Genomic DNA, 281,973 nt, shown 5'->3' on the forward strand with positions numbered 1-281,973 from the left:
ATATTGATGACCTAATTTCCCCGGGGAGTGCATTCCACAGGCGAGGGGCACCACCGAGAAGGCCCTGTCCCTCATCCCCACCAGTCTCACTTGTGATAAAGGTGTGGCCGAGAGCAGGGCCTCCCCAGAGGATCTTAAACTCCGAGGTGGGACATAGAAGGAGATACGTTCGGACAGGTCAACAGAGCTCCACAGCCACCTACGGACCCTCCGCCAAGACACTACACCTGAAAGACCATCATCCTCGGACTACAAGGGATCGTTTTAGTAAATAAGTAAGTAAATACACAGCCATATAACCCAGAATATCAAGACAGATAAACCACAATATCAGCTTTGAACTGGGTTATCAGAATCCACACTGCCATATAATCCAGTTCAATGTGGATTTTTTTTCCTGCCAAAGAGGAGTATCTTGCATTTCTCCATGAAGTTCAACAGTGACAAATGCAAGATACTCCACTTTGGCAGGAAAAATGAAATGCAAAGATACAGAATGGGGGATGATGCCTGGCTCGAGAGCAGTCCGTGTGAAAAAGATCTTGGGGTCCTCATGGACAGCAAGTTAAACATGAGCCAACAATGTGATGTGGCGGCAAAAAAAGCCAATGGGATTTTGGCCTGCCTCAATAGGAGCATAGTGTCTAGATCCAGGGAAGTCATGCTACCCCTCTATTCCGCTTTGGTTAGACCACACCTGGAATACAGTGTCCAATTCTGGGCACCACAATTGAAGAGAGATGTTGACAAGCTGGAATGTGTCCAGAGGAGGGCAACTAAAATGATAAAGAGTCTGGAGAACAAACCCTGTGAGGAGCGGCTTAAGGATCTGGGCATGTTTAGCCTGAAGAAGAGAAGGCTGAGAGGGGATATGATAGCCATGTATAAATATGTGAGAGGAAGCCACAGGGAAGAGGGAGCAAGCTTGTTTTCTGCTTCCTTGGAGACTAGGACGCAGAACAATGGCTTCAAACTACAAGAAAGGAGATTCCATCTGAACATTAGGAAGAACTTCCTGTGAGAGCCGTTCAGCAGTGGAACTCTCGGCTCTGGAGTGTGGTGGAGGCTCCTTCTTTGGAGGTTTTTAAACAGAGGCTGGATGGCCACCTGTCAGGGGTTTATTTATTTGTCATGTCAGAGCAGCCAGTCAATTATATTACATTTCTAACAGAACAAAGCAAACAAACAGACAAAATACAAAAATTGTGAGTTTGGTAGTTGATTAAATGTCCTTTGACCAGTATCTGGCCACTTGGAGTGCTTCTGGTGTTGCTGCAAGAAGGTCCTCCATTGTGCATGTGGCAGGGCTCAGGTTGCATTGCAGCAGGTGGTCAGTGGTTTGCTCCTCTCCACACTCTCATGTTGTGGACTCCACTTTGTAGCCCCATTTCTGAAGGTTGGCTTTGCATCTTGTGGTACCAGAGCGCAGTCTGTTCAGCGCCTTCCAAGTCGCCCAGTCCTCTGTGTGCCCAGGGGGGAGTCTCTCATTTGGTATCAGCCATTGGTTGAGGTTCTGGGTTTGAGCCTGCCACTTTTGGACTCTCGCTTGCTGAGGTGGTGCTGAAGCCTCTCGCTTCAGGGGTGCTTTGAATGCAATTTTCCTGCTTCTTGGCAAGGGGTTGGATTGGATGGCCCATGAGTTCTCTTCCAACTCTGGGATTCTATGATTCTTATACAGCTGTGTGGAAGGGGCCTTAGTTACTTCTGTTAACATGGTTCAAATCAGCTCCATGTCTTCTGCAGTGGCGACAGAGCCGAGCCATCCCTCCTCAGCCAATGAAGATGCACCCTGAATATCTTTAAGTCATGACCACATTGATCAGAACCTCAAAACCCCATGCAGCACAAAATATTCTCATCTTACACAATGTAATAGAAATGTGTGGCCTGTAAACTGAGAGAAAAAGAAAGAGATGTTTTGAGTCTACATGATCTGTCCCCAGGTTTCTCTTTAGAGGCTTACCACATCATCTTGCTGAATATCTGGACCAGCTCTGCCTGCAGACGCCTTTACTTGCCCACAGATCAAAGACAAAAGGTCTTTGTTACTTGTACAAGGGATAACAGAGAAAGAAGTAATAACTCCCCAACTCCTCTCTCCCACCAAGAACTAGGCAAATTCTTCTCAAGGAGGGAGAGCCGGGTTTCCCCCACCTACCCTGTCTTTAGCACCTCCTCCTTCGAGGTGGGGTGAGGAAGCGCCCCAGCCCCCACATCATTTGTGGTCTGATGTCAGTTGCAAAAGAGGAAGCTGTTGCCTTTGTTTCCCAGCCTTGAAAGAAGGTGCTACTGGCAGCAGTGGAAAAGAGCTTCTGCAGCACTTGGTGTGGGGTTTGGGTGGGGGGCATGGAGCTGTGGAAGCAGTGCGCCAACTGGCTCATCCAGTGCCGGGTGCTGCCCCCCAACCACCGGGTCACTTTTGAGGGTGCCCAGGTCTGCGACTTGGCCCAGGCCTTGCGTGATGGTGTCCTGCTCTGTCAGCTTCTCAACAACCTCATGCCTCATGCTGTCAACTTGCGGGAGATCAATCTGCGGCCCCAAATGTCCCAGGTAAGTGGAGAGCTGGGAGAAGGGGAGATCCGCCTGAGCCAAAATGTACAGGTGGTTAATACTACCCTTTCTGGAGAGAAAATGGAAGAAGTTATTTCCTTCCTTTTATGGAAGGAAATAACTTAGCGATTCATGGTGTCTAGTCCAGATATTCTTGTGATCTTGGACTTTCTCAACAGGTTTGTAAGCATAGGATGAGGGGTTCAAGTATTCAGACTTCTAGAAGGGATCCGTCCTGGGCCCGGTCTTGTTCAACATCTTTATTAATGACTTAGATCAGTGTTTCTCAACCTGGGGGTCGGGATCCCTGGAGGGGTCACGAGGGGGTGTCAGAGGGGTTGCCAAAGACCAACAGAAAACACAGTATTTTTTTTGGTCATGGAGGTTCTGTGTGGGAAGTCTGGCCCAATTCTATCATTGGTGGAGTTCAGAATGCTCTTTGGTTGTAGGTGAACTATAAATCCCAGCAACTACAACTCCTAAATGTCAAGGTCTATTTTCCCCAAATTCCACCAGTGTTCACTTTGGGCATATTGGGGATTCATGCCAAGTTTGGTCCAGATCCATCATTGTTTGAGTCCACAGTGCTCTCTGGATGTACGTGAACTACAACTCCAAAACTCAAGGTCAGTGCCCACCAAACCCTTCCAGTATTTTCTGTTGGTTGTGGGGGTTCTGTGTGCCAAGTTTGGTTCAATTTCATCATTGGTGAAGTTCTGAGTGTTCTTTGATTGTATGTGAACTACAAATCCCCGCAACGACAACTCCCAAAATGACAAAATCAACCCACCCCTACCAGTATTCAAATTTGGGCGTATCGGATATTTGTGCCAAATTTGGTCCAGTGAATGAAAATAAATCCTGCATATCAGATATTTACATTAATAATAATAATAATAATAATAATAAACAACTTTATTTATACCCCGCCACCATCTCCCCAAGGGGGACTTGAGGCGGCTAACATTGCAATTAATAACAGTAGCAAAATGACAGTTATGAAGTAGCAACAAAAATAATGTTATGGTTGGGGGTCACCACAACATGAGGAACTGTATTAAGGGGTCGCGGCATTAGGAAGGTTGAGAAACACTGACTTAGATGAAGGGTTAGAAGGCATGATCATCAAGTTTGCAGACGACACCAAATTGGGAGGGATAGCCAGTACTCCAGAGGACAGGAGCAGAATTCAAAACCATCTTGACAGACTAGAGAGATGGGCCAAAACTAACAAAATGAAGTTCATAAAATCATGGAATCATAGAGTTGGAAGAGACCTCATGGGCCATCCAGTCCAACCCCCTGCCAAGAAGCAGGAATATTGCATTCAAAGCACCCCGGACAGATGGCCATCCAGCCTCTGTTTAAAAGCTTCCAAAGAAGGAGCCTCCACCATACTCCAGGGCAGAGAGTTCCACTGCTGAACAGCTCTCACAGTCAAGAAGTTCTTCCTCATGTTCAGATGGAATCTCCTCTCTTGTAATTTGAAGCCATTGTTCAACAGTGACAAATGCAAGATACTCCACACAGGCAGAAAAAATGAATGCAAAGATACAGAATGGGGGGTGCATGGCTCAAGAGCAGTACGTGTGAAAAAGATCTTGGAGTCCTCGTCGACAACAAGTTAAACATGAGCCAACAATGTGATGCGGCAGGAAAAAAAGCCAATGGGATTTTGGCCTGTATCAATAAGAGCATAGTGTCTAGATCTAGGGAAGTCATGCTACCCCTCTATTCTGCTTTGGTTAGACCACACCTGGAATATTGTGTCCAATTCTGGGCACAATTCAAGAGAGATATTGACAAGCTGGAATCTGTCCAGAGGAGGGTGACTAAAATGATCAAGGGTCTGGAGAACAAGCCCTATGAGGAGCGGCTTAAAGAGCTGGACATGTTTAGCCTGAAGAAGAGAAGGCTGAGAGGAGACATGTATAAACATGTGAGTGGAAGTCATGCCAATGTCCTCCACAAACACAATACTGGCCATGGCCACCACCCAAGTGAATGCTTTCATACAGGGGCAATTTCATCCTAGACTTTATGGGTTTCCTCCACTATAGGGATAGCCAATACTATGGAGGACAGGAGCAGAATTCAAAATGATCTTGACAGATTAGAGAGATGGGCCAAAACTAACAAAATGAAGTTCAACAGGGATACTCCACTTAGGCAGAAAAAATGAAATGCAAAGATACAGAATGGGGGACAATGCCTGGCTTGAGAGTAGTACGTGTGAAAAAGATATTTGAGTCCTTGTCGACAACAAGTTAAACATGAGCCAACAATGTGATGCGGCGGCAAAAAAAGCCAATGGGATTTTGGCCTGCATCAATAAGATTATAGTGTCTAGATCTAGGGAAGGCATGCTACCTCTCTGTTCAGCCTTGGTTAGACCACACCTGGAATATTGTGTCCAATCTGGGCACCACAATTCAAGAGAGATATTGACAAGCTGGAATGTGTCCAGAGGAGGGCGACTAAAATACTAATGTGTCTGGAGAACAAGCCCTATGAGGAGCGGCCTAAAGAGCTGGGCATGTTTAGTCTGAAGAAGAGAAGGTTGAGAGGAGACATGTATAAATACGTGAGAGGAAGTCATAGGGAGGAAGGAGCAAGCTTGTTTTCTGCTTCCCTGGAGACTAGGATGCGGAACAATGGCTTCAAACTACAAGAAAAGAGATTCCATCTGAACAAGAGGAAGAACTTCCTGTGAGAGGTGTTCAGCAGTGGAACTCTCTGCCCCAGAGTGTGGTGGAGGCTCCTTCTTTGGAAGCTTTTAAACAGAGGCTCGATGGCCATCTGTTGAGGGTGCTTTGAATGCAATTTTCCTGCTACTTGGCAGGGGGTTGGACTGGATGGCCCATGAGGTCTCTTCTAACTCTTTGATTCTATTGATGGCACGGGAAATTCAAGTGCAATACTACTCCCTGTGAAGTGAAGCACTGGAAAATAACAGAATTAGAGCTGTACTCATGAAGGAAGAACAAGAGAGGATATCAGAAGTCATTTGAAACCCATTTGGTCTGTCCTTATGGGATGAAAGGGTTAACGTGCCTGTGAGGAAGTAATTGCCGTGTGGTCACAGATGTGTGAGTGTTGGTGTAATGCTCCAAGGGGTTGGAGTTGTTAAGGTTCATGACAACAGACATGGACACAATAAGGGGGGAAATAGTAGTACATTCTCAGCTAGCAGGTGTTTGAAATGTGGAGAAGGAACAATAGTGAGCTTTTCCGGAGTGATGGAGGAATGGCAATTGTATCCAGATAACATGACCAGAGGCTGGATGGTCATCTGTCAGGGGTACTTTGATTGTGTAGTCTTGCTCAGCTAGTTGGACTGGATCGCCCTTGGGGTCTCTTCCAACTTGATTTTATGACCAAGGAACCCTTCAAACTTCACAGTTATGAGATTCCACATTAACTGTCAAGGCAACATCCTTTGAAATTCTGGACCTTGTAGTTTGGTGAGACACTAGAGCTCCCTGCAGCTGAGGGCCTTTTCACACAGTCCTATATCCCAGAATATCCAGGCATAAAATCCCACAATATTTTTTATTTATCTACAGTATTTCTATTCCGCCCTTCTCACCCCACAGGGGACTCAGGGTGGATTACAATGTACATATACATTTATTTATTTATTATTTACTAGCCGCCCCCTGCCATGCATTGCTGTGGCTCACATGGGGGTTCTGTGTGGGAGGTTTGACCCAATTCTATCGTTGGTGGGGTTCAGAATGCTCTGTGATTGTAGGTGAACTATAAATCCCAGCAACTACAACTCCCAAATGTCAAGATTCTATTTTTCCCAAACTCCACCAGTGTTCACATTTAGGCATATTGAGTATTTGTGTATAGTTTGGTCCAGGTCCATCATTGTTTGAGTCCACAGTGCTCTCTGGATGTAGGTGAACTACAACTCCAAAACCAAAGAACACTGTCCACCAAACCCTTCCAGTATTTTCTGTTGGTCATGGGAGAACTCTGTGCCAAGTTTGGTTCAATTCCATCGTTGGTGGGGTTCAGAATGCTCTTTGATTGTAGGTGAACTATAAATCCCAGCAACTACAACTCCCAAATGACAAAATCAATTTTTTTAGTGAAGGACATACATTGGGTTGTTAGGTGTCTTGTGTCCAAATTTGATGTCAATTCGTCCAGTGGTTTTTGAGTTCTGTTAATCCCACAAATGAACATTACATTTTTATTTATATAGATTTATTTCATACACTTTTATCTCCGCCTCACACAAGAACCATACGGTGCTGTCAACAAGTAAAACAATTCGAAGTAGAATTAAAGCATTAAAAACCATTAAAACATAAAAAGCATTCAATGCCATAGACACACAACATATATAGACAGATAAGCAGAGGCTATTTAACATTCCAGCTTTTTCATGAGGGTATTCTGGCCACCAGGGGAGCTGTTGCTTCACCGTCCATTTGTGATACTGATTAAGTACTTCCTCATTCTTTGCATGCTTGCTGGAGATTTTTATGGCATCATAAATTAGCCTCCCTGCATAACTGGCACCTAAATTTCCTACCTGACAGATGCAACTGTCTTTCATGCTGCAAAGGTCGACAGCAAGCTACACAAATTGGCTGGAAGCTCACTCCGATGTGGGCTGGCCTCGAACTCATGACCTTTTGGTCAGTAGTGATCTTAATGCAGCTGACTCCCAGCCAGCTGCGCCACAGTCCCAGTGCAATATCTGCTTTGAACTGGGGGCGGATCCAGACACGTCTTTATCCCAGGAGAATCCGCATTTTAAAAATGCATATTTTCCTGGTGGCCTGTCCTGGTGGCCTGTCCTGGTGGGTGTACAGATGCTCTCACGCAGGCATGTAGCCGGGTGGGGGGGCTTGAGGGTCTTCAGCCCCCACCGAAATTCTCATGGTGGTTCGCAAAAAGGCCTTACTGGTGCATTATTTAAACTGTTATGTTTATTCATATCATGATCTGATCACCATGCTCAATATATCCCATATGCATGGGGGTATTGGGGTAATGATACAAAAGGTTTGCTAGGCTAGACCCTCTTTCACTCAGACTCAGCCCCCCCCCCCGAAACAAACTCAGCCCCCCTCCCCCCAAATCGAAATCCTGGCTACGGGCCTGCTCTCACGGGACTGGCCCATGAGAACATCTGGAGGAGCAGCTATCCCGATGTGTAGAAATGAAGCGCCAGGAGAGCGGGGGGATGGGACGATTTCCCCCCCTCTCCCCCCCCTCTCCTAGTGCATCATTTCTATGTGCCAGGAGAGCTGGCCGAAGCTTATAATGGAGGCTGGGTAAGTTTTCATTACTTTTCTAAGGGGTCTGGGGGCTTTCGGGGAGGGGGTGGGTATTCCCACAGTTTGATGGGCTTATTTAGCTCGGTAAACTTAAGAATACTGTCTTGATTGCAGTATTCTGCAGTTCAGAATCGAAAATAGTGGGTTCATCTCATGCCTTCCAAGAAGGTGCGGAAAAAATCCACTATCTAATTAATTTACAACAAACCAGTCTTTTCCCGGTTTGTAGTAAATTAATTAGGGAATTAATTCGGGACTTGTCTGGATACTGCAATAAAGGGACTGTCTGGATGGGCCCTGGGTTATCTGAGTCTACACTCAGATACTGTGAGATTTTCTGTCTTGATATTCTGAGATATAAGGCTGTGTGGATGGGCCCTGAGTATTCGAAATGTCCCCTTAAACAGAAAATCCCAGTATTTCTTTTTTTTTTTTAAAGTAATTTTTACTAAACATTTTAAACATCAACACAAGGAAAGAGGGAGAACATTGCCAAAGAAGATAGAAAAGTAGGAAACTCGATCACCACCAAAGAAGAAAAAGAAGAAAAGAGAAAAAAGGCCATAAAAATAAATTAAAAAAAATAAATGAAAAAAGTCCGGAAAAAAACAAAAAAATGCAAAAAGAAAAAGACAAAAAACAAAAACAAACAAAACAAAAACCACACACAGACAGTTCTAAAATGACTTCCACTCCAGTCTCAGGATCTTCTCTAAGTACTTCTTGATCAAACTTATGTATTCTTAGCCTCTATTATTCTTCTATTTTTTTCATAGTCATAAAAAAGGGTCCAGTCTGTCCTTTTTACCGATTTTCCAGTATTTTTCCTCATCAAAAAAGTTAGTTCATCCATGTCTCTTATTTATTTATTTATTTATGTATTTATTTATTTATTTACTGTTCTTATATACCGCAATTCTCAGCCCGAGGGCGACTCATTGCGGTGTACAACGTAAAAATAGGTGCAAATTACAAGACATAGTGCAAGATATCCACAATCATCATTATCAAAAACATCTTATCAAACATCAACAATACTACAAAATTTCTACTACATTCCGAATCGTCTCATCGTCAAACCCACAATCCGATATCATTTCCGTTGTTCCATTCCTATGGTCAAATCTCCAGTCATTGCACTTCTTGATCAAATGCCTTCTTAAACAGCCAGGTCTTTAGCTTCCTGCGAAAAATCAACAGGGAGGGGGCTAGCCTGATGTCCACGGGAAGGGTGCTCCACAGCCGAGGAGCCACCACCGAGAAGGCCCTATCTCTCGTCCCCATCAGCCGTGCCTGTGACGCAGGCGGGATCGAGAGCAGGGCCTCCCCGGAAGATCTCAAAGTCCTCGTGGGCTCATAGGCCGAGAGGCGGTCAGTTGGGCCGGAACCGTTTAGGGCTTTATAGGCCAATGCCAGCACCTTGAATTGAGCCCGATAGCAGATCGGCAGCCAGTGGAGCTAGTACAGCAGGGGAGTTGTATGCTCCCTGCGTCCCGCTCCTGTTAGTATCATGGCTGCCACACGTTGGACCAGTTGGAGCTTCCGGGCCCTCTTCAAAGGCAACCCCACGTAGAGAGTTTTAACCTTATCTATCCATTCATCAATAATGGGAGTCTATCCTTTTTTCCAGTATCTAGCAAAATTAATCCTAGCTGCTCTTTCTTCGATAGAGCTACAAGCTGGATAGATGCGGGGAATGCCGTGGATGTAGCGTACCTGGATTTCAGTAAGGCCTTCGACAAGGTCCCCCATGACCTTCTGGCAAGGAAACTAGTCCAATGTGGGCTAGGCAAAACTACGGTGAGGTGGATCTGTAATTGGTTAAGTGGACGAACACAGAGAGTGCTCACTAATGCTTCCTCTTCATCCTGGAAAGAAGTGACGAGCGGAGTGCCACAGGGTTCCGTCCTGTTCCCGGTCCTGTTCAACATCTTTATTAATGACTTAGATGAAGGGCTAGAAGGCATGATCATCAAGTTTGCAGACGACACCAAATTGGGAGGGATAGCCTTCTTTGCCAGAGAACAGGAGCAGAATTCAAAACGATCTTGACAGATTAGAGAGATGGGCCAAAACTAACAAAATGAAGTTCAACAGTGACAAATGCAAGATACTCCACTTTGGCAGAAAAAATGAAATGCAAAGATACAGAATGGGGGATGCCTGGCTTGAGAGCAGTACGTGTGAAAAAGATCTTGGAGTCCTCGTGGACAACAAGTTAAACATGAGCCAACAATGTGATGTGGCGGCAAAAAAAGCCAATGGGATTTTGGCCTGCATCAATAGGAGCATAGTGTCTAGATCTAAGGAAGTAATGCTACCCCTCTATTCTGCTTTGGTTAGACCACATCTGGAATATTGTGTCCAATTCTGGGCACCACAATTCAAGAGAGATATTGACAAGCTGGAATGTGTCCAGAGGAGGGCGACTAAAATGATCAAGGGTCTGGAGAACAAGCCCTATGAGGAGCGGCTTAGGGAACTGGGCATGTTTAGCCTGAAGAAGAGAAGGCTGAGAGGAGATATGATAGCCATGTATAAATATGTGAGAAGAAGCCACAGGGAGGAGGGAGCAAGCTTGTTTTCTGCTTCCTTGGAGACTAGGATGCGGAACAATGGCTTCAAACTACAAGAGAGGAGATTCCATCTGAACATGAGGAAGAACTTCCTGACTGTGAGAGCCGTTCAGCAGTGGAACTCTCTGTGGCGGAGACTCCTTCTTTGGAAGCTTTTAAGCAGAGGCTGGATGGCCATCTGTCAGGGGTGATTTGAATGCAATATTCCTGTTTCTTGGCAGGGGTTGGACTGGATGGCCCATGAGGTCTCTTCCAACTCTTTGATTCTATGATTCTAAGATTCTATGCTGTTGTATTGTATGTTAATAATTTGTCTTCATTTTCTTCAAGTTGTAAATCCAGGTCTGTGAAGCCTAGTAAATAGTACTCTGGCTTCTTCTTAAACTTCCTTTTCAGAATTTTTTGTGTTTCCTCGTGTATTAATGACCGATACTTAGATGTTTCTTTACATGTCCACCACATATGATAGAATGTACCTGTTTGCTCACTACACTTCCAACATTTGTCAGAGGTGTTCTTATACATGTGGCTTAGTTTTTTGGGAGTAATGTACCATCTATAGAACATTTTAAACCAATTTTCCTTTAAATCCATTGCATAAGTATATTTCAACTTTTTATTCCACATTTGTTCCCATTCTCTAAATTGGATAGGCCTTCTTAGATTTTCTGCCCACTTAATCATACATGCTTTGACCTGTTCTGTTTCCGTTGACCATTGTAACAATTTATTGTAAATTGTCGTGACTATTTTCTTTTCCATTTTTCAAATTTTGTCCCATGTGTTTTCTTCCCAGTCAAATCCAAAAAAAAAAAAAAAAAAAAGAACATCCCAGTATTTCATAGGGTGGAACCATGGCAGCTAATGTGGAATCATAGCACTACAACAGGGTAGTGTGAATGTGCCCTGTGCATGTCAAAAGCACACCACTTGTTCTGAAAGAGGTCCTGACAGAGACCACATAGAATCATAGAATAGAATCATAGAATCAAAGAGTTGGAAGAGACCTCATGGGCCATCCAGTCCAACCCCCTGCCAAGACGCAGGAATATTGCATTCAAATCACCCCTGACAAATGGCCATCCAGCCTCTGCTTAAAAGCTTAAAAGTGGTGAAGGAGCCTCCACCACACTCCGGGGCAGAGAGTTCCACTGCTGAACGGCTCTCACAGTCAGGAAGTTCTTCCTAATGTTCAGATGGAATCTCCTCTCTTGTAGTTTGAAGCCATTGTTCCGCGTCCTAGTCTCCAAGGAAGCAGAAAACAAGCTTGCTCCCTCCTCCCTGTGGCTTCCTCTCACATATTTATACATGGCCATCATATCTCCTCTCAGCCTTCTCTTCTTCAGGCTAAACATGCCCAGTTCCCTAAGCCGCTCCTCATAGGGCTTGTTCTCCAGACCCTTGATCATTTTAGTCGCCCTCCTCTGGACACATTCCAGGGCCCCTTCCACGCAGCAATATAACCCAGAATATCAAGGCAGGAATTCTCACAATATCTGCTTTGAAATGGACTATCTGAGTCCACACGGCCATATGTTCAAAGCAGAAAATGGGGGATTTTATTCAACTGTGTGGAAGGGACCTCAGAATAAAGACATTGAAAACGTCTACTAGGCTCTTACCAGATTTGAGGGTCCTAAACTTTGAGCTATTCCTTTGAAATCTATGGGTGTATCTGTACTGCAGAATTAATGCAGTTTGACACCACATAAACTTCCATGGCTCAGTGTTATGGAATCATGGGAGGGTAGTTTGGTGAAACTCCAACACTGAGTAAAGACCTTGTAAAGCTACAATTCTATAATTCCATAGCATTGAGAAAATTAAAGTGGTGTCAAACTGCATTAATCCCAGTGTAGGTGCACCCAGAGGCGGCCCTAGGTAATTTTCAACGGTAAGCAAACAGTATTTTAGCGCCCCCCCCCCCCCCAACCAGTCATTGATATATATTTTCTGTTTGCCGTGGGAGTTTTGTATGCCATATTTGGTTCAATTCCAAATATTAGTGGAGTTCAGAATGCTCTTTGATTGTAGGTGAACTATACATCCCAGTAACTACAACTCCCATATGTCAGGGTCTATTTCCCCCCAAGAGCGCCTCAGGAGCGTCCCTGGGCAAAATCAACTATACTGCAAATGCTTACTTTGCGTAATGGGTTAAGCCGCCCCTGGGTGCACCCTATGTGTCTTTCTCAAAGGCTCAAAGTGCAGGACCACGAAACCATGAGAAATGAATTATGAAAATGAAAGGTAAATTCATTGGTAAAAAAATTACTCTTGCAAATGTTAGGGGGAGGGAGATGCATTGAAAGTATATAGAAGTCCCACATATGGAAGCACTACAATATGGAAGGTAGTGCTTCCATTCGTGCCTCTTCAAATTCTACAGCACTGCTGGTCACAGCTGACCTCCAGCTAGAGCGCTCAAGGGCCAGGGCTTGCTTGAAGAGACATTGCCCTCACCTTTCAAATATTTTCTTTTCAAGCGCAAACTGAAATGTGTTTATAAAGGAAGGCAGAATGCATACATTAAAGAATTAGAGAAGAATTCAAACACTGTTAGTCAAATTAGACCCCTTCTATACAGCTGTATAAAATCCACATTATCTGTTTTGAACTGGATTATATGGCAGTGTGTACTCAGATAATCCTGATCAAAGGAGATATTGTGGGATTTTCTGCCTTGATATTCTGGATTATATGACTGTGTTGAAGGGCCCTTGGATAAGCCAGTTTAAATAATATAATGTGGATATTCTGCTGTGATCACTAGGATGGGATTTTGGCCTGCATCAATAGGAGCCTAGTGTCTAGATCTAGGGAAGTCATGCTACCCCTCTATTCTGCTTTGGTTAGACCACACCTGGAATATTGTGTCCAATTCTGGGCACCACAATTGAAGAGAGATGTTGACAAGCTGGAATGTGTCCAGAGGAGGATGACTAAAATGATCAAGGGTCTGGAGAACAAGCCCTATGAGGAGCGGCTTAAGGAGCTGGGCATGTTTAGCCTGAAGAAGAGAAGGCTGAGAGGAGATATGATAGCCATGTATAAATATGTGAGAGGAAGCCACAGCGAGGAAGGAGCAAGCTTGTTTTCTGCTGCCTTGGAGACTAGGACACGGAAAAATGGCTTCAAACAACAAGTGAGGAGATTCCATCTGAACATGAGGAAGAACTTCCTAACTGTGAGAGCCGTTCAGCAGTGGAACTCTCTGCCTCGGAGTGTGGTGGAGGCTCCTTTTTTGGAAGCTTTTAATCAGAGGCTGGATGGCCATCTGTCAGGGGTGATTTGAGTGCAATATATTGAGTGCATTGAGTCGCCGAATTAGGCTGAAAAATGTGGTATAAAAATAAAGCAAATAAATAAATAATAAATAAATAAATATTCCTGCTTCTTGGCAGGGGGTTGGACTGGATGACCCATGAGGTCTCTTCCAACTCTTTGATTCTATGATTCTATGATTATTTGGCAGTGTAGTTACCTCTAGACTGGACTACTGTAATGCACTCTACGTGGGGCTACCTTTGAAGACGGCCCGGAAACCACAACTTGCATTAGGGAGCGGTCTACCCCCCTGTTTAAGGAGCTCCACTGGCTGCCGTTTATTTTCCTGTCCCAATTCAAGGTACAGGTGATCACCTATAAAGCCCTAAACCAGTGATTCTCAACCTGGGGGTCCCCAGATGTTTTTGGCCTACAACTCCCAGAAATCCCAGCCAGTTTACCAGCTGTTAGGATTTCTGGGAGTTGAAGGCCATAAACATCTGGGGACCCCAGGTTGAGAACCACTGCCCTAAATGGTTTGGGACCCACCTAACTTTGTGACCTTATCTCCCTCCATGAACCAACCCGGGCCCTCCGATTTTCTTGGGAGGCCCTTCTTTCGCCCCTGCCAGTGTCACAAGCTCACCTTGTAAGCAAAAGGGGGAGAGCTTTTTCCTCTGTGGCGCCCAGACTCTGGAACTCATTACCTGGAGAAATTAGGAAAGCCCCTACCCTAGAAACCTTTAAAAAGAACCTTAAAACCTGGCTCTTCCGCTGCGTCTTTGGTGAGTAGGTACACAACCTCACACTATTGCCTAGCCTTAACGTCCTGTCATTGGAGTATATGCTCCCCCCTTTTTGTGGGAAAGCTTGATTCCACAGCTCCCATTTTAATGAGCCCTCTTCTGCAAATTATCTACTTCTCATCTCACTCGAGTTTTTAATCAGTTTTTAATTAGTTCTCTTTTGATCATTACATGTAGCCCGCCCATTGTCATTGTGATTGTGTTTATTGTAATTTTATATTGTTATGTATTCATATGTGTTATGTAATTATTATGTTGTTGTTTATTGTTTGCGTTTGCGGTTTTATTCTGTTGTAACTTGTTGTTTGGGTTTGGCCTCATGTAAGCCGCCCCTAGTCCCCAGTGGGGAGATGGTGGAGGGGTATAAATAAAGTTTATTATTATTATTAGAAGAGGCCATAGTTAGGAAGATGCCAGGACTTTCCAGACAGCAATATTCTATTCCTAGCACCTAAAAAACATGTGCATGTGGCAGGGCTCAGGTTGCATTGCAGCAGGTGATCAGTGGTTTGCTCTTCTCCACACTCGCATGTCGAGGATTCCACTTTGTGGCCCCATTTCTGAAGGTTGGCTCTGCATCTTGTGGTGCCAGAGCGCAGTCTGTTCAGCGCCTTCCAAGTCGCCCAGTCCTCTGTGTGCCCAGGGGGGAGTCTCTCGTTTGGTATCAGCCATTGGTTGAGGTTCTGGGTTTGAGCCTGCCACTTTTGGACTCTCGCTTGCTGAGGTGTTCCAGCGAGTGTCTCTGTAGATCTTAGAAAACTATTTCTAGATTTAAGTCGTTGACGTGCTGGCTGATACCTAAACAGGGGATGAACTGGAGATGTCTCTGCCTTGGTCCTTTCACTATTGGCTGCTACTTCCTGGCGGATGTCAGGTGGTGCAATACCAGCTAAGCAGTGTAATTTCTCCAGTGGTAATGATATCGAGCTCTTTTGGGGGGACTCTCCAAGAGGGAGAGCCCTAGGACCGCACCAAAGAGGGTCCTGGTACCTCGGCGAGATTTCCGGGAGCCAATCCAAGCATGCAGGAAGGTTAAAATGTAATCAGCTCACCCGAGGCGGAAGAATCCAACGATCAAGGCGTTTATTTTGCGATTCAGCTGAAAAGGATGCGTTACAGGGATCTTTCCTCTATAAGCATAATTTTACAGAGTTTCCAGGCATTTTTATAGCATGCAGACAAAGGAAAAACAGTTTGAAAACCCCGCCGCCCATTTGCCGGCCGGCATCGCGCTGATTGGCCGAGGCTGAAACAGCTGGGAGGAGGCTGGGCGGTTTGTCCCGCCTCCTGGCCAATCAGGACGCTCCCGCCCCCCGGGAGGGCCAATGGGAACCCTTCGCCCGCTTCCGTGGCTGGGCCAATCAGGAGCGAGGAGGCGGGACGACCGTGGACAAAGGAAAAGGATGATGAAATTTGGAACCTCCTGCCGCTGGAATGCGGCTTTTGTTCCGGGCGGGAAGAGGGTGATCTTTGAAAAACAAAAGGCTTCCTTGGCCTTGATGGGTTTTGGGGATAAATATGAATGGCAATGTCGACATTGGACCACCCGGAGGGTCAACGATGTCTGATTGAATTAATCAGTCTTTTCTTCCTGAGTCTCCGCAAATCTCCTTTTCCCTCTGGCCTTGCTCCGAACGATAGGATCAGGGATTTGCAGTACTGTCCATGCAATTGAGTTAATCACTGGGTGATTGAGGAAGAGGCTGGGGCCCCCTCCTCGGGCAGTTCCTGGTCACGTTGGTTTTGGGGGGAACAAGGGTCAAGGGGGTGAGGATCCAGGGGGGTTCATAGGGTTACATACATCGAAATCATAAGGCATCACTACCATATAGATAATATTAATATACAGGCAATATCTCATCACCTCCCACCACCCATCCTAGTTCATTGCAGAAAAAAAAGGCATTTTTATTTATTTCATAAATGGTAAAGAAGGAAACTAAAAAGTCCCAAAGTCCAGGTCGGGGGGGGGCTTGGATGCGAAGGGGGCAGTCCAGGGGCGCCAGCGGGCTGGCAGAAGATCAGTCCTTCCGTCCATCGGGAGCTGGAGCTGAAGGGGGAGCGAGGCTCTGGCGCTCCGTCTCCGGTGTGAGCCGCGCTCCCAGCCGGGGATCGGGCCTCCCTGCCCAATCCCCCCCCCCTTCCCAGGGCAGCCAGCCGGGCAGCGGCGGTGGTTCCCCGGCGGTGGGGGCCATGCGAGAGCGAGCGGCAGCGAGCGGAGCAAAGCAATCCAAAAGGCCGGCTAAAATTTGACAATCAGCTGTTGCTTGGCCGAATTAATTCATTTAACAAACACAATTTTTCCCCGAGTGTCGGAGCCCAAAATGGAAAAAACCGAGATAGCAGTTAGCGTTAGAATTTAATGTAGAAAAATGCAAAATTGGAACGGGGCCGATCCGCCATGTTGTCGTTTTGGCGGATAAGGGGGGCCGCTAGGATTCCCTCCGTATCCGCGGTTTTTTCGGCCGTAAATTTAGAAGCCCGGGGAGGCCAGGGAGGCATCCCCGGTGAGCCCGCGGTTCCCCGGAGCTCAGAAAAATGTTCATTAAATATATGGAAAGCTCCAGACAGTAAAGGACACAAAAGTATCAAGCGGAAAGGATTCAAAGTTGCAAGACTCAAGTGGTTTATTAGGGGTTTTGTTACAAAGGAAGAGAAGGGGAAAGTGAAAGAACATCAAGAGGTTTCATGCAGTTCTTGGCTGTGAGCTGCGGGCTGGGGCACATTTCATCTGTTGGCCCAACTTGACCCTCCGGAACTGCGGAACTCCCTGCCGCAGTTCAAACCAACTTGAAGGCAGGGGTCCCTGCCGCTTGGGGGGCTATCAGTGTAGGGCGCAGACACCCTGTGATAATGCGGCATGTCTCATTAAGAGCTACATCTACTGTTTTAGTATGGTGAGATGTGTTCCACACTGGGCATGCATACTCAGCAGCAGGGTAGCACAGCGCAAGGGCAGATGTCTTCACTGTATCTGGTTGTGATCCCCAGGTTGTGCCAGTCAGCTTTCGTATGATATTGTTTCTAGCACCCACTTTTTGCTTGATGTTCAGGCAGTGCTTCTTGTAGGTAAGAGCACGTTCCAGAGTGACAGGTATTTGGGTGTGCTGCAATGCTCCAGTGGGATTCCTTCCCAGGTAATCCTCAGAGCTCGTGATGCTTCTCTGTTCTTGAGATGACTAAGAGGGCTGTAAATTAAAGACAATATATGAATCTCCTATAAAAAAAAACTCAGGGCCCTTCCATTCAGTCCCTATTTCCCAGGATATGATCCTTGGTTTTCTGTTTATCTCAGATTACCTGGCAGTATGGACTCATATAATCCAGTTAAAAAGCAGAAAACCTGGGATCAGATCCTGGGATATAGGGCCTGTCTGGAAGGGCCCTCAGTGAGTGAAGCAATGTATACACAGCAAAAGCCTTGCCTGAAAGTACCCGCTGAATGAAGAGGAAACAGTGGTAAAACAGGAAGGTCAATGCTCCCTTGCTTGCAAGCTTCCCAAAATCGTTTGACTAAAAAGGTATGAAAAATAGATCTTTTCCTAATCCAAGAAGGCACACTTGAATGCAGAGCAATGCATGAGCAGGATGGATATGCTGTTGTCGCCATCATTAACTGTTGTAAAGTTGACTTTGATCCATGGTGACTCTTATGAATATGGGACAAAGTCCTCACAGATTCAGGGCTGTTACTTCTCTCATTGAGTTGATTCATTTGGAACGCAATCTCACCCTCCCCAGCCTTTTATCTTACCAAGTAGCATTGCCTTTTCTCGTGAATCATGTATTTTTTGTTCCCAAAGTACAACAGTTAGTTTAGGCCCTGTTCCGTCTCCCAGGAGCCTGGTTTGCTCTACCTTTCAGCTGTTTGAGGATGCTTTCTTTTGCATTTTGTCCCAGGGCTGCTGCAGTTTGCAAAGGCCCTAAAGGTTAATAGTAGCAGGTTTGCAGAGCCAGTATGCAGGCCTCCTTTGCAGTTATTGGCCCAGAGAGTAACGTTTGAGCCCGCCCCTTTTACCAGGCCAGACCTCCATTTTGGAGTCCTCCCTGCCTGTTCAGTTCTGAAGAAGGAATCTGATGTGCTGGAGGCCAGAAAGGTAGCTCCGACAAAACCACTGCAAAAACAATTGAGAACTATTGAAAACAATTGAGAATTGAGATATTATAGTTAGATAAGCTTAATTGAGTAATAGATAGAAACTGAAAAGTTTATTGAGAAGAACTGAGCTATTCTTGAGCTGTTATTGAGCTGGTCAGTTGAAACATTCACACATAGCTCCAGCAGACAAGAGTCCTTTGTCCCAGCCTGGTCATTCCACAGATATATAAACCCATTTTCCTACTTCCAACAGACCTCACTACCTCTGAGGATGCTTGCCATAGATGCAGGCGAAATGTCAGGAGAAAATGCCTCTAGACCATGGCCATATAACCCGAAAAACAACCCAATTGAGCTATAGTTAGATAGATTATTAGAGAGTTATAGAGTGTAGGGGCCCCCGGTGGCGCAGTGGGTTAAAGCACTGAGCTGCTGAGCTTGTTGATCGAAAGGTCGCAGGTTCGATTCCGGGGAGCGGCGTGAGCTTCCGCTGTCAGCCCTAGCTTCTGCCAACCTAGCAGTTCGAAAACATGCAAATGTGAGTAGATCAATAGGTACCGCTCCAGCGGGAAGGTAACGGCACTCCATGCAGTCATGCCGGCCACATGACCTTGGAGGTGTCTACGGACAACTCTGGCTCTTCGACTTAGAAATGGAGATGAGCACCACACCCCAGAGTTAGACATGACTGGACTTAATGTCAGGGGACTACCTTTACCTTTATCTTTACTATAGAGTGTAAAGAAGAATAGATATTGAGCTTTGAGAATTGAGTTTTATAGAGTCTTATAGAGAGAGAGAGACTGCATTGCCTTATCTCCAAGGCTAATCTGGAGCTTTGATAGATAGGGAAAGATTTGTTCTTTCTAAAGACAACAGGTCTGGATTAGGGTGAAGGATCCCTGGATCCCTTTGCCACTTGGGGAAAGGCTGACTCAGTAACTGGTGGAGAAGAGAAAGAAGAAATATCTATTTGGTTTATCAATTGACTGTTCTGTTTGGAACTTTGAGAAATAAACATCCTTTTTGATGTTCAGAACTTGTAATAGACTCAGTTACTGGGAATCTCAGTCTTCTCAAGAAAAGCACCGGCAGTTCACCCAGACATAGGGAACAGCACATCATAGTTTGTTTTTATAAAAGCGTCTGGGTGTAACGGCACAGGCCCCTTCTACACTGCCGTATAAAATCCAGATTATCTGCTTTGAACTTGATAATATGGCAGTGTAGACTCATATTCAAAGCAGGTAATGTGGATTATCTACTTTGATATTCTGGATTATATGGCAGTGTAGAAGGGGCCACAGTCATTTTAGCTTCTTGTGAGAGTTCTGGCTTGTTTTACTCTAGAACCCGTCTCTTTAAGAGCAAAACATAGTTTCCCATGATACATGTAATCAGAGGCTTTGGTATAATCTATAAAAACACATATTAACTTTTTTTCAAATTCTTTGGTGTGCTCCACTATCTAACATCTTTGCAATATGATCCCTTGTGCCTCTCTCTTTCCTGAACCCAGCTTGGACATTTTTGGTAAATGTCTTGTGGTAGATTTTGAGAATTATTTTCCATGGGAAATTAATGCAATGGTTCTATGATTACTGCAATCCCTGGGTTCTAGTGACACATGATCTTGGGATCATATCTTATATTTGCACTTCTGATGGACAATCAGCCTTTTTTTCAAAATATGGACCATCAGTGCATGAGAAACTTATTGCAGAGAACACTTGTAAAATATGGAAACAATATAAAAGGTAGATCTTTGCTTAGGCAATCCCTCATTGTCCGAGTAAGAGTGTCCTCCAAGTGCGGAGTCCTGGCGGTGGGTATGTAGGTGACTGTGGAGCCCTATTCTTGACCTGCATCTTCTCCCGTAGTGAGGGCATTGGTTTCCAGGTGGAAGGCAGTCCCAGTCAGGGTTGGCTTGATGTGCCTCCCTCTTGGTACGTTTCTCTCTTTTGCCCTCCATTCGTGCCTCTGCAGATTCTACAGTACTGCTGGTCACAGCTGACCTCCAGCTAGAGCGCTCAAGGGCCAGGGCTTCCCAGTTCTCTGTGTCTATGCCACAGTTTTTAAGGTTGGCATTGAGCCCATGTTTAAATCTCTTTTCCTGTCCTCCAACATTCAGTTTTCCATTCTTGAGTTCGGAGTAGAGCAACTGCTTTGGGAGACGGTGGTCGGGCATCCTGACAACATGGCCAGTCCACCGGAGTTGATGGTGGAGAACCATCGCTTCAGTGCTGGTGGTCTTTGCTTCTTCCAGCACGCTGACATTTGTCTGTCTGTCTTCCCAAGAGATCTGCAGGATTTTTTGGAGACAACACTGATGGAATCATTCCAGGAGTTGCATGTGACGTCTGTAGACCATGTTTCGTAGGCATATAGCAGGGTTGGGAGGACAATAGCTTTATAAACAAGCACCTTAGTATCCCTATGGATGCCCTAGTCCTCAAACACTCTGTGTATAGGCAGGATGCAACTATTGGGATTACTGAATGAGGGGAGAAGGTCTTTCATGGTTGTTGACACAAAAAAGACTTTGTTTAGGCAAATTCTTCATTTGTATAGGGATTTTTTATGGAGTCTGTTGTGAAGGAGTACATTGTCTCTTGATCAGCCCCAGGGAAAACATCTTTTGCAACCATTTCCTCTTGGCTTTCATTGTGATTCACTGTTCTTAGCCTATTTAGAGGCAGCTCCATGTGTGTGTGTGTGTGTTTGCTATTAGACTCCTAACTGTGTTTCTCAATGCATATCTACACTAAAACATGAAGTGGACCAGAAGTCACTCCTGGATATCCAGATCATTAGGAAGAACTGTGAGAGCTGTTCAGTAGTGGAACTCTCTGCCCTGGAGTATGGTGGAGGCTCCTTCTTTAGAAGCTTTAAACAGAGGCTGGGTGGCCATCTGTCAGGGTGCTTTGAATGCAATTTTCCTGCTTCTTGGTAGGGGGTTGAACTGGATGTCCCATGAGGTCTCTTCCAACTCTATGATTCTATGGAGTCCAGGGATTCCAGTCCTTAACACAGGACAAGCCAGAGTGAGCCAGTTTCATCTTATATTAAGGAAAGTTGGAAAATGCTCTAAACTTTTGCATGAAAGACTGGCCTTGGAATCTTTGATAGGTATAAACCAGCCTTTAGACTGTTTGAATTGGTCGCCCCACTCCACAACCAAGTGCATAAACTTTTTGGTCTGTAGTTAGGAACTTGTAGAATGTACTTATTATTTATTTATGTACTTATTATTTATTTATCTAAAATAATTCAGTATCACCACCTAACCTATATGGGTGCTGCATAATGAACAGACCAACACCACAGTTCAAAAGCATATATCTTCCTTCGCTCAGCCTTCCCTATGGTCCAGCTCTCACATCCATAGGTTACTACAGGAAATACAATTGCTTTAACTATGCAGATCTTGGTTGCCATTGTGATGTCTCTACTCTTCACTATTTTATTGAGATTGGTCATTGCTCTCCTCCCAGGAAGTACACGTCTTCTGATTTCCTGGCTGCAGTCTGCATCTGCAGTAATATTTGCACTTAGAAATACAAAATCTGTCACTGCCTCCACGTTTTCTCCCTCTATTTCCCAGTTATCAATCAGTCTTGTTGCCATAATCTTGTTTTTTTATGTTTAATTGCAACCCAGCTTTTGCACTTTCTTCTTTCACCTTGATTAGAAGGCTCCTCAGTTCCTCCTCGCTTTTGGCCATCAAAGTGGTATCATCTGCATACGTAAGGTTATTAATGTTTCTTCCAGCAATTTTAACCCAGCCTTGCATTCGTCAAGACCTGCACATCACATGATGTGTTCTGCATACAATTTGAATAGGTTGGGTGAGAGTATACAACCCTACCGTACGCCTTTCCTAATCTTGAACCAGTCTGTTGTTCCGTGGTCAGTTCTTACTGTTGCTACTTGGTCATTATACCGATTCCTCAGGAGAGAGCCAAGGTGGCTTGGTATTCCCATACTACCAAGAACTTGCCACAATTTATTATGATTCACAGAGTTAAGGGCTTTAGAATAGTCAATAAAACAGAAATAGATGTTTTTCTGAAACTCCCTGCCTTTCTCCATTATCCATCGGATCTTGGCAATTTGGTCTCTCGTTCCTCTGCCTTTTCTGAACCCAGCTTGTACATCTGGTAACTCTCTCTCCATGTATTGCTGGAGTCTTCCTTGCAGGATCTTGTGCATTACCTTATTGAGAAATAAGGGCCACTGTACGAAAGTTTGAGCAGTGTATTGTCGAAGGCTTTCATGGCCGGGATCACTGGGTTGTTGTAGGTTTTTCCGGGCTATATGGCCATGTTCTGGAGGCAATTTTTCTCCTGACATTTTGCCTGCTTCTATGGCAAGCATCCTCAGAGGTAGTGAGGTCTGTTGGAAGTAGGAAAAATGGGTTTATATATCTGTGGAATGACCAGGGTAATGTTTCAGCAGATCACCTTGATTTGCATTCAATGGCCTGGAAGCGCTCAAAAACTCAAACTCAAAAATTACAACAGCAAAACAACAGAGAGTAAACAATCAGGCACATCAATTCACTCTCAACAAGAGATTCCCCCCAGGCGCTTCCAGGCCATTGAATACAAATCAAGGTGATCAGCTGAAACATTACCCTGGTCATGTTTCACGACCTCACTACCTCTGAGGATGCTTGCCATAGATGCAGGCGAAATGTCAGGAGAAACATTGCCTCCAGAACATGGCCATATAGCCCGGAAAAACCTACAACAACCCAGTTTGAGCAGTCTTTAGCATTTCCCTTTTTAATTGTGTGTAGGGATGTGTATTTGTCTTCAGATCGCCTGTTGCATTATGATGACCCCACAAATTTAATAGTTTTTTTTTCTTAAGCAAGAAACACTCAGATGGATTTGTCACTTACTTCCTTTGAAATATGGTTTATAGTGCCTGTATTTGCTGGTATCCCATCCAAGTACTTATCAGGCTTAATTCTGCTTAGTTTCCAAACCATTAAGGATCTGGTTAGGGTAAATGCTTCAGTAACTTCTGTGCTCCTGTTGTGTTCAAGCCAAATATTCACTCTTTTCTCTCAGTGTTCTGTTTTGGTTTTCCAGCTGTTCTCTGATGTTCCATGACCACCATAAATGTTCAGTCCGTTTTGGCTTTTTCAAGCATGCTGCTATTTTAGATGTTATTTTTTACCGTTTGGGTAGTACTTCTGCAAAACCCAGCTTCCCTTAAGCAGGCCAATACTTCCCTCTTGCTTTTCTGTGGCCCACATTTGTTACAGTCCTGCTGGAATTCACCACCAAAGCTTCTCGGAAGAAAGTATAATGTAATCACACAAGACTCAATCATAGTTTCCACAAATATTGCTGAGCCAGAAGTTCAGCTGTTCACAATCCTGCTCCAAAGGGTCCATGATTACTAAGGAGCTCATCACAAAGATGATGCTTTGCCTGGCTTTGGGGGGAAGGAAGAGAGAGAGGGGCAGTGGGACGAATCTGTCGCCCTGCACTCAAATTTCAAATAATTTATTTCGATCATAGACCAGCAGCACAGGAACTAAAAGTCACAGTTTCATTCAAACTCATCTACCTCTCCGCAATGCTTTCCCCCATCACACAGTGGAAGTGTGATGGAACCCCAGATCTCGGCGGTGGCCGGGAGAGCTTTTGCACAATTAAAACGTGCACCAGTTGCACCCGTACCTTGGGAAGTCTGATCTGGCCACAATGGTCCACACTCTTGTTACATTCCGAATAGACTACTGCAACACACTCTATGTGGGGTTGCCCTTGAAGACTGTTCGGAAATTTCAACTGGTCCAGCGAGCGGCAGCCAGAGTACTCACCGGAGCATCATACAGGGAGCTGTGTCAGCTCCACTGGCTGCCGGTTCAGTTCTGAGCACAATTCAAGGTGCTGGTTTTGACCTACAAAACCCTGTACGGTTCCGGTCCAGTGTATCTGTCCGAACACATCTCCCTCTACGTCCCACCCCGGAGTTTGAGATCATCTGGGGAGGCCCTGCTCTTGACCCCACCACTATCACAAGTGAGGTTGGTGGGGACGAGGAGCAGGCCCTTCTCAGTGGCGGCCCCTCACCTGTGGAACTCACTCCCGGGGGAAATTAGGGCATCAACATCCCTCCTCTCCTTCAGGAGGAAAGTAAAGACGTGGTTGTGGGACCAGGCCTTTGGGCAATCTGACAACTAGATAAGGACAATCAGACGATTAGGACGGACAGGACTGACAATGTGGAAATGGAATTTGGACTATGAGATAGCGAACGCTGACCGTCAATGAGGAGTAATTGGGTTTGTATTGGTTTTATTGGTTTTATTGTTGTAATGCAGGAATGGTTGTTTAACTGTTAATTGATGCTATTTGTTTTATTACTGTTATGTGATGCTGGCATCGAATTGTGCCTTTGTAAGCCGCCCTGAGAAACATTAACAACCTCAGATATGCAGATGACACCACTCTGATGACCGAAAGCGAGGAGGAGCCGAGGAGCTTTCTAATCAAGGTGAAAGAAGAAAGCGCAAAAGCTGGGTTGCAGCTAAACATGAAAAAAACCAAGATTATGGCAACAAGAATGACTGACAACTGGAAAATAGAGGGAGAAAATGTGGAGGCCGTGACAGACTTTGTATTTCTAGGCGCAAAGATTACTGCAGATGCAGACTGTGGCCAGGAAATCAGGAGACGCTTACTTCTTGGGAGGAGAGCAATGTTCAGTCTCGATAAAATAGTAAAGAGTAGAGACATCACATTGGCAACAAAGATCCATGGTATTCCCTGTAGTAACCTACGGATGTGAGAGCTGGACCTTAGGGAAGGCTGAGCGAAGGAAGATCAATGCTTTTGAGCTGTGGTGCTGGAGGAAAGTTCTGAGAGTGCCTTGGACTGCGAGAAGATCCAACCAGTCCATCCTCCAGGAAATAAAGCCCGGCTGCTCACTGGAGGGAAGGATACTAGAGACAAAGTTGAAGTACTTTGGCCACATCATGAGGAGACAGCAAAGCCTAGAGAAGACAATGATGCTGGGGATAGTGGAAGGCAAAAGGAAGAGGGGCCGACCAAGGGCAAGATGGATGGATGGCATCCTTGAAGTGACTGGACTGACCTTGAAGGAGCTGGGGGTGGTGACGGCCGACAGGGAGCTCTGGCGTGGGCTGGTCCATGAGGTCACGAAGAGTCGGAGACGACTGAACGAATGAACAACAACAAAGCCGCCCCGAGTCCCCTTCGGGGTGACAAGGGCGGGGTAGAAGTAACCGAAATAATAATAATAAATGTCGTCCCTCCACAAAGGACCCGTGCTGCCTCCATTGGAGCCAGCACAACACTGGAAGCTTTGTGTTGTGTGGGAAGCCTCCGGTGACACTTTCACCCCAGTTGCGGGTAGGGGCTGGGTGAAAGAAGCAGAAGACAGGGTGAAAGCATTCTAGGATGCTTTTTTATGTGAGTGAGATGAGGTACTAGGAAGAGACATTGGCATCCACTGACATTATGATGAATTTATTGCATGAGGTTTGCAAATTGCAATTACAGCCGAACAATAGCATCTTTGTCTTGGACTTATTACATGATATCCTTCTTTCTTGTCATTCTCCTGGTAGGAAACAGCCTGGAAGACATTAATTTGACAAGCACAAATAATTCCATTAATACTTAGGTAAAGGTAGTCCCCTGACATTAAGTCCAGTCATGTCTGACTCTGGGGTGTGGTGCTCATCTCCATTTCTAAGCCGAAGAGCCAGCGTTGTCCGTAGACACCTCCAAGGTCATGTGGCCGGCATGACTGCATGGAGTGCCGTTACCTTCCCACCGGAGTGGTACCTATTGATCTACTCACATTTGCATGTTTTCGAACTGCTAGGTTGGCAGAAGCTAGTGCTGACAGTGGAAGCTCATGCCGCTCCCCGGAATCAAACCTGCGACCTTTCGGTCAACAAGCTCAGCAGCTCAGCGCTTTAACCCACTGCTCCACCGGGGGCACCTATTAATACTTACTTTTGTAAAAGACATGCCTTTCAACAGGAGCAGCAGAAAAAGAGCAACAACGTATGATAAGTCCAAGGCAGGGGTCCTCAAACTTTTTAAACAGAGGGCCAGGTCTCAGTCCCTCAAACTGTTGGAGGGCCGGATTATAATTTGAAAAAAAACATGAATGAATTCCTATGCACACTGCACATCTTATTTGTAGTGCAAAACCACATTAAAAGAATACAATAATTAAAATGAAGAACAATTTCATTAAATATAAAATTATTAGTATTTCAATGGGAAGTGTGGGCCTGCTTTTGGCTAATGAGATAGGATTGTTGTTATTGTTATGTGCTTTCAAGTCATTTCAGACTTAGGTTGACTCTGAGCGAGGGCCGGGTAATGACCTTGGAGGGCCGCATCTGGCCCCCGGGCCTTAGTTTGAGGACCCTGGTCCAAGGCAAAGATGCTGTTGTCCTACTATACTTGTGATTTATCTGCCTCATGTGATAAACTCCATAATCTGTTCTGGAAGTGTGATGAACATGCTTTATCAGATCAGTTTTCTGGGTATATCAAGATTCTTGAGAATGACTGTAACGCTGCAAACAACAAGCACGTGATGCAAGCCAACAGTGACTCTTTCACTGGGATTCCCCTTTGCTGCACATTAGACTCCTCCCCATACCACCACCCATACCCTCAACCTGGAAAATGCACAGATTTACGTGTGTTCCCAGCGTGGACAAGCCATTCATATGATACCATTATGTCTTGACAATAAGCATTTCATGTTCCAAACATGTCCAGAACATGTAAAACCGTATTTTGTGATAGATTACCAGAATATATGGGCTTGAACTATGCCCCGACAATTGAGCATAGAATGTGAACTTTCCGTGCTAACTGTAGATGTTTGAGCACAGCCAAACCACATGCTGTCTCATTTCAAGAATCAGCTGATAGTGCCAGTTTTATGCTACGGTCTGAAAATGGACTACTCTGCTCAGTCAGTCTGATGATTTCTTTGGTGAAGGAGGCGACAAAGCCATCTCCCTCTGCCTCCAATTGATCAATCAATACAGCTTACATTCATCAATCAAGGGGCCTACTTTGACCTGTCAGGAGGGAGGGGGATAGGCTCCTTACTTAGAAGGAAAAAGCTGGGCTATGTTGTACCAGTCTCTCTGGAATGTATAGATAACAGGTCCCCCTTCTTCTCCCCCTTTTAACACAGGTCTCCTTCTGCATTCTCTCTGTCCTGCGGGTTTCTAACACAGAGAGAACCTGATTTTTTTTACATTTCAGTGCTGGTAAAGCACATACAATATATGCATAAATAAATATCTATTTTTCCAATATCTCCCCATCAGCACAATGAGTACTTGGAACTTGCTGTCACTGTTTAATGGCACTATGGTGCCCCTGAAATCTCAGCCACATTGATGGTGGTCACTAGGAACAGTATTGATGGTGGCAGAAGAAAGGAGAGGGTCAGGGCCATGGCTGTTTGAGTAGTACTTTATTTTAATGTATTGTCGAAGGCTTTCATGGCTGGAATCACTAGGTTCTTGTAGGTTTTTTCGGGCTATAGGGCCATGTTCTAGAGGCATTTCTCCTGACGTTTCGCCTGCAACTATGGCAAGCATCCTCAGAGGTGTGAGGTCTGTTGGAAATAGGAAAATGGGTTTATATATCTGTGGAATGACTGGGGTGGGGCAAAGAGCTCTCTGCTGAAGCTAGGTGTGAATGTTTCAGCTGACCACCTTCATTAGCATTTGAAGGCCTGGCTGAGCCTGGGAAAATGTTCTGTTGAGAGGTGTTAAGATGTGCCTGGTTGTTTCCTCTCTGCTGTTTTGCTGTTGTAATTTTAGAGTTTTTTAATACTGGTAGCCAGATTTTGTTCATTTTCATGGTTTCCTCCTTTCTGTTGAAATTGTCCACATGCTTGTGGATTTCAATGGCTTCTCTGTGTAGTCTGACATGGTGGTTGTTGGAGTGGTCCAGCATTTCTGTGTTCTCAAATAATATGCCTTGTCCAGGCTGGTTCATCAGGTGCTCTGCTATGGCTGACTTCTCTGGTTGAAGTAGTCTGCAGTGCCTTTCATGTTCCTTGATGCGTGTCTGGGCGCTGCGTTTGGTGGTCCCTATGTAGACTTGTCCACAGCTGCATGGTATACGGTAGACTCCTGCAGAGGTGAGAGGATCCCTCTTGTCCTTTGCTGAACGTAGCATTTGTTGGATTTTCTTGGTGGGTTTGTAGATTGTTTGTATGTTGTGTTTCCTCATCAGCTTCCCTATGCGGTCAGTGGTTCCCTTGATGTATGGCAGGAACACTTTTCCTCTGGGTGGATCTTCATCTTGACTCTTGTGGCTTGTTCTTGGTCTTGCAGCTCTTCTGATGTCTGAGGTGGAGTCTCCATTGGCCTGGAGAGCCCAGTTGAGGTGATTCAGTTCATTTTGGAGGAGGTGGGGTTCGCAGATTCTTTTTGCATGGTCTGCCAAGGCTTGAATGGTGCTTCTTTTTTTACTTGGGTAATGGTTGGAGTTTTTATGTAGATATCTATCTGTGCGTGTGGATTTTCTGTAGACGGTGTGACCCAATTGTTGATCTGGTTTGCGGATGACTAGGACATCTAGAAAAGGCAGTCTTCCTTCATTTTCTTTTTTCATGGTGAATTGGATGTTTGGGTGGATGCTGTTAAGATGGTCCAGGAACCTGTTGAGTTCTTCTTCTCCATGGCTCCAAATGGTGAAGGTGTCATCCACATATCTGAACCATATTGTGGGCTTTTTGGTTGCTGTCTCCAGGGTTTGTTTTTCAAAGTGTTCCATGTAGAAGTTAGCTATCACTGGGCTGAGAGGGCTCCCCATAGCTACTCCATCTTTCTGTTCGTAGAATTCATTGTCCCACTGAAAGTAACTGGTGGTAAGGCAATGGTGAAATTATTTTATTTTACGTACTTTATTTATACCCCACTTTTCTCTCTGTGGTGATTCAAGACAGCTAACATTCCTACTTTTAGATCATAGCTTTAGAAACGCAAAACAAAAATTAAAGAACAATTAAATAATACAGTGTGGATTAAGGTAAAAAACAGAGTAAAATATAATAAAGGTAAAGGTTGTCCCCTGACATTAAGTCCAGTCCCGTCTGACTCTGGGGTAAGGTGCTCATCTCCATTTCTAAGCCGAAGAGCCGGCGTTGTCCATAGACACTTCCAAGGTCATGTGGCCAGCATGACTGCATGGAACGCCATTAAAATATAATATTAAAATATAAAATATAATACATACACTTAAATAGCCTTTAAAACACACAATCCCTCCCCCGCGATTCCCCCCACACTTTCCCAAATGACTTTGGACAGAAGAAGGTCTTGACCTGCTTGCAGAAGGCCAACAGGGATGAGGCCATCCTGGTCTCTCTTTGGAGCGAACCTAGAAAGCATTAGGTTATGTGTGTGCCACATCTCACACCTGCTGTGTGCTTCAAATAGCACATTCTTAGCCAACACCAGGAGTGGGCAGTAATTCATACAAAGACTTGTTGTTGTGGTCTGAGCATATCCGTGAGTCATTTACTGGAAACTCGATTCTTAGCCAATACCAATGGCTCAAATGCAAAGCTCAGCCCTTCTGCAGCTGGTTGAAACAACCAAGGCTGACATATCACACAAAGCTGGTGAATCTGCCACTACAAGCACATGGGGTTCCAGCGACAGTCAATTAAAATCCTCATAATACTCATTGGATCCTTTAGCTCATATGCAACCACCATCAGAACAGCTGATTTGCCCATGTTCAGTCTACAAGAGTTCCTTGGCCAAAGGACCTCTGATTTTCCAGAAATCAGTGTCAGTTTACGTACAATTATATTAAATAGGGTACTGTGCTGGTACGGCTGTACCAGGAGCTCCAATTTTATTTGCTTTGTATTAAATGTTTGCTTGCAGTCCAAGGTTTCAGGGACTCTGCAGAAGGGTGGATTCCTTTGGTTGCAGTCATAGGGCAAGTCACCTGTCCATCATCGTCAAGTTTTGGTCCCGCCCCTTGCTCAGGGCAATTGGGAAGGGAAGGGAGCCATTTTTAGTTAGTCTCAGCAAGGAAAGCTAATGTATAGGACGTGTGCAAGCTTCCCCTGTACAAAAGCTTCAACTCTTAAGACCTTCCGGGGGAGAACAGTCTTAAGAATCTCCAAAGATTTCCAGGGAAACAGCCCTAAAGATCGAAGAACTCCAGCTGGAGAACATCTAAGCCATTACTGGTAGGTCCACTCGGCGTTCGAGAAGCAGTTCAACCCGGTAGCGGAGCCCACATCAGTAAGGGTTAGATTTATTTATTTATTTATCGTGTCATCAGCAACCATACCATTGTGTTCCAATTCTAACAGAACAAAACAAACACACAGATTAAAAAGAAAAAGGAAAAAAAACACACAGATTTTGCAAACTTGGTAGTTGCTTAAATGTCCTTTGACCAGTATCTGGCCACTTGGAGTGCTTCTGGTGTTGCCGCAAGAAGGTCCTCCATTGTGCATGTGGCAGGACTCAGGTTGCATTGCAGCAGGTGGTCTGTGGTTTGCTCCTCTCCGCACTTGCATGCCGAGGATTCCACCCTGTAGCCCCATTTCTTAAGATTGGCTCTGCATCTCATGGTGCCAGAGCACAGTCTGTTCAGCGCCTTCCAAGTCGCCCAGTCTTCTGTGTGCCCAGGGGGGAGTCTCTCATCTGGTATCACCCATGGATTGAGGTGCTGGGTTTGGGTCTGCCACTTTTGGACTCTCACTTGCTGGGGTGTTCCAGCGAGTGTCTCTGTAGATCTAAGAAAACTATGTCTTGATTTAAGTCATTGACGTGCTGGCTGATACCCAAACAGGGGATGAGCTGGAGATGTCTCTGCTTTGGTCCTTTCACTATTGGGTGCTACTTCCTAGCGGATGTCAGGTGGTGCAATACCGGCTAAGCAGTGTAATTTCTCCAGTGGTGTGGGGCGCAGACACCCTGTGATAATGCGGCATGTCTCATTAAGAGCCACATCTACTGTTTTAGTGTGGTGAGATGTGTTCCACACTGGGCATGCATACTCAGCAGCAGAGTAGCATAGCGCAAGGGCAGATGTCTTCACTGTGTCTGGTTGTGATCCCCAGGTTGTGCCAGTCAGCTTTCATATGATGTTGTTTCTAGAGCCCACTTTTTGCTTCATGTTCAGGCAGTGCTTCTTGTAGGTCAGAGCACGGTCCAAAGTGACTCCCAGGTATTTGAGTGTGTTGCAATGCTCCAGTGGGATCCCTTCCCAGGTAATCCTCAGAGCTCGCGATGCTTGTTAGATTACAGTCAGCCTGGGAGAAGTTAAAAAGGGGACTTTCCTTTAAAGTAAAGAAGAAGTTATTGAAGACAGTTGCCTGTCCTTCATGGGCAAGTTTAGGAAGCTACCAGTTGCATAAAAGCCTGGAATCATTTGTTTAACTTTCTGAAGACAAGAGAAGTTTCTGTTTGATTGTTCATTAATAAAAGACTTTGTTATACTTCACAAGCCATCTAAAGATCATTTGTGGTGGAAAACCTCTGAGAACTTCTCCTTGGGCCCCCTGGCTTCCCGCTGGGCAAAGGTTGCACGTCCTGTTCTAAAGGAAATTCTTTACAGGCTCAGCACGCGACAGAACAGGTACTGATTTGAGGGTAGCAATCTGAAATCACTTTGACTGCATAGTTTCATCCTATAGAATTGTGGGATTTACACTTCAGGGAGAGATGCTTTGAATTCTCAGCCCCAGAGAGTCATTGCCTCACAAAACTAACCTCAGAACGTAGGCAAAGCAGTTGAAGTGCAATCACTGTGCTATAACTATGTGGTATTAAAGGACCCTTGCAATGCAGCCAAAGGTGATAGAAGGTCAGTCGAGTATTGTTCATGAGCAGTGTGTGCTTTGAATGTGGCACTCCAGCATCTTTTGTGACATTTCATAGAATCATAGAATCATAGAATCAAAGAGTTGGAAGAGACCTCCTGGGCCATCCAGTCCAACCCCCTGCCAAGAAGCAGGAATATTGCATTCAAAGCACCCCTGACAGATGGCCATCCAGCCTCTGTTTAAAAGCTTCCAAAGAAGGAGCCTCCACCACACTCCGGGGCAGAGAGTTCCACTGCTGAACGGCTCTCACAGTCAGGAAGTTCTTCCTCATGTTCAGATGGAATCTCCTCTCTTGTAGTTTGAAGCCGTTGTTCCACATCCTAGTCTCCAAGGAAGCAGAAAACAAGCTTGCTCCCTCCTCCCTGTGGCTTCCTCTCACATATTTATACATGGCTATCATATCCCCTCTCAGCCTTCTCTTCTTCAGGCTAAACATGCCCAGCTCCTTAAGCCGCTCCTCATAGGGCTTGTTCTCCAGACCTTTTATCATTTTAGTCGCTCTCCTCTGGACACATTCCAGCTTGTCAATATCTCTCTGGAATTGTGGTGCCCAGAACTGGACACATTTAATAGGATGCAGTGATGCATCTCTTGGTTGACTTGGTACAACCATGGGGATATGAGATGGCGGCAAGACGATCTCAGATTGAGAAATTCAAAGTCAGCAGTCGGTGTCACAGACAGGAGATTCTTTCCTAGTCCCTACCAGAAAGGAACAAAATCCATAGAGCAAGTCTTTCCTAAGGAAATGCTATGACTGGAAAGTCTCACCCTTGAGCAGCCTTTAGCTTGAGCAATGGCTCCGATGATACAGTGAAAGAAGGAAAAATGCAAAAATGTAAAAAGGAAACTTTTTAAATTTCTACTGATCATGGAGGCACAAGGCAACGAGGCAGGAAGTTGCTTCATAGTGTGGGATGGAAGAGTGGTGGTTGTTTTTTGTTTCCTTTTTGGCTGGGGAAGTACTTGTGGCAAAGTCAGGTTGAATGGCTGGATTCTCAGTTATGTCTATACTGATGTAGCCTTCTTTTTTAAAAAACTGTCCTATAGAACTGGACTGCCTGCACTTTGGCTCGTCTTGATGAAGTTCTAATCCATGACCTCCAGCAGTTCACAAATGAAAACTTAGATACTTACTTAGGCGATCCCTCATTGTCCGATTAGGATATTCCTCCAGGGTGGGTCTGTAGGTGACTGTGGAGCCCTTTTCTTGATCTACATCGTCTTCCGCAGTGAGAGCATTGGTTTCCAGGAGCAGAATTCAAAATGATCTTGACAGATTAGAGAGATGGGCCAAAACTAACAAAATGAAGTTCAACAGTGACAAATGCAAGATACTCCACTTTGGCAGAAAAAATGAAATGCAAAGATACAGAATGGGTGACGCCTGGCTCGAGAGCAGTACGTGTGAAAAAGATCTTGAGGTCCTCGTGGACAACAAGTTAAACATGAGCCAACAATGTGATGTGGCGGCAAAAAAAGCCAATGGGATTTTGGCCTGCATCAATAGGAGCATAGTGTCTAGATCTAAGGAGGTAATGCTACCCCTCTATTCTGCTTTGGTTAGACCACATCTGGAATATTGTGTCCAATTCTGGGCACCACAATTCAAGAGAGATATTGACAAGCTGGAATGTGTCCAGAGGAGGGCGACTAAAATGATCAAGGGTCTGGAGAACAAGCCCTATGAGGAGCAACTTAGGGAACTGGGCATGTTTAGCCTGAAGAAGAGAAGGCTGAGAGGAGATATGATAGCCATGTATAAATATGTGAGAGGAAGCCACAGGGAGGAGGGAGCAAGCTTGTTTTCTGCTTCCTTGGAGACTAGGACGCGGAACAATGGCTTCAAACTACAAGAGAGGAGATTCCATCTGAACATTAGGAAGAACTTCCTGACTGTGAGAGCCGTTCAGCAGTGGAACTCTCTGCCCCGGAGTGTGGTGGAGGCTCCTTCTTTGGAGGCTTTTAAGCAGAGGCTGGATGGTCAGGGGTGATTTGAATGCAATATTCCTGCTTCTTGGCAGGGGGTTGGACTGGATGGCCCATGAGGTCTCTTCCAACCCTTTGATTCTATGATTCTATGATTCTATGAAGGCGGTCCCGGTTGGGGTTGGCTTGATGCACCTTCCTCTTGGCACGTTTCTCTCTTTCACCCTCCATTCATGCCTCTTCAAATTCTGCAGCACTGCTGGTCACAGCTGATCTCGAGCTGGAGCACTCACAGGCCAGGGCTTCCCAGTTCTCAGTGTCTATGCCAGAGTTTTTAAAGTTTATTTATTATTTATTTATTTACTTCTTCTCAGCCAACGGCAACTCAGAGCGGTTAACAACCAGTATCAACAATACAGTACAAAATCATTAGTCATTTAAAACAGTAATATCAATTAATTAACATCAGGACATCAATACAACAATACAGGAAAACAACAATCCATCACGTCTCATCAATAGAATCAGCATCCGATCTCGTTGTCCATTAATCCATATTCCAGTAATCAATCAATTGCACTGCTAAGTTGAAAGCCTGTTCGAAGAGCCAGGTCTTCACTCTCTTCTTGAATGCCAATAAGGAGGGGGCCGATCTAATGTCTGTAGGAAGGGCGTTCCACAGCTGGGGGGCCACTACTGAGAAGGTTGGCTTTGAGTTCATCTTTAAATCTCTTTTCCTGCCCACTAACATTCCGTTTTCCATTCTTGAATTCAGAGTAGAGCAACTGCTTTGGAAGACGGTGGTCGGGCATCTGGACAACATGGCTGGTCCAGTGGAGTTGATGGCAGAGGACCATTGCTTCAGTACTGGTGGTCTTTGCTTCTTCCAGCACTTGTCTGCTTGACTTCCCAAGAGATTTGTCTGCTTGACTTCCCAAGAGATTTGCAGGATTCTCCGGAGGCAACACTGATGGAATCGTTCCAGAAGTTGCATGTAACGTCTGTAGACAGTCCACGTTTTGCAGGCATATAGCAGGGTTGGGAGGACAATAGCATTATAAACTATGGTCTCAAACACTCTCTGCTTCATTCGGAAAAATGCTGCACTCGCAGAGCTCAAGCGGTGTTGTGTTTCGGTGTCGATGTTGACTTTGGTGGAGAGGTGGCTGCCAAGGTAGCGGAAATGGTCATCATTTTCTAATGTTACACCATTAAGCTGTATCACTGGCATTGGAGAGGGGTTGGCTGGTGACTGCTGGAAGAGAAAACTTAGATACATGTGGGCCATCAACATCAGTGTGGTCAAGATGGCAAAAGCTACTAATGAAAACGAATACGCAAGCTAGGAGATGCTGAAGCATTTTGCTTTTGCCTCATCATTGGGGCTAGATTCGACGTACTCTTATGTTTTTCTCTTGCTATATTGACTAAATGGAAATTACTCCTGTGCTTTGAGCTCAGTTTGCAGCAATTGAAGTAGCCCAAGGGAAAAGGGTGGTAGAAGAAGAATAGAGAAATTGAGGACCTCAACACATTAGATCAGGGGTCCTCAAACCTTTTAAACAGAGGGCCGGGTCACAGTCCCTCAAACTGTTGGAGGGCCGGATTATAATTTGAAAAAAACATGAATGAATTCCTGTGTACACTGCAAATATCTTATTTATACTGCAAAAAAACCACTTTAAAACAATAAAATAATTAAAATAAAAACAATTTTAAAATATAAACTTATTAGTATTTAAATGGGAAGTGTGGGCCTGCTTTTGTCTGATGAGATAGGATTGTTGTTATTGGTGTTGTGTGCTTTCAAGTAATTTCATACTTAGATTGACCCTGAGTGAGGGCCGGGTAAATGACATTGGAGGGCCGTATCTGGCCCCTGGGCCTTAGTTTGAGGACCCCTGCATTAGATAATGAATCTATTTTGCATCCAGTTGTTGCCTCCTGCAGAATTCTGGGGTTTGAAGTTTAGGGAGAAACCTTTAACAGCCACACTAAACTACAAACCCCAGAATTCTGCAGGAGGTAGAAATCAGATTTTAAGTGGATTCATTCTCTAATGTGATGAAGTACTGGGACATTAAAAAGCAGCTGAAAAGTGGATAAAGAAGATTAATTCGGACTAGGTTCTTGTAGGTTTTTTCGGGCTATAGGGCCATGTTCTAGAGGCATTTCTCCTGACGTTTCGCCTGCATCTATGGCAAGCATCCTCAGAGGTAGTCAGGTCTGTTGGAAATAGGACAATGGGTTTATATATCTGTGGAATGACTGGGGTGGGGCAAAGAGCTCTCTGCTGAAGCTAGGTGTGAATGTTTCAGCTGACCACCTTCATTAGCATTTGAAGGCTTGCAGACCTCACTGACCTCTGAGGATGCTTGCCATAGATGCAGGCGAAACGTCAGGAGAAATGCCTCTAGAACATGGCCCTATAGCCCGAAAAAACCTACAAGAACCTAGTGATTCCAGCCATGAAAGCCTTCGACAATACATTAATTAGGACTGTTCCTGCCAAGCTGATGGGAAATGGAATTCAACAGCATATAGATGGCCACGGTTCTTTCTGTTCTGAGATGTGACGATAAGGGGCAGTGTTGTGGCTGATAGGAGAGATAATACCAAGAGCGATGCTTTCTGGGAGACAGAAAAGTATGTTTATTTTCAGCTGAGACTCTGGCGTGGAGTCTTTTCCAAAAAGCAAACTAGAGAGAGGATAACGGCGTTGACTTTCCCTTTTATACATCTTCAAATGCAGGCAAACAAAGAAACATGCTTCTACATATGTTGACATCATCACTACGTCACTTTAGCATCATAGAAATATCAAATTATATCTTCTACATGCAACGGGCATGTCTTCATTTTTTTCTAAGGAGCAGCTTACATCCATCAGGGGCCTACTTTTGACCTGTCAGGAGGGAGAGAGAGAGATTCCTTACTTTTACCTCTATTTGTGCCAGGCCTTTCTTATCTCCCCCCTCCGGGAATGTTCACCCTCCTCTTGCCTGTGCCTTGGACACAGATACTTCAGCTTCCCTTTGTCCTGTCAGCTTGGCTTTCTAATACAGCGTGTGCTGGTATGGCTGTACCAGGAGCTCCAACTTTATTTTCTTTCTGTTATCCGTTTGCAGTCATAGGGCAGGCCTCCTGTCCATCATAATTAAGCTTTGGTTCCGCCCCTTGTTCAGGGCTCTGGGAGGGAAAGGAGCCATTTTGGGGGGGGGCAGTGTCACATAAGGAAGCTAAACTATAGGACGTAGACCAGCTCGTCCCGTAGAAAAGCTTCTTTTCTAAAGAACATCCGGGGAAACAGAAACAAAAATTCCAGGGTAAAGGTCCCAAGGTTGTGGCTGAGAGCTCACAGCCTCTCAGCCTCACAGCAATCAGAGGGAAAACAGCCCTGAAGTTCTCAAGGAATTATCCGAGGGAGGACAGCACTACAGATCCACGGAATTCCAGCTGAAATATCTACAAGCCTCGGCTGGTTGGTCTACTCGATACCCAGACGCATTTGGAATCGGTAGTAGGACCCACACAGATTAGGTATAGATAGTAAACAGCCTGGGAGAGGTTAAAAAGGGTTTTTTTCTACAGAGAAAGTACAGTTAATCAAAGTCAGGTACCAGTCCATTGGGGACTAGACTAAGAAAGCCTTGAAATGTTGTTTGAACCATTGAAGATTTGATGTTTGTTTCATAATAAAGGCTTTGTTGTATCATTAAAGACTCTAAAGACCATCACTTCTGAAAAATCCCTGAGAACCTCTCTTTGAGGCGCCCTGGCTTCCCGCTGGGCTTAAAGTATACGTCCTATAGAAAAGACAGCTGTTACAGGCCCAGCGCGCGACAGAACACAGAGAGAACCTGATTTTTCTTACATTTCAGTTCTTGTAATATACTATCTATCTATCTATTCAATATCTCCACGTCAGCAGAACTTGGGATCTTCTGAGCAGTGGGTTCTGGGGTTTGAAGTCCAAAAAGTACGGTAACTTTCTGAGAACTACAAGGGATTTCTGCTTCTTGGAGGGTGTTCCCATGCCAAGAGAAAGGCAGGAAGGAGAAAAGAGCTTTGAAGGTCCTTTGTGTCCTTTGTGTTTGTAATATCACAACTTCTTTAAGGTTACAAGCCCTATACAAATATCCACATTCAACTCTTTTTACCATGTTTACACATCATTGTATGATTAGACACCTTATGGATTGATTGCTGTTATTTTATCCTGCATAATGAAGGGTTTGTTGTAAATGTAATAAAGAAAGGCCCCCAGAATTGGGAGTGTTAGGTAATTGACTTGTGTGCTTTTAGAGAGAAGTTGCAATCAAAGACAAAACCAAAGTCATGATCTTGATCAAAAAATATGACAGATTGTGAAACCACACAGATAGGAGCATAATGCAGCAGAGGAAGTATTGGAAGGAAAGATAATGCAAGGACAGATTACCATCATTGTGAAATGAATCTCAGATTAGGATTTTTTTGTGATGGGGTGGGAGCATTACTGAAGTGGCAGATAGCATGCTTGCTTTGCTTTCAGGAAGCAATTAATAGAATCATAGAATCAAAGAGTTGGAAGAGACCTCATGGGCCGTCCAGTCCAACCCCCTGCAAATAAGCAGGAATATTGCATTCAAATCACCCCTGACAGATGGCCATCCAGCCTCTGTTTAGAAGCTTCAAAAGAAGGCGCCTCCACCACACTCCGGGGCAAAGAGTTCCACTGCTGAACGGCCCTCACAGTCAGGAAGTTCTTCCTCATGTTCAGATGGAATCTCCTTTCTTGTAGTTTGAAGCCATTGTTTTGCGTCCTAGTCTGCAAGGAAGCAGAAAACAAGCTTGCTCCCTCCTCCCTGTGACTTCCTCTCACATATTTATACATGGCTATCATATCTCCTCTCAGACTTCTCTTCTTCAGGCTAAACATGCCCAGCTCCTTAAGCTGCTCCTCATAGGGCTTGTTCTCCAGACCCTTGATCATTTTGGTCGCCCTCCTCTGGACACATTCCAGCTTGTCAATATCTCTCTTGAATTGTGGTGCCCAGAATTGGACACAGTATTCTAGGTGTGGTCTAAACAAGGCAGAATAGAGCATGGGTATCATGACTTCCCTGGATCTAGACACTATGCTCCTATTGATGCAGGACAAAATCCCATTGGCTTTTTTTTGCCACCACATCACATTGTTGGCTCATGTTTAACTTGTTGTCCACGAGGACTCCAAGATCTTTTTCACACGTACTGCTCTCGACCCAGGCATTGCCCCCCATTCTGTATCTTTGCATTTCGTTTTTTCTGCCAAAGTGGAGTATCTTGCATTTGTCCCTGTTGAACTTCATTTTGTTAGCTTTGGCCAATCATCTCTCTAATCTGTCAAGATCGTTTTGAATCCTGCTCCTGTCCTCTGGAGTATTGGCTATCCCTCCCAATTTGGTGTCATCTGCAAACTTGATGATCCTGCCTTCTAGCCCTTCATCTAAGTCATTAATAAAGATGTTGAACAGGACCGGGCCCTGCTTGTGGCACTCCACTCGTCACTTCTTTCCAGGATGAAGAGGAAGCATTAGTGAGCACCCTCTGCGTTCGTCCATTTAACCAATTACTGATCCACCTCACCATAGTTTTGCCTAGCCCACATTGGACTAGTTTCCTTGCCAGAAGGTCATGGGGGACCTTGTCGAAGGCCTTACTGAAATCCAGGTACGCTACATCCACGGCATTCCCTGCATCTAACCAGCTTGTAACTCTATCGAAAAAAGAGATCAGATTAGTCTGGCATGACTTGTTTTTGATAAATCCATGTTGACTATTAGTGATGACCACATTTGTTTCTAAATCTTTGCAGACCACTTCCTTAACAATCTTTTCCAGAATCTTGCCTGGTATTGACGTGAGGCTGAGCGGACGGTAGTTGTTTGGGTCATCCTTTTTTCCCTTCTTGAAGATTGGGACCACATTGGCCTTCCTCCAATCTGCTGGAACTTCTCCCGTTCTCCAAGAACTCTCAAAGATGGTTGCCAATGGTTCTGAAATGACTTCCGCTAGTTCCTTCAATACTTTTGGGTGTAGTTGATCTAGCCCTGGGGACTTGAACACGTTTAGAGCGGCCAGGTATTCCTGGACGACTTGTTTCCCAATTTGGGGTTGGATGTTCTCTAATCCCTCATCCACTCCATCTTGCTGAGGTTGAAGATGACTTTCTTTTTGTGAGAAGACCGAGACAAAGAAGGCATTAAGTAGTTCTGCCTTTTCCCTACCCCCTGTCAGCATTGCCCCATCTTCTCTTGAAGAGGAGTTATCCAAAATTCAGAATATTCCAAAATTTGAAATTGTCCACATGTGTGGCTTAGGTAGTGGCACCTTGGTTTTCTGATGGTGCAGATATGTCTTTTGTACCACTTTAGGAGTACAGTAGGCTTCTTGGTTTCTGCTGGATTTGGTCCCAGGACTCCTTGTGCATACAAAATCTATGGATGCTCAAATCTGATTATATACTGTAGCTTAGTAAAATGGTGTCCCTTATTTAACATGGCAAAAATCAAAAATTGTTGTTTGAAATTAGTTTTGAATATTTTCAAGCTATAGATAAGTCCTTTGACATGGAGGGTCAACCATCCTTCTTGCTTTGCTCTGCGAGTGCCTCTCCCGCTGCTTTGACCAGGAAGAGTCTTTGCTTACTTTATACAACAACAACAACAACAACAACGGTGTTATAATAATTGACCAAGCTCTCATGTGACTTTCTGCCAGCATTATTTCCAGCTATATTTGCCAGCTAACTGAGTGGGTAAGGAGACGGTTTGTCCTGTGTCTGTCAAAAATATGCTAGGGAATCTTTTCCAAAGCTAACAAAGTCAACATAAAGCAGCTATAGATGTGTGCATTTTCTTATGAAAACTAACAGAACAGTTATCACTATTTGCATCTTCACCACATTACATCATGGTTAAAAGATCTTTGTATATGTGTGGGCATGATTTTTAGCATTAAAATGAGCACTAGGTTACCCAAGTTCAAAATCTATTTGCTTATTGGATATATTCTCATTATTTGACTCATCTTATCTTCTGCCTGGTACCCACTCCTGGAACCTATTTATATATTCCCTGAGACAATGTTTGTATATATTTATGATACCGAGACAATGTTTGTATATAGAATCATAGAATCATAGAATCAAAGAGTTGGAAGAGACCTCATGGGCCATCCAGTCCAACCCCCTGCCAAGAAGCAGGAATATTGCATTCAAATCACCCCTGACAGATGGCCATCCAGCCTCTGCTTAAAAGCTTCCAAAGAAGGAGCCTCCACCACACTCCGGGGCAGAGAGTTCCACTGTTGAACGGCTCTCACAGTCAGGAAGTTCTTCTTCATGTTCAGATGGAATCTCCTCTCTTGTAGTTTGAAGCCATTGTTCTGCGTCCTAGTCTCCAAGGAAGCAGAAAACAAGCTTGCTCCCTCCTCCCTGTGGCTTCCTCTCACATATTTATACATGGCTATCATATCTCCTCTCAGCCGTCTCTTCTTCATGCTAAACATGCCCAGTTCCCTAAGCCGCTCCTCATAGGGCTTGTTCTCCAGACCCTTGATCATTTTAGTCGCCTTCCTCTGGACACATTCCAGCTTGTCAATATCTCTCTTGAATTGTGGTGCCCAGAATTGGACACAATATTCCAGATGTGGTCTAACCATTCCAGATGTGGTCTAACCTTATATATTTATGGTTTCATGTCTCGGCATTGAATGTTTGCCGTATATATGTTGTGATCTTCCCTGAGTCCCCTGCAGGGTGAGAAGGGCGGAATATAAATGTTTTAAATAAATAAAATAAATAAACTATGTATTTAATAATATCCCCTTTATCCTTATATGGTATACAAGGCAGCTTACACACACATTTAAAACAGCCTACACGCATTCAAAACAAATAGTTTGGCTAAAAAACACAAGGCTAAAACAATAGAATACACAATTTACACCAGGGGTCCTCAAACTAAGGCCCGAGGGCCAGATACGGCCCTCCGAGGTCATTTACCTGGCCCTCGCTCACAGTCAACCTGAGCGACAACCAGAGGTGGCCCTAGGTAATGTTTTCAATGGTAAGCAAACAGTATTTTGGTGCCCCCCCCAAAACTAATCACTGATATATATTTTCTGTTCATCGTGGGAGTCCTGTGTTTGCTACGTTTGGTTCAATTCCATCATTGGTGGAGTTCAGAATGCTCTTTGATTGTAGGTGAACTATACATCCCAGTAACTACAACTTGCATATTTCAAGGTCTATTTTCCCCCAAGAGCGCCTCAAGAGTGCCCCTGGGCAAAATCAACTATACTGCAAATGCTTGCTTTGTGTAATGGGTTGAGCCGCCCCTGGCGACAACAAAAACAATCCTATCTCATCAGCCAAAAGCAGGCCTACATTCCCAGTGAAATACTAATAATACTAATAAGTTTATATTTGTTAAAATTGTTCTTCATTTTAATTATTGTATGGTTTTAAAGTGTGCAGTGTTCATAGGAATTCATTCATGCTTTTTTCAAAGTATAATCCAGCTCTCCAACAGTTTGAGGCACTGTGACCCCTGATTTACACAGATAGATAGATAGATAGATAGATAGATAGATAGATAGATAGATACAGGGTGAGGCAGCATAACTTCCTTTTTTAAAATGTGCGCCATTCAGTCGGTTGAAGATGTAACGGAGCGCTAGTGGTCTCGTTCAAGAGGCGGGAGTATCAAGTTTTGTCCTGACACAGTTCAGTCGCCATCATGCGTTGGAAAAGTGAGGAGCGTGCTTTTGCCATTGAGGCCTATTTTTCGAGCGGATTTGGAGTGGCCGGCCCGCTCTCCAGATTTGGCCCCTTGTGATTATTTTCTATGGGGTTTTTTGAAATCCCATTTTTCCATGAACCGTCCAAGGACCCTACAAGATTTGAAGACCAACATCCAGGAAGAAATTGCCAACATAATGCCTGCTATGCTGGCAAGAGTCATGACAAATGCCAGAAATCGGTTTACTCAGTGTATGGAAAATGGGGGACGTCACCTACTTAATTTGATCTTCAAAACTATGTAAAACAAAACTTTAGGTATGTGCCTACATTATAAATACATTGGCTTCCAAATGAGTACCGTGGCCTGTATAAAATGTTAATTCTGACCTTTAAAATTCTTTACGGCCAGGATCCATCGTACCTTAGGGACCCCCTCTCCTTCTCCCATCATCGGAGGTCGCAACGACCATCCCAACGTAACTTACTCTATATACCGGGTCCTAGAGAAGTGACTGGACTGACCTTGAAGGAGCTGGGAGTGGTGACGGCCAACAGGGAGCTCTGGCGTGGGCTGGTCCATGAGGTCACGAAGAGTCGGAGACGACTGAACGAATGAACAACAACAACAGAGAAGTGCACTTGGAAAGGACCAGACGCAGGGCTTTTTCTATTTCTGCCCCGGCCTTATGGAATTCCTTGCCGCCCTATCTGAGAGCCATGCGTGACTTAGGACCTTTTACTCTAGCACTTAAGACCTGGCTTTTTACTAGAGCATTCGATCTCTGTTACTTTTTTAATTTCTGTATGTATGTATTTTATCTTTTACAATTTAGCTGTAAATCGCCTAGAGCATTCTCGGATGGAGGGCGATTAATAAGTAATTAAATATGATGATGATGATAAATAAATAAAATAAATAAAATAAATAAAATAAAATAAATAAATAAAATAAAATAAAATAAAATAAAATAAATAAAATAAAATAAAATAAATAAATAAAAATCTGATTCATATAATGGGTTTTATTAAGTTTTGAAAAAAGTAAGTTATGCTGCCTCACCCTGTGTATGTATGTGTATATCTATATATATAAATTTGTTAGGGGCATCCAACGAGGAAACAAAACTCAAAAACCCCCCAACGAAACTTAACCAAAATTCCCATGCCCATAACACAACCCACAAGGTACAAACATATCTACTCAAAATGAAAAACAACACAACAACACACTCACAAAACGGCAAAACAACAAAACTCAAAAAAACCCAACGAAACTTAACCAAAATTGCCATGCCCATAACACAACCCACAAGGTACAAACATATCTACTCAAAATGAAAAACAACACAACTACACACTCACAAAACAGCAAAACAACAAAACTCAAAAATCCCCCAACGAAACTTAACCAAAATCCCCGTGCCCATAACACAACCCACAAGGTACAAACATATCTACTCAAAATGAAAAACAACACAGCAACACACTCACAAAACGGCAAAACAACTGAGCATGCGCATTGGCGCCCAGCCGCAAGTTCCCTGGCGCGCGCACATGGCCTTCTGGCCAACGTTCCCTCTGCGGAAACCATGCCCACTCCAAGCCCCACCGCGCCGCTTCCCACACACACACACACCCTGCCGCACACACACACGCAACCCCACGCTCCATCACTCCCCCCGCCGCCGCATACACACACGCAACCCCACTCCCCCCGCCGCCACACACACACACACAACCCCACGCTCCATCACTCCCCCCACCGCTGCACACACACGCAACCCCACTCCCCCCGCCGCCGTACACACACACGCAACCCCACTCCCCCCGCCGCCGCACACACACACGCAACCCCACGCTCCATCACTCCCCCGCTCCAATCTTACCTCCTTTTACTTCACGCCACCTCCAAACCCCACCCCGCCCCTTCCCGCCCTGTCAAAATCTAGGAAAGACAGGAAGGAAGGAAAGAAGGAAGAAAGAGAAAGGGAGGTAAAGAAAAGGGGGAAGGAAGGAAAGTTAGAGAAAGAAGGAAGAAGAAAAGGAAATCAAAGGAAAGATGGAAGGAAAGAAAAGAGAGACAGCAGAAGAGAAAGAAAAATGGGGAAGGAAGGAAGGAGAGAAGGAAAGAAAAAAGAGAATGAAGGAAGGAAAGAGGGAGTGAAGGAAGGGGGAAGATGTAGAGAAAGAGGGAGGGAAGGAAAGAGAGAAGGAAGAAAAGAGACCAGAAGACAAAGAAAAAGGGGGAAGGAAGGAAGGAGAGAAGGAAAGAAAAAAGGGAATGAAGGAAGGAAAGAGGGAGTGAAGGAAGGGGGAAGATGTAGAGAAAGAGGGAGGGAAGGAAAGAAGGAAAGAGAGAAGGAAGAAAAGAGACCAGAAGAGAAAGGAAAAGGGGGAAGGAAGGAAAGAGATAGAGAAGGAAGAGGAGAAGGAAAGATGGGAGGGAGGGAGGGAGGGAGGGAAGGAAGGAAGGAAGGAAGGAAGGAAGGAAGGAAGGAAGGAGGGAGGGAGGGAGGGAGGGAAGGTTGGCCACAGCAACGCGTGGCGGGTAAAGGTTGTTATTTCTATGATTATTATTATTATGCTATTCTTCCTATGAGACCCTTTTAGGGGGAATGGGAGAGGTGTCAGGTCCCAGAGGCAATGCATTGCATTATTGTTATTGTTATGATGGTGGTGAAATAAAAGGAAATAAAAAGTGAAAGAAGGAAGCAAACAGGGAGGGAAGAAAGGCAAAGGAAGAAAGGGGGAGGGAATGAAGGAAAGAGAGAAGGATGAAACCAAGTAGTGAAAGAAGGAAAGAAAGAAAGAGGTAGAGAAGGAAGAAAGGAGAGAAAGGGGGAGGAAAAGGGGAAAGGAATAGGTAGGTACCTCTCTTTCATAATAGTCCAGATATCTACCTCAACTTTGATAAGTTTTACTATAGGCCACAGCAACGCGTGGCAGGGCACAGCTAGTATATATATATTTCTGTGACACATGAGCATTTATCCTGGAAGTATAATGATACGTGCCATTAAAATGTTATCCAGCTGGTTGTTTTACAGTAATGTTATACCACTGGGGCTGATTCAGCAGTTTCAAGCGAATATTTCTCTGATATTTTTTTTGATAGAAGAGTGATTGCCCTAAGTCAGTAGAACAGAACCTTGAGTGTTTCAGAGTAATGCTGCTTACTAACACTTAAGTACCCTTGTTTTTGACTTATGGCAACTCCTTTAAGCCCCCCTATCCTCAACAGCCCTACTCAAGTTTTGCAGACTCAGGGCCATGTTTGCTTATCTTGTGTCTACCTATCTGTAATATAGGCTTCCTCTTTTCCTGTGACTTCTACTTTATCAAGTGAATCATGTCTAGTGAGTCAAGTTTTCTTATGACAGTCCAAAAGGTTACCATATTAAACTGCCCAACTTGTGGCTATTTATTCTTTGAAATAGACTACCAGCATGACGTAGGAGGTGTGTTGAAATCCTGTGTTGAGAATATATGGACAGAATTCCCACATGATCCTATTGCAAAATCTAGTCCTTTATTGGTTTTGTGTATCTCTTAGGTGGCCCATGGTCATAGGAGTTAATCATACACGTCTTCGCTAGTGTCCTATGATGCTTGCAGCAGAGTTGATCTGCAGAGCCCCACGCCACCCATCACACGATGGACACAAACTTCTGGCGGGGCTCCATAGAATCATAGAATAGAGTTGGAAGAGACCTCATGGGCCATCCAGTCCAACCCCCTACCAAGAAGCAGGAATATTGCATTCAAATCACCCCTGACAAATGGCCATCCAGCCTCTGCTTAAAAGCCTCCAAAGAAGGAGCCTCCAGCACACTCCGGGGCAGAGAGTTCCACTGCTGAACGGCTCTCACAGTCAGGAAGTTCTTCCTAATGTTCAGATGGAATCTCCTCTCTTGTAGTTTGAAGCCATTGTTCCGCGTCCTAGTCTCCAAGGAAGCAGAAAACAAGCTTGCTCCCTCCTCCCTGTGTCTTCCTCTCACATATTTATACATGGCTATCATATCTCCTCTCAGCCTTCTCTTCTTCAGGCTAAACATGCCCAGCTCCCCAGGCCGCTCCTCATAGGGCTTGTTCTCCAGACCCTTGATCATTTTAGTCGCCCTCCTCTGGACACATTCCAGCTTGTCAATATCTCTCTTGAATTGTGGTGCCCAGAATTGGACACAATATTCCAGATGTGGTCTAACCAAAGCAGAATAGAGGTGCTGCTAGTGTCCTACGATATTTCGCCCACAACACAAGAGGCTTCCATGTGTGATGGGGTAGCATTGCTGAATCTCCTATGATTATTGTAACCTTTTGTCCTTTCTTTCTGTTTCTATTCTCTTATAGTTCCTGTGCCTTAAGAACATCCGAACCTTCCTCGCCACCTGTTATGAGAAGTTCGGTCTGCGCAAGAGTGATCTTTTTGAGGTCTTTGACTTGTTCGACGTCAAGGATTTTGCAAAGGTCTGATTATTTAATACATTCTCTATTCCTGCAAAAATATAATTTTCATAGGTACTATATATATCAGACTACATCTGCCTCCTGGCTTTTTACACCATTGCAAACAAGGCTCTAGAGCAGGGGTCCTCAAACTAAGACCTGGGGGCTGGATACGGCCCTCCAAGGTCATTTACCCGGCCCTTGCTCAGGGTCAACATAAGTCTGAAATGACTTGAAAGCACACAACAAGAACAACAATAAGAATCCCACACTTTCCATTGAAATATTTGTTAAAATTATTCTTCATTTTAATTAGTGTATTGTTTTAAGTGTTTTTGCACTACTTTTCAACATCTACGTTGGACCCCTTGCCAGTTTGGCTCGGAGATTCGGCCTGGACCGCTATCAATATGCGGATGACACCCAACTCCTGTTGCGCTCGGAGCCTGGAGTAACATCAATACCTGACAATTTCACCTTATGTCTGGAGGCTCTGTCGAACTGGCTACGTGCTAGCAGACTGAAGGTGAATCCGGCGAAGACTGAGATCCTGTGGCATGGCCGCCCGATAGGTCCGACCCATCCGTTACCTACCTTTGATGGCGCTGCTCTATCTCCATCGCCTACCATTAAGAGCCTTGGCGTCGTTTTGGATTCGCAGCTGACGATGGAGGCTCAGGTTGCTGCTGCCAGCAAACAGGCCTTTTTCCATCTACGACAAGCGAGGCAACTGGCACCTTACCTGTCGGATGAGGCTCTGGCAACAGTCATCCATTCCACGGTCACATCTAGGCTGAACTATTGCAACGCCCTGTATGTTGGCCTTCCGATGTCTACGACCCGAAAGCTCCGTATTGTCCAGAATGCTGCAGCCAGGTTACTCACAAAAACGCCCATGAAATGCCATATAACACCAGTGCTGCGGCATCTACACTGGCTCCCAATTGAGTATCATGGTTTGTATAAGATGCTGGTCCTGACCTTTAAAACTTTATTTGGCTAGGGTCCACTGTATCTTAGAGACCATCTCTCCTTCCACCATCATCGGAGGTCGCCATGACCATCCCAACGCGATTTGCTCTATTTACCGGGTCCTAGGGAAGTGCACTTGGAAAGCACCAGACGCAGGGCCTTCTCTATTTCTGCCCCTGCCTTATGGAATACCTTGCCTCCCTATTTGAGAGCCATGCGTGACTCAGGGCATTTTATCCTAGCACTTAAGACCTGGTTTTTTACTAGAGCATTGGAGCCATGTTAATTTTAATATTTGTATGTATGTGTTTTATCCTGTATAATTTTGCTAAGTAAATCGCCTGGAGCATCTCGGATGGAGGGTGATTAATAAGTAATTAAAGATGATGATAGGAGCCCCCGGTGGCGCAGTGGGTTAAAGCACTGAGCTACTAAGTTTGTTGATCGAAAGGTTGCAGGTTCGATTCCAGGGAGCGGCATGAGCTACCGCTGTCAGCCCTAGCTTCTGCCAACCTAGCAGTTCGAAAACATGCAAATGTGAGTAGATCAATAGGTACCGCTCCGGCGGGAAGGTAACAGCGCTCCATGCAGTCATGCCAGCCACATGACCTTGGAGGTGTCTACGGACAACGCTGGCTCTTTGGCTTAGAAATGGAGATGAGCACCACACCCCAGAGTCAGACATGACTGGACTTAATGTCAGGGGACTACCTTTACCTTAAAGATGATGATGATGATATTAGATATGTGCAGTGTGCACAGGATTTCATTCATGTTTTTTTTCCAAATTATAATCCAGCCCTCCAACAGTTTGAGGGACAGTGACCTGAACCTCTGTTTAAAACGTTTGAGGACTCCTGACCTAAGGTGTAGTTTGGATGCCTCGGGTAAACCTGTGACCCATCACGGATTTGGACCCTGTGTAGAAGGGCCTTAAGGTTGTCATTGATAACTGAAGAGTCTTCCTATACCTTTAGTGGTTATTCAGAACAGAGAATTTCCGCAGGTGGAATTTGTCAAATAACCAGATAATCAACAACATCTGTTAAAATTCTCTCTTTTGCAAATCATGAAAGATGCATGAGCCATTGCCAATTTTCACTCTGACAGCTCTACTGTTATTTTTATAAATATCCTCCGAATGCTGGGTTGTTGTTTTTCAATGGACAGCCAAGACTGGAGCTAGAAATGCACAATTCTAATCCAATTGGGTTTGGGGATGGGGGAAAAGTATTGGGGAGGGGACAGTCTAGGGCAGTGTTTCTCAACCTGGGGGTCGGGACCCCTGGGGGGGGGGTCGCGAGGAGGTATCAGAGGGGTCACCACAGACCATCAGAAAATACAGTATTTTCTGTTGTCATGGGGGTTCTGAGTGGGAAGTTTGGCCAAATTCTATTGTTGGTGAGATTCGGAATGCTCTTTGATTGTAGGTGAACTATAAATCCCACTAAATACAACTCCCAAATGTTAAAGTCCCCCCCCCCCCAAAATAAATAAATAAATCTGTGTTCATATTTGGGCACATGGAATATTCATGCCAAGTTTGATCCAGATCCATCATTGTTTGAGTCCACAGTGCTCAACTAAAACTCCAAAACTTGAGGCCAGTGCCCACCAACCCCTTTCAGTATTTTATGTTGGTGTGGGAGTTCTGTGTGCCAAGTTGGGTTCAATTCCATCACTGGTGGAGCTCAGAGTGCTCTTTGATTGTATAAATCCCAGCAACTACAACTCCCAAAAGTCAAGGTCTATTTTCCCCAGGCTCCACCAGTGTTCACATTTGCGCATATTGAGTATTTGTGCCAATTTTGGTCCAGATCCATCATTGTTTGAATCCACAGTACTCTCTGGATATAGGTGAACTACAACTCCCAAACTCAATGTCAATGCCCACCAAACCCTTCCAGTATTTTCTGTTGGTCATGGGAGTTCTGTGTGCCAAATTTGGTTCAATTCCATCGTTGATGGAGTTCAGAATGCTCTTTGATTATAGGTGAACTACAAATCCCAGCAACTACAACTTCCAAATTACAAAATCAATCCTCCCCCAACCCCACTAGAATTCACATGTGGGTGCCCAGTTTGGTCTAGTGAATGAAAATACATCTTGCATATCTAATATTTACATTATGATTTATAACAGTAGTAAAATGACTGTTATGAAGTAGCAACAAAAACAATGTTATGGTTGGGGGTCACCACAACATGAGGGACTGTATTAAGGGGTCACGGCATTAGGAAGGTTGAGAACTACTGATCTAGGGTTTAAAGAACATTTTCAGCAGCAAGGCTGCACATGTCCCACAAGCTTCCTCCTTTATGATCCGCCCACTGCAGCCAGCTATGTGGTTCTGTAGCTGTATTTCACATCCTGTTGTGGGCAAATGTTTGCTTGCTTGTCAGCCTACTTCAGTCAAAGCAGGAGGCCAGGAGCACCATTTACATGCTTTCTGGACAAGGCCACAGCTTTGATATAGGTAAAGGTAAAGGTAGTCCCCTGACATTAAGTCCAGTCATGTCTGACTCTGGGGTGTGGTGCTCATCTCCATTTCTAAGCCGAAGAGCCAGCGTTGTCCGTAGACACCTCCAAGGTCATGTGGCCGGCATGACTGCAAGCTTTGATATACCATGCTATTTTTTTCTTAGAAGTTAGGCCATGCTGTCTAACACCAAGGCTGGCATCATCGCCTCGAGCAGTTGTACCACAGGATCTATAACAGAGGTCCTCAAACTGTTGGAGGGCTGGATTATAATTTGAAAAAAACATAATGAATTCCTATGCACACTGCACATATCTTATTTGTAGTGTAAAAACACTTTAGAACAATACAATAATTAAAATGAAGAACAATTTTAACAAAGATAAACTTGTTAGTATTTCAATGGGAAGTGTAGGCCTGCTTTTGGCTGATGAGATAGGATTGTTGTTGTTGTTGTTGTTGTTGTGTGCTTTCAAGTCATTTTAGACTTAGGTTGACTCAGAGTGAGGGCTGGGTAAATGACCTTGGAGGGTCGTATTCGGCCCCCGGGCCTTAGTTTGAGGACCCCTGCATTAGGTAATAATAATAACAATACACTTTATTTGTACCCCGCTACCATCTCCCCAAGGGACTCGGTGCGGTTTACATGAGGCCGAGCCTAAACACAACAATACAAGCAATAATAACAACAATACAAGCAATTAAAAAACATAAACAATAAAATACACAACATTATCAATAAGACAACACACAATCACAATTAAAAACAGTGGGAAGGCCAAATGTAGAGTTAAAATTGGAGATAATGCTGGGACATGAACGGAAGGTGATACTGGTGTTTGTGGAAGGGCATATGAGCAGACCTAAAGAAATGTAAAGTGCTTTGGAGGACAAAGTGCAATGGGATCATTATTCCGGGAAGGCACACTGGAACAGCCACGTCTTCAAGCTCCTCCTGAAGACTGCCAAAGTTGGAGCTTGTCTGATGTCTTTAGGCAGTGAGTTCCAGAGTCGAGGGGCCACCACCGAAAAGGCCCTCTCTCTCGTCCCCACGTATCGCGCCTGCGATGCTGGTGGGATTGAGAGCAGGGCCTCTCCGGATGATCGAAGCAATCGTGTGGGTTCGTATACAGAGATGCGGTCACACAGGTAGGCGGGTCCCAAACCGTTCAGGGCTTTGTAGGGGGAAAAACCAGCAGCACCCACCACTAAAATATGACAATACTTTTCTCCCAAAGATCATTTCCAAGACTCGCTCCTTATATCCACCCAGCTGCAACCCATCTCTTGCACACCTTCACCCTTCATTGCTTTCACCCATGAACTCTTACTGATTACTAAACCCTTTAGAACTAATACTTACATTAACCCTTCTATTACCAAAAACCATCAACTGCAGAACATATGACAGATATCACTGTTTACTCCGGATTAATTTGACACTTGCAAAGATTTGGACCTTAAGCTTTGCAAGTGCTGGGCCTGTGGGGATTGACTCCTGGGATGGCTTCTGGTTCTTCAGGCTCCTGGAGACCAAAGGGGCAGGATGGTGCCCACCCCCTTCCCCCAGCTCTCAATTTCTCCCTCAAAAACTTACTTCCCACCTCCTGCATGTCAGGAGAATTCTCCGGAAGGACCTGGAGCATGGCAAGACTTCTTCCTAGACATCCACCAAGGGAATGGGTTTGGGTTGGGGGCAGAGGCAGCCCTAAGTAATTTTCAACGGTAAGCAAACAATATTTTGGTGCCCCCCCCCCCCCAAACCAATCACTGATATATATTTTCTCTTCGTTGTGGGAGTTCTGTGTGCCATATTTGGTTCAATTCCATCATTGGTGGAGTTCAGAATGCTCTTTGATTGTAGGTGAACTATACATCCCAGTAACTACAACTCACATATGTGAAGGTCTATTTTCCCCTAAGAGCATCCCTGGGCAAAATGAACTATACTGCAAATGCTTACTTCGCGTAATGGGTTGAGCTGCCCCTGGTTGGGGGTCGGGATAGCAACAAGGGAGGAACTGGGTTATTTCACCTCCTGGGATTTTGGGGCAGTGTAGAAGGGCTCTTACAAGAAGATCAGGCCCCATCTACACTGCTTTAAAAAACCCAGGTTTTGTAAAGCAGGGTTTTGAGTCTACACTCATACATTATAAGAGTGTAGACTCACATAATCCAGTTCATATAGAGTCATATAACCTTTGATGTTACAAAAAATGATCAGATATAAATATTTCAAGTCAATCAGCAAGTTATGAAAGCACATTTCATACTATTGACTGCAAAAAGTCAACTTCTCCCACTGACTCTCCCTTTCTTTTTCTGACCAGGTGATTGACACCTTATCAATATTGTCATGGACACAAATTGCCCAGAACAAAGGGTTCATGTAAGTATGGGTGTTTTCTTTTTACTTGTAGCAGGTAATAAACGGGTATTTGCATGTGTATTTTCTTATTTTGGTGTGCATGTGAATTTATATGCATCTGAATAAATAGAAAGGTAGGAAGAAAAAGATAAAATAACCTCTTGTGGCGTCCTTAGATGCCAGTTGGTTATCTCTCTGCGATTCCAGGGAAGCTGGGTAGATGCGAGAAATGCTGTGGATGTAGTGTACCTGGATTTCAGTAAGGCCTTCAACAAGGTCCCCCACGACCTTCTGGCAAGGAAACTAGTTCAATGTGGGCTAGGCAAAACTACTGTGAGGTGGATCTGTAATTGGTTAAATGGACGAACCCAGAGGGTGATTCTCCCCAATGCTTCCTCTTCATCCTGGAAAGAAGTGACAAGTGGAGTGCCACAAGCAGGGTCCTGTCCTGGGCCCGGTCCTGTTCAACATCTTTATTAATGACTTAGATGAAGGGCTAGAAGGCATGATCATCAAGTTTGCAGACTACACCAAATTGGGAGGGATAGCCAATACTCCAGAGGACAGGAGCAGGATTCAAAACGATCTTGACAGATTAGAGAGATGGGCCAAAACTAGCAAAATGAAGTTCAACAGGGACAAATGCAAGATACTCCACTTAGGCAGAAAAAACGAAATGCAAAGATACAGAATGGGGACAATGCCTGGCTCGAGAGCAGTACGTGTGAAAAAGATCTTGGAGTCCTCGTGGACAACAAGTTAAACATGAGCCAACAATGTGATGTGGCGGCAAAAAAAGCCAATGGGATTTTGGCCTGCATCAATAGGAGCATAGTGTCTCGATCTAGGGAAGTCATGCTACCCCTCTCTTCCGCTTTGGTTAGACCACACCTGGAATATTGTGTCCAATTCTGGGCACCACAAGAGAGATATTGACAAGCTGGAATGTGTCCAGAGGAGGGCGACTAAAATGATCAAGGGTCTGGAGAACAAGCCCTATGAGGAGCGGCTTAAGGAGCTGGGCAAGTTTAGCCTGAAGAAGAGAAGGCTGAGAGGAGATATGATAGCCATGTATAAATATGTGAGAGGAAGCCACAGCGAGAAGGGAGCAAGCTTGTTTTCTGCTTCCTTGGAGACTAGGACGCAGAACAATGGCTTCAAACTACAAGAGAGGAGATTTCATCTGAACATTAGGAAGAACTTCCTGACTGTGACAGCCGTTCAGCAGTGGAACTCTCTGCCCCGAAGTGTGGTGGAGGCTCCTTCTTTGGAAGCTTTTAAACAGAGGCTGGATGGCCATCTGTCAGGGGTGATTTGAATGCAATATTCCTGCTTCTTGGCAGAATGGGGTTGGACTGGATGGCCCATGAGGTCTCTTCCAACTCTTTGATTCTATGAATAGCAGCTTGCAGTTAATGGTCCTGCTGTTCCATTGGAGTTTTTATGTGTCATAAACCACAGTTGGTTATCTAGAATTTTCCCAAGGCCCTTTTGCATTTTACAATAGTACAGACCCTCCTAGAATGAGGTTGGACCGACACATCTGTGAATTATGTTCTGTTGCCTTCATACCTTTTTGTGGTATCCCTTTTAGTGGCAAAGAAGTGAACTGAGGAGGAAATTCGGGTTTTTTGTGTGTTTGATGATTCTTCAAATTGTGTGTGTGGCTTTGTCCCAGCAACTACTGAGGGCCGCATTGACTTTTTTAGCTCTTTTCTTTAGCCCAAATGTTATTAAAAACAAACAATAGTTTTGATGGATTGTTGTAGGTTTTTTTCGGGCTGTATGGCCATGGTCTAGAGGCATTCCCTCCTGACGTTTTGCCTGCATCTATGGCAAGCATCCTCAGAGGTAGTGCATCTATCTCACTACCTCTGAGGATGCTTGCCATAGATGTAGGCGAAATGTCAGGAGAGAATGCCTCTAGACCATGGCCATGCAGCCTGAAAAAACCTACAACAACCCAGTGATTCCGGCCATGAAAGCCTTCGACAATAGTTTTGATATTTGTGGCTTACTATTCCAAACAAGAGGCAACTTTAAAAGACTGAGCTACTGGACTAGTCCACAATAAATTTCTTGGGGCAGTTTTACATGGACACTTTATCCTGAGACCTCTCCAGAGTGTTGAATTCCGTGCGGGCTCTAGGATAGTTATTATGAACAGACCCTGGGCCACTGCAAAGGTGGGAAGGAGACTTGACCATTCAGCAGCATTGAATCCTGTTTGGAACCACTGAGTGGACACTCTTGTCACTTCCTTCCTGTTCTAGTTGTAGAAAATGACTAGGATGCCTCCACCTTCGTAACTCCTCAACAGATGGCAGTACTGGTATGCGGCAGGTACTGGATTGTTCAGTAGACTCTCCTCTACAGTTCTATTTTGGTGGGAAGCCTTAGCATTGAATGGTTGTGTTGTTAAAGTGTGAAGTATGGAACCCTGCACAGACAGTCATAGAATCAAAGAGTTGGAAGAGACCTCATGGGCCATCCAGTCCAACCCCCTGCCAAGAAGCAGAAATATTGCATTCAAATCACCCCTGACAGATGGCCATCCAGCCTCTGTTTCAAAGCTTCCAAAGAAGGAGCCTCCACCACACTCCAGGGCAGGGAGTTCCACTGCTGAACGGTTCTCACAGTCAGGAAGTTCTTCCTCATGTTCGGATGGAATCTCCTTTCTTGTAGTTTGAAGCCATTGTTTCGCGTCCTAGTCTCCAGGGAAGCAGAAAACAAGCTTGCTCCCTCCTCCCTGTGGCTTCCTCTCACATATTTATACATGGCTATCATATCTCCTCTCAGCCTTCTCTTCTTCAGGCTAAACATGCCCAGCTCCTTAAGCCGCTCCTCATAGGGCTTGTTCTCCAGACCCTTGATAATTTTAGTCACCCTCCTCTGGACACATTCCAGTTGGTCAATGCAACTTAAGAAACATGCAGTCATTGAATTCTTGACAGCAGATGGTGTCATCCCAAAGAAGATTCATCAGAGAATGCAAGCTGTTTATGGTTATTGTGTTGATGTGAGTACTGTGCGTTGTTGGGCGAGTAAGTTTAAAGACATTGTGGTGGGAACTTCTGACTTGCATGACAAAGAGTTGGACGTCCTGTGACAGCAACCACCGAGTTTCACAAGCAAAAGATTGACAGATTGATTCAGGACAATGGTCGTATCACTCAGAGAGAAAGTTCAAGCATAATTGGCATTTCACAAGAACACCCATTGAAATAGATGGGGTTTAAATAATTAGTGGCTAATCTAAGTCCCACTGATTTTAATTAATCTACTATAAATAGATTATAACTATAAGCACCAGGATTGTGGCGCAGCTGGCTGAGTGTCAGCTGCATTAAGATCACTCTGACCAAAAAGGTAATGAGTTCGAGGCCAGCCCACGTTGGAGTGGGTTTCCAACCAATTGTGTGTAGCCTGTTGTCGACCTTTGCAACCCAAAAGACAGTTGCATCTGTCAAGTAGGAAAATAAAGTACCACCTTAAAGTGTGGGGAGGCTAAATTAACTGATTTATGAGGCCATAAAGAAGACTCCAGCAAAAGCATTCCAGCGGGGAAGCATGCGGGGAATGCGGAAGTGCTTCATCAGCGTCGCAGATGGACGATGAAAGCGACAGATCCCCTGGCGGCCAGAAAAAAGTTAAATAGCCTCTGTGTATGTCTGTATATGTTTGTATGTCAAAAATTGGCATTGAATGTTTGCCATATATGTGTACACTGTAATCCGCCCTGAGTCCCCTGCGGGGTGAGAAGGGCGGAATATAAAAGCTGTAAATAAATAAATAAATTTGTTTAAATCAGAATTTAACTTAGACTGGATCTACACTACCGTATATCCCAGGATCTGATCCCAGATAATTCTGTTTATCTCAGATTATCTAGCAGTGTAGCAGTGTTTATCTCAGATTATCTAGCAGGTTCAAAGCAAATAACCTGAGATCAGATCCTGGGATATAGGGCAGTGTACATCCAGTATCCTTCTCCTCTGTATATTATTACAGTTACATGATCTGCATTAGAAATTACCATCTGATCTTAAAACACTTTTGTTTCTTACAGGCCATTCCCTACTGAAGACAGCATTGCTGATGATGAAATATACAGTGGCTTATCGGATCAGATTGAGTAAGGACAAATTTGTTGTAGGAGAGGAGGGAAAATAATTTATGTCAAAGGGAGGGATCTTTAAGTAAATGTTTTAAAGTGTTTTTCTGGAAGGGATCTTTGAGTAGATGCCTGACATTGGAAATTGAGGATGTAAAACTTTTCCTATCCGTGCATAACAGTAAATGTGACCCTGCTGAATTTCTGCTATTCACAAAGCTTTTAAACAGTGCTCATTAAGCTGATATGGGGAACTAGTAAGTCTTTTTAGTGTGCTAGAGACTGGTACCATATTTGTGCTTATTGGCTAGCTTTCCCCCCCCCCTTTCCTGGTAACTCTCCAGGGACCAGGAGCTAATGGTTCATTGACTGGCATAGATCCTTGGACCACCACTTTTTTTGGTTTACAGCAGAGGAGTCCGCCCAGGAAAAACCTTGTCAGTCTTATCTGTGCCAAGAGAGGCCTATGGAGGTCTTTGGGTGGTCGCTGCTCAGCTCCAGGGCTTCCTGGATGACATCAACTACCTAGATCAGTCAGTCTGGTTTCAGACCTGGCCATGGCACCAAGACGGCTTTGGTCGCCTTGGTGGATGATCTCCGTAGGGAGCTGGACAGGGGGAGTGTGACCCTGTTGGTTCTCTTGGACATCTCAGCGGCTTTCGATACCATCGATCATGGTATCCTTCTGGGACGACTCTCCGGGATGGGCCTTGGAGGTACGGCTTTGTCTTGGCTCCGGTCCTTCCTGGAGGGTTGATACCAGATGGCGAAGCTGGGAGATGCCTGCTCGGACCCCTGGCCTTTGACCTGTGGTGTCCCACAAGGCTCCATTCTGTCTCCCATGCTTTTTAACATCTACATGAAACCACTGGGAGAGGTCATCCAGAGTTTTGGAGTTGGGTGCCATCGCTATGCAGATGACACACAACTCTACTACTCTTTTCCACCGAATTCCAAGGAAGCCCCTCGAGTGCTAGATGAGTGCCTGGCCGCTGTGGCTGTCTGGATGAGGACGAACAAGCTGAAGATTAATCCCGACAAGACAGAGGTCCTCCTGGTCGATCGTAAACCAGACCGGAGTATAGATTGGCATTACCTTCATTACCTCAAGATTAGACTACTGTAATGCACTCTACATAGGGCTGCCCTTGAAGACAGTTCAGAAACTACAGCTGGTGCAAAGATTGGCAGCCAGATTGTTAACTGGAACAAGTTACAGAGAGCGATCAACCCTCCTGTTTAAACAGCTCCACTGGCTGCCGATAAGTTTCCGGTCCCAATACAAGGTGCAGGTTATCACCTATAAAGCTCTAAACAGTTCAGGATCTGCCTATCTGCGCGACCGCCTCCGCCCTTACGAGCCCACGCGGTCCTTAAGATCTTCCGGGGATGCCCTTCTCTCACTCCCGCCCCCGTCTCAGGCACGGTTGGTGGGGATAAGAGAGAGGGCATTCTCGGTGGTGGCCCCCCATCTCTGGAACTCCCTCCCCAGGGAGATTAGGCTGGCACCCCCCCCCCCCTCAGCCACATTCAGTAAGGAATTAAAGACGTGGATGTTTCGTCGTGCTTTCGATTGACGACTCCTATGACAAATGGTTTGTATTATGACTTGAATTTCGTCATTCAGTCTGATGTCCTATATTATATTAACTGATCCTGTTAATTTGCTCTACTTCCATGATATTTCCTATGCCGTTATACATTGTTATCTACCTTACTATACCACTTTATCCTTTAACCAGTTCATGTAGTGGTTCCCCCCCCCCCCCCGCTCCACAATTAGTCTGCTGTTATTGTTGTTGCTAACTATTTTTGTTATGTTGTTTTATGCTGTTTTATGCTGTTTTAATTGTTATTGCTTTATTTTAATTGTATTCTGCCTGGGCTTGGGCCTTCGGGGAGATGGAGGTGGGGTAGAAAAATAAAGTTCTTCTTCTTCTCATCTGGGAGCAGCTAATACCACAGAGATGTCTGTCCAGGTTTGCAGCCACAGGATTCCATGCCTCTAAATCACAACTTGAATAAAGTCTCCTTGAATTCTGATTGAGCTTTCCTTGTATCAAGGGCCACATTTTTCCTCTCTCCTTTTTCATTAGTGACACCATGGATGAAGATGACGATCTCTATGACTGTGTGGAGAATGAGGAGGCAGAAGGGGATGAGATTTACCAGGACCTGATGAGATCAGAGCAAGGCGTCATGCCGGTAAGCGGACAGTGGGTAATAATATTAGATTTGTTAATTTCTTGTGAAACAGAGTTAATTACTTGCTTAGGCGATCCCTCATTTTCCGAGGAGGATTGTCTTCCAGTATTCTTGTGGGTCCGTATGTGGCTGTGGAACCCTATTTTTGCTCTGCATCTTCTCCCACAGTGAGGGCATTGGTTTCCAGGTGGAAGGCGGTCTCGGTCGGGGTTGGCTTGACACGCCTTCCTCTTGGCACGCTTCTCCCTTTCACCCTTCATTCGTGCCTCTTCAAATTCTGCAGCACTGCTGGTCACAGCTAACCTCCAGCTGGAGCGGTCAAGGGCCAGGGCTTCCCAGTTCTCAGTGTCTATGCTAGAGTTTTTAAGGTTGGCTTTGAGCCTGTATTTAAATCTCTTCCTGCCCACAAACATTCTGTTTTCCGTTCTTGAGTTCGGAGTAGAGCAACTGCTTTTGGAGATGGTGGTCAGGCATCCGGACAACATGGCCGGTCTAGCAGATTTGATGGCGGAGGACCATCGCTTCAGTGCTGGTGGTCTTTGCTTCTTTCAGCACTTGTCTGCTTGACTTCCCAAGAGATTTGCAGGATTCTCCGGAGGCAACACTGATGGAATCATTCCAGGAGTTGCATGTGACGTCTGTAGACAGTCCACGTTTCACAGGCATATAGCAGGGTTGGGAGGACAATAGCTTTATAAACAAGCACCTTGGTATCCCTACGGATGTCCCGGTCCTCAAACACTCTCTGCTTCATTCGGAAAAATGCTGTGCTCGCAGAGCTCAGGCGGTGTTGTATTTCGGTGTCGATGTTGACTTTGGTGGAGAGGTGGCTGCCAAGGTAGCGGAAATGGTCAACATTTTCTAATGTTACACCATTAAGCTGTATCACTGGCATTGGAGAGGGGTTGGCTGGTTTCTGCTGGAACAGCACCTTGGTTTTTTCAATGTTCAATGACAGGCCGAGCTTCTCGTATGCTTCTGCAAAGGTGTTTAGAGTGGCTTGTAGGTCTTCTTCTGAATGCGCACAGACGATGTTGTCATCAGCATACTGGAGTTCTATAACAGATGTTGTTGTAACCTTGGTTTTGGTTTTCAGTCTGCTGAGGTTGAATAGCTTGCCATCTGTCCGATAGATGATTTCCGCTCCAGTGGGAAGCTTCCCATCAACAAGATGAAGTGTCATAGCGATGAAGATGGAGAATAAAGTTGGGGCAATAACACATCCCTGTTTGACACCGGATTCCACTTTAAATGGGTCACTTTGGGAACCGTTGCTGTCCAAAACTGTTGCCATCATGTCATCATGGAGGAGCCGCAGGATGTTCACAAATTTGTTTGGGCACCCGATTTTTTGGAGGATGGTCCAGAGAGCGCTGCGATTCATTGTGTCGAGTGCCTTTGCAAGGTCAATGAATGCTATGTACAGAGGTTGATTTTGTTCTCTGCATTTTTCTTGGAGCTGTAGGGCAGTGAAGATCATGTCCACAGTTCCTCTGGAAGGGCAGAAGCCGTTCTGGGATTCTGGGAGGGTGTCTTCTGAGAGGGGCAGAAGGCGGTTTGCAAGGATTCTTGCAAGGAGTTAATGCTGCTGGTGTCATCAACGTTAGAAAGAAATGCATCATAGTGGGGTTTGGTGTCTGCTGGGGTTTGGCCAAAGGACACCTTGTGGATATAAAAATCCATGAATACTCAAGTCACATGTTATGCAATGGCTTAGTAAAATGTTGCCCCTATATAAAACAGTAAAATCAAGATTTGCTTCTGGGATTAAAAAATATATTGGGTTGTTGTAGGTTTTTCTGGGCTATATGGCCATGTTCTGGAGGCAATTTTTCTCCTGACGTTTCACCTGCATCTATGGCAAGCATCCTCAGAGGTAGTGAGGTCTGTTGGAAGTAGGAAAAATGGGTTTATATATCTGTGGAATGACCAGGGTGAGACAAAGGACTTTTGTCTGCTGGGGCTAGGTGTGAATGTTTCAGCTGATCACCTTGATTTGCATTCAATGGCTTGGAAGTGCCTGGGGGGAATCTTTTGTTGAGAGCAATTTTATGTGCCTGTTTGTTTCCCCTTGTTGTTTTGCTGTTGTAATTTTTGAGTTTTTAAATACTGGTAGATAAAAATATATATATTTTCAAGCTGTTGATGGTTGAAATTGTGGATATGGAGGGCCGACGGTACATCATTTATCGCTTTTTGACATTTGGGCAGAGATCAAGTGCAATATCTGTTCTTATCAGTTTACTCATCTATAGACTTCTCTAAATTGGGCAGACATGTTGGAAGGTTAGAATATAATCTGACATATTTTAATTATTCACAGATTTCATTAAACCCAATGTGACTTTAGAAAACACTGGAGTTGGTGCTAGGAATTGCCAGAAAATAGTCTGGGGAAACTGAAGCATTGGGTTGTTGTAGTTTTTTTCAGGCTATATGGCCATTCTCTCCTGACGTTTCGCCTGCATGTCTGGCAAGCATTCTCAGAGGTAGTGAGGATGCTTGCCATAGATGCAGGCAAAACGTCAGGAGAGAATGCCTCTAGACCATGGCCATATAGCCCGAAAAAACCTACAACACCTCGCTACCTCTGAGGATGCTTAGATGCAGGCGAAACATCTAAGGATTATTTCTGCATTTGATTTATTAAAATATTCCCATCCAAACCCAAGTAACAAAGGTGGAGGCATTACTTTTCATTCAACCCTTGTAACATGGTTCTTCACCTTGCTCCCTCACAGCAGAGAATGAGTGAACTGGATAAAAGGAAATGCTGTCTTCAAGAAATCCAACAGACAGAGGAGAAATACACCAGCACACTAGAATCTATAAACCAGGTATTTATGCTTGTGGGATCTCTTCTCGTTATGATAGCCATGTATAAATATGTGAGAGGAAGCCACAGGGAAGAGGGAGCAAACTTGTTCTCTGCTTCCCTGGAGACTAGGGAACAATGGCTTCAAACTACAAGAGAGGAGATTCCATCTGAACATGAGGAAGAACTTCCTGACTGTGAGAGCCGTTCAGCAGTGGAACTCTCTGCCCCGGAGTGTGGTGGAGGCTCCTTTTTTTGGAAGCTTTTAAACAGAGGCTGGATGGCCATCTGTCAGGGGTGATTTGAATGCAGTATTCCTGTTTCTTGGTAGGGGGGTTGGACTGGATGGCCCATGAGGTCTCTTCCAATTCTATGATTCTATGACCCGAATATAACCTGAGGCACCTAATTTTACCACAAAATGCAGCAGCTACTAGTAAATTTCAAAATAAAAATAGATACCAATAAAATTATATTAATTTAGGCATCAGTAGATTAAATGTTTTTGAATATTTACATAAAACTGTAATTCAAGATAAGACTGTCCCACTCTGATTAAACCATTTTTCTAACCTTCTTCAATGTAAATATGCTTACATGTCTTCCAATAATAATAAATAGAGTAAAATAATAATAATAATAGAGTAAAATAATAAATGTAACAATAATAATAATAGAGTAAAATAATAAATGTAATCATAACTATAAAATAATAAATGTAACAACAACAATAATAATAATATAGTAAAATAATAAATGTAACAATAACAATAATAAATCGAGTAAAAGAATAAATGTAATAATAACAACAATAAAATAATAAATGTAACAACAACAACGACAACAACAAAGTAAAATAATAAATAACATTGACTCGAGTATAAGCCGGGGGAGACTTTTTCAGCCTAAAAAAAGGACTGAAAAACTAGGCTTATGCTCAAGTATATACAGGATATGTGTTATGGCGACAATTTTTATGCTTCTACTAGCCGTCCCCTGCCACGCGTTGCTGTGGCCCACATGGGGGTTTTGTGTGGGAGGTTTGGCCCAGTTCTATCGCTGGTGGGGTTCAGAATGCTCTGTGATTGTAGGTGAACTATAAATCCCAGCAACTACAACTCCCAAATGTCAAGATTCTATTTTCCGCAAACTCCATCTGTGTTTGTATTTGGGCATATAGGGTATTTGGAGCAAGTTTGGTCCAGATCCATCATTGTTTGAGTCCACAGTGATCTCTGGATGTAGGTGAACTATAACTCCAAAACCAAAGGACACTGCCCACCAAACCCTTCCAGTATTTTCTGTTGGTCATGGGAGAACTTTGTGCTAAGTTTGGCCCAATTTAATCATTGGTGGAGTTCAGAATGCTCTTTGATTGGAGGTGAACTATAAATCCCAGCAACTACAACTCCCAAATGACATAATCGATTTTTTGAGTGAAGAACATACATTGGGTTGTTAGGAGTCTTGTGTCCAAATTTGATGTCAATTCGTCAAGTGGTTTTTGAGTTTTGTTGATCCCACAAACTAACACTACACTTTTATTTATATAGATTGTTTTGTTAATCTTATGGTTATGTTGTTTACTCTGTATGAATTGATGATGTTACTTGGATACCACTCTGAGTCCCCTTGGGGAGATAGAGAGGTATATAAATAAAGTATTATTATTATTACTTACATTGGGTCCTGGAAACAGAAAACTACCCTCCCTCCAACCTGGAGTTTGCCCACCTCTGTTGTAAGAGATCTCTTTCTTGACTACCATTTTAACTATGTAATGCTAAACTGGGAATGTAGAACATGGCAAGAAAAATTGCCAAGTGATATATGTGGGCTTGGGGTACAACCAACCTCATAGCACTTGCTGTGGGGAGCATTGAGAGATGTGCATAGGTTAGTATGTTGTCGACAAGGACAAATGATGCATGAGTGTTCAACAGGGGGGCACATATACTCCTTAGCTCTCATGAGGAAGAACTTCCTGACTGTGAGAGCCGTTCAGCAGTGGAACTCTCTGCCCCGAAGCGCGGTGGAGGCTCCTTCTTTGGAAGCTTTTAAACAGAGGCTGGATGGCCATGTGTCAGGGGTGATTTGAATGCAATATTCCTGCTTCTTGGCAGGGGGTTGGACTGGATGGCCCATGAGGTCTCTTCCAACTCTTTGATTCTATGATTCTATGATCCACAGAAGGTCCCATTTGAAAACATGTCTTTGCCTTATTTTCTTACACACTTCATTAAAAGTCCCCATCAGGTCACAGTCACTTTGATTTGGTTCTCTCCTTGGAATAGAATCCAGCAGATTTGAGGGCATATGTAATGGTTTCTCCTGTTTCTGGCTTTTCCCATGTTCCTCGCCTCTCTTCCCCACACACCTTACCATTGTGTATTTATACCCGTCATCAGACCAATATGCCTAATTTGCCTTGAATTTTGCTTGTTGTTAGCTCATTTTAACCAGGTTGTGGTTTCTCCATAGCATTTTCTGAAACCCCTGCAGCTGTTTTTGCAACCTCAAGACTTAGAGAATATTTTTATTAACATAGAGGTAAGATAATTATACGTGTTTATTTATTTATTTATTTATTTATTTATTTAAAGAGTGTATATTTCGCCCTTCTCACCCCGAAGGGGACTCAAGCATTCGATGCCAGGACAAGAATTCATTATATGCATACAGAAGCATTAAAAACATTTATCTCAATATTAAAATACACTGTTTAAAACCATCTTGGCAACATTGATTTAAAAAAATGCTATGTTGACTATCCTAGATTTATTTAGTATTTATTTATTTATGACATTTATATGCCGCCCTTCTCACCCCGAAGGGGATTCGGAGTGGCTTACAAGATATATATGCATACAATATGTTATATTATTAGCATAGTACAATATCAGTATTATATATTACTATATTGTACTATATCATTATATTGTAATATTATAAGTACCATTACATGTAATATAAAATATATAATTATAATATCATATTATTTATTTATTTCACGCATTTCTACCCCGCCCTTCTCAACCCCCGAGAGGGGACTCAGGGCAGCTTACAAAAGGCACAATTCGATGCCAACATAAACATAACAATGGATAAAACATGTAAACAGCAATTATAACAATTAAGACAGTCAGTCCATACATTAAAATCAATAAAATCAATCAATCAATAAAATCAATAAAAACAATCTAATGCTCAGCGTTCGCCATCTCATAGTCCTTACTCAAACTCAGCCCCCCCCCCCCGAATCAAAATCCTAGCTACGAGCCTGTCTATGGATGTTGATGAACTATAACTCCCAAACTCAAGGTTAATGCCCACCGAACCCTTCCAGTAATTTCTGTTGCTCACGGGAGCCTTGTGTGCCAAGTTTGGTTCAATTCCATCGTTGGTGGAGTTCAGAATGCTCTTTGATTGGAGGTGAACTATAAATAGTCCGTAAATTCATTCCACATTGTCAAGTACTCTCGATTCTGGTCATCATTGTCCTTATCTAACCGCCAGATTGCCCGAAAGCCTGGTCCCATAACCATGTTTTTAATTTCCTTCTGAAAGAGAGGAGGGATGTCGGTGACCTAATTTCCCCAGGGAGTGAATTCCACAGGTGAGGGGCCACAACTGAGAAGGCCCTGCTCCTCGTCCCCACCAATCTCACTTGTGATAGGGGTGGGATCGAGAGCAGGACCTCCTCAGAAGATCTCAAACTCCAAGGTGGGACATAGAGGGAGATGCGTTCGGACAGGTACACTGGGCCGGAGCCATATAGGGTTTTGTAGGTTAAAACCAGCACTTTGAATTGTGCTCGGAACTGGAGCGACAGCCAGTGGAGCTGACATAACAGAGGGGTGGTATGCTTCCTGTATGATGCTCCGGTGACTAATCTGGCTGCCGCCCGCTGGACTAATTGAAGTTTCCGAACAGTCTTCAAAGGCAACCCCATGTAGAGTGCGTTGCAGTAATCTATTCGGGATGTAACAAGAGCGCGGACCACTGTGGCCAGATCTGACATCCCAAAGTATGGGCGCAACGGGTGCACAAGTTTTAATTGTGCAAAAGCTCTCCCGGCCACCGCCACAGCTAGTAATATTATTACATTATAATATTACTAGCTGTCTCCTGCCATGCTTTGCTGTGGCCCAGTCTGGTGATCTGGAAAATAAAGTAATGTGAAAGTGTTGGTTTCTAATGTATGTAATTTCTTTCTGCTTGTGGGTAAACAGTATTTCTTGCTATTTCTTTGTCAATGTTGATGTGGAGATTGTCTGGTTTACTATACATAATATAATTTATGGAAATTCAGTGTCTGGTTTTCCTATTCCAGTCTTGTATATTTTCCTTTGGGTACAGAATCCAATTGTTAGTCTGAAGGAAGGGGGAATGCTTTTTTTAAAAAATGCATCCAATGTAGAAAAGGCTTCTGAGATTATGAAGGCATGCATCCACCATTCCTGCAATGTGAGGAGTTTGCCACATACCCTTTTAAAATAAATATCATTACTTCCTGTCGATAAATGTATGTTTGGGTAATGAATTGACAAAGTTTTTTTATGACATAGAGGTGTGTGAGGAAGCGTTAATCCCACCGCTTGTCAACAAAATTATGTGAGGAAGTGTTAATCTTCTTTAATGCCACCAATATTCTGTGAGGAACCTTCTTTTAGATATCAATTAAGCTGCCACCAATATGTTTAGAGACGCTGGTTTATGTCTCTGTTTATCTTTAGTTGTGTTGTGAGGTGACTTTGGTAGTGTGGAATGCACCAAGCATAAAAGCAATGGAGGAGGCAGGTTTGAAATACAAAGAGAACAAGATTTATTGTTAACAGAACGTAATTGTTGCAGTTTTGAGAATTTGAACTTGGCACAAGGCTTGATGTTACAAAATGGCTGGTTTGAGATACATACAGGCTTCTGATGTTACAATTCTACAAACTCCTTCTTTAGTGAAGTGCTTATACTACTTCAGAGTTCCCTATTGTGAATATCCACACTGTTTGCCCTATACTCGGAACAAACCACTGATCACCAGTCTTTCCTTACTGGCGATCCTTTAAACCCCCTCTGTTAGATTCTTTAACCTAAGCAATCTAACAAGGTAACACCTTCAGCTCTCTTGCTGAAGAAATATTCACAAATTCTAAGAACTACTGAATTCTCACAGCTTCACAACACTCTGAACCTCTTCCCCGGGTCTCATCCACCGGACTAAACTACTTTTCCCAGAGTCCTTTCTTGACTCTGCTATTTCCCCAGAGCCCTTAACCGGCTCTGCTCTTCTCCTCAGGGTCTCTTCCTCCTGACTGGAAATTAACTGACACTTTCAAACCTTTTTCTCCTTAAGCTCCGCCCACCTCCTCTGAGGCTGTGTTACCATGGCAACCTATCCCTCACAGTTAGGCCATAGCAACTAATGTAAAACCTAAATACAGTTTAAATACAGTATAATAAACACTCTATAATAAACACATCTCTACAAGGTGCAATCTATATATGTTTTCAAAAACTTGCAAAAATGAGAAATAAATACAAAAATGTATATTTCTTAGATTTCTTTTTTTTTCTCCATCAGGAACTTCTGAAGGTTCATCGGTGCTTTCTGGCAGATCTGAAGAGTGCTTTGTCTTTTAGCAATGCTCAGAGCCTCTACCAAGTGTTCATCAGGTACAAAGAAAGGTGGGTCTGTCTCCCAAGGGGAGTAAATACATCCAAAAACTAAGTGGCCCCAGTCATAGCAGGGTCCTTGTTCCTTCCATTTTCCCCAGCGTCATTGCCTTCTCTAAGTTTTCCTTTCTTCTCATGATGTGGCGAAAGTACTTCATCTTGGCCTCTAATATCCTTCCCTCCAATGAGCAGTTGGGCTTTATTTCCTGAAGTATGGATTGGTTGGATCTTCTCGTGGTCCAAGGCACTCTCAGAACTTTCCTCCAACACCACAGTTCAAAATCTTCTATCTTCCTTCGCTCAGCCTTCCCTATGGTCCAGCTCTCACATCCATAGGTTACTATGGGGAATACTATTGCTTTAACTATGCAGATCTTGGTAGCCAGTGTGATGTCCCTACTCTTCACTGTTTTATCGAGATTGGACATTGCTCTCCTCCCAAGAAGTGAGCATCTTCTGATTTCCTGGCTGCAGTCTGTGTCTGCAGTAATCTTTGCACCTAGAAACACAAAGTCTGTCACGGCCTCCACGTTTTCTCCCTCTATTTTCCAGTTGTCAATCATTCTTGTTGCCATAATCTTGGTTTTTTTGATGTTTAGCTGCAACCCAGCTTTTGCGCTTTCTTCTTTCACCTTGATTAGAAAGCACCTCAGCTCCTCCTCGCTTTCAGCCATCAAAGTGGTGACATCCACATATCTAAGGTTGTTAATGTTTCTTCCAGCAATTTTTACCCCAACCTTGCATGATGTATTCTGCATACAAGTTGAATAGGTTGGGTGAGAGGATACAACCCTGCCGTACACCTTTCCCAACCTTGAACCAATCTGTTCCATGGTCAGTTCTTACTGTTGCTACTTGGTCCTTATACAGATTCCTCAGGAGAGAGACAAGAACTTGCCACAATTCATTATGGTCCACTCCACACAGTCAAAGGCTTTAGAATAGTCAATGAAACAGAAACAGATGTTTTTTTCCTGAAACTCCCTGCCTTTCTCCATTATCCAGTGGATATTGGAGATATATCTCTGGGCAGAGATGTAGCTAGGGGGAGGGCTTGAGGGGCTTCTTATGGTGGTCTGCGAGAAGGCCTTACTGGTGCATTATTTAAACTGTTATGTGTATTCATATCATGATCTGATCACCATACTCAATATATCCCATATGCAAGGGGGTAACGATACAAAAGGTTTGCTAGGCTAGACCCTCTTTCACTCAGACTCAGCCCCCCCTGAACCAAACTCAACCCCCCCCCCCCCCCCCCCCGAAACAAAATCCTGGCTATGGGCCTGAGCCCAAGGAAAGATGTGAATGTCATTCACACTACAAATCACACCACACCCCTTTGATACTACTTTAATTGTCATGCCTATTGGAATGTGTAGTTGAGTGAGGCACTAGAATCTGACAGAGAAGTGCAAATACACAACGAGATGACAACATCCAGGATTCCATAGGATGGAGCCATGGTAGATAAAGTGGTATCAAATGATCTGATCACCATACTCAATATATCCCATATGCAAGGGGGTATTGGGGTAACAATACAAAATGTTTGCTAGGGTAGACCCTCTTTCACTCAGAATCAGCCCCCCCCCCCAAAATCAAACTCAGCCCCCCCCCCATCAAAATCCTAGCTACGGGCCTGTCTCTGGATGTTGGTGAACTATAACTCCCAAACTCAAGGTCAGTGCCCACCGAACCCTTCCAGTAATTTCTGTTGCTCATGGGAGCCTTGTGTGCCAAGTTTGGTTCAATTCCATCGTTGGTGGAGTTCATAATGCTCTTTGATTGGAGGTGAACTATAAATCCCAGCAAATATTGTTGTTGTTGTACTGTTGTAAACCGCGTTGAGTCGCCAATTTAGGCTGAGAAACGGCGGTATACAAGCACAGTAATAAATAATAAATAAATAAATAAATAAATACAACTCCCAAATAACAAAATCAACCAAAAACACCCCACCAGTATTCAAATTTGGGCGTATGGGGTATTTGTGCCAAATTTGATCCAATGAATGAAAATACATCCTGCATATCAGATATTTACATTATGATTCATAACAGTAGCAAAATTACAGTTATGAAGTAGCAATGACAATGTTATGATTGCGGGTCACCACAACATGAGGAACTATATTAAGGGGTCGCGGCATTAGGAAGGTTGAGAAACACTGATCTAGACCAAGATCTGTTGTGGAAATTTAATACAGTTTCGTCCAAGCCAGAAGTTATGCCTATAGTGACAATATGTGTGATATACAATTCAACTCCATTAGTGACCAATGTTCAAGTACTAGCTAGGCCTCCATTCTTATCAAGTTCTTATTCTTCATCTGTAGATTCTTACTGTATGGACGATACTGTAGCCAGATAGAAGCAGCCACTAAATACTTAGACCAGATCAGCAATACCAGTGTGGATGTGCGCATGAAACTGGAGGTGAGCACTACTCTTTATTGTCGTTCACATGCTGGACTTGCATTATATGATTACTAGCTCTTAAACTTCCTTTTTTCACAAATTTTATTGTTGATGTTTGTTCACATTAGAATCTAGAGTGCAGTCCACACAGTAGAAGTAATGCGGTTTGATACCCACTTTAATTGCTGTGATTCAATGCTATGAAATCCTGATATTTGTAGTTTGATGAGATACAAGCATCCTTTGGCAGAGTAAGTTAAAGCCTTTGTAAAACTTCAAATCTCATGATTCCAAAGCATTGGGACATGGCAGTTAAACTGGTGTCAAACTGCATTAATTCTGCAGTATAGATGTATCCTTAGTATCTATGTTAGGACAAAATAATCTAGCGTGTATTTTAAAAAACAAAATACTTATTAAGTGCTTTTATTTATTTATTTATTTATTTATTTATTTATAATTTATTTATTTATAATGATTAAACTTTATTAACTGCGTCATCCTGAACAACATGAATGTCATAATTATACAATGGAATAACATTCATAGGAAATATTGTAAATCATGCAAATTTGCAAATACAAATATAATAAATTACAGTCACTCCTGGGCAATGTTCAAATTCAAGCAATTTGATTGGGCTGAAAGCAAACCCATTGTATAATTACAGCACCTTCCATTAAACAACGTAATTTATTATGATAACTTCCTAACGGTGAGAGTTGTTCAACAGTGGAACTCTCTGCCCCGAAGTGTGGTGGAGGCTCCTTCTTTGGAGGCTTTTAAACAGGGGCTGGATGGTTGTCTGTTGGGGGTGCTTTAAATGCGATTTTATTTATTTATTTAGGAGCTGGAGCTGATAGAGGGAGCTCATCTGCTTCTCCCTGGATTCGAACCTGCGACCTGTTGGTCTTCAGTCCTGCCGGCACAGGGGTTTAACCCACTGCGCCACTGGGGGCAGTGGGCTATATGGGCTATATGGCCATGTTCTAGAGGTATTCTCTCCTGATGTTTCGCCTGCATCTATGGCACGCATCCTCAGAGGTTGTGAGGTCTGTTGGAACAAAAGGTTGGCGGTTCGAATCCAAGGAGCGGGGTGAGCTCCTGCTGTTAGCCCCAGCTTCTGCCAACTAGTATTGAAGGATCAGTCCTCCTCTTCATAGATCCAGGTGTTGTGGAGAATTTTAAATGGCAGTTTGTATCTGCCTACCAAGCAGCTAAGTTAGTCTTCACTTCTATAAACGGGTTCAAACAATTGCCCAAAGAGGCTGCCTGCCAATGCTGATCCAGCTATGTGCCTCCAAATGGCCTGTCAATTTATGGCAACCACACTAATTTCACAGGGTTCTCTTAGGCAAGGAAAGCTCAGAGGTGGGTGAGCCAGTTCCTATCTCTGAAATATAGCCAACTGGACCTGGTATTCCTTGGATGTCTCCCAGCCAAGTACGGACCAGTGCTGGCCCTGCTGAGTTTCCAAGAGCAGACTGGATTTGGTGCCTTCCAAGTCTTTGACTACTGGTACTCTGAATAAAAGAGAAAAAAAGCCAACAAGTTGGGCGAGAGGCCTAATAATGACTCTAATGCAAATTGTGTAGTTTTATGTGAAGCTGCTTAGTCTTTTCTCTCTGCTGGAGATTAGTTAGAAGTCAACAAATGGTTATCAACAAATGGCTACCTATCCGACCGCATCTTGGCCTATGAACCCACCAGGACTTTGAGATCTTCCGGGAAGGTCCTGCTCTCGATCCCACCTGCTTCTCAAGCACGGCTGGCGGGGACGAGAGATAGGGCCTTCTCGGTGGTGGCTCCTCGGCTGTGGAACGCCCTTCCTACGGACATTAGACTAGCACCTTCTCTAATGGTATTCTGCAAAAAAGTGAAGACCTGGCTGTTTGAGCAGGCGTTCGAATAATTAGTGCAATGATTGGTTAATGAACACTGGAATGGAACAATGGATGATGAATCTGGATCATGTTTTTGATGATGAGACGATAATGAATGGTTATTGTAGTAATTGTTATTAATTATGTAATGTGTTAGATTATTAACTGTTTTTTATACTGTAGCATTGAATTTTTGCTGTTTTTATTTGTTGTGAACCGCTGTGAGTCGCCTTCGGGCTGAGAACAGCGGTATATAAGTAAGGCAAATAAATAAATAATAAATAAATTATCTACATGATTGCATTACTTTAGAGCCATGCTGACACTGGTGTTAAGTTTCTAGAACCCTTCACAACCTTGCTTAAATTTCTGCTTTTCAGGAATGTTCTCAAAGAGCCAATAACGGGCGCTTCAGCTTACGTGACCTCCTCATGGTACCTATGCAACGGGTACTAAAATACCATCTGCTTCTACAGGTAACGAATGACGTCTGTCAGATAATGACACATAACAGAGATGGAAAGGCAAGATGGGGGAAATGGGATGATGCACTGAAAATACAAGACATGATCCCCTTCTGTGCGGAATCTCTTCATTTTAAGTGCTTTGGTGCTTGATGAATAGCTTAAGCCTTGTAGATAAAGCCAGCAGCCCTTTTTTGTGTCTCTAGGGACCTTATCACACTATGCCCTCCCCCATAATGTTTCTAGAACATTAATGAGTCTAGAACAGGGGTCCTCAAACTTTTTAAACAGAGGGCCAGGTCACAGTCCCTCAAACTATTGGAGGGCAGGATATAATTTGAAAAAAAAAAGAAGAAAAGAATGAATTCCTATGTACACTGCACATATCTTATTTGTAGTGAAAAAAAAACTATAAAAATTAAAATGAAGAACAATTTTACAATATAAAAATTAAAATGAAGAACAATCTTAACAAATATAAACTTATTCGTATTTCAATTGGAAGTGTGGGCCTGCTTTTGGCTGATGAAATAGAATTGTTGTTGTTGTTGTTGTTGTTGTTGTTGTTGTGTGCTTTCAAGTCGTTTCAGACTTAGGTTGACCCTAAGCGAGGGCCGGGTAAATGATCTTGGAGGGCCGTATCCGGGCCCCGGGTCTTAGTTTGAGGATCCCTGGTCTAGAGGAAGGCCGTGGAGTGATTCCCCTCCTTCCCGTATGATGAGAAGGGAAGTGTGGAGGAATTGCTACAGGGGGGCACGGCACCCCGTCTGTTCACCCTATCAGATGGGGGGGGGGGGTGGGTGTAGTGAAATTGCTACTCTAGGTTAAAGTTTTTGTGTATAGCTCTATGTTTACATATGGCAGATAGGAAGAATAGGCACAGACAGGGTAGCAACAGCAGAGATAGGATTCATTTGAATATGTGAAGCCGATTGGTCATATGCAGATTAGTGTAGGCCCAGGATTTGAAAAGGCTGCTAGGCCAAAATGACAGTTGGGGAGAGCAGAGCTGAACATTCCAAAGGGGCAGAGCCTAGGTTCTGAAAGAGGCAGTTAGAGGGAGGGAGTTTGAAAACGACAGTTAGGAATCTGTGTGTGAAGAGGACAGTTGGTTTTTGAGTGCCTGATAGAAATAAGCAGTTATGAAGACGTGTTAAAGACTTCTGATACAGAGAAGCAGTTAGTTAAATAGAGCTCGAGTTTTAAGGAACATAAAGAAGGCTAGTGTTGCCTTAGTTCAGAATATAATTCAGCCAAGAGTGTGTGAAGCAAGTAACATGTTTGTGAATTTGAAACATTGATAGTCTATTCAGAAAAATTAACCAAGTAAATGATACTGACTGTAAGCCTCAAGATTGCAACAAAACACACATGTAACCACAAGCGTTGAAGCCAGAAGTTATAAATAAACTGTGTTACTTCGTTATACACAAGAGTGTTTCATTGCCTGTGATATAAAGTACACAGCAGACAGAAAGTCCCAGCCAATATAAAAGAAGAAACTGAATCAGTATAAGGCAGCAAAGAGGTTTTTAAAGAGGAAATAGTCTCTCTCTCTTGCCTCAGGGGGAAACATTAAAATAACATTAAAAGAGAAAAAATTATGGGGAACTTATCTATGGTGCTGCCTGTGATGTAGACATTTGTGGCGGCCAACGTAGGATCCACAAACATGCCAAAAGAGGGCATGACCAGCCATGAGTTGTGTGAAGAGAGACATTAGTGGCCGTAAAATTGGATAAAGGAAGCAGAGGCCGGCGTAAAATTGCTTTAAAAACCCACGCCTGATGAGTGAATGAAAACAAAGAAAAACTAGGAGTCAAGAACTTTTTGCTCAGGACCACCTTCCTTATCTCCGGGCTAACTTTGTTCCCCCCTTCTGGGAGCTTCATTAGTAACTAAACTTCCAAGAATGCCTCAACCTTCTTGCTTTGGTAATAATATTTTGCATATACATCAGCAGTTTTTTTTTTAAAATTGACAAAATACCCAAGAGGTTTCTGCTTTCAGCTCTCACTTCTGATGCTGACACAAGCACTCATTGAAGGATGATGGTTGTTGTATATTATCAAGTCATTAATGGCTTATGGTGACCATAGCCAACCATATCATGGGGTTTTCTTGGCAAGATTTATTCAAAGGGGGCTTGCTTTTGCCTCCTTCTGAAGCTGAAAGGGTGTGTCTTGTTGAAGACCACTCAGTAGGTTCCCATAGCTAAGCAGGGATTCGAAACTCTGTTTTCAAAGTCGTGCCCCCAACGTTCAAACCACTAAACCCAACTGGATCTTCCATTGAAAGACAGCCTAGCTATTTTGTCCCTTATATACAAATATCTACTTTGTGTTGTTCTCTCCCTTCTCCACTCTAGGAGCTGATAAAATATACAGTGGAACCATCTGACAAGGAGAATCTGAGGCAGGCCCTAGATGCTATGCGGGTGAGAAACCTATCTTAATGTATTGCCAAAGGCTTTCATGGCTGGAATCACTGGGTTGTTGTAGGTTTTTCAGGCTATATGGCCATGTTCTCGAAGCATTCTCTCCTGATGTTTCGCCTGTATCTATGGCAAGCATCCTCAGAGGTGCTTGCATCCTCTGAGGATGCTTGCCATAGATGCAGGCAAAACATCAGGAGAGAATGCTTCGAGAATATGGCCATATAGCCTGAAAAACCTACAACAACCCAATCTATCTTAAGCTGGGCAGAATGGCTTAACACAGTCTAAAAAGATGACTCTGGAAGTTTAGGATTTCTGGGGTCTCTTGTGAAAGGGGAGGGTAGAGGTATTGGTAGAAATGGTATTTACTTACGAAGGCGATCCCTCGTTTTCTGAGGATGATTGTCTTCCAATATTCTTGTGGGTCCGTAGGTGGCTGTGTAGCCCTATTCTTGCTCTGCATCTTCTTCCGCAGTGAGGGCATTGGTTTCCAGGTGGAAGGCAGTCTCGGTCGGGTTTGGCTTGACGCGCCTTCCTCTTGGCACGCTTCTCCCTTTCGCCCTCCATTCGTGCCTCTTCAAATTCTGCAGCACTGCTGGTCACAGCTGACCTCCAGCTGGAGCGGTGAAGGGCCAAGGCTTCCCAGTTCTCAGAAATGGTATGGCCTATGGATCATATCTTTTGTGAGGCCTTACTGAATGCCCCCCATCTGTGAGAGATTTACTTAAAAGCCTTCTTCTAAAAGACAAGGTGCACCTCTCAGCATCTAATTTTGGACAAAAATCAAAACCCAATTTTGGTAAACTAGAAATGTCTGAATGGGCAGGTCTTGGAAGGGGCAGCGGGTTGTGGAATACATACATGCTACCTGAGATCATCCATTACAGGCAGAGCTATTGAGATTGTTTAAGGATACTTGCCTGTGAACCTGATGGTTAGGTGGGCATTGTTGGGTTAAAGATACTGTCTCTTGTAATTTTTATCTCTCCTACTCCTAGAAGTTTCTTTATTTTCTTTGACTAAAACCACACCATTTTATTTCTATTTTTTCTCCTGGCCTAGGATCTGGCTCAGTGCATAAATGAGGTCAAAAGAGACAATGAAACACTGAAACAAATCACTAATTTCCAGCTGTCTATTGAGAACCTGGTGAGCATTGCTGCAGGGGATTTTGGTGGGTTTTGGAAACTTTCTGAAATAATTGTATAGCATAAATTACATCAGGTATGGGAGCAGGGTCGGCTCAACTCATTACGCAAAGTAAGCATTTGCAGTATAGTTGATTTTGCCCAGGGGCGCTTTTGGGGGGAAAATAGACCTTGATATATGCGAGTTGTAGTTACTGGGATGTATAGTTCACCTACAATCAAAGAGCATTCTGAATTCCACCAATGATGGAATTGAACCAAATATGGCACACAGAACTCCCACGACGAACAGAAAATATATATCCGTGATTGGTTGGGCGGGGGGGGGGGGGGGGGATACTGTTTGCTTACCATTGAAAATTACCTAGGGCCGCGTCTGTATGGGAGAAATCATGCAATCATGACAACACAGAAATGCTGGACCGCTCTCACAACCACCATGTCAGACTACACAGAGAAGCCATTGAAATCCACAAGCATGTGGACAATTTCAACAGAAAGGAAAAAACCATGAAAATGAACAAAATCTGGCTACCAGTATTAAAAAAACTCTAAAATTACAACAGCAAAACAACAGAGAGTAAACAATCAGGCACATCAAATCACTTTCAACAAAAGATTCCCCCCAGGCACTTCCAAGCCATTAAATGCTAATCAAGGTGTTCAGTTGAAACATTCACACCTAGCTCCAGCAGACAAAAGTCCTTTGTCCCACCCTGGTCATTCCACAGATATATAAACCCTTTTTCCTAGTTCCAACAGACCTCACTACCTCTGAGGATGCTTGCCATAGATGCAGGTGAAACGTCAGGAGAGAATGCCTCCAGAACATGGCCATATAGCCCAGAAAAACCTACAACAACCCAATCATGCAATTGCTTTTGAAGCTACTGTTCGTTTTTGTACTAAGACATCCACAGTTTCCTACCCAGCTTCCCCCCTTACATGGTCATATATACCACCGTGTCTACCATGTCCTCAATCTATAGTAGGAAAATACGCAGTTAAGGAAATCCCCAGAATGGAAAAAAAATCAGAGAGGGCACATGCTGCTACAGTATTCCTGGAAACATTGCTCAAATCCTTTCCTTCTCCCTCCTCCCAGTCACTAACACTGTCATTGTATGATGTTTTGTCCCTCAACAGTCTCTCCTCCTGCACAACTCAACCCAGCAGTCAAAATCGAATTAGTAACAATAAAAAAACATATGTAGTACTTGAAATAATGAACACATCAGTTACAAAACAGGACAATTTATAAACCAATACAGCTCCCTCTTAAAGCTATTCCCTTAAAGGTTTTCCATTCTAAGAGCCTGCCCAAATAAACAAAAAATGCAACCTGCCAACAGAAAGACAAGGAGTGAGCCATTCCAGCTCCGTAGGTCTAGAGTTCCCAAACCTAAGGGCAGTCTCTAAGAAAGCCCTATCTTGTGTACCCACCAAGCATACTCGTGAGACTGAAAGAAGAGCCTCTTAAGGTGTAGGCAAACTTAAGGGGGAGATACCACCAGTCAGATTGCCTAGACATAATCTAGACCAGTGGTTCTCAACCTTCCTAATGCCGCGACCCCTTAATACAGTCCCTCATGTTGTGGTGACCCCCAACCATAACATTGTTTTTGTTGCTACTTCATAACAGTCATTTTACTACTGTTATAAATCATAATGTAAATATCAGATATGCAAGATGTATTTTCATTCATTGGACCAAACTGGGCACAAATACCCAATGTACCCACATGTAAATGCTAGTGGGGTTGGAGGAGGATTGATTTTGTAATTTGGGAGTTGTAGTTGCTGGGATTTATAGTTCACCTATAATCAAAGAGCATTCTGAACTGCACCAGCAATGGATTTGCACCTATGCCATACAGAACTCCCATGACCAATGGAAAACACTGGAAGGGTTTGGTGGGTATTGACCTTGAGTTTGGGAGTTGTAGTTCACCTATATCCAGAGAGCACTGTGGACTCACGCAATTGTGGATCTGGACTAAACTTGGCACAAATACTCAATATGCGCAAATGTGAACACTGGTGGAACCTGGGGAAAATAGACCTTGACTTTTGGGAGTTGTAGTTGCTGTGATTTATAGTTCATTACAAACAAAGAACATTCTGAACTCCACCAACGATAGAATTGGCTCAAACTTCCCACATGGAATCCCCATGACCATCCGAAAATACTGTGTTTTCTGATGGTCTTTGGCGACCCCTCTGACACCCCTTTGCGACCCCCCTCAGGGGTCCCGACCCCCAGGTTGAGAAACACTGATCTAGACAGTGCTGCGTATAATCATAACCAGCGCTTTGGATTGTGGTTAGATGAGCAATCAATGGAGATATTGTAATAAGTGCATTGCGTCCTCCCTATCATTGTAGGCAATCACTCAAGGCCAAGTATTATTGTCTTCCAAAGGTAGAGTTTTGGCAATTGGTTAAGATGATTGATCCATATCCACCACCCACGTGCCAGTCTGTAGCTAGGAGTTTCCAGATTTCAGTCCTGCTCTCGTGGTCACTCCCCAATTGCCTGTTAATTATTGGTTGATGAGGCGATAAAACTGCTCCGACACACAGCCATAAAGCAATAAACCAATTAGTTTTATTTAGAGATGATATACATAGCAGAGTTGCATGGTAGCGTCTGCCTGCGACAAAAGACAACTCAGTAATGGCTACTTGGCTTTTTCTTCACACTCAGTAGAACATGCCTACTTACATTCCATACAAAGCATCATATGTCACATACAGGAAGCAGAAACGAACACACACAAATATACTTTTCTGGGATTCATACATAACTCAGTGGTTCCTTAACTCTATCACTGATGAACATTATTACATGCACTGCTTACAGCATTAAATCATGTTTTGGAAATCTACTACATAATCCAAAATACAGAAACTGACATTGCCATGGCACTTTTGTTATTTTTTTTTGTTTGGAAGACACCTGTGCATGAATTAGTGCACAATTACCAACACACAATCTTCATAGAAAGTGGTTCTAATCCAATGGCACAGATACTTATCTGTCTGCCTTCACAGCCATTGTAACCTTATTATATTCATATTATATTATGATATTAATATAATTCACTTAAAACTGCATTATATGTCATTGGGATCCAGATTGAGAGAGAACGAGGTTAGAAGCTCCCCAGAGGGGTTGTCCTCATAATCAGCCACAGTTAATAACACTCTGTATAAGCTCTCTCTTGAGCTTTCTTTCAAGCTTTGAACCCTCAGTTATTTTCTTCTTCTCTAGCAACAACCCTACTTTGTTTCCTAGGTATCTCAACACTTAATGGCTAATCCTCTACCTCTTATCCAGTAACTATCCCTTTCCTCTGCTTCAAATTCCTTCTATCTGCTTTTAATCAGCTTTTCTTTTATCCAATACATGTCGCTTGCCCATTGTCATTGTGACTGTGCTTATTGTAATCTTATATTGCTATGTTTTCATTTGTTTTATGCAATTACGTTATTATTGTTCATTATTTGCGTTTTCGGTTTTATTTCATGCAATTGTTGTTTGGGCTTGGCCTCATGTAAGCTGCATCGAGTCCCCATCGGGGAGATGGTGGCGGGGTACAAATAAAGATTATTATTATTATTATTGGGTTGTTGTGGGTTTTTTCTGGCTGTATGGCCATGGTCTAGAGGCATTCTCTCCTGACGTTTCCCCTGCATCTATGGCAAGCATCCTCAGAGGTAGTGAGGTTTGTTGGAACTAGGGAAAAGGGTTTATATATCTGTGGAATGACCAGGGTGAGACAAAGGACTATTGTCTGCTGGAGCTAGGTGTGAATGTTTCAACTGACCACCTTGATTAGCATACAATGGGCTGACTGTGCCTGGGGAAAACTTTTGTTGAGAGGTAATTAGATGTCCCTGCCTACTTCCTCTCTGTTGTTGTGCTGTTGCAATTTTAGAGATTTTTAATACTGGTAGTCAGATTTTGTTCATTTTCATGGTTTCCTCTTTTCTGTTGAAATTGTCCACATAAAAAGCTCTAAAATTGCAACAGCACAACAACAGAGTTTCGGGAGCCTGTGGTCCAATAAGTAATTTTTCCAAGCTCTGGATTCATTCTCCCAGTTAACTATTATCTTATTTCAAGCCCTTATTTAATACCACTATTCATGTTCTTATGCAACTGAACACCCCTAGAGAATAAGCAGGTATGCTTTTATTAACATAATACATAATACCTTGTGGTGAAGGAAAGAAGTTTTTTATTGGAAAATGTTATGGTGGAAATGTTGCACCCTACCAGACTGTGACTGTGATCCAGAGAAACATGTTCACAGGCTCCTTTTTGGAGGGTAGGGAAATAAAATTGAATAGATAGATCTTGTATCTTCACTGCAATACGTAGTTATTCCTTAATTATTTCAGCAGTTATGTTTTTAACTGGTTTTAATTTTATTTGATAGATTGATTTCATTTTAAACTTTTGTACAAGTCAAATTATTAGCTGCCTTGATTCCCAGGCTGGGAAAAAAGGCAAGATACACATAATAACAAAAACCCTAAGACAGTACAAATACTGATACCGATCCGATTCCCATTTCCCTGACACCAGTGTGCATGATTTCTGTTGAGATTAACTTCACAATTCAGCAGCAGATCAGTTGCACAACTTCAGCGCTTTCCAGTAGCTTCTTCCTGCACAGTATTTTCAGTCAACTGCTTCCACAGCCTGCAGTCACGCTGGAACCTTTTACAGACACTTGAGCACATGCCCGGCCATTGTCAGTTTTACCATTGTCTTTCCCCCAGTCTAGATGATATTACAAACTTACCACAGCATACAGTTATACCTTGTCTTAGCAGACAGGTTCTTTAATTACATATAGCCTTCGACGAACAACATCACAGCACAAGGAGAGATATACACTGTACATGACTTCCTTATATACAATTCTATACAATTACACATAGCAATCACTGATTGGTTCCCAACTCATTGACTTCACTCAAACCCAGGATTGCATCATTCACAATCACCTGGACTAGGCCAGAACACATTCCCCAAATGAAGTTCTATATACAGTTAATGCATGACTCAGCATTTCCAATAGAAGCCCATTAGCAGTGCATGACTCAGCTATATTACATTACAATACATTGTAAAACCTGACAATTTCATTTCTCCACATCCAAAAAAATATGTTATCTTCTCTAGGTATTTCCTAGGTTTTCCAGCATACATTTATGGTTTTCTTAGGCTGGAGGGCCTTTCTTTCAATAAGGTTAGCTATTGTCTGTGGTTTTGCATATCCATGTGAAGTCCAAGAGCATATCCCCTGTGGATACCGGGTATGTGTTTATGTCGAAGTGTACTAGTACTACATCTAATATCCCTTTATCATAGATATTTTTGAGTTCCATTAAATAAAACAAAACAGGTTAGTCCTAAGCAAGGCAACTGATTCATTGTAAGGAACCTGGTTTCTCTTCTCTCTAGACACAATCCCTCGCTCACTTTGGAAGGCCAAAGATTGATGGCGAAGTCAAGATCATCAGTGGGGAGAAGCGCTCCAAAATAGACAGGTGACTGAAGATGGGTGACTCTTATTTCAGTGGATCCTTTTTATCAACTGGGGTTTAGATTCAGCAACTTCCCCCCCTCCCCAGTGGATGATCATCCTATTATATACACTGGTATAGTAAAATGATGGCCCTTATATTTATTTATTTATTTATTTGCTACATTTGTATACCACCCCTCTTAGCCTGCAGGCGACTCGAGGCGGTTCACAAGGCAACAATTCAATGCCAACAACATCATAAAAACACAAAAACATTAAAAAGCATTAACACATAAATTAAAACAATTTATTTTATTTATTTATCGTGTCATCTGCAACCAGAACATTGTATTACATTTCTAACAGAACAAAACAAACAAACAGATAAAAACAAAACAAAAAAACAACACAAATTTTGCAAACTTGGTAGCTGATTAAATGTCCTTTGACCAGCATCTGGCCACTTGGAATGCCTCTGGTGTTGCCGCAAGAAGGTCCTCCATCGTGCATGTGGCAGGGCTCAAGTTGCACTGCAGCAGGTGGTCACCGGCCCGCCCCTCTCCACACTCGCACGTCGTGGACTCCACCCTGCAGCCCCATCTCTTAAGATTGGCTCTGCATCTCGTGGTGCCAGAGCGCAGTCCGTCCAGCGCCCTCCAAGTCGCCCAGTCTTCTGTGTGCCCAGGAGGGAGTCTCTCATCTGGTATCACCCACGGATTGAGGTGCTGGGTTTGAGCCTGCCACTTTTGAACTCTCGCTTACTGAGGTGTTCCAGCGAGTGTCTCTGTAGATCTAAGAAAACTATTTCTTGATTTAAGTCGTTGACATGCTGGCTGACACCCAAACAAGGGTGTCACCACCCCAATCCCCCCACTATTGGCTGCAATGACAATAATAAAAACAATCATTTCGTCTCCTAGATGAAAACATAATCCAATCTCATAATCCAATTGTTCCATGATCAAAATATTTGAAGCTACCTTTGTTTCTTTTGAAGAGTTTCTAGTTGATTTAATCACCGATAATATTTATAAAATGCTTTTTTTATCTGTCAGCTTTGTTGGAGGTTCTCAAGTTAAAAATCTCTCACAGGTATGCCTTCCTTCTGGATAAAGCTCTTCTCATCTGCAAGCGAAAAGGAGATTCATACGAAATGAAGCAATTTGTTGATTTGTCCAACTACCAAGTTCAGGATGACTCTTCTGTAGTGAAGGACAATAAGAAGGTAAGGTCTAGATACATCCTTTTGGGGGAGAAAATCAAGAAGGACTGTGAGGGCAAGAGGAGCTGAGATCAAAATGTCCTGATCATCCCCCCCCCCCAAAGTCATATTTATTTATTTTATTTACAATATTTGTATACCGCCCCTCTCAGCCTTCCGGCGACTCAAGGGAAAATTCAATACCGCCAAAAACAGTTACAATATAAAAACTTTAACATCAGTAAAATCATAACAGCTGTAATAAAACATAATTCAAGAAATACTCATTAAAACAATGTCCAATCCATCTTGTAGTTGATTCCATTCTTATGTCAATTACTTAGTATTCGCAAATGCCTGCTCGAATAGCCATGTCTTGAGTTTTTTCCGAAATGCTAAAAGCGAAGAAGCCGATCTAATCTCCATAGGAAGGGCATTCCATAGCCGAGGGGCCACCACTGAGAAGGCCCTGTCTCTCGTCTCCACCAGCCGTGCTTGTGATGATGGCAGGACTGAGAGCAGGGCCTCTCCAGATGATATTAAGGTCCTCGAAGGTTCATAAGGGGAGATGCGTTCGGACAGGTAAGTTGGGCCAGAACCGTTTAGGGCTTTATAGGCCAAGACCAGCCCTTTGAATTGTGCCTGGTAGCATAATATGCCCTTCCTTTTTTTCTTCTTCTCAGTGGAGTCACATGTTTCTCCTAATTGAACTTACTGGATCTTCAGGGTATGAACTGTACTTCAAGACACGAGAGTTGAAAAAGAAGTGGATGGAACAGTTTGAAATGGCCCTGTAAGTCTCTTCAATTCTTGTAGCTTTGTATTCTTTAATGTATCCTTCTAAGCCTCTTATAGGAGCCCCCGGTGGCGCAGTGGGTTAAAGCACTGAGCTGCTGAGCTTGTTGATCAAAAGGTCGCAGGTTCAATTCCGGGGAGCGGCGTGAGCTTCCGCTGTCAGCCCTAGCTTCTGCCAACCTAGCAATTCGAAAACATGCAAATGTGAGTAGATCAATAGGTACCGCTCCGGCGGGAAGGTAACGGCACTCCATGCAGTCATGCTGGCCACATGACCTTGGAGGTGTCTACGGACAACGCTGGCCCTTCGGCTTAGAAATGGAGATGAGCACCACACCCCAGAGTCAGATATGACTGGACTTAACTGTCAGGGGACTACCTACCTACCTAAGCCTCTTATATATTGAAGATCAATTGCTGGTTAACTTAAAATTAGTATTGGTACACAGTTTTGGTCCATAGGTTTCATGGGAATTTATTTATTTACAGTATTTATATACCACTTTTCTCACCCCAAGGGGGACTCAAAACGGTTTACGCATAGATAATGGCCAAAGTTCAATGCCTTACAACTACAATAGTAAAACCACACTTTAAACATAAATCATATTAAAAACAGTACATCATCAAATATCAAAACAGTTATTAAACCATAAAACAATCTCATCAGTCGAGTCGCCGTTCCAGTCCTTGTCCCACTAAAAGCTGCATACATCTATTGTCCGAAGGCCTGGTCCCAGAATCATGATTTTAATTTTTTTCTAAAGGTCAGGAGCAAGGGAGCAGATCTTACCTCCTTTGGGAGTGTGGTCCATAGGCAGGAGGCCACAGCTGAGAAGGCCCTGCTCCTCGTCCCCACCAGCTGCATTTGAGCTGTTGACGGGAGCGGAATGGAATGAAATGAAAACATCTAAAGATTAGAATATAGGGGGTTAAGACAGGAGGACAAAGGTTGTGGAAATTTCAGTTTCACAGAAAGAAAAAAATTCTGTTCTCCATTTATAACTGAGGGTTAAGTGAGTCAAAACAACCCAGCTGCATTCGTGGTCCCAAATGCTCCCAAGAACAAAGCTAGAATATAAGATAGTGTCACTCTGTATGTTCCTGGAGAATATATGGATACAGCTGCTCCCATTGACCACAAATCTATAAAATTTTGGAAACTATATACAATAAGATTCCTATAGCCACTGAAGATAAATTCCTGGATGAAATTTAATGATCTGAAATGCCATTACATTATCTGACAACCAGTCCCAGCATGCCATAGAATTGCATTTGAAGAGATAGATATTCTTTAAAAAAAATTTATACACACACAAAAAAATACGAACATTTTGTTGGAATTTACATAGAAAGTGGGAGAACACTAAATTTATGGGAAAGTAGGAAAATATTAAGAATGATTAGAGATATTCAAAAAATGAAAAGGAGAAAAGAGAGAGAATACACACACACATACATAGAGCTATTGTCCTCCCAACCCTGCTATATGCCTGTGAGACGTGGACCGTCTACAGGCATCACATGCAACTCCTGGAACGATTCCATCAGCGCGGCCTCTGGAAAATCCTGCAAATCTCTTGGAAAGACAGGCGGACAAACGTCAGCGTGTTGGAAGAAGCAAAGACCACTAGCATTGAAGCGATGGTCCTCCACCATCAACTCCACTGGACCGGCCACGTTGTCCGGATGCCCGACCACCGTCTCCCAAAGCAGTTGCTCTACTCTGAACTCAAGAACGGAAAACGGAATGTTGGTGGACAGGAAAAGAGATTGAAAGATGGGCTGGCATAGGCAAAAACTGGCATAGACACTGAGAACTGGGAAGCCCTGGCTCTTGACCGCTCCAGCTGGAGGTCAGCTGTGATCAGCAGTGCTGCAGAATTTGAAGAGGCACGAATGGAGGGCGAAAGTGAGAAGCGTGCCAAGAGGAAGGCGCGTCAAGCCAACCCCGACCGAGACCGCCTTCCACCTGGAAACCAATGCCCTCACTGCGGAAGAAGATGCAGAGCAAGAATAGTGCTCCTCAGCCACATACAGACCCACAAGAATACTGGAAGACAATCATCCTCGGAAAGCGAGGGATCGCCTAAGAGAGAAGACGTACATACATACAAAAATACCTGAAAAAAATAGAAAAAAGCTAAATAAAAATAAGAAAAAAATGAAAAAAGTCCTTTGACTTTCATTCTGTGTCTTCGCCTATATTATGTAATTACTTAGATAGATATTCTTAAGAGGTGTATCCTTTCTTGGAATTTGCTGGGTTCTTCAATGCAATTCCGCAGAAGGAATTTACTAGTACCAAACCATTAAACAACTTCAGGGAGTTTAATTGTGTCTTTTGTAGGGCAGGTGGAAAAACTTCCCCTTCTAGTTGCTGTTTGTGAAACTTAGTGACTCTCTGTTTCTCTCTGTTGCAGTTCTAATATCTACCCTGAAAATGCTATGGCAAATAGACATGAATTTCACATGTACTCTTTTGAGGATACCACTTCTTGCAAAGCTTGTCAGATGCTGCTGAGGTATGTGGGCTACCACCTTTTCCCCAAGTTCTGGGGGAGAATAAAAAAAATATCCATAATACAGCTGCCAGTTTTCCGCAGCTCCACTTTTCAGACTTAATTATTTATCGTGTCAGGAGCCAACCAAAAACAGTTGTATTGCATTAAATAACAGACAAACAAACAAACAAAACACAAAATTTGCAGACTTAGTATTCTATTAAATGTCCTTTGACCAGTAGCTGGCCACGTGTAGTGCCTCTGGTGTTGCTGCAAGAAGGTCCTCCATTGTGCATGTGGCAGGGCTCAGGTTGCATTTCAGCAGGTGGTCAGTGGTTTGCTCTTCTCCACACTCGCATGTCGTGGATTCCACTTTGTAGCCCCATTTCTTAAGGTTGGCTCTGCATCTCGTGGTGCCAGAGCGCAGTCTGTTGAGTGCCTTCCAAGTCACCCAGTTTTTTGTGTGGCTAGGAGGGAGTCTCTCATTTGGTACCAGCCATTGATTGAGATTCTGGGTTTGAGCCTGCCACTTTTGGATTCTCATTTACTGAGGTGTTCCAGCAAGTGTCTCTGTAGATCATAGAAAACTATTTCTTGATTTAAGTCGTTGGTGTGCTGGCTGATACCCAAACAGGGGATGAGCTGGAGATGTCACTGCCTTGATCCTTTTACTGTTGGCTCCTACTCTACGGTGGATGTCATTTGGTGCAATACCGGCTAAACAGTGTCATTTCTCCAGTGGTGTAGGGTGCAGGCACCCCGTGATAATGCGGCATGTCTCATTAAGAGCCACATCTACTGTTTTAGCGTGGTGAGATGTGTTCCACACTGGGCATGCGTACTCAGCAGCAGAGTAGCATAGCGCAAGGGTGGATGTCTTCACTGGATTTGCTTTTGATCCCCAGGTTGTGCCAGTCAGCTTTCATATGATATTGTTTTTAGCACCCACTTTTTGCTTGATGTTCAGGCAGTGCTTCTTGTAGATAAGAGCACGGTCCAGGGTGACTCCCAGGTATTTGGATGTGCTGCAGTGCTCCAGTGGGATTCCTTTCCAGGTAATCCTCAGAGCTCAGGATGCTTGTCTGTTCTTAAGGTGAAAAGCACATGTCTGTGTTTCAGATGGATTAGGGATCAGCTGGTTTTCCCTGTAATAGGCAGTAAGAGCACCTAGAGCTTCGGAGAGCTTCTGTTCAACCATCTCAAAGCTCCCTGCTTGAGCAGTAATGGCACGATCATCAGCATAGATGAAACTCTCTGTCCCTTCTGGCAGTGGCTGGTCATTTGTGTAAATGTTGAATATTGATGGAGCAAGCATGCTCCCCTGAGGCAGACTGAAGTGAGTGGAACTGGTAATGTATAAATGTATATGTATAAATGTATCAATGTTCTCTTCTCACTTTGGAACATGGAGTTTCAGTTGATACCAATCATTATTTGGAATGACGTCGGCTGAGCTTTGGTTTGCAACAGAAGAGAGTCTTGTAAGATAGACAGGCAACATTCCACTTTTTAATGAGTTTCTTCCCCTCTTCTTCCCTTCTGGACACAGAGGGACTTTCTACCAGGGCTATCGCTGCAGCAAATGCCGATTACCTGCTCACAAGGAATGTCTAGGCCGAGTGTCACCCTGTGGGAAGTCCAGCTCAGGTAAATTTCTAGTTTTCTGAGAGTTTTAAAAGGATCCCTTGAGGATAGGGAAGATCTTTGGCTGTCCTTTGACATCCTGCTGCTATGCCCACCATCCTGAAGATATATAGATGCTCTTTGGCTAGAGCAGGGGAGCATTTTCCATTCCAACTACAATTCCCATAGTGGAGGGTATGGAAACTCCCAAATGTCCCTCCTGGAGTAGGAATGGATTGGCTATAGATTTCACTGGCCTTCATTTGTGAATACACTTTTTCCTAGTGGGGGATGTAGGGCTTATTTAGTAATGTTATTTACAAATAAGCATCTCCTTTTCATTAAACTTTTCTGTTTGCTCCTTTTCAGCCCCCAGGAAACCTCAGCTGAATATTTCTGGCTATGATGTGATGTGGACACTAGTGGGCAATCAAGTTCAGATCTCTGCTCTGTAGGAGCGCTTCCAGATATAACTTAAACCCGCATGGAAGCGGGTTTAAAAAACCCACTTCAGCACAGGTTTAAGCTCACTCACTCCCCCCCTCCACACACACAAAATCCGGACTTTCCAGCAGGGTGTCTAAATGCCATCCCAATAACAATCAGGATGGCATGCAGCCACCCTGAACTCCCCCCGAAAAAAACCCTAAAAATTAAAAAAAACTTACCTGGCTACCTTTAAGGTGTTCCTTGTGTCCTCCCAGTGAGAAGAGATTGAGGATGAGGAGTAAATTGCTCATAACCTCCCCCACCCCCAGTCTCCAGACACATCATTTTTTCATGCCAGGAGGACACAAGGAGCACCTTAATGGCAACCAGGTAAGGTTTATGTTCACCCCCCTCCCCCCCAAAAAAACCCCAGGCTTTCCAGCAGGGTGTCTACATGCCATCCCAATAACAATCAGGATGGTATGCAGCGACCCTGAACTCCCCCCGAAAAAAACCCTAAAAAAAAAAACTTACCTGGCTACCTTTAAGGTGTTCCTTGTGTCCCCTCTGTGAGAAGAGACTGGGGATGAGGAGGAAAATTGCTCCTCGCCTTCTCTCCAGACACATCATTTTTTCATGCCAGGAGGACACAAGGAGCACCTTAATAGCAACCAGGTAAGGTTTAAGTTCACCCCCCCCCCCCCGCCAAAAAAAAACCCCAGGCTTTCCAGCAGGGTGTCTACATGCCATCCCAATAGCAATCAGGATAGCATGCAGCGGGCCTGAACCACCTCCCCCCCCCCCCAAAAAAACCCCCCTTAAAATAAAAAAATGAATCTGGCTACGTTTAAGGTGTTCCTTGTGTCCTCCTGGCAAGAAGAGACTGGGGGCGAGGAGGAAAATTGCTCCTTGCCTCCCCACCCCCAGTCTCCGGACACATCATTTTTTCATGCCAGGAGGACACAAGGAGCACCTTAATGGCAACCAGGTAAGTTTTTCTTAATTTAAGAGCTGTTTGGGGGCCTGGGAGGTGGGGTTGGGCCCCATTCCAGACCTTTGGGCTCCAGGAGCCCAAATGGTTTGGGATGGCAAATGAGGACTCACCTCCAGGTAGTCCTGGACCCTTAGAGACTCTATGCTGGTCTTGGACAGATTACCCAAAAACCTGGTCCCATATCCATGTTTTCAGCTTGCTTCTGAAGGAGAGGAGAGATGTTGATGACCTAATTTCCCCGGGGAGTGAATTCCACAGGCGAGGGGCCACCACTGGGAAGGCCCTGTCCCTCATCCCTATTCTAATCTAATATTTTGTTCCTCTCTCTGTCATTGTCCTCCCCCTCCTCCATCACTGCTCCCAATCACTAGACATACCAAGCATTATGTTTATTTTAGTATTAACAGACAGGAGTAGGTTTTGGAGTCCTCCTTCTGTACCTTCTTAACCATGACAGGGATTTATATGCAACTTCCTTCGTCAAGATTGGAATTCTGATATTGTTGAGGAAGGAAGGGCAACAAGACTGGGAAAAATGGAGAGCTCTGTACCAGTTTGAACTGGTACAACGGGCAGCAGCCAGGCTCTTATTTATTATTTATTTATTTCGGGCACTTCTACCCCGTCCTTCTCAACCCCCTAGGGGGGACCCAGGGCAGCTTACAACCGGCACAATTCGATGCCAAAAATTCAACAGATAAAATACATAACAGCAATAGCCACAATAGTTAAAAACAATCAATTAATACAATAACAACTAAAAAGCCAATCTAGTAGCCAAGGTTCACCAAGTTCTAAAATCCGTAAGTCCATTCAGCATTACCATAGTCCTTTCCACATTCTGGTCGTCATTACCTTGTCCATCTGCCAGATTACCCAAAAGCCTGGTCCCATATCCATGTTTTCAGCTTCCTTCTGAAGGAGAGGAGAGATGTGTTATCATGTGTTAGCATTATGTTTATTTTAGTATTAACAGATCTTTAATTATCGTATCTATCTAAATACTCCCTACAACCAGTAGTATGCCAGACTTATTTCAACAAAAATGGTTTAAGTCTTGTTACTAATGTTCACCAGAGATTTGCTAGTTACTGATAAATTAACACACACACACACACACATAGTATTTTCTAGTTTCTGTGATGTAGTAAACATAGGTTATTGTACAACCCTTAACACCTGTGTACTCCGGTACCCAGCACAACTTACTATCGGAGGAGGGTAGGGATTGCAGAGTTGCGTGTCTTGAGCATTCCTGGTCCTTGCAGCCAATGAGAGTGAGCCAGCTGATTCAATCTCATTGGCTGAGGATGGGCCTGACCAGAGTGGCCATGTAGGCTTCATTCTAGACTCCTATTGATGCAATTGCTTGCCAAGTGCCATGCCACCCACCCTGCCTGCATTGCAGTTTGATACAGTATTGTCTTCAAATGTTTTTAAGTCTGTTACAAGTATTGGCATGGGTTCTGGATCTCATCCATGCCCTGGATCCAGAACCCAATTGGCATGGGTTCTGGATCCAGGGCATGAATTAGCAGTACCTCTTGGGCATTGGTACCTATAAAGGGGGGTTGGTGTGTGTAAACTGGAGGTAGGTCAGGTCCCAGCCTTGGGATGAAGCACATTTGCAGCACCCCTTGGTGGCAGGGGAGGCTGTCATTGGAAGCTTAGGCTGACATGGGACTTTTCCTATCATCTCTCGTATATTATTGCAACAAACCTATTTACAGTTATTAAACAGTGAAGTTGTGGCCTTATCATTCCATATTGTGTTGTGCGTGGTTGATTATTGTATCATGGAAGGGATCCACCCTGAACACAGAATCAAGCTTTAAAGTTTCAGCCCTCCAGGTGTTTTGGACTTCAACTCCCACAATTCCTATCAGCTGTTAGGAATTGTGGGAGTTAAAGTCCAAAACATCTGGAGGGCCGAAGTTTGCCCATGCCTGCTTTTAAGTCATTTGGTATGTTAATTTACTGTTAAATGAATTTATTTGTTGAACTGTGTAATGTTTTAAAGGGATGTTACTGTTTTAACTGTAGCTTTTATCGTTTTTAATTTTTAATTTTTAAAATTTGTAATTTATATATATTTATATATATTAAAAATATTATATATGTTGATAGCATAATTGGATGCTTATGTAAGGCCACCCTGAGTCCCCTTGTGGGGAGAAGGGCGGGACCAAAAGGTCATGAGTATGAAGCCAGCCCGGGTTGGAGTGGGCTTCCAACCAATTGTGTAGCCTGTTGTCGACCTTTGCAACCCGAAAGACAGTTGCATCTGTCAAGTAGGAAAATTAGGTACCACCTTATGTGGGGAGGCTAAATTAACTAATTTATGAGGCCATAAAAAAGACTCCAGCAAAAGCACTCCAGCAAAAAGCATGCGGGGAATGCGGAAGTACTTCATCAGTGTCGCAGATGGACGATGAAAGTGACAGCTCCCCTGGCAGCCAGAAAATGTTAAATAGCCCCTGTTTATGTCTGTATACGTTGTATGTCAAAATTGGCATTGAATGTTCGCCATATATGTGTTCATTGTAATCCGCCCTGAGTCCCCTGCGGGGTGAGAAGGGTGGAATATAAATACTGTAAATATATAATAAATGTAAATAAATGTATGTAATATAATAAATAATAAATAAAATTGCACCTTAACTGGTTTCTCAGTAGATGACTAGCTGAGGAGAACTCTGGGCTCTTCTCCAGCTTAGTGTCAGTAAATACTTTGAGATAGTGGTATAAAAATAGGATAAGAACCCTTGCCAGTGGTAGTCAATCTCTTCATTTTAACATTGATACTCACCCTACCCCCTCTGTGCACATTGTAATGCTTCCTTGTTTTTGTCTGTTTAATGCAGAATCGGGATCCACCATGAAAAAGGTAAAATGTAAAGTTTTATTTATTTCATATCAAAAGCACTGCATAAATTAGTACAAAACTGATAAAAACAGAAAGTGTGCAGGCGGCTAAATATCTTTTGACCAAAAACGGGCAACAGCAACGGCATTGTCTGTAGCCTCCAACAATTCCTCCTCTGTAAATGAGGCAGGGCATAGTGGACAAGCATACAGATGCAGAGTTGTCTGTTCTGCTCCACAGTCACACAAGGTGTGGGATTCTTTTAGGTAGTGCCATTTTGCCAGGTTGTCTTTTGATCTGCCCTCTCCACTTCTGAGTCTGTTCAGGGACTTCCAAGTTGCTCATTCTTCGTTTGCCCCTGAAGGAAGACCCTCGCAGGGGGGGCATCCAGTTGGGAATTCCTGATTTAGCTGCCCAGAGGGATACCCTTGCTGTTGCTGGAGGGACGCCAAGAGAAGTAGTATTCAAAGCTTTTCCTTGATTTGAGTCTACTGGGAGGAGGCTGGTAGCCATGTAGTGGGTGGTTTTAACAGTGCCCACAATTCCATAGCATTGAACCATGACAATGTGTTAACAAAGTACTACAATTCTGCAGAGTAAATACAGCCATAATTCTAAAATTATATTGTGTGAAATAGGCCCTAGTTATCTATACGTTGTTGCCTTTAACTCTATTTCTGTTCTCTGAATAAAATTCTATGTGTTTCCTCTACAGAATAAACCCAATCGACATGCAGCAGAGAGAGAGAAAATGGATCTGGGTAAGTTGGAGCTGGTACCCTACCAGGCATGTAGCCGGGGGGGGGGGGGGGGGGGCTCGGGGGGCTTCAGCCCTCCCCCCCCCCCCAAAAATTTCATGGTGGTTCGCGAAAAGGCCTTAATGGTGCATTATTTAAACTGTTATGTTTATTCATATCATGATCTGATCACCATACTCAATATATCCCATATGCATGGGGGTATTGGGGTAAAATGATACAAAAGGTTTGCTAGGCTAGACCCTCTTTCACTCAGATTCAGCCCCCCCCCCAAAACTCAGCCCCCCCCCCGAAACCCCCCTGAAAAAAAATCAGCCCCCCCCCCCCCGAAACGAAATCCTGGCTACGGGCCTGTACCCTACCATTAGGTTTCCAGAAAATCACTGGTGATGACAGTTATTTTCTAATTAACATGGATAGAAGAAGCTAAGAGTGATGGCAACTCCTAGTGGGAAATTAGTAAATATAGAATAGGGAACCAGGTAAAGGGCATACGTTCTGCATGCAGATCTGTCATAGAATCCAAGAGTTGGAAGAGACCTCGTGGGCAATCCAGTCCAACCTCCTGCCAAGAAGCAGGAATATTGCTTTCAAAGCACCCCTGACAGATGGCCATCCAGCCTCTGTTTAAAAGTTTCCAAAGAAGGAGCCTCCACCACACTCCAGGGCAGAGAGTTCCACTGCTGAACGGCTCTCACAGTCAGGAAGTTCTTCCTCATGTTCAGATGGAATCTCCTCTCTTGTAGTTTGAAGCCATTGTTTCGTGTCCTGTTCTCCATGGAAGCAGAAAACAAGCTTGCTCCCTCCTCCCTGTGGCTTCCCCTCACAGATTTATACATGGCTATCATATCTCCTCTCAGCCTTCTCTTCTTCAGACTAAACATGCCCAGCTCCTTAAGCCGCTCCTCGTAGGGCTTGTTCTCCAGACCCTTGATCATTTTAGTCGCCCTCCTCTGGACACATCCCAGCTTGTCAATATCTTTCTTATTGCTTGTGTTTTTGTGTTTGGGTTCGGCCTCATGTAAGCCGCACCAAGTCCCTTGGGGAGATGGTAGCGGGGTACAAATAAAGTGTTGTTGTTATTATTATTATTATTATTATTATTTCTTCAATTGTGGTGCCCAGAACTGGACACAATATTCCAGGTGTGGTCTAACCAAGGCGGAATAGAGGGGCAACATTACTTCCCTGGATCTAGACACTAGACTCCTATTAATGCAGGCCAAAATCCCATTGGCTTTTTTTGCAGTTACACTATGAAACTATTTTAGCATATCTTTCAGAGGAAGCTCCTTGCTATGGCTTAGCATTTGTCTTTAGGAAGGAAGATTTTTTTCCCCGCTCTGTCATTATTCCTGTTGTTCATCTCAGTTGTGACATCTCTCCTTGCTTTCTTGACTCAATGGTAGAATCTGTCTTTGAAACCTTTTTTTTGTCGTGTCAAGAGAGACTTGGGAATCTGCAAGTCACTTCTGGTGTGAGAGAATTGGCCATCTGCAAGGACATTGCCCAGGGGATACCCAGATAATTTGATGTTTTATCACCCTTGTGGGGGGCTTCTCTCATGTCCCCGCATGAGGAGCTGGAGCTGGTAGAGGGGGCTCATCCACCTCTCCCCGGATTCGAACCTGTGACCTGTCGGTCCTCAGTCCTGCCGGCACAGGGGTTTAACCCACTGTGCCACCGGGGGGCTCCAGTGTCTTTGAAACTGAAATGGGGAGACTGAGGGTGCTTCCAGACAGCGCCAAAATGCAAGATTAAAAAGAGGAACGAAAAAACCAGAGACCTCAGAGCAGGTCCCTAGATAGACGTGCCAGTCCTGGGATTTTTTCCCACGCCATTCTCACTGGCCTTCCTTCTGTGTCTCAGGATAAAATGGAGGGCGGACAGGGGACACCTGGTGGAAGTTTAAAAAAATAAAATATACTGTTATGTATTGATCTTTATATGTGCACATTTGCATATCTTAATACAGTAAATACAAGTATATTTGCATGTGCTCATATTAGGTTCATATCCCACAGTTGCCCTTCTTTGTTACGATTCAGCGCACATTTAGTGCTGACGTTCTAGCCACCAGCCTTTCTAAAATGGGAACTCCCATTTTTAAAGCCCTGTCTGGATGGGTCCTGAAACTTAACCTGAACCAAGCTTCTTTTTGCCAGATTGTTGTAGGTTTTTTTGGGCTATATGGCTATGGTCTAGAGGCATTCTCTCCTGACGTTTCGCCTGCATCTATGGCAAGCATCCTCAGAGGTAGTGAGGTCTGTTGGAAGTAGGAAAATGGGTTTATATATCTATGGAATGACCAGGGTGGGACAAAGGACTCTTGTCTGCTGAAGCTGGGTGTGAATGTTTCAACTGACCACCTTGATTAGCATATAATGGCCTGACAGTGCCTGAAGCAAACTTTTGTTGAGAGGTGATTAGATGCCCTCGTTTGTTTCCTCTCTGCTGTTGTGCTGTTGCTGAACGTAGCATTTGTTGGATTTTCTTGGTGGGTCTGTAGATAGCCAAGAGGGATCCTCTCACTTCTGCAGGAGTCTACCGTGTACCATGCAGCTGTGGACAAGTCTACATAGGGACCACCAAACGCAGCATTTCCCAGACACGAATCAAGGAACATGAAAGGCACTGCAGACTACTTCAACCAGAGAAGTCAGCCATAGCAGAGCAGCTGATGAACCAGCCTGGACACAGCATTTTATTTGAGAACACAAAAATGCTGGACCACACCAACAACCACCATGTCAGACTACACAGAGAAGACATTGAAATCCACAAGCATGTGGACAATCTCAACAGAAAGGAGGAAACCATGAAAACGAACAAAATCTGGCTACCAGTATTAAAAAAAACCCTAAAACAGCACAACAGCAAAGAGGAAACAAACAAGGACATCTAATTACCTCCCAACAAAAGTTTGCTCTAGGCACTGTCAGGCCATTATATTCTAATCAAGGTAGTCATTTGAAACATTCACACCTAGCTCCAGCAGACAAGAGTCCTTTGTCTCACCCTGGTCATTACACAGATATATAAACCCCTTTTTCCTAGTTCCAGCAGACCTCACTACCTCTGAGGATGCTTGCCATACATGCAGGCGAAATGTCAGGAGAGAATGCCTCTAGACCATGGCCATGTAGCCCGAAAAAATGTACAACAACCCAGTGATTCCGGCCATGAAACCTTCTAACCCTTTCTTCCATCACATCAGGTAGTGCTGTCACCATTTCTGTTGGCGGGAAGCTGGCAATAGATTTCCAGAATCAGCATCAGCATGCAGAGTATTGCTCGACTACAGTACAGTGTGACCAAGATGCAGTGTCTGCCTCTTTCTACATCTACTTGCTCTTTCTAACTATGTAGGAAAGCTCACTTGACACTGTACTTCCAGGACAAGCAAGAAACTGCTTCGGCTCAATCACCGCTTCTCTTCTTTCCACTTCAGGGCTTCCCAAGCTGGAAGCATGCCAAGAATATTATGGACTTCCTCCACCACCTGTGGCATTTGGCCCAGCACTGAAGCTCAACGTGGGGGATATTGTGGAGCTAAGCAAAGCCGAAGCAGAGCAGCTGTGGTGGCAGGTTGGTGTAATGTGCAATGCTGCTCAGTATTATATTTTATTTTTTAATTTATTTATTATTCAAACTTATATGCCGCCACTCCCCTGGGGCTCGGAGCGGCTTACAAGAACAGGCAAAAATCTAACACAATTTAAAAACAATTTAAAAACAGCAATATCAGAGATCAAAGGCCTGTCGAAACAGGTATGTCTTACAAGCCCTGCGGAAAGCTGGAAAGTCCTGCAAGGCACGGACTTCAGGTGGCAGAGTATTCCAGAGCGATGGTGCCACTGCTGTAAAGGTTCTGCGTCTGGTTGCTGTCAGACGCAAGGTCTTGACATTGGGAATTTCCAATATATCTTGGTCCTCAGAACGGTAGGATCTCTGGGGTTGGTAGGGGATAAGGCCCTTTGCTTGTAGAGTGGTCAAACAGTGCAAATCCTATATCCTGAATGATGGACTATCTCGGCGGATCTAGACAGCTCTTTATCCCAAAAACATCAGAGTTAAAAACAAAAAAAACATGGATAGTTTGGGAGGGCTGTCTGCATCCACCCCAGAAAACGTGCACTTTCTGGGGTGGGTTGTCCACATGTTCTCTCGGGACTAGCCCAAGAGAACATGGGGAGGCTCTCCCCCATCCCTCCAAACCCCCAGACCCTTTAAAGGTAAAGGTAGTCCCCTGACATTAAGTCCAGTCATGTCTGACTCTGAGGTGTGGTGCTCATCTCCATTTCTAAGCCGAAGAGCCAGCGTTGTCCGTAGACACCTCCAAGGTCATGTGGCCAGCATGACTGCATGGAGTGCTGTTACCTTCCCGCTAGAGCAGTACCTATTGATCTACTCACATTTGCATGTTTTCGAACTGCTAGGTTGGCAGAAGCTAGGGCTGACAGCGGAAGCTCACGCAGCTCCCCGGAATCGAACCTGCGACCTTTCGATCAACAAGCTCAGCAGCTCAGTGCTTTAACCCACTGCGTTACAGTATTCCCTCCATGTAGCTCTCCCAGCACGTACAAAACGGGGAAGGAGAGCAATTTCCCCCCCCCCTCCCCCCCCCGCTTTCCTGACGCGTCATTTGTACGTGTTGGGAGAGCTGCACAGAGGGAATACTGCAGGCTGGTAAGGTTTGTTTACTTTTCTAAAGGGTCTGGGAGCTTGGGAGAGGGGGTGGGTATTCCCACAGTTTACCGGACTTATTTATTTATTATTTGAACTTATATGCCGAAACTCCCCTGGGGCTTGGAGCGGCTTACAAGAACAGGCTAAAATCTAACACAATTTAAAAACAATTTAAAACAATTTAAAAACAGCAATATCAAAAATCAAAGGTCTGTTGAAACAGATATGTCTTACATGCCCTGCGGAAAGCTGATAAGTCCTGCAAGGCACGGACTTCAGGTGGCAGAGTATTCCAGAGCGATGGTGCCACTGCTGTAAAGGCTCTGCGTCTAGTTGCTGTTAGACGCAAGGTCTTGACACTGGGAATTTCCAACAAATCTTGGTCCTCAGAATGGAGGGATCTCAGGGGTTGGTAGGGGGTGAGGCAGTCCCTCAGGTACATCGGCCCCAGACCATGCAAGGCCTTAAAGGTGAGTACCATCACTTAGAAAGTGATCCGGTGCTCAATTGGTAACCAATGCAGCTGTAGTAAGATCGGTGTTATGTGGCATCTCATCGGAATTCCCGCAAGAAGCCGAGCAGCTGCATTTTGTACCAACTTCAGCTTCCGGATCACTGAGAGAGGAAGGCCAATGTAGAGGGCGTTACAGTAGTTCAGTCTTGAGATGACCGTAGCCTGGATCACCGTAGCTAGGTCGTCCCTGGTCAGGTAGGGGGCCAGCCGTCTAGCCTGCCGCAGATGAAAAAAGGCGGTTCTACTAACGGCGGAGACCTGGGCCTCCATCGTCAGCAGAGGGTCCAAAAGGATTCCCAGGCTCTTTACCAATGATGGCGGGCGTAGCGCCTCGCCATCCAGGGTAGGCAGCTGGATATCCCCACTGCCCGGTCAATCCAGCCATAGGATCTCCATCTTTGCTGGATTCACCCTCAACCTGCTGGTACGCAGCCATCCAGTAACGGCCTCAAGGCACTGATGGAAACAATCGCGTACAGAGTCTGGTCGGCCTTCCATCTTCAGCACCAGCTGAGTGTCATCAGCGTACTGGTAACACTCTAGCCCAAAACCTCAAACTAGCTGAGCAAGTGGTCGCATATAGATGTTAAACAACAAAAGGGAGAGAATGGCCCCCTGAGGAACCCCACAAGATAGAGGGGACCTCTCAGAGACCAGGCCTCCCTTCTCCACTCGCTGTCCACGGTTGTGAAGAAATTAGAGACCTTTCATGCAGCCCGTCTGCATAGAATCATAGAATCAAAGAGTTGGAAGAGACCTCATGGGCCATCCAGTCCAACTCCTGCCTAGAACCAGGAATATTACATTCAATTCACCCCTGACAGATGGCCATCCAGCCTCTGTTTAAAAGCTTCCAAAGAAGGAGCTTCCACCACACTCCCCGAATGGCTCTCACAGTCAGGAAGTTCTTCCTCATGTCGAAAAAATAGATCTGACATATTAAAGCATATCATTTTCACATATGATATGCTTTAATGATATGCTTTGTTTTTTTTTAAAGAAATACTGGTTTCTGAAACCATTTGATTGTGATTGGTTTAGAAGCAGGGAAGGTGATCCTCTGCATTTGTCATGGTTCCAATCCAGGTTGTCATCTCCCTTGCAACTACTATTTGCATCAAGACAAAAGCTCCTGCTGGTCCCAATGATCCATGGGTCAATAGCTGGCCATTCCTGTTGTTTCATAAATAAGCTATGTTACAGTGTAAGAAGTCCTATATTGTGCTGGATGTGAGCATTTCTTTATGTCTTGGATTGTAGGGAAGAAACACATCTACCAATGAAGTTGGGTGGTTTCCTTGCAAGAAAGTGAAGCCTTATGTCTCTGTGAGTAGTGCTTCCCTGAGAGCAGTGGAAGAAATTCGTTTCTTTGTGTTTTGATTGAACAGAAGATGTCTGAAATTAATGGTATGGTATAACAAAGCAGGAAGGTAGTGGTAATATTTTTAAACTGATTTATCAGATTGGGAAATATATAAAAATAATCCCAATGCTACTCAGCCAAATTATAACGATATACACCTCCACTACTGACTAGCTCACCAAAAATATAGAGGGAATATGGTTGCTGAACGAACTGTCTATTTAAAAGCTAGGAACAGGGAACCACTGGAACTGAGAGACTTAAAATAATTTTTTTAAAGAATACCGCTGCCACCATATTAATAATAAACAGGCTGAGGTATTATTGAGAGGTTGATCTGGGAACACAGATCAACCTCTGTGTTCCCTGTGCAACTATACCCTGTGCCACTATAGTTTCTTAGAGGCTATTATAAGCTGACTTGAATAAGGCTTTGACCACAAAAGATATTCACACTGAGGCTGGTATAAGTTGATAAAAATAACAAGAACATTTATTGAACAGGCTTGAATGATTCAGGTACAAAAGCTTAGTGATTTCAGTAAAATACTGGCATAAAAAGCTTGTGGTTGCGTTTGAGTAAAGATCTTAAAAACTTCTGGGTTACAAGTCTTAAAAGTTCCACCACAGAAAATTACTTTAGGAAATGAATCTCTGAAAGTAACTCCCAAAAATGCCCCTTAGGAATCTAGCCAAAAACCCTGAACTAGACTTCCTTAGGAACTGAACCGACCACGAACGGGGTACTGCTCCACAAAACAGTATTCTAGCTATCTACTCAATAGCTACCCCGAATATTTCACAAAAGACTGACCCAATCTTCTTCACTAAACCCAAACTTGCTCTGACTAACACCCAGATTTCCTCTCTCTCACACAGTTCCAAACTCCAACTCCCTAAAAAGGGACTTCAAGACTCAGTTTAAAAGACACCTTTCCCTTTAGACTCCCATCTTTCTAGCAAATCCTAGCCTTCTTACTTTCCCTCCAAGAGTTGAACATGCCCCCTCAAGGCAAACCTAAACTAAGATGGCTTCTCCCTGTCTCCCTTTCCTAAAATGGATGCCGTGGCTTCTCCAGGCCCACTCCCTTAGGCCTCAGGTAGCTAGTTAAGGTAAGGGATTCATTACACCTGCCTACTGTCTTCATGCTGTTAACCAATGCCATAAATGATATATATATGAAGTGCTGTGTAGTAAATTGCCTATCATAGAATCATAGAATCAAAGAGTTGGAAGAGACCTCCTGGGCCATCCAGTCCAACCCCCTGCCAAGAAGCAGGAATATTGCATTCTAATCACCCCTGACAGATGGCCATCCAGCCTCTGCTTAAAAGCTTCCAAAGAAGGAGCCTCCACCACACTCCGGGGCAGAGAGTTCCACTGCTGAACGGCTCTCACAGTCAGGAAGTTCTTCCTAATGTTCAGATGGAATCTCCTCTCTTGTAGTTTGAAGCCATTACTCCGCGTCCTAGTCTCCAAGGAAGCAGAAAACAAGCTTGCTCCCTCCTCCCTGTGGCTTCCTCTCACATATTTATACATGGCTATCATATCTCCTCTCAGCCTTCTCTTCTTCAGGCTAAACCTGCCCAGTTCCCTAAGCCGCTCCTCATAGGGCTTGTTCTCCAGACCCTTGATCATTTTAGTCGCCCTCCTCTGGACACATTCCAGCTTGTCAATATCTCTCTTGAATTGTGGTGCCCAGAATTGAACACAATATTCCAGATGATCGATTCATTGCTATATAAGAGATAAAGCCTTCTCAATTGGATCTCAAAGTAAGAATCTTATACGTTCATGCTATACTCAGTCTTTGGTGAACTCGAAAAAATTACAGCATGAAGTTGATTCCAGAGAATTTGATTTGGAAAAGATTGTGTCTTTGGGTTTAAGCAGTTTAACTATCCACAGCATTCTTTCACTGAAGGGGTGAATTTGTCTAGATTTTCCTACCAAATCAGTGAAAGTTTGAATTATCCTGGACTATTTTTTAAAGGCCTAGAGGAAATAAAAGTTCATACCAAATGAAAATAAATATTTTCTTTTCTCTCCTAGACTCCTCCTCCAGATCTATCAGTTTATCTATGGTATGTAGTATGACAGAAAAAAATGCATTGTTTTCACATGTCACAACTATTTGCTATAAGGCTTTCTCATATTATGTCCTTGTTGCTTTATATGCATTCTTCATACCAACATCAAAAGCTCAGTGTTATAACTGAAAATTTATAATCAATTAATTAATTTTTTATGAGAATATATTAGTACTGAATAAAAATAATGTGCACTCAACTTTGCTTAAAGCTTTTGTTAGCAATGGCCAAATATATCAAAACAGCAATATATCCACTTTTAGTCTCATTCTATTTGATTTCTACATTATTACCCTGCTAGTGCAAAATTTTGTATGTACAGCTTCTTTTGCACACATATTTGTATGCAATGTATTGTTGAAGGCTTTCATGGCCGAAATCACTGGGTTGTTGTAGGTTTTTTCAGGCTATATGGCCATGGTCTAGAGGCATTCTCTCCTGACGTTTCACCTGCATCTATAGCAAGCATCCTCAGAGGTAGTGAGGTCTGTTAGAACTAGGAAAATGGGTTTATATATCTGTGGAATGATATAAACCTCAGGATGCTTGCCTCAGAGGCGAAACGTCAGGAGAGAATGCCTCTAGACCATGGCCATACAGCCCGAAAAAACCTACAACAACCCATTGTATATTTCCCGCACTATGCTATTTTTCCAAGTTTTATGCATAATATTTTTCTAAGATAAGTAAAAAAATGAGGAAAACCCATTTTAAAAATGCATGCAAACTCTTGTAAACTCTCCCTATAGGGAAAAAAAACCCCTTTCCTTTTGAAATGACTTATTCTTGTGTGCTAGAATGAATTAAATGTAGATTTACATTTTTACACAGGTATGCAGGACCTATGGAGCGGGGAGAAGCAGAACAAATCCTTTCGAGTCGTTCAGATGGGACTTATTTGGTGCGGCAGAGAATCAAGGATGCAACAGAATTTGCCATCAGCATCAAGTAATTCTCCCCCCCCCCCCCAAAAAAAAAAGGGCAGCAGCGGAACAGTTGCAGCAGTTCCTAAATGACAGACTTGATCCCTTCCGTAGGGGGCACGGGATGGAGACTGTGCTAGTTGCCATCACAGATCAGCTCCGCTGCCAGATGGATCAAGGCGGATCAGCGCTGCTTGTGTTATTAGATCTCACAGCAGCATTTGATATAGTCGATCACAATCTATTGACCCAACGCCTAGCCATGACTGGGGTTAGGGGGATACCCCTTAAATGGGTGTCCTCCTTCCTCCAGAATAGGGGACAGCGTGTGGTGAGGGGAGGGATGGTTTCCGAGAGATCTCCGCTAACTTGTGGGGTCCCGCAGAGAGCTATTTAACATCTATATGTGACCACTTGCCCGACTGGTGCGGAGCTTTGGGCTTGAGTGCCACCAGTACGCTGATGACACTCAGCTCATTCTGAGGATGGAGGGCCGGCCGGACTCTGTACCCGAAAATTTCCATCAGTGCCTTGAGGCCGTTACTGGATGGTTGCGTGCCAGCAGGTTGAGGGTGAACCCAGTGAAGACGGAGATCCTTTGGCAGGGCCGTCCGGGTGGGAAGGAGATCCAGCTGCCTACCCTGGATGGCGAGACATTACGTCTGTCACCTTCTGTAAAAAGCCTTGGTGTCTTATTGGACCCTCTGTTCACAATGGAGGCCCAGGTCTCTGCTGTGAGCAGATCTGCGTTTTTCCACCTACGTCAGGCTAGGCGACTGGCTCCCTTCCTATCTAGGAACGACCTGGCTACGGTGATCCAGGCGATGGTCATCTCGAGGCTTGACTACTGTAATGCCCTCTACATTGGCCTTTCTTTGTCAGTGATCCGGAAACTGAAGCTGGTGCAAAATGCGGCGGCTCGTCTTCTCGCCGGGGTACCGGTGAGGTGTCGTATCACCCCAATTCTACAACAGCTGCACTGGCTACCAATTGAGTACCGGATTACTTTCAAGGTGCTGGTACTAACCTTTAAGGCCTTATATGGTCTGGGGCCGGCGTACCTGAGGGCCCGCTTATCCCCCTACCAACCCCAGAGATCGGTCCGAAGACCAAAATTTGCTTGAAGTCCCCAACATCCGGACTTACCATGTGTCCTCTACTAGGCAGAGGACCTTCTCGATTGTGGCCCCTCATTTATGGAATGCCTTGCCAGTTGAAACCCGATCTATCCGAGACCTACTTGCTTTTAGGAAAGCCTGTAAAACCTTTCTCTTCCGACAAGCTTTTGATGGGTGAATAACTCGGGACTATGTCTGTTCTTGTTTTATTGTATTTTAAAGTTAATTGTATTGTTTTAATCTACTGCTGTAAACCGCTCCGAGTCAAATTGGGAGTAGTGGCATACAAGTCAAATAAATAAATAAAACCCCAAATACTTTTTATACTAGTTAGCCAGGTTGGAGTAGAAGTTTCTGTGGGATATCAATGCTTGGTACAATAATATAATGATTCCAAAATAAGAGAAAAAGAGAGTTGGTAGGTATAGAAAAGAATGCCCTTTTTAACACATAAAAACACACACGCGCAGGCAAGTATATACACAGGTGACCCTCAATAACCATGGGTTCTGCACCCACAGACTCAACCAATAATGGCTCAAACCTATTTTATTTGAAACTCCAAAAAGCAAACCTTGATTTTGATGCACGCCTAACATTATGCTGATGTGTAAGCAAATCCTATTGTAGTATCCACAATATCCTATTGTGGGTGACCAAGAAAATCCCAGCAGATTTCAAGGATGCCACCATCATCACCCTCTTCAAAAAAGGGGAAAGAACAGACTGCGGAAACTATTGATGTATCTCCCTTCTAACCTCCGCTGGGAAAATCCTTGCAAGAATTCTTGCAAACCGCCTTCTACCCCTCTCAGAAGACACCCTCCCAGAATCCCAGAATGGCTTCCCCCCCTCCAGAGGAACAGTGGACATGATCTTCACTGCACAACAGCTCCAAGAAAAAGGCAGGGAACAAAATTCAACCACTGTACGTGGCATTCATCGACCTTGCAAAGGCATTCGACACAGTGAATCGCAGCTCTCTCTGGACCATCCTCCAAAAAATCGAGTGTCCTAACAAATTTGAGAATATCCTGTGGTTCCTCCATGATGACATGATGGCAACAGTCTTGGACAGCAATGGCTCCCAAAGTGACCCATTTAAGGTGGAATCAGATGTCAGACAGGGATGTGTTATTGCCCCAACTTTATTTTCCATCTTCATTGCTACAATACTTCATCTTGTTGACGGGAAGTTTCCCACCGGAGCGGAAATCATCTTGTGAATAGTGTCTCTCAGGATGGAGGATTCAAGATGAGAAAAAGAGGTGTCAGAAGGAAAGATTACAACAACATCTGTTATAGAACTCCAATATGCTGATGACAATGTCATCTGTGCGCATTCAGAAGAAGACCTACAAGCCACTCTAAACACCTTCGCAGAAGCATATGAGAAGCACAGTCTTATACACCACATCGGAGCCCCCAGTGGCACAGTGGGTTAAACCCCTGTGCTAGCAGGACTGAAAACCGACAGGTCGCAGGTTCAAATCCGGGGAGAGGCGGATGAGCTCCCTCTATCAGCTCCAGCTCCTCATGCGGGGACATGAGAGAAGCCTCCCACAAGGATGATAAAAACATCAAATCATCCGGGCGTCCCCTGGGCAACGTCTTTGCAGACGGCCAATTATCTCACACCAGACGCGACTTGCAGTTTCTCAGGTCACTCCTGACACGACAAAAAAAAAAAAACCAACAAAAAACACCACATCACCACACACCAGCTATAAAACTGTGGAATGACCTACTGGAAAAAAATTGACAGTGAAACCTACTATTTGAATTTTTTAAAGTATCAAAAGACCTAACTTTTCCAGAAGGCCTACCAAGTCAATTTTAAATTTTGAATTGTAAAGTTATATTTTTATCAGTAGAAATGATTTTAAATTGTAGTTATTTGTGTTTTAAGCTTATGTTTTTGTGTGTTTAATCCTTATGTTTTAACTGGTGATATAGATAGACAGATAGATATAGATATAGATGGTATATATTGTATTGCTACCGGGCACAATTCAAAGTGCTGACCTATAAAGCGCTAAATGGCCCCGGTCCAATTTACCTGTCCAAACACATCTCCCCCTATGAACTACCACGGAGATTAAGATCTTCTGGGGAGACCCTGTTCTCGGTCCCACCACCATCACAGGCAGGGACAAGAGACAGGGCCTTCTCAGTCATTGCCCCTCAGCTATGGAACTCCCTTCCTAATATGATCAGGTCAGCCTCCTCCCTCTTGTCCTTTAGAAGGATGATAAAAACGTGGCTGTGGGACCGAGCCTTTGGGAATGTGCAATGAGACAGCGAAAGGAACCCTTAGTATGCCAACCAAATTCAATATGGTTGTTGAGACAGCTTGAACTATTGGATTTTAATGGCGAGATATGTCATTTTAATGCTTTTGTATGTGTATGGTCTAATATGCTTCGGCATTGAACGTTTGCTGTTTATATGTTGTGCTCCGACCTGAGTCCCCTTCGAGGTGAGAAGGGTGGAATATAAATGCTTTAAATACATTAAATAATAAATATTTTAACCTTTGTTGTGGGGAGAGGCAAGTAAGAATTTTTTAAAAAAATTTATTACCATTACTACTGCTTCTACTATTACAGCAATTTCTGTGCTAAAATGAGAAACGTGAAAAAATGTGTATTTCTCTGCTCCAGGTCCAACAATGAGGTCAAGCATATCAAAATCCAGACGAAGGATGGCTTGTACCGCATCACAGAGAAGAAAGCCTTTAAAGGACTCATAGTAAGCATGTTTTGGTTCTCCTGTGTTCTTCAAAAGTATTGTTATGACTTTAAAACAGGGGTCCTCAAACTTTTTAAACAGAGGGCCAGGTCACAGTCCCTCAAACTGTTGGAGGGCCAAATTATAATTTGGAAAAAAAAATGAATGAATTCCTGTGAAAACTGCACATATCTGATTTGTAGTGCAAAAAACACATAAAAACAATACAATAATTAAAATGAAGAACAATTTTGACAAATATAAACCTATTAGTATTTCAATGGAAAGTGTGGGCCTGTTTTTGGCTGATTAAATAGGATTTTTGTTGTTGTTGTGTGCTTTCAAGTCGTTTCAGACTTAGGTTGACCCTGAGCGAGGGCCGGGTAAATGACCTTGGAGGGCCGCATCCGGCCCCTGGGCCTTAGTTTGAGGACCCCTGCTTTAAAAGAACGGTAGGTTGAGAGAAGGAATTGGAAAGAGAAATGAGAAAAAATTCAAGGAAAGGTGAAATCTGCAATAGTCCCAAGTTTGGAAGAAGCGTGATCTCTGATCAGCTCAATCACAAAATAGAATCATAGAATCGTAGAATCAAAGAGTTGGAAGAGACGTCATGGGCCATCCAGTCCAACCCCCTGCCAAGAAGCAGGAATATTGCATTCAAATCAGCCCTGACAAATGGCCATCCAGCCTCTGTTTAAAAGCTTCCAAAGAAGGAGCCTCCACCACACTCCGGGGCAGAGAGTTCCACTGCTGAACAGCTCTCAGTCAGGAAGTTCTTCCTCATGTTCAGATGGAATCTCCTTTCTTGTAGTTTGAAGCCATTGTTCCGTGTCCTAGTCTCCAGGGAAGCAGAAAACAAGCTTGCTCCCTCCTCCCTGTGGCTTCCTCTCACATATTTATACATTGCTATTATATCTCCTCTCAGCCTTCTCTTCTTCAGGCTAAATATGCCCAGCTCTTTAAGCCGCTCCTCATAGGGCTTGTTCTACAGACCCTCGATAATTTTAGTTGCCTTTCTCTGGACACATTCCAACTTGTCAATATCTCTCTTCAATTGTGGTGCCCAGAATTGGACACAATATTCCAGGTGTGGTCTAACCAAGGCAGAATAGAGGGGTAGCATGACTTCCCTAGATCTAGACTGGGGGGGGGGCTCCTTACAGGGAGCGGTCATCCCTCCTGTTCAAGGAGCTCCACTGGCTGCTCTTCATCTAGCGGACCCAATGCAAGGTGCAGGTTCTTACCTACAAAGCCCTGAACGGTTTGGGACCTGCCTACCTGCATGACCGCATCTCTGTATACGAACCCACACGATCCCTTCGATCATCCGGAGAGGCCCTGCTCTCGATCCCACCAGCATCGCAGGCAAAATTGGTGAGGACGAGAGAGAGGACCTTTTCGATGGTGGCCCCGCGACTCTGGAACTCTCTCCCTAAAGACATCAGACAGGCCCCAACTCTGGCAGTCTTTAGGAGGAGCTTGAAGACATGGTTGTTCCAGTGTGCCTTCCTGGAATAATGATCCCATAGCACTTTGTCCTCCAAGCACTTTATATTTTTTAGGTCTGGTCGTATGCCCTTCCACAAACGGCACTATCACCTTTTCGCCCATGTCCCAGCATTATTCCCCATTTTAACTTTACATTTGGCCTTCCCACTGTTTTTAATTGTGTGTTGTCTTATTGCTAATGTTGTATATTTTATTGTCTATGATTTTATTTAATTGCTTGTACTGTTGTATTTTTTTTGCTTGTACTGTTGTATTTGGGCTCGGCCTCATGTAAGCTGCACCGGGTCCCTTGGGGAGATCGTAGCGGGGTACAAATAAAGTATTATTATTATTATTATTATTATTATTATTATTATTATTAGACACTATGCTCCTGTTGATGCAGGCCAAAATCCCATTGGCTTTGTTTGCCGCTACTTGAGTCAGAATGAGTTGCCCTTTTCCCCCCATGTTATAGTAGGCCAAATAGTTCTGATAGCCTACTTGCCTTCTATGGCTTTCCTTTGAACTGCATTGATTGGATACATTTCCCAAGCACATCTCCCTCCTCTCCATTAGGCATATTCTGCATGTTTCATGATGCTAAATGTGTGAAGAAATTGATTTTTTTTCATCTCTCTAGGAACTGGTGGAGTATTACCAAGAGAACTCCCTGAAGGATTGTTTCAAGACCCTCGATACTGTGCTCCAGTTCTCTTTCAAAGAACCAGAAAGGAAAAATGTGGCCAGGCCATCTGGTAAGTAGAGTCATCCACGCCATTTCAAGACTCGGGGGAAATGTAGTCAATAATAAGCAAGAAATCTCCCAAAAAAGCAAAAGAAGATAGGCTGCTTGGCTGTAACTTTGTTAGAGGCAGAGATGGAAGTTGGAAGTAACACGTTGCAAGTCATGTCCTTACTTTACAAAAGTATCAGAATGAGTTGCAGTGTTATTAATGGTGTTTCAGGGCCTTTTCACATTGGACAACTATAGTACTATGTTTCGACGGAGGAGCAGTTAGCATCTTCTGCTGCTTCTGACTGAAGTCTGGACCCCAGAATTCCACAAAATATAGCCAGGCAGTTAAAATGCAATCATAATAATGCTGCAATGATGCAGTGTGAAAGGGTCCTTAGAGGGAAATGTAATAATAATAATAATAATAATAATAATAATAATAATAATAATCTTTATTTGTATACTGCCCTATCTCCCCTAGGGGACTCAAAGCGGTTTCCACATATGCAAAATAATACAAAAACATCTATGTAATGTTCGTTTGCGGGATTAACATAACTCAAAAACCACTGGACCAATTGACACCAAATTTGGACACAATACACCTACTAACCCAAGGAGTGACCATCACTCAAAAAGTTGAGTCATTTGGGAGTTGTAGTTGCTGGGATTTATAGTTCACCTACAAACAAAGAGAATTCTGAACTCCACCAATGATGGAATTGAACCAAACGTGGCTCATAGGACTCTCATGACCGACAGAAAAAAATAGGGGTTGATGGGCACTGACCTTGAGTTTGGGAGTTGTAGTTCACCTACATCCAAAGATGACTGTGGACTCAAACAATGATGGGTCTGGACCAAACTTGGCACGAATATTCCATATGCCCAAATATTGGGAGTTGAAGTTGCTGGGATTTATGGTTCACCTATAATCAATGAGCATTCTGAACTCCAGCAATGATGGAATTGAACCAAATGTGGTACACAGGACTCCCATGCCCAATAGAAAACACTAGAAGGGTTTGGTGGGCATTGACCCTAAGTTTGGGAGTTGTAGTTCACCTATATCCAGAGAGCACTGTGGACGCAAACAATGATGGATCTGGACCAAACTTGGAACAAATATTCCATATGCCCAAATATGGACACAGATGGGAGTTTGGGGGAAATAGACCTTTACATTTGGGAGTTGTAGTTACTGAGATTTATAGTTCACCTACAAAGAGTATGCTGAACCCCACCAACGACAAAATTGGGGCAGATGTTCCACACAGAACCCCCATACTTAAGGCCATCCAGTCCAACTCCCTTCTCCAGGGCAAGAAAATGTAATCAAAGCCCTCCTGACAAAGAGCCATCCAGCCATAGATATAGATAGATAAATAGATAGATAGATATGATTCACACACAGAGAGATATAGTATCATAGATTTGAAAAGGACCCCTAAAGAACTGTCCTAAAGAAGGATAACGCCGACTTTTTTCTTTTCCACAATCGTGATGTCTGGTGTATTGTGTTCCAAAACTTTGTCAGTCTGGATTCGAAAGTCCTACAGTATTTTTGCATGTTCATTTTCCACAACTTTTGTGGGTTTATGATCCCACCAATTCTTTGCTGCTGGCAGGTGGTACTTGTGACATAAGTTCCAGTGAATCATCTGGGCCACAGAGTTGTGTCTTTGTTTGTAGTCCGTCTGTGAGATTTTTTTGCAACAACTGAGGATACGATTCATGGTTTCATCGGCTTCCTTGCACAGACTGCATTTTGGGTCATCCGCGGATTTTTCAATCCTGGCCTTAATGGCATTGGTTCTGATGGCTTGCTCCTGGGCTGCAAGAATCAGGCCTTCTGTCTCCTTCTGTCTCCAAGCAATATGTCCCAAATGCACTTTATGAAAGAGTTAGTACTGTCTGCACGCCCACCTATCTTTAAAATATCCAACCTATTTCCCTGGACATGCCCAGCATTTTAAAAAATTTTATTCTTACATTTGGCCCTGCCACAGGTTTTTAATTGCGTCGTGTCATTATTGTATTGTTTTTGCTTTATTATGAGTTATTTATTGTTGTATTGTTGTTGTTATGTTTTATGATGTATTTGGGCTCGGCCTCTTGTAAGCCGCACCGAGTCCTGCGGGAGATGGTAGTGGGGTATAAATAAAGGTTTATTATTATTATTATTATTATTATTATTATTATTATTATTCAGGGTTCCATTTATGAGCCATAACCAAGTCTTCTCCTTGTCAACTTTTCCTTCAATGTTCTCAAGGAACTGCCCATATAAGGTTGTGTTGTGCCAGCTGTCAGCTCTGGTTTGGAGTGCAGTTTTCTTGTACTGGTTCTTTGTCTGCTGTGCTTTGAGAAGTTTCCGATTATTGACTTCAATTAAGGCAGGTTCTTGGCTTTCCTCAACATATTTTGCCAGGGCGTGTTTTTCTTCTTCAACTGCTTGTTTGACTTGTAGAAGTCCTCTGCAACCAGACTTTCTAGGCAGATTATTATTATTATTATTTCCATCCAGCCTCTGTTTAAATGCTGTTTGCATTTATGGACTTTAATTAATTTCACTTTCTAAATCAGTGACCATTGCCTTCCAGCAGCTATGTCTTCAAATACCAAGGGCATGGTCAGAGAATGTGGGACCTGAGAGCATTTGCATCACTATGATGCACAAACTCTGATCCTGTCCATGACTAATTTCATATTTATTTCTTGACAGGGAAAGCCTTGAAGTATTTCGGCTCTGTCAAGGCTCGCTACAATTTCTGTGCACGAGATCGGACCGAACTGTCCCTCACAGAGGGAGATATCATAAAGATTCTGAGCAAGAAAGGGCAGCCAGGATGGTGGAAGGGAGAGATCTATGGCCGGGTGAGCACTTTTTATCCATATACATATGTCTAATTTTCCTCATCTTAAAAATGAGCAGGCTTTGGACAGAAATGAAACTGGTATAAACATACACTAGTCTCACTTCTAGAAGTGAATTTGAGATAAAAAGGAAAATCATTCTATTATTGGGTTGTTGTAGGTTTTTTCGGGCTGTATGGCCATGATCTAGAGGCATTCTCTCCTGATGTTTCGCCTGCATCTATGGCAAGCATCCTCACAACCACCATGCCAGACTACGCAGAGAAGCCATTGAAATACAAAAACATGTGGACAATTTCAACAGAAAGGAGGAAACCATGAAAATGAACAAAATCTGGCTACCAGTATTTTTTACCAGTAAAAATCTGGCTACCAGTATTTTTTACCAGTAAAAAAAACTCTAAAATTGCAACAGCACAACAACAGAGAGGAAGCAGGCAGGGACATCTAATTACCTCTCAACAAAAGTTTGCTCCAGGCACAGTCAGCCCATTGTATGCTAATCAAGGTGGTCAGTTGAAACATTCACACCTAGCTCCAGCAGACAAGAGTCCTTTGTCTCACCCTGGTCATTCCACAGATATATAAACCCCTTTTTCCTAGTTCCAACAGACCTCACTACCTCTGAGGATGCTTGCCATAGATGCAGGCGAAACATCAGGAGAGAATGGCTCTAGACCATGGCCATACAGCCCGGAAAAACCTACAACAACGCAGTGATTCCAGCCATGAAAGCCTTCGACAATACATTCTATTATTCTGATTCTATACACTATTGTAATTAGTTGCCTGATATGACAACTCCAACTCAGGAGAGGGAGCTACATTCGGCAAGTCATTTGAAATTTCAGAGCTCTAGATTGCTTAATTGTTTTTAAAATAATTATTAAAATTATTAAAACCAGTACAAATCTAAAACACACACAAACATCAAACACACAGAGAGAGATTTGAATGAAACAAACAATACAAATCCCTTCACTTTATTAATTAACAAGAACTACATATACCCAGCCCTTTGTTTCCATGGATTCTGCATTCACAGATTCAACCAACCATTTATGTAGGGGACACCACTGCTTTTATGGGACTTGAACATCTATGGATTTTGGTATTCACGAGGAGTCCTAAAACCAGACTCCAGAGGATATCAAGGGCTTACTGTACCCTTTAGAATCTTACATTGCTCAGTATTATTGCTCCTGAATTGAAAACATTGGCAAAGGATTGACTTGCATTACTCTCAGTCCATAAAATGCCATAATTGCTGTTAGAATACAGTTAAAAAAGTTATTGGGTTGTTGTAGGTTTTTCCTGGCTGCATGGCCATGGTCTAGAGGCATTCTCTTCTGATGTTTCGCCTGCATCTATGGCAAGCATCCTCAGAGGTAGTGAGCAAGCATCCTCACAACCTCTGAGGATGCTTGCCATAGATGCAGGTGAAACATCAGGAGAGAATGCCTCTAGGCCATGGCCACACAGCCCGAAAAAACCTACAACAACCCAGTGATTCCGGCCATGAAAGCCTTCGACAATACATTAAAAAGTTATTGTTCCAATCAGCTTAGGTCAGGGGTCCTCAAACTTTTTAAACAGAGGGCCAGGTCACAGTCCCTCAAACTGTTGGAGGGCCGGATTATAATTTATTTATTATTTTATTTATTTATTAACTTTATTTATACCCCACTAACATCTCCTGAAGGACTCGATGCGGCTTACAAGGCCAAGGCCAGCAACAAAACAACAGCATACAAATACAACAGTAAAACTCATAAAGCAAATAATAAAACATCAATTTGAAAAAAAGCATGAATGTGTTCCCATGCGCACTGCACATATCTTATTTGTAGTGCAAAAAACACTTTAAAACAATACAGTAATTAAAATGAAGAACAATTTTAACAAATATAAACTTATTAGTATTTCAATGTGAAGTATGGGCCTGCTGCTCATCAGCTTTTGGCTGATGAGATAGGATTGTTGTTGTTGTTGTTGTGTACTTTCAAGTCATTTCAGACTTAGGTTGACCCTGAGTGAGGGCCGGGTAAATGACCTTGGAGGGCCGTATTCGGCCCCCGGGCTGTAGTTTGAGGACCCCTGGCTTAGGTGGTTCAACATTAGAGTCTAGAGTGGAGTTGGAAAAGTGCAGCTCGTGGGCTGCATTCATTTCCTGGTTATGTTTGTGACATCTAAGACCTGCCAATGGGTAACAAAATGAAGGCATTTTTAAAATTTCTACTACAGTTTGGTTCCCCTTCTAAAACCTTTTGTTAACATTTGATCCCAAAAAAACTGGGTCAACTTATGATTCAGTATACATATAATACTTTAACTCTTATTTTAAAAGAAACCATACCCTTCTCTGAGTAAAGTGGTGAGTGGCAGGAGCTTAGTCCATCTCAGGAGAACCTAAAAGAAGCATTGACCCCCTCTACTCGTTCGGCCATACCCCAGCTTCTTACCTTTTTGAATACCTGGGTATGAAAATTGCACTGGTCAGGGTAGCTGACTCTGCGGCAATGCTGGCACTTTCTCCTTCCACACAATGACCCTTGATCTATCCATGGATCATGTCGAAACTCATAATTTTGGACCTCAAACTTGTCTTCAACTTATACATGGAGTCAACTTATCTATATAAATAAAAATGTAATGTTTTTTTGTGGGATTAACAGAACTCAAAAACCATTGGGCGAATTGACACCAAATTTGGATACAAGACACCTCTCAGGCCAACAAGTGACCAGCACTCATAAAAACACTGAAAAACACAGCAGAAGGGACTTAAAAAACAAAAAAACCCAACATTACAACACATGTGTAAAACCACATATATATACACAAACACACATATATACACACATATATGCATATATACACACAAAACACATACACAGAAAGGACGAAGGAAGGGAGAGAAGGAGGGATGGAAGGAGAGCAGGAAGTAAAGAAAGAAGGGTAGAGAAGGAAGAAGAGAAGAAGGGAAAGAAGGAGGGAAGGAGAGAAAGAAGGAAAGAAAGAAAGGTAGAGAAGGAAGGAGGGAGAGAAAGAGGAAGAGAAAGAGGGAGAGAAGAAGGGAAAGAAGGAGGGAAGGAGAGAAGGAAGAAAAAGAGAAGGGTAGAGAAGGAAGGGAGGAGAGAAGGAAGGAAAGAAAGAAGGAGGGAAGGAGATAAAGAAGGAAAGACAGAAGGGTAGAGAAGGAAGGAAGGAAAGAAGGAGAGAGAGAAAGAGGGAGAGAAGGGAAAGGAGAGAAGGAAGAAAAAAGAAGGGTAGAGTAGGAAGGAAGGAGAGAAGGAGGGAAAGAAGGAGGGAAGCAGATAAAGAAGGAAAGACAGAAGGGTAGAGAAGGAAGGAAGGAGAGAAGAAGAGAGAGAATGAAATAAAAAAGTGAAAAAGGGAAGGAAGGAGAGAAGGAAGGAAAGAGAGAAAGAGGAAGGAAGGAAAGAGACAAGACAGGATGGAACCAAAGAGCAAAGGAAGCAAGAAAAGAAACAGGTAGAGAAGAAAGAAGAAGGGAAAGAAAAAGAGGGAAGGAAGGAAGGAGAGAAAGAAAGAAGGAGAGAAAGAGGGAGGGAAGGTTGGCTACAGCAACGTGTGGCAGGTACAGCTAGTACATGAATATATTCCGTAGTAGGATTTTATAGCATTTTCCTTGTTTGCTGAAAATTTAGTTATTCTTTGCCTTAATTTGCTTTTTTCACAGGTTGGTTGGTTCCCAGCAAATTATGTGGAGGAGGATTACTCAGAATATTGCTGAGGGTACCATTTCAATGGGTACACCAAGGGATTCTTTGGCAGAGCACCCAGGAAAAATAATCAGAACCCATCTCTTTGCTTCTAAGAGCCATCGCTGATGAAAAACTACAATTATTTATGAACTCTCTTTAGTCCCCCGCTCCATCCCAAATCAGTCCCTGACCGCTGTGTGTTCTTGTGTCTAATAAAATGGGTGGGTAATAAGAACCTGGATCTGAATGCACCTCTGTCCACTCCAGTAAAACAAACCACATTGCCCTGGGGAGATCAAAATAATGCTCCTCTAGGAAAAGCTGTTTTTAAAAAACTGCAGACCAATATGCTGTAGCAACCAATGTGTTGTACTCTAAGTCCCCTTGGTGTGTATATAGTTCAAAGCAGTCTGCACCAACATGCAATCTCATTTTTTCTGAATTGCTCCATTGTCTTCTGTAGCCTATTGTAGAAACATCCTCAACCTGGAATGAATAAGTTGCATAATTCTGGGCACCACAATTCAAGAGAGATATTGACAAGCTGGAATTTGTCCAGAGGAGGGCGACTAAAATGATCAAGGGTCTGGAGAACAAGCCCCATGAGGAGCGGCTTAAGGAGCTGGGCATGTTTAGCCTGAAGAAGAGAAGGCTGAGAGGAGATATGATAGCCATGTATAAAATATGTGAGAGGAAGCCACGGGGAGGAGGGAGCAAGCTTGTTTTCTGCTTCCCTGGAGACTAGGACGCGGAACAATGGCTTCAAACTACAAGAGAGGAGATTCCATCTGAACATGAGGAAGAACTTCCTGACTGTGAGAGCCGTTCAGCAGTGAAACTCTCTGCCCCGGAGTGTGGTGGAGGCTCCTTCTTTGGAAGCTTTTAAACAGAGGCTGGATGGCCATCTGTCGGGGGTGATTTGAATGCAATATTCCTGCTTCTTGGCAGGGGGCTGGACTGGATGGCCCATTAGGTCTCTTCCAACTCTTTGATTCTATTATTCTATAACTGGGAGTCCCCGAAGGGAAGTCTTTCCAAGCCCTTCTTCTGCATCTTACGAAGACATTTGGAATCTTTCAGTCCAAATTATCTTGGGATATAGGTCTATTTTCTAGAGGCCCAATGGCACCTTTCATACTACAGAATTTTTTTTTCCGTGTCAGGAGTAACTTGAGAAACTGCAAGTTGCTTCTGGTGTGAGAGAATTGGCCGTCTGCAAGGACATTGCCCAGAGGACGCCCGGATGAATTGATATTTTTATCATCCTTGTGGGAGGCTTCTCTCATATCCCCACATGAGGAGCTGGAGCTGATAGAGGGAGCTCATCCGCCTCTCCCCGGATTCGAACCTGCGACCTTTCGGTCCTCAGTCCTGCTGGCACAAGATTAGTTACATGACATGGAATCCTGAAATTGTCAGTCACGGAAAGACATTTCATAATTTGACTGGATTTCATGGGATGGAATCGTAGTAGTTAAAGGGGAATAGGTAAAGGGAATGGTTTTCCCCTGACATTAAGTCCAGTCATGTTCAACTCTGGGGGTTGGTGCTCATCTCCATTTATAAACTGAAAAGCCAACGTTCGTAGACACTTCCAAGGTCATGTGGTTGGCATGACTGCATGGAGCACCATTACCTTCTCGCTGGAGTGGTACCTATTGATCTACTCACATTTGCATGTTTTCAAACTGCTTGGTTGGTAGAAGCTGGGGCTAACAGTGGGAGCTCACGCCGCTCCCCAGATTCAAACCTGCGACTTTTCGGTTAGCAAGTTCAGCTGCTCAGCGGTTTAACACACTTTGCCACCGGGGGCTCCTAAAGGGGAATAATAATGCTCTAATTGTGTAGCATGAATGGGCCCCTGAATAAATAAGTGCCATGCTTTGTATACAGAGCATATAAAGTTTGTCTTCTTGTATCTTCAGATTAAAGGGAAACACAAGAGATCTCTAGTGGGAAAGACCTTGCTTGAAAACTTGGGGACTTCCTCTAAGGTAGTGGATAAAACACTAGGCATCATGGGCTACTGGTCTCACTCAAAGTCAGGCAACTCCATCTTCCCTTGTGACACCTTTTTCCCCTCATCTTGAATCCTGAGTGAGTCCCTAGAAGCTGAGCCAGAGGCAACAGGAGAAACAAACGCTATCCCTTCCCTCAAAGCCTCTGGTGATGGTGCCTTCTCTTCTTGCTTAGGACTGAGACCCTGCAGGCGTGGTTCTTTTTATGCCTCAGCCTCTGAGGCGAACCACGAAGTAGACAGGGAACACTGTATATTAATAATCTGATTTCTGCCTGAGCCAGCCACAGACATCATCACCACCTGGCTGGCCCCGCTGAGGAATTTCCTGGACACGGGGTTGGGCCAAATCCCTAAACAAAGGTGACAATCAATGTCCATTGTGTACATGCAGAAACCAGCAGGAGGTTTCCGCTCTAGATCTGATACCACCAGCTGATACTTGCCCAACTGATGACTTCAATTGAGCTGAGAGATGGCTGGCCATGGAAACAGGGACTCAAAGTATGGACACACACTGGACTTCTTTATTTAACTCCCAAAGCTTGATTGAAGAAGACTACCACTTTTTGGAGGAGCTGAGGAGCCTTCTAATCAAGGTAAAAGAAGAAAGCGCAAAAGCTGGGTTGCAGCTAAACATAAAAAAAACCAAGATTATGGCAACAAGAATGACTGACAACTGGAAAATAGGGGGAGAAATCGTGGAGGCCGTGACAGACTTTGTATTTCTAGGCGCAAAGATTACTGCAGATGCAGACTGTGGCCAGGAAATCAGGAGACGCTTACTTCTTGGGAGGAGAGCAATGTCCAATCTCGATAAAATAGTAAAGAGTAGAGACATCACACTAGCAACAAAGATCCGCCTAGTCAAAGCCATGATATTCCCTGTAGTAACCTACGGATGTGAGAGCTGGACCTTAGGGAAGGCTGAGCGAAGGAAGATTGATGCTTTTGAGCTGTGGTGTTGGAGGAAAGTGCTGAGAGTGCCTTGGACTGCGAGAAGATCCAACCAGTCCATCCTCCAGGAAATAAAACCCGACTGCTCACTGGAAGGAAGGATACTAGAGACAAAGTTGAAGTACTTTGGCCACAACATGAGGAGACAGGAAAGCCTAGAGAAGACAATTATGCTGGGGAAAGTGGAAGGCAAAAGGAAGAGGGGCTGACCAAGGGCAAGATGGATGGATGGCATCCTTGAAGTGACTGGACTGACCTTGAAGGAGCTGGGGGTGGTGACAGCCAACAGGGAGCTCTGGCGTGGGCTGGTCCATGAGGTCACGAAGAGTCAAAGACGACTGAACGAATGAACAACAATCACTTTTCTGTACTTGAGCCCCTCGTCCTCGCCTTTCCCAGGAAACTTCCTCATCACCCAAGACTGAAACAAACCAATCAAGGACTCATTTACATTTCCCAATATGGCCATAGACTTTCTGGGACTCTCCTCCTCCCAGGACAGCTGTCCCTCAATAGACTTGTTGCAATGATCTACTGCCTTCGGCATTTAATTGAATCAAAAACTCTGGAGGTTTTTTGGGGAGCTGATTAATAATAGAGGAACACGGCAGAGTGCCCTAACACATTGCCCTTTAACTAAATATTCTTCATAGGTTCTAGATTCAGTATGTGTGGCCGGTCTCTGCACAGCTTCCAGTGGACGCAGCCATAAGGGGATTTTTGGCTATATCCCCTTTTTGTACCTTTTCCACGTTGCCAATAGGCTGGCTCTTATTATATGTCTATTGAATTCTTTATTCACCCTGTCCTTTTCATCCCATAGATAGGCATGCCATCCATATCTTAGATTATGTCCTTCCTTATTTTCCAGTCTGATATCTTGTGATATTTTGGAAACACTTTAGAAATGATTCACTCCTCCCCCCCCCCACACATAAAATTTAGTAATGAGTATTGATCCCCCTCCCCCAATTGATTGCACAGGTCTATACAGACGGACAGAACACTCAGTTCCTTGGTGCTCAGCCATTGGTTTTTTTGGCCACTTATAGAGGCAAAAGTACTCACCTGTTCTCCAAAGGGCCAAAGCTGGGACACAATTCCAAGGCAGGCAGAAAGGCATCTGTTGGATCTTTGACACAGTTCGTGCCATAATGGAGGTTTTTCTCTCAAATCAAGTAGAAGATTAATGCATTTATTACCAGAATTAAAATAAATATACACTGGGTACAATAATCAATGTCTAGCATTGCGTCTTCCATCGTCATCAGCAAACCCAAGGTAACACTGCCACCTTGGATCCTTTGCCAATGCTGGCTGGAGAGACAGGTGGAAAGCCTTGGGAGGAGTCCAGCTTGCATCATAAAGGTCTCTAGGCCCCCTTTGGGCAGCAGCCACAGGTCAGAAGAAGCCTCAGGACTTCATAAAGGTCTGACCCTCTGAGCAGTGATGGGTCAGATGACATCACCAGACTTCATAAAGATCTCCAGGTCCCTTTTGGGCAGCAGCCATGGGTCAGAAGAAACCTCAATGACCCTCTGAGCAGTGATGGGGCTGAAGGCATCCCTTGACTTCATAAAGGCCTCCATGTCCCCTTTGGGCATCAGCCACAGGTCAGAAGAAACCTCAGGACTTCATAAAGGTCTGGCCCTCTGAGCAGTGATGGGTCAGAAGGCAACACCAGACTTCATAAAGGACTCCAGGTCCCTTCTGGGCATCGGTCTAAGGATGCCAGGTTTTTTTCTTATGCACAGTTCCCCTTAGCCACACTCCAAAATTTGTTTCTAAAACTTGCCAAGATAAATAAAAACAAAAGAACAAATAATAAATGTTGGAAATGTAAGAGAAAAGAAGGTATATATGGTGGTCTTGTCATAAAAACCACGTATATTAGACAACTGTTAAAGAAACAATCCAAATAATTTTGCAACAGAATATACCATCGTCACCAGAAATAGTTTTGTTGGGCTGGCAAATGATATCATCAATAAGAAAAATATGGTTTTCTTTCAATATGCCATAGCACAGGCATAGGCAAACACCTCCAGGTGTTTTGGACTTCAGCTCCCACAATTCCTGGTCTCAGGCCCCTTCATTTCCCCCCTCAGCTGTAGGTTCTGTGATGTTTTTTTTTCTCCCCTTTTTAATAGTTTGAGTTAATGTTTTCTGATTTTTTTGAAAACAAAATAAAAACTTATTTGCATTGAAAGCTATGCAACACTCGTTCAGTTCTGAAAGAAAAACATGGAGACATGGAGGTCCTTCACACTATGAGCTGCAGATCCAGTGTGGAGTGGTGGTGTGAGCGATGGACGGGTAGACTGCGTGGCTCGTATAACTCAGGGCGTGTTGAGGCCTGGTCTGAGGAGGAGGGGGATCCTTTGGAAGTGGGGCCTTGTGCTCCTGAATTGGAGCCTGATGTGGAGTCTGAATTGGAGCCCCCCATAACTCCGGGACTGCCAGTACAGTGAAAAGATGGATAAAACAAAGGGTTGTTGTAGGTATTTTTCCGGGCTGTATGGCCATGGTCTAGAGGCATTCTCTCCTGACGTTTCGCCTGCATCTATGGCAAGCATCCTCAGAGGTAGTGAGGTTTGTTGGAACTAGGAAAAAGGGTTTATATATCTGTGGAATGACCAGGGTGAGACAAAGGACTCTTTCCTGCTGGAGCTATTATTATTATTATTAACTTTATTTGTACCCCGCTAGCATCTCCCGAAGGACTCGATGCGGCTTATAAAGGACAAGCTCTCAAAACACAACATAACAATACACAACCAAGGTGTGAATGTTTCAACTGACCACCTTGATTAGCATACAATGGGCTGACTGTGCCTGGAGCAAACTTTTGTTGAGAGGTGATTAGATATGCCTGCTTGTTTCCTGATTGTTTACTCTCTGTTGTTGTGCTGTTGTAATTTTAGAGTTTTTAATACTGGTAGGCAGATTTTGTTCATTTTCATGGTTTCTTCCTTTCTGTTGAAATTGTCCACATGCTTGTGTATTTCAATGGCTTCTCTGTGTAGTCTGACATTGTGGTTGTTGGAGTGGTCCAGTATTTCTGTGTTCTCAGATAATATGCTGTGTCCAGGTTGGTTCATCAGGTGGCTGATTTCTCTGGTTGAAGTAGTCTGCAGTGCCTTTCCTGTTCCTTGATTCGTGTTTGGGCAATGCTGCATTTGGTGGTCCCAAATGCAGAGAACAAAATCAACCTCTGTACATGGCATTCATCGACCTTGCAAAGGCATTCGACACAGTGAATCGCAGCGCTCTCTGGACCATCCTCCAAAAAATCGGGTGCCCAAACAAATTTGTGAACATCCTGCGGCTCCTCCATGATGACATGATGGCAACAGTTTTGGACAGCAGTGGCTCCCAAAGTGACCCATTTAAGGTGGAATCGGGTGTCAAACAGGGATGTGTTATTGCCCCAACTCTATTCTCCATCTTCATCACTATGATACTTCACCTTGTTGACGGGAAGCTTCCCATTGGAGTGGAAATCATCTATCGGACAGATGGCAAGCTATTCAACCTCAGCAGACTGAAAGCCAAAACCAAGGTCACAACAACATCTCTTATAGAACTCCAGTATGCTGATGACAACGTCGTCTGTGCGCATTCAGAATAAGATCTACAAGCCACTCTAAACACCTTTGCAGAAGCATACGAGAAGCTCGGCTTGTCATTGAACATTGAAAAAACCAAGGTGCTTTTCCAGCAGGCACCAGCCAACCCCTCTCCAATGCCAGTGATACAGCTTAATGGTGTAACACTAGAAAATGTTGATCATTTCCGCTACCTTGGCAGCCACCTCTCCACCAAAGTCAACATCGACACCGAAATACGTCGCCTGAGCTCTGCAAGCGCAGCATTTTTCCGAATGAAGCAGAGAGTGTTCGAGGACCGGGACATCCGTAGGGATACCAAGGTGATTGTTTATAAAGCTATTGTCCTCCCAACCCTGCTCTATGCCTGTGAGACGTGGACTGTCTACAGACGTCACATGCAACTCCTGGAACGATTCCATCAGCGCTGCCTCCGAAAAATCCTGCAAATCTCTTGGGAAGACAAGCTGACAAATGTCAGCGTGCTGGAAGAAGCAAAGACCACCAGCATTGAAGCGATGGTCCTCCACCATCAGCTCCGCTGGACCGGCCATGTTGTCCGGATGCCTGACCACCGTCTCCCAAAGCAGTTGCTCTACTCCGAACTCAAGAACGGAAAACGGAATGTGGGTGGGCAGGAAAAGAGATTTAAAGATGGGCTCAAAGCCAACCTTAAAATCTCTGGCATAGACACTGAGAACTGGGAAGCCCTGGCCCTTGACCACTCCAGCTGGAGGTCAGCTGTGACCAGCAGTGCTGCAGAATTTGAGGAGGCACGAGTGGAGGGTGAAAAAGAGAAACGTGCCAAGAGGAAGGCGCGTCAAGCCAACCCCGGCCGAGACCGCCTTCTACCTGGAAACCAATGAAGAAGAAGAAGATGCAGAGCAAGAATAGGGCTCCACAGCCACATACGGACCCACAAGAATATTGGAAGACAATCATCCTCGGAAAGCGAGGGATCGCCTAAGTGAAAGTGAAGTAAGGTCCCTATGTAGACTTGTACACAGCTGCATGGTACCCGGTAGACTCCTGCAGAAGTGAGAGGATCCCTCTTGTCCTTTGCTGAACGTAGCATTTGTTGGATTTTCTTGGTGGGTTTGTAGATACTTTGTATGTTGTGTTTCCTCATCAGCTTCCCTATGCGGTCAGTGGTTCCCTTGATGTATATTTGTATGATCCCTCTTGTCCTTTGCTGAACGTAGCATTTTTTGGATTTTCTTGGTGGATCATACACAGAGGCGGCCCTAGGTACTTTTCAATGGTAAGCAAACAGTATCCCCCCCCCCCAACCAATCACTGATATATATTTTCTGTTCATCGTGGGACTTCTGTGTGCCATAATTGGTTCAATTCCATCATTGGTGGAGTTCAGAATGCTCTTTGATTGTAGGTGAACTATACATCCCAGTAACTACAACTCGCATATGTCAAGGTCTGTTTTTCCCCAAGAGTGCTTCAAGAGTGCCCCTGGGCAAAATCAACTATACTGCAAATGCTTACTTTGCGTAATGGGTTGAGACGCCCCTGATCATACACATTAAAATACAGTCAAGGTAACTTTGGTGGGCCTCGTCCTTGAGTGGCTGCATCTTTTCCTCAGTTTTGTGCCTTCCTGTGTGATATTTCTGTTATATGATATATGATATGTCATTTCCTTGTTGTTGTTCATTCGTTCAGTCGCTTCCGACTCTTCGTGACCTCATGGACCAGCCCATGCCAGAGCTCCCTGTCGGCCGTCACCACCCCCAGCTCCTTCAAGGTCAAGCCAGTCACTTCAAGGATGCCATCCTTCCATCTTGCCCTTGGTCGGCCCCTCTTCCTTTTTCCTTCCATTTCCCCCAGAATCATTGTCTTCTCTAAGTCATTTCCCTGAGGGAAAAATAAACCTCTCAAAAATGTGCACATCGCCTCAGAGAGGCCCCTAAAATGTTCCTTTCCTGAGCAGTCTGGTTTCACGGAAAGGATTCCCATTTCTGCACGTTTTGAGATGGGCCTAATTCTTATTTTGCCAAGAAATAAAAACATGGGTTGTTGTAGGTTTTTCGGGCTGTTTAAACAAAACATGAACACAGAGAGGTGTCAATGTCTTGTCAAAGGCTTTCATGGCTGGAATCACTGGGTTGTTGTAGGTTTTTTCGGGCTATATGGCCATGTTCTAGAGGCATTCTCTCCTGACATTTCGCCTGCATCTATGGCAAGCATCCTCAGAGGTAGTGAGGTCTGTTGGAACTAGGAAAAAGGGTTTATATATCTCCAGAAAGACCAGGGTGGGACGAAGTACAAGAGTCAACCCTTCTTTTTAAACAGAGGCTGGATGGCCATCTGTCGGGGGTTATTTGAATGCGATGTTCCTGCTTCTTGGCAGGGGGTTGGACTGGATGGCCCATGAGGTCTCTTCCAACTCTTTGATTCTATGATTCTTCCTAATGTCTTTTAAAGGGATTTACTTTGGTGTCACCATTGTCCTTTAATCTAATTTCAGAACACTTTTTGAAACATTTTCTTTCTAGGAAAATGGGTTTATATATCTGTGGAATGACTGTGGTGGGGCAAAGAGCTCTTCTCTGCTGGAGCTGGGTGTGAATGTTTCAATAGAGAGGTAAAATCCTCCCTTCAGAGCTCGTTGCCTGCCTCGCAAATCCCCCTTCCCCCAATATTCTCCTCAGCCGCAGTGGTGGCCGCAATGCGCATGCGCACCGACGCCGCGGCCGGCTGGTTGGGGGGATGGGCACAGCCCTCGCGCTGCCAAAGCGCGCTCCTTTGCCTCGCGAGGCGCGCCCCCGTACGACTGGGAAGCCCGCCCCTTTCTCTACGTCATTGGCTGAGGCAGAGACAAAAGAGGAGGAGAGACATATTTGCATTCAAAGAAGCATAACAGGCCGCGTCACTTATGGGCAGAGAAATAGCAAAGGCCGGTGTAGAAATGTAAAGCGTGTCGCTATTGGCTGTTAAGAGAAAGCCTCATTCTCTAGACTTCCCGCCCATCTTTTCTGATTGGCTGGCGCTCGGAGTCTGAGTCTAAGCGAAGGAGGCGGGCGTAACACCCTGAGTGAGGGTTGTGAAATCCGCTCTGATTGGTGCGTCGAGAGGGAGCCTCGTTGAGCCGGTTAAGGAACGCGCAAAAGAAAGAAAGGAAGAAAGAAAGCCTGTGGGGAGCGCGCCCACGCGAGCCCAGCAGGAGGCGCGCAGGCGAAGGGCGGGGGAGGAGGAGGAGGAGAGAGCATCTCTTTGAGAGACGCAGGCAGTCACCTTCTTCTTTGTTCGCCGTCCCCGCCCGCGCTGGAACTCCTGGGCCGCCCGGTAAGCGAAAGGGCGCCGCGGGAGGGGATGGGGAGGGTGGATTGCGCATGCGCGGGGATGGCTCGCTGAATGAATGAGTGCAAGCCCGTGTGGACGGACCTGGGAGAGGGCATCGCGGGTGGGAGCATCCCACCTGAAGAGGAGGAGGAGGAGGGGGCGGGGAGAATTGGAAGGAAGCAGAGCATCCTTAGCCGGAATCTCACCTTGGATGGTAAGAGGGTGAACGTGTGAATGCCTGTACCCGTGTCTTCCTATTCCCATCCTCCCCCTCCTCTTTTCTCCCCTTTTTATTGCTCTTATTTCAGCCTCTGAAATATATAATCAACTCATCCATCATCAACATCATTATTATTATAATATTGTGAATGTGAACATTGACATATTTTGACAACACTATGATTAAAAATATAATAATAACTAGCCGTCCCCTGCCACGCGTTGCTGTGGCCCACATCAGGGTTCTGTGGCCCAATTCTATCGTTGGTGGGGTTCAGAATGCTCTGCGATTGTAGGTGAACTATAAATCCCAGCAACTACAACTCCCAAATGTCAAGATTCTATTTTCCCCAAACTCCACCAGTGTTCCCATTTGGGCATATTGAGTATCTGTGCCAAGTTTGGTCCAGATCCATTATTGCTTGAGTGCTCTCTGGATGTAGGTGAACTACAAAGCCAAAACTGAAGGTCAATGGCCATCAAACTCTTCCAGCGTTTTCTGTTGGTCATGGGAGAACTGTGTGCCAAGTTTGGTTCAATTCCATTGTTGGTGGGGTTCAGAATGCTCTGCGATTGTAGGTGAACTATAAATCCCAGCAACTACAACTCCCGAATGTCAAGATTCTATTTTCCCCAAACTCCACCAGTGTTCACATTTGGGCATATTGAGTATCTGTGCCAAGTTTGGTCCAGATCCATCATTGCTTGAGTGCTCTCTGGATGTAGGTGAACTACAAAGCCAAAACTGAAGGTCAATGGCCATCAAACTCTTCCAGCGTTTTCTGTTGGTCATGGGAGAACTGTGTGCCAAGTTTGGTTCAATTCCATTGTTGGTGGGGTTCAGAATGCTCTGCGATTGTAGGTGAACTATAAATCCCAGCAACTACAACTCCCAAATGTCAAGATTCTATTTTCCCCAAACTCCACCAGTGTTCACATTTGGGTATATGGAGTATTCGTGTAGAGTTTGGTCCAGATCCATCATTGCTTGAGTGCTCTCTGGATGTAGGTGAACTACAAAGCCAAAACTGAAGGTCAATGGCCGTCAAATTCTTCCAGTATTTTCTGTTGGTCATGGGAGAACTGTGTGCCAAGTTTGGTTCAATTCCATCATCGATGGTGTTCAGAATGCCCTTTGATTGTAGGTGAACTACAAATCCCAGCAACTACAACTCCCAAATGACAAAATAAATTTTTTTGAGTGGAGAACATACATTGGGTTGTTAGGTGTATTGTGTCCAAATTTGGTGCCAATTGCCCCAGTGGTTTTTGTGTTCTGTGGATACCACAAACGAACATTACATTTTTATTTATATAGATTTGAGCCTCTGAAATATATACTCATCCATCATCAACATCATTATTATTTGGATTTTTAAAAAAGAAAATATAATATTCCGAATGTGAACATTGACATATTTTGACAACACTATGATTAAAAATATAATAATAACTAGCCATCCCCTGCCATGCGTTGCTGTGGCCCACATCAGGGTTCTGTGGCCCAATTCTATTGTTGGTGGAGTTCAGAATGCTCTTTGATTGTAGGTGAACTATAAATCCCAGCATCTACAGCTCCCAAATGTCAAGATTCTATTTTCCCCAAACTCCACCAGTGTTCACATTTGGGCATACTGAGTATTCATTTATTATTTATTTAAAACATTTATATTCTGCCCTTCTCGCCCCGAAGGGGACTCAGAGCGGAGCACAACATATACATGGCAAACATTCAATGCCTGGGTACAATACATAAACATTAAAAACATTTATCTAAATATTAAAATACACCATTTAAAATAACACAATTTAAAACCGTCCTAACCATCCGCATCAAATCCAATTGGCCCTGTCATCTTCATGTAGAGTTTGGTCCAGTTCCATCATTGTTTGAGTCCACAGTGACCTCTGGATGTAGGTGAACTACAACTCCAAAACCAAAGGACGCTGCCCACCAAACCTTTCCAGTATTTTCTGTTGGTCATGGGAGAACTGTGTGCCAAGTTTGGTTCAATTCCATCGTTGGTGGGGTTCAGAATGCTCTGTGATTGTAGGTGAACTATAAATCCCAGCAACTACAACTCCCAAATGTCAAGATTCTATTTTCCCCTACCTCCACCAGTGTTCACATTTGGGCATATTGAGTATTCATGTAGAGTTTGGTCCAGATTGAATTGAATACTTTATTTGTATACCGCTCTTCTCAGCCCTTAGGCGACTCAGAGCGCTTAACAACAGTTTCAGTATACACAATACAAAATCATTGGGCATTTAAAAGCAATAGCATCAGAAATCATTAAACATCAGCACCAATACATCAGTACATCAATACAACAAATATAACAAATCCATCAGGTCTCATCAATGAAATCAGAATCCAAACTCGTTATCCATTATTCCGTGTTCCGATAATCAATCACTCATCCAGATCCATCATTGTTTGAATCCACAGTGATCACTGGATGTAGTGAACTACAACTCCAAAACCAAAGGACACTGCTTTCCAAACCCTTCCAGTATTTTCTGTTAGTCATGGAAGAACAGTGTGCCAAGTTTGGTTCAATTCTATCGTTGGTGGGGTTCAGAATGCTCTGCGATTGTAGTTGAACTATAAATCTCAGGAACTACAACTCCCAAATGTCAAGATTCTATTTTCCCCAAACTCCACCAGTGTTCACATTTGGGCATATGGAGTATTCGTGTGGAGTTTGGTCCAGATCCATCATTGTTTGAGTCCACAGTTATCTCTGGATGTAGGTGAACTACAACTGCAAAACCAAAGGACACTGCCCACCAAACCCTTCCAGTATTTTCTGTTAGTCATGGAAGTACTGTGTGCCAAGTTTGGTTCAATTCCATTGTTGGTGGGGTTCAGAATGCTCTTTGATTGTAGGTGAACTATAAATCCCAGCAACGGCAACTCCCAAATGACAAAATCAATTTTTTTGAGTGAAGGACATACATTGGGTTGTTAGGTGTCTTGTGTCAAAATTTGGTGTCAATTCATCCAGTGCTTTTTGAGTTCTGTTAATCCCACAAATGAACATCACATTTTTATTTATATAGATAATAATAATAATAATAGTAATAATAATAATCTTTATTTATAACCCGCCACCATCTCCCCAAAGGGGACTCGGGGCGGCTGACATGAGGCCAAGCCCAAAAATAATACAATATAATTAGACACAAAACAGGAAAAAAATCATAACAAAATATACAAAGTAACAAATAAAATAGTACAACAAAACATAGTATAATAGTTAATGATCACAAACTAATTGTAAATCTTTTCCCACATCCACCTTTTCTGCTTCGAGCATCCTTTTGAAACAATCCATCTCAGGTTAGTGGCATCTTCGGAGCAGCCCCCAACCCCAAATTTAAGCTTGAATCATTATTGTACTTAAAAATAAAATAATTTCATTATTTTTTTGCCCCTCGTTTAGCTCTTTGACTTTTCTTAACTTGTATCTTCGCCTTTGGTGATAATGAATGAATGAATGAGGGAATGGTTTACAATGGATTTGCAGCTGTTTTTTGCATTCACAACACAAACATGATTCTTATAAAAATCAAAATAATATATTAGAGGCTTGGATTGAATCAATAATGGGGGAAATTAGGGAGAAACCCCCCCCCCCCCATCGTGTCCTTCTTAATTACAGTGGTGAAAGCCAGCCAAAAGAAATGTTCCTGGACCATTGTCCATCCCTTGCTAGTGAGCCCCTTCTGCTGGGCCTCCCACTCCTCCCCTCCTTTTGACCCACCAACACTTTGATTCTTCCTCCCATCATCCCCTTCTACATCACTCCAAGCCAAAGTCTCTGGGGCCCCTTCCACACAGTTGAATACAATCACACATCTGCTTTGAACTGGGATATATGGCAGTGTGGACTAAGGCCCCTTCCACACAGCCCTATATCCCAGAATATCAAGGCAGAAAATCCCACAATATCTGCCTTGAACTGGGATATATGGCAGTATGGACTAAGGCCCCTTCCACACAGCCCTATATCCCAGAATATCAAGGCAGAAAATCCCACAATATCTGCTTTGAACTGGGATATATGGCAGTATGGACTAAGGCCCCTTCCACACAGCCCTATATCCCAGAATATCAAGGCAGAAAATCCCACAATATCTGCTTTGAACTGGGATATATGGCAGTATGGACTAAGGCCCCTTCCACACAGCCCTATATCCCAGAATATCAAGGCGGAAAATCCCACAATATCTGCTTTGAACTGGGATATATGGCAGTATGGACTAAGGCCCCTTCCACACAGCCCTATATCCCAGAATATCAAGGCAGAAAATCCCACAATATCTGCTTTGAACTGGGATATATAGCAGTGTGGACTAAGGCCTCTTCCACACAGCCCGATATTCCTACGGATCCCTACAGATGTCCTGGTAAAACATGTATTTTGTATTACATGCAATATTACTAATAATATTACAATATAGTACAATATACTAATATATAATACTGATATTGTACTATGCTAATAATATAATATATTGTATATACATAGAATATTTATAATATAATGTAATATAATTTAATACTAATAATAATACAATATTGTTTATATATATAAAAATGCTCTGTACGTAATGAGTACCCTAAAAACAAAAGAACCAATGAACGAAATCACACCAAATTTGGCAACAAAATGTCTCACAATGCAAGGAGTGACCATCACACAAAAAATTATGATTTTGTCATTTGGGAGTTGTAGTTGCTGGGGTATATAGTTCACCTATAATCAAAGAGCATTCTGGACTCCACCAACGATGGAATAGAACCATAGGACTCCCATGACCAACAGAATCGTTTGGTGGGCATTGACCTTCAGTTTTGGAGTTGTAGTTCACCTACATCTAAAGAGCACTGTGGATCTGGACCAAACTTGGCATGAATACTCAATATGCCCAAATATAATCACAGATGGAGTTTGAGGGAAACAGACCTTGACATTTGGGAGTTGTAGTTACAGGGGTTTATAGTTCACCTATAATCAAGGAGCATTCTGAAGCCCACCAATGACAGAATTGGGGCAAACTTCCCACACAGAACCCACATGACCAACAGAAAATATTTAAGGCCATGCAATCCAGCTCCCTTCACCAGGGCAAGAAAACATAATCAAAGCCCTCCTGACAAAGAGCCATCCAGCCACAAATATTGATAGATATATATGATTTACACACACAGAGATATAGTATCATAGATTTGAAAGGGACCCCTAAAAAGACAATTATATGTTACATGGTCCAGAGTGGGCAAATCAAACAATCTCCACATCAACACTGACAAAGAAACAGCAAGAAGCACTGTTTACCCACAAGCATAAAGAAATTACTTATATTGGAAACCAAAACTTTCTCATTACTTTATTTTTGAGATCCCCAGACTGGGCCACAGCAACGTGTGGCAGGGGATGGCTAGTAATTATATATTACATGTAATATTACTAATAATATTACAATATAATGGTACAGTACAATCTAGTAATATATAATACTGATATTATACTATGCTAAAAATATAATATATTGTATATACATATAATATTTATAATATTATAATGTTATACAATATAATACTAATAATAAGACAATATTATAATTATATATTACATGTAATATTACTAATAATATTACAATATAATGGTATAGTACAATCTAGTAATATATAATACTGATATTATACTATGCTAATAATATAATATATTGTATATACATATACTTTGTAAGCCTCTCTGAGTCTCCTTCGGGGTGAGAAAGGTGGCATATAAATATCGCAAATAAATAAATAAATATATCCCAGAATATCAAGGCAGAAAATCCCACAATACCTGCTTTCAACTGGGATATATGGCAGTATGGACTAAGGGCCCTTCCGCACAACCCTATATCCCAGAATATCAAGGCAGAAAATCCCACAATACCTGCTTTCAACTGGGATATATGGCAGTATGGACTAAGGGCCCTTCCGCACAACCCTATATCCCAGAATATCAAGGCAGAAAATCCCACAATACCTGCTTTCAACTGGGATATATGGCAGTATGGACTAAGGGCCCTTCCACACAACCCTATATCCCAGAATATCAAGGCAGAAAATCCCACAATACCTGCTTTCAACTGGGATATATGGCAGTATGGACTAAGGGCCCTTTCACACAACCCTATATCCCAGAATATCAAGGCAGAAAATCCCACAATACCTGCTTTCAACTGGGATATATGACAGTATGGACTAAGGGCCCTTCCACACAACCCTATATCCCAGAATATCAAGGCAGAAAATCCCACAATACCTGCTTTCAACTGGGATATATGACAGTATGGACTAAGGGCCCTTCCACACAACCCTATATCCCAGAATATCAAGGCAGAAAATCCCACAATACCTGCTTTCAACTGGGATATATGGCAGTATGGACTAAGGGCCCTTTCACACAACCCTATATCCCAGAATATCAAGGCAGAAAATCCCACAATACCTGCTTTCAACTGGGATATATGACAGTATGGACTAAGGGCCCTTCCACACAACCCTATATCCCAGAATATCAAGGCAGAAAATCCCACAATACCTGCTTTCAACTGGGTTATCTCAGTACACATTCAGATAATGTGGGATTTTCTGCCTTGATATTCTGGGATATGGGGCTGTGTGGAAGGGCCCTGGGGCAGAGTTTACTCCTCTGAGCATCAGCACATATGACTTTCTCTTCCATTGATTTCCTCAAAGCAAGCAGAGTACAGTTTTCTTTCTCCTTTCTTTAGCCAATGTCCTGGAGAATTTTGTACTAAGCAGACTCCTCCATGACCTAGTCTTTACTAGGATTGTCTTAAGGCCCTTCCAGACAGGCCCTATATCCCAGGATCTGATCCCAGGTTTTCTGCTTTAAACTGGATTATATGAATCCGCATTGACAGATAATCTAGGATAAACCGAAAATCTGAGATCAGATCCTGGGACTTGGGCTTGTCTCGAAGGGCCCTTGAAGGATTTTAGACTAAGCAAATCTGGATGCAGCAAGGGCTGTGTTATACACTTCAGAATGTACATCTAGGGCCCCATCTACATTGCCACATAATGAAGTTCAAAACGGCACAATATGGTCGGTGTAGACTCTTATAACGCAGCTCTGTGCAGTTAAACTGTATTATACTAGCTGTCCCCTGCCACGCATTGCTGTGGCCCAGTCTGTTGATCTGGAAAATAAAGGAATGAGAAAGTGTTGGTTTCTAATATATGTAATTTCTGTATGCTTGTGGGTAAACAGTTTCTTGCTGTTTCTTTGTCAGTGTTGATGTGGAGACCGTCTGGTTTGCCCACCCTGGAACATGCAACATATCATTGTCCTTCTTTAAGGGTCCCTTTCAAATCTATACTCAGGGGCGCCTCAACCCATTACGCAAAGTAAGCATTTGCCGTATAGTTGATTTTGCCCAGGGGCGCTCTTGAGGCGCTCTTGGGGGAAAACAGACCTTGACATATGCGAGTTGTAGTTACTGGGATGTATAGTTCACCTACAATTAAAGAGCATTCTGAACTCCACCAATGATGGAATTGAACCAAATATGGCACACAGAACTCCCACGACGAACAGAAAATATATATCAGTGATTAGTGGGGGGGGGGGGGGGGGGGGGTGTGCCAAAATACTGTTTGCTTACTGTTGAAAATTACCTAGAGTCACCTCTGTCTATACTATATCTCTCTGTGTGTGTGAATCATATCTATCTATATCGATGGCTGGGTGGCTCTTTGTCAGGAGGACTTTGATTACGTTTTCTTGCCCTGGTGAAGGGAGTTGGATTAGATGGCCTTAAGTATTTTCTGTTGGTCATGGGGATTCTGTGTGGGAAGTTTGCCCCGATTCTGTTGTTCGTGGGGTTCAGAATGCTCTTTGATTGTAGGTGAACTGTGAATCCCAATGACTACAACTCCCAAATGTCAAGGTCTATTTCCCCCACACGCCATCTGTGTTCATATTTGGGCGTATTGAGTGCTTGTGCCAAGTTTGGTCCAGATCCATCATTGTTTGAGTCCACAGTGGTCTCTGGATGTAAGTGAACTAGAACTCCCAAACTCAAGGTCAATGCCCACCAAACCCTTTCAATATTTTCTCTTGGTCATGGGAGTTCTGTGTGCGAAGTTTGGTTCAATTCCATCGTTGATGGAGTTCAGAATGCTTTTTGATTGTAGGTGAACTATAAATCCCAGCAACTCCTGAATAACAAAATCATAATTTTTTGAGCGATGGTCACTCCTTGTGTTGTGAGACGTTTTGTTGCCAAATTTGGTGTGATTTCGTTCATTGTTTTTTTTGTTTTTAAGCCACTCATTATGCACAGAGCATTTTTATATATATAGATGTGGCTGCACTGACCATATAATGCAATTTCTTACTGCATGATGTGGCAGCATAGATGGGACTTTTGATTTCTTAGTTGGCTTTCATTGTGTTCAGGGATTCTATAGATGTGCACCCCTTCTTTGTATGTTTAAAACACATTGGTGGACCTTGAAAAAAATGCTCATTTTGCTTTGTTTAAATTAGACAATGAAATCAACTCAGCTGCAGCGTGTGCCTGGCTTTCTCCTTCTTTTTCTGAACTCCTGAATATGCCCTTTTCTTATGGACCCTTAAGCGCACCATGCTGTTTCTTGCTGAAGGGCAGTTCCTTCTTTCTCTTCTCAGTCACTGCCCTACTGCCACACTAACCTTGATTTTTGTACTGTTTATTGGCTCGTGTCTAGGCATGGGAGGCGTTTCATTTCTGTTCATTCTTTAATTAGGATTTATCCAAATGTACAAATGTCTTTATATAACTAGCTGTACCCATCCACGCGTTGCTGTGGCTCATTGTGGAGAAATGGGAAAGAAAGAAAAGAGGAAGAGCTGGTTTCTAAGCTATCAATACACAACGAAAGTGGCAAAGTGTCAACCTAATACAGGTCCATTTCAGTCTCCTCGAGGCCAAAGGGTTATATGGATGTGTGGAAGGGGCCTGGGTTACCTGAGTCCACACTGCCATATAACCCAGTTCAAAGATTTTATATAGGTATTGTTGTCATTATAGACATATAGATATTATTATAGGCATATAGATATTATTATTATAGATACAAATATTATTATTTAAGCAATATAGGTATTAGTATTATAGACATTTATTTATGAATTTCATATCAAAAGTATTGCATAAATTAGTATAAAACTGATAAAAAAATAGAAGGAGCATAGGGTTCAATATCTTTTGAGCAAAAACAGGCAACAGATGTATGGATATTATTACAGACCTATAGATATTATTATAGACATATAGATGTTATTATTTTTATTGTTACTTTTATAGATATTATATAGCTATTATTATTATAGCTGTATACATATTATTATACTTTATATAGATATTATTATTATAGACATAGATATTATAGGCTAATAGGCATTATTGTTATAAATGTACAGATATTTTTGACAGACAGATATTATAATTATAGACATATGAATATTATTATAGACGTGTAGGTATTATTATGGGCATATAGACATCATTACAGACATATAGATATGATAGAAATGTAGATATTTTTGTTAAAGACATATAGATGTCATAGACATAAATATTATTATAGATTGATAGATATTATTGATAGATATATAGATATTATTATTATTGTAGATATATTATAGCCCAGGGTTGCTATAAAGTAAAAATGGATGGCCATCTTTTGGGAGTGTTTTGATTCTGCCTTCCTGGGCAGCCTTTGCTAACTCACAGAGCATGCCTTTTTGTCCCTTCTTTGAATACTGGACTTCATTTCCCAGAATGCCTTCCCATAACTTAGTATGGGTGAGGTTTCTGGGCACACACACACACACACAAAGAATCCCTGTGAGTTCTCAGCAGCCCGGCGGAGGCAGCGAGGTTTTTTTCCCTCGTGCGGGAGCGAGGGGCGGAGGGAGAGGGTTCTTTTAACACAGGCTCTATATAGGCATTCAGCGTTGTGGGGGGTAAGTCCTTTCCAGTTAATTATATATTTTTTTGAGTGGAGAACATAAATTGGGTTGTTAGGTGTATCGTGTCCAAATTTGGTGACAATTCCCCCAGTGGTTTTTGAGTTCTGATGGTAGCACAAACGAACATTACATTTTTATTTATATAGATAAACTTGAGATATAAAAACATACAGATATAGGAGAAGGCAAAAGCAACTGATTCATCTATCCAGACTCATAGCTTTGTGTGCTCTGGTTTTGAATCCTTTTATGTATTTAACCATGTTAGATCTGAATTTAGGGTTGCCAGTCTTTGTTTGAGGAGGAGAGGTATCTGATTTTTAACATCTATAGCAGGCATAGGCAAACTTCAGCCCTCCAGGTGTTTTGGACTTCAACTCCCACCATTCCTAACAGCCTACTAGTTATTATGAAATGTGGGAGTTGAAGTCAAAAATTCCTGGAAGGCTATTTTATTGATCGTGTCAGGAGTGAACCAAAAGAGTTGTATTGCCTTAAAAACAAAGAAACAAAACACAAAGTTTGCAGACTTAGTATTTTATTAAATGTCCTTTGACCAGTAGCTGGCCACTTGAAGTGTCTCTGGTGTTGCCGCAAGAAGGTCTTCCATTGTGCATGTGGCAGGGCTCAGGTTGCATTGCAGTAAGTGGTCTGTGGCTTGCTTTCTCCACACTCACATGTCGTGGATTCCACTTTGTAGCCCCATTTCTTGAGGTTGGCTCTGCATCTTGTGGTGCCAGAGCACAATCTGTTCAGCGCCGTCCTAGTCACCCAGTTTTCTGTGTGCTCATGAGGGAGTCTCTCCTTTGGTATCAGCCATTGATTGAGGTTCTGGATTTGAGCCTGCCACTTTTGGACTCTTGCTTGCTGAGATGTTCCAGCGAGTGTCTCTGTAGATCTTAGAAAATTATTTCTTGATTTAAGGTGTTGGCGTGCTGGCTGATACCCAAACGGGGTGGGTCCGAAATGTCACTGCCTTGGTCCTTTCACTATTGGTTGCTACTCCCTGGCGGATGTCAGGTGGTGCTATACCGGCTAATCAGTGTAATTTCTCCAGTGGTGTAGGGCGCAGACACCCTGTGATAATGCGGCATGTCTCATTAAGAGCCACATCCACTGTTTTAGTGTGGTGAGATGTGTTCCACACTGGGCATGCATACTCAGCAGCAGAGTAGCATAGCGCAAGGGCAGATGTCTTCATTGTATCTGGTTGGGCTTTTTTTTTGTCATCTCAGGAGCAACTTGCGAAACTGCAAGTCGCTTCTGGTGTGAGAGAATTGGCTGTCTGCAAGGATATTGCCCAGGGGACGCCCGGATGATTTGATGTTTTTATCATCCTTGTGGGAGGCTTCTCTCATGTCCCCGCATGAGGAGCTGGAGCTGATAGATGGAGCTCATCCGCCTCTCCCCGGATTCGAACCTGCGACCTGAAACCACGATTTATGAAGCTTACTTGCTTTTTCTAATCATAGTTAAGACTAACCATACTTTAGGGTTCACAAATACTTTTTTTTGTCTAAGCCAGAAGGGGTAACTACTGCTCCTACAACTGTACAAGAGGAATCGTGGAGTGAAGCATGTGAATCTAGTATATTCCATTTATTGAAGATCAGTTGCTTCCACTTCTGGTTTAGACTAACCACAATTAATACATGTGAATGTTGAACTATGATTGATCTTAACTGTGGTTAGGAAAACAAAACTAACTTCATAAATGATGCAACTGGAAAACTTGATACATGAAGGAGATTATATTCGGGCATATATTAATTTTGTTGAAGATCCACACTGTTGAAGTCAGTGTGGATTACAAGGTATCCTTTTCCTATTTCCCTTTTTGTTTTCCACAAACCTGTCAGGTCAATGTATCTAAGAAACTTGGAGACATACCATACTACTGTCTTCTCCTTTATCTGGTTTTCCGTTTTTCCTACGGAACTACTGTATTTTTGGGACTGTGGAAAGTATTCAACTTCTAAATTTTAATAACTCTAATTAGCAATATAATGCTATGAATACCAGGCACAATAAGATGGAGGTTTTGCAAGTAATAGAACTATCACAATATGTCCTTTTGAACAGTGAAGAAAAAAGACAGGTTTCACATCACCTTATGATATCCTCAGTTTTGTCACTAGCGTTAGTTTTTTTCAAAAATTTTTTTGTAGAAAAATCATATAATATGATAAATTTGTCCTAGCTGATTTTTCTCAATAGAAAATCTATATCTGGCTTGTCCAACCTGGGCTAGATGCAGCCCAGGAAACAGGGATTGATGTGCACATAGGTCATTCAGAGTTAGGACCTTATCACGGAGAACATTGCGGTAAAAAGCTATTAAAATGGGCATTTCTAATGCACTGGATGGATCAGAACAGTGGTTCTCAACCTTTTTAATGCGGTGACCCCTTAATAGATCTTGGCTGCAGTTCCTTAAAATTCTCCCAATTTGTAATATTATGATGTTGTTAAGATCTAGAATTATACAAACCACCTACAGACCCACCAAGAAAATCCAACAACTGCTACATTCAGCAAAGGACAAGCGGGATCTCTGCAGGAGTCTACCGTGTACCATGCAGCTGTTCACAAGTCTACATAGGGACCACCAAACGCAGCATTGTCCAAACACGAATCAAGGAACATGAAAGGCACTGCAGACTACTTCAGCCAGAGAAGTCAGCCATAGCAGAGCACCTGATGAACCAGCCTGGACACAGCATATTATTTGAGAACACAGAAATGCTGGACCACACCAACAACCACCATGTCAGACTACACAGAGAAGTCATTGAAATTCACAAGCATGTGGACAATTTCAACAGAAAGGAGGAAACCATGAAATTGAACAAAATCTGGCTACCAGTATTAAAAAACTCAAAAATTACAACACCAAAACAACAGAGAGTAAACAATCAGGCACATCAAATCACTCTCAACAAAAGATTCCCCCCATGCTCTTCCAAGCCATTAAATGCTAATCAAGGTGGTCAGTTGAAACATTCACACCTAGCTCCAGCAGACAAAAGTCCTTTGTCCCGCCCTGGTCATTCTACAGATAATATAAACCCATTTTCCTACTTCCAACAGACCTCATTACCTCTGAGGATGCTTGCCATAGATGCAGGCGAAACGTCAGGAGAAAATGCCTCTAGAACATGGCCATATAACACGGAAAAACTTACAACAACCCTCTAGAATTATCATTACATTTAAGGATAGCCATTACACCTAATTCCAAACAGTTGATGTATTTGCCAGAATAACCGAACTAACTCAACATTTGAACATGCCCAAGCTATCCTGTTTGTTCTGCAAAAGAAATTGAACATTTGAAATTACTGTATTGTAGGTTTTCAGGTATTATAGATGCTTGCTCAATGTGTTGCAGGCTGCCTTGAGTGAATGTGGAATAATCCAATGAGAAAATTTCCCCATCGGGTTTAGGAAGTATGTTTGTGATCCAAATAAGAACAGTTTTAAGTTTCTTTGTTGTTAGTGAGACAGCAAAATCATGCAATTGAAAATGTTTGAATGGTGCTTCACACAGTGTGGAGGTCTTATCATGAGAGAGTCTGGTGTGTGCATCAACAAACATAATAAAGAACCATAGATTCAGGAGATGAGTCTAATCTCAAAGAGAAAATTTTATTGACAACTGTAGTATTGTGGCTGAAGAAGCTACCAGTGCTTTTGAAATGATGGGGTGATGGATAAGGAAAGGACTCTTTTTCTCTTGCTTGTCTGTCCCCAGTGCACTTATTGCAAAGCAATATTTCCAGTTCATTATGGGCGTGTGTCTACGGGTTCACATATTTGCATGAGTTTCGGCTTTACCTGAAGACTTAACAGACCAGAATTTGCAGGTCCTCTATGTCAGCGTTTCTCAACCTGGGGGTTGGGACCCTTGGGTGGGGGGTCATGAGGGGGTTTCAGAGGGGTCACTAAAGAACATTGGAAAACATATATTTCTGATGGTCTTAGGAACGTCTTTGGCAGAGAAGGCTGAAGATCTCTCCACCTGTCCTCTTCAGAAGGCGAATCCTCCCACTAAAACCCCTCCTCCGCTGTGGTTGGCCAGCCTCACAGCCGAGGGGAGGGCTGTATCTGAAACTCCAAGTAAGGAGGGGAGAGGAGGCATACTCAGCACATGGTAGTATGTTGTGCATGCATGAGAGAGGGAGAGCATTTGAGGCTGGAGGGAGGCTTGTGCCAGTGAGTGCCATCAAGGCATGTGAGTTTTATGTGGGAAGTTTGGCCCAATTCTATCATTGGTGGGGTATAGAGTGCTCTTTGATTGTAGGTGAACTATACATCCCAGCAACTACAACTCCCAAAGGTCAAGGTCTATTTTCCCCAAACTCCACCAGTGTTCACATTTAGGCATGGAGTATCCGTGCCAAATTTGGTCCAGATCCACCATTGTTTGAATCCATAGTCCTCTCTGGATGTAGGTGAACTACAACTCCAAACCCCAAGGTCACTGCCCACCAAACCCTTCCAGTATTTTCTGATGGTCATAGGAGTTCTGTGTGGGTAGTTTGGCCCAATTCTATCGTTGGCGGGGTTCAGAAAGCTCTTTGATTGTAGGTGAACTATAAATCCTAATCACTACAACTCCCAAATGTCAAGGTCATTTCCCCCCAAACTCCATCTGTGTTTATATTTGGGCATATTGAGTATTCGTGCCAAGTTTGGTCCAGATCCATCATTGTTTGAGTCCACAGTGCTCCCTGAATGTAGGTGAACTACAACTCCAAAACTCAAGGTCAGTGCCCATCAAACCCTTCCAATATTTTATGTTGGTCACGGGAGTTCTGTGTGCCAAGTTTGGTTCAATTCTATGGTTGGTGGAGTTCAGAATTCTCTTTGATTGTAGGTGAACTATAAATCCCAGCAACTACAACTCCCAAATGAGAAAATCAATCTCACCCAATCCCACCGGTATTCAAATTTGGGCATATCAGGTATTTGTGCCAAATTTGGTCCAGTGAATGAAAATATATCCTGCAGATCACATATTTACATTATGATTCAAAACAGTAGCAAAGTTACAGTTCTGAAGTAGCAACGAAAATAATGTTATGGTTGGGGGTCACCATAACATGAGGAACTGTATTAAGGGGTCGTGGCATTAGGAAGGTTGAGAAATACTGCTGTATGTGTTGATCAGAATGGCGTTTCTCCTATCCATGCCAGGAAGTAGAAATTAAGCTCATTGGATTGGGTTCAGTGGATCATACTTGCGAGATCTAATATTATCTCCTGCGTTCTAGTGCCTGGGATTTTGTATCAACCCTTTATTTCTCAAAAGCTTGCTACAGGAAATACATATTTAATCATTTGTTGTTGCTGTGTGCTTTCAAGTTGCTTTTTAATTATGGTGACCCTAAGGCAAACCCATCTCAAGGTTTTGTTGGCAAGAGTTGTTCAGAGGGGATATTGGCTTTGCCTTCCTCTGAAGCTGAGAGAGTGACTTACCCAATGTCACCTAGTGTGATTCCATGGTTGAGTGAAGAATCCAACTCTGTATTGTCGAAGGCTTTAATAGCCGGAATCACTGGGTTGTTGTAGGTTTTTTCGGGCTATATGGCCATGGTCTAGAGCAGTGGTTCTCAACCTTCTTAATGCCGTGGCCCCTTAATACAGTTCCCCATGTTGTGGTGACCCCCAAACCATAACGTTATTTCTGTTGCTACTTCATAACTCTAATTTTGCTACTGTTATGAATCGTCATGTCAGTATCTGACATGCAGGATGTATTTTCATTCACTGGACCAAATTTGGCACAAATACCTGATATGCCCAAATTTGAATACTGGTGGGGTTGGTGGGGGGATTGATTTTGTCATTTGGGAGTTGTAGTTGCTGGGATTTATAGTTCATCTACAACCAAAGAGCATTCCGAACTCCACCAACGATGGAATTAAACCAAACTTGGCGCACAGAACTCCCATGACCAACAGAAAATACTGGAAGAATTTGTTGGGCATTGACCTTGAGTTTTGGAGTTGTAGTTCTCCAGAGAGCACTGTGGACTCAAACAATGATGAATCCGGACCAAACTTGTCACAAATTCTCAATATGCCAAGTTGTGAACACTGCTGAAGTTTGGGGAAAATAGACCTGGACCTTTGGGAGTTGTAGTTGGTGGGCTTTATAGTTCACCTACAATCAAAGAGCAATCTGAACGCACCCCACAATGGATCTGTACCAAACTTGGCACACTACCTATATGGCCAACACTGAATACTGGTGGGGTTGGGGGGGGGGTTGTTTTTGTATTCTGGGAGTTGTAGTTCACCAACACCAAAAAGGAAGAGAAGGGCAGGCAGAGAGATCTTCAGTCTTGTCTGCCAAAGGGGTTCCTAAGACCATCAGAAATCTGTATTTTTCTGATGGTCTTTGGTGACCCCTCTGAAACCCCCTTGCGACCCCCCTAGGGGTCCCAACCCCTAGGTTGAGAAACACTGGTGTAGAGGCATTCTCTCCTGACGTTTCGCCTGCATCTATGGCAAGCATCCTCAGAGGTAGTGAGTTTATATATCTGTGGAATGACCAGGGTGGGACAAAGGACCCACGAGTTCTCTTCCAACTCTATGATTCTATGGCTGAGAAAGAGTTACAACAAAAGGTGAAACTACTTCACTAACAGTTCTAATTGTTTCCTGTCCAAAATTGAATCCCAAATTACTGTGTCTTAAACAAAATTATGTCATATTTGCATATAAACTTGAGAAGTGACTTTCAAGTTAGGACAGGAAATCATAAGTTTATGACAAGCTAATTTTGCAGATAACTGTTCTTCTATAGTTGACCCTTGCTATTAATGAATTCAACCATCCATGGCTTGAAAATAGTTTTTAAAAAATCCCCAAAGCAAACCTTGATATTGCCATTTTATATAAGGAAAAATACTTTATTACACCGTTGGATATTATAGGACCTGAGTATCTATAGATTTTGGTATCCACGGGAATCCTGAAACCAAAACCTTAGTGGATAACAAGAGCCAACTGTAAATGCATCCTCTATATAAATAAAAATGTAATGTTCATTTGTAGGATTAACAGAACTCAAAAACCACTGGACGAATTGACACCAAATTTGGACACAAGACACCTAACAACCCAATGTATGCCCTTCACTCAAAAAATTGATTTTGTCATTTGGGAGTTGTAATTGCTGGGATTTATAGTTCACCTACAATCAAAGAGCATTCTGAACCCCACTGACAATAGCATTGGACCAAACCTGGCACACAGTTCTCCCATGACTAACAGAAAATACTGGAAGGGTTTGGTGGGCGGTGTCCTTTGGTTTTGGAGTTGTAGTTCACCTACATCCAGAGAGCACTGTGGACTCAAACAATGATGGATCTGGAACAAACTCTACACGAATACTCAATATGCCCAAATGTGAACACTGGTAGAGTTTGGGGAAAATAGAATCTTGACATTCGGGAGTTGTAGTTGCTGGGATTTATAGTTCACCTACAATCACAGAGCATTCTGAACCGCACCAACGATAGAATTGGGCCAAACCTGGCACACAGAACCCCCATGTGGACCACAGCAACGTATGGCAGGGGATGGCTAGTATTCTATAGATTTATTCATGTGAACATAAGTTCCTTCACAGGTACTAGGAATCCTAATGTTGTTTATATAGCTCATATGGTAGATGTGTGGTGTTAGGATTTTCCATGTTTTAAATCTGCAGTCATATTCACACATGAATTTGTAAATAGGTCGTGCCAAAGTCAATCAGTCTTACTTCAGGATAGACATGCGCATGATTATGTTGTATAGTGGAATATTGTATTTTTTCATTGTGACCATATGTATGCATAATATTTATAACCCAGATTGCTGTGTTAATTTTGTAGTATGCACAAGTCAACCATTTTACATTTATGAGTGCAGACAGGATGCAAAGATCAGAAACAAAACAATGACCATATGTTTTTTTCACACCGACAGCATTGGAATTGGTGTTTGGCAACTTATAGAAAACCCTAATCATCTCTTGGGACCACTGCTATGAGTTAATATTGGGATTTTCAGGTAGGTGTAAATTCAAATTTATGCTTTAGCTGTATGAAGTGCATATGATGTATATTCTATTTAACTTTTTAGTGAATTGGTAGTGACTGAAGCAACGGATAAATGTTCCTAATATAATGAAAATTGCATGTTTCTAACTGCTTTTTGGTCTAATGGTAAGGCTGAACTCCTGGTGGTTTGACATACTGATAAAACAGGCTACTAGCATTAAGTCAAAGTTGCTTGTTTTCATTATAAATACATGTTAATCATGCTTTCACCCTAAAATATTTTAAAAAAGAAACAGTATAGCAGCACCTTGTGGGGTGGAGTTGTTTTGGGACATAAGCGCAAATGGATCTTTGGAAATTTCTAAAATGGGGGAGACTGGCAAGAAAGATCAGGAGGAAGAAATGGAATGGAAAGGAGTATTAGGCTCTAAATCGGGGGAAAGGGGTTGTGTAAATGGATGAGCTGCCCCCATTGCCATTTCTGCAGCCTGTTGGTCCATAGAAACCTGTCCAGAATTGTGTTTTTCCAGCAAAAAAAGTTGTGTTTTTTTTTGTCGTGTCAGGAGCAACTTGAGAAACTGCAAGTCGCTTCTGGTGTGAGAGAATTGGCCGTCTGCAAGGACGTTGCCCAGGGGACACCTGGATGATTTGATGTTTTTATCATCCTTGTGGGAGGCTTCTCTCATGTCCCTGCATGAGGAGCTGGAGCTGATAGAGCAGTGTTTCTCAACCTGGGGGTCGGGATCCCTGGGGGGGTCGCGGGGGGGTTTCAGAGGGGTCACTGAAGACCATCGGAAAACACATATTTCTGATGGTCTTCGGAACCCCTTTGGCATAGTTATTTGGGTGCACAGTGCTCTCCGGATCCCTAAATCACTGTCAATTCATCCCAAATCCCTCCAGTATTTTCCATTGGTTATGGGAGTTCTGTGTGGGAAGTTTGTCATAATTCTATCATTGGTGGGGTTCAGAAGGCTCTTTGATTGTAAGTGAACTATAAATTACAGCAACTACAACTCCCAAATGTCGAGGTATATTTTTCCCAAGCTCCACCACTGTTCACATTTGGACATATTGAGTACTCATGTCAAGTTTGGTCCAGATCCATCATTGTTTGAGTCCACAGTGCTCTCTGGCGGTATGTGAACTACAACTCCCAAACTCAAGGTCAATGCCCACCACACCCTTTCAGTATTTTCTGTTGGCGATGGGAGTTCTGTGTGCCAAGTTTGGATCAATTCCATCGTTAGTGGAGTTCAGATTCCTCTTTGATTGTAGGTGAACTATAAATCCCAGAAACCACAACTCCCAAATGTCAAGGTCTATTTTTCCCAAGCAGTATTCACATTTTCCCAAGCAGTATTCACATATTGAATATTCATGCCAAGTTGGTCCAGATTCATCATTGTTAAGAGTCCACAGTGCTCTCTGGATGTAGGTGAACTACAACTCCCAAACAACAAAATGACTCCCCCCCCCCCTTCCCCGAACCCACCAGTATTCAAATTTCGGCATATTGGGTGTTTGTGTCAAATTTGGTGTCAAATTTGGTCCAGTGAATGGAAATACATCCTACATATCAGGTATTTTAGATACTCCACTTTGGCAGGAAAAACGAAATGCAAAGAAATGGGGGATGCCTGGCTTGAGAGCAGTACGTGTGAAAAAGATCTTGGAGTCCTCGTGGACAACAAGTTAAACATGAGCCAACAATGTGATGTGGCGGCAAAAAAAGCCAATGGGATTTTGGCCTGCATCAATAGGAGCCTAGTGTCTAGATCTAAGGAAGTAATGCTACCCCTCTATTCTGCTTTGGTTAGACCACATCTGGAATATTGTGTCCAATTCTGGGCACCACAATTCAAGAAAGATATTGACAAGCTGGAATGTGTCCAGAGGAGGGCGACTAAAATGATCAAGGGTCTGGAGAACAAGCCCTATGAGGAGCAGCTTAAGGAGCTGGGCATGTTTAGCCTGAAGAAGAGAAGGCTGAGAGGAGATATGATAGCCATGTATAAATATGTGAGAGGAAGCCACAGGGAGGAGGGAGCAAGCTTGTTTTCTGCTTCCTTGGAGACTAGGACGCAGAACAATGGCTTCAAACTACAAGAGAGGAGATTCCATCTGAACAGGAGGAAGAACTTCCTGACTGTGAGAGCCGTTCAGCGGTGGAACTCTCTGCCCCTGGGTGTGGTGGAGGCTCCTTCTTTGGAGGCTTTTAAACAGGGGCTGGATGGCCATCTGTCAGGGGTGATTTGAGTGCAATGTTCCTGCTTCTTGGCAGGGGGTTGGACTGGATGGCCCATGAGGTCTCTTCCAACTCTTTGATTCTATGATTCTATTTACATGACAATTCATGATGAGAGCAAAATGACAGTTATGAAGTAGTAATGAAAATAATGTTATGGTTGGGGGTCACCACAACATGAAGAACTGTACTAAGGGGTCGCGGCATTAGGAAGGTTGAGAACCACTGTGATAGAGGGAGCTCATCCGCCTCTCCCCGGATTCGAACCTGCGACCTGTCGGTCTTCAGTCCTGTTGGCACAGGGGTTTAACCCACTGCGCCACTGGGGGCTCCTAGCAAAAAAAAAAAAGCTGAGTTGGTTGTTAAAAGGTTCCATAGTTTTTGCAGGTCTTCCAGGCACTTTTAACCACTAATCCGATCTTCGAAAAATCCTGTTGTCCAAAATCAAAGTTGGTTTCCATTCACACCCATTCCATTCTTTTAAATAATCACTTTATTTGGACCCCAAAGACCTTAGGGCTAATTGTCATCTCCCAAACCATCAGTGGGCAACCCTCCAGATTTTATTGGCCTTCCCAAGTCCCAGCAGCTCTAAGCATCATGGCCAGCAGTATGGAATGCTGGGAGTTGTAGTCCAGCAACATTTGGAGGGCCACACCATTCTCATTCTGCCCCAGGCTTATCAACGTTGTTCATTCTTGTTTTAAATATTCAAATGCAGGGTAATCCTTTCAATTACTTTCTTTATTTATATGTATGGTAAAGTGCATACTCTCGAGCAGTCTGCCCTTTCAGCAGAAAAAGCATGCAAATACCAAAGCTTGCTGACTGTATTAGAATGGGCTGACAAGAGTTCAACTGCTGTGAAAGAAATTCAACTTGACTTCTGCTGCCCTTTTAACTTCAGCTTCTTACACCTCTATATTTATTTATTTATTTCGGGTTTTTATATCCCGTCCTATCTCAACCTCCGCAGAGGGACTCAGGACGGCTAACAGATTGGCACCCTTTGGTGCCCATACCAGAAACATAAATATACAATTGTTGTTGGGCTTGGCCTCATGTAAGCCGCCCTGAGTCCCCTTGGGGAGATGGTGGCGGGGTATAAAAACATTATTATTATTATTATTATTATTATTATTATTATTATACAATTTAACAGCAGTATAACAATAAAACAGTATAAAACAATATAAAATATTTATTTATTCATTTAGAGTTTTTATAACCCGGTCTTCTCGACCTCCGGAGAGGGCCTCAGGCCGGCTAACAACAGAGCATTCAATACAATAAGATAAAACAAATATACATCATCAGTATAAAATGCATTAAAATACAGTTCATATAAAATAATATAAAAACAATCAAGCAGTCAGCAGTCGCCGGTTTGAATCATCATCCGAGGGGCAGTCAATCAGTTCTATAAAAGTCGTCACGTCAGCAAGTCAACCTAATCTACAATAGCCTGATCCCATAACCAGGATTTCACTTGTTTCCAGAAGGTCAGGAGGGCTGCAGCAGATCTTATTTCACTTGGGAGGGAGTTCCACATCCGAGGGGCCACCACAGAAAAGGCCCTGTCCCTTGTCCCCACCAGACGCGATTGCAACAATGGGGGAACAACGAGCAGGGTCTTTCCGGATGATCTTAGGGCCCTAGATGGATCGTAGCGGGAGATATGTTCAGACAAGTAAACTGGGCCAGAACCGTTCATGTTCGTTTCCCACCTCATTACTAAACAAGAAGTATTTTGTGATTTGCTATTAGGGTCTTGCAGGAGCTGTTTTAAATTAATTGTTTAAATCGCACCAAACATTTTCCGAAACAATCCCACACCAAACAGGTCCAAGGAACAGCTGATCATGGAGTCCTCCCACAGAATTACCCCATCCCAATTATTTATCTCTTTCCATTTCTCCAATATTTTGGTTTGGATGCTATAACACTATCTCAGGCTCATTGTACTCAAGATAAAATTACAGTTGAACCTCCACCAGCTGAAAACATTACCCCCCCCCCGCCAAATTATTCATTTATTTATTTACAGTATTTATATTCCGCCCTTCTCACCCCGCAGGGGACTCAGGGCGGATTACAATGTACACATACATGGCAAACATTCAATGCTATAGACACACAACACATATAGACAGACAGTCAGAGGCTATTTAACATTCCAATTTTCTGGCCACCATGGGAGCTGTCGCTTCACCATCCATCTGCGACACTGATGAAGTACTTTCCGCATTCCCCGCATGCTTTTGCTGGAGATTTTTTATGGCCTCATAAATTTGTTAAATTAACCTCCCCACACATAGGTGGTACCTAAATTTCCTATTTGACAGATGCAACTGTCTTTCGGGTTGCAAAGGTCGACAACAAGCTACACAAATTGGCCGGAAGCTCACTCCGACCCGGGCTGGCTTCGAACTCATGACTTTTCGGTCAGTAGTGATCTTATTGCAGCTGACATTGCAGCTGACACCCAGGAATGTTAAATAGCTGCGCCACAGTACCTTACAAAAAGCAAACTTCGAATTTGCCCTACCGCCAAGGAGACGATAGAGCTTCTGTGAGTAGAAGATGGGGTAATGTTGACAGGGGATAGGGGAAAAGGCAGAACTACTTAATTCCTTCTTTGCCTCAGTTTTCTCACAAAGAGAAAGCCGTCCTCAACCTCAGCAACATGGAGTGGATGAAGGATTAGGGGAAATCCAAACTCAAATAGGGAAACAAGTTGTCCAGGAATACCTGGCTGCTCTAAACAAATTCAAGTCCCCTGGGCCAGATCAACTACATCGAAGAGTACTGAAGGAACTAGCGGAAGTTATTTCAGAACCATTCGCAATCATCTTTGAGACTTCTTTGAGAACGGGACAAGTCCCAGCAGACTGGAGGAGGGGCAATGTGGTCCCAACCTTCAAGAAGGGAAAAAAGGATGACCCAAACACTTACCATCCGGTCAGCCTCACATTGATACTAGGCAAGATTCTGGAAAAGATAGTTAAGGAAGAGGTCTGCAAACACTTAGAAACAAATACGGTCATGTGTGTGTGTGTGCGCCTTTGAATGGTCGTTAATTTCATAATTTTCTTAGATAATGAATGCGCAGAGGGTTTTTTCCCCAGTTCCTTTCTCTAAGTCAGGGGTCCTCAAACTAAGGCTAGGGGGCCGAATACGGCCCTCCAAGGTCATTTACCCGGCCCTCGCTCAGGGTCAACCTAAGTCTGAAATGACTTGAAAGCACACAACAACAACAATCCTTTCTCATCAGCCAAAAGCAGGCCCACACTTCCCACTGAAATACTAATAAGTTTATATTTATTAACATTGTTCTTCATTTTAATATTGTATTGTTTTTAAGTGGGTTTTTTTACACTACAAATAAGATATGTGCAGTGTGCATAGGAATTGATTCATGCTTTTTTTTTTTCAAATTATAATCTGGCCCTCCAACAGTTTGAAGGACTGTGACCTGGCCCTCTGTTTAAAAAGTTTGAGAACCCCTGCTCTAAATTATAGCCCATGACTCCTGGTATTCATTACTACTTCAAAATTTGCTTCTTCTTCAAACTGTTGCAAATATTGTGTATAAACTTACTTTCAGGCTAAGTGTATATGAAACATGAAAATGAATTTTGTATTTATATTTGGGTTCCACCTCCAAGATATCGCATTATGTAGTAGTCCCCTTACATTAAGTCCAGTCATGTCTGACTCTGGGGTGTGGTGCTCATCTCCATTTCTAAGCCGAAGAGCCAGCGTTGTCCGTAGACACCTCCAAGGTCATGTGGCTGGCATGACTGCATGGAGTGCCGTTACCTTCCCGCCGGAGCGGTACCTATTGATCTACTCACATTTGCATGTTTTCGAACTGCTAGGTTGGCAGAAGCTAGGGCTGACAGCGGAAGCTCACGCCACTCCCTGGAATCGAACCTGCGACCATTCGATCAACAAGCTCAGCAGCTCAGTGCTTTAACCCACTGCGCCACCAGGGGCCCCTTATCGCATTATGTACATATACACAAATACAGCTGTTCCAAAATCCAAACAAATTGAAACCAAAACACTTAGCATAAGGGATATCCTGCTTGAGCTTTCTCCCTCTATGGACCAGTAATATGTATTCAGAATAACACACTTATGCTATACTGTAAATCACATTTATATTTAACTAGCGGTCCTCTGCCACATGTTGCTGTGGCACCGTCTGGTGATCTGGGATATAAAGTAATCAGAAAGTGTTGGTTTCTAATTTATGTAATTCCTTTATGCTTGTGGGTCAACAGTATTTCTTGTTGTTTCTTTGTCAGTGTTGATGTGGAGATTGTCTGGTTTGCCCACCCTGGAACATGCAACATATCATTGTCCTTCTTTAAGGGTCCCTTTCAAATCTATGATACTATATCTGTGTGTGTGTGAATCATATATATCTATTAATATCTATGGCTGGGTGGCTCTTTTTCAGGAGGGCTTTAATTACGTTTTCTTGCCCTGCCTAAGGGAGTTGGACTGGATGGCCTTAAGTATTTTCTGTTGTTCATGGGGGTTCTCTGTGGGAAGTTGGCACCAATTCTGTCGTTCATGGGGTTCAGCATGCTCTTTGATTGTAGGTGAACTATAAATTCCAGTAACTACAACCCCCAAATGTCAAGGTCTATTTCCTCCAAACTCCATCTGTGTTCATATTTGGGCATATGGAATATTCATGCCAAGTTTGGTCCAGATCCATCATTGAATCCACAGTGCTCTCTCCCAAACTCAAGGTCAATGCCCACCAAACTTGTCTAGTGTTTTCTGTTGGTCTTGGGACTTCTGTGTGCCACGTTTGGTTCAATTCCATCACTGGTGGAGTTCAGAATGCTCTTTGGTTGTAGATTAACTATAAATCCCAGCAACTACAACTCTCAAATGACATTTTTTAAAGTGATGGTCACTCCTTGGGTTAGTAAGTGTCTTGTGTCCAAATTTGGCGGCAATTCGTCCAGTGGTTTTTGAGTTATGTTAATCCCACAAACGAACATTACATTTTTATTGATATAGATAGAATTAGAACTAACCCCCTCCCCAATTGTGTTTCTGCCATTAGGATATTGTTTTGAACCTCCTTTCTGACAATGTCTACTCCTGATCCTCCAATGGGAGGGACGCCTCGTCCGGGGCCTTCTCCGGGGCCTGGACCTTCTCCTGGTGCTATGCTGGGCCCCAGTCCTGGACCATCTCCGGGATCTGCACACAGCATGATGGGTCCCAGCCCGGGGCCTCCATCAGCAGGGCACCCTATACCACCTCAGGGGCCTGGAGCTTATTCTCAGGACAACATACACCAGATGCATAAGGTAGGAAACCATAACATTGCTTCATCTTCATGTGCTTTTGGAGGAATTGTTTTCTCTTCTTCTGTAACTAGTAGAATTTAATCTTTCATTTTACTCAAAGGTGTGAAAACCTTAATTTTTCCAGTTGTTAACCTCCAGTGGTGTATTGTATGGTTTCTGGAGTGTATGGCCATTTTCTAGCAGCATTTGTTTTCTTGGTGTTTCACCTACATCTGTGGATGGCACCCCACAGACCACCAGCATTGAAGCGATGGTCCTCTGCCATCAACTCCGCTGGACCGGCCACGTTGTCTGGATACCTGACCACCATCTCCCAAAGCAGTTGCTCTACTCCGAACTCGGAAAACGGAATGTTGGAGGACAGGAAAAGAGATCCAAAGATGGACTCAAAGCCAACCTTAAAAACTCTGGCATAGACACTGAGAACTGGGAAGCCCTGGCCCTTGACCACTCCAGCTGGAGGTCAGCTGTGACCAGCAGTGCTGCAGAATTCGAGGAGGCACAAGTGGAGGGTGAAACGTGCCAGGAGGAAGGTGCATCAAGCCAACCCCGACTGGGACCGCATTCCACCTGGAAACCAATGCCTTCACTGTGGGAGAAGATGCGGGTCAAGAATAGGGCTCCACCTACAAACCCACAAAAATAGTCATCAAGGAAGACCATCTTACTCGTCCAACGAGGGATCGCCTAAGTAAAGTAAGTAAGGATGGCATCATCAAAGGATCCTCTGAAGATGCCAGCCACATATGCAGGTGAAACACCAGGAGAAAATGCTACTAGGACATGGCCATACAGCCCGGAAACCACACAACACCTCAGTAATTTTGGCCATAAAAGCCTTCAACAATACATTAGCCTCCAATGTTTCTGACAATTCCTTTCCTTTGAAATCTATTTTTGTTGTCATTTTGCTATCCTTATCTTTTTTTTTTGTTTCTTTTCTTTCCTTTTTTGCAAATTCATCACATTGTGGGGAAGAGGCAAGGTGTAAAATTACTAGTATTATTGGACCATACTTATTGTAGGTCTGACTAATAATTTAAGTTCTGCATATATAGACATGGTTTTGAGTGTTTGTGCCTTTTCTGTATACAAAGCTTTCTCTAGCGAGTAGTATTAAGCATATTATTATTATTATTATTATTATTAACTTTATTTATACCCTGCAAAATCTCCCGAAGGACTCGATGCAGCTTACAAAGGCCGAGGCCACAACAACAACAACATACAAATACAACAATAAAACTCATAAGCAAATAATAAAACATCAAGCATAACAATAGAACAGTAAAAACAATGACACCGTGACGCATTTAAAACCTAAAGGCCGGGCCAAATGTAATAGACAAAATTTAAAAGTGCTGGACTTGACAAGCGATATGTAGAGGTATTTGGAGGTAGGTGCAATGTGCAGATAATCCTAAATCTCTAAACAAAGTGCATTTGGGACATGATGCCAGGAGTTACCTATTTTGGAAACGCACACTGGAACAGCCAGATCTTCAGGCTCTTCCTAAAGGCTGCCAACGTTGGGGCTTGTCTGATGTCCTTGGGGAGAGATATTATTTTGTTTTCAGTATACAATATTCTGTTGGAAAAGCTAAATCAAGAACACCTGGCATTAAGAAAAGTCCAGGTTGAGCGTCCCTCCATATGAACCACTTTCACAAGTTGTTATGCAGACCATGATATCTGAGTGTTCAGAGCTTTCTTCCAATACATCAGGAGTAGAGAAAGTTCAGTCCACAGGCTGCATCAGCCCCTGGCCACACAGAACCCCATTCATTCAGAATATTTTACATGTCTCCAGAGGCTGTTAGGATTTTCTTGTCACATGCTGCCCCCCACTTTAATTCTGTTTTAGTTTAAAGAAGGCCTCTTAATAAACAAGTAAACTAGCATTGAGTTCAGGTTTACATCTTAAACACAGGTTTCTGAAACAGTAGAGCAGGGATGTTTTGAGAGGGTAAGGAATGCAGCAGGAATATTTATTTTCCGGGCCCAATTCAAGGTGCAGGTTTTGACCTACAAAGCTCTGAACGGTTTGGGACGCCTACCAGCGTGACCGCATTTCCATCTACAAACCCACACGACCTATTCGATCTTCCGGAGAGGCCCTTCTCTTGCTCCCGCCTGCATCGCAAGTGCGACTTGTGGGGACGAGAGAGAGGGCCTTCTCTGTGGTGGCCCCCTGGCTCTGGAACTCACTCCCCAGAGATATTAGGCAAGCCCCCACCCTGGCAATCTTCAGGAGGAGCCTGAAAACCTGGTTGTTCCAATGTGCCTTCAATGATTGAATGTAGGATACTCCCCAATCAAAATGACCTCAGAAGCACTTTATTTTATGGTTTGTGCAATTAAATCCTTCCTCATCCCCAGTTTCCCCTTCACGACAATTTTACATTGCCTATCTCCCAGTGTTTTTAGTAATTTTAAATGTTTATTCTTGAATTGGCCCTGCCCAGTGAAATTCCTTGTGTTTTGATGTTTTGATTTTATATTGCTGTGTTGTCTATTATATTGGTTTTTGCATTTTATGTTTTTGTGTAATACTGTGTTTATTGTACTGAAGAGCATGGTCTTATGTAAGCCGCCCCGAGTCCCCCTGAGGGAGATTGAGCGGGGTATAAATAAAGTTTATTTATTATTATTATTATTATTATTATTATTATTATTAATATGTGGCCATCTTGGATCCTGCATTGGGCAGAATAATCCACTAGGCATTGTAGTTGCCATTGCTTGGAGTACATAAGTGGGAAATATGTACTTAAGTATTTGAATCAAACGTTGAATATATTTAGTACAATTCAGTGTATATATTTCAATGACATGGGTGTGTGTGTGTGTCTTTGAATGGCCACTACTTCAATAGAATTTTCTGTAGACAATGAATACCCAGAGTTTTTTCCCCCCAGTTCCTTTCCCTAAATTATAGTCTATGGCTTCTGGTATTCATTTGCTGTCTCTCATCCTAATACTAAACATGGCTGATCCTGCTTAGTTTCCAAGATCAGATGAGATCAGGTGCTGTAGGAGTATTTAGGTTTTCATTCATATGATACTGAGAAAATAATCAAAAATATCTCTAACTAGCTGTACCCATCACACTTTCCTGTGGCCAACCTTCCCTCTTTCTCTCCTTTGTTCCTTCCTTCCTTCCTTCCTTCCCGTCTTTCCTTCTCTTCTTCCTTCCTTCTCTCTTTCCTTCCTTCCCCCCTTTTCTTTCTCTTCTGCTGTCTCTCTATTCTTCCCTCTCTCTTTCCTTCTTTCGTTCCCTCCCTCTTTCTCTACATTTCCCCCTTCCTTTGCTCCCTCTTTCCTTCTTTCCCGTCTTTCCTTCTCTCCTTCCTTCCTTCTCTAACTTTCCTTCCTTCCCCTTTTTTCTTTCCCTCTTTCTCTCCTTTCTTCCTTCTCTCTTTGCTTCCATGCTTCCTTCTCCCTTTCCTTCTCCTTTTCTCTTTTCTTTCTTTTCTCCCCTTCCCTCTCTTTCTTCCCTTTTTTCTGTATTGTCATTTAGCTTTTCATCATTTAGCTTTTTTGGGCTTTTAAAGTCCCTTCTGCTGTGTTTTTCAGTGTTTTTTGAGTCAAGGACATACATTGGGTTGTTAGGTGTCTTGTGTCCACATTTGGTGTCAATTCCCCCAGTGGTTTTTGAATTCTGTTAATCCCACAAACGAACATTACGTTTTTATTTATATAGATATGTTTGGTGTGTATGTGTTGGGCAAGATTTTGGCTTAACATGTATGATCCCTTATTCGTGAATATTTCTCATATTGTGTTCAGTATAGCTTACTTTCAGGCATTTTTCAAAAATCCCCAGAGTATATTTCCCCACCTATATGAAGGTCTATTTTTATGACCCCGTTCCTTTATGAGTTTCTCCCTCACAAACAATCTGCTCCATCCCTATCTCATCCTGATTTTAGTATCTTCAGTATTTTATCTCGAACATGCAGCCCGCTCATTGTTATTTTATTGTGTATGATTTTGCTTTAGCTTTTTTTGTACTCATGTTGTATGTATTTTATTGTGTTGCTATTGTGTTTCGGTTTTAATTTATTGTAATATGCTGCTGGGCTTGGCCTCATGTAAGCCGCCCCGAGTCCCCATTGGGGAGATGGTGACGGGGTATTAAATAAAGATTATTATTATTCTATTGTCGAAGGCTTTCATGGCCGGAATCACTGGGTTGTTGTAGGTTTTTCTGGGCTATGTGGCCATGTTCTAGAGGCATTTTTTCCTGACGTTTCGCCTGCATCTATGGCAAGCATCCTCACTACCTCTGAGGATGCTTGCCATAGATGCAGGCGAAACGTCAGGAAAAAATGCCTCTAGAACATGGCCCTATAGCTTGAAAAAACCCACAAGAACCTAGTGATTCCAGCCATGAAAGCCTTCGACAATACATTCTCTGTCACTTCGACAGAGAAGTCAGCCATAGCAGAGCACCTGATGAACCAGCCTGGACACAGCATATTATTTGAGAACACAGAAATGCTGGACCACACCAACAACCACCATGTCAGACTACACAGAGAAGCCATTGAAATACACAAGCATGTGGACAGTTTCAGCAGAAAGGAAGAGACCATGAAAATGAACAAAATCTGGCTACCAATATTAAAAAACTCCAAAATTACAACAGCAAAACAACAGAGAGGAAACAACCAGGCACATCTTAACACCTCGCAACAAAAGATTTTCCCAGGCTCAGCCAGGCCTTCAAATGCTAATGAAGGTGATCAGTTGAAACATTCACACCTAGCTCCAGCAGGGAAGAGCTCTTTGCCCCACCCCAGCCATTCCACAGATATATAAACCCATTGTCCTAATTCCAACAGACCTCACTACCTCTGAGGATGCTTGCCATAGATGCAGGCGAAACGTCAGGAGAAATGCCTCTAGAACATGGCCCTATAGCCCGAAAAAACCCACAAGAACCTAGTGATTCCAGCCATGAAAGCCTTCGACAATACTTATTATTATTATTATTATTATTATTATTATTACGGAGATTTCAGTCCGATTTCTCTTGTTGTTCATTCGTTCAGTCGTCTCCGACTCTTCGTGACCTCATGGACCAGCCCACGCCAGAGCTCCCTATCGGCAGTTACCACCCCCAGCTCCCTCAAGGTCAGTCCAGTCACTTCAAGGATGCCATCCATCCATCTTGCCCTTGGTCGGCCCCTCTTCCTTTTGCCTTCCACTTTCCCCAGCATAATTGTCTTCTCTAGGCTTTCCTGTCTCCTCATGATGTGGCCAAAGTACTTAAACACTGAAAATCGTTTGTCAGTAATTTCACATGCATATTTGCTACATACGTTGTTGTGTCTCCTAAGCACAGCTAGCTTAACACCTTCATTGGAACACAGTCAGTTTTAACAGATTCTAGAGATTGATTTTGTGTATTGTTGCAGCCAATGGATTCCATGCATGAAAAGGGAATATCTGAAGATCCTCGTTACAGCCAAATGAAAGGCATGGGAATGAGGGCTGGTGGGCACACCGGAATGGGGCCTCCTCCGAGCCCAATGGATCAGCATTCTCAAGGTATGCTTTCTTTCAGAAGTCACATGATCCAGTTGTTAGCTAAGCCAGAAGTTTTGATACAGTTTACAGAATTTGAGACAGAATGAGAACAAGAATCTACCACCATGAATATAGTGTATTACACTGACTCTAGGACACCATCTATATATATATATATAAATGCTCTGTGCATAATGAGTACCTTAAAAATTAAAGAACCAATGAACAAAAACACACCAAATTTGGCAACAAAACGTCTCACAACACAAGAATGACCATCACTCAAAAAATTATGATTTTGTCATTTGGGAGTTGTACTTGCTGGGCTTTATAGTTCACCTACAATCAAAGAGCATTCTGAACTCCATCAACAATGGAATTGAATCAAACTTGGCACACAGAACTCCCATGACCAACAGAAAATACTAGAAGGGTTTCGTGGGCACTGACCTTGAGTTTGGGAGTTGTAGTTCACCTACATCCAGAGAGCACTGTGGACTCAAACAATGATGGATCTGGACCAAACTTGGCACAAGCACTCAATATGCCTAAATATGAACACAGATGGAGTTTGGGGGAAATAGACCTTGATATTTGGGATTTGTAGTCACTGGGATTCACCTACAATTAAAGAGCATTCTGAACCCCATGAATGACAGAATCAGGGCAAACCTCCCACACAGAACCCCCATGACCAACAGAAAATACTTAAGGCCATCCATTCCAACTCCCTTCATCAGGGCAAGAAAACGTAATCTAAGTCCTCCTGACAAAGAGCCATCCAGCCATAGATAGATAGATAGATAGATAGATAGAGATAGATAGATGTTGTTGTTCATTCGTTCAGTTGTCTCCGACTCTTCGTGACCTCATGGACCAGCCCACGCCAGAGCTCCCTGTCGGCCGTCACCACCCCCAGCTCCTTCAAGGTCAGTCCAGTCACTTCAAGGATGCCATCCATCCATCTTGCCCTTGGTCGGCCCCTCTTCCTTCCTTCCTATAGATAGATAGATAGATAGATAGATAGATAGATAGATATGACTCACACACACACACAGATATAGTATCATAGATTTGAAAGGGACCCTAAAAGAAGGACAATGATATTTTGCATGTTCCAGAGTGGGCAAACCAGACACTCTCCACATCAACACTGGCAAAGAAACAGCAAGATATACTGTTTACCCACAAGCACAAAGAAATTACATATATTAGAAACCAACACTTTCTCATTACTTTATTTTCCAGATTAACAGTCTGGGCCACAGCAACGCATGGCAGGGGACGGCTAGTAGCTTTTATATATAGTGATAGGTGGTCTTTAGTTTTTACCTAATCTGCATACTCAGATGTTATTGAAGGACAACTCCTGTCACTTTTGATGATCTGCTGTGTAAACTGGGAATAATTGGGATTGCAACCCAACAGGACTTATGACTGTGACTGGGAAAAGGTTAAAGGACACTTTAAAGTTAGACATCATAGCACAAGCTTTGTATCTAATTTCAAAGGCCACTCTCCTGACTCAAACAGAACAAACTGGAGCCTTTCAGATGTTACTGTATCACAATACCCACCATCTGTAGTCATGATGTCTAATGATGAGGAATACAGGAGTTGTAATCCAGCATCTGAAAGGCCACATAGAATCATAGAATCAAAGAGTTGGAAGAGACCTCATGGGCCATCCAGTCCAACCCCCTGCCAAGAAGCAGGAATATTGCACTCAAATCACCCCTGACAGAGGGCCATCCAGCCTCTGTTTAAAAGCTTCCAAACAAGGAGCCTCCACCACACTCCGGGGCAGAGAGTTCCACTGCTGAACGGCTCTCACAGTCAGGAAGTTCTTCCTCATGTTCAGATGGAATGACATGGCAGGCCAGATTCAGCCTGTGAGCCTTGAGTTTAACACATGCACTCTCACCCTAGCAAATGTGGAGGGTTGACTATAATTTCCATCTGAACATGAGGAAGAACTTCCTGACTGTGAGAGCCGTTCAGCAGTGGAACTCTCTGCCGCGTAGTGTAGTAAGGGAGGCTCCTTCTTTGGAAGCTTTTAAACAGAGGCTGGATGGCCATCTGTTAGGGGTGCTTTGAATGCAATATTTCTACTTCTTGGCAGGGGGTTGGACTGGATGGCCCATGAGGTCCCTTCCAACTCTGTGATTCTATGATTCTCATTTTAAAAACGTAGTACTTTATCTCCTAACATACCTACTTTGGAAGTACACTGAAAATGATTCTTACTTTCTCCGTATGTCCTGCTCTCCTTTTCAGGTTATCCTTCTCCACTTGGTGGTTCTGAGCATGCATCCAGTCCAGTCCCAGCTAATGGTCCTTCTTCTGGCCCTCAGATGCCCTCTGGCCCTGGTGGAGTTCCATTAGATGGTACTGATCCCCAAGCATTAGGGCAGCAGACTCGGGGGCCCACTCCTTTTAACCAGAATCAGCTGCACCAACTGAGGGCTCAGATCATGGCCTACAAGATGCTTGCCAGAGGGCAGCCATTGCCAGATCATCTTCACATGGCAGTGCAGGGAAAAAGGCCCATGCCAGGAATGCAGCAGCAAATGCCAACTCTACCTCCACCTTCTGTATCTGGAACAGGACCAGTGCAAGGCCCAGGGCCCGCACCTGGACCGACACCTCCAAACTACAACAGACCTCATGGTAAGTCAGAACCTTCCCAGGGTGATGCGGAAGTACTGTGACCCCTCTACTGCTTCAACCACAATGTCTTCTGCCTTTCTTTCTCTGTGTCGGCTTTCTTTATTTCTCTATGCCTCTAATGTCCGTGCAGGTATGGGAGGACCTAACATGCCTCCTCCTGGACCCTCAGGAGTACCTCCAGGAATGCCCGGACAGCCCCCTGGGGGACCCCCAAAGCCCTGGCCTGAAGGTGAGTCTCAAAGGGAAGGGGGCTCACTGAAGTTCAGTTTTGTGTCTCATTTTATTATTTATTATTTATTTAAAACATTTATATTCCGCCCTTCTCACCCCGAAAGGGACTCAGGGTATTCACAGCATTCACATTAGGCTTGGGCGGTTTCGTTCGTTAATTTCGTAATTCATTATTAATTCGTATTTAAATTAGCTTACGATCCAATATTGAGCCATGCAGGAATAGTGTGAGGAGTAAATTAGATTCGAAACAATTTTTTCAATTTATTTCGTAATTATTTTGTAATTATTTCGTAATTATTTCGTAATTATTTTCGCATGTCTGGTGCAAGTTTTTATTATTATTATTATTATTATTATTATTATTATAACTTTATTTGTACCCCGCTAGCATCTCCCGAGGGATTCGATGCGGCTTACAGCAGGCCGAAGCCCAAAAACAATACAACAATACAATACATAGCAAATAAAATACAGTCAAGCAAAAACAATAACAGTAGAACACAACAAGACATTATTAAAAAACTGAGTCGGCCAAAGTAGGGTACAGGGTTAAAAGTGCTGATGTGTCGGAGGGGTGTAGGATTAAGATAAAAGTGCAGTGTGCGGTGTACGGTGACCTTGGTAACTAAAGTGCTTCTGGGATTTGGTCCTGGGAGATTCCTAATCTGAAAAGGCACATTGGAACAGCCAGGTTTTCAAATTCTTTCTGAAAGCTGCCAGTGTAGGGGCTTGTCTGAGATCTTTCGGGAGGGTGTTCCAGAGGCGGGGTGCCACCACGGAGAAGGCCCTGTCTCGCGTCCCCACCAAGCGCGCTTGTGACGCAGGCGGGATCACGAGCAGGGCCTCTCCAGATGACCGGAGTGAGCGTGTGGGTTCGTAGACAGTTGTTTGTTTTATCACACCAACAGTCAACAACAGAGGGAGAGGGAAGCTTCAGAAGTTCCCCCTGTCCCATTTGGAGGTTTTTTTAGCATATTGCGCAATTGCGTCCGCCATTAACGAATCGATTCGTAATTATACGAAATTTGGTATATTTCAAAATATTTAAAAGGAAAATTTTGGAATTATTAAAAAAAACGAAACGCAAGGGCCCCCTAAAAACAAAACGAGTTTAGAACCAAATTTTTCCATGGTTACCTAATTCACATACAATAAAAACATTAAAAAACATTTGTCAAAATATTAAAATACACCATTTAAAACCGTCCTAGCCATCCGCATCGAATCCAATTGGCCCTGTCATCTTTTCTATTGCCACTTCATTGCCCTGTCCCGAAAACTTGGTCCCACAGCCAAGTTTTTACCATCCTTCTAAAGGACAGGAGGGAGGGGGCCAACCTGATCTCACCAGGAAGGGAGTTCCATAGCCAGGGAGCAATCACTGAGAAGGCCCTGTCTCTCGTCCCCACCAATCATCATCATAATCATCATCATATTTAATTACTTATTAATCGCCCTCCATCCGAGAATGCTCTAGGCCAGTGTTTCTCAACCTTCCTAATGTCACGACCCCATGATACAGTTCCTCATGTTGTGGTGACCCCAACTATAACATTATTTTTGTTGTTACTTTATAACTGTAATTTTGTTCCTGTTATGAATCGTAATATATTATATGCAGGATGTATTTTCATTCACTTGGCCAAATTTGGCACAAATGCCCAATATGCTCAAATTTAATAAATTGGGGAAGGGGGGGATTGATTTTGTCATTTGGGAGTTGTAGTTGCTGGAATTTATAGTTCACCTACAATCAAAGAGCATTCTGAACTCCACCAACAATGAAATTGAACCAAACTTGGCACACAGGACTCCCATGATCAACAGAAAATACTGGAAGGGTTTGGTGGGCATTGACCTTGAATTTTGGAGTTGTAGTTCACCTACATCCAGAGAGCACTGTGGACTCAAACAATGTTGGATCTGGACCAAACTTGGCACAAATAGTCAATATGCCCAGATGTAAACCCTACTGGATTTTGGGGAAAATAGACCTTGACATTTGGGAGTTGTAGTTACGGGGATTTATAGTTCACATACAATCAAAGAGCATTCTGAACCCCATCAATGATAGAATTGGGCCAAACTTTCCACACAGAATCCCCATGACTAACAGAAAATACTGTATTTTTTATGGTCATTGGCGACCCCTCTGATGCCCCCTCGCGACCCCCCCCCCAGGGGTCCCGACCCCCAGGTTGAGAAACGCTGCTCTAGGCGATTTACAGCTAAATTGTAAAAGATAAAATACATACATACAGAAATTAAAAATTAACAGAGATCGAATGCTCTAGTAAAAAGCCAGGTCTTAAATGCTAGAGTAAAAGGTCCTAAGTCATGCATGGCTCTCATATAGGGTGGCAAGGAATTCCATAAGGCAGGAGCAGAAATAGAAAAAGCCCTGCATCTGGTACGGTGGGACGGAAAGCAGGGCCTTCCCGGAGGATCTTAATCTCTGTGATGGTTCATAGGTGTGCTAGAATAAAAATATACATTTCATGAACAACAAGGTATCTTCAAAACTTGGAAACTATGAAAGTTTCAAGACTTTTACAACAAAGATAATCAAAACTACCCCAGTACAATTTCTATAACTTGTAGATGGAATACCACATTTTTTAAATAACAGTTGCCCATTTTCAGAGAAAATTGAACTTCTTGAGGAAGTTGTGCAGTAATAACATTTCAAATATTACATGATAGAATATTACAGTATATATCCATGTGTAAGTCTAAAAAATATGGGCACCATCTACATTGACATATAATGACATTGACATATAATGCAGTTTAACTTCATTGGACTGTATTATATGGCAGTGTAGACTCACATAATGCATTTCAGTGCAGTTCAACTGCATTATATGGCAGTGTAGATGAGACCTTAGTCAAAATATTAACCAAAAACAATAGGGTCAGTTCAGAGTTAGAAAACTGAAAATATTCTATCACACCTCTGCTACTTAGTCAGTGGCTAGAAGAACCTTAAGATTGGAAAGAAATAAGCTGTCAGGTCCTTATATATTTAAGCTATATTTACAGAGAGCGGTCAACCCTCCTGTTTAAGGAGCTCCACTGGCTGCCGTTTGTCTACCGGGCCCGATTCAAGGTGCAGGTCTTGACCTACAAAGCCCTGAACGGTTTGGGACCATCCTACCTGCACGGCCGTATTTCTATCTACGAACCCACACAATCCCTTCGATTTTCTGGAGAGGCTCTTCTTTCACTCCCGCCCGCATCGCAAGTGCGACTTGCGGGGACGAGAGAGAGGGCCTTTTCTGTGGTGGCCCCCCCGGCTCTGGAACTCACTCCCCAGAGATATTAGGCAAGCCCCCACATTGGCAATCTTCAGGAGGAACCTGAAAACCTGGTTATTCCAATGTGCCTTCAGTGATTGAATATAAGATTCTCCCTGACCACACTTTGCACAAAATGTCCTTAGAAACACTTTATTTTATGGTTTCTGCAATGAAACCCTTCCTCATTCCCGGAGCCTCCTCCTTATAATTTACATTGTCCTATCTCCCAGTGTTTTAATTTTTTTAAATTTATCCTTGCATCTGGCCCTGCCTAGTGAAATTTTCTGTGTTTTTAATGCTTGATTTTATATTGTTGTGTCGTATATTATTTTTATTTTGCATTTTATGTATTTTGCTTGGTTTTACTTGGTTTTATGAGTTTTATTGTTGTATTTGTTATGCTGTTGTTTTATTGAGGACCTTGGCCTTTTGTAAGCCGCACCGAGCCCTTCGGGAGATGTTAGGGGGTATAAATAAAGTTAATAAATAATAATAATACATTACTATGTTTTGTGTTATATTGTTTGTATTGTATTGATTGGCATGGCCTCATGCAAGCCACACCGAGTCCCCCTGGGGGAGATGGAGCAGGGTATAAATCAAGTTATTACTATTATTATTATTATTATTATTGGTAGGTTGATACTTGTTTTCGTGTAACTTTAATTTTATTTTAGAAATTTGTGCACACAAACTGCATCCGAGATCATGTTTTATCTTGATAGTCAGTTTTATCTTGATGTAGTAGACAGAAAGACAAGTTAATAGTGAAAGAACAAAATAACAATATAGTTTTATCTTGAGGCCAGTTTCAGCCTTTTAAATTAATTTATTTTATAATTCTGTAAGGTTTGAATGTTATAGGATGGCGACTCTAACATACACAGTCCTGCCTCTTTGGAAGAAATTTAGCGAACAAAAAATATTTTTCAGGCATCAAAATAGATAAACTGGACTTTGAAAGTTTCAATATCTTTTCTCATACATGTTGAATATCTCTTATCTGGAATTCTAAAATTTGAAATATTCAAAAATTCCAAATTATCCCTATGGGTGGCTGAGATATGACACATTTGCTTTCTGATGGTTGAGTGTACACAAACTTGGTTTCATCCACATTGTTGTGTATTAAATTACCTCCATGTTGTATGTATACAGTATACATACAACATAAATGAAATAAATGTATAGATCAGGAGTCCTCAAACTTTTTAAACAGAGGGCCAGGTCACAGTCTCTCAAACTGTTAAAGGGTCGGATTATAATTTGGAAAAAAAAATGAATCCCTATGCACATTGCACATATTTTATTTGCAGTGCAAAAAAAAAAAAACACTTTGAAACAATACAGTAATTAAAATGAAGAATAATTTTAACAAATATAAACTTATTCGTATTTCAGTGAGAAGTGTGGACCTGCTTTTTTGGCTGATGAGATAGGATTGTTGTTGTTGTTGTGTGCTTTCAAGTCGTTTCAGACTTAGGTTGACCCTGAACGAGGGCCGGGTAAATGACATTGGAGGGCCATATCCAGCCCCCGGGCCTTAGTTTGAGGACCCCTGGTATAGATTATGTACATATATGTATTCCAAAATTGAAAAAAAAAATCCAAAACACTTCTTGTTGCCAGCATTTTGGATAAAGGATACTCAACCCATATCATAACATCAGAAGATAATCTTCTTGCTTTCTTGCTCACCCTGTTCTTCAACAGGACCAATGGCAAATGCTGCAGCCCCTACTAGCACACCTCAGAAACTGATTCCTCCTCAGCCAACCGGCCGTCCTTCACCAGCACCTCCAGCGGTACCTCCAGCAGCATCCCCTGTAATGCCTCCCCAAACTCAGTCACCCGGGCAGCCAGCGCAACCTGCCCCAATGGTGCAGCTCCATCAGAAGCAGAATCGTATCACTCCAATTCAGAAACCAAGAGGACTTGACCCCGTGGAAATCCTTCAAGAGCGAGAATATCGGTAAAAAGTGTGATTCTTAAATTACGTCTTCTGTGTTACAGGCCCCATCTACAGTGCCATATAATGCAGTTTCAGAATGAAGTTTAACTGCATTGAACTGCATTGTATGAGGGCCCATCCGGACAGGACCATATCCCAGGGCCTGTCTGGATTTTAACTGGAGGTGTCCAGACTACGCCTGCGGTAAAAACAAATTAATTTGGGTTAAGCCAAGTGGTTCTGAATTAATTTGATACCTCATTAGATCCTGAAAGGCAATGAGGTATCAGGCCTATGGGGACTCACTTCCGGGCAGTCCTGGGACTATACATGGCTGAGTCCCCATAATCACCCTGAAAATTTTGGGCTTCTGGAGCCCAAAAGTCTGGGATGGCACCCACCCCCCCCCTCCAGCCCCCAATTTACCCCTAAACAGGCATGTAGCTGGGGGGGGGGGGCTTGAGGGGCTTCAGGCCCCTCCTCCCGAAATTCTCATGGTGGTTCGCGAAAAGGCCTTACTGGTGCATTATTTAAACTGTTATGTTTATTCATATCATGATCTGATCACCATACTCAATATATCCCATATGCATGGGGGTATTGGGGTAATGATACAAAAGGTTTGCTAGGCTAGACCCTCTTTCACTCAGACTCAGCCCCCCCCCGAAACCCCCCCTGAAAAAAATTTAGCCCCCCCCCCCCCCCCCGGAACGAAATCCTGGCTACGGGCCTGCCCCTAAAGATTAATAAAAACTTACCTGGCCACCATAACTTTCCTCTTTGCTCTTTCCTGGTGCATCATTTCCTCATGTCAGGAGAGTGCGAGAAGGAAAGTTATGACAACCAAGTAAGTTTTTCTTAATATTTAGGGGTAAATTGGGGGGGGGGGGGGCTCAGGGTGGCTGCATGCCATCCCAATTTTAAGCAGGATGGCATATAGCCCCCCCCCCCCAAGAAAGCCAGGGTTTTTTTTGGGGGGGGGGGAGTGAGGATGGGAATCTGCCAAATCGGGTTTTTTAAAACCTGCTTTGGTACAGATTTTGCCACCGTGTGGAAGCGCCCTGAGGCTACAGTGCCATATAATCCAGTTCCTTAGAATCATAGAATAATAGAGTTGGAAGAGACCACATGGGCCATCTAGTCCAGCTTCCTGCCATGTAGGAAAAGTACAACCAAAGCTCAAATAACAGATGGTCATCCAACCTGTTTAAAAACCTCCAAAGAAGGAGCCTTCATAACATTCCGAGGCATAGTGTTTCATTGTTCAACAGCTCTTATGGTCAGAAATGTATTCCTAATGTTCAGGTAGAATCTCATTTCCTGTAATTTGAACTCCATTGAGTCCTGGTCTCCAGGGAAGTAGAAAACAAGTTTTTTCCCATCTTCTTTATGACATACAGTTAAATTGCATTATGAAACTGCATTATTTGGTGGTGTAGATGGGCCCTCAGTTTCACCTGTACTTCTCTCAAAAATAACTTCTTGATGAAGGCTGTTTTCATTGAATCATAGAATCAAAGAGTTGGAAGAGACCTCATGGGCCATCCAGTCCAACCCCCTGCCAAGAAGCAGGAATATTGCATTCAGATCACCCCTGACAGATGGCCATCCAGCCTCTGTTTAAAAGCTTCCAAAGAAGGAGCCTCCACCACACTTGGGGCAGATGGGTTCTAAGCTGGGTAACTTGTTTGGAGCATGGCCAGAAGAGATTGTTAATAAGCCTGTATTCCACTTAAACAAAGTGCTATAGCTTTAATTGTTAAATATTTCTTTAAAACACAAGCGTGAATTGGAATCACCTCACTACCTCTGAGGATGCTTGCCATAGCTGCAGGCGAAATGTCAGGAGAGAATGCCTCTAGAACATGGCCATACAGTCCGACAAAGCCTACAAACCAGTGAATCAGGTTATTTAGAAGTTTGAAAAGCTCTCCTATGTTTGATGCCCTCTATATGTTCTGGTTTATGACTCCCATTTCCTGACAATCACCCATGCTGGCTAAGGCTGATGGGACACATAACACAAAATATGTCAAGTGCTGTGTTGTGGTAAATTACATCAGTATATTAGTGCTCTAAAAATCTCTTGTTAGATATAATAGAAAAGCTTGATAAACTCATGTTGACTCCTAATTTGTGTTGTGCAGCCTACAAGCTCGCATTGCTCACAGAATCCAAGAACTTGAAAACCTTCCTGGGTCCCTGGCTGGTGACCTGAGAACCAAAGCTACCATTGAACTTAAAGCACTACGATTGCTTAATTTCCAGAGACAGGTAAGTTGTGCCATTGATTCAACTCTATTGCTTGAGACCCTCCTAGAAAATAGAATTCGGGATTTTTGTAATTAAATGCCCATGTAAGAGAAACAGCATTTGTGTAGCGTAGTGGTGGTGGTGGTGGTGGAATCATGTTTCTATACATATAATTTTTCTTTTTTTCTAGTTGTGACCAATATTCATTTTGTCAGATATTTTAGATTATAGAAATGGTGTGGGGGAGTGAGTTAATGGTGTTGGCTTCTAGAAATTTAATTTACTTCCCTGTGCTTTTTATCAAGAGTTAAATATTAAGAAATTAATATTTCACTCAGCTGGGAGGCCATGCAGGGTGTGCAGCTTCATTGCAAATCTGTAAGGTAAAAAAATGCTTGCAGAACTTTAAAAAATGGGTTTGATTTTTAGACATTAGCTTCTATCTCAGTGGTTCTCAACTTATGGGTCGCCATTTCTTCAACTCCCAGAAATACTAACAAATGGTAAACCTGCTGAGATTTATTTATTTACTACTAGCCGTCCCCTGCCATGCGTTGCTGTGGCCCACATGGGGGTTTGTGTGGGAGGTTTGGCCCAGTTCTATTGTTGGTGGGGTTCAAAATGCTCTGTGATTGTAGGTGAACTATAAATCCCAGCAACTACAACTCCCGAATGTCAAGATTCTATTTTCCCCCAAACTCTACCAGTGTTCACATTTGGACATACTGAGTATTTGTGTAGAGTTTGCTCCAGATCCATCATTGTTTGAGTCCACAGTGATCTCTGGATGTAGGTGAACTAGAACTCCAAAACCAAAGGACACCCCTCCAAACCCTTCCAGTATTTTCTGTTGGTCATGGGAGTTCTGTTTGCCAAGTTTGGTTCAATTCCATCGTTGGTTGTTCAGAATGCTCTTTGATTGTAGGTGAACTATAAATCCCAAATGACAAAATCAAATTTTTTTGAGTGAAGGACATACATTGGGTTGTTAGGCGTATTGTGTCCAAATTTGGTGTCAATTCGTCCAGTGGTTTTTGAATTCTGTTAATCCCACAAATGAACATTACATTTTTATTTATATAGATAGATATTTGTATACCGCTCTTCTCAGCCGTCGGGCGGCTCGATTTCTTGGTGTTGTAGGCCAAAATACCTGGGGACCCACAGGTTGAGAACCACTGAGCTATTTGAGCAATAAAAGATGAATACAGTTGTGTGTTGTTGAAAATGACATTTATGATTTACATTGTTTGAATGGCTGTTGCAGTCAGTGGAGCTTTAACCATTGCAGACAGTGGAGCATTAACCTTTGCGTCTCCACTTCATATAATTCTTAACTATTCTGATTACTTTCACAGGTTATGATATTACCAGGATATATGGTTGTCCTTAGCTTTTATTTATTCTATTTTTCTGCCAATAGGTGGTAAGGTGAAAAATTTGATGAGTTCCATTTTTTATCCATTTTCCCAGTGCAGTTACTGTATATACTCGAGTATAAGCCTAGTTTTTCAGCTCCCTTTTTAGGCTGAAAAAGCTCAAGTTGAGATTATTTATTATTTTACTCTATTATTAGTATTATTTTATTATCTTTATTATTTTAATCTATTTATTATTATTATTGCATTTATTATTTTTCTCTATTATTGTTTACATTACATTTATTATTTTTCTCTATTTATTCTTCTTCTTCTTACATATATTATTTTACTCTCTTCATTATTATGGGAAGGATAGGTGAGCACATTTACATGGAAGAAGGTGAGAGTCATGGTTTAATCGGAGTTAGACAGTCTTATCTTAAATTACAGTTTTATGTAAATATCCAAAAGCATTTAACCTACTGAAACCTCAATTAATGTAATTTTATTGTTATCTTTTTATTTTGCATTTCCCACCCTAGGCTTAGACTCGAGTCAATACATTTTTCCAGTTTATTGTGGTAAAATTAGATGCCTTGGCTTATATTCAGGTCGGCTTATACTCGAGTATATACGTTATATCAAAGATTGCAGTATTTACTAAAATGTCTTGGATGGCAGGGTATACTAAGAGTTCCATGTTTGGTTTAAACTACAGCTGCGTCAAGAAGTGGTGGTATGCATGAGAAGGGATACGGCTCTGGAGACGGCACTGAATGCCAAGGCGTATAAACGTAGTAAACGACAGTCCCTGAGGGAAGCTCGCATCACTGAGAAGCTGGAGAAACAGCAGAAGATCGAACAAGAACGAAAACGCCGGCAAAAACATCAGGTATGTGATTCTTCTACTTTTACTTGAAATAGCAGGAGGAAAAGGGTTTACAGAAACATGAGGTGCCAGAGAATCGTATCCACATTTTGGGGGGTTGTCAGTAAATTGGCATTTTTTTTCCAAATCATCGACAAGCAGTGAGTCTCATGCTCCTTGTGTTAATTGCCACTGTATGTGGGACAGGTTCATATTCTTTATGAATTCATATTTTGTTACTCTCTCCAAAGCTATGATGGGGATATTTTTGAATCACTGGGTAGCTTTGGATGAAGTGAAAGACTCTATTAGCAGGCCTTTTGTACCATATGTAAAAACAAAATTTCACATTAAGAACATCTGTGTGTGAATAATATCTATCTATTTCTCTATATCTATGGCTGAATGGCCCTTTGTCGGGAGGGCTTTGATTACGTTCTCTTGCCCTGGTGACAGGAGTTGGATTGGATGGCCTTAAGTATTTTCTGTTGGTCATGGGGGTTCTGTATGGGAAGTTTGCCCCAATTCTGTCGTTGGTGGGGTTCAGAATGCTCTTTGATTGTAGGTGAACTGTGAATCCCAGTGACTACAACTCCTAAATGTCAAGGTCTATTTTCCCCAAACTCCATCTGTGGTCATATTTGGGCGTGTTGAGTATTCGTGCCAAGTTTGGTCCAGATCCATCATTGTTTGAGTCCACAGTGCTCTCTGGATGTAGGGGAACTACAACTCCCAAACTCAAGGTCAATGCCCATCAAACCCTTCCAGTATTTTCTGTTGGTCATGGAAGAACTGTGTGCCAAGTTTGGTTCAATTCCATCATTTATGGAATTCCATCAGAAAGCTCTTTGATTGTAGGTAACCTATAAATCCCAGCAACTACAATTCCCAAGTGACAAAATCATAACTTTCTGATTGATAGTCACTCATTGTGTTGAGAGACGTTTTGTTGCCAAATTTGGTGTGATTTCGTTCATTGGTTCTTTTGTTTTTAAGGAACTCATTATGATATATATATATATATATATATATATATATATATATATATCTTAACTGTTGCTATCAGGCTTGGGTAATCCAAAAAAAAAGGTTCAAAACTCGTTTCGAATGTAGGGGGCGCTGGCGATTCGATTTTGAAATTATTTCCGAAATTTTCTTGAAAAAAAGATCGGCAATATCAGGAAATACGAATCGCTTCGTTTGCTTCGTTAATGGAAGGTGCCCCTCCCTCCCTCCATAACCATTAAAATCTCGCAGTTTCCCTTCCTTCCCTTGCGGTGAGCTGTGATGCAGAGGGACGGGGTGGGCGTGGCTAAGCACAGCTCTTCTTGAAGGCCACGCCCCCAGTGGCCTTCAGGAAGAGCTGTGCTTAGCCACGCCCACTTCGTCCCTCTTTGCATCGCCGGGCATGCAAAGCCACATCCGAAAATAATTCCGAACAATGGGGAAGTTGTTTCAGTTCGGAATTGCTCCTCCCACTATTCCTGCATGGCTCGAAATTGGATCAAAAGGTAATTTAATCCGAATTAATTACGATTTTAGAAACTAACAAACGAACCTACCCAAGCCTAGTTGCTATTGCAGTTCTAATATTCTGCATCTTGAAAAATGGCAAGTTCTGGGTATATTTTTAATAATTACTTTCCTGTTCTCAATCTGTTTTCTTTTAGGAGTACCTCAATAGCATTCTCCAACATGCCAAGGATTTCAAAGAATATCACCGATCTGTCACGGGCAAGATTCAAAAACTTACAAAGGCTGTGGCCACATATCATGCCAATACAGAGCGTGAGCAAAAGAAAGAGAACGAGAGAATTGAGAAGGAGAGAATGCGCCGGTTGATGGTAAGGCTTTCTGTTATGTTGTAAGCCAAAATCTGTATTCATAAAATATCCCTGGCTGAGTTGTATAGGCTGCGGTTTGATAATGGTTAGGAATTTTCCCAATGCAAAGAAGTAAAATACAATGTATGTGTTTTTTAAAGGCTGAAGATGAAGAAGGGTACCGTAAGCTTATTGATCAAAAGAAAGACAAGCGCTTAGCCTACCTACTTCAGCAGACAGATGAATATGTGGCTAACCTTACAGAGCTGGTGAGGCAGCACAAGGCTGCACAAGTTGCAAAGGAGAAGAAGAAGAAAAAGAAAAAGAAGGTAATACAAAGCTTATTTAGTCTACTCTGATGAGTAATATCTTTATGAAAGATGGCCGCCCTGAGACCCTTTTCGGGGGGAGAAGGGCCGGGTATAAATATAGGAAATAAGTAATAAATGAAACCCAATCTGTGTGTTGACAGTTGGGTTACAACATTTAATCCAGAATGGACAACCTGTAGCTATCTAGTTGGTGCTGGATTAAAGCTCCCCTTATCAATGGCCAATGCTGGCTGAGACATCACAGTTGCATCTAGAAGGTCAAATGTTCCCTGCCCCTGAATACCATGTTGCTTACTGTCATCTTCATATTTCTGTTGGCTCTGGTTGTGTTTCTTATAAGTAGAGACACCTCTATTTTAAAAAGCCAGTGTTTTGTTAGACTAATAGTAGTGTTTCATTAGGTTCTTGTGGGTTTTTTCAGGCTATAGAGCCATGTTCTAGAGGCATTTCTCCTGACGTTTCGCCTGCATCTATGGCAAGCTTCCTCAGAGGTAGTGAGGTCTGTTGGAAATAGGAAAAATGGGTTTATATATCTGTGGAATGGTGGGGTGGGGCAAGGAGCTCTTCCCTGCTGCAGTTAGGTGTTAATGTTTAGTTGATCACCTTCATTAGCATTTGAAGGCCTGCCTGAGCCTGGGAAAATCTGTTGCTGGGAGGTGTTAATCTGTGCCTGTTTTTTTCCTCTCTGTTGTTTAGCTGTTATAATTTTAGAGTTTTTTAATACTGGTAGCCAGATTTTATTCATTTTCATGGTCTCTCCCTTTCTGTTGAAATTGTCCACATGCTTGTGGATTTCAATGGCTTCTCTGTGTAGTCTGACATGGTGGTTGTTGGTGTGGTCCAGCATTTCTGTGTTCTCAAATAATATGCTGTGTCCAGGCTGGTTCATCAGGTGCTCTGCTATGGCTGACTTCTCTGGTTGAAGTAGTCTGCAGTGCCTTTCATGTTCCTTGATTCGTGTTTGGGCAATGCTGCGTTTGGTGGTCCCTATGTAGACTTGTCCACAGCTGCATGGTATACGGTAGACTCCTGCAGAGGTGAGAGGATCCCTCTTGTCCTTTGCTGAATGTAGGATTTTCTTGGTGGGTTTGTAGATTGATTGAAATCCACAAGCATGTGGACAATTTCAACAGAAAGGAAGAGACCATGAAAATGAACAAAATCTGGCTACCAGTATTAAAAAACTCTAAAATTATAACAGCTAAACAACAGAGAGGAAAAAACCAGGCACAGATTAACACCTCCCAGCAACAGATTTTCCCAGGCTCAGGCAGGCCTTCAAATGCTAATGAAGGTGATCAGCTAAACATTCACACCTAACTGCAGCAAGGAAGAGCTCCTTGCCCCACCCCAGCCATTCCACAGATATAAAACCCATTTTTCCTACTTCCAACAGACCTCACAACCTCTGAGGAAGCTTGCCATAGATGCAGGCGAAACGTCAGGAGAAATGCCTCTAGAACATGGCTCTATAGCCCGAAACAACCCACAAGAACCTAGTGATTCCAGCCATGAAAGCCTTCGACAATACAGTAGTGTTTCATTCTTAACCAAGCATTAAGATAGGCTCATAGCAGCCTAATTGACAAAGTTTTCAATGACAACTGGTCATGAAAGGGGCGTATTATCTCTAGCATCAGAGACAGTGTGGTTCTGTCTATCAGTTAGTGGATGATATAAACAAGAGTGCAGTTGTACTTATGTACTGCTTCTAGGCTTCCAAAATTCACCTAGTTGGCTACTCTAAGGATAGAACACTAGACTGAATATACATTTTCTCTGATCTGCCATGGCTCTTCTTATTTTCTTAATATTGTAGACTGAAGTGATGGAATGCTAAGTGTGAGAGGGCTATAGCAAGCTTCTTATTAGTAGCACTTTCAAGATGCATAATATAACAAAGCTGGAATGTGTCCAGAGGAGGGCGACTAAAATGATCAAGGGTCTGGAGAACAAGCCCTATGAGGAGCGGCTTAGGGAACTGGGCATGTTTAGCCTGAAGAAGAGAAGGCTGAGAGGAGATATGATAGCCATGTATAAATATGTGAGAGGAAGCCACAGGGAGGAGGGAGTAAGCTTGTTTTCTGCTTCCTTGGAGACTAGGACGCGGAACAATGGCTTCAAACTACAAGAGAGGAGATTCCATCTGAACATTAGGAAGAACTTCCTGACTGTGAGAGCCGTTCAGCAGTGGAACTCTCTGCCCCGGAGTGTGGTGGAGGCTCCTTCTTTGGAAGCTTTTAAGCAGAGGCTGGATGGCCATTTGTCAGGGGTGATTTGAATGCAATATTCCTGCTTCTTGGCAGGGGGTTGGACTGGATGGCCCATGAGGTCTCCTCCAACTCTTTGATTCTATGATTCTATGAAAGCAGCGATAGCCGAGTAGATTTTAAATCAAATGTATATACGGGGAAAAATATATAATAATCCCAATGCTGCTCAACCAAATTATGACGATAACACCTCCACTACAGACTAACTCACCAAAAATATAGAGGGAGTATGGTTGCTGAACCAACTGTCTATTTAAAAGTTAAGAACTGGGAACCACTAGAACTGGGAAACTTAAAATGATTCTTCAAAAGATTTCCGCTGCCACCATATTACTAATAAACAGGCTGAGTTTACTATTGAGAGGTTGTTCAGTAACACACTCTGTGTCACTATAGTTTTCTTAGAGGCCGCTGAAAGCTGACTTGAATAATGCTTTGACCACAAAGGTATTCACACTGAGGCTGGTATAATTTGATAAAAATATCAAGAACGTTTATTGAACAGGCTTGAATTATTCAGTTACAAATGCTTAATGGTTTCAGTAAAATGCTGGCATAAAAAGCTTGTGGTTGCGTTAAAGTCAAGATCTTAAAAACTTCTGGGTTACAAGTCTTAAAAGTTTCAACACAGAACATTACTTCAGGAAACGTATCTCTGAAAGTAACTCGCAAAAATCCCCCTTAGGGATCTAGCCAAAAACCCGGAACTAGACTTTCTTAGGAAACGAACAGACCACTAATGGGGTGCTGTTCTACACAGTATTCGAGCTATATTCTCAATAGCTATTCTGAATACTTTACAAAAGACTGACCCAAACTACTTCAAAAACTCAAACTGCTCTCGCTAACACCCACACTTCTTCTCTCTACCCTTTCCAAGCTCCAACTGGCAAACTGGGACCTCAAACCTCAGTTTAAAAGACACTTTTCCCCTTCAGACCACTTAGGCTCAGCTCCCATCTTTCTAACCAATCCTAGCCTTCTAACTTTCCCTCTTAGACTAGAACACGACCCCCCTTAAGGCAAACCTAACCTAATATGGCTTTTCCCTGTCTCTCTTTCCTAAAATGGATGCCGTGGCTTCGCTAGGCCCACTTCCTTAGGCTTTTGCTAGCTAGCTAAGATAAGGGATTCATTACACGCAACTTTTAAATTGGGTGATCTGGGTTAAGTGGTAGAATAGAAAAACAGGGTATCATTTTAGAGAAAATCAAGCAGTGCTTTCGCTTTTTAACTGGAATTAGGCCCTGAAACAGAATGTATTTAAATAATCCAGGTCTCGGCGGTGACCAGGGGAGCATTTGCACAGCTTAGGCTCGTGCGCCAGCTGCGCCCGTACCTTGGGAAGTCTGACTTGGCCACGGTAGTCCACGCTCTGGTTACATCCCGTTTAGACTACTGCAACGCTCTCTACGTGGGGTTGCCCTTGAAGATGGCCCGGAAGCTCCAACTGGTCCAACGTGCGGCAGCCATGATACTAACAGGAGTGGGGCACAGCGAGCATACCACCCCCCTGCTGTACCAGCTCCACTGGCTGCCGATCTGCTACTGGGCTCAATTCAAGGTGCTGGCACTGGCCTATAAAGCCCTAAACGGTTCCGGCCCAAGATACCTAACTAACCGCCTCTCGGCCAATGAGCCCACGAGATCTTCCGGGGAGGCCCTGCTCTCGATCCCGCCTGCGTCTCAGGCACGGCTGGCTGGGACGAGAGATAGGGCCTTCTCGGTGGTGGCTCCTTGGCTGTGGAACACTCTTCCCATAGACATCAGGTTAGCCCCCCTCCCTGTTGATCTTCCGCAGGAAGCTGAAGACCTGGTTGTTTAAGAAGGCTTTTGAATAGAAGTGCAATGACTGGTGATTTGACCATAGGAATGGAACAACGGAAATGGTATCGGATTGTGAATTTGACGATGAGACGACTCGGAATGATCTTGTAGTAATTTGATGTTTTGATGATGTGATAACTATGTACTGTGGATTATTTTATATTATGTTGTATTCTGCACCTTTTTTCTATGTTGTACACCGCAATGAGTCGCCAGTAGGCTGAGAATTGCGGTATATAAGCGTAGTAAATAAATAAATAATAAATAAATAATCCTCCCTCTATAATCAATCAGAGTGACAAACCTATCATAGGACACTTTCCCTTTAAGAATTTTCCATTTCTGCAAAATGTTAGAACAATGTTTTGGATGGAATTCACAATAGTTTACTTTTTCTAACATTGAAAAACTGCATTTTCCTAGGCTATTCACTTCCATGCCTCTCAGCATTGCTTCTTTCAACAATGGATGCTATTAATGATCTTTTCTTGTTTCCAGAAGCCTGAGACTGCAGAAGGACAAACACCAGCGATTGGACCAGATGGTGAAGTAAGAATGTTTGAAAAATTTACAACTCACAATTGTATGGATGCTGTTTTACTAGGAATATATAGGAAAAGAACCAGTTCATGTAGGCCCATTCTACTTTTCCATATAATCTAGATTATCAAAACAGATAATCCACATTATTTGCTCTCAACTGGATTATATGAGTCTATACTGCCATATAATCCAGTTCAAAGCAGATAATATGGATTTTGTGTGGCAGTGTAGAAGGGGCCTTAGATCCCCAAAGGCAATACATGCCTTATTGAAGTAATATGTTACAAAGCTGTTTGACAGTGTATGGACAATTTTTATAAATTATATCTTTCAGTATCATATGGCACAACTGAAATTGAAAGTGAAACAGTTAGTTTTCAAGATACTGCTAGATTCTTGCTTTCCGCTCTCTTTTGCCTCCTTTTACAGTCAGTTACAGAATACAAAGACTCGAATATTCTGATGTGAATGAATGATTCTAGTTATCACCTTCCATACTGAATCCATGTTATATTTTTTTTATTTATTTATTTACTTACGACATTTATATGCCGCCCTTCTCACCCCGAAGGGGACTCAGAGTGGCTTACAAGATACATAAAGTATATTATATTATTAGCATAATACAACATTAGTATTAAATATTACTGCATTGTACTATATCATTATATTGTAATATTATTAGTAATATTACATGTAATATAAGCATGTAATTATAATATTATATTAGTAGTAGTATTATATTGCATTACATTATAATATTACAAATATATGTATATATATTATATTATATTATATTATATTATATTATATTATATTACGTTATATTATATTATTAGAACAGCACAGGAGACAAGATGGAACTGTTCCCTGGCCCCCTCTCTCTTCACTCTGGCCCAGAGCGGCAGTTGGTGCTGAGGGTAGGGGTCCCCAACTTATGACATATGCAGGAGACAATATTCCAGGTGTGGCCTAACCAAATCAGAATAGAGGGGTAGCATGACTTCACTATGCTGCTATTGATGCAGGCCAAAATCTCATTGGCTTTTTTTGCCGCCGCATCACATTGTTGGCTCATGTTTAACTTGTTATCCACGAGGACTCCCAAGATCTTTTTCACTCGTACTGCTCTCGAGCCAGGCATTGTCCCCCATTCTGTATCTTTGCATTTCGTTTTTCCTGCCAAAGTGGAGTATCTTGCATTTGTCCCTGTTGAACTTCATTTTGTTAGTTTTGGCCAATCATCTCTCTAATCTGTCAAGATCGTTTTGAATCCTGCTCCTGTCCTCTGGAGTATTAGCTATCCCTCCCAATTTGGTGTCGTCTGCAAACTTGATGATCATGCCTTCTAGCCCTTCATCTAAGTCATTAATAAAGATGTTGAACAGGACTGGGCCCAGGATTCTTGGACCTAATGCGGTCCCAATGGTGAGGTGAAGGGGTGCCTCACCGGGAGGGTGTAAGTGAAGGGCAGAGCAAACTGCAGGCGTCTGGGGCGCCCGGAGTATAGAAAAAAAGAGAAGAGGCCCAGAAAAACACACCTCTTTTACCTGTCTGGCCCACGCTTGTATCCTATTATTGTACCTCCTCCTCTGCCTCTCAGATCTCGCTCCTGAAGACTGCAGTGAAGTGGTGCAGATGCGCATGTGCGAGATCTGAGAGGCAGAGAAGGATGTACAGTAATAGGAAAATTTTCATATTGAAATCAAATCTCATGCTTTTTAAATTTTTATTTGGTATGTGTTGGAAGAGGGGTAGTCTTATATGGTGAGTATATCCCAAACTCTATATTTTAACTGGAAAAGTTGGGGGTTGTCTTATACATCCAGTCATCTTATATGCCGGTAAATATGGTAGCTGAAGAACCTGGCAATTGCTGAGACACATATGTGATTATAATACATTCAGAAATTCTTTCTATCTTTTGGAAATCAATATGGCATTACCACAACACATGAATATACTCTGTCATATTTTATGCCTCTACAGTTTGTTTTCAGAGACAGGTATGTAGTAGAACTGCACTGGCCCTCAATCTGGCTCATACTTTTCTAAGAACTACTGTTTATCATATTGGTGTATCTCTTAATGGTTTTCTGTTCTTAACTACTGTATATACTCAAGTATAAGCCTAGTTTTTCAACCCTTGTTTTAGGCTGAAAAAGTCTCCCTCGGCTTATACTCGAGTCAAAGTTATTTATTATTTTACTCTATTATTATTACAGTTATCATTTTAATTTATTATTATTACATTTATTATTTTATTTTATAAGTGTTATCATTAAATTTATTATTTCACTCTATTATTATTATTCCATGTATTATTTTACTGTCTTTTTTATTACTGGAAGGATACGTAAGCACATTTACATTGAAGAAGGTTAGGGCAGTCTCATCTGAAATTATAATTCTATATAAATATTCAAAAACATTTAACCTATTAATGCCTCAATTAATGTAATTTTATTGGTATCTATTTTCATTTTGAAACGAACCAGTAGCTTCTGAATTTCTCACCCTCTGCTTATACTTGAGTCAATCCGTTTTCCCAGTTTTTGTGGTAAAATTAAGTGACTCGGCTTATACTCGGGTATATACGGTAATTTGAATTTGTCCAAGGAATATAGGGTGGCACAAGTTGGTCATCCCCCCCCCCCCCCCATGTACCCTTTTTGTACTTAAAAGAACCCTGTGTGGGACACTGATGTATCAACACTGTAGAATTAATACACTTTACCGGCAATGCGATGAAATCCTGGAATTTGTATTTTGGTGACGCACTGGCACTCTCTGCAGAGAAGGTCAAAGACCTTGTAAAACTACAAATCCCAGGATTCCATAGCATTGTGGCATGACAGTAAGAGTGATATCAGTCTGCATTGATTCTGCAGTGTAGATGCACCCTCATATGTAGTTTTCACTTTGTCTCACCAGTCACAGATGCTATCATTATGTGTTGCTGTAAACAAAAGTAAGACAATGTATGTAGGTTTTTTCGGGCTATATGACCATGTTCTAGAGGCATTTCTCCTGACGTTTCGCCAGCATATATTGCATGCATCCTCACTACCTCTGAGGATGCTTTCCATAGATGCAGGCGAAACGTCAGGAGAAATGCCTCTAGAACATGGCCATATAGCCTGAAAAAACCCACAACAACCCAAAATTAAGACAATTTGAAAGCAATGTTCACTTCACCTACACTATTTTAAATAATGACATTCTTCGTTCTTTCACAGCCCTTAGATGAAACCAGCCAAATGAGTGACCTTCCTGTGAAAGTTATCCATGTAGAGAGTGGGAAAATCCTTACTGGAACAGATGCCCCCAAGGCAGGACAGCTGGACACCTGGTTGGAAATGAATCCTGGGTAAGCTGCCATCAGATCTTGCACTCCACTATTTTACCCAGAAAACTTTCTGTTCTTTAAAAACTTGCTGTTCTTTATGGTTATATTGTGTTGTGTTCCAGTTTTCCTAAACTTTGAACTAGAATGATGAATAAAATGTCTAAGACAAGGTATTCAAGTTTTTATCTTTCCTAAAACCTATGTAAAAAGAAGAAATTTATGTAAGAACTAGCCATCCCCTGCCACACGTGGCTGTGGCCCACATGGGGGTTCTGTGTGGGAGGTTTGGCCCAATTCTATCGTTGGTGGGGTTCAGAATGCTCTTTGACTATTGGTGAACTATAAATTCCAGCAAATACAACATCCAATTGTCAAGATTATATTTTCCCCAAACTCCATCATAGAATCATAGAATCAAAGAGTTGGAAGAGACCTCATGGGCCATCCAGTCCAACCCCCTGCCAAGAAGCAGGAATGTTACATTCAAATCACCCCTGACAGATGGCCATCCAGCCTCTGTTTAAAAGCTTCCAAAGAAGGAGCCTCCACCACACTGGGGCAGAGAGTTCCACTGCTGAACGGCTCTCACAGGAAGTTCTTCCTCATGTTCAGATAGCATCTCCTCTCTTGTAGTTTGAAGCCATTGTTCCGCGTCCTTGTCTCCAAGGAAGCAGAAAACAAGCTTGCTCCCTCCTCCCTGTGGCTTCCTCTCACATATTTATACATGGCTATCATATCACCTCTCAGCCTTCTCTTCTTCAGGCTAAACATGCCCAGCTCCTTAAGCCACTCCTCATAGGGCTTGTTCTCCAGACCCTTGATCATTTTAGTCGCCCTCCTCTGGACACATTCCAGATTATCAATATCTCCCTTGAATTGTGGTGCCCAGAATATCAGTGTTGATATCTGGGCATATTGAGTATTCGAGTAGAGTTTGGTGCAGATCCATCATTGTTTGAGTCCACAGTGATCTCTGGATGTAGGTGAACTACAGCTCCAAAACCAAAGGACCCTGCCTACCAATATTCCAGTATTTTCTGTTGGTCATGGGAGAACTGTGTGCCAAGTTTGGTTCAATTCCATTGTTGGTGGGGTTCAGAATGCTCCTTGATTGTAGGTGAACTATAAATCCCAGCAACTACAACTCCCAAATGACAAAATCAAATTTTTATGAGTGATGGTCACTTCTTGGGGTAGTAGGTGCCTTGTGTCCAAATTTGGTGGCAATTCGTCCAATGGTTTTTGAGTTATGTTAATCCCACAAACGAACATTACATTTTTATTTATATAGATGTATACAAAACCATATCATTACAATTCCTTGATTTCCTTTTATTCTGTTTTTTTTTATTAATGCAAGGCATTACAGCAAACAAGTAATTGTTTGTTAAGTACACATATCGAACAGGTGACTGGAATTCTAGAGGAGGCTCCTTCTTTGGAAGCTTTTAAACAGAGTCTGGATGGCCATCTGTCAGGGGTGATTTGAATGTAATATTCCTGCTTCTTAGCAGGGGGTTGGACTGGATGGCCCATGAGGTCTCTTCCAACTCTAGGATTCTAAGATTCTAGGAAACAAAATTTTCTTCATTATATGTCTTTAAATACAATGTAGTCTCTATGCCTTCTGAATTTCTCTAAGGTCGCCTTTAAAAATATTCCTTTCCTAGAACCTGAGTCTCTGCTGGTGCCTCCAACTAAAATTCCCCAGTGAATCAGAAGACTATATTCTGATTTATGCCTTGTGATTGAATATAAGAATATGCCATCTTTTTCCTATATAATAATTTTTCCAACACTGCCGCATAGGCCGTGTCCGAGGTGTCACAATGGATGATGAAAGGCAGTTCAGGTCTAGGTGTGCCAATATAAGTTGTATGAATTAAGGTTCTACATATATCAGAAGCTTGTTGGCACCCCATAGTCCATTGCTGTTTTGCTCAAGGGGCTTTCACCTTAGCTGATCATTAATTTTAAATTTCAATATATATTTAAATAGATATGAAGTAGCACCTAGATCTGATAGTGAAGAAAGTGGATCGGAGGAGGAGGAAGAGGTAAGACGGGATGATTTGGCTTCTGTGCTGTTTTCTTTGTATTAAATTAAAATCTGATAAAAATACACATTTTAACTTTACCTGATATGTGTCATTTTAGTGGGATTTTTTTGTTGCTCTTACGTTCATTTTTTCAAGTAAAGACTTTTTATATGTATTGTGGTTGCTTTCATATTTCTACCATTGGTTGACTTTATGGGTTTTGGTGGGTTTCTTTCCAAAATGTGTTCAGAGGGACTCTGCCTATATGCATAGAAAATGTAATTCATAGAATAGGTTTTACTTTCAGGTTTTTGCTGCTGCTTTTGGCTTAAGTAATAAGTGAATCAATCCTCAAGAGTGAAACTGCCTCCAGGCGGCTTCGATGCAAAGACTTCTGTCTTCTTCATTAAGTCAGATTGCTTAGTTATGCACCTTGATGGTACAGTTTTGATGGGTGTGGTATACTAACAAACCTGTCTATTCTGTCTGGGTTGAAGGGAGCTGTACTTTCCCCAGACAGGCACCTGTGGGAAATTTGTAAAATAGGCTTTGGGTTAAAGGAGATCAGGAATGGCTGCTTTGGTGAGCCAATTTTAACTTCTGGGTTCTACTGCTTGCCATTACACTTCAATATGCAGTTACACATGCCAACAGGAAGTGGTTTTCTCCACTTCTTCTGAGGCATTATATTTTATTACTCAGGTGGGTAGCCATCAGGGCATTTGGCCCTCTAGGCACTCTACTTCCTCCATTGAAATTGGGACTCCTCCCAGTATATAATTAGAAGCCTCTTAGGATCCATAGGGAGCTATCTGGCTCCAGTGGGCCAGGAAGGGACCAAGACACCAAATTCTGGCTCACGTCCTGCAGGGAAAAAGGCATCTTCTGTGCCCAATATGGATATAAAGGGGCAAAATTGTCCACACAGCCTCTAGGTGACATTTTGGGCATTGAGTTGTTGTACGTTTTTTCTGGCTATATGGCCATGTTCTAGAGCAGGGGTCCTCAAACTACGTCCCACAGGCCACATGCGGCCCGCCAAGGGGATTGGGCCTTGTGCGAAGCCCCTCGCCGCTTCCATTGCTTGCACCGCGCAGCCTGCTCTCGTGCGGAGCCCCTCACTGCTTCCCAGGCCCAGTCCCCTTGCCTGCAAGCAACAGAAGCAGCGAGGGGCTTTGCGCGAGGCCAGGCTGCGCGGTGCAGCTTATCTGGCTTGCGTTGCCCTCGTGCGATCCAGGAAAGTGAGGCTGTACCGCACCACCTGCTCTCGCGCGGAGCCCCTCACCGCTTCTCAGGCCCAGTCCCCTCACCTGCAAGCAACGGAAGCGGCGAGGGGCTTTGTGTGAGGCCAGCCCGCGTGGTGCAGCTTACCTGGCTTCCGCTGCCCCTCATGCGATCCAGGAAAGTGAGGCTGTACCGCACCACCTGCTCTCGCGCAGAGCCCCTCGCTGCTTCCATTGCTTGCTGGCGAGATTGGGCCTGGCGAGGGACTCCGCGTGGTGCAGCCTCCCTTTCTTGGCTCGCACAAGGGGCAGCGCAAGCCAGGAAAGCTGTACCGCGTGGCCTGGTTCGCACGAAGCCCCTCGCCGCTTCCCAGGCCGAGTCCCCTTGTCTGCAAGCAATGGAAGCGGTGAGGGGCTTTGTGCGAGGTCACGTCGCACAGTGCAGCTTTTCTGGCTTGCACTGCTCCTTTTGACCTCGCACAAAGCCCCTCGCCGCTTCCATTACTTGCCGGTGAGGAGATTGGGCCTGGCGAGGGGCTCCGCGCGGTGCAGCCTCCCTTTCCTGACTTGCACAAGGGGTCTGGGATATCTGGGAGTTGTAGGCCAATGTGCTCTGCTATGGTGCTCTGTTGAAGGCAGGTGCTCTACTATGGCTGATGAACCAACCTGGACACATCATATTATTTGAGAACACAGAAATGCTGGATCACTCTAACAACCACCATGCCAGACTATACAGAGAAGCCGTTGAAATCCATAAGCATGTGGACAATTTCAACAGAAAGGAGGAAACCATGAAAATGAACAAAATCTGTCTACCGGTATTAAAAAAAACTCTAAAATTACAGCAAAACAATAGAGAGGAAATAATCAGAGACAGCTAATCACCTCTGAACAAAAGATTCCCTCAGGCACTAACAAGCCACACCAAAAAACTGCCAGGCCATCAAATGCTAATCAAGGTGGTCAGTTGAAACATTCACACTTAGCTGCAGCAGGTAAGAGTTCTTTGTCGCACCCTGGTCTTTCCACAGATATATAAACCCAATTTTCCTAGTTCCAACAGACCTCACTACCTCTGCGGATGCTTGCCATAGATGCAGGCGAAATGTCAGGAGAGAATGCCTCTAGAACATGGCCATATAGTCCGAAAAAACCTACAACAACCCAGTGATTCCGACCATTAAAGCCTTCGACAGTATTTTGGGCATTGTTTTTTCTTTTAAAATCGGGGTATAAATAAAGGATTATTATTATTATTATTATTATTATTATTATTATTATTATTATTATTACAAATGGCTAGACAAAACATATTTTTTCACTCCTATGTTGGGTGGCAGCGGAGATGGTGGTCAGAGAGCTATGATAAATCCAAGAATGCTTAACCCTAAATCTAAAGAGACAATAGTAGTTATTGAAGTGACTCTCTTATCAGCCTTCGCCAGCCATCCCCAATGGTCAGAGATTAAGGAAGTGACCCATCATTTGGAGAACCCCACATTCCCCATCCCTGTCTTCAAGTTACAAGGTTCTCACCATGTTCAGTTTGAATAAAATGAGTTAAAAGAGAGGATTATCTCTGTGGATGTGCTGAAGGAGTTCAGTAGAGTCGTTCTGTCAAAGTTGCTGGAGTGGGCCTGAACTCTCCCAAGTGTCTTAAGTAATCATACTGTGTGAGCAACAAGTACTGATAAGATCTCAATTTCTGACAGGAGGAAGAAGAGGAACAGCCACAGCCTGCTCAGACTGCTTTACCTGTGGAAGAAAAGAAAAAGATTCCAGATCCAGATAGTGATGATGTATCAGAAGTGGATGCAAGGCATATTATTGAGTAAGACTCACAATATCTTTTGGAATTTGTATTAGGTCCCCCTTTAAATGTGGATGGTACAGAGTTATCTCCTCAGGAGGAGAATGATCGCTAGCAGTGGGGAAAACAGTCTTCAGATTTGTGAGAGTTGTGGAGCTGAGGGCTCATACCTTGCTAGTCAGGATAATTTCCTGCCTCCTTTCACAATCATGCTTATTAACTTGATAAAGTTTATGTATAAACTGCACAGGCACACAAGAGACATGATTGCAGGATCAGCATGAGACGGTGCCAGTGAAAGATGTGTTTCTCCTCATCTTCCTTCTCAGTTTCTTCCACTGTCCATTGTCCAGAGCAGCCTTTCTCAACCTATGGGTCGGGACCCCTGGAGGGGTCACAAGGAGGTGTCAGAGGGGTCACCAAAGACCATCAGAAAACACATGGGGGTTCTGTGTGGGAAGCTCAATTCTATCCTTGGTGGGGTTCAGAATACTCTTTGATTGTAGGTGAATTATAAATCCCAGGAACTACAACTCCCAAATATCAAGGTCTATTTCACCCAAACACCAGCAGTGTTTGGGCATATTGAGTATTCGTCAAGTTTGGTACAGATCAATCATTGTTTTAGTCCACAGTGCTCTCTGGATCTAGGTGAACTCCAAAACTCAAGGTCAACGCCCACCAAATCCTTCCACAGTATTTCCTGTTGGTCATGGGAGTCCTCCAGTTCATCCCCTCTTTGGGTATCAGCCAGCACGTCAACGACTTAAATCTATTTATTTATTTACTTTATTTCTATATCACTTTTCTCAGCCTGTAGGCGACTCAAAGCGGTTTACATAGTACAAATTATCACAAGACAGTATCATAGGCAATTGAAACACATTATACATAACAGTCAATATCAATAAACAATCATTATCATAACGCCTCAGCACCAAATCAAAACCATTCTCATAATCCTTGTTCCATGTTCCTATGTTCGATTGCACCGTATTCCTATAATCAATTGCACTGTTTAGCCAAACGCTTGTTCGAAGAGCCAGGTCTTCACCTTCCTCCGGAACGCTAACAGTGAAGGGGCCTGTCTGATGTCTACAGGTAGGGCATTCCACAGCCGAGGGGCCACCACCGAAAAGGCCCTGTCCCTCGTCCCCACCAGGCGGGGACTTAGAAATAGTTTTCTAAGATCTACAGAAACACTCGCTGGAACACCCCAGCAAGCGAGAGTCCAAAAGTGGCAGGCTCAAACCCAGCACCTCAACCAGTGGCTGATACCAAATGAGAGACTCCCTCCTGGGCACACAGAAGACTGGGCGACTTGGGAGGCACTGAACAGACTGCGCTCTGGCACCACGAGATGCAGAGCCAACCTCAAGAAATGGGGCCACAAAGTGGAATCCACGACATGCGAGTGTGGAGAAGAGCAAACCACTGACCACCTGCTGCAATGCACCCTGAGCCCTGCCACATGCACAACGGACGACCTTCTTGCAGCAACACCAGAAGCACTCCAAGTGGCCAGATACTGGTCAAAGGATATTTAGTCAACTACCAAACTTGCAAATTTTGTGTTTTTTCTGTTTGTTTGTTTGTTTTGTTCTGTTAGAAATGTAATACAATTGACTGGTTGCCCTGACACGACAAATAATGGGAGTTCTGTGTGTCAAGTTTAGTTCAATTCCATGGTTGGTGGAGTTCAGATTGCTCTTTGAGTGTAGGTTAACTATAAATCCCAGCAACTACAATTTTCAAATGATAAAATCAATTCCCCCCGCAACCCCACCACTACTCAAATTTGGGCGTACCGAGTATTTGTGCAAATTTGGTTCAGTGAATGAAAATACATCCTGCCTATCAGATATTTACATTACATTTCATAACAGAAGCAAAATGACAGTTCTGAAGTAGCAACAAAAATAATGTTATGGTTGGGGATCACCACAACATGAGGAACTAAATTAAGAGGTCGTGGTATTAGGAAGGTTGTGAACCACTGGTCCAGAGAGATGATAGGAGGAGTTTCCCACACACCTCAGAGTCATGTCATGTCAAGGATTGGGAGCACTTTTTCTTGGGCAGAACTAAAGATTAGACTAAATACAGAGATATTCCAGGGGAAGGAGTTGGGAAGGATTTGTTGAAAGTAAATGGATGCAGATACAGAAGATACTGTAAGATTCACAGTTTGGGTCTAGGATTGTAATTGCTGCTGATCACATTTACTGTATTTTTTATTGTAAGATGTCATCAATTGTAAGATGTATCCCAATTTTAGTACCACCACTAACAAAAGAATACATAAGATTTATTATTTATTTATCATGTCAGGAGCAAACCAAACAGTTGTATTGCATTTTTTAACAAACAAACAAACAAAACACAAAGTTTGCAAGCTTGGTAGTTGATTAAATGTCTTTTGACCAGTATCTGGCCACTTGGAGTGCCTCTGGTGTTACTATAAGAAGGTCCTCCCTTGTGCATGTGGCAGGACTCAGGTTGCATTGCAGCAGGTGGTCTGTGGTTTGCTCTTCTCCACACTCGCATGTCGTGGATTTCACTTTGTGACCCCATTTCTTAAGGTTGGCTCTGCATCTCGTGGTGCCAGAGCGCAGCCTGTTCAGCGCCTTCCAAGTCGCCCAGTTTTCTGTGTGCCCAGGGGAGAGTCTCTCATTTGGTATGTTTTAATGAGACATACCGCATTATCACGGGGTGTTTGCGTCCTACACCATTGGAGAAATTACACTGTTTAGCCGGTATTGCACCACCTGACATCTGCCGGGAAGTAGCAGCCAATAGTGAAAGCACCAAGGCAGTGACATCTCCAGCTCATCCCCTGTTTGGGTATCAGCCAGCACGTCAACGACTAAAATCAAGAAATAGTTTTCTAAGATCTACAGAGACACTCGCTGAAACACCTCAGCAAGCGAGAGTCCAATAGTGGCAGGCTCAAACCCAAAACCTCAATCAATACATAAGATGCACTCATAAGAGAACCTTGTTTTTAGAGATTTTTATATAAGGGGTGAAAGTGCATCATAGAATTGAAGCACATTTCTAAAATCATGGCTAATTCAGCAAGGACAATGTCTGCATCCTGTGTTATTTGTTTTGTTGTACTATGCATCTAGAAAGGTATAATCAAATGTTATTCTCTCTCGCTTCCTTTTCAGGAATGCTAAGCAAGATGTTGACGATGAATATGGTGTGTCCCAAGCCCTGGCGAGGGGGTTGCAGTCTTACTATGCTGTGGCTCATGCAGTCACTGAAAGAGTGGATAAACAGTCCACACTTATGGTGAATGGTGTCCTGAAACAGTATCAGGTGAGAACTAGAAAGCAAGGCTGTTGGCTCAGGCCGCTGCGGCAAACATGGTGGAGCAGGCCCGCTGCTTCGATTTGCTGAGAAAAGTGCAGAATCGGAAACCGTTTTTGATATTATTTTCTTTCCATATGTACAGTAATTTGTGTGCATTTTTCTCTTTTTCTATAGATAAAAGGTTTAGAATGGCTAGTGTCATTGTACAATAATAACTTAAATGGAATCCTGGCAGATGAAATGGGTCTGGGTAAGACAATCCAGACCATTGCTTTAATTACATACCTCATGGAGCACAAGCGTATCAATGGACCCTTCCTCATTATAGTACCTCTGTCGTAAGTACCTCTGTTGGACTCATTTGGCAGTAAAGAATGATGAAAAGCTTCTGTACTATGTCAAATATCTAATATGTGTGAAGAGAATGTGTGAGTTGGCATATTTCTGTTCTTGAAATTATTTCTTAAAACAAGCAGTCACCATTGTTTCTAAGTAATCACGATGGAAGCATTTACCTGCATTCCTTCATTGTGGGTGTTGTATTAACCATCAGACTGGAAGCCTTGACCACGGTGGTCCACGCCTTAGTTACCTCTAGACTGGATTACTGAAATGCACTCTACGTGGGGCTACTCTTGAAGATGGCCTGGAAACTACAACTTGTCCAAGCCATATTAATAACTGGAGTTAGTTATAGGGAGCGGTCGACCCCCATGTTTAAGGAGCTCCACTGGCTGCTGTTTATTTTCCGGGCCCAATTCAAGGTGCAGGTTATCACCTACAAAGCCCTAAACAGTTTGGGACCTGCCTACCTTCATGACTCTGGAACTCATTACCTGGAGAGATCAGGAAAGCCCCACACTAGAAACGTTTAAAAAGAACCTTAAAACCTGGCTCTTCCACTGCGCCTTTGGCGAGTAGGTGTACAACATGACACTATTGCTCCCCTCAACGCTTCTGTCACTGGAGTACACGCCCCCCAAATGGGAAGTTTAGTTTTACAACCCTGTGTGTCTTTATGAGCTTCCTGCAAATAACTTGCTCCTATTTTCATCTCATTAGAGTTTTTAAATTTTTATCCTGTACATGTGGCCCGCCCACTGTTATTGCGATTGTGCTTATTGTAATGTTATTTTGTTACTGTATTCATATTTTTTTTAATGTAATTTTGATGATGTTGCTTGTTGTTTATGTTTTGGTTTTATTCTGCTGTAATATGTTTGCCCCATGTAAGCCGCTCTGAGTCCCCATTGTGGAGATGGTAGCGGGGTATAAATAAAGTTTATTATTATTATTATTATTATTATTAGTGCAAGGGTAAACAGTATGCGCACTAACTTTGATTTGCTCTAATTGCAATATAGGAATCGGTTAGTGTCCCACCATGGTTTGATACTCCTCTTACCTGGCAAGTCCCATAGACAACCCTTCATCACACTGCCTTGTTACTTTGGGTCTTTACATTTGAGGATATGATTGACTGGAAACCTTGGAATGCTCTCTACTGTTCTAGGCATCCCAAATTCCCCTGCTTCCTTTCACATAATGCTTTACTGATGTTTTTCTGGAGATAGATCACAGAAGAAAGTTTCTCAAAATGGAATCATTTGGGATTTCTTTTGTTTCTTTTGTAAGTAATTTTACTTTTCATCAACATAAGCTCAACGTATCAACATTTCATTTCGAATGGCACAAGAAATTGCTGTACACTCCAAGGCTTTTAATGATCCATTCTTAATGGGAATTTCAAGGTTAATAAAACCTACTATAGCTCTTACCTGTGGAGATCAGGAACCGATCATCTGGCAACTGTGAATGCAGTTTGGCACTTCTATTCAAATATTCTGAAATCATGACTATGTAGTTTAAATATGCAGATGGTTGAAACAGGTGAGAAGAGTATGTTTCTTTTACTATACAAAACATTTTCTTTCTGTTCCAGAACTCTCTCGAATTGGGCATATGAATTTGATAAGTGGGCTCCTTCTGTAGTTAAGGTCTCATACAAGGCAAGTACTGTGGCTCAGACTTTCATTTCAAATTTCAATCAAAAACTTTGCCAAGATAGAAGAATTTGTCAGTTGAAAATTCAATATAAAGCACTTCATCAGAAATACATATGAAGTAAGGTGTTAAATATTCCCACTGGATGTCTTTTCACGGACAACTTTGATATTTTAATCCCAGCTTCCACTTTCCTTTCCTTAAATCTGGACTAGAGACAATTTGACCGCTTATTATTTGCAATGTTTATTAAAATGCTCGGCCGTGTCATAGCCGCAGACTTGATGTGGCATAGAAAATACAGTGAAAAGTCATGCTTAATTAATTTCTCTAATTTCCTTTTTTTTTTAGGGCTCTCCAGCTGCAAGACGGGCATTTGTACCTCAGCTTCGAAGTGGAAAATTTAATGTTTTGCTCACGACATATGAATACATCATCAAAGATAAGCACATTCTTGCAAAAGTGAGGTTTGCTCTTCATATATGCTCTTTTAATTGTGCTTAAATTATTATTTAATTCATGATATCCTGTCTTATTGGACAATTTATCTTACAAAGCAGCCTATAATAATGTATACTATATAAGAGACCCAGCATGGTGTAGCGGTTTGAGCATTGGCCCAGAACTCAGTGGGACAAGGGTTTGAATCTGGGCTTAGCCCTGGAAACCTGTTGGGTGACCTTGGACGAGTCATACTCTCTCCAGTCTCCTAAAAGAAGGGGTAGTGGCAAACCTCTTCTGAACAAATCCTCTAAGAAACCCCTATAATTTGGACGCCATCATTTAGAAATGATTGGAAAGCCTTTGGCAACAACAATAGCAATATCAGTGTAGTCATTACACTAAAGTCATCACTAACATTGAGAAAGCACTTATCCATCAGAGATCACAAAAATGCAGCAACACCATAGTACTACCCAAATATGCTACTATGCTATTTTTCATGATACTTTTGAAATTATTGATTAACTAGCTGTCCCCTGCCATGCGTTGCTGTGGCCCACATGGGGGTTCTATGTGGGTGGTTTGGCCCAATTCTATCGTCGGTGGGGTTCAGAATGCTCTGTGATTGTAGGTGAACTATAAATCCCAGAAACTACAACTCCCAAATGTCAAGATTCTATTTTCCCCAAACTCCACCAGTGTTCACATTTGGGCATATTGAGTATTCGTGTAGAGTTTGGTCCAGATCCATCGTTGTTTGAGTCCACAGTGATCTCTGGATATAGCTGAACTACAACTCCAAAACCAAAGGACACTGCCCACCAAACTCTTCCAGTATTTTCTGTTGGTCATGGGAGAGCTGTGTGCCAAGTTTGGTTCAATTCCATTGTTGGTGGGGTTCCGAATGCTCTTTGATTGGAGGTGAACTATAAATCCCAGCAACTACAACTCCCAAATGACAAAATCATTTTTTTTTTGAGTGAAGGACATACATTGGGTTGTTAGGTGTCTTGTGTCCAAATTTGGTGTCAATTCATCCAGTGGTTTTTGAGTTCTGTTAATCCCACAAACGAACATTACATTTTTATTTATATAGATTAATCTATATATATATAAATGTTCTGTGTATAATGAGTACCTTAAAAACAAAAGAACCAAAGAACGAAATCAGAACACAAGGAGTGACCATCACTCAAAAATTATTATTTTGTCAATTGGGGGTTGTAGTTGCTGGGATTTATAGTTCGCCTACAATCAAAGAGCACTCTGAACTCCATCAACGATGGATCTGGACCAAACTTGGCACAAGCATTCAATAAGCCCAAATATGAACACAGATGGAGTTTGGGGGAAATAAACCTTGACATTTGGGAGTTGTAGTCACTCGGATTCACAGTTCACCTACAATCAAAGAGCATTCTGAACCCCACCAATGACAGAATTAGGGCAAACTTCCCACACAGAACACCCACGAGCGACAGAAAATACTTAAGGCCATCCAGTCCAACTCCCTTCATCAGGGCAAGAAAACGTAATCAAAACCCTCCTGACAAAGAGCCATCCAGCCATAGATAGATAGATAGATAGATAGATAGATAGAGAGAGAGAGATGATCCACACAGATATAGTATCATAGATTTGAAAGGGACCCTTAAAGAAGGACAATGATACTTTGCATGTTCCAGGATAGGCAAACCAGACACTTTCCACATCAATACTGACAAAGAAACAGCAAGAAATACTGTTTACCCACAAGCAGAAAGAAATTACATATATTAGAAACCAACACTTTCTCATTACTTTATTTTCCAGATCAACAGACTGGGCCACAGCAACGCTAGTTTATTATAGAACAATACTATATTCATGCTGGGTTTTTTTCAAAGCCAACTAAAAGACATTTATGAATATTTGAAAACAAGGATAAAGCATTCATTCTACGTACAGAGTGTTTCAAACTAATGGACTCAATTTCAATCAAAGCAATATATTTCACAATGGCAAAATGTTACCATTACACAAAAAGTTACAAACACTTTTGTGTTCATCACGTTATCAGGTTTTACTAACCATTTTGAGCCAGAAACAAATCTAAAAAATAACTCGGCAAATTGATCTTTTGTTGTGTGGTCTTTTGTTGTGTGGTCGCCATCAAGCAAATGACTAAGACTAGGGTTATTTGTGCATTGAGAGTGGCATCTGGTGGTGCTCATTTGAAACTCATTCCCCACCCTTTCAAGTGGTAAGAGTCTCATCCATGGGTGGTGCGTGGTTGCAGAGATAACAGTAATTTCACATCAGGTCCATCTTTTTGAAACACTTTGCATAACAGCACTGAATAACATAGGGAGTTGTCCATTTCTTCTCTTGTGTAGCAAAAGAAGTTTGTCTTTTCTTTCCGTTATTAAACTTCAGAACCAATTATGTCAGTTATGCCAAAGTCTGTTCTGAAGCAATTTAAAGCTGCAGGCAATTCTGTCCTTCATTAAGAGAAATTAGAAAGTACTTCCCAAGCACTTGCATGTAATGAATGAGAGAGAAGGGGAAGGGTATGAAAGGAAATGTGTGATAGAAGAAATTGCACAGCCAGTGCAAAGGCACATGGCAGTAACAGATTTTCTCAGCCCACATGCCAGCTGCCTTCCATAGTTCACTAGTTTCAGCTTCAGTTGAGTGGGTGGGAGATGTTCCTTCTGTTCTGTGGGCTCTAGTCATTTTGCAGCAGTGTCTCAGGAGATGTTTATTTCTTGACTGCTCATCCACAGTTGTGTAATCACAACTAAATTAAAAGAGTGATTATTTGCATTAAGCTGAGGACTTGTTTGAAACACATAATATGAGATACTTTACACCAGGGGTCCTCAAACTAAGGCCGGGGGCCATGTACGGCCCTCCAAGGTCATTTACCCAGCCCTCGCTCAGGGTCAACCTAAGTCTGAAACGACTTAAAAGCAAACAACAACAATCCTATCTCATCAGCTAAAAGCATCTTTTTGAAACACTTTGTATAACAGCACTGAATTTCCCATTGAAATACTAATAAGTTTATATTTGTTAAAATTGTTCTTCATTTTAATTATTGTATTGTTTTTGTGCACTACAAATAAGATATGTGCAGTGTGCATAGGAATTTGTTCATATTTTTTGTTCAAATTATAATCTGGCCCTCCAACCTTTTGAGGGACTGTGATCTGGCCCTCTTCTTTACAAAGTTTGAAGACCCCTGCTTTACATGTTATGCATTCACTTGAAATGCCATATAACACCAGTGCTGCAACATTTACATTGGCTTCCAATTGAGTACCGTGGCCGGTATAAGATGTTAGTTCTGACCTTTAAAATTCTTTATGGCCAGGGTCCATCGTACCTTAGGGGCCGCCTCTCCTTCTCCCATCATTGGAGGTCGCAACGACAAGCCCAACGCGACTTAGTCTATATACCGGGTCCTAGAGAAGTGTACTTGGAAAGTACCAGACGCAGGGCTTTTTCTGTTTCTGCCCCTGCCTTATGGAATTCCTTGCCGCCCTATATGAGAGCCATGCGTGACTTAGGACCTTTTACTCTAGCACTTAAGACCTGGCTTTTTACTAGAGCATTTGATCTCTGTTAATTTTTAATTTCTGTATGTATGTATTTTATCTTTTACAATTTAGCTGTAAATCGCCTAGAGCATTCTCAGATGGAGGGCGATTAATAAGTAATGAAATATGATGATGATGACTTGGGCTAGGGGTACAAGACCTCTACAGAAGTGAATAACCGTGCATTTAAAATGCTGTTTTTACCTAAGAGAACACCTCTCTAGAAATAGCTAGGTCCTCCAGCACAACTCTATGATCAATATCTGGAAGAAGTTGACCATGCTGTCACATTGGTGGATTCAGAATTACTCAGAGAGGAGTTTTCTCTAGGAATCTCTAGATCCTCCAGCATGACTCCTCTACAACTACTTGACGATGCAATTGAATAATGACTTGACATGGAGATGCTCACGATAATGTTTTTAAGGCTTTGTATGTTTTTTTATATTCTTACGTTGTATGCTAATGTTTTTAACAGCATTTTATTATTGTTTTACTTGTCATAATTGTTGAGGCATCAAAATTGTTGCCAATTGTGAACCGCTCCGAGTCACCTCTGCCCTGAGAGGGGCGGTATATAAATGTGGTAAATAAATAAATAAATAGAAGTTCGTCATAAATTTGCATTGGAGAAACTAACGATTCTTAGAGAGCGCATTTTAATCAAATGCATGATGGCTCATAGAATCATAGAATCAAAGTGTTGGAAGAGACCTCATGGGCCATCCAGTCCAACCCCCTGCCAAGAAGCAGGAATATTGCATTCAAATCACCCCTGACAGATGCCCATCCAGCCTCTGTTTAAAAGCTTCCAAATAAGGAGCCTCCACCACACTCCGGGGCAGAGAGTTCCACTGCTGAACGGCTCTCACAGTCAGGAAGTTCTTCCTAATGTTCAGATGGAATCTCCTCTCAAAGCTTCAAAAGCTAAATCTGCAAATGTTTAAGGCCCATGCACATTTCTCTAGAGCAGGCACCCTCAAACTCCGGCCCTCCAGTTTTTTGGGCTTCTAACTCCCAAAAGCTTAGCCAGATTGTTCAGGGTCAGCAGTTTTGGGTGTTGGAGTTCCAAGAGCTGGAGGGCCGCAGTTTTATGACGCCTGCTCTAGAGCCTCTGTGAAGAGAGACAATACTTACTCCGTCTTATTTAAAATACCTGGAACTGTAAATTAATGGTATACATCTTTCATATGTTCAAATTGTGCCTAGTGAATTGAGTTTATGGCACCCTATCTACATCCGAAGGATCTATTTATTGTGAGGGCCTATAATTCAGATTTATGCATGAGAAGGGATGTGTGCACTCTCTGTGAAGTGGCATTCATGTGGACTCTTAACACATACGTCCTCCATCTTCCTCCATCTTCCTCCATCTTCAGATCCGTTGGAAATACATGATCGTTGATGAAGGCCACCGAATGAAGAATCATCACTGCAAACTGACCCAGGTCCTGAACACACACTACATAGCCCCACGGCGTTTGCTGCTGACTGGGACCCCGCTACAGAATAAGCTTCCAGAACTGTGGGCTCTGCTTAACTTCCTCCTTCCCACTATCTTCAAAAGTTGTAGCACCTTTGAACAGTGGTTTAATGCTCCATTTGCCATGACTGGAGAAAAGGTAAACATGGGAATAGTTCCATATTTTTCATCCAGTTTCTCTGGGAGTGAGTTCTGTAGCCACTGCCAAAGAATTGCGTCCTATCAACAGCAGTGTCAGGCACTTTAATTTCAGTCTCTTCTGTTGGCCAGATATTTCTTCTATTGTTAGAAATTCACTGTAATTTGTGAGAATCAGCTGGATGAACCTCGGGCTCTGCTGCTGTTAAATTTGTGTGACAGCAGTTAAAAGTGTAGTGATTTGAGTTTTGGACTAAGACTCTGGAGGCCAGATTCATACTCAGCCATAGAAACCCAATGGGTGACTTTGAGAGGAAGGCAATAGCAAGCCCCCTCTGAACAGATCTGACCCTAGGGGTCACCATGAATCAGAAATGACCTGAGGGCACACAGGAACAAAGTGAAAAGAAAATGGTGTCTTTCTTTTAAACTGGTGCATGGTTTCCCACATGCCTTGTTTTTCAAATGGAATTTCATAGAATCATAGAATAAGAGTTGGAAGAGACCATATGAGCCATCTAGTCCAACCCCCTGCCATTCATGTATTTTATTTTCTGGTTTTGTTATGCTTTTGTGTGTGTGTTTTTTTTTTGTCGTGTCAGGAGCATCCTGTTGTGAGAGAATTGGCCGTCTGCAAGGACGTTGCCCAGGGGACGCCCGGATGATTTTTGATGTTTTATCATCCTTGTGGGAGGCTTCTCTCATGTCCCCGCATGAGGAGCTGGAGCTGATAGAGGGAGCTCATCCGCCTCTCCCCGGATTCGAACCTGCAACCTGTCGGTCTTCAGTCCCGCTGGCACAGGGCTTTAACCCACTGCGCCACCGGGGACTCCATTTGCTTTTGTGTTATATTGTGTGTATTGTACTTTTCTTTTCTTTTTTTTGTCGTGTCAGGAGTGACTTGAGAAATTGCAAGTCGCTTCTGGTGTGAGAGAATTGGCCGTCTGCAAGGACGTTGCCCAGGGGACGCCCGGATGATTTTTGATGTTTTATCATCCTTGTGGGAGGCTTCTCTCATGTCTCCGCATGTGGAGCTGGAGCTGATAGAGGGAGCTCATCCGCCTCTCCCCGGATTCGAACTTGCAACCTGTCGGTCTTCAGTCCTGCTGGCACAGGGCTTTAACCCACTGCGCCACCGGGGACTCCATTTGCTTTTGTGTTATATTGTGTGTATTGTACTTTTCTTTTCTTTTTTTTTGTCGTGTCAGGAGTGACTTGAGAAATTGCAAGTCGCTTCTGGTGTGAGAGAATTGGCCGTCTGCAAGGACGTTGCCCAGGGGACGCCCGGATGATTTTTGATGTTTTATCATCCTTGTGGGAGGCTTCTCTCATGTCCCCGCATGTGGAGCTGGAGCTGATAGAGGGAGCTCATCCGCCTCTCCCCGGATTTGAACTTGCGACCTGTCGGTCTTCAGTCCTGCCGGCACAGGGGTTTTACCCACTGCGCCACCGGGGGCTCCTGTGTATTGTACTATATTGTGTGTATTGTACTGATGGGCGTGACCTCATGTAAGCCGCACCGAGTCCCATTGGGGGAGATGGAGCGAGGTATAAATAAAGTATTATTATTATTATTATTATTATTATTATTATTATGCAGGAAAATCAGAATCAAAGTATCCCTGCAAACTCAAATTTTCAGAAGTACGATTCTAATTATTCTAATTATTTAAAGAGTGCATGGGAAACAGCTTTTCCCTTTACAAAAAGTTGTATTGTTTTATTTGTGTGGCAAATAAAAGCAGCAGTAACAGCAGAGCTTGGCATGTAAACCTTCTTCAACTCATTGGAGTGATCTATCTTAAGTCTAATGTTAAATGTACTCATGATTCCTGGAACTGCCGGCAACCCAATTAGAAGGCAAAGATTAAAACAATCCTTTCTTTTAGGGTGCCCATTAAAAGGAGATACCGTAATCAGGACAAAATATATAACACTGACCAACACACATGCTATTTTCCGGATATATTTGAATTTCTGATCTCAGAAAATGGCACCAGTTTCCCCCTATCAGTTTTAGTTTTTGAGATACAGAACATATGCCAACGGGCCATGGTGGTGCAGCAGGCTAAACTGCTAAGCTGCAGAACTTGCTGACCGGAAGGTTGGCAGTTCAAATCTGCAGAACAGGGTGAGCTCCCATTGTTAGCCCCAGCTTCTGCCAACCTAGCAGTTTGAAAACATGGAAATCTTAGTACCGTATATACTGGCATATGACTACTTTTTAACCCAAGAAAATCTTCTCAAAAGTCAGGGGTCGTCTTATACGCGGTAGTCGTCTTATGCGCAGGAGTCGTCTTATACGCTGGAGTAGCCTTATGCATGGGAGTCGTCTTATATGCGGGAGTAGTCTTATACGCCGGGTGCTGAAACCTCCAATCCGGTTTGGAGAATCTGTGAAAAACAGTAACGTTTCCCTTACATCTCTGTGTTGTTAAAACCAGGTTGATTTGAATGAAGAAGAAACAATTCTCATTATTCGTCGTTTGCACAAAGTGTTGCGCCCTTTCCTGCTAAGAAGATTAAAGAAGGAGGTGGAAGCACAGCTGCCTGAAAAAGTAAGGCATGCCGGGCAGATAGTGCTCAAACTACCTCTCTTGCGAATAGAAAACTGTAAACTTTGCTGTGGTGTTTGCTAACTACTAATTGTATGTTTTCAAAATGTTGTCATGAGTTTATTTCTTTTCTCTCTACACATAACAGGTAGAATATGTGATTAAGTGCGATATGTCTGCGTTGCAAAGGGTACTCTATAGACATATGCAGGCCAAAGGAGTACTGCTTACAGATGGGTCCGAAAAAGACAAAAAGGTTTGGTTGACTACTTTTTCCCCTTTAAATGTTCAATAAAGATGGGCATATCTCTGTTAGAGATATTCCTTAAACATTTTATAATCTTCTTGGTGAAATTATTATTCCTGTATACGATTTTGGTGGTGGGTGGGAGGGAAAGCTTCAGTTCTTTGCTGCAAGGTGATGCTAAAGTTATTTGAAGTTTTGTTTCTGGAAAGCTTCCTACTTGTAGTAGTTATATTTCCACATTTTTTTCCCTTCTAAGGCCCCTTCCACACAGTTCTATAAAATCCACATTATACAGCAGTGTGGACTCAAGACAATCCTGTTCACAGCAAATATTGTGGATCATCTGTCTTAATATTCTGGGTTATATGGCTGTGTGGAAGGGCCCTAAGACATTCTCTTTGTAATGATGATTCCCTGTCAGTGCTACACTATAGCAAAGTTGCTTTAGAAGCTTTGTAAATATGTGAATGTTTAGAAGCTCTATTTTTTAATCTTAATTTAATTTAAATCTTTTAATCTTAATTTAATTTAATTAATTTAATTTTAATCTTTTAATCTTAATTTTTAATTTTAAGATACGATGGCGTATCTTATCTGAACTACTGCTCAATTGAAAAACAGAAAATAGGATTTTGGGAAATAAAACTTACCGCATATAACATCATCTTGGGCCATCCTGATGCCTTTTCAGATTCATGGTCATAGTCCCTCTGGTAGTTTATGCTCTATTATGGTTAATAGCTAAGAAGAAAGAAAAAAATGGTAATGCTAGGAAATTAGTCGTGTTATCTATATAAATAAAAATGTAATGTTCGTTTGTGGGATTAACGTAACTCAAAAACCACTGGACGAATGAACACCAAATTTGGACACAATACACCTATCAGTCCAACAAGTGATTATATAAATAAAAATGTAATGTTTGTTTGTGCTATTCACAGAACTCAGGAAAGCCCACGGTGGTTGAATGAAGGACCTTCCTTCTCTCCCTCCCTTCCCTTCTTTCCTCCCCTTCCTTCCTTCCTTCCTTCCTTCCTTCCTTCCTTCCTTCCTTCCTTTCTTTCCTTTTCTTCCTTCCTTCTCCTTCCTTTCTTTCTTTCCCTCCTTCCCTTCCTTCCTGTCCCTCCTTCCTCCTTCCTTTCCTTCTTTTCCTCCCTCCCTCCCTTTCCTCCTTCTTTCCCTTTCTTCATTTCCTTCCTCTTCATTTCCTTCCCTCCCTCCTTTCTTTATCCCCCTCCTTTCTTTCCCTCCTTCCTTCCTCCTTATTTCCTTCTTCTTCCTCCCTCGCTTCCTGTCCCTCCTTTTTTCCCTTCCTTCCCTTCTTTCCCTCCCTCCCTCCCTTCCTTTTTCGTTCCTTCCTGTCCCTCCTTCCTTCTTCCTTCCCTCCCTCCTTGGCGGGTACAGCTAGTCACTCATAAAAACACTGAAAAACACAGTGGAAGGGACTTAAAAAGCCAAAAATAAAATAAAAAATACATTACAATGCATGCACAAAATGTATTCACACACACATACACATATATGCGCACACACAACACATATACATAGACTGGGCCACAGCAATGTGTGGCAGGGACCAGCTAGTATTTTATAAAGGTTTTATCACCTTCAGTGTTTTCCATGCATTGATATCATCAACTGTAATATGCTCAGGCAGACATTTTTAATTTTACTCTGATTCTTTCAGGGCAAAGGTGGTACAAAAACACTGATGAACACTATTATGCAGCTGAGGAAGATCTGCAACCATCCTTACATGTTCCAGCACATTGAGGTAAAGACGCAAAACATCTGGTTAATCCATTTTCAGCTTGTATGTAGTAAGTCCAGTGTGCCTTCCCAGAATAAGGAACTCTAAGCAACATGTCCCTAATCGCACTTTACTAATGATCTAGGATTGTCTGCTTGCTCCATTTCTCTCCAAATACCCATCCTAGTTATATGTCACCTTGTCATGCCCAGTATTTTAAAATTTTAATTATTACATTTGGCCCTGCCATAGGTTTTTAATGCGTCGTGGTGTTACTGTTATTGTTTATTGCTTTGTTTATGAGTTATTTATTGTCTGTATTGCTGTGTTGTTTTTATTGATGTATTTGGGCTCGGCCTCTTGTAAGCCGCGCCGAGTCCTCCGGGAGATGGTAGCGGGGTATAAATAAAGGTTTATTATTATTATTAGTCACTAAAAAATCAACTAAGAGTGAAAGTGATGGATCAGAATGCCTGGATTAATGACACAGGCCAACAAATTATATCTTTTTTCTTGGTATCTTGGTTTTTTGGTCTGTTCCTGATGTTATTTAGGGCACTGATTCAGAAAATTGCATTGGATAGACCTCATCAGTTCTGTTGCACCTTAGCCCTGAGACACTTGTTCACCCAGCACCACACCAGAGGCCAGTAGTCTAATAATAAAGTGTTTATTGAATAAAGGATTTGAAAAGGGGGAAAGGGGGTTATATTCAAAAGTAGCAATCATATACAAAAGAAGCCAGAGTTCAATAAAAAGTCTTTCAAAGAAACCAAGGAAACATCACAGAAGCAAGAAATTGAAAAACAGAAATAGTCCAAGGTAATTCCAGGAACATGAATACAGAAAACATTTCTAGGCAAAACTCTTTCATAGAATCATAGAATCAAAGAGTTGGAAGAGACCTCATGGGCCATCCAGTCCAACCCCCTGCCAAGAAGCAGGAATATTGCATTCAAATCACCCCTGACAGATGGCCATCCAGCCTCTGCTTAAAAGCTTCCAAAGAAGGAGCCTCCACCACACTCCGGGGCAGAGAGTTCCACCGCTGAATCATAGAATCATAGAATCAAAGAGTTGGAAGAGACCTCACGGGCCATCCAGTCCAACCCCCTGCCAAGAAGCAGGAATATTGCATTCAAATCACCCCTGACAGATGGCCATCCAGCCTCTGCTTAAAAGCTTCCAAAGAAGGAGCCTCCACCACACTCCGGGGCAGAGAGTTCCACCGCTGAATCATAGAATCATAGAATCAAAGAGTTGGAAGAGACCTCACGGGCCATCCAGTCCAACCCCCTGCCAAGAAGCAGGAATATTGCATTCAAATCACCCCTGACAGATGGCCATCCAGCCTCTGCTTAAAAGCTTCCAAAGAAGGAGCCTCCACCACACTCCGGGGCAGAGAGTTCCACTGCTGAACAGCTCTCACAGTCAGGAAGTTCTTCCTAATGTTCAGATGGAATCTCCTCTCTTGTAGTTTGAAGCCATTGTTCCGCGTCCTAGTCTCCAAGGAAGCAGAAAACAAGCTTGCTCCCTCCTCCCTGTGGCTTCCTCTCACATATTTATACATGGCTATCATATCTCCTCTCAGCCTTCTCTTCTTCAGGCTAAACATGCCCAGCTCCTTAAGCCACTCCTCATAGGGCTTGTTCTCCAGACCCTTGATCATTTTAGTCGCCCTCCTCTGGACACATTCCAGCTTGTCAATATCTCTCTTGAATTGTGGTGCCCAGAATTGGACACAATATTCCAGATGTGGTCTAACCAAAGCAGAATAGAGGGGTAGCATTACTTCCTTAGATCTAGACACTATGCTCCTTTGAAGGTACATAGGCAAACATAGAGCAGGGCCTCTCCTGATGATCTTAAGCTTCGTGATGGTTCATAGCAGGAGATACGTTAGGATAGGTAATCTGGGCCAGAACCGTTCAGGACTTTAAAGTTTAAAACCAGCACTTTGAAGCTAATGTTGGTTTAGTGCATAATTTGAGAAGCCGGTTTAACCATTTAGATATTTAATATCATGGATGGATTTAGGGCAGTATTTATGGAACATGATATATAGTACATTAATTATGATTGGATATTGCAGGGTTACTGCATTTGCTTCCAAAGCAATTCTGTAGTGTAGTTCCTCTTCAGAAATAATATTCACCATTATAGCACTTGACCTGATTAGTTCATCCTTATAATTGTTTTCATATATTTGTTGCAGGAATCCTTTTCTGAGCACTTAGGCTTCACTGGAGGCATTGTGCAAGGGTAAGTTGGTCACATGTTAGGCTACAGACTTTTCTTGGCAATCTCTGACAGTTGAATGCTGAGGTGTGCACAGCTGTTGCCTTCATGTCTTGTTATTTATTGATTGATTGATTGATTTACAGCTTTTATGTTCTGCCCTTCTCACCCCGCAGGGGACTCAGGACGGATTACAGTGTACACATATATGACAAACATTCAATGCCAATTTTTGCATACAAACATATACAGACATACACAGAGGCTGTTTAACTTTTTCTGGACGCCAGGGGAGCTGTCGCTTTCATCGTCCATCTGCGACGCTGATGAAGCACTTCCACATTCCCCGCATGCTTCCCCGCTGGAATGCTTTGCTGGAGTCTTCTTTATTGCCTCATAAATCAGTTAAATCAGCCTCCCCACACTTTTTAAGGTGGTACCTAATTTTCCTACTTGACAGATACAACTGTCTTTCGGGTTGCAAAGGCCGGCAACAGGCTACACAATTGGTTGGAAACACACTCCAACCTGGGCTGGCTTCGAACTCATGACCTTGTGGTCAGAGTGATCTTAATGCAGCTGACACTCAGCCAGCTGCACCACAAGCCGGGTGAGATTGTTTGTGAGATTCCAGAACCATTTGGCTGGCCATAATTTGTAACACCGAGTTGTCCTTTTTCCATAATGCAGCAGGAAATTTGTACTATACGTGTCCAGATTCTTCCTATGTTAGAGCCCTGTTCTGTGATCTTCTGGGCTTACTTTATCAGAGTATGCAAACCATATTAGGAGTGCATTCATTGCAAAATAATGGGCAAATTACCCGAGAGTCAGGTTTACAGCTGCTTCCACCTTTCCCTTGCAAAAACATATAAACGGCAAACATTCAATGCTGAAACATATTGGACCATACACAGACAAAAGCATTAAAATCACTTATCTTGACGTTAAAATCCACAAGTTAAAACCGTCTCAACAACCATATTGAATTTGGTTGGCATACTAAGGATTCCTATCGCTGCCTCATTGCACAGTCCCAAAGGCTCGGTCCCACAGCCACATTTTTATCATCCTTCTAAAGGACAAGAGGGAGGGGGCTGATCTGATCTTATTAGGAAGGGAGTTCCATAGCCGAGGGGCAATTACTGACAAGGCCCTGTCTCTCGACCCCGCCAAACGCGCCTGTGATGGTGGTGGGACTGAGACTAGGGCCTCCCCAGAAGATCTTAATCTCCAATAATTCAATAAACACATACATGACTTTTGTGACAAAATTCTAGAGCAGCAGATAGGTCAGTGTGAAAAGGTGACCCCTAAAGGTGGAATGCTTGAAAACTATTTTGGTTTTAATGTATTGTCGAAGGCTTTCATGGCCAGAATCACTGGGTTGTTATAGGTTTTTTTCAGGCTATATGACCATGTTCTGGAGGCATTTTCTCCTGACGTTTCGACTGTATCTTTTCCTCCTCATGCCCAATCCAGACTTGACCTGTACCGTGCTTCAGGGAAGTTTGAACTCCTGGACCGGATTCTTCCCAAGTTACGAGCCACCAACCACAAGGTGCTACTGTTTTGTCAGATGACCTCCCTCATGACCATAATGGAAGACTATTTTGCTTACCGTGGCTTCAAATACCTCAGGCTAGACGGTGAGTTTGATACTAAGGATTACAACATTGTACTTAAATGCACCTCGTCTTTCATAAAATATACCTTTGGATATTTAAATATGGTTATTATATTGCACTAGCAGTCCCCTGCCACACATTGTTGTGGCCCAGTCTGGTGATCTGGAAAATAAAGTAATGAGAAAGTGTTGGTTTCTAATATATGTAATGTCTTTATGCTTCTGGGTAAACAGTATTTCTTGTTTCTTTGTCAGTGGAGATGTGGAGATTGTCTGGTTTGCCAACTCTGGAACATGCAACATATCATTGTCCATCTTTAGGGGTGCCTTTCAAATCTTTGATACTACATCTGTCATATACATACATATATGTGTGTGTTAGAACCAGGAAAATAAGATTCTGACTATAAATAGAAGGTCAGCTGCTGTCCTCACCTTTTTGGCTTGTTTTTTTACTCATGTTTTATTTTGAAATGGTCATATGACTGATCAAATAAATAATAATAATAATTATATGTGTGTGTTTGAATGGCTGGATGGCCCTTTCTTGCCCTGGTGAAGGGAATTGGACTGGATGGCCTTAAGGCAGCATTTCTTAACCTGGGGTTTGGGACCCGGGGGGGGGGGGGGGGGTTGGGAGTCAGAAGGGTTGCCAAAGGCCACCAGAAAACACAGTATTTTCTGTTGGTCATGAGGGTTCTGTTGTCCTTCTTTAGAGGTCCCTTTGAAATCTATAATATTGCATCTGTCATATCCATATATATGTGTGTCTGTGAATCATATATATCTATCTATATCTATGGCTGGATAGCTCTTTGTCAGGAGGGCTTTGATTACGTTTTCTTGCCCCGGTGAAGGGAGTTGGGACTGGATGCCTTAAGTATTTTCTCTTGGTCATCAGGGTTCTGTGTGGGAATTTTGCCCCAATTCTGTCGTTGGTGAGGTTCAGAATGCTCTTTGATTGTAGGTGAACTATAAATCCCAGCAACTACAACTCCCAAATGTCAAGGTCTATTTCCCCCAAACTCCATCTGTGTTTATATCTGGACATATTGAGTATTCGTGCCAAGTTTGGTCCAGATCCATCATTGTTTGAATCCACAGTGCTCTCTAGATGTAGGTGAACTACAAATCTAGAACTCAAGGTCAGTGCCCACCAAACCCTTCTAGTGTTTTCTGTTTGTCAGGGAAGTCCTGTGTATCAAATTTGGTTCAATTCCATCATTGGTGGAGTTCAGAATGTTCTTTGATTATAGGTGAACTATAAATCCCAGCAACTACAACTCCCAAATGACAAAATCATAATTTTGAGTGATGGTCACTCCTTATGTAGTGAGACGTTTCGTTGCCAAATTTGGTGTGATTCCGTTCATTGGTTCTTTTGTTTTTAAGGAACTCATTATGCACAGAGCATTTATATATATATAGATTAGTATTTCATTGGGAAGTTTGGGCCTGTTTTTGGCTGATGAGATAGGATTGTTGTTGTTGTTGTTGTTGTTGTTGTGTGCTTTCAAGTTGTTTCCGATTTAGGTTGACCCTGACCGAGGGCCGGGTAAATGACCTTGGAGGGCTGTATTCGGCCCCCGGGCCATAGTTTGAGGACCCCTGGGTTAAACCCTTGTGCAGGCAGGACTGATCACTGACAGGTCAAAGGTTTGAATCTGGGAAGAGCGCAGATGAGCTTCCTCTCTCATGGAGACATGAGAGAAGCCTCCCACAGGATGGTAAAACATCAAACATCCAGGCATCCCATGGGCAAGGTTCTTGCAGATGGCCAATTTTCTCACACGAGTCGCTCCTGACACGAAACAAACAAACAAACAAAACTGTGATGGCACAAGCTCGATTCCGAAGTTATCTCTCAAAAGTTGGTTCTGAGGCAGGAACAAGATTAGTTTTCCACTTATTCCTTTTCCTTGTGAACCGATGCTATTCTCTTCCCAACTTTGGGATATCCTCTATATTTGACATGCAAATAAAATCTTTGTAGCAAGAAGGAAAACCCTCTTTTCTCTGGACTTTTAAAGGGACCACAAAAGCGGAAGATCGTGGCATGCTGCTGAAAACCTTCAATGAGCCGGGCTCTGAATATTTCATTTTTCTGCTGAGCACTCGAGCAGGTGGCTTAGGACTAAACTTGCAGTCTGCTGATACTGTGATCATTTTTGACAGTGACTGGAATCCTCACCAGGTAACAAATATGTTTCTGAGTTTCAGAAATAATCATTTTGAAACAGAATATTAAGGTGGAAGATGAGTGTGGGGAAACAATGGTAAAATGGTAGTATCTCTATTCATATTTATTGTGTTAATACAAAAAATGTGTGTCAATGTGATTGGTCACGGGTAAATTGATTATACAGCCCAACAAAAAAAACCAAATCTTGATACTGTATATACTCGAGTATAAGCCTAGTTTTTCAGCCCCTTTTTAGGCTGAAAAAGACACCCTCGGCTTATACTCGAGTCAAGGTTATTTATTATTTTATTCTGTTATTATTATTATTATTATTATTATTATTATTATTATTTTATTCTATTTATTATTATTACATTTATCATTTTACTCTATTGTTATACATTTATTATTTTACTGTATAATTGTTGTTATTGCTACATTAACAGGGGTTCCCTACAGAGAGAGGTCAACCCTCCTGTTCAGGGAGCTCCACTTCTTCTGGGTTGACTCTCTGGGATGGGTCGCGGGGGCACGGTTTTGTCGTGGCTCCAATCCTTCCTGGAGGATCGATCCCAGATGGTGAAGCTGGGAGATGCCAGCTCGGACCCCTGGCCTCTGACTTGTGGGGTCCCGCAAGGCTGTATTCTGTCTCCCATGCTCTTTAACATCTACATGAAACCGCTGGGAGAGGTCATCCGGAGTTTTGGAGTTAGGTGCCACCTCTATGCAGATGACACACAACTCTATTACTCATTTCCACCCAATTCCAAGGAGGCCTCTCGGGTGCTGGACGAGTGCATGGCCGCTGTGTCTATCTGGATGAGGAGGAACAAGCCGAAGATCAATCCTGACAAGACAGAGGTCCTCCTGGTCGATCGCAAACCTGATTGGGGTATAGGGTGGCAACCTGTGCTGGACAGGGTTACACTCCCCCTGAAGCCACAGGTCCGCAGTTTGGGAGTCCTCTTGGATTCATCACTCACGCTTGAGGCAGTGTCCGGGAGGGCTTTTGCACAACTGAGACTCGTGCGCCAACTGCGACCGTACCTCGCAAAGGCTGATCTGGCCGGGGTGGTCCATGCCTTGGTCACCTCTAGATTGGATTACTGTAATGTGCTCTACATGGGGCTGCCCTTGAAAACGGCTCGGAAATTCCAACTGGTCCAACGGGCGGCAGCCAGGATGTTAACTGGTGCTCCTTACAGAGAGAGGTCAACCCTCCTGTTCAGGGAGCTCCACTGGCTGCCGTTTATTTTCCAAGCCCAATTCAAGGTGCAGGTGCTTACCTACAAAACCCTAAACGGTTTGGGACCATCCTACCTGCGTGACCGCATCTCCGTTTATGAACCCACGCGTTCTCTTCGCTCATCCGGAGAGGCCTTGCTTGCGATTCCACCTGTGTCGCAGGCGCATCTGGTGGGGACACGAGACAGGGCCTTTTCTGCGGTGGCCTCCCGACTCTGGAACACCCTCCCCAAAGACATTAGACAGGCCCCTACGTTGGCATTCTTTAGGAAGAGTTTGAAGACCTGGCTGTTCCGATGTGCCTTTCCAGAATAGGAAAACTCCAGCGGTCCCAGAAGCACTTTATTAGACTTTAAGATTGCTTGCACACTGTACTCACCCTAAAATGCGACATACCACCTGTCACATCAGCACTTTTAATCTGTACCCATTACATTTGGCCCGGCCCCAGTTTTACTGTGTTTGGTGTATTGTTTTATTGTTTTTTTGTTTTATATTGCTTTAATTGTTTTGATTTGCTTTAAGTTGTGTGTTCGTTATGCTATGTTTTTGAGGTCTTGGCCTTTGTCAGCCGCATCGAGTCCTTCGGGAGATGCTAGCGGGGTACAAATAAAGATAATAATAATAATAATAATAATAATAATAATACATTCATTATTTTACTATTTTTATTATTATTGTTATTATTACATTTGTTATGTTGCTCTCTTTATTATTATTGGAAGGATACATAAGCACATTTACATTGAAGAAGGTAAATAATGATTTAATCAGAGTTGGACAGTCTTATCTTAAATTACCATTTTTGTAAATATTCAAAAATATATAATCTACTGATTCATCACTTAATGTAATTGTATTGTATCTATTTTTATTTTGCAATTTACCAGTAGCTGCTGCATTTCCCACCCTCGGCTTATACTCGAGTCAATCTGTTTTCTTGGTTTTTAGTGGTAAAATTAGGTGCCTCAGTTTATATTCGGGTCGGCTTATACTTGAGTAAATACGGTATATCGGTTATTAAGCTGTTTTTCCTAGGATTCTTTGTGGGGCTGATTGAGAAAGTGTGTGTTCACCAATGTTTATGTTGAGCCATTGAATGGGATGATAGTTTATCTTATACTCAACATCAGGTGCTTGCTACAGTTCGGCTCCATCAGTGATGTGATGACTTTTTTTTCTTTCCATAGTAATTTATTACATGTTTTTAGGTGTTTCCTTTTTCCCTCAGGCATCCATGATAGGTTATTGTTAAATAGAGAAGAATTATCTCAGCCTTTAGGAGCTGATGGCATGAACTCCCATTGCATGAGCTTCTGTCTTCCTGCAAGCACAGGTCTTCAGCATCTTTAGGGAAGATGTGGAGAAATTATGAGTTGGCTTAGAAATCTGGTGCACACTAGTTTTTTCAGACAGTCACTCCCATAAATCTGGTCATTGGCTATGCTGTCCAGGGCTGAAGGCAGTTGTAGACCAGGGCATGCTTCTTATCCTTGATTTAGAGGGATAGCCAATACTCCAGAGGACAGGAGCAAAATTCAAAACGATCTTGACAGATTAGAGAGATGGGCCAAAACTAACAAAATGAAGTTCAACAGTGACAAATGCAAGATACTCCACTTTGGCAGGAAAAACGAAATGCAAAGATACAAAATGGGGGATGCCTCGCTCGAGAGCAGTACGTGTGAAAAAGATCTTGGAGTCCTCGTGGACAGCAAGTTAAACATGAGCCAGCAATGTGATGTAGCGGCAAAAAAAGCCAATGGGATTTTGGCCTGCATCAATAAGAGCATAGTGTCTAGATCTAGGGAAGTAATGCTACCCCTCTATTCTGCTTTGGTTAGACCACACCTGGAATATTGTGTCCAATTCTGGGCACCACAATTCAAGAGAGATGTTGAAAAGCTGGAATGTGTCCAGAGGAGGGCGACTAAAATGATCAAGGGTCTGGAGAACAAGCCCTATGAGGAGCGGCTTAAGGAGCTGGGCATGTTTAGCCTGAAAAAGAGAAGGCTGAGAAGAGATATGATAGCCATGTGAGAGGAAGTCACAGGGAGGAGGGAGCAAGCTTGTTTTCTGCTTCCCTGGAGACAAGGACGCGAAACATTGGCTTCAAACTACAAGAAAGGAGATTCCATCTGAACATGAGGAGGAACTTCCTGACTGCGAGAGCCGTTCAGCAGTGGAACTCTCTGCCCCGGAGTGTGGTGGAGGCTCTTTCTTTGGAAACTTTTAAACAGAGGCTGGATGGCCATCTGTCAGGGGTGCTTTGAATGCAATATTCCTGCTTGTTAGCAGGGGGTTGGACTGGATGGCCCATGAGGTCTCTTCCAACTCTTTGATTCTATGATTCTAGAGAAATTAGAATTACAGCAGGCATATTTTTTACATTTTTTTCTGTATGCTCACCCACCTCTTCATAACAATATTAACTTAGAATCATAGAGTTGGAAGAGTCCTCATGGGCCATCCAGTCCAACCCCCTGCCAAGAAGCAGGAAAATTGCATTTAAAGCACCCCCAACAGATGGCCATCCACCCTCTGATTAAAAGCCTCTAAAGAAGGAGCCTCCACCACACCCTGGGGCTGAGAGTTCCCCTGCTGAACAGCTCTCACAGTAAGGAAGATCTCATGTTCAGATGGAATCTCCTTTCCTTTAGTTTGAAGCCATTGTTCCACATCCTAGTCTCCAGGGCAGCAGAAAACAACAACAACAACAACAACAATCTTTGGGTTGTTGTAGGTTTTTTCGGGCTGTATGGCCATGGTCTAGAGGCATTCCCTCCTGACGTTTCGCCTGCATCTATGGCAAGCATCATCAGAGATAGTGAGGTCTGTTGGAACTAGGAAAAAGGGTTTATATATCTGTGGAACGACCTGGGTGAGACAAAGGACTCTTGTCTGCTGGAGCTAGGTGTGAATGTCTCACCCTGGTCAAATATTATATTTGATTGTATTTTAACATATTGGAAGTTGCTTTGGGTCCTTCATGGAGGAAAAGTGGGATACGAGCTCCCCGAGATTTTCTATCCTTCCCTAGAGCTTGTAAAACTTATTTATTTAGGCTGGCATTTGAACCTTGCTGATCGAAATTTTCCTTGATTTGATGTGTTTATTGTGAACCGCTCCGAGCCTTCGGGGAGTGGCGGTATATAAAATTGATTGATTAATCTATATAAATAAAAATGTAATGTTCGTTTGTGCTATTCACAGAACTCAGAAACCACTGGGGCAATTGACACCAAATTTGGACACTATGTCCCTAACAACCCAATGTATGTTCTCCACTCAAAAAAACAACAAAAACAAAAAGCAGAAAGGACTTCTAAACTGCATGTCCACAAAGGAGAAACTGCATGTCTACTGAGACCCATGGCCATGCCCCCCTCCTCTTCGTTAAAGCCAGGCGCACGTGCACGGCCACACACACACACACACAAGCAAGTGGAGTGGAGTGGAGGTGGAGGCGTGCTGCATGCAGCCCCTTCTCTTTCCCTCCTATGTCAGGAGAGCAGTCTCCTCCTTCTCCTTTCCCTGTTGGGAAAGCAGCAGCAACGGCAGCAGCAATGGAGCATCCACGCAAGGAAGAAGGGGAGGAGGAGGGGGGGAGAAGGAGGAGGAGGGGGCGAGGAAGGTCCACGGTGCTTGAATGAAGGACCTTCCTTCTCTCCCTCCCCTCCCTTCTTTCCTCCCCTCCCTCCCTCCCTCCCTCCCTCCCTCCCTCCCTTCCTTCCTTCCTTCCTTTCCTTTTCTTCCTTCTCTTTCCTTTCCTTCTTTCCCTCCTTCCCTTCCTTCCTGTCCCTCCTTCCTTCTTCCTTTCCTTCTTTTCCTCCCTCCCTCCCTTTCCTCCTCCTTTCCCTTTCTTCATTTCCTTCCCCTTCATTTCCTTCCCTCCCTCCTTTCTTCACCCCCTCCTTTCTTTCCCTCCTTCCTTCCTCCTTCCTTACTTCTCTTTCCTCCCTCTCTCCCTTCCTGTCCCTCCTTCTTTTTTTCCTTCCTTCCCTTCTTTTCCTTCCTTCCTGCCCCCCTTCCTTTTTCCTTTCCTTCTTTTTCTCCCTCCCTCCCTTTCCTCCTTCTTTCCTTTTCTTCATTTCCTCCCTCTTCATTTCCTTCCCTCCCTCCTTTCTTCATCCCCTTCTTTCTTTCCCTCCTCCCTCCTCCCTCCCTCCCTCCCTTCCTGTCCCTCCTTCTTTCTTTTCCTTCCTTCCTGTCCCTCCTTCCATCCTTCTTCCTTTCCTTCTTTCTAAGATATAAATACAATATTAAATGGAAGGGACAGTCAAGAAGTAACGAGAGAAGGAGGGAAAAGGGGAAGGAAGGAAGGAAGGAGAGAAGCAGGGAGGGAAAGAAAGATAGAGGAGCAAGGAAGGAGAGAAGGAAATAAAAAAGTGAAAGGAAAAAGAGAGGGAAGGAAGGAGAGAAGGAACAAAAGATAGGGAAGGAAGGAAGGAAGGATGTAACCAAAGAGCAAAGAAAGGTAGGAAAGAAACAGGTAGAGATGGAAGAAAGATGAGAGTTAGGGAAAGAAAAAGAGGAAAGGAAGGAAAGAGGGAAGGAAGGAGAGAAAGAGGGAGGGGAGGTTGGCCACAGCAACGCGTGGCGGGTACAGCTAGTAAATAAATAAATATAAATAAACATTTATTATTATTTATTATTATTGTAGTTTACTGATGCACAAGCACTCTTGGGCAGAAAAGACTAAACCTTCTATGAGTACATCTCCCAAAAAATCCACGACTTTGAGTCAAGGCAGTTAAAGTGGTGTCAAGCTGCATTAATTCTACACTGTGGATGCACCCTAAGCCAGCAATGCTGAATATCCATCCAGGAAAACTTAATCTACTAAAGTCCAGCCAGCCCAATCCTTTCGACATGCCATCTTTCAAAGCAAAGGCACATTTAAATTCAATCCTGATTGTTTTATGAACAGGCGAAAGCATTAGTGTTTTTCCCCCCTCTTGTTCAGGACTTGCAGGCTCAGGATCGAGCTCATCGGATTGGGCAGCAAAATGAAGTCCGTGTGCTGCGCCTCTGTACTGTGAACAGTGTGGAAGAGAAAATCCTTGCTGCAGCCAAGTATAAGCTGAATGTAGACCAGAAAGTTATTCAGGCTGGCATGTTCGATCAGAAATCCTCCAGTCATGAAAGAAGAGCTTTCCTTCAGGCAATCTTAGAACATGAGGAGCAGGACGAGGTAAGAGACAGTGGAGTTTTTTCTCCTCCTCCAGTGTGTTGCTGATGAATGCGTAGCCTGGCATCTTGTCCTGTGCGACACTGATGCAAGAGACTGTGGGTTGGAAGGAAATGGTATGAACTCTTGTCATCCCAGAAAGTGAATTTGAGTGTCAGTAAAAGGTGTTGGGTTTGGCAGCCCTGGAGACTGAAGCCCTCTATCTATCCACAGACCAGATACAGCACGGGCAGCGGCAGTGGCAGCGCAAGCTTTCCCCACACTGCCTCAACCCTGTGCCTCAACTCCGACTTGGAGGAGCCACCTTTAAAGGTGAGAGGGGTCATTCAGTCACCGCGCCTGTCCAGACCCTTAACCTTATTGTTTCAGACTGCCACCTTGCATGGTGAGCTTCTCCCACGTGGATAACTATCCACTAAGACCACTTTTCTCAAATAATAATAATAATAATAACAACAAAATATCAATATCACTTTATTTATAACCCACCCTCTCTCCCCAAGGGGATTTTCACAGTAGCTAAATCAGACATGAAATGGTAAAACTACATTTGATCTCGAGCTCCACCACGTGAGCCACCAGATTGTGCTTTTGCCCACATGAGATAAACAGAAAAATCTTGAAATCTTTCAGGAGGAAGATGAAGTTCCTGATGACGAGACAGTAAACCAGATGATTGCTCGAAATGAGGAAGAGTTTGATCTTTTTATGGTGAGAATCCTTCTTGTATATCCATCACAGCAGATTAATTTTCCTGAATTCAACCTCATCTAAAAGCAGTATTAAGTAAAAATGTGAAACTGGGTCTGAAAATCGGAGCATGAAGTAGCCTCTTGCTAGTTTATTTATTTGTTGTGTCAGGGCAACCAGTCAATTACATTACATTTCTAACAGAAATCAAAACATATAAACATTGCTATCACTATTAAAGATTTAAATCAAGAAATAGTTTTCTAATATCTACAGAGACACTCGCTGGAACACCTCAGCAAGTGAGAGTCCAAAAGTGGCAGGCTGAAACCCAGAACCCCAATAAATGGCTGATACCAAATGAGAGACTCCCCCCTGGGCACACAGAGGACTGGGCAACTTGGAAGGCACTGAACAGACTGCGCTCTGGCACCACGAGATGCCGAGCCAACCTTAAGAAATGAGGCCACAAAATGGAATCCACGACATGCGAGTGTGGAGAAGAGCAAGCCACAGACCACCTGCTGCAATGCAACCTGAGCCCTGCTACATGCACAACGGAGGACCTTCTTGCAGCAACACCAGGGCACTCCAAGTGACCAGCTACTGGTCAAAGGACATTTAATCAACTACCAAGCTTGCAAACTTTTTCTTCTATTTGTTTGTTTAAAAATGCAATGCAACTGTTTGGTCTGCTCCTGACACAATAAACAAATAAGCCTGTAAGGCTCTAAACAGTTCTGTCTCAGCTTACCTGTCCAAACGTATCTCCTCCTATGAACCACCTTGGAGATTAAGATTGTCTGGGGAGGCCCTGCTCTCGGTCCTGCCTTCTTCACAGTTGTGTCTGGTGGGGACGAGAGACAGGGCCTTCTCAGTGGTAGTCCCTCGGCTGTGGAACTACCTCCCCAGGGATATTAGAGCAGCTCCCTCCCTCCTGGCCTTCAGAAGGAAAGTGAAATCTGGCTCTGTGGTCAAGCCTTTGGAGATTAATCTGTAGTGCAATAATAGCAATGGAATTATGTTCAATGACCTTTGGAACGGCCCCGGATTACAATTGTGGATAATGTTATCTTAATAGTTTATTTATTTATTGTGTCAGGAGCAAACCAAACAGTTGTATTGCATTTTTAACAAACAAACAAACAAAACACAACGTTTGCAAGCTTGGTAGTTGATTAAATGTCCTTTGACCAGTATCTGGCCACTTGGAGTGCTTCTGGTGTTGCTGCAAGAAGGTCCTCCATTGTGCATGTGGCGGGGCTCAGGTTGCATTGCAGCAGGTGGTCTGTGGTTTGCTCCTCTCCACACTCGCATGTCATGGATTCCACTTTGTAGACCCATTTCTTAAGGTTGGCTCTGCATCTCGTGGTGCCAGAGCAGTCTGTTCAGTGCCTTCCAAGTCGGCCAGTTTTCTGTGTGCCCAGGGGGGAGTCTCTCATTTGGTATCAGCCATTGATTGAGGTTCTGGGTTTGAGCCTGCCACTTTTGGACTCTCGCTTGCTGAGGTGTTCCAGCAAGTGTCTCTGTAGTTCTTAGAAAACTATTTCTTGATTTAATTCTTTAATAGTAATAGCAATGTTTATATGTTTTAATGTGTATTTAACTTTAATTTTTAAATATTTAATCTTAATGTATTTTAACTTTGTTGTTCAAAGGCATTGAATAGTTGCCATATGTAAAGCCGCCTTGAGTCTTTTTCGGGGGAGAGAAAGGCAGGGGACAAATAGAGTAAATAAATAGTGTTGTAGTATATATTGGAGTGGATAGAAGGACTGCTGGCCTAGGCCTCACTCTGAAGAAGTGGTTCTCAACCTGTGGGTCTCCAGATGTTTTGGCCTTCAACTCCCAGAAATCCTAACAGCTGGTAAACTGGCTGGGATTTCTGGTAGTTGTAGGCCAAAACGCTTGGGGACCCACAGGTTGAGAACCACTGCTCTATGAGATTGAGTCAACTGTGCAGACATGTGGCCATCTGTGATTTGAATGCAATATTCCTGCTTCTTGGCAGAATGGGGTTGGACTGGATGGCCCATGAGGTCTCTTCCAACTCTTTGATTCTATGATTCTATGTGGCAATCAGAGGTCTTCCCTGACTGAAATACCAACAGAAAGCCTATGTGGAGTTAAATTGGGTTAAGTACCAGAGATCAACAGAGATCTTCAGCCTAGGACCCACTTACAATAAGGGCTGCTCTAGTGCCCTTGGTGAAGGGTTCCTATCCTTGTTGTAGTGTCAGTAGGGGCATACAACATTATATCCCATCTTGTATTTTTTTCACAAGCACCGGGATCATACGCAGGACATATGGATGGACTCTATTTGCTTTTGACAGCATCTCCCACTCTTTTTCTTGTTACAAGCCTTGCTAATATTGAGCATAAATATCACCTGGCTTCTACTGTGATAACACCATGAACCAGTGGCAGCCAATTATACAAACTGTAATTGTTATCTCTCATTTTCTTCTTTTGCTTGATGGAATTCAAGGGCTCATTGTAAGTTGACATGTGTCTTGAAGGCACCTAACAGACTAACAGTTGGTCTCGAGTACTGTCTGGCAACCTTTCTAGTCTCTACTGGAAAGGTTGTTTCAGAGTCTTCTATTTTCAAAACTGTAAGACTTCATACTTGGCTTTTGTTACCAGCTGTCTTCTAATAGACAGGTCAATATATTGCTAATTCAATTTTATTTACATGTGCATTTGATGACCTTTATGTCCTGGGAAACTCTGTAATTTAGACTCAGATAACGCAACTGCAAAGCCACATAGGCCCAAGCCAAGGTCATTGAGTTCAATGTCAATGCAGCCTTATTCTGTATCATAGAATCATAGAGTTGGAAGAGACCTCATGGGCCATCCAGTCCAACCCCATTCTGCCAAGAAGCAGGAATATTGCATTCAAAGCACCCCTGACAGATGGCCATCCAGCCTCTGTTTAAAAGCTTCCAAAGAAGGAGCCTCCACCACACCCGGAGGGCAGAGAGTTCCACTGCTGAACGGCTCTCACAGTCAGGAAGTTCTTCCTAATGTTCAGATGGAATCTCCTTTCTTGTAGTTTGAAGCCATTATTCCGTGTCCTAGTCTCCAGGGCAGCAGAAAACAAGCTTGCTCCCTCCTGGACTGGATGGCCCATGGACTGGATGGCCCATTGGACTGGATGGCCCATGAGGTCTCTTCCAACTCTTTGATTCTATCCTCCCTGTTACTTGCTCTCACATATTTGTACCTTCACCAAAGACTGTTCTTCTTACAGCGTATGGACTTGGATCGCAGGCGCGAAGAAGCCCGCAATCCAAAGCGAAAGCCGCGTCTAATGGAAGAGGATGAGTTGCCATCTTGGATCATTAAAGATGATGCTGAGGTGGAAAGACTTACATGTGAAGAAGAGGAAGAGAAAATGTTTGGGCGAGGTTCACGTCACCGTAAGGAAGTGGATTATAGCGACTCGCTGACTGAGAAGCAATGGCTCAAGGTATACATGGTACAGCATCGTTCTCCAATGATTTTCTAATTTTTTATTTCTATTTGTGTCTATGTTTGTCTGTCTGTGTGTCTGTATGTTCAGAAGGTACCCAATATCAGAAGTTTTGATGGGTAGCCAAGATGGTGCTTAATAAATAACAAATTTGGGAACAATACGTTTTTTACAAAATGACTAGAAACATGATATGTAGCTATTAATGGATGATCAGACCTGTCTTCATTTAAACACCACAGAGTTTAAAAAACTAGACAACTACTTCACCATGCAAAACTTCTGTTGGGTATTGGCCACTGAACTGTGTGGAACCATGTTGCTAAACTTAAATTCAATTGATCTCCTTGACAGATGTCAGACATTTCAGATGCAGAAAGCCTACTTGCTATGCACCTCTTCTTCCTGTCCAAGCAAATATTTCATCCTACTTGTTATTGGGCAGTGATCCTGATATTGGGTGCCCTCCTACTCTTTAGCCAGTAGGAGGCAGACTTGGCTGGAAAGGGAGGGAAGAGAAGCTACTGGCTCTCACCTAAGTTAGGAGGCACTTCTTCCTTCTGGGATCTAGTCTTGTGTCTGCTATGAGGCCATTTGTTAGTTAGGATACATTTTCTTTGTAGATTAGCCCTTGGGTTAGAGGAGAGTGGATCTTGGGTTAGAGTGGATCTTGGGTTAGAGTGGATCTTGGGTTAGATCTTGGGTTAAAGGAGATCTTGGGTTAGAGTGAATCTTGGGTTAGAGTGGACCTTGGGTTAGATCTTGGGTTAGAGGAGATCTTGGGTTAGAGTGGATCTTGGGTTAGAGTGGATCTTGGGTTAGATCTTGGGTTAAAGGAGATCTTGGGTTAGAGTGAATCTTGGGTTAGAGTGGACCTTGGGTTAGATCTTGGGTTAGAGGAGATCTTGGGTTAGAGTGGATCTTGGGTTAGAGTGGACCTTGGGTTAGATCTTGGGTTAGAGGAGATCTTGGGTTAGATCTTGGGTTAGAGTGGATCTTGAGTTAGAGTGGATCTTGGGTTAGAGTGGATCTTGGGTTAGAGATCTTGGGTTAGAGTGGATCTTGGGTTAGAGGAGATCTTGGGTTAGAGTGAATCTTGGATTAGAGGACATCTTGGGTTAGAGTGGATCTTGGGTTAGAGGAGATCTTGGGTTAGAGTGGATCTTGGGTTAGAGTGGATCTTGGGCTAGAGGAGATCTTGGGTTAGAGGAGATCTTGGGTTAGAGTGGATCTTGGGTTAGAGGAGATCTTGGGTTAGAGTGGATCTTGGGTTAGAGGAGATCTTGGGTAAGAGTGGATCTTGGGTTAGAGGAGAGTGGTGGTTCTGGTTGCAAGGCTGTGCTGTTTCATCTATCATGTTAGAAACAAGATTTGCTTAAAAAAATGTCTTCCCTGAGATTTTGGGAAAGTTGCTTCTCAGAGTAAATAATAATAATAATAATAATAATAATAATAATAATAATAATCTTTATTTATACCCCGCCACCATCTTCCCAACGGGGACTCGGAGGGGCTTACATGGGGCCAAGCCCAGACAACATATTACAGCAAATATAAAACCAAAACATAAGCAACAAGCAACAGCATCAAATTACATTAACAAAAATATGAATGCAGTTACAAAATAACATCCAATAACACAATTGCAGTGACAATGGGCAGGCCACATGTACAAAATAAAATGTTAAAAACACAAATGAGATAAGAATAGGAGCAAGTTATTTGCAGGGAGCACATAAAGAAATACAGGGTTGTGAAACTAAACTTCCCATTAGGGGGGCGTGTTCTTCAGTGACAGAAGTGTTGAGGGGACTACACAAACAAGCAGTCTGATTCAGTACAAAGCAACTTCTCCTTGAAAGTGCCAGTGATAGAGCTTTGTTGTGAAATATTTCCTATCTTGCAAGTCAGTTTCAAAAGATTTTTAAACAAGAGCTTGTCTTTCTGAGGTGATCACTTTGGGAAGAGAATTGAAACTTTGGTGAAGTACATACTTTTAGCAAATATAAAGTCTCATATTCAATCCACCTGAAGAAGCACAGATGGATCACAAGCTGGATCAAGACATCTCCCTGACACATTGGGAATTTGCTGCCATTCAGCATAAACTGCTCAAATGCGAGAGTCATTTGCTTAACATGGCACAAAACAACAACAATAACAACAACAAAACTTTATTTATATACCTCTCTATCTCCCCAAGGGGACTCAGAGCGGTTTCCAAGTGACATAATCAATACATACAAAGAAAACAGCATAAATATAAAATTAACAAGACAAAATAAGCATTAAAAACCACAATAGCACATATATTTAAAATAATCCTGCCTGTTCAAGGCAGTTTAAAAGGCTGGGCTGGGCTAGTGCGATTTTAGAGGGCCCAGGAAATTAGGTAGAGTCTATGGGTGTCCATTTCCAAATTACACTACTGAATGCTCCTCTTGGTTTGGCTAATTTACTCTGGATATTTTATCACAATACTTACAGTAATAATAAGTGATTTCAAGAATTAGGAATGGTATTCTCAAAAGTCACGATCTGGGGCACAAATAAAACATCTCAGCAGGTTTGTACACCATTGAAATAGGATCCAACTGTTTTCTTCTCAGGAGGTTTATTTGAGTGGCTCCAAATATTGCTGAATATTAATTTACAATATTAACTTCAAAAACTAGCACCCCAATTTATATGGTGACCCCGATAGTCTCATGCTGAGCATTGCAGGATTTCATCCTAACAAACCAGATGCTTTTTGGAAAAGGAAGTGGGCATCCCTGATCTGGGGACTCATGCATCTTAGAAGGTTTTCTGAATCTCAGGTCTTCAAGAAATAGTGTGATGACACATACGAATCTACCAAATTGGGGAAGTACAAACTTGTCTTTTTCAGGGCTGAATTACAACATTTTCAGAATGCTTCCTTGCTTTTTCAAGGACAGCTGCTTTTGCCAAGGAGACAATTTAGGTTTTAAGTAAATTTGAAACATTACTGAGAACATTCTTAACATCTCTAAGCTTTGGATTTAAATTTTGTTGTATTTAGAGAAAAAGTGAAATTATATCTTCATTAGGAAGATTTGACATTTAAAGATTAATATGCATAACTACTGCAGATACTCGAGTATAAGCCTAATTTTTTAGTCTTTTTTTAGGCTGAAAAAGTCTCCCTCGGCTTATACTCAAGTCAAGGTTTTTTATTATTTTACTCTATTATTATTATTATTATTATTATTATTTTAATCATTTTACTCTATTATTATTACATTTATTATTTTATTATTTATTACTGTTATTATTATATTTATTATTTTACTCCTTTATTATTGGAAGGATATGTAAACACATTTACACTGAAGAAGGTTAGAATAATGCTTTAATCAGAGGACAGTCGTATCTTAACTCAGGGGTCCTCAAACTAAGGCCCGAGGGCCGGATGCGGCCCTCCAAGGTCTTTACCCGGCCCTTGCTCTGTGTCAACCTAAGTCTAAAACAACGTGAAAGCACACAACAACAACAACAACAACAACAATCCTATCTCATCAGCCAAAAGCAGGCCCACATTTCCCATTGAAACACTAATAAGTTTATATTTGTTAAAATTGTTCTTCATTTTAATTATGGTATTGTTTTTAAGTGTTTTTTGCACTACAAATAAGGTATGTGCAGTGTGCATAGGAATACATTCATGATTTTTTCAAATTATAATCCGGCCCTCCTACAATTTGAGGGACTGTGACCTGGCCCTCTGTGTAAAAAGTTTGAGGACCCCTGTCTTAACTTATAGTTTTATTCAAAAACATTTAACTTACTGATGCCTCAATTAATGCAATTTTATTGGTATCTATTTTTATTTTGGAATTTACTAGTAGCTGCTACATTTCCCACCCTTGGCTTATACTCGAGTCAATCCGTTTTCCCAGTTTTTTTGTGGTAAAATTAGGTGCCTTGGCTTATATTCGGGTCGGCTTATACTCGAGTATATACAGTATATAGTTTTACTCAAAGAAGATGAAAACCACGAGTTCACATGAATTTAATGACCTGAATGCTGTAAAATATCTGCTGCGATGGAGGAAAAAGTCAAAATTGTCTATCCGTTTCTAATGAATCAGGTAGTTTTCCAAGAGTAAATTTGGCATGGCAAAACTCTTGATACAGCAGGCTCAACTTGGTATCCCAAGTCTCTTCAATCCTTATCATTAACCATTCCAGTTGACGTTAATTGATGTTGATTAAGCTCCGTTATGACTTCTACCACAAAATTCAGGACACAGTAGTGTGCAAATTGTTGCTTTTAAAGCAAATGGATATCTAATTTGTGTGTTTTCTCAGCTCACAATGGTTACCATTGAAAATGTACACTTGCTATAACTGCATAATAATTCTTTCTGCTTTGTGTACTGCTTGTGTATTCTGTTGGTGAACAAGGAGGGCCCAGTAGATCAAACTGTGTATTTAAGTGTGCTGTATGTTACCTGGGTATGTCCTACCAGTATGAGGAGAGGCCTTTTTTCAGTTAATAACCATCATTTGTCTACAGATGAAAAAAAATAAGGAGAGTGCACAAAAGTTATGGTGGTGGTTCTGTCTTGCCTAATGTCTCATCTTATAGAAATAACAAGTCTAAAAATGGTAAGATAAGTAAGGTTGTTTGAGTGCTTTGGGACGTTCAAACCACAGAGTGATCAAACCATACTACCCAACAACAACGGGATCACAGAACATAATAAGGTCATTTAATGCCTCATAATCCAGAACTTACCTGTAATGGATTGGTTTGTTGATTGTGGTAGATTTATTGAACGGGGCCTCCAAAGATAGAATAGGACTGGCCGGTTGGTCAAAGGAAGAGAAGGGACTTTCTTAATCCAGTCCAGAGATACTGGCTTCAACATCTGCCCCTTACTGGCTGAGTAGGGAACGTGCCCCATGTCTGAACCATTGCCCGTCTAACAAGTAGAAAAAAATAAGGTAAGATCATGTTTTCTGTTTTACACCATATCTGAGGGTGGCAGGGAGAAAATAACCTGATCTTGCTTCTCCACAAAATATCTCAGAAATTAGATGTTTTAGCAAAGAATAGTGAATAATGTGTGTTCCCTTAAAGCAGGGGTCCTCAAACTACGGCCCAGGGGCCGAATATGGCCCTCCAAGGTCATTTACCCAACCCTTGCTCAGGGTCAACCTAAGTCTGAAACGACTTGAAAGGACACAACAACAACAACAATCCTATCTCAACAGCCAAAAGCAGGCCCACACTCCCCAATGAAATACTAATAAGTTTATATTTGTTAAAATTGTTCTTCATTTTAATTATTGTATTGTTCTAAAGTGATTTTTGCACTACAAAAAAGAAACGTGCACTATGCATAGGAATTCATTTTTTTTCCAAATTATAATCCGGCCCTCCAACAGTTTGAGGGACTATGACCTGGCCCTCTGTTTAAAAAGTTTGTGGATCCCTGCCTTAAAGCAATGGTTCTCAATCTGGGGTCCCCAGATGTCTCTGGCCTTCAACTCCCAGAAATCCTAACAGCTGGTAAACTGACTTGGATTTCTGGGAGTTGTAGGCCAAAAACATCTGGGTACCCCAGGTTGAGAACCACTGCCTTAAAGAAAGAAATCAGAATTACCTGCCAAGCAAGGTTATTATGACCTTTGCTCTTTTACTGTAGATCACTTCTGTTATTCTTTCCTAACAGATCTAATTTTCTCTTCTAAAGATTTCAGACAAGGGCAAGTGTGTAGATGAATTGTTTTATAAACTTTCATAGAAAAGAGCTCTGGTGGGTAAAGCCAATGGTAAAGATGAAGAATCTGGAAGCACTGGAAATGTGTAGTTTCCTCCACTAAAGTAACAGATGAGTTAGGAACTAAAGTTAAAGAAAGCCACGAGAAAACACTTTACTACTTTACATGCAAAACTCGATTACGTGCATATACTAAACATCTTGCTAGAAATGTGAATGAAGCTTCACCCCAAATTGACAGTGAGGAAACCATTCATAGTTGTTATCTGTGTCTGTACAATTGTGTGTGTTCTTAGTACGTGTTAGACAACTAAATCTCACTATAGTGTGTGAATACCTAGCAGATTTTTTTTTTTGTCATGTCAGGAGTGACTTGAGAAATTGCAAGTCGCTTCTGGTGTGAGAGAATTGGCCGTCTGCAAGGATGTTGCCCAGGGGACGCCCGAATGTTTTGATGTGTTACCATCCTTGTGGGAGGCTTCTCTCATGTCCCTGCACGAGGAGCTGGAGCTGACAGAGGGAGCTCATCTGCACTCTCCCTGGATTCGAACCTGTGACCTGTCGGTCCTCAGTCCTGCCGCCACAGGGGTTTAACCTAGATAAAGGCTCCACCTAGATAAAGTTAGGTCTAACATGCCCTGGATGAAGTTCATTAATCAGACACCCACTGTCTTGATATGCAATTCAAGAAGGTGCCCACATTACAGTGTGGACAGAAATCTTCTTCATGTAGCAGTTGAAGCCTGTGCCTTTTTTGCTGCCTACAGTTTGACAGGGGAGGTGGGGAGGAAACTTGGAAGTCATCCTGGTGGTTTTGATGGACCTAAAAGAATTGTGACTATACTGGGAATGATTACCCAGGTTCTCTTGAGGCTTACATTGAGTCAAGCCTATATTGTGAAAGAGGAGGGCGCTTTTGAAACCTTGTTCAAGCTGGCATCTAAGACTTCAAGCTGGCCCTGACACGACAAATAAAACTTCTGCAGGAGTCTGCCATATACCATGCAGCTGTGGACAAATCTACATAGGGACCACCAAACGCAGCATTGCCCAAACATGAATCAAGGTACAGGAAAGGCACTGCAGAGGCTGGATGGCCATCTGTCAGGGGTGATTTGAATGCAATATTCCTGCTTCTTGGCAGGGGGTTGGACTGAATGGTCCATGAGGTCTCTTCCAACTCTTTGATTTGATTCTATGATTCTATGACTACTTCAACCAGAGAAGTCAGCCATAGCTGAGCACCTGATGAACCAACCTGGATACAGAGAAGCCATTGAAATCTACAAGCTCTCAGTCCTGCCACCATCATAGGCGCATTTGGCGGGGATGAGAGACAGGGCCCTCTCAGTAATTGCCCCTCAGCTATGGAACTCCCTTCCTAATGAGATCAGGTTAGCCCCCTCCCTCTTGTCCTTTAGAAGGATGATAAAAACATGGCTGTGGGACCGAGCCTTTGGGACTGTGCAATGAGGCAGCGATAGGAACCCTTAGTATGCCAGCCAAATTCGATATGGTTGTTGAAACAGTTTTAACTAGAGGATTTTAATGTCGAGAGAAGTGACTTTAATGCTTTTGTATGTGTATGGTCTAGTATGTTTCGGCATTGAATGTTTGCCGTTTATATGTTGTGTTCCGCCCTGAGTCCCCTTCGGGGTGAGAAGGGCGGAATATAAATGCTTTAAATAAATAAATAAATAAAAATAATAATAGTGTGTCCCGTAGTAAGACAAAATAAATAAATAAATAATAATAATAATAATAATAATAATAATAATAATAATAGTTTGTCTTGTAATAAGACAAAATGCAATTTTTCAAAATGCATTCCCACTTAATATTTTGTTGATGCTTAATGGTGTGCAGCATTCTTTAGAATCATTTCTAGAAGATAAAAGATATTATCAGGCATCATGAAAGCACCTTTGCTCAGATAGACACATCTTCCAATGAAGGATGATTGAGTTGCCCATTAGTTAGGCTTCTGGAGAATTTCTCTAGACCACTGTTTCTTCAACCGAGGGTCCTGACCCCAAATGGGATCCAGCTCAGTCTTGGGGTCCTGAAAGATTTTCTAAACGTCACCTAGTGACTGTTTAGACATTTACACAAATGTGTTGTGCAGTGTTTCGACTCTGCAGAAAATGCTTCAGTTATACTTCATAAACAGGAAAATCAGCCTATTCAGCCTTGCAAATGCTGATTTGGTAATGGTAAATATTTGATTTTTATATCTGTTTTATATAGTTACTAGCTGTACCCGCCACGCGTTGCTGTGGCCAACCTTCCCTCCCTCTTTCTCTCCTTCCTTCCCACTTTCCTTCCTTTCCTCTTTTTCTTTTGCTATCTCTCTTCTTTCTTCCATCTCTACCTGTTTCTTTCCTCCCTTTCTTTGCTCTTTGGTTACATACTTCCTTCCCTATCTTTTGTTCCTTCTCTCCTTCCTTCTCTCTCTTTTTCCTTTCACTTTTTTTATTTCCTTCTCTCCTTCCTTGCTTCTCTATCTTTCCTTCCCTCTTTCCTTCCTTTCCCCTTTTTCTTTCCCTATCTCTCATCTTTCTTCCATCTCTACCTGTTTCTTTCCTCCCTTTCTTTACTCTTTGGTTACATACTTCCTTCCTTCCTATCTTTTGTTCCTTCTCTCCTTCCTTCCCTCTCTTTTTCCTTTCACTTTTTTATTTCCTTCTCTCCTTCCTTGCTTTTCTTTCTTTCTTTCTTTCTCTCCCTGCTTCTCTCCTTCCTTCCTTCCCTCTTTCTCTCGTTACTTCTTGACTGTCCCTTCCATTTAATATTATATCTTACATAGAAAGAAGGGAAGGAAGAAGGAACGAAGGAGAGACATGAAGGAAGGGAAAAGGAAGGGAAGGAAGGAAAAGAAAGAAGGAGGGACAGGGAGGGAGGGAGGAGAAGGAAGGAAGGAGGGAAAGAAAGGAGGGGGATGAAGAAAGGAGGGCGGGAAGGAAATGAAGGAGAAGGAAATGAAGAAGGGGAAAGAAGGAGGAAAGGGAGGGAGGGAGGAAAAGAAGGGAAGGAAGGAGGGACAGGAAGAAAGGGAATGAGGGAAAGAAGGAAAGGAAGGAGAAGGAAAGAAGAAAAGGAAGGAAGGAAAGGGAGGAAAGAAGGGAAGGGAGGGAGAGAAGGAAGGTCCTTTATTCAAGCACCGTGAACCTTCCTCGCCTCCTCCCCTTCTACCTTGCTCCATTGCTGCTGCTAGCACTCATCCGCCCTTTCCTCTTCCAACAGAGAAAGGAGGAGGAAACTGTCTCCACCTCCTCCACTCCACTTGCTTGTGTGTGTGTGTGTGTGTGTGTGTGGCCGTGCACGTGCGCCTGGCTTTAACGGCCGGCTGTTTTCCCGCGAGGAGGAGGGGGGGGGGGCATGGCCATGGGTCTCTGTAGACATGCAGTTTCTCCTTTGTGGACATGCAGTTTAAAAGTCCTTTCTACTTTTGGTTTTTGTTGTTTTTTTGAGTGGAGAACATACATTGGGTTGTTAGGGACATAGTGTCCAAATTTGGTGTCAATTGCCCCAGTGGTTTCTGAGTTCTGCGAATAGCACAAACGAACATTACATTTTTATTTATGTAGATAAACCCAGGATCATGCAAAAAGATATTGGACTAAAGAAGTTTAAGAAGTTTTGCTGTAGACAACTTACTGAGGTTGAAGTTCTATTGACACTTTCAAGGGATGTAAGCTTTCTAGAAAATGTTGCTTCTGAGTTGGTGAAAAGAAGTCTCTGTGTCAATTGGGTTTCTATCGCTTGCCCAGAGACAGGAAGGAAACAACACAAGACTTTCAAAATGTCAATTGCCTGGCTTACTATCTATAGCCATATTTTCTTACCAGTTTTTTTCCCTACCTGTGCCCATTCTTCTTCTAAGAGCCCTTCCACCATTTCGCTGCTATTACACTGATATAGTTTCAGAATAAGTTACTCTGGATGCTGAAAGTCTCAAACCATGTATGCCTAAAGAAAATGGATGAACGAACAGTGTCATTTGTGACTTTTCCTACTTTTGCTCTCCATGGCCTGCAGTTCGCCTGCTTCTTTTCCTCTCCCGTTGTTCACTCTGAAACATTTATCTTTACTGTTAACTGGTGGTTAGGAGCCGCAGATTTCTTTGCAGCTTTGGAAGAATTTGCAACTTGAGCTGGCAGGAAGGGGCACCTCCAGGCCTTGTTTCTCCAGACGACTTTGCTCTAGAGTCCCTGACTGCCGGCCCTGTTTAACACGAGAAGAAAAGCTCATTGGTAAGAGAACCGGCTTTCCTCTCCCACCCATAGAGATGCAGCTTTCCATGGTCCATAACTGGTTAACCCGAGATGGTCATTCGTGGGAAGCAGCCCATGTAGACATCCCATTCCTCACTGTGCTAGACAGGTTGAATGTGTGTGACTGTCCGTGTCAAAACATTCCACAATGTAGTGTCTCCATGCGGGCTGTTCATTGTACCTGACTGACTGGCTGCCTCTCCTGTCTGTAGGCCATCGAAGAAGGGACCCTGGAGGAGATTGAGGAGGAGGTGCGTCAAAAGAAGTCCTCTCGCAAGCGCAAAAGGGATGTGGACGTCAGCTCATCCACCCCAACCACCAGCACGCGCAGCCGGGACAAAGACGAGGACAGCAAGAAGCAGAAGAAGCGTGGCAGGCCTCCCGCGGAGAAGCTCTCTCCAAATCCGCCCAACCTCACCAAGAAAATGAAGAAGATTGTTGATGCTGTGATCAAATACAAGGACAGGTAACAGAAAAAAGGGGGACTTCTTTCCAGGCACTTGTCTACTTTGCTAAATTTCTCTAGAACAGTGGTTCTCAACCTTCCTAATGCTGGGACCCCTTAATACAGTCCCTCCTGTTGTGGTGACCCCCAACCATAACATTGTTTTGTTGCTACTTCATAACAGTCATTTTACTATTGTTATAAGTCATAATGGAAATATCAGATATGCAAGATGTATTTTCATTCACTGGACCAAACTGGGCACAAATACCCAATGCACCGATATGTAAATGCTAGTGGAGTTGGGGGAGGATTGATTTTGTCATTTGGGACTTGTAGTTGCTGGGATTTATAGTTCACCTATAATCAAAGAGCATTCTGAACTCCACCAGCGATGGATTTGAACTTAATTTGCCACCCAGAACTCCTATGTCCAATGGAAATCATTTGAAGGGTTTGGTGGGCATTGACCTTGAGTTTGGGAGTTGTAGTTCACTTATATCCAGAGAGCACTGTGGACTCACGCAATGGTGGATCTGGACCAAACTTGGCACAAATACTCAATATGTGCAAATGTGAACACTGGTGGAGCCTGGGGAAAATAGACCATGACTTTTGGGAGTTGTAGTTGCTGGGATTTATAGTTCACCTACAATCAAAGAGCATTCTGAACCTCACCAACGACAGAATTGGGGCAAACTTCCCACACAGAACCCTGATGACCAAGAGAAAATACTTAAGGCATCCAGTCCCACCTCCCTTCAAAGAATCCCAACTCCAATCAAAGAATATTCTGAACTCCACCAACGAGAGAATTGGTTCAGACTTCCAACATGGAATCCCCATGACCATCAGAAAATACTGTGTTTACTGATGGTCTTTGGCGACCCCTCTGACACTCCTTCGCGACCCCTTCAGGGGTCTCAACCCCCAGGTTGAGAAACACTGCTCTAGAAGGACACATTTGACTTCTTCCGCTACACTGTGCTTTAGAAAATGTATAGGCAGCCTATTATTTGGGTTGTTGTAGGTTTTTTTCGGGCTATAGCAGTCTTTCTCAACCTGGGGGTCGGGACTTCTGGGGAGATCATGAGGGGGTGTCAGAGGGGTCACCAAAGACCACCAGAAAACACAGTATTTTCTGTTGGTCATGGGGGTTCTGTGTGGGAGGTTTGGCCCAATTCCATTGTTGGTGGGGTTCACAATGCTCTTTGATTGTAGGTGAACTATAAATCCCAACAACTACAACTCCCAAATGTAAAGGTCTATTTCTCCCAAACTACACCAGTGTTCACATTTTGGCATATTGAGTATTCATGCCAAGTTTGGTCCAGATCCATCATTGCTTGAGTCCACAGTGCTCATTGGATGTAGGTGAACTACAACTTCAAAACTCAAGGTCAATGTCCACCAAACCCTTCCAGTATTTTCTTTTCATCATGGGAGTTCTGTGTGCCAAGTTTGGTTCGATTCCCTCATTGGTGGAGGTCAGAATGCTCTTTGATTGTAGGTTAACTATAAATCCCAGAACTACAACTCCCAAATGACAAAATCAGTTATCTCCCCCCCCCCCCCCCCCCCCGCCCCAACCCCACCAGTATTAAAATTTGGACATAGTGTGTATTCAGGGGCGGCTCAACCCATTACGCAAAGTAAGCATTTGCAGTATAGTTGATTTTTCTCAGGGGCGCTCTTGAGGCACTCTTGGGGGAAAATAGACTTTGACATATGCGAGTTGTAGTTACTGGGATGTATAGTTCACCTACAATCAAAGAGCATTCTGAACTCCACCAGTGATGGAATTGCACCAAATATGGCACACAGAACTCCCACGACGAACAGAAAATATATATCAGTGATTGGTTGGGGGGGGTGGGGGGCAAAATACTGTTTGCTTACTGTTGAAAATTACCTAGGGCCGCCTCTGCGTGTATTTGTATAAAATACATCCTGCATATCAGATATTTATATGATGATTCATAACAGTAGCAGAATTACAGTTGTGAAGTACCAACGAAAATAATTTTATGGTTGGGGGTCACCACAACATGGAAGAACTGTATTAAGGGGTCGTGGCATTACGAAGGTTGAGAAACACTGCTCTAGAAGGACTCATTTGACTTCTTCCGCTACACTGTGCTTTAAAAAAAAAGTATAGGCAGCCTATTATTTGTGTTGTAGGTTTTTTCGGGCTATATGGCCATGTTCTAGAGGCATTCTCTCCTGACGTTTTGCCTGCATCTATGGCAAGCATCCTCAGAGGTAGTGAGGATGCTTGCCATAGATGCAGGCAAAACGTCAGGAGAGAATGCCTCTAGAACATGGCCATATAGCCCGAAAAAACCTACAACAACCCAGTGATTCTGACCATGAAAGCCTTCGAAAATACAGCCTATTATTTATTTATTTATTTGCTGTATTTGTATACCACCTTTCTCAGCCCATAGGTGACTCAAGGCGGTTAACAGGGTAAAATTCAATGATTACAATAGCGTAAATACAATTAAAAACATAACATATAATAAAAACTAAACAAATCAATAAAATATAAATTCATAGTGTCTCCTTGTTAAAAAGTCCGGTCTCATAGTTGTCGTTCCATTTTCCTATGTCAGTTACTCTGCATTTGCAAATGCTTGTTCAAAAAGCCACGTCTTGACTTTTTTCTGGAATGTTAAAAGGGAGGTGGCCAATCTAATATCCATAGGGAGGGTGTTCCACAGCGGAGAGGCCACCGCCGAGTAGGCTCTGTCTCTCGTCTCCGCCAAACATACTTGTGACGAAGGCGGTAATGAGAGCAGGGCCTCCCCAGATGATCTTAAGGTCCTAGATGGTTCATCAGGGGAGAGATAGTGAGGTCTACCTCTGAGGATGCTTGCCATAGATGCAGGCGAAACGTCAGGAGAGAATGCCTCTAGAACATGGCCATATAGTAAGAAAAAACCGACAACAACCCAGAGACAGGCATTGTTTTTCATCATTTTTCTTTTTGCTTGTCTTGTAGCAGCAGTGGACGCCAACTCAGCGAAGTCTTTATTCAACTCCCTTCCCGTAAGGAGCTTCCAGAGTACTATGAACTCATCCGCAAGCCAGTGGATTTCAAGAAGATAAAGGTAAGGTGGTTGGTTAAATGTTTCACCCAACACATTATTTATTTATTTCATTTATATACCGCTTTTCTCAGACTCAAAGCGGTTAACAACAGCAAAATTCAATGCAAAACATCATAAAACGATTATGGGACAGTTAAAACAATAACATCACCAACAATTAAACATCAATATACCAATCATTAGTGTCTCATCAGTAAAATCAGAATCCAATCTCATCATCCGTTAATCCGTGTTCCTGTATTCATTACACTGCTTCATCTAAATGTAGGAACTTTAAAGGGACGACTTCCATTTCAGCACAATAAATTTTCATTAATGCATTCGATTTGTAAGAGGATTGCTTTTTTTAAAAAAATGATATCTGCTGGAGAATGGTTCCACGATTTTCCACCATGGATGTGCAATTGTCATTATATACAGTGGCTTAGTAAAATGACGACTGTAGCGAAATTGCTACTCTATGTTAAATTTTTGGTGTATAGATCTATGTTTACATATGGCAGATAGGGAAGAATAGGCACAGACAGGGTAGCAACAGCAGAGATAGGATTCATTTGCATATGGAAGCCGATTGGTCATATGATGATTAGCGTCGGCCCAGGATTTGAAAAGGTTGCCAAGCCAAAATGACAGTTGGGGAGAGCCGAGCTAAACATTCCAAAGAGGCGGAGCCAAAGTTTAAAAATAGGCAGTTAGAGAGTCAAAAAAGTGTCAGGGATTCCTGTTTGTGAGAGACAGTTAGGAACTTCTGTGAGAGAAAAGAGTTAGGAACTCCTGTTAGAAATAAGCAGTTATGAAGATGTGTTAAAGACTACTGATATAGAGAAACAGTTAGTTAAATAGAGCTCAAGTTTTAGGAACATAAAGAAAGCCAGTGGTGCTTTAGTCGGAATATAATTTCAGCCAAGAGTGTGTAAAGCAAGTAATATGTTTGTGAATGTGAAACATTGAAAGTCTATTTCAGAAAAGTAAACCAAATATATTATACTGACTGTAAGCCTCAAGATTGCAACAAAACTCAAATGTAACTACAAGCGTTGGAGCCAGAAGTTATAAATAAACTGTGTTACTTCGTTATACAGAAGTGTGTCTCATTGTCTGTACAAAGGTTAAACAGCACACAGAAAGTCCCAGCCAAGATAAAAGAAGAAACTGAATCAGTATAAGAGCAAATAGGTTTTTCTTAAATAAAGAAATAATCTCCTCGCTACAACGACCCTTATATAAAATGGTAAAATCGAAATCTATGGGGTTTTTTTGGGGAAGGGGTATATTTTCAGATATGGATGGGTCAATCTGTGGATATGAAATGACCAGTTTTAGCTATGCTTTGTTTACCTTTTTTGTCAGCCACCTGGGGTCCGCAGTTGGCGAGAAAGGTGGGATATTAATAGGATAAATGAGGAGGGCCTAAGGTCCTAGCAGACAAAGTAGTGGATCTTCAGGTGTTGATATGCAGTGATCAACGTAGGTTCACATGCGATTTCATTCCTGCCACCCTTTTTCAGGAGCGCATCCGGAACCATAAGTACCGCAGCCTAAATGATCTGGAGAAGGATGTCATGCTGTTGTGTCAGAATGCACAAACATTCAACCTTGAAGGCTCTCTGGTAAGATTTTCCCTAAAGTTGACAAGCATGCTATAAATGACAGGCACCACCTAAAATATGAATGTGCTCATAAAAATTATGGAGCCGTCAAAAGGAAGAGGGAGTATGGTTGTTGAAACAGCTGTATATTTAAATTTATCTTTATTTTAATTTTTGAAATATATCCTATTGATTATACCAATATCAGGGGAGATCGGAGCAGAGAAGGGGAGAGACAGTATTTTAAAAGGTAGGGACTGGGAAACACTAGAACTGAGAGACTTAAAATGCTTCTTCAAATGAATTCCGCTGCCACCATTCCAGTATTAATCAGGCTGAGGTAATATTGTGACTTGGTTCTGTAACACTATAATTTCTTAGTGGCTGCTGTGAAGCTGACTTTTAGAAATACTTTGACCTTAAAGGTACACACACTGAGGCTGGTATAAATTAATAAAAGAACAAGAATGTTTATTGAACAAGCTTGAAATAATTCAGGTACAAATGCTTAATGTTTTCAGGAAATACTTCCCTAGGAATTGAACAGTCCACTAACTGGGCTCTGCTCCACAACAGTATTCTAGCTATCTACTAATAGCTACTCTGAATACCTCACAAAAGACTAACCCAATCTTCTTCTCTAAACCCAAACTCGCTCTGAACTAACACCAACTTTTCCTCTCTCTCCTAACACCCAATCTCCAACTCCAACTGACTAACGGGGACCTCAAGCCTCTGTTTTAAAAGGACACTTTTTTCCTCTAGACCAGATAGGCTCTGCCCCATCTTTCTAGCCAATCCTAGCCTCCTTATTTTCCCTCTAAGACTTGAACACGTTCCCTCAAGGAAAACCTAACTAAAATGGCTTCCACCCAGCTCCCTTTTCTAAAATGGACGCCGTGGCTTCGCCAGGCCTACTCCCTTAGGCTTCAGCCAGCCAGCTAAGGCAAGGGATTCATTACACATGCAGCTAGGGAAAGCTGGTATTTGATCTTGAAAAGCAAGGTTCACATCACTCTTAACATCTCTAAAGTGTGAGGTGAACTACACCTTATTCTTGAATGGAAAACTGTCAAGAGGTGATGGAAGACTCTGTCATTAGAACAAATGTGCTGTCTGCCCTCAGAGACATCAGAGATGACATTTCTCAGGGAAGAGTGGGCAGAACACTTGCAACACATATTGAATTTACAGAATGCTCTTCTTTCCTGTGATGTGGGGATTTCTTGGATTTAAGTGGCCTGTGGAAAAATTAAACTAGCCATCCCCCACCATGCATTGCTGTGGCCGTCTATGTATATGTGTATGTGTATGTGTATATATGTGTATATGTGTGTGTATATATCTGTGCATATGTGTATTTATGTGGTTATGCATAAATACACATGTGGTTATGCCGAAGTCCACAGTGTCGCAGTGGGTTAAACTGCTGAGCTGTTAAACTTGCTAACCAAAAGGTCGCAGTTTTGAATCTGGGGAGCGGCATGAGCTCCCGCTGTTAGCCCCAGCTTCTGCCAACCTAGCAATTTAAAAACATGCAAATGTGAGTAGATCAATAGGTACCTTTCTGGGGGGAAGGTAATGGTGCTCCATGCAGCCATGCCGGCCACATGACTTTGGAGGTGTCTGTGGACAATGCCTGCTCTTGGGCTTAGAAATGGAGATGAGCACCAACCGCCGTCCCAAGTCGGACACGACTGGACTTTATGTCAGGGGAACGTGGTTATGTGCATGTATTGTAGTGTATTTTTTAATTTTTTAGCTATTAAAGTCTCTTCCTCTGTGTTTTGCAGTGTTTTTATGAGTGATGGTCACTTGTTAGCCTGAGAGGTGTCATGTGTCCAAATTTGGTATCAATTCGCCCAGTGGTTTTTGAGTTGTGTTAATCCCACAAACGAACATGACATTTTTATTTATATAGATTATGCATGTGTATATGTATATATGTATGTATATATGTGTATATTTGAGTGTATTTGTGCATATATATGTGTGTGTGTATGAATGGGTGCATGTGCATATGTATAGGAGTGTATGTGTATATGTATAGTGTATTTTGGGTTTTTTTTTTTAAGTCTGGTCCGCTGGGGTTTTGTGTGTGTGCGTGCGTGTATGTGTGTTTATGGGTGATGGACACTCGTTGGACTATTAGGTGTCTTGTGTCCAAATTTGGTGTCAATTCGCCCAGTGGTTTTTGAGATGTGTTAATTCCACAAACGAACATGACATTTTTATTTATATAGATTATGAAACTGCTGTATTTTTTTTTATTGTGATCTCACCCTGCTTAAAGAAGTAGTTACTTGTTGTTAAATTCATTAAAAGTGAGTGTTATAGAAGAGGTAAAGAGCTGCTTCTAGCAACTCAGCAGGTAGCCTCTTGTATCTCATCCTTCCCACCAGCAGCAACAGGTGAATAATAACAGTAGGTCCCTTGTGTTGTTGGATTTCAACATGAAATATAGATAAGGAGAGCTCTGATCATTCGGCTCTGTTCTAAGTATTAAAATGCAATACATTCTAATAATGACTTTTATGAAACTACTAGCTGTCCCCTGCCATGCGTTGTTGTGGCCTACATGGCGGTTCGGTGGGGGGGGGGGGGCTGGGTTGTCCCAATGCTATCGTTAGTGGGATTCAGAATGCTCTTTGATTGTAGGTGAACTATAAATCCCACCAACTACAAATCCCAAATGTCAAGATTCTATTTTCCCCAAACTCTACCAGTGTTCACATTTGGGCATATTGAGTATTCATGTAGAGTTTGGCCCAGATCCATCATTGTTTGAGTCCACAGTGATCTCTGGATGTAGGTGAACTACAACTCCAAAACCAAAGGACACTGCCCACCAAACCCTTCCAGCATTTTCTGTTGGTCATGGGAGAACTTTGTGCCAAGTTTGGTTCAATTCCATCATTGGTGGGGTTCAGAATGCTCTTTGGTTTAGGTGAACTATAAATCCCAGCAACTACAACTCCCAAATGACAAAATCAATTTTTTTGAGTGAAGGACATACATTGGGTTGTTAGGTATCTTGTGTCCAAATTTGGTGTCAATTGGTCCAGGGGTTTTTGAGTTCTGTGAATACCACAAACGAACATTACATTTTTATTTATATAGATGACCGCTGCACCAAACATGATTGTCATGTCCATCTCCCTCTATTGCTTTCTTTAAGATTTACGAGGACTCCATTGTGCTGCAGTCTGTCTTTACTAGCGTGAGACAGAAAATTGAAAAAGAAGAAGATAGTGAGGGTGAAGAAAGTGAAGAGGAAGAGGAGGCAGAAGAGGAAGGATCTGAATCGGAGTGTAAGCAATGTTCTATTATTTCCTCTATTAAGTTTCTTTTCTGCATATTTTTGCTGGAGGCTTTGATTTCCTCTTTTAAGTTTGTTCTCTAATCATCAAGCTTGAGCACTTGTTTGAGGAATGGGGGAAAGCCAAGATGTGACGAGAGAACACTATGTTGGTTGCTCCATTCTCCTAATTACAAACACAAGATGCCTTCATTTTTCTTAAGGAGAGAAAAGTGAAAAGGTTTTTCATGTGCAGATTGTTTTTTCCACCAATTTGGTCAGAATATACCGGTATTACCATATATTCTGGCGTATAAGACCACTTTTTAACTCAAGAAAATCTTCTCAAAAGTCAGGGGTTGTCTTATACGTGGGAGTAATCTTATAAACAGGAGTCGTAGTATACGCTGGAGTAGCCTTATGCATGGGAGTGGTCTTATATGCAGGATGTTGAGATTAATTTCACAATTCAGCAGCAGATCCGTTGCACAACTTCAGCGCTTTCCAGTAGCTTCTTCCTGCACAGTATTTTCAGTCAACTGCTCCCACAAACTGCAGTCCCACAAACTCTTTACAGGCACTTGAGCACATGCCCGGCCATTGTCAGTTTTACTATTGTTTTCCCCTCCAGTCTAGATGACACTACAAACTTACCACACCACACGGTTATATCTTGTCTTAGCACACGGGATCCTTTAATAAATTACACAGAGCCTTCGGCAAACAGCATCACAGCACAAGGAGAGAAATATACACTGTACATGACTTCCTTATATACAATTCTATACAATTACACATAGCAATCTCTGATTGGTTCCCAACTCATTAACTTAATTCAGACCCAGGATTGCATCATTCACAATCACCTGGACTAGGCCAGAACACATTCCCCAAATGAAGTTCTATACACAGTTAATGCATGACTCAGCATTTCCAATAGAAGCCTATTAGCAGTGCATGACTCAGCTAATATTACATTACAATACATTGTAAAACCTGACACAGGGGTAGTCTTTTACGCTGGGAGTTGTTTTATAGAGCTGGTGCTGAAACTTCCAATCCGGATTGGAGAATCTGTGGTTGCTGCATATTGTGGGGAGCTCAAAAATGGCAGTGGCTGCATCCCTGCCGTATGCAGCGACTGTATGAAAGAATTAAGGGTGATGCTGTACAAGTACGGTAGAAGAAAATCCATTCATCAGGATTCATGGACTTAATGTGGTCCCGATGGTGAGGTGAAGGGGTGTCTCACCGGGAAGGTGTAAGTGAAGGGCGGAGCAAGCTGCAAGCGTCCGGGGTGCCCAAGTTATGGAAAAAAGAAATAGAGTGGCCCTGGGCCCAGACAAACACACCTCTTTTACCTGTCTGGCCCGCCCTTGTATCCTATTACCGTACCTCCTCCTCTGCCTCTCAGATCTCGCTCCTGAAGACTGCAGTGACGCGGTGCAGGTGCGCATGTGCGAGATCTGAGAGGCAGAGAAGGAGGTACAGTAATAGGAAAATTATCATATTGAAATCAAATCTGATGCTTTTAAATTTTTTATTTGGTGTGTGTTGGATGAGGGGTAGTCTTATACGGCGAATATATCCCAAACTCTATATTTTAACTGGAAAAGTTGGGGGTCGTCTTACACGCCCAATTGTCTTATATGCCGGAATATACTCAGATGACATAATAAGGCAGATTAAGCTATAAAGAGAAGGAGCAAGGAACTGGACAACCTAATATGACAATCCATTAATTGTTCAACTCTCTCCTGGTGAAGAGATGCAACACACAGGTGTATGTATGAAATTAAAGTAACCCTACTATATTACAAAGTGCTGAAGGCAAAGGAAAGATGGTCTTCAAGCCAGGTATTCAGGCTCACCATTTTCTCTTTCCTCCTTCCAGCTCGTTCTGTCAAAGTGAAGATTAAGCTGGGCAGAAAGGAGAAAGCACAAGACCGGATGAAGGGCCGCAGACGTACCAGCCGTGGGTCCCGGGCCAAACCAGTAGTTAGTGATGATGATAGTGAGGAAGAGCAAGAAGAGGTAACTGGGCAGTTTCATTTCCTCAAAAATGGGATGCTACTCTGGAGAAGGCTGTGCATGCAATTCTGGTTATTTATTTATCATGTCATCAGCAACCAGACATTTGTATTACATTTTTAACAAAAAACAAACAAACAAACAGACAAAACACAGAATTTGCAAGCTTGGAAGTTGATTAAATGTCCTTTGACCAGTATCTGGCCACTTGGAGTGCCTCTGGTGTTGCCGCAAGAAGGTCCTCCATTGTACATGTGGCGGGGCTCAGGTTGCATCGCAGCAGGTGGTCTGTAGTTTGCTCTTCTCCACACTCACATGTCGTGGATTCCACTTTGTAGCCCCATTTCTTAAGATTGGCCCTGCATCTCGTGGTGCCAGAGCGCAGTCTGTTCAGCGCCTTCCAAGTTGCCCAGTTTTCTGTATGCCCAGGGGGTGTCTCTCATTTGGTATCAGTCATTGGTTGAGGTTCTGGGTTTGAGCCTGCCACTTTTGGACTCTCGCTTGCTGAGGTGTTCCAACGAGTGTCTCTGTAGATCTTAGAAAACTATTTCTAGACTTAAGTCGTTGACGTGCTGGCTGATACCCAAACAGGGGATGAACTGCAGATGTCTCTGCCTCAGACACCCCGTGATAATGCGGCATGTCTCAGTAAGAGCCACATCCACTGTTTTAGTGTGGTGAGATGTGTTCCACACTGGGCATGCATACTCCGCAGCAGAGTAGCACAGCGCAAGGGCAGATGTCTTCACTATGTCTGGCTGTGACCCCCAGGTTGTGCCAGCCAGCTTTCGTATGATATTGTTTCTAGCACCCACTTTTTGCTTAATGTTCAGGCAGTGCTTCTTGTAGGTCAGAGCATGGTCCAGAGTGACTCCCAGGTATTTGGGTGTGCTGCAATGCTCCAGTGGGATTCCTTCCCAGGTGATCCTCAGAGCTTGGGATGCTTTTCTGTTCTTGAGATGAAAAGCACATGTCTGTGTTTTAGATGGGTTGGAGATCAGCTGGTTTTCTCTGTAATAGGCAGTAAGAGCACCTAGAGCTTCGGAGAGCTTCTGTTCTATCATCTCAAAGCTCCCTGCTTGAGCGATAATGGCACGATCATCAGCATAGATGAAACTCTGTCCCTTCTGGCAGTGGCTGGTCATTTGTGTAGATGTTGAACATGGATGGAGCAAGCACGCTCCCCTGAGGCAGGCCGTTCTTCTGTTTCCGCCATCTGCTTCTCTGGCCCTGGAACTCAACAAAAAAGCTCCTGTTTTGTAGCAGGTTTCCTATGAGGCGGGTGAGGTGGTAGTCCTTTGTGATATTATACATTTTTCTCAGGAGGAGGCGGTGGTTCACAGTATCATAGGCTGCTGACAGGTCTATGAAGACAGCTCCTGTGATCTGCTGCCTTTCAAAGCCATCTTCTATGTGCTGAGTCAGGTTCAGCACTTGCGATGTGCAGCTTTTGCCTTTCCTGAAGCCAGCTTGCTGTGAGATCAGACAGGGGTCTATTTTTTTCCATAATTCTATGCAAAATAAGTCTCTCCAGAACTTTGTAGAGGTGGCACAACAGGGAGATCGGTCTGTAGCTTTTTGGATCATTACGGTCTTTGCCTGGCTTCAAGATGGCGATGACTCTTGCTTTCTTCCAGATTTTGGGGATCTTACCCAACTCATAGGCTTGATATAAGAATATATTGTGTGTGTAGTGTTGGTGGGCAGCAGCAGTGAGAGAACTAAACCTAACCACATAAAAATATCACTTATTTTTTTCTGCAGGATCGCTCAGGAAGTGGCACAGAGGATGACTGACATTCCCTGATGCAGACCTCAAGCATCAGTCTTTCCAAAGCTGAGATGCTCAATTCCTTTAGCTGCGACGGGTAGCAAGAAGCATAGTGTCAGATGTGGGTAAATTGTATAAAATTCTTCCATATTTATACTGCAGTGAAGATGTAGGACTTGTTTGTGTCTTGCCTTGTCCTCACATCAGTAGCATTTGTAACAGCATTAACTGTTTTAAAAAAGAATTATGAATTGGGGAACACTTGATACATATATATAAATATATATATTCTTTTTATGGCAGTCCTATTTTCTGTTGCAGTATTGAATCACTGTAGTTTTAACCTGTGGGTGCATGTGTGTAGCAGTCCATTTCCTAGTACTGTATTTTATGAAACAGATTGAATGGCCAGCTGCCCACCAAGCCAGGAGGGGTAGCAGTGGCAACTGTGTCAATGTCACTGGATTTCAGACAGTAATAAATTAAGCAAAAAAAAATTCTCAATTTTGCCTGTGTGTCTGTTTTTCCCTCTCCACAAAGCTGTCATCTGTTCAAGCAGTTCCTCATACTGTTCCTTACTAAGTGTCTAGGTCAGTGATGGCCAACCTTTTCACCTTGGTGTGTCAAAATAGGCTTCTATTGCTAATAGGCTTCTATTGGAAATGCTGAGTCATGCATTAACTGTGTATAGAACTTCATTTGGGGAATGTGTTCTGGCCTAGTCCAGGTGATTGTGAATGATGCAATCCTGGGTCTGAGTTAAGTTAATGAGTTGGGAACCAATCAGAGATTGCTATGTGTAATTGTATAGAATTGTATACAAGGAAGTCATGTACAGTGTATATTTCTCTCCTTGTGCTGTGATGCTGTTTGCCGAAGGCTCTGTGTAATTTATTAAAAAACCGCACATAATTCAGGTGGGGTGCCACTTTGAGAACCCCCCCCCCATAATTTTGTGATATTTATAGTTTAAATAACAAAAATGCATAACGGGAGGAGAAATTCTTTAACTAAGCTGCCTATTAGTGACTTTTTTGTTGCTGAATTTCATTGACTATATGTTCAATTGAAGGTTGGTATTTTGTACACTTCAAGCCCAAGCAAGTGCTACTAACATCATCTATCAATCTGTTTCTTTTGCTGGTTTTTGATATTATTTAACACTGAGAATAAGGTCTCACAAAAGTACGTAGAGGGAAAAATTGTGAGTAAAGCCATGCCAGACTACACAGAGAAGCCATTGAAATCCAAAAGCAGCATGTGGACAATTTCAACAGAAAGGAGGAAACCATGAAAATGAACAAAATCTGGCTACCAGTATTAAAAAAAACCTAAAATCAGTACAGTAAAGAAAGAGCAACACTCAGGAAACAGAGGAATTCCAGACAAGAATCAGTCAGACCCAGCTAATACCTCCCAACAAAGGATTCCCCTGAGCAGGAAGGAGCCAGACTTTGAAGCTGCCAGGCCATTCAAGGCTAATCAAAATGGCCAATTGCAACATTCACACTTGCCTCCAACAGACAAGAGTTCTTTCTCCCACCCTGGATGTTATTTCACAGGGATATAAACCCCACTTGCCTAGTTTCTAACAAACCTCTGAGGATGCCTGCCATAAGATGTGAGAGAAATGTCAGGAGAGAATGCTCCTGGAACAGAGGGGTTTAGCTGAGGAGAAAAAAAGACCCCAGCAACCAAGCGCGCGCCTGCCTCCCTCCTCCAAAGGGGGTCAGATCAAAGGCGCCGTCAGGTGATTGGCAGCCGAGGGGCGGGGCTGGAGGATTCTTTCTCCCAAGACATGCTCCTGCCTTAAAGAGAGAGCACACTGTTTTTCTCTCTCCTTTCCCTCTCTTTCGCCCGCTTGGAGAAGCAAGCAACCAAGCAACCCACAGCCATTGATTTGGCAAATGCGTAAGTTGCTTCAGCCGCCCCGATGCAGCCCCATTCTCTGTATGTGGCCGCGTGTCATAGAAAATGGCTACGCATGTCAGTGCTGACACGCATGTCATAGGTTCGCCATCATGGGTCTAGGTGATTTGTGGCTTATGATGAGTCTAACGTCTGAGTTCTTCAAATACGATTTGCATTGCTGAGTGATCTGTTGCACGCTAGAGCAGGAACAGGACCCTTTAATCATTAATTACACCACACCTTGGATGAAAAAAGAGTCATTTTTATTTGAAGAATAACTGGAGCCAATTAAAGAGATGAATATAAAGTTGATAGAAGTCCAAAAGCAAAAAGCCAAATAAGTAGCAACATAAACAGTGTCCAAACATAAGAATAATGACAAAGTTCCAATAGCTTGCTGTAATAATCCAAATGTAGTGAAATACCAAAAACCTTCACTATAAAACAGTGGTTCTCAACCTGGGGGTCGGGACCCCTAGAGGGGTCGCGAGGAGGTGTCAGAGGGGTCGCCAAAGACCATCACAGACAGTATTTTCTGTTGGTCATGGGAGTTCTATGTGGGAAGTTTGGCCTAATTCTATCGTTGGTGGGTTTCAGAATGCTCTTTGGTTGTAGGTGAACTATAAATCCCAGTAACTGCAACTTCCAAATGTCAAGGCCTATTTCCTCCAAACTCCCATCTGTGTTCATATTTGGGCATATGGGGTATTTGTGCCAAGTTTGGTTCAGATCCATCATTGTTTGAGTCCACATTGCTCTCTGGATGTAGGTGAACTACAACTCCAAAACTCAAGGTCAATGCCCACCAAACCCTTCCAGTATTTCCTGTTTGTCATGGGTGATCTGTGTGCCAAGTTTGGTCCAATTCCATTGTTGGTAGAGTTCAGAATGCTCTTTGAATGTAGGCGAACTATAAATCTCAGCAACTACAACTCCCAAATGTCAAGGTTTATTTTCCCCGAACTTCACCAGTGTTTACATTTGAGCATACTGAATATTCCTGCCAAGTTTGATCCAGATCGATCATTGTTTGAGTCCACAGTGCTCTCTGGATGTAGGTGAACTATAACTCCAAAACTCAAGGTCAATGTCCACCAAAACCTTCCAGCATGTTCTGTTGGCCATGGGAGTTCTGTGTGCCAACTTTGGTTCAATTCCATCGTGGATGAAGTTCAGAATGCTATTTTATTGTAGGTGAACTATAAATCCCTGCAACTACAACTCTCAAATGACAAAACCAAACCTCCCATCCCAATCCCACCAGTATTCAAATTTGGGCATATTGGGTATTTGTGCCAAATTTGGTCCAGTGAATGAGAATACATCCTACATATCAGATATTTACATAACGATTCATACCAGTAGCAAAATTACAATTATGAAGTAGCAATGAAAATAATTTAATGGCTGGGGGTCACCACAACATGAGGAACTGTATTAAGGGGTCGCGGCATTAGGAACGTTGAGAACCACTGCTATAAAACCATGAACTTAGCCACTGCTAATCCACTGTAAAAGCCAGGAATCCTTGGAGACGAGGCCACATAAGACAGGAATATCCAGGAGACTTGACTTGATACCAAACGATACCTGGTTTAAAGAAAATTCCCTAAGAGCTCAATTTAAGTCCGAAAAACTGGTTCCTTACTCTCCCCCCCCCCCTCCACCCCAGGTTTTGACCTTAACTGCCGAAGTCTTTCTGACCTGCGTAAACATTGGGCCTCTCTATAGAATCATAGAATCAAAGAGTTGGAAGAGACCTCATGGGCCATCCAGTCCAACCCCCTGCCAAGAAGCAGGAATATTGCATTCAAATCAGCCCTGACAAATGGCCATCCAGCCTCTGCTTAAAAGCTTCCAAAGAAGGAGCCTCCACCACACTCCGGGGAAGAGAGTTCCACTGCTGAACGGCTCTCACAGTCAGGAAGTTCTTCCTCATGTTCAGGTGGAATCTCCTCTCTTGTAGTTTGAAGCCATTGTTCCGCGTCCTAGTCTCCAAAGAAGCAGAAAACAAGCTTGCTCCCTCCTCTCTGTGACTTCCTCTCACATATTTATACATGGCTATCATATCTCCTCTCAGCCTTCTCTTCTTCAGGCTAAACATGCCCAGTTCCCTAAGCCGCTCCTCATAGGGCTTGTTCTCCAGACCCTTGATCATTTTAGTCGCCCTCCTCTGGACACATTCCAGCTTGTCAATATCTCTCTTGAATTGTGGTGCCCAGAATTGGACACAATATTCCAGATGTGGTCTAACCAAAGCAGAATAGAGGGGTAGCATTACTTCCTTAGATCTAGACACTATGCTCCTATTGATGCAGGCCAAAATCCCATTGGCTTTTTTTGCCGCCACATCATATTGTTGGCTAATGTTTAACTTGTTGTCCACGAGGACTCCAAGATCTTTTTCACACGTACTGCTCTCGAGCCAGGCATTGTCCCCCATTCTGTATCTTTGCATTTCATTTTTTCTGCCTAAGTGGAGTATCTTGCATTTGTCACTGTTGAACTTCATTTTGTTAGTTTTGGCTCATCTCTCTAATCTGTCAAGATCGTTTTGAATTCTGCTCCAGTAGTCTGGACTATTGGCTATCCCTCCCAATTTGGTGTCGTCTGCAAACTTGATGATCCTGCCTTCTAGCCCTTCATCTAAGTCGTTAATAAAGATGTTGAACAGGACCGGGCCCAGGATGGAACCCTGCGGCACTTCACTTGTCACTTCTTTCCAAGATGAAGAGGAAGCATTAGTGAGCACTCTCTGTGTTCGTCCACTTAACCAATTACAGATCCACCTCACCGTAGTTTTGCCTAGCCCACATTGGACTAGTTTCCTTGCCAGAAGGTCATGGGGGACCTTGTCGAAGGCCTTACTGAAATCCAGGTACGCTACATCCACGGCATTCCCCGCATCTACCCAGCTTGTAGCTCTATCGAAGAAAGAGATCAGATTAGTCTGGCATGACTTGTTTTTGATAAATCCATGTTGACTATTAGCAATGACCGCATTTGTTTCTAAGTATTTGCAGACCGCTTCCTTAACAATCTTTTCCAGAATCTTGCCCGGTATCGACATGAGGCTGACCGGACGGTAGTTGTTTGGGTCATCCTTTTATGATTCTGGCTGATTTCCAGACAGCGACTGGTCTTATCTATCTGTGGAAAGTTCTTCTCATGATGGAAAGTGTGATTTTGTGTCACTGTGCCCGACATTGTTTATTGAAGAAGAACTTTCTACTACATAGAAATTGTGATTTTGGAAACTGAAGTTTCATTATATGACATTCAACTATATTTGAGTTACTATTTCTAACGTCACGTACCTGTGAAGAATCTCCTGGCATATAGTAATTGTTATTTTGGAAGCTCTTAAGTTCACTGTGTTGACAAAGTATTGATAAACTATCTTCTATTTATATACAGTCTTTAATTAATCGTGTGAATGTTCTCATGTTACATTCAATGTAGAATTTCTTGGAACATAGAAATTGTGAATTGCAATCTACAGTTTTTGCAATAGTCCTCAAACTAAGGCCCGGGGGCCAGATACGGCCCTCCAAGGTCATTTACCCGGCCCTCGCTCAGGGTCAACCTAAGTCTGAAATGACTCGAAAGCACACAACAACAACAATCCTATCTCATCAGCCAAAAGCAGGCCCACACTTCCCACTGAAATACTAATAAATTTATATTTGTTAATGTTGTTCTTCATTTTCATTATTGTATTGTTTGTAAGATATGTGCAGTGTGCATAGGAATTCATTCATATATTTTTTTCAAATTATAATCTGGCCCTCCAACAGTTTGAGGGACTGTGACCTGGCCCTCTGTTTAAAAAGTTTGTGGACCCCTGGATTACACTATGCAACAAAATTTGAAAATTTTTCTGTTCCTGGTTTGAAAGTCTTATTTCCTGTTTTAATTGTATGGTACTTGCCTTGAAATTAGTTGTTCTACTTCAGAAACTTTGTTTTTTTGGCTGCCACAAACTACATTGAACTGGTTGAGACTCTATGATATATTAATTGAAAAACAAGCACAAAATGTGCTGCAGGATGTCCCACAAAAACAAAGTTTTTGCAGTTTAATAAATTTTTCCATGTTTTTATGGTAAATTACCAATTTTACCGTAAAAATTCCTAATTTCCCAATGTCAATAAGGAAATGACATTTATAACCCAGGGACAAAAATCATGTTACACCAATTTTGTTCTCTGCGTTATGACACCAGTTTGTTACAAAAATAGCAGACTGGAGGCAGCCACCTGCATTTCCACCTAGTAAGGGTGGAGCCCGCGGTGGCGCAGTGGGTAAACCCCTGTGCTGGCAGGACTGAAGACCGACAGGTCGCAGGTTCGAATCCAGGGAGAGGCAGGTGAGCTCCCTCTATCAGCTCCAGCTCCTCATGCGGGGACATGAGAGAAGCCTCCCACAAGGATGATAAAAACATCCATTCATCCAGGCGTCCCCTGGGCAACGTCCTTGCAGATGGTCAATTCTCTCACACCAGAAGCGACTTGCAGTTTCTCAAGTCGCTCCTGACATGACAAAAAAAAAAAAAAACCTAGTAAGGGAATGGGGTTCAGCCTGTTTTATGGGAGGAGAAGGGTAAGTGTACTTGACTAGAGGGAAAAAAACAACATATGCAGCAATCTGTTGCACTGACTTGTATTTACAGAATCTATGAAAATCCATACTTTGAACATTTGGCAGTGGAAACAGATTTATACAAAATAAGCAAACCCAGAGAAAATATGGGTTTCTCTAGGAGAATTATCTCCATCTTGGCAGTGCTGTTACATAACAAGAGGCAGTATGGTTTGAGGACAGCTGAAGTATAATAAAGCATAAAACACAAGGTAGGGGGTTTTACCTGGAAGATCAAGATATGTTGAAATTGTATTATAGAGTTGGAAGACAAGCCCTATGAGGAGCGGCTTAAGGAGCTGGGCATGTTTAGCCTGAAGAAGAGAAGGCTGAGAGGAGATATGATAGCCATGTATAAATATGTGAGAGGAAGCCACAGGGAGGAGGGAGCAAGCTTGTTTTCTGCTTCCTTGGAGACTAGGACACGAAACAATGGCTTCAAACTACAAGAGAGGAGATTCCATCTGAACATGAGGAAAAACTTCCTGACTGTGAGAGCCGTTCAGCAGTGGAACTCTCTGCCCAGGAGTGTGGTGGAGGCTCCTTCTTTGGAAGCTTTTAAATAGGGGCTGGATGGCCATCTGTCAGGGGTGATTTGAATGCAATATTCCTGCTTCTTGGCAGGGGGTTGGACTGGATGGCCCATGAGGTCTCTTCCAACTCTTTGATTCTATGATTCTGTGACACCCCAAGGCCTGCCCAGTCCTACTCCATTCTGCCATGCAGGAATACATCAAAGCACTCCCAACAGATGATCATCAGCCTCTGTTTAAGAACCTCCAAAGAAGGAGACTCCACCACACTCCCATGCATTGTATTCCACTATTGAACAGCTTTCAAATCAAAATTTTCCCCCCCATCAAAAATGCTTTAGAGGAATAAAATAGTAGGAGAATCCATTCTCAAAAGAAAAAAGGGGTAAACCCGTCACACTGAACCATAACGTACTGTGATTGAAAGCTGAGAGAAGCAAATTGGATAGTAGGAGATACTTGTGACTAAGAATGCATCACCTCTTGAACTAGTCTCCATTTCCCTTTCCCAGTTCAGTGAGCTCTACTCCCCTAATACACAGAATGGCACCCTGCACCATCGCAGTCAGTATAATTCTGTACCAAGGAGTAGAAGGCTTTCCAGATAGCTGGATCACGACAGCAGACGATGCCACCTCCACGGTGTTCCTCTGCACAATTGCGGTTCATGTCCCCAACACAGGCCCAGCCGGGATCACTCTCGGTCCCCACACACCACTTGGAATGGTCTGACATGGAGGGGAAGCTTGTGGCCGGCTCCTGGAAAGCCACTTCCTCCACATTATAGACCCTGAAGTTTCCAGAACAGTTGGAAGGCAGGATCCCCGAAGACCTGTGCCAGAACTCAACGTAGAGGTCACTGGCAAGAGCCTGGGCCAGCCAGCCAGAGTACAAATCTGAAAGAGTAATATACAAAACACAATAACAACAACAACAACAACAATCTTTATTTATACCCCGCCACCATCTCCCTGATGGGGACTCAGGGCGGCTTACATGAGGCCAAGCCCAAACAACAAATTACAGCAGAATAAACCCAAAAATGCAAACCGAAGACAATAAGCAACAACTTCATAATTACATAAAACATGTGAATGCATAAAAATATGCAAACCGGGATTGTGGCGCAGCTGGCTGAGTGTCAGCTGCATTAAGATCACTCTGACCAAAATGTCATGAGTTGGAAGCCAGCCCGGGTTGGAATGGGTTTCCAACCAATTGTGTAGCCTGTTCTCGACCTTTGCAACCCGAAAAACAGTTGCATCTGTCAAGTAGGAAAATTAGGTACCACTAATTTATGAGGCCACTAATTTATGAGGCCATAAAAAAAGACTCCAGCAAGCACTCCAGCAAAAAGCATGTGGGGAATGCGGAAGTACTTCATCAGTGTCGCAGATGGACGATGAAAGCGACAGCTCCCCTGGTGGCCAGAAAAAGTTAAATAGCCTCTGTCTATGTCTGTCTATGTTGTATGTCAAAATTGGCATTGAATGTTTGCCATATATGTGTATACTGTAATCCGCCCTGAGTCCCTTGCGAAGTGAGAAGTAAATAAATAAATAAATAAATAAATAAATAAAATATAAAATTACAATAAACACAATCACAGTGACAAGGGGCGGGCTACATGTAATGATTAAAAGAAAAACTAATTAAAAAATCGGGTGAGATAAAGGAGAAGCAGGTTATTCGCGGAGGAGGGTTCATTATAGTGGGGGTTGTGGAATCAAGCTTTCCCACAAGGGGGGGGGGGACACGTATACTCCAATGAGAGAACGTTGAGGCTAAGCAATAGTGTAAGGTTGTATACCTACTCATCAAAGGTGCAACGGAAGAGCCAGGTTTTAAGGTTCTTTTTAAAGGTTTCTAGGGTAGGGGCTTTCCTAATCTCTCCAGGTAATGAGTTCCAGAGTTGGGGGGCCACAGAGGAAAAAGCTCTCTCTCTCCCTTGTGCTTACAAGGCGAGCTTGTGAAACTACCAGGGGCGAAAGAAGGGCCTCCCCAGAAGACCGGAGGGCCCGAGTTGGCACATGGAGGGAGATATGGTCACGAAGGTAGGGGATGATATAGGGGCCCCGTGTGTCGCAATTGGTTAAACTCTTGTGCGGGCAGGACTGTTGACTGACAGGTCAGTGGTTTGAATCTGGGGAGAGCTGGTTGAGCTCCCTCTGTCAGCTCTAGCTCCCCATCTGGTGACATGAGAGAAGCCTCCCACAACGATGGTAAAAAATATCAAACATCTGGGTGTCCCCTGGGCAATGTCCTTCCAGATGACCAATTCTCTCATACCAGAAGCAACATAGAATCATAGAATCCAAGAGTTGGAAGAGACCTCCTGGGCCATCCAGTCCAACCCCCTGCCAAGAAGCAGGAATATTGCATTCAAATCACCCCTGACAGATGGCCATCCAGCCTTTGTTTAAAAGCTTCCAAAGAAGGAGCCTCTACATGCAGTTTCTCAAGTCGCTCCTGACACGAAAAAAAATGGGGATGACATAACCACCTTCCTTTTAAGCTTATTTCATTCTCTACTGCACCCACCACGTCCCTTTTCACTTGTCCCAATCCAACACTTACCATCACCGAAGAAGCGAAATTTGGCAAAGCTGACAAATTCTTTGCCTCCAAGTGATGTCAACGGGACACTGGAGTTCCATGGCTCTTTCTGAACATGCCGCCCCTCCGATGCATTCAGCAATGCCGGCAGATCCTGGGCAAAAGTGCCTTCCACGCGACAATCATAAACGTGGGGTTCAGTGAAGAGAAGCTGTTTCCCTGGAACAAAACAACATGATGTGTAATGTCAGGTGTGCAAACTGGCTTGCAGTTCCATCCAGAAACAGAGAAGAAGCTCCTGGAAGAGAACTACAAAAGCAAGCAACCAGCAGATGTGTCAGGGCTGACCCTGGCAGGGAAGGACAGGAGGACCATTTCAAGTCAAATGTTTGTGTGGAAACACACAAGAAAGGGTGCAGAGTAGCCTGTCCCTCCTAGGATCATAGAATCATAGAATCCTAGAGTTGGAAGAGACCTCATGGGCCATCCAGTCCAACCCCCTGCCAAGAAGCAGGAATATTGCATTCAAATCACCCCTGACAGATGGCCATCCAGCCTCTGTTTAAAAGCTTCCAAAGAAGGAGCCTCCACCACACTCCGGGGCAGAGAGTTCCACTGCTGAACGGCTCTCACAGTCAGGAAGTTCTTCCTCATGTTCAGATGGAATCTCCTCTCTTGTAGTTTGAAGCCATTGTTCCGCGTCCTAGTCTCCAGGGAAGCAGAAAACAAGCTTGCTCCCTCCTCCCTGTGGCTTCCTCTCACATATTTATACATGGCTATCATATCCCCTCTCAGCCTTCTCTTCTTCAGGCTAAACATGCCCAGCTCCTTTAGCCGCTCCTCATAGGGCTTGTTCTCCAGACCTTTTATCATTTTAGTCGCTCTCCTCTGGACACATTCCAGCTTGTCAATATCTCTCTTGAATTGTGGTGCCCAGAACTGGACACAATATTCCAGATGTGGTCTAACCAAAACAGAATAGAGGGGTAGCATTACTTCCCTAGATCTAGACACTATGCTCCTCTTGATGCAGGCCAAAATCTCATTGGCTTTTTTTGCCGCCACATCACATTGTTGGCTCATGTTTAACTTGTTGTCCACGAGAACTCCAAGATCTTTTTCACATGTACTGCTCTCGAGCCAGGCGTCACCCATTCTGTATCTTTGCATTTCGTTTTTCCTGCCAAAGTGGAGTATCTTGCATTTGTCCCTGTTGAACTTCATTTTGTTAGTTTTGGCCCATCTCTCTAATCTGTCAAGATTGTTTTGAATCCTGCTCCTGTCCTCTGGACTATTGGCTATCCCTCCCGTCTGCAAACTTGATGATCCTGCCTTCTAGCCCTTCATCTAAGTCATTAATAAAGATGTTGAACAGGACCGGGCCCAGGACGGAACCCTGCGGCACTCCGGGACTGCTAGGGTTGTTTTGCTCATTCTTTAGGGGGAAAATGGCATTTGTATATTTGTATAGCACCCCTCTCTGCCTTCCGGCGACTCGAGGCAGTTTACAAGGCAAAATTCAATGCCACCAAAAACGCAATTACAATATGAAAACGCCAACATCAATAAAATAACACTGTAATAAAACATAATTCAATAAATGCTCATTAAAACAATATCCAGTCCTATCATGTAGTTGTTCTGTTTTTATGTCCATTAGTCAGTATTCGCAAATGCCTGCTCGAATAGCATTGTCTTAAGTTTCCTCCGAAATGCTAGAAGTGAATAATCCAATCTGATCTCCCTAGGAAGGGCGTTCCATAGCCGAGAGACCACCATTGAGAAGGCCCTGTCTCTCGTCCCTGCCAGCAGTGCTTGTGATGATGGCGGGACCGAGAGCAGGGCCTCTCCAGATGATCTTAAAGTCCTCAAAGGTTCATAAGGGGAGATTCGTTCGGACAGGTTAATTGGGCCAGAACCATTTAGGGCTTTATAGGTTAAGCAAGCACTTTGGATTAATAATCTATATAAATAAAAATGTAATGTTCGTTTGTGGGGTTAACAGAACTCAAAAACCACTGGGCGAATTGACACCAAATTTGGACACAATACACCTATCAGGCCAATGTATGCCCTTCAGGCAAATTGATTTTGTAATTTGGGAGTTGTAGTTGCTGGGATTTATAGTTCACCTACAATCAAAGAACATTCTGAACTCCACCAATGATGGAATTGAACCAATCTTGGGACACAGAACTCCCATGATCAACAGAAAACACTACAAGAGTTTGGTGGGCATTGACGTTGAGTTTGGGAGTTGTAGTTCGCCTACATCCAGAGATCACTGCAAACTCAAGCAATAATGGATCTGGACCAAACTCTACACAAATACTCAATATGCCCAAACGTGAACACTGGTGGAGTTTGGGGAAAATAGAATCTTGACATTTGGGAGTTGTAGTTGCTGGGATTTATAGTTAACCTACAATCACAGAGCATTCTCAACCCCACCAACGATAGAATTGGGCCAAACCTCCCACACAGAACCCCCATGTGGGCCACAGCAACGCGTGGCAGGGGACGGCTAGTAAAAAATAAAATAATAAAACTTTATTTATAACCCGCTCCATCTCCCTCAAGGGGACTCGGTGCGGCTTACACGAGGCCACACCCATCAGTACAATACACAACAATATAACACAATAACATAGTAAAACCAAAAAATAAAATACATAAATGCAAAACAATATAATAGCAACACAACAATATAAAATCAGATATGAATTGTGTGCGGTAGCGGACTGGCAGCCAGTGGAGCTGGCGCAACAGGGGAGTTGTATGCTCCCTGAGATCCACTCCAGTTAGCAACCTGGCCGCTGTCTGTTGGACCAATTGAAGCTTCTAGACAGTCTTCAAAGGCAACCCCATGTAGAGAGCGTTGCAGTAGTCTATACGGGATGTAACAAGAGCATGGACTACTGTGGCCAAGTCACACTTCCCAAGGTACGCGCGCAGCGAGCGCACAAGCTTTAACTGTGCGAATGCTCCCTTTGTCCCTGGACATCTAATCACCTCTCAACAAAAGATTGCTCCAGGCACTGCCAGGCAATCAAATGCTAATCAAAGTGGTCAGTTGAAACATTCACACCTAGCTCCAGCAGATAAGAGTCCTTTGTCTCACCCTGGTCATTCCACAGATATATAAACCCTTTTTCCTAGTTCCAACAGATCTCACTACCTCTGAGGATGCTTGCTGTAGATGCAGGCGAAACGTCAGGAGAGAATGCCTCTAGACCATGGCCATATAGCACGAATAAACCTACAACAACCCAGTACCATAAATCAGTGGTTCTCAACCTGGGGTCCCCAGATGTTTTTGGCCTTCAACTCCAGAAATCCTAACAGCTGGTAAACTGGCTGGGATTTCTGGGAGTTGTAGGCTAAAACACCTGGGGACCCACAGGCTGAGAACCACTGCCATAGATGCAGGTGAAACGTCAGGAGAAATGCCATATAGCCGGAACATGGCCATATAGCCGGAAAAAACCTACAACCCAATTAATATATTTTTGGGGAAATTGTACATTGGGAAATCAGGCTACCTCTTTTCTACAGAGGTTGCTCCAACTTCCAGTAGTTTATAATCTGTACCCGTTCAAATCCCCAGAAAATCTCATACACACCTACCTACCTATGTCTTTGAACTGGTTGTAAGAGTAGGTGACACACAGGAAGGTCTGCCCATAGAGCAGTGCACTGTGGGGCCAGGAATACTCCTTTTCATCTAGACTTGGAGGGAAGTGAGGAGTGCTATGAAGCAGCCAGAAACCCTGGTTCTGATCCAGAAGGATGGCACCTAAAGACAGAAAAACAGTGATGAACCTTCACTCATAAATTCAGAGATCCTTGGAGCCACAGCTAGGTCTCTTGATAGCTGGTCTGGCCACAAGAAATCCACCATACTGCACTAGAGACAAGTAAGTTGATAGGAAGACTGTTACACTAAAGCACTGAAACACCTTCTCACCGCAAACCACACTCTGTCCAGATAATCCAGTAAGTAAAAATTCATTTAAAGATGAGTATATAATAAATAAGCCAATTCAAAAGAGAGAACGAAGGTTCAAATGATTATTTCTAATATAGCCGAGAGTTCAAAATCCTTTCAAGTACAATGTCCAGAATCAATTCACAAAAATATCCATAAACAAGATAGCATGAATACAAGACAGGCAACCCATGCCTCACATGAACTAGAAGCAAGAACAAACTTATAAACCTGAATACATGAATTCCAATAACATAGGAACAAAAACCGAGAGCTGTTCACCTGAATACAACGTTGCTTTCACAAAGGATTGTACCAGCAGGTACCACATTAAAATGCAGTGCCCAAATGCGAATCAAGGAACAGGAAAGGCACTGCAGACCACTTCAATCAGAGAAGTCAGCCATAGCAGAGCACCTGATGGACCAACCTGGACACAGCATATTATTTGAGAACACAGAAATGCTGGACCACTCTCACAACCACCATGTCAGATATAAAGATTATCCCAGGAAGGATCACACCAAGCAGGGAGAGGGAACAGGGAATTCTGAAAATGTGAATCCCACAAGCTACCAACCTTTTATAAGGAATATCACAGGGGAGATTTATAAAACAGGGAAAGATATAACTGTGTATAGCTATATAGCTATATTTGAATGACATCTGAACTGAGGAGTTTTGTAACTGTTTCTTCAATTGGGGTACGCTGCCACCTTATTGCTTAGTATTCAGGCTGAGTTATATGTGTGGAGAGGATACTTAGTAACACCCTTCTGTGTTACTATGGTATTTATTTTCCTCAGAGGGTTTAAATACCAATGATGTCCACACACAGGCTGTTGTAATGTGTTAACTATAATAAAACGTTTATTTAACAGGCTTAAACTCTTCTGGTACAAATGTGTAATTATTTCTGTAAGTTAATGGCACAAAAACGTTTGGTTACGTTTGATGTACAATTCTTAGATGGGTACTGGGTTTGAATCTAGAGTTAACAAACCGGAGATTATCTCAGGAAACTAATCTCTGATGATAATTCCAAACCAAATTCCCACTTTCTGGAATCTAGCCACACAACCTTGGCCTAGCCTTCCTCAGGAATAAAAGAAACAGACCATAAGCAAGGTCCTGTTCCCACTGTCAGTATTCCTGGCTAATTCCTCTAGCCCTTGAATACTACAAAAGATTAACCCAATTCTCCTATCTAGCACTATCCAACCGACTACCTAACTCCAAACTGACAAATCCCAGCTGCCAAAACTCAAGCCTCCAATTCAAAAAGTACACTTTTTCCTCTATTTGAATATTAGGCTCCGCCCCCTATTCCTAACCAATCCTGGCCATCTTCTCTCTGCTTACAGGACTAGGACACGCCCCCTCTAAGAAAACCTGACCTAAGATGGCGTCTCCCTGTTTCCCTATCCTAAGATGGCCACCAGGGCTTCGCTAGGCCCATATTCTAACCGTTCAGGCCGACAGGCTTCGCTAGGCCCACTTTCTGGCTGCTAAAGGTAAGGGTTCTTCACATCAGACTACACAGTGAAGCCATTGAAATCCATAAGCATGTGGACAATTTCAACAGAAAGGAGGAAACAATGAAAACAGGTTTTACAATGTATTGTAATGTAATATAGCTGAGTCATGCACTGCTAATAGGCTTCTATTGGAAATGCTGAGTTATGCATTCACTGTATATAGGGAATCATTTGGGGAATGTGTTCTGGCCTAGTCCAGGTGATTGTGAATGATGTAATCCTGGGTCTGAGTTAAGTTAATGAGGTGGGAACCAATCAGTGATTGCTATGTGTGGTTGTATAGAATTGTATATAAGGAAGTCATGTACAGTGTATATTTCTCTCCTTGTGCTGTGATGCTGTTCGTCAAAGGCTCTATGTAATTGATTAAAAGAACCTGTCTGCTAAGACAAGATATAACTGTGTGCTGTGGTAAGTTTAAAGTGTCATCTAGATTGGAGGGGAAAACAATAGTAAAACTGACAATGGCCAGGCATGTGCTCAAGTGTCTGTAAAAGGTTCCAGAGTGACTGCAGGCTGTGGGAGCAGTTGACTGAAAATACTGTGCAGGAAGAAGCTACTGGAAAGCGCTGAAGTTGTGCAACTGATCTGCTGCTGAATTGTGAAATTAATCACAACAATCTGGCTACCAGTATTTAAAGAGTCTAAAATTACAGCAGTAAAACAACACTCAAATACAGGGCAACTCCATAGAGGAAAAAATCAGGGACAGCGAATCACTTCTCAATAAAAGATTCCCCCAGGCACTAACAAGCCACACCAAAAAACTGTCAGGCCATCAACTAGTAATCAAGGTGGCCAATTGAAAAAATTACCCCTACCCCATCAACTAGTAATCAAGGTGGCCAATTGAAAAAATTACCCCTACTTTCTCCCACCCTGGACATTCCACAGATATATAAACCCAAATTTCCTAGTTCCAACAGACCTCACTACCTCTGAGGATGCCTGCCATAGATGCAGACAAAATGTCAGGAGAGAATGCTTTTAGAACATGGCCATATAGCCCAAAAAACCTACAACAACCCACTTTAAAAGGCCTCAATCCCTCCCAAAACATCTTTCTCAAATACTTGCTTTTCCTCGCCTTATCTCTAAGCCTCTGGGAAAAGCGAGTCTGTCTTTGTTGCATGCTGCCTCTGCAGTTCCAAGTGCCTTGACCTAGACAAACATTCGTCTCCCACATTTCTCTCAGCCTGCACTTCTGGCAAGTTCTCATGAGAACTGATATCACTTTCTTCAGTCTCGTGGAAACTGCCAGGAGATTCCAAAACAATTCTCTCTAGGCCCCTTCTATTCTTTGTGAATCTATCCCAGCATCCCCCCTCTTCATTTTCTGACCACTCAGAATCTGACCAGGCTACCATAAAGACATCACTAGCAATAATGGAGAAGAAATCTCATCCACCGTCAGGACGAAAAATATTAGGTGTACCCCTGAGGGTGCATCCGGAGCACATGCACTACCTTTTGTGTGGCCCTTGTTGGTGGAAGAATGATTTTTGGGAGGAGCATCATTGTACAGGACATAGGCAGTTTCCTCCTGGAAGCCAAAGAAAGTAGAAAAGTAGTTAAAAGTGCAGTCTTCCCTCCACTTTTGCAGGTTTGACTTTTATGGATTTGATTATCCACCGATTTGATGAAAATGTTATCTTTAGGAATCTCTAGGTCTTAAAGAAAACATTCCCTCATTGGAGGGAAGGATAGTAGAGGCAAAGATGAAATGCTTTGGCCATACCAACCCCAGAGATTACTTCGGTCCGAAAACCAAAATTTGCTTAAAGTCCCCAACATCCGGACTTATCATCTGTCTGCTACTAGGCAGAGAGCCTTCTCGATTGTGGCCCCTTATTTATGGAATGCCTTGCCAGTTGAAACCCGAACCATAGAATCATAGAATCCTAGAGTTGGAAGAGATCTCATGGGCCATCCAGTCCAGCCCCCTGCCAAGAAGCAGGAATATTGTATTCAAATCACCCCTGACAGATGGCCATCCAGCCTCTGTTTAAAAGCTTCCAAAGAAGGAGCCTCCACCACACTCCGGGGCAGAGAGTTCCACAGCTGAATGGCTCTCACAGTCAGGAGGTTCTTCCTCATGTTCAGATGGAATCTCCTCTCTTGTAGTTTGAAGCCATTGTTCCGTGTCCTAGTCTCCAGGGAAGCAGAAAACAAGCTTGCTCCCTCCTCCCTGTGGCTTCCTCTCACATATTTATACATGGCTATCATATCCCCTCTCAGCCTTCTCTTCTGCAGGCTAAACATGCCCAGCTCCTTAAGCCGCTCCTCATAGGGCTTGTTCTCCAGACCTTTTATCATTTTAGTCGCTCTCCATCCGAGAACCATCCGAGACCTACTTGCTTTTCAGAAAGCCTGTAAAAACTTTCTTTTCCGACAAGCTTTCAATGGGTGAATAATTCGGGACTATGTCTGTTCTCGTTTTTATTGTTTTTTAAAGTTGGTTGTATTGTTTTAATCTACTGCTGTAAACCACTCCGGGCCAAACTGGGTGTGGCGGTATACAAGTCAAATAAATAAATAAATAAAATATCATGAGAAGACAGGAAAGCTTAGAGAAGACAATTATGCTAGGAAAAATGGAAGGAAAAAGGAAGAGGGGCCGACCACGGGCAAGATGGATGGATGGCATCCTTGAAGTGACTGGATTGACCTTGAAGGAGCTGGGGGTGGTGATGGCTGACAGGGAACTCTGGCATGGACTGGTCCATGAAGTCACAAAGCGTCGGAAATGACTGAATGATTTTTTTTTATCGTGTCAGGAGCAAGTCGCTTCTGGTGTGAGAGAATTGGCCGTCTCCAAGGACGTTGCCCAGGGGACGCCTGGATGATTTGATGTTTTTATCATCCTTGTGGGAGGCTTCTCTCATGTCCCCGCATGAAGAGCTGGAGCTGATAGAGGGAGCTCATCCGCCTCTCCCCAGATTCGAACCTGCGACCTGTCGGTCTTCAGTCCTGCCGGCACAAGGGTTTAACCCACTACGCCACCGGGGACTGAATGAATGAACAACAACAGAGAGAACGTGATCCTTGAGAGAACACCAGTGTGATTATATTTATTTATTTATTTATTTATTTATTTATTTATTTATTATTCAAACTTATATGCCACCACTCCCCTAGGGCTTGGAGCGACTTACAAGAACAGACTAAAATCTAAAACAATTTAAAAAACAGCAATATCAATGATCAAAAGCCTGTCGAAACAAATGTCTTACATGCCCTGCGGAAAGCTGATAAGTCCCGTAAGGCACGGACTTCAGGTGGCAGAGTATTCCAGAGTGATGGTGCCACTGCTGTAAAGGCTCTGCGTCTGGTTGCTGTTAGACGCAAGGTCTTGACACTGGGAATTTCCAACAAATCTTGGTCCTCAGAACGGAGGGATCTCTGGGGTTGGTAGGGGGTGAAGCGGTCCCTCAGGTACATCGGCCCCAGACCATGCAAGGCCTTAAAGGTGAGTACCATCACTTTGAAAGTGATCCGGTGCTCAGTTGGTAACCAATGCACCATAAGATTGGTGTTATGTGGCATCTCATTGGAACTCTCGCAAGAAGCCGAGCAGCTGCATTTTGTACCAACTTAAGCTTCCGGATCACCGACAGAGGAAGGCCAATGTAGAGGGCATTACAGTAGTCCAGTCTTGAGATGACCGTGGCCTGGATCACCATAGCTAGGTCGTCCCTGGACAGGTAGGGGGCCAGCCGTCTAGCCTGCTGCAGATGAAAAAAGGCAGTTCTGCTAACTGGTCCAAGAGGGTCCAAGAGGACTCCCAGACTCTTTACCAATGATGACGGGCGTAGTGCCTCGCCATCCAGGGTAGGCAGCTGGATATCCCCACTGCCCGGTTGACCCAGCCATAGGATCTCCGTCTTTGCTGGATTCACCCTCAACCTGCTGGCACGCAGCCATCCAGTAACGGCCTCAAGGCATTGATGAAAATTATCGTGTACAGAGTCTGGTCGGCCTTCCATCTTCAGCACCAGCTGAGTGTCATCGGCGTACTGATAACACTCAAGCCCAAAACCTCGAACCAGCTGAGCAAGTGGTCGCATATAGATGTTAGACAACAGAGGGGAGAGAATGGCCCCCTGAGGAACCCCACAAAGTAGAGGAGACCTCTCAGAGACCAGACCTCCCCTCTCCACTTGCTGTCCACGGTTGTGAAGAAAGGAGGACAGCCAGTTTAAAGCTGTCCCCTGACTCCAGCGACAGCAAGGCGGTGGGTCAAAAGATTGTAATCAATTGTAATATTGTCAAAATCCAGCAGAAGTAGACAACAGAGCCATGATAGGAGATTCCTAGAGAGCTGTTCTCTCAAGTTAAGAAACATAACAGTTAAGAAATTCATGGCTTTTCACTTTCACAGACATTCTGTGCTCCTGATCCCAGCAAATTTGAATGGCTGACTACTCATCCCCGGATCCCCCTTCCCAACAATTTTACATTGCCCTATCTCCCAGGGTTTTAAAATTTTATCTTTGAATTTGGCCCCGCCAAGTGTAATTCCTTTGTGTTTTAATGTTTGATTTTATATTGCTGGGTTGTCTATTATATTGGTTTTGCATTTTATGTATTTTATTTTCTGGTTTTGTTATGTTTTTGGGTAATATTGTGTTTATTGTACTGATGGGCATGGCCTCATGTAAGCCGCCCCGAGTCCCCCTGGGGGAGATGGGCGGGGTATAAATAAAGTATTATTATTATTATTATTATTATTATTACTATTATTATTACCGGGATTGTGGCGCAGCTGGCTGAGTGTCAGCTGTATTAAGATCACTCTGACCAAAAGGTCATGAGTTCGAAGCCAGCCCAGGTTGGAGTGGGTTTCCAACCAATTGTGTGTAGCCTGTTGTCGACCTTTGCAACCCGAAAGACAGTTGCATCTGTCAAGTAGGAAAATTAGGTACCACCTTAAAGTGTGGGGAGGCTAAATTAACTGATTTATGAGGCCATAAAGAAGACTCCAGCAAAGCATTCCAGCGGGGAAGCATGCGGGGAATGCGGAAGTACTTCATCAGCGTCATAGATGGATGATGAAAGTGACAGCTCCCCTGGCAGCCAGAAAAAGTTAAATAGCCTCTGTGTATGTCTGTATATGTTTGTATGTCAAAAATTGGCATTGAATGTTTGCCATATATGTGTACACTGTAATCAGCCCTGAGTCCACTGCGGGGTGAGAAGGGCGGAATATAAAAGCTTTAAATAAATAAATAAATAAATAAATAAATAAATAATTATTAGGGCAGCTTTTCTTTTCCCCTTCTCTCTGACTCACCTGCCTCCGTATTGCCACTGTGTATAGTTGTTGCAGGGTCCGACCCACGGCTCCCTTGGTACTGTTCATCAGACTCCTGCCTTGTACCCAACCCTGGGTATTTTCATCTTGATACATGTATTGCATGCCCTCCGCTGGAGGGCTATGGTGAGGCTGGGGTAACTTGTAGACAATAAACCTGAAATCCAAACCCACGCAGATCACAAATTTATCATAGACGAGGTCGCACCAGTCTTTATTCATTTTTCACATGAGTCACAGGTAAGCAAGATGGCTATAATATAAATATAATATAAACAATATAAATAATATAATAATAATATAATAATAAATAATAATATAAATAACAATAATCTATATAAATAAAATGTAATGTTCGTTTGTGCTATTCACAGAACTCAGAAACCACTGGGGCAATTGACACCAAATTTGGACACTATGTCCCTAACAACCCAATGTATGTTCTCCACTAAAAAAAAAACCAAAAACAAAAAGCAGAAAGGACTTCTAAACTCCATGTCCACAAAGGGGAAACTGCATGTCTACAGAGGCCCATGGTCACGCCCCCTCCTCTTCGCGGGGAAACAGCCGGCCGTTAAAGCCAGGCGCACATGCACAGCCACACACACACACACACACAAGTGAGTGGAGGTGGAGGTGCGCCGCATGCAGCCCCTTCTCTTTCCCTCCTATGTCAGGAGAGCAGTCTCCTCCTCCTCCTTTCCCTGTTGGGAAAGCAGCAGCAACGGAGCATCCACTCAAGGAAGAAGGGGAGGAGGGGGAGGAGGAGGAGGAGGGGGGGAGGCGAGGAAGGTCCACGATGCTTGAATGAAGGACCTTCCTTCTCTCCCTCCCTTCAATTCTTTCCTCCCTTTCCTTCCTTCTCCTTCCTTTCCTTCTTTCCCTCCTTCCCTTCCTTCCTGTCCCTCCTTCCTTCTTCCTTTCCTTCTTTTCCTCCCTCCCTTTCCTCCTTCTTTCCCTTTCTTCATTTCCTTCCCCTTCATTTCCTTCCCTCCCTCCTTTCTTCAGCCCCCTCCTTTCTTTCCCTCCTTCCTTCCTTCTCCTTCCTCCCTTACTGTCCCTCCTTCTTTTTTTCTTCCTTCCCTTCTTTCCCTCCCCCCTTCCTTTTTCCTTCCTTCCTATCCCTCCTTCCTTCTTCCTTTCCTTCTTTTCCTCCCTCCCTCCTTTTCCTCCTTCTTCCCCTTTCTTCATTTCCTTCCCCTTCATTTCCTTCCCTCCCTCCTTTCTTCATCCTCTCCTTTCTTTCCCTCCTTCCTTCCTCCTCCTTCTCTTCCTGTCCCTCCTTCTTTCTTTTCCTTCCTTCCTGTCCCTCCTTCCTTCCTTCTTCCTTTCCTTCTTTCTAAGATATAAATACAATATTAAATGGAAGGGACAGTCAAAAAGTAACGAGAGAAGGAGGGAAAAAGGGAAGGAAGGAAGGAGAGAAGCAGGGAGGGAAAGAAGGAAAGAAGGAAAGAGAAGCAAGGAAGAAGAGAAGGAAATAAAAAGTGAAAGGAAAAAGAGAGGGAAGGAAGGAGAGAAGGAATGAAAGATAGGGAAGGAAGGAAGGATGTAACCAAAGAGCAAAGAAAGGGAGGAAAGAAACAGGTAGAGATGGAAGAAAGATGAGAGATAGGGAAAGAAAAAGAGCAAAGGAAGGAAAGAGGGAAGGAAGGAGAGAAAGAGGGAAGGAAGGTTAGCCACAGCAACCCGTGGCGGGTACAACTAGTATAATAATATAAATAATATAATATAAACAAAGGTGTCAGGATAGAAATCAATTGAGATGTAAAATCTTGGAATTAACTTTAGAAGGAGAGGACTTCAATGAGAATGTTACACCCGATTTATCCCAGATCTACAAAGAAAAGAGGTTTGTAGCTCTTATAGAAGGAAAAAACACACTCTGGATTTGTGCAAAGTAGCATCCAGAAAGCTTATGACTACCAGAGAAATAAAAGCCTGAGGAGGAAAAGGAAAATCTCTATTTTATCTTGCTTTTTGTAAGTCAAAGAAGGGGAACTTTGGAAATCGTGTCTCCCACCCAGCCCTTCTCTTCCTTGCTATAAGACAGTGGTTCCCAACCTGTGGTCTGTGGACCACGAAAGAATCATAGAATCAAAGAGTTGGAAGAGACCTCATGGGCCATCCAGTCCAACCCCCTGCCAAGAAGCAGGAATATTGCATTCAAAGCACCCCTGACAGATGGCCATCCAGCCTCTGTTTAAAAGCTTCCAAAGAAGGAGCCTCCACCACATTCCGGGGCAGAGAGTTCCACTGCTGAACGGCTCTCACAGTCAGGAAGTTCTTCCTAATGTTCAGATGGAATCTCCTTTCTTGAGTTTGAAGCCATTGTTCCTTGTCCTAATCTCCATGGAAGCAGAAAACAAGCTTGCTCCCTCCTTCCTCTCACATATTTATACATGGCTATCATGTCTCCTCTCATCCTTCTCTTCTTCAGGCTAAACATGCCCAGCTCCTTAAGCCGCTCCTCATAGGGCTTGTTCTCCAGACCCTTGATCATTTTAGTGACACATTCCAGCTTGTCAATATCTCTCTTGAATTGTGGTGCCCAGAATTGGACACAATATTCCAGGTGTGGTCTAACCAAAGCGGAATAGAGGGGTAGCATTACTTCCCTATATCTAGACACCAGAGGTCCCCAAGAACTAAAATATGGTCCGCGGCCTCACTGTTACCACACCGTTCCAATGAGAGTAACTGATCTTGCAAAACCCTCTCATAGTGCCGATACTTATTAAATATAGTTTTCTGTGGTCGAACAGATGCCGACAACTGGATGGCATTATGCTCTGTATCAGAAACTAAAGCCGATATGATCTGTCTAATGCAGTTTTCTGAATCAGCATCCCAAATAACCAAACCGAATCTAAAGTTGTCCAAAAACAGATTCATAACCCTTTTGGTACTAATGTTGGAAAGTGGTCCCTGGTCAAAGTGGTGCCTGGTAAATAATAAAAAAAAGGTTGGGAACCACTGCTAAAAATATACTGGAAAGTTTGCTTAAGGGCAAAATACAAATATTTGAAACTAACTGTACCCGCCACGCGTTGTTGTGGCCAACCTTCCCTCTTTCTCCCCTTCTTTCCCTCCTTCCTTCACTCCCTCTTTCCTTCCTTCCTTCCTTCCTTCCTTCCTTCCTTCCTTCCTTCCTTCCTGTCTTTCCTTCTCTTCTTCCTTCTCTCTTTCCTTCCTTCCCCCTTTTTCTTCTGCTGTCTCCCTTTTCTTCCTTCTCTCTTTCCTTCTTTCCTTCCTCCCTCTTTCTCTACATCTTCACCCCTTTCTTTCGCTCCCTCTTTTCTTCCTTCTTTTACCTTTTTTCTTTCCTTCTCTCCTTCCTTCTCTAACTTTCCTTCCTTCCCCCTTTTTCTTTCCCTCCCTTTCTCTTCTTTCTTCTTTTTTTACCTCTTTCCTTCCATGCTTCCTTCTCCCTTTCCTTCTTTCTTTTCCTCCATCTTTCTTTCCCTCCATCTTTCTTTCTTTCTTTCTTTCTTTCTTTCTTTCTTTCTTTCTTTCTTGCTTTTCTCCCCTTCCATCCCCCTTTCTTCCCTTTTTTCTGTATTGCCATTTAGCTTTCCGTCATTTAGCTTTTTGGGGGGTTTTAAGTCCCTTCTGCTGTGTTTTTCAGTGTTTTTATGATTGAAGGACATACATTGGGTTGTTAGGTATATGCTGTCCAAATTTGGTGTCAATTCCCCCAGTGGTTTTTGAGTTCTGTTAATCCCACAAACGAACATTACATTTTTATTTATATAGATGAAATGAGAAATAGACCAGGTAAAATGAACTCACCAGTCCACAGGATTTCCAGAGTCGTCATAGCAGGAAATACTCCCCTCAACAAGATTGTGGAGGAAGGTTAAGGAGAGAACCAGGATAAGGAGCATGAGGCCTTTGGCAGTCCTTCAAAAGCACATAGAACCAGAATATTATTGAGTTGGAGGGGATCCTATAGGGCGTTGTTGTGTGCTTTCAAATCATTTCAGATTTAGGTTGACTCTGAGCGAGGGCCGGGTAAATGACCTGGGAGGGCCGTATCCAGCCCCCGGGCCATAGTTTGAGGATCCCTGCTCTAGAGTGTATGTTTGTTTCCCCTCCAGAGTGGTTTAACCCACTGTGCCACCGGGGGCTCCTGTCCCACAAGGATGATAAGACATCAAAACTTCCTAGCATCCCCTGGGCAACATCCTTGCAGACGGCCAATTCTCTCACACCAGAACCAATTGTGAGCTGTTCAACAGTGGAACTGTCTGACAGGTTGCAGGTTCGAATCCATGGAGAACGCAGATGACCTCCTTCTATCAGCTCCAGCTCCTCATGCCTGGACATGAGAGAAGCCTTCCACAAGGATTTTTTTTTTGTTGTGTCAAGAGTGACTTGAGAAACTGCAAGTCGCTTCTGGTGGGAGAGAATTGGCTGTCTGCAAGGACATTGCCCGGGGATGCCCGGATGTTTTGATGTTTTACCATCCTTGTGGGAGGCTTCTCTCATGTCCCCACATGGGGAGCTGGAGCTGACAGAGGGAGCTCATCCACACTCTCCTTGGATTCGAATCTATGACCTGTCGGTCTTCAGTACTACCGGCACAGGGGTTTAACCCACTGTGCCACCGGGAGCTCCTGTCCCACAAAGATGATAAGACATCAAAACTTCCGAGCATCCCCTGGGCAACATCCTTGCAGACGGCCAATTCTCTCACACCAGAACCAATTGTGAGCTGTTCAACAGTGGAACTGTCTGACAGGTTGCAGGTTCGAATCCAGGGAGAACGCAGATGACCTCCTTCTATCAGCTCCAGCTCCTCATGCCTGGACATGAGAGAAGCCTTCCACAAGGATTTTTTTTTTGGTTGTGTCAGGAGTGACTTGAGAAACTGCAAGTCGCTTCTGGTGGGAGAGAATTGGCTGTCTGCAAGGACGTTGCCCGGGGATGCCCGGATGTTTTGATGTTTTACCATCCTTGTGGGAGGCTTCTCTCATGTCCCCACATGGGGAGCTGGAGCTGACAGAGGGAGCTCATCCGCACTCTCCCTGGATTCGAATCTATGACCTGTCGGTCTTCAGTACTACCGGCACAGTGGTTTAACCCACTGCGCCACCGGGAGCTCCTGTCCCACAAGGATGATAAGACATCAAAACTTCCGAGCATCCCCTGGGCAACATCCTTGCAGACAGCCAATTCTCTCACACCAGAACCAATTGTGAGCTGTTCAACAGTGGAACTGTCTGACAGGTTGCAGGTTCGAATCCAGGGAGAACGCAGATGACCTCCTTCTATCAGCTCCAGCTCCTCATGCCTGGACATGAGAAAAGCCTTCCACAAGGATTTTTTTTTTTGTTGTGTCAGGAGTGACTTGAGAAACTGCAAGTCACTTCTGGTGGGAGAGAATTGGCTGTCTGCAAGGACATTGCCCGGGGATGCCCGGATGTTTTGATGTTTTACCATCCTTGTGGGAGGTTTCTCTCATGTCCCCACATGGGGAGCTGGAGCTGACAGAGGGAGCTCATCCACACTCTCCTTGGATTCGAATCTATGACCTGTCGGTCTTCAGTACTACCGGCACAGGGGTTTAACCCACTGCGCCACTGGGGGCTCCTGTCCCACAAGGATGGTAAGACATCAAAACATCCAGGCATCCCCTAGGCAACGTCCTTGCAGACGACCAATTCTCTCACACCAGAACCGATTTGCAATTTCTCAAGTCATTCCTGATATGACCACCCTCCAAAAAAAAAAAACCCAGTGGAACTCTCTGCCTTGGAGTGTGGGATAGCTAATACTTTAAAGGACAGGAGCAGAATTCAAAATGACCTTAACAGGTTAGAGGAGCTGAGTCTGGTGGAAGCTCCTTCCCTTTGAAGCTTTCAAACTGAGGCTGGATGGTCATCTGTCAAGGATACTTTGATTGTGATTTTCCAGCATGCCAGGGGGTTGGACTAGATGGCCCATGTGGTCTCTTCCAACTCTGTGATTCTATGGGCCTGGTCCTGTTCAACATCTTTATTAATGACTTAGATGAAGGGCTAGAAGGCATGATCATCAAGTTTGCAGACGACACCAAATTGGGAGGGATAGCCAATAGTCCAGAGGACAGGAGCAGAATTCAAAATGACCTTAACAGGTTAGAGGAGCTGAGTCTGGTGGAAGCTCCTTCCCTTTGAAGCTTTCAAACTGAGGCTGGATGGTCATCTGTCAAGGATACTTTGATTGTGATTTTCCAGCATGCGATCTTGACAGATTAGAGAGATGGGCCAAAACTAACAAAATGAAGTTCAACAGTGACAAATGCAAGATACTCCACTTTGGCAGAAAAAATGAAACGCAAAGATACAGAATGGGGGACGCCTGGCTCGAGAGCAGTACGTGTGAAAAAGATCTTGGAGTCCTCGTGGACAACAAGTTAAACATGAGCCAACAATGTGATGTGGCGGCAAAAAAAGCCAATGGGAATTTGGCCTGCATCAATAGGAGCATAGTGTTTAGATCTAAGGAAGTAATGCTACCCCTCTATTCTGCTTTGGTTAGACCACATCTGGAATATTGTGTCCAATTCTGGGCACCACAATTCAAGAGAGATATTGACAAGCTGGAATGTGTCCAGAGGAGGGCGACTAAAATGATCAAGGGTCTGGAGAACAAGCCCTATGAGGAGCGGCTTAGGGAACTGGGCATGTTTAGCCTGAAGAAGAGAAGGCTGAGAGGAGATATGATAGCCATGTATAAATATGTGAGAGGAAGCCACAGGGAGGAGGGAGCAAGCTTGTTTTCTGCTTCCTTGGAGACTAGGACGCGGAACAATGGCTTCAAACTACAAGAGAGGAGATTCCATCTGAACATTAGGAAGAACTTCCTGACTGTGAGAGCCGTTCAGCAGTGGAACTCTCTGCCCCGGAGTGTGGTGGAGGCTCCTTCTTTGGAAGCTTTTAAGCAGAGGCTGGATGGCCATCTGTCAGGGGTGATTTGAATGCAATATTCCTGCTTCTTGGCAGGGGGTTGGACTGGATGGCCCATGAGATCTCTTCCAACTCTTTGATTCTATGATTCTATGAGAGCAACACACCTCACCTTTATCATTTGACTCTTACTACAGCAATACGAATGCTGCAAGTTCTTTGTTCTGACACATTAGCACAGTTCTCACCAAACTTGTTGCAACAAGACTCTTTTAATGTATTCTCCCTCCCCCAAGCAAAACTTGGGGAAATAGTGTTGCTGCCTTTGAGAAATATAGCTGCTAAAATTCGTATCCAATTTAGCTAGGTGGCATAAGTGACTGTGGCTTTTGGGAACTGAAATTCAAAAGTCACTTGACATGTTCTGCTTTTGCTAGCGATTCTGTGAAAGTACTCCTTCACAACACGCGTAGGGCTCTATCTACATTAAGCATTTCATGGAGTTTGACACCACCTTCAAACTGCGGTGGCCAGACAACAGACACATCACTACTCTCCTGCAACAGCTGGTATTTGAGGGTGAGAAAGGCAGTCATGAACGAGCTTAGGGTTACCAAAAGTCCCTTAATATAAGGAATTCCCCTTACTTGAATGCTGAAAAGTGTGTCCTTGTATAAAGAGTCATAGAGTTAGAAGAGATGGAATCATAGAGTTGGAAAAGACCTCATGGGCCATCCAGTCCAACCTCGGCCAAGAGTACAAGGTCCAACAAATTCCTCGCTTGCCTTGCAGACAATTTCATGGTCCAGAAGGTAGAAGAGGCAACAAGGGGGTTGACTACTCTTGATCTCATCCTAACAAATGCAGAGGACCTGATCGATGCAGTTAAAGTGGTCGGATCCTTAGAGGCAAGTGACCATGTGCTCCTGCAATTTGAGGTACAAAGAAAGGCCAAAACTAAGACAGGTCAAACACACATTTTGGACTTTAGGAGAGCTGATTTCCAAAAAATGAAGGAAACACTAAGCAGCATTCTGTGGATACTAAAAGACAAGGGAGTTACGGATGGATGGGAATTTCTCAAGAGTGAAATACTCAAGGCGAAATTGCAAACCGTGCCAACAAAGAGAAAAAATAGGACAAGTGCAAAGAAGCCAGAATGGATGTCCCTACAGGTGTTGGCTATTTGTTTGAATTCTTCTTTGGTGATTTCTCCCTTTTTTCACTTCTTGTGCATGTCTCTTTTGTGTCTTAGCACAGTTAGAAAGAACTTCTTTCTGTGCTAAGACACAAAAGAGACATGCACAAGAAGTGAAAAAAGGGAGAAATCACTAAAGAAGAATTCAAACAAATAGTCAACACCTGTAGGGAAAAGGTCCGCAAGGCTAAAGCACAAAACGAGCTCAGGCTTGCCAGGGACATTAAAAACAATAAAAAGGGCTTCTTTTCTTATGTCAGTAGAAAAAGGAAAAACAAGCAGGCAATAGGGCCTCTTCGAGGAGAAGATGGGGAAAAGGCAGAGCTACTTAATGCCTTCTTTGCCTGAGTCTTCTCACAAAAAGAATGTCATCTTCAACTTCAGCAAGATGGAGCGGATGAGGGATTAGAGGACATCCAATCCCAAATTGGGAAACAAGTCGTCCAGGAATACCTGGCTGCTCTAAATGAGTTCAAGTCCCCAGGGCCAGATCAACTACACCCAAGAGTATTGAAGGAACTAGCGGAAGTCATTTCGGAACCATTGGCAATCATCTTTGAGAGTTATTGGAGAACGGGAGAAGTTCCAGCAGACTGAGGAGGGCCAATGTGGTTCCAATCTTCAAGAAGGGAAAAAAGGATGACCCAAACAATTACTGTCTGGTCAGCCTCATGTCGATACCAGGCAAGATTCTGCAAAAGATTGTTAAGAAGGAGGCTCCACCACAATCCGGAGCATAGAGTTCCACTGCTGAACAGCTCTCACAGTCAGGAAGTTCTTCCTCATGTTCAGATGGAATCTCCTTTCTTGTAGTTTGAAGCCATTGTTCCGCATCCTAGTCTCCAGGAAAGCAGAAAACAAGATTGCTCCCCACTCCCTATGACTTCCTCTCACATATTTATACATGGCTATAATGCCTCTTCTCAGCCTTCTCTTCTTCAGGCTAAACATGCCCAGCTCTTTAAGCCGCTCCTCATAGGGCTTGTTCTCCAGACCCTTGATCATTTTAGTCCCCCTCCTCTGGACACATTCCAGCTTGTGGTTATATGAGTCTATACTGCCAAATAAACCAGTTCAAAGCAAATAATCTGGATTTTATATGGCAGCATAGAAGGGGCCTCAGTGTCAACATAGATGATGTGATCCAATCAGATTCAGAACTGCTTCTGTGTGACCTAAAAGAAGCCAAATATTCACTTCCATGCAGATCTGCCCGCCACATGGCCTTGGAGGCATCTACAGACAAAGTTGGGAAGTTCTTCCTAAAGTTGAGGTGCAATCTCCTTTCCTGTAATTTGAACCCATTGCTCCACAAGAAAGACCCTGAACAGCATTTGGTCCAGGACAGAACTCTCTTTGCGGCTCCTCACTAGTCACTTCTTTCCAGGACGAAGGGGAACCATTGGTGAGCACTCTTTTGGGTTGGGTCGCTCAACCCGATATCCCAGAATATCAAGGCAGGAAATCCTACAATATCTGCTTTGAACAGGGTTAACTGAGTCCATAATCAGATAATGTGGGATTTTCTGCCTTGATATTCTGGGATATAAGGCTGTGTGGAAGGGTTCCAAGAAGATCATGAAGGACCTTGTTGAAGGCCTTCCTGAAATCTAGATCTGCTACAGCATTCATTTATCTGAATTTCGAAAACCAGGCTGCTACAAAAGGACCTGTTCAGCTGAAGTGGGAAATCGAAAGCACGGGGCAAAAACCAGTTCCAACAAGCTCTTGGCACCAGACCAGAGGAAACCTGACTCATCAGAACTTGGGTCTGACGCCAGATGAATCTGGTCCCTTCCACACAGCCATATAATTCAGAATACCAAAGCAGATAATCCACAATATTGTCGAAGGCTTTCATGGCTGGAATCACTGGGTTGTTGTAGGTTTTTTGGGCTATATGGCCATGTTCTAGAAGCATTCTCTCCTGACGTTTCATCCGCATCTATGGCAAGCATCCTCTGAGGATGCTTGCCAGAGATGCAGGCAAAACGTCAGGGGAGAATGCTTCTAGAACATGGCCATATAGCCCGAAAAACCTGCTTGCATAGATGCAGGCGAAATGTCAGGAGATAATGCTTCTAGAACATCATGGCCATATAGCCTGAAAAACCTGCTTGCCATAGATGCAGGCGAAACGTCAGGAGAGAATACTTTTAGAACATGGCCATGCTTGCCATAGATGCAGGTGAAACATCAGGAGAGAATGCTTCTAGAACATGGCCATATAGCCCGAAAAACCCACTTGCCATAGATGCAGGCGAAACGTCAGGAGAGAATGCTTCTAGAACATGGCCATGCTTGCCATAGATGCAGGCGAAATGTCAGAAGAGAATGCTTATAGAACTTGGCCATGCTTGGCATAGATGCAGGCGAAATGTCAGGAGAGAATGTTTCTAGAACATGGTCATGCTTGCCATAGATGCAGGTGAAACGTCAAGAGATAAAACATGGCCATATAGCCCGAAAAACCTGCTTGCCATAGATCCAGGCAAAATGTCAGAAGAGAATGCTTCTAGAACTTGGCCATGCTTGGCATAAATGCAGGCGAAACATCAGGGGAGAATGCTTCTAGAACATGGCCATACAGCCCAAAAAACCTGCTTGCATAGATGCAGGCAAAATGTCAGGAGAGAATGCTTCTAGAACATCATGGCCATATAGACCGAAAAACCCTCTTGCCATAGATGCAGGCGAAACACCAGGAGATAATGCTTCTAGAATATGGCCATGCTTGCCATAGATGCAGGCGAAACATCAGGAGATGATGCTTCTAGAACATGGCCATGCTTGCCATAGATGCAGGCGAAACATCAGGAGAGAATGAGAACATGGCCATATAGCCTGAAAAACCTGCTTGCCATAAATCCAGGCAAAATGTCAGAAGAGAATGCTTCTAGAACTTGGCCATGCTTGGCATAAATGCAGGCGAAACATCAGGGGAGAATGCTTCTAGAACATGGCCATACAGCCCAAAAAACCTGCTTGCATAGATGCAGGCAAAATGTCAGGAGAGAATGCTTCTAGAACATCATGGCCATATAGACCGAAAAACCCTCTTGCCATAGATGCAGGCAAAACATCAGGAGATAATGCTTCTAGAACATGGCCATATAGCCCGAGAAACCTGCTTGCCATAGATGCAGGCGAAACATCAGGAGATAATGCTTCTAGAACATGGCCATTTAGCCGGAAAAACCTGCTTGCCATAGATGCAGGCAAAACATCAGGACAGAATGCTTCTAGAACATGGTCATATTACCCGAAAAACCTGATTGAATAGATGCAGGCGAAACGTCAGGAAAGAATGCTTCTAGAACATGGACATATTGCCCGAAAAACTTGCTTGCCATAGATGCAGGCGAAATGTCAGGAGAGAATGCTTCTAGAACATGGTCATATTGCCCGAAAAATCTGATTGAATAGATGCAGGCGAAACGTCAGGAAAGAACGCTTCTAGAACATGGCCATATAGCCTGAAAAACCTGCTTCAATAGATGCAGGCGAAATGTCAGGAGAGAATGCTTCTAGAACATGGTCATATAGCCCGAAAAACCTGCTTGCCATAGATGCAGGCAAAACATCAGGAGAGAATGCTTCTAGAACATGGCCATATAGCCCAAAAAACCTGCTTCAATAGATGCAGGCGAAATGTCAGGAGAGAATGCTTCTAGAACATGGCCATATAGCCCAAAAAACCTGCTTCAATAGATGCAGGCGAAACATCAGGAGAGAATGCTTCTAGAACATGGCCATATAGCCCAAAAAACCTGCTTCAATAGATGCAGGCGAAACGTCAGGAGAGAACGCTTCTAGAACATGGCCATATAGCCCGAAAAACCTGCTTGAATAGATGCAGGCGAAACGTCAGGAGAGAACGCTTCTAGAACATGGCCATATAGCCCGAAAAACCTGCTTGAATAGATGCAGGCGAAACGTCAGGAGAGAACGCTTCTAGAACATGGCCATATAGCCCGAAAGCCCTGCTTGCCATAGATGCAGGCGAAACATCAGGAGAGAATGCTTCTAGAACATGGCCATATTGCCTGAAAAACCAGCTTGCCATAGATGCAGGCGAAACATCAGGAGAGAATGCTTCTAGAACATGGCTATATAGCCTGGAAAAACCTACAACAACCCAATCCACAATATCCTCTTTAACTAATTCTCCTTTAACTAGGGCCCAAAGACAGCTGGATAAAACCCCAAATTACCTGCTTTGAACTGGATTATATGGCAGTGTGGACTCAGGTCCTTTCACACAGCCATATAACCAGAATAACAAGGCAGAAAATCCCCCACGTTCTGCTTTGCACTGGGTTATCTGAGTCCACACTGCCATATATTCCAGTCCAAAGCAGATAGTGTGGAATTTTATTCAGCTGTGTGGAAGAAGGGGTCCCAAGATCTTTCTGTTTATCCCCGATTACCTGGCAGTGGGGACTCATATAATCCGGTTTAAAGCAGGAAACCTGGGATCAGATCCTGGGGTATAGATATATATATAGGGTCTGTCTGGAAGTAAACCTTATAATCTACAGTCCTTCCTCGGTCTTGTTACCTGGAGTTGAAGAGAAAACCCCCGGGGCATGTGCAAAGATCCACTGGTCGCTGCTTGTGTTTGTGGATGAAGGCGGCAGGGTCTCCTGCCTCTCACTCCACAGGCGCGTGCCTTCGCTGCACTCTGCACATGCCCAGAGCCTCTCGCTTTCTAAACACTGAAGAAAGGGGAACTCTTCCCGCTTCGGATCTTCGGAGAAACCTCCCATTTCCGAGCCGGCTGGGGCTCCTCCTCCCCGGCTCCTCGGAAGGCCTCCCTCCGCCCTTTCTCTTCTTTCTCTCCCCGCCAGCGCCACCTAGTGGCAGAGGGAGGGACACTCTCTTTAGGGACCTCACCCCACTGAATGGACTTAGGCGATCCCTCGTTGGACGAGTAAGATGGTCTTCCTTGATGACTATTTTTGTGGGTTTGTAGGTGGCTGTAGAGCCCTATTCTTGACCCGCATCTTCTCCCACAGTGAAGGCATTGGTTTCAAGGTGGAAGGCGGTCCCGGTCGGGGTTGGCTTGACGCGCCTTCCTCTTGGCACGTTTCTCTCTTTCACCCTCCACTCGTGCCTCCTCGAATTCTGCAGCACTGCTGGTCACAGCTGACCTCCAGCTGGAGCGCTTAAGGGCCAGGGCTTCCCAGTTCTCAGTGTCTATGCCAGAGTTTTTAAGGTTGGCTTTGAGCCCATCTTTGAATCTCTTTTCCTGTCCACCAACATTCTGTTTTCCGTTCTTGAGTTCGGAGTAGAGCAACTGCTTTGGGAGACGGTGGTCAGGCATCCGGACAACGTGGCCGGTCCAGCAGAGTTGATGGCAAGGGACCATTGCTTCGATGCTGGTGATCTTTGCTTCTTCCAGGACGCTGACGTTTGTCCGCTTGTCTTCCCAAGAGATTTGCAGGATTATCCGGAGACAGCGCTGATGGAATCGTTCCAGGAGTTGCATGTGATATCTGTAGACAGTCCACGTTTCGCAGGCATAGAGCAGGGTTGGGAGGGCAATAGCTTTATAAACAAGCACCTTGGTATCCTCAAACACTCTCTGCTTCATTCGGGAAAATGCTGCGCTCGCAGAGCTCAGGCGGTGTTGTATTTCGGTGTTGATGTTGACTTTGGTGGAGAGGTGGCTGCCAAGGTAGCGGAAATGGTCAATATTTTCTAATGTTACACCATCTGACATTGGGGAGGGGTTGGCTGGTGACTGCTGAAACAGCACTTTGGTTTTCTCGATGTTCAGTGACAGGCCGAGCTTCTCATATGCTTCTGCGAAGGTGTTTAGAGTGGCTTGTAGATCTTCTTCTGAATGCGCACAGATGACATTGTCATCAGCATACTGGAGTTCTATAACAGATGTTGTTGCAACCTTGGTTTTGGCTTTCAGTCTGCTGAGGTTGAATAGATTGCCATCTGTCCAATAGATGATTTCCACTCCGGTGGGAAGCTTCCCATCAACAAGATGAAGTATCATAGCGATGAAGATGGAGAATAAAGTTGGGGCAATAACACATCCCTGTTTGACACCTGATTCCACCTTAAATAGGTCACTTTGGGAGCTATTGCTGTCCAATACTGTTGCCATCATGTCATCATGGAGGAGCTGCAGGATGTTCACAAATTTGTTAGGGCACCCGATTTTTTGGAGGATGGTCCAGAGAGCGCTGCGGTTCACTGTGTCGAATGCCTTTGCAAGGTCGATGAATGCCATGTACAGAGGTTGATTTTGTTCTCTGAATGGATCAAGTGTTTGAAACAGTAGATGTACCATTCAGCCCAGGCACACTCAGTGTTCAGATGAAATGGGTGCTTTTCCTCCCTCCATCACACACTAGCAAATTATCCCTTTCATTCAGGAGTTCTCAGTTTTTATTTATCGTGTCAGGGCAACCAGTCAATTATATTACATTTCTAACAGAACAAAGCAAACAAACAGACAAAATACAAAATTTGTGAGTTTGGTAGTTGATTAAATGTCCTTTGACCAGTATCTGGCCACTTGGAGTGCTTCTGGTGTTGCTGCAAGAAGGTCCTCCATTGTGCATGTGGCAGGGCTCAGGGTGCATTGCAGCAGGTGGTCAGTGGTTTGCTCCTCTCCACACTCGCATGTCGAGGATTCCACTTTGTAGCCCCATTTATGAAGGTTGGCTCTGCATCTCGTGGTGCCAGAGCGCAGTCTGTTCAGCGCCTTCCAAGTCGCCCAGTCTTCTGTGTGCCCAGGGGGGCGTCTCTCATTTGGTATCAGCCATTGGTTGAGGTTCTGGGTTTGAGCCTGCCACTTTTGGACTCTTGCTTGCTGGGGTGTTCCAGCGAGTGTCTCTGTAGATCTTAGAAAACTATTTCTAGATTTAAGTCGTTGACGTGCTGGCTGATATCTAAACAGGGGATGGGCTGGAGATGTCTCTGCCTTGGTCCTTTCACTATTGGCTGCTACTTCCCGGCGGATGTCAGGTGGTGCAATGCCGGCTAAGCAGTGTAATTTCTCCAGTGGTGTAAGGCGCAGACACCTCGTGATAATGCGGCATGTCTCATTAAGAGCCACATCCACTGTTTTAGCGCGGTGAGATGTGTTCCACACTGGGCATGCGTACTCAGCAGCAGAGTAGCACAGCGCAAGGGCAGATGTCTTCACTGTATCTGGTTGTGATCCCCAGGTTGTGCCAGTCAGTTTTTGTATGATATTGTTTCTAGCACCCACTTTTTGCTTGATGTTCAGGCAGTGCTTCTTGTAGGTAAGAGCACGGTCCAGAGTGACTCCCAGGTATTTGGGTGCACTGCAATGCTCCAGTGGGATTCCTTCCCAGGTGATCTTCAGAGCTTGGGGTGCTTCTCTGTTCTTGAGATGAAAGGCGCATGTTTGTGTTTTAGATGGATTAGGGATCAGCTGGTTTTCCCTGTAATAGGCAGTTAGAGCACCTAGAGCTTCGGAAAGCTTCTGTTCTACCATCTCAAAGCTCCCTGCTTGAGCGGTGGTGGCACGATCATCAGCATAGATGAAACTCTCTTTCCCTTCTGGCAGTGGCTGGTCATTTGTGTAGATGTTGAACAAGGATGGAGCAAGCACGCTTCCCTGAGGCAGGCCGTTCTTCTTTTTCCACCATCTGCTTCTCTGGCCCTGGAACTCAACAAAAAAGCTCCTGTTTTGTAGTGGGTGAGGTGGTAGTCCTTTGTGATATTATACATTTTTCTCAGGAGGAGGCGGTGGTTCACAGTATCATAGGCTGCTGACAGGTCTATGAAGACAGCTCCTGTGATCTGCTGCCGTTCAAAGCCATCGTCTATGTGCTGAGTCAGGTTCAACACTTGCGATGTGCAGCTTTTGCCTTTCTCAGTTGATTTGCCATCACATTGCAGAGAGTTGTTCCCACCCACTGACCCCTCCTCTCCTATGATTGTTGTTCCTGGGCTATCAATAGCATTTCCTCATTGGCTCTCTCAAAAACACATGGGAAAAGTTTGTGAAGCTGCAAATTTCCTCATCTACGAGGAACCGAGGATTTGTCAGTGCAACATCTGGATCTCTGAAACCCATCTATGTTTCATCAATGAACCCTATATTGCAGGATGATAAAACAAAGGACCTGACCTCTTAGGGTCAGACAATGATGTGAATTCAAAGAACAATGTGACGGTCTGGATGAGGGCGAACAAATTGAAATTGAATCCAGACAAGACACAGGTCCTCCTGGTCAGTCGCAAGGCCGAACAGGGCATAGGGTTACAGCCTGTGTTGGATGGGGCCGCACTCCCCCTGAAGACGCAGGTTCGCAGCTTGGGTGTGACCCTGGACTCATCGCTGAGCCTGGAACCCCAGGTTTCGGCGGTGACCAGGGGAGCATTTGCACAGCTAAAGCTTGTGCGCCAGCTGCGCCCGTACCTTGGGAAGTCTGACTTGGCCACGGTAGTCCACGCTCTGGTTACATCCCGTTTAGACTACTGCAACGCTCTCTATGTGGGGTTGCCTTTGAAGACAGCTCGGAAGCTCCAACTAGTCCAACGCTCGGCAGCCATGATTTTAACAGGAGCGGAGCGCAGGAAGCATACAACCCCCCTGTTGCGCCAACTCCACTGGCTACCGATCTGCTACCGGGCTGAATTCAAAGTGCTGGCGTTGGCCTTTAAAGCCCTAAACGGTTCCGGCCCAAGCTACCTATCCGACCGCATCTCTGCCTATGAACCCACCAGGACTTTGAGATCTTCCGGGGAGACCCTGCTCTCGATCCCGCCTGCTTCTCAAGCTCGGCTGGCGGGGACGAGAGATAGGGCCTTCTCGGTGGTGGCTCCTTGGCTGTGGAACGCCCTTCCTACGGACATTAGACTAGCACCATCTCTAATGGTATTCCGCAAAAAGGTGAAGACCTGGATGTTTGTGCAGGCGTTTGAGTAATTTAGTGCAATCTGGTAATGGAACATAGGAATGGAACCATGGACGACGAACCTGGACTACGCTTGGATGATGAGAAGATTGGGTACGGTTGTTTTTTGTAATAATTGTGCATTGTAATTGCTTATTGGTAATTTATGGATAATGTGTTAAGTCAATTGTTATATGTTGTATGGAACCACTGCTGTTTCTACTGTTTTTACTGTTTGTGAACCGCTGTGAGTCGCCTTCGGGCTTGAGATACAGCGGTATATAAGCAAAGTAAATAAATAAATAAAGTAAATAAATAAACAATAACTTGGACCAGGCTTGAGAGCCCAAAACTATCGCTGGGTCATTTTGCAAACACTGGTCATCTTAATCCTATCATTGTTGCATCGAGACACACCATCCCCTTGGTTCATTGAGGAGCTGGCTGTGATGAAACGTGCGAGGAGGGGGCTAGAGTGCATATGAAGGAAAACCCGGGACATATCTGACCAAGCACGGGCTAAAGCCTCACTTAGGGCTTATACCGTGGCTATACGGGCAGCCAAGGAGTCTTTCACAACTGCTCATATAGCGTCTGCATCCAATAGCTCTTCAGAGTTGTTTTGGGTTGTCGGAGAACTCCTTTACCCTCCTGAGGTGGAGGAGGCCTTTAATGACACCACAACTTGGTGCTGCGAGTTTGAGCACTATTTTGCAGACAAAGTTGCTCAGATACGCCTTGAGCTGGACTCCAATTTCATCACAGTGCCAGGGGAGGTGACCGAGGCATCTGCTTGTTCAATTTTGTGGGGTTCCTTTCGACTTGTTCTTCCTGAGGACGTGGAGGAAGTCCTTGGTGCTGTGAGGGCGACCACGTCGGCCCTGTACCCTTGCCCATCTTGGCTAATTAAATTGGCTAGGGATGGGTTGCTTGATTGGTTTGTGTTGATCATCAACACAATAGTTGGAGCAGGGGATTTTTCCATCGTGATTAAAACAGGCGGTGGTTCGACCACTCCTGAAAAGCCCTTTCCTTGACTCCACGGTGCTGAGCAATTACAGACCAATCTCCAACCTTCCTTTTTTGGGCAAGGTGCTAGAGCGGATGGTCGCCTGTCAGCTCCAGGGTTTTTTGGATGACATCAGCTACCTGGACCAGTCACAGTCTGGCTTCAGGCCTGGCCACGGCACCGAGACGGCTTTGGTCGCCTTGGTGGATGACCTCCGCAGGGAGCTGGACAGGGGGAGTGTGACCCTGCTGGTTCTCTTGGACATTTCAGCGGCTTTCGATACCATCGATCATGGTATCCTTCTGGGACGACTCTCCGGGATGGGTCTTGGAGTCATGGTTCTGTCATGGCTCCAGTCCTTCCTGGAGGGCCGTTCCCAGATGGTGAAGCTGTGAGACGCCTGCTCGAACTCCTGGCCTTTGACCGGTGGGGTCCCGCAAGGCTCCATTCTGTCTCCCATGCTTTTTAACATCAACATGATACCGCTGGGAGAGGTCATCCGGCGTTTTGGAGTTGGGTACCAGCTCTACGCAAATGACACACAACTCTACTACTCTTTTCCACCAAACTCCAAGGAAGCTTCTCAGGTGCTGGACGAGTGCCTGACCGCTGTGGCTGGCTGGCTGAGGAGGAACAAGCTGAAGATTAATCCTGACAAGACAGAGGTCCTCCTGGTCGATCGTAAACCAGATCGAGGTATAGAGTGGCAACCTGTGCTGGACGGGATTGCACTCCCCCTGAAGTCACAGGTCCGCAGTTTGGGTGTTATTATTGTATTATTTTGCTTTGTTATGAGTTATTTATTGTTGTTCTGTTATTGTTATGTTTTATGATGTATTTGGGCTCGGTCTCTTGTAAGCCGCACCGAGTCCTGCGGGAGATGGTAGCGGGGTATAAATAAAGGTTTATTATTTATTTCTTATTATTACTCATTCCATTCATTGTTTCCCGCCTGGCCTGCCTCCTCATTGGCTGAGCAGCAGAAGCAGGGCTAGCACTCTGATTGGACAGAATGCAGCCTCCCTGGACTGCTCCTCCCAGCCAGCTGATGCTCCAACCAATCAGCATGAAGCCGGCTCAAGAGGCGGGTGCGGGAAATTTGAATTTGACAGTTCTGGATTTCTATAAATATTGTGTTTCTCTGCCCAACGGGTCATGTCGGCTCCTGGGCAAATGATTACGGTCATCATCCATTCCAGCTGGAATGAAATAAATATCTCAGTGGCTTTCCTTCAACTTGGTGAGATTTTATTAGGTGTTGGGGTTCAGCCTGAGTTTGAACTTGAACCTGATTCTCTGTTTGTTCCTCCTGATGCTAATGAAAGTATATTTACTGATGCTAGTGGAAATGTACCTTTTGATGCCAATGCTCCTGAAATTAGTGAGGAAGAATCTGCTGTAGGTTTGGAAAATGCCAATGTTCCTGAAATAAGTGAGGAAGGAACTTCTGTAGATTTGGAAAATGAAAGTACCAGTGTTAATGAGAATGTTGCAGAGGGAGACTTTGAACTTTCCCTCCCTTCTGCACCTGTTAACTGTAATGACAACAGAAGGAGCCAAATCTGGGAAGACAGAAATAAAACACTCAGTTTGCATCGATCCTCCCGAATTCAAGAATTAAAAACATTGGCCTCAAGACAGAAGGGTGGTTCACGGAACCGATTCTTGAGTTTTAATTGCAATACGCCAGGCTGATTCCCTCAGTTCAGGCATCGTTTCAGAATTGATTAAGACCTTGGCAGTTCTCCCGGTTCCCTGGTCATAGTATGGAAAGATTTCAAGGATATCAAGTACGGTTAGTGGATTGCTAACAGATTCAAGTATTTCTCAGAGAGGCTTTTGGTTTTGCTTTGTCCATTTAAATTCATGTTTGCTGATTTTGCTGTGGCTTTTGACTTGCATTTTTCCTTTATTTTGTAACCATTTTTCTTCAATAAAAAAGGATTGTTTTTCACAGCCAAGTGTGGTGGATAGTTATCTTAGGCCTCGTTCTCTGCTCTGGATTGCAACATTAGGGAAAAAATAGGGGAAAATCCTTTTGGGTGCTTGTGGTGTTCCGGATCCTCTTTTTGGGTCTGGCCGGCCTCTGCCTTGGTAGGGTCTCCCAAATTCATGTCCGACTTCAAGTTTATCCTGTGCCTTCCAAGAAGGTGTGGAATAAACCCACTATCAAATTAATTTGCCATGAATAAGGGCTTTCTTGGTTTGTGATGGCTTAATTTGGGTTTGTCCAGGACATTGCCTGGACAGCCCCTTTTTTATTGCGGACGTTTCTGCAGTAATGTGACTGTTTGGATGCACCCTGGGAAGAATCCAAGACAACAGCTCCTTTATACAATTTTCTGTTCAGGCCTCTGGGTGGAGCTGCTACATCTCCCAATATTTTGAAAGCTTCTGAAGAAACTCTCTCTCTCTCTATATATATATAGACCTCACTACCTCTGAGGATGCTTGCCATAGATGCAGGCGAAACGTCAGGAGAAAATGCCTCTAGAACATGGCCATATAGCCTGGGAAAACCTATAACAACCCAGTGATTCCAACCATGAAAGCCTTCGACAATACATTGAACTCTATATTGCCTCTAATGGCAATCCACATTGGGGAAAACATGTAAGCATGCACTTAAAAGTTTTCTATCTTAATGATATTCCTGGATGGTTTTGCTTAGAAAAATGTCAATTCCTTGGGAGCTTTTTCATCGTCAGCTGAGCTGCTCATAATTGGTAACTGCTAAACTAGGCATATTGTATTCAGAAAGCTACTGAGAGTTGCTAAAACTAGTTAATAATAATTTTGTATTACTTACATGGAATCAAACTAGTTAGTTATCCACATTGGTGGGGTTAGCTTTTGTAGATTCGATTAACATGTACTCTCTAGGAATCTCTAGGTCTTCTAGTGCCACTCTGAGGTCAACTTTCACCAGCAGACATTGGCCATAGACGTGCCTTGGAACACCTTGAGATTCCTGAAGAGGCATTCCCTAAGGTTAAAACAGTGTTTCTTTTGTTTGTAGTTTTCCCACTTTTGTGGGGGTCCTGCACCCTGAAAGTCTTGGGCATTTTGAACATTCAAACATATATTCTTGTTTCTGGGTGTTTCTAAGAGCAAGTCTACCCTGACTACTAAATCCAAGGCTAGAAGTACCAAGCCGAAACTGATGTAGAGCTACTTTGGTATCCAATGAAATGGATACCACATCAGCCATGACCTCACACTCCGTGTTGCTACCATTGCCTCCTGCTTGGGCATGAGCTCATGGGAGCCTCTCCTGATGTCAGAATGTGGTGCCTGCATGATCAGGAAACAAGAGAGAAGAGTAATCCCTCCTTGCTGATGGGCACCACATTCAGACATCACCCACCATCAACTGGCGATTGGAGAGAGCTCCTTGGCCAACTGAGCACCTTGATGGCAGCATGGAATGTTTTATGACAGTTCTCTTCATAGGTTATTGGACACTGTTTTGAGCTTAAACTTTATTTTATATGTTATTGCTTTTATCTTGTATTGTATTGTGTGTTTATTATGCATTGTTTTAGGCACTTTGTGCCATATGTAAGCCGCTCTGAGTCCCTTCAGGGAGACAGAGGAGGGGTAAAAAAATAAAATTGTTGTTGTTATTTAAAACACAACAAGATGAGTCCACAGCAAACAAGATCACTCTGTTGGATCACACGTCGGACACTTCCCAAGTGTCTAGGACTGTGTGATTTATCAGCAAATAATGCGTGCAGATCCCAGTAAAGTGGCCTTCTGCAGCCGGCAGATGGTTGTTATTGTTGCTGTTGTTGTTGTTGTTGTTGTTATTATTATTATTATTATTATTATTATTATTATTATTATATTCCTTCCTCTTCATAGGGAAAAGTGGATGGCATGTGATTGTAGGTGAACTATAAATCTCAGCAACTACAACTCCCAAATATCAAGATTCTATTTTCCCCAAACTCCACCAGTGTTCACATTTGGGCTTATTGAGTATTCATGTAGAGTTTGATCAAGGTCCATCATTGTTTGAGTCCACAGTGATCTCTGATGGGGAGATATTGGAAAAAATAGATATTTATTTATGCATATATTGTATGTACTTTACAAGAACTGAAATGTATAGAAAAATCAGGCTATCTCTGTATCAGAAATCCAAGCTGACAGGACAAGCAAGCTGCGTCCAGGCACAGCAAGAGGGAGGAGAACATTCCAGGGGAGAGATAAGCCCATCCTAATAGCAACAGAGACTGGTACAAAAAGCCCAGCGTCTAACTTCTAGGAG

At 43.3% G+C, this 281,973-nt stretch overlaps 3 protein-coding genes across 10 annotated transcripts; 2 read left to right on the forward strand and 1 right to left on the reverse strand.

The window, feature by feature from the left end:
• The first annotated feature begins 2,162 nt into the window (after positions 1-2,162).
• Positions 2,163-115,826, forward strand: VAV1 (vav guanine nucleotide exchange factor 1). Its single transcript, XM_067464113.1, has 27 exons — positions 2,163-2,550; positions 47,541-47,657; positions 53,419-53,477; positions 57,526-57,591; positions 59,667-59,775; positions 62,517-62,612; positions 65,072-65,140; positions 68,172-68,275; positions 70,602-70,701; positions 72,947-73,042; positions 75,399-75,467; positions 76,530-76,616; positions 82,095-82,180; positions 83,251-83,383; positions 84,043-84,152; positions 86,581-86,682; positions 88,211-88,308; positions 92,572-92,594; positions 93,289-93,334; positions 96,783-96,919; positions 99,795-99,860; positions 101,951-101,982; positions 102,820-102,936; positions 106,693-106,780; positions 108,891-109,005; positions 111,712-111,863; positions 115,567-115,826. The coding sequence occupies exons 1-27, from the start codon at positions 2,347-2,349 to the stop codon at positions 115,618-115,620; spliced, it is 2,535 nt and encodes an 844-aa protein (XP_067320214.1). The 5' UTR covers positions 2,163-2,346; the 3' UTR covers positions 115,621-115,826.
• A 9,405-nt stretch (positions 115,827-125,231) lies between these two features.
• Positions 125,232-239,726, forward strand: SMARCA4 (SWI/SNF related, matrix associated, actin dependent regulator of chromatin, subfamily a, member 4). Of its 8 annotated transcripts, none has more exons than XM_060763327.2 (36): positions 125,232-125,473; positions 143,724-143,807; positions 151,135-151,384; positions 156,808-156,940; positions 159,197-159,589; positions 159,720-159,818; positions 164,836-165,094; positions 167,221-167,347; positions 169,406-169,579; positions 171,226-171,399; positions 171,540-171,707; positions 176,309-176,359; positions 179,593-179,723; positions 181,702-181,759; positions 184,680-184,798; positions 187,951-188,101; positions 188,270-188,433; positions 190,038-190,104; positions 190,451-190,561; positions 195,504-195,746; positions 198,190-198,303; positions 198,449-198,556; positions 200,235-200,321; positions 202,513-202,559; positions 204,018-204,184; positions 206,193-206,356; positions 212,556-212,783; positions 212,994-213,092; positions 213,414-213,491; positions 216,730-216,957; positions 227,188-227,441; positions 230,425-230,533; positions 232,042-232,143; positions 235,301-235,433; positions 237,315-237,454; positions 239,216-239,726. In XM_060763327.2, exons 3-36 carry the CDS (start codon positions 151,163-151,165, stop codon positions 239,246-239,248), a joined length of 4,935 nt encoding a protein of 1,644 aa, XP_060619310.1. In that variant the 5' UTR covers positions 125,232-125,473; positions 143,724-143,807; positions 151,135-151,162; the 3' UTR covers positions 239,249-239,726. The 8 variants fall into 8 exon arrangements, with proteins under 8 accessions (XP_060619310.1, XP_060619312.1, XP_060619314.1 ...); XM_060763329.2 differs by having other exon boundaries at positions 230,428-230,533; XM_060763331.2 differs by having other exon boundaries at positions 216,730-216,948.
• Positions 239,727-246,390: 6,664 nt separating this feature from the next.
• DNASE2 (deoxyribonuclease 2, lysosomal) lies at positions 246,391-272,583 on the reverse strand. Its single transcript, XM_067464115.1, has 7 exons — positions 272,356-272,583; positions 263,496-263,606; positions 259,683-259,860; positions 255,857-255,932; positions 252,495-252,659; positions 248,885-249,082; positions 246,391-247,203 (listed from the first exon to the last, which is right to left on the reverse strand). The coding sequence occupies exons 2-7, from the start codon at positions 263,588-263,590 to the stop codon at positions 246,839-246,841; spliced, it is 1,077 nt and encodes a 358-aa protein (XP_067320216.1). The 5' UTR covers positions 263,591-263,606; positions 272,356-272,583; the 3' UTR covers positions 246,391-246,838.
• Between the last annotated feature and the right edge of the window lie 9,390 nt (positions 272,584-281,973).

This window comes from Anolis sagrei, chromosome 2 (assembly GCF_037176765.1).
Source record: "Anolis sagrei isolate rAnoSag1 chromosome 2, rAnoSag1.mat, whole genome shotgun sequence".
Taxonomy (NCBI): Eukaryota; Metazoa; Chordata; class Lepidosauria; order Squamata; family Dactyloidae; genus Anolis; species Anolis sagrei.

Bases quoted from the DNA above. Each gene is read 5' to 3' on its own strand.
- DNASE2 (XM_067464115.1), bottom strand. From the start codon at position 263,590: ATGCTCCTTATCCTGGTTCTCTCCTTAACCTTCCTCCACAATCTTGTT. The intron at 255,933-259,682 runs GTGAGTCAGAGA...TTTGGCTTCCAG, and splicing joins CAGTGGCAATACGGAGGCAG to GAGGAAACTGCCTATGTCCT. The intron at 249,083-252,494 runs GTAGGTAGGTGT...GTTTTGTTCCAG, and splicing joins CAACCAGTTCAAAGACATAG to GGAAACAGCTTCTCTTCACT.
- SMARCA4 (XM_060763327.2), top strand. From the start codon at position 151,163: ATGTCTACTCCTGATCCTCCAATGGGAGGGACGCCTCGTCCGGGGCCT. The intron at 213,093-213,413 runs GTGAGAGGGGTC...GAAATCTTTCAG, and splicing joins TGGAGGAGCCACCTTTAAAG to GAGGAAGATGAAGTTCCTGA. The intron at 235,434-237,314 runs GTAAGCAATGTT...TCCTCCTTCCAG, and splicing joins GGAAGGATCTGAATCGGAGT to CTCGTTCTGTCAAAGTGAAG.
- VAV1 (XM_067464113.1), top strand. From the start codon at position 2,347: ATGGAGCTGTGGAAGCAGTGCGCCAACTGGCTCATCCAGTGCCGGGTG. The intron at 93,335-96,782 runs GTAAGTTGGAGC...TTTCCACTTCAG, and splicing joins GAGAGAGAAAATGGATCTGG to GGCTTCCCAAGCTGGAAGCA. The intron at 102,937-106,692 runs GTAATTCTCCCC...TCTCTGCTCCAG, and splicing joins GAATTTGCCATCAGCATCAA to GTCCAACAATGAGGTCAAGC.